General features: G+C 37.8%; 4 protein-coding genes and 1 long non-coding RNA gene across 41 annotated transcripts; 3 read left to right on the top strand and 2 right to left on the bottom strand.

Annotated features, from left to right (window-relative positions):
* Positions 1-124,082: 124,082 nt before the first annotated feature.
* On the top strand, positions 124,083-163,467 carry SUPT20H (SPT20 homolog, SAGA complex component). Of its 33 annotated transcripts, none has more exons than XM_067016765.1 (26): positions 124,088-124,245; positions 126,470-126,552; positions 129,831-129,866; positions 130,522-130,580; positions 131,053-131,119; positions 133,588-133,714; positions 134,680-134,783; positions 137,389-137,505; positions 137,628-137,681; positions 139,880-140,019; positions 142,027-142,183; positions 142,283-142,339; positions 144,832-144,903; positions 146,032-146,189; positions 147,686-147,712; positions 148,269-148,301; positions 148,859-148,976; positions 149,535-149,637; positions 149,771-149,929; positions 151,887-151,956; positions 152,484-152,638; positions 154,930-154,985; positions 156,895-157,014; positions 160,595-160,700; positions 162,118-162,221; positions 162,973-163,467. In XM_067016765.1, the coding sequence occupies exons 2-26, from the start codon at positions 126,550-126,552 to the stop codon at positions 163,105-163,107; spliced, it is 2,337 nt and encodes a 778-aa protein (XP_066872866.1). In that variant the 5' UTR covers positions 124,088-124,245; positions 126,470-126,549; the 3' UTR covers positions 163,108-163,467. The 33 variants fall into 33 exon arrangements, with proteins under 33 accessions (XP_066872858.1, XP_066872866.1, XP_066872869.1 ...); XM_067016768.1 differs by having other exon boundaries at positions 124,091-124,245; positions 149,538-149,637; XM_067016751.1 differs by having other exon boundaries at positions 124,095-124,245; positions 133,585-133,714; positions 151,650-151,956.
* On the bottom strand, positions 163,390-169,694 carry EXOSC8 (exosome component 8). The gene is made up of 11 exons (XM_059042168.2): positions 169,621-169,694; positions 168,476-168,512; positions 168,180-168,243; positions 167,323-167,396; positions 166,195-166,240; positions 165,401-165,506; positions 165,267-165,312; positions 164,962-165,058; positions 164,310-164,430; positions 163,928-164,034; positions 163,390-163,595 (listed from the first exon to the last, which is right to left on the bottom strand). Exons 1-11 carry the CDS (start codon positions 169,635-169,637, stop codon positions 163,480-163,482), a joined length of 831 nt encoding a protein of 276 aa, XP_058898151.1. The 5' UTR covers positions 169,638-169,694; the 3' UTR covers positions 163,390-163,479.
* Positions 169,695-171,032: 1,338 nt separating this feature from the next.
* Positions 171,033-212,228, top strand: ALG5 (ALG5 dolichyl-phosphate beta-glucosyltransferase). Its single transcript, XM_059042164.2, has 10 exons — positions 171,033-171,152; positions 174,754-174,925; positions 175,275-175,321; positions 177,424-177,492; positions 182,016-182,108; positions 185,891-186,004; positions 197,056-197,115; positions 202,355-202,506; positions 209,376-209,461; positions 212,022-212,228. The coding sequence occupies exons 1-10, from the start codon at positions 171,087-171,089 to the stop codon at positions 212,135-212,137; spliced, it is 975 nt and encodes a 324-aa protein (XP_058898147.1). The 5' UTR covers positions 171,033-171,086; the 3' UTR covers positions 212,138-212,228.
* Positions 212,229-217,360: 5,132 nt separating this feature from the next.
* LOC131743437 (uncharacterized) lies at positions 217,361-224,395 on the bottom strand. Its single transcript, XR_010837108.1, has 4 exons — positions 224,091-224,395; positions 223,901-223,988; positions 223,208-223,306; positions 217,361-217,859 (listed from the first exon to the last, which is right to left on the bottom strand). It is a non-coding gene; the product is annotated as an uncharacterized lncRNA (long non-coding RNA).
* Positions 224,396-224,545: 150 nt separating this feature from the next.
* Positions 224,546-287,150, top strand: SMAD9 (SMAD family member 9). Of its 5 annotated transcripts, none has more exons than XM_067016165.1 (6): positions 224,546-224,675; positions 260,602-261,237; positions 266,952-267,209; positions 271,229-271,450; positions 280,677-280,933; positions 283,852-287,150. In XM_067016165.1, the coding sequence occupies exons 2-6, from the start codon at positions 260,826-260,828 to the stop codon at positions 283,993-283,995; spliced, it is 1,293 nt and encodes a 430-aa protein (XP_066872266.1). In that variant the 5' UTR covers positions 224,546-224,675; positions 260,602-260,825; the 3' UTR covers positions 283,996-287,150. The 5 variants fall into 5 exon arrangements, with proteins under 5 accessions (XP_066872266.1, XP_058898142.1, XP_066872267.1 ...); XM_059042159.2 differs by having other exon boundaries at positions 224,599-224,675; positions 260,602-261,267; XM_059042160.2 differs by lacking the exon at positions 224,546-224,675 and adding an exon at positions 224,678-224,795.
* The last annotated feature ends 1,208 nt before the right edge of the window (positions 287,151-288,358 follow it).

Raw genomic sequence — 288,358 nt, 5'->3', positions numbered from 1 at the left:
ATTTTATAGGTATTTTAAAAGGTTAAACTTCTCTTTGCTTTTGTGCTATAGAAAGAAAAGTTATCATAGTTATATGGAAAGCTAATAATAAAACATGGAATTTATAAAGACCAATGAGGCTCAGAAATATCAGTGTTGCTATTGCGTAGTACCTTTTACAGTTCCAAAACCAACTCAAAACAGGCAGGAAATCCCATGCGTAATCAGAGTAGGCTAAATGCCTGAACCATGTGTCTAAATATGAAGCCTAAAACATTTTCTTTCTGAAGCTTAAATGGTACAGTATGGTTTGCTCTACAAGCCATTTACTAAAAATTTTATAGATTTATGGGTTCATATGTAGATATTAAAAGTTCTAGACCAGTTATTTTCTTCTGTCTCTCCATAGGAACCTTGAAATAAAAATTCATTTTAAATGCTTCAAGGCTGTTATTTTGAAAAATGATTGAAAACAAGAGTTTTAAACATCACTGGAAAAACCTGGAAAAAGAAAGGAATTGTTCATTCTTGGCTGATACTGTATAAGAAATGTAGAGAATTTAACTATTGCAGGTAAACCCTAGAGATGTGAACTTAGCAGTCACCTACAAAAATATGGGGTAGAAATTTTAAGAAGAATGTAATAATTTTTACCAAAAAAATAAAAAAGAGTTGAGAAAAAAAAACTGAGACCTTCTCAGAGATATGCAGGAAATAGATTTTTTTAACACTACCAAAGAAGCAGTGCAACTAGAGGAAAAGGTACATGTTCCATGGTGATTCCCAAAATTTTACAAAGCAGTATCACAAGATTCCACTCGTTATGATGCTGAAGGAGCTTCATGGTTTAGGAAATAATAGGACCGAAGGACTTCTTGGCCCCTTAACATGATAATGTGTGTTATGAATTTCAAACAGGAAGATACAGAATGCAGCATTTCCTAAACTGGTTTGAACATAGATCTTTCTAGACAGTGTATCTGGCAGAGCAGTGTTCCATGAAACTCTACAGCAAAGACTGTAGGTTCCAAGTCCTAGACAGCAGAGGAATGGACAGCAAAAAAGAAGGTAGGAATTAAGGAGAGAGAATAGTTATAAAGTAGAAAGAAATGTTGCCAGAAAAAGGTCTCCTATTGTAGTGGGTTGAACGATGGCCCTCCCCAAAGATATGTTTACCTAGAAGCTGTGAGTGTGACCTTATTTGGAAAAAGAGTCTTTTCAGCTATAATTAAGAATCTCAAGATGAGATCATCCTGGATTAGGTCAAATCCTAAATCCAAACACAAGTGTTCTTACAAGAAAAGAGAGGGGAGAACACATAGAGGAGAAGGTGCTTGAAAATAAGGGAGACAGAGACTGGAGTAACGGTCTCCACGCTGAGGAACACCAAGGATTTCTGCAGCCCCCAGAAGCAAGCAGAGAGGCATAGAACACATCCTCCTTCAGAGCCTCCAGAAGGAACCAACCCTGCAGGCACCTTTATTTCAGACTCTGATTTCCAGAACTGTGACAGAATACATTGATGTTGTTTTAAGCCACCCAGTGTACGGTAATTTGTTACACAGCCTTAGGAAACAAACACCTATATTAAGACAAAGATCCAGAAAGAGAGGTGGGGAGCGGGGATGGGTAGAAAAAGAAAATATAAGAGGGATGGAGAGAAAGAGATTGATATTGAGACAGAGTTAGATTAAAAGAAAAAGAAGATGGAAATTAATTGGCAGGGAGAAAAAAGAAATGAGGATAAGAGAGTCCATTAGGCATTATCAGAATATCTTTGAAGAAATCAGCCAAGAGGACACAAGAAGGAGTAACAGCTGACCTCTCCCCTTTTTCTCTTCCCATGCTCCTTAGTATTATCTAGGAGGGTAATACTTGTTTTCTTAACAAACTTTCTTAATGAGTCTAACGTCTTCTGCTCTTCTGAAGCTCACACCAACTACTCACCCTGCGTGGTAACTTAGCATTTAGATAACAAGAAAAAGAAAAGGAGCTTTTTATTTCTCTGTCTCTCTTTCCATCCCTCGTTCCTGCATTAGGCCTTCAGCAAGCAAAAGAAAATCTCAATCATGTGGTTTTCACCTGAGTAACATACAAGGTTGAGATTGGCTATTCATGGATCTGCTTCTCCAAAAATATTGTTATTAAAATAGCCAAATACAATAAATGTAATTATGATGAATTTTAAAATTATTTTCAAAGCACATAAAAGAAATAAACTTTCATGTACTTAACTGCTTAATTATTCCCACCATGACCAATTTATACATGTATTTTTTTATACATGTATTTTTATGTACGTATCATATATACTGTTTTTTTTAATTACAAAAAATGCCCTGTTCATTATAGTCACTTTGAAAACACATTGAACTGTAAAGAATAAAATATTAAAAATCACTCTTCTTCCAAAACCTTTTATATATATAAATAAAAGTTTAAAAGATATAAAATAAATATAAATGTTTCTGGGACTTTCAAATTTCACATGACTCCCAAAATAGTTTCTCCACTCTTCTTATTCTCTACTAGAGAATAAGAGAGACTGGAACACATCAATATTTCCAGCTGATTGTCAAACATTTTACATTTGCTCACATAACTGGCAATAGAAAGAAACAAATTTTTAAAAACATGTTTATGATTACTTTTATATTATAAAAGTTAAATGCACTCACTGCAAAAAAAATTATACGAAACATAAAAGTAGGGAGAAAGAAATCACCCATCATTACCATTAGATGGTCACTCTTGACATTTTGATATATTTCTGTCCTTCTACTTATATTTTTGGAAATATAATTGAGAATGATAAGTAGCATGATATTATAAACATTTCCCATGCATTAAGAACTCTTTAATAAATAGCTACTTAACAGTTCATCTCATGGCTAATACATTGTGCCCTCAAGCATATCTATAATGTTAAACATTCAGATTCTCTCTGATAGATAATATTATCACAACTTCATTCCACAGCTGAGGCTCCTTGCAGTAGAACATGCATGTGACATGATGCAAAGCAGGTAAGTCCAGTCCTCACCCCTGCCCTCTCATCTGACCCTTTTCCATTTCCTCCTCCAAATTCTTTCTCCATTCTGCTTTCTAGCCCCAAGACGCTGACCTCCATGGATGACATCAACAGATTTCCATGTCCTCTGGCTTCTTATTAGATTTAGCCAATGAACAGCCCAATCAGGCAAGAAAGAGGGAGAAAGGTAAGCCAGGGTATTTATCCCCTGGCTGTATCCTCCCAGGTCACTGTACCTCTCAAGACTGCCTTGTTTATACAACCCTCACCTTGTGTATTCCTCCTTAGTCCTTCTCAACTAGAAGTCACTAAAGCTCCCCTACCACTCCTACTCCAAGTTATGAATTATTCCTGTGGTTCTCCTACACTCTGTCCAAACTTTTGAACACAATCCCTTTGTAAATAAAACCTCCTTAATTTATCCTCATTTGACTCTGTGCTGCCCTATCAACTTGGGACCTTTCTGCTCCATCTCCTAATGTGGGTATTAAATAACGGGAACAATAATGAACTACCTTCTAAAACCAAAATAAGTTTCTTATTTGAGATTTCATTATAACTACTGAGGTTAATACCTTTAACTTCAAACTCATTAGGCTTCTCTCACCCCTTTCAAATCATGGGTTACTGGCAGCAGATCCTAAACATCATCCTTCTTTAGATGAGTATCTCATGACATTGGCTTTAATATGGAGTTTCTTTGAAGATAGAAAATGAAGAGTTTGGTGTAAGCTCTAGAAAGACCAGTAGAGGCCAACAGAATTATTTCCGTTTTATAAGGAGTACTATAATGAAGGTGTACCCAAAATGGAAAATGTGAGTTCATGGTGACAATCAGAAACAATTACAAGCTTTATATATTACTAAAGGGAAAGTCGTTATTTATTTATGCCTGCCAATGGTTATCCAGAATTTGCCTAGATGCTCAATATTAGGTGTATAGTATGAGATTTCTTTTAATTAAAGTTATTTTTAACATAAATTTGTGTTTGACCCATATTTTCTGTTGCTTAAATTTTTTAACATAACTGTGCATTTATCCCATGTTTTAGATATCCTACATACTGCTAGGAAATAGGGTACATACCACTAGCAATGTCCCATGAAACATTATTTAGGAAAACTCATGAAAAATTTCAGATAGATGTACCACAATTTCAAGTATGCTTGCCACCCATACCTCTTTGTAAAGATAAATGGCCCTCCACCAGTCAAGAATCCAGATTAAACTCTTCAAATAATGCAAGAGTGACAAATGTGTCTACCAGAAGTCCACTGCCAGCCACTCATAACAAATTGCCATCAGCTAGGTCCTCATTAGAATTCATTCTCTAGCTATAGGTTATTGAGAAATCAGCTGAGACATATATTGAAATATCATTGAGAGATATTCATTTAAAAATTTTCAAAATCATGCTAAGCTAATCCCATTCTATAACTTACTTTTCATTCGTTCAATCATTAACCAATACTTACTGAGTGCCTATCTTATGCAAGGCAGTATACTAGGCATGAAGTGAGAATGAGTGAAAGGCCAAAGAAACAGAATTTCTAGGGGATTTTTTCCTCCTGTTTTTAACCTATGATTTTTCCAGATGGACTTTAGAAATATTTTGGTACTGGTGTAAGAATAGACAAACAGCCTTTTTAATATATCAGAAGTAGCTCAGAAACAATTATTTTATATATAAAGATTTTGCAAATGACAAGGATGTCTAGAAATTCACAGAGAGGAAAAATTATAGAGCAAATGGCATTGGAATAATTGGTTAGTAATTAAATGGAAAAAACGTATATCCCTTCAACTCAACACCATGCAGTAAAATAGAGAGTACATTCCAAAATCAAATATAGAAAAATCGAAAGACAGCACTATGGTAGTTAACGCTCCCTAAGGAGTTTTCATAAAGTTGATGGGAAAAAAATTACCTAGAAAAAAGAAAATGAATTGGAAAATTTGACTAGATAGAAAGGTAAAATTTCTCTGACAAAATAAAAAAATACTACCAAAATAATAAGATAAACAACATATTAAGAAATGTATTTGTAGCCAGTGTTTAACAGTTTAATCACATGAATGACCTACAAATTGATGAGAGAAATACTAAGACACTAAAAGTTCAACTGTCAAAGGACATGAACAAATAACTTGCAAAAGAGAAAATGGACTATATATATTAGCCTAGAAAATACTATCATGTGGAAACTAATTTGGCAACCTGAATCAAAATGATAAAATATCCACTAATTTATAAATCTATCTCAGTGAAATAATGTTAATATCAGAAAAGGTTTATGTACATTATATGTAGAAATTTGAAGACTGTCTAAATGATCAGTGATACAGAAATAGTTAAGTAAACTATGGAACCTGCACTCAATGATTACCCAAATATTTTACAGGGTGGCTTCGAAAGTCTACCTAATGACATGAAAAGCAATTATGACTAGTTAACAGAAGCTGTTTAGCACTTATGTAACATGATTGCAATCATGTAAAGAAATTATATAGAAAAGAAAATGAGTAAAATTTGAATAAAGATATTCAAGTCACAATCATTTATTTGGCCAGGACCAGTGTATGATTGATATATAGCTTTTCCTAATTTTTATTTTTTTTCTAAGCACTTAATATTTGAATTATGAAACATTTCAAATAAATACATCAAATAGACATTTGGCAGCCTTGTCCATCTAAATTCTTCTGGGAACAATAAGTCTACAAAAATGTACAACTATCTTCAGACTGAACTATCAAGGCATAAAATTATATAAATTAATTGCTGTGTAATCAACATTACATTCCATCATAATTCATAAATGCTGCAGTCCTTCTGGTTTTATCATTTTAATACCTCATAAGTACTTTAAAAAATCTTTTCCTCTTGAAAATTGTGATTCAACACTAAAGTTTAAAGATATTTTTGGGAAAAGCACAAATGTGTTTTTAAATTTTTCTCTTTAAATGATATTACCATGAACAACCTTTTAAATATTAGAAAACCTAATGCACACACCCACTCATAGCATTACAAAGTCAAGATTTAAACAGGAAATCCTACTGCTGATATCTCAAACACACACACACTTCATGAACGAAGTACATGTTTTCAGATTGTGGCTATAGATTTTCTGAACCTTGCTAAGACTTCTTGGTCTGTTGGTCTATAACTCCTTCTTTCCAGAGCTTAGCAGATAGTGGTGCTCAATAAATATTTACTGAGTTAATATGTGAACTAATAAGCATTCATTTACTCCCATTATCGACATGCGTCTGCTCCTAAAGACATACTGAGAGACTTCATTTTTCCAATAGCATAAAACTCATCACATATACAAATATCATTGAGTATCACCATAGACACTAAACAATATTCAGAATAGGAAAAACTAGAATTAGGATAAATACTATCTACTCAAGAAGATTAATTAATAAGAAGAATTAGTAAGAAGATTCTTCTTCACTATTTTCATTAATAGTGTTTCTCAAAAAAAAAAAAAAAAAGGTTCTGTATTTCCCTAACTGGATCATAAAAATAGTAAACACATGTCATTAGGGTACATCGGTTGGGGTTACTCAACAGTATTTGGCATTTTGTGTTGGCAGCAGTGTTTTTTGCAGCTTTGATGAGAAATAATTTACATATCATGTAATTTACCCATTTTAAGTGCACAATTCAGTAATTTTCCGTAAGTTTGTTTAGTAAATCTGGAGAGTTGTACAACCAATACTGCAATCCAGTTATAGAACATTTTCATCACTCAAAAAATTCTCTCAAGAACATTTACGGTTAATCTGTGCTCCTATCCCAGCCCCAGGCAACCACTGATCTGCTTTCTATGACTAAACATTTTCTTTTCCTGCTTTAAATAGAGTCAAACAATATGCAGTATTTTGCACTTCCCCTCCTCTTAGCACAATGTTTTTGAGGTTTATCCATGTTGTAGCATGTATCAGTATTTCGTTCCTTTTAATTGATAAATAGCATTCTGTTGTGCGGATAAAGCACATCTTGTTTATCCAGTCACTAGTTGATGGACATTTGGATAATGTCAGTTTTTCTCCTTTATGACTAATGCTCCTATGCACATTTGTGTACAAGCCTTTGTGTGGATAGAGGTTTTCATTTCTCTTGAGTATAGAAATGAAGTAGAATTGCTAGGTCACATGGTAAATGTATGTTCAACTAAGATACTGCCAAACTTTTCCAAAGGGACTATACCATTTTACATTTCCACCAACAACATATGAGGCTTCCAGTTTCTCTACATGGTCCCCAATGCTTGGTATAATCTTTTCTTTTTTAAAAAAATAGCCAATCCATTGGGTGGGTGGTGGTACCTCACTGTGGCCTTAATTTGCATTTCCCTAGAAACTAATGATATTGCGTATATTTTCATGTGCTTCTCAGCTATCCATATGTATTCTTTACTGAAATGACAATTCAAATCTTTGCCTATTTTTAAACTGGGTTGTTAGTCTTCTTATTCTTGACTTCTAAGAGTTTATATATATATATATATATATATGTATGTATGCATGTATGTATATATATATATATATATATATATATGCACATCCTTTATCAGATGTTTTCTTGCAAATATTAGATATAAACTTGCAAATATTTTCTCCCAATCTATGGCTTTTTCTCCATTTTCTCAATGGTATATTTTGAAGCACAAAAGTTTTAATTTTGATGAAATCCAGTTTATTATTTTTTATTTTTATGACTCAAGCTTTTAGTCTTGTATCTAAGAAATCTTTGCCTAATCCAAGGACACAAAGATTTTCTCCTATGCTTTCTTCTAAAAGTTCATTCTATGTCCTCATGTTCAGCATAAGTGTTTGAAATTATTATAACAGGAGAAAGAAAAGATGTAGCTCCTTGGTGGTTTGTGTTTCTTAGAATGTCGTCTTCTTTCTGTTTTTGAAGCAAGTTCTGGTTCAAATGGAAAGCATATCTCCTCAGGGCTGTCAGCACCCCTGCATACTGGGTCCTGGATGTAACAAAATACATTTATCTTGTACTTGCTTTGACTCTCACTGAACTACCTGCCACACACTGTGAGTCCACAAGAATTCTATGTTCATGGAAGCATCACATAAGTTATATGTATTTAGGGCAGCCAGAAACAATGGACATGCATATTGAACAAGATCTGCTCATATATATGTTCCATTGTCCCATTAGACTTAACGTACAATACACACAGGCTCAAAGCTAAAATTATTAAGAATTTCAGGTAGATGGCTTCAGAGCCCTGCTAAACACAGGACTCTGTGTGACTGTACAGGTCCAAGCCCCTAAAACTGGCTCTGACAATACATTTTTTCATAAATACCATTAACAGATTGAGGATATTTCCTTCTATACCCAGATTTTTAGTGGGTTTTTTGTTTGTTTGGCAGGGTTTTTGTTTGTTTGTTTGTTTTTTATCATAAAAGGGATATTGGATTTTGTGAAATGGTTTTTCTGGTGTCCACTGAGATGATCATGTAGGGTTTTTTTTTTTCCTTAATTGATGTGCAAATATTAAGCCACTCTTTAGTTCACAGGATAAACCCTGGAATAAAACCCAGGTATATAATTAGTTTCTATGCTGCTGCTTTTGGTTGGTTGCTATCTTCTTAAGGATTTTTGTGTCTATGTCTATAAAAGATATTAGTCTCTAGTTTTCTTTTCTTGTGGTGTTTTTGTCTGGCTCTGGTATCAGGGTAATACTGACTTGAGAATGACTTGAGAATTGTTCCTTCCTCCACTGTTTTCTGAGAAAGTTTGTATTTGGTATTATTCTTTATTTAAATATTTGATAGACTTGACTAATGAAGCCAATCTGAGTCTGGGCATTTCTTTATGGGAATATTTTTAATAACTAATTAAATATCTATATTTCTTTTAGATTTATGCAGATTTTCTCTCTTATTGAATCCATTTCGGTAATTTGTATTTTTCTAGAAACTTGTGTTTCATGTAAGCTATCTAATTTGTGGGTACAGTGTTTTTTATAATATCCCTTTACACTCCTTTCAAATTTCTATAGAGTCAGTATTGATACCACATGTTTCATTTATGATTTTGGTATTTTGAATCTTCTTTCTTATTTTCTTTGTCATTCTAATTAAGGGGTTTTCAATTTTCTTGGTCTTTTCAAAGAACCACTTTTGGTTTCACTGATTTTTCTCTATTGTTTTTGTCTTCTATTCCATTGATTTCCACAATAATTTTTATTATTTTATTCCTTCTGTTTACTTTGGTGTTTGTTTTTCTTTTTCTGTATTTCTATATTCTATATTTTCTATTTTTGTTTGTCTATATATTCCATATTATTTTCCTATATTACATTTCTATATTTAGTTTGTATATCGTTAAGATTAAGGGGAAGTTTAGATTCTTGATTTAGGATCTTTCTTCTTTTCTGAAATAGGTATTAAAACTTTAAATTTCCCTCTAAGCATTGCTTTAACTGCATCCTATAAATTTTGATATGTTGTATTGTTTCCATTCAGTTCAAAATACTTTTTAATTTCCATTATTTCCTCTTACACTCATGGGTTATATAGAAGTGTGTTGTTTAATTTTGAAAAACATGGGGGTTCTCAGATTTTTTTCTGTTGTGAAGATCTAATCAAATTCCACAGTGGCCAGAGAATGTACTTATAATTTCAATATTTTTAAAAATTGAGACTTGTTTTTTGGCCCATCAAATGGCCTGTCTTGGTGAATGTTACATGTGTCTTTAAAAAAATGTGTAGTCTGTAGTCATTGGGTGTATACATCAGTTAGGTTGAACTGCCTGTAGTGTTGTTCAAGATTTCTTTAGCCTTGGTATTTTCTGTCTAGTTGTTCTATTAATTATTAAAAATAAAGTATTTAAATATTCAATTATTGTTTTTAAAATGTCTCTCTTCAACTCTGTCATATTTTGTTTCATGTATTTAGGGCTCTATTGGGAGATATGTATACGTCTATAATTGGTATATCTTTTTAAAAAATATCTTTATTGGAGTATAATTGCTTTACAATGTTGTGTTAGTTTCTGCTGTACAACAAACAAAGTGAATCAGCTATATGTATACATATATCCCCATATCCCCTCCCTCTTGAGCCTCCCTCCCACCCTCCCTATCCCACCCCTCTAGGTTGTCACAAAGCATACAGCTGATCTCCCTGTGCTATGAAACAGCTTCCCACTAGCAACCCATGTTACATTTGGTAGTGTATATATGTCAATGTTACTTTCTCACTTGGTCCTAGAGTCTCTCATACAGAGAGAAGTAAGTCAGAAAGAGAAAAACAAACACTGTATGCTAACACACATATATGGAATCTAAAAAATATGGTACCGACGAACCTAGTGGCAGGGCAGGAATAAAGACACAGATGTAGAGAACGGACTTGAGGACACAGTGGGAGGAAGGGGAAGCTGGGACAAAGTGGTATATCTTTCTGATTGCATTGTCCCTTTCATCATCACGAAATGTCTTTCTTTGTTTTTAGTAATATTTCTCATCATAAAGTCTATTTAGTATGATATTAATATAATATCCTTAGCTCTATTATGGTTATTGTTTGCATGGTATAACTTTTTCCATTCTTTTACTTCCAACTTATTCATCTCATTGAATTTAAGATGTGTCTCTTATTGATAGCTTATAGTTGTATCTTGCATTTTTATCCAGTCTGATAATCTTTGTCTTTTGAGTGGTGTGTTTAACCCATCTATATTTAATACAATATTGATATGTAAGGATATATGTCTGCATTTTTCTCTTTGCTTTCTATATGTTTCATGTCTTTTTTGATTCAACACTTTTTATTTACTGCCTAATTTTGTGATGTGTGTGTACCATTTTAATTCCTCTGTTAATTCTTTACTATATTTTTAAGTTATTTTCTTAGTGGTTGGTCTCTGCATTTTAACTTATCACAGTCTACTTCAGAATAACACTAACTAATAATTCTGGTAAAATATGCAAATTTCGCTTCAGTATATCTCCTTTTCTTCTCCTCCTTTGTGTTATCATTATATCTATTATCTCTACATATGTTATAAACTCAAGAATACAGTATTGTAATAATTGCTTTATACAGTTTTGCCTTTTAATGAAGTTTTTAAAAGAAATGAGATAAATATGTTAATAGAATCCTTTTATCCACATATTTTGTCATTTCTGTCACTCTTCATTTCTTCAGTGGATTTGAGTTAATGTCTGGTGTCACTTCCTTTCATACTAAAAGACTTTCTTTAGTAGTTCTTGTAGGACATATCTGTTGGCAACTAGTTCTCTCCACCTTTTTTTATTTGGGTTTTCTTTATTGTGTCCTTTTCTGATGGTTCTGTATGTGGCCTGGAAAGCACATTCAAAGTTCAGACCATCAAGACTGCCCTAGCTTTTAATGTCCACCAAGCTCTCTGGAGTCTTCTCTATGCATGTGACATTCTATCAGTCACAAATGCACGGGTGGCTTGGGCCCATTTCTGTCTCTCCTGCACACACACATAGCCTCTGGTCAACCTGGGATATGTGGAGAGTTTATCAAACCCTATGACTGTTTCATTTCCTGGAAATCCCAGTTAAATTCCCAGCTACTCCACCAATCTATCCAAATGGGACCACAACCTCAGTCCAGCAAAGTTGCTGGTTCTCCCTGTTCTCTTGGATGGCAGTGTTTTGTGGTTTTTTTTGTTTTGGGGGGTTTTTCTTGCAGTATGTGGGCCTCTCACTGTTGTGGCCTCTCCCGTTGCGGAGCACAAGCTCCGGCCATGCAGGCTCAGCGGCCATGGCTCACGGGCCCAGCTGCTCCGTGGCATGTAGGATCTTCCAAGACCGGGGCACGAACCCGTGTCCCCTGCATTGGCAGGTGGACTCTCAACCACTGTGCCATCAGGGAAGCCCTGGATGGCAGTGTTTTTAACTCAGGACTTTATAACAACCACAAAAGGGTTCATTCAATAAGAACTTAACCTGAATTGTAAAGTTACTTGTAAGTAGTTCATTAGCAATTAATTTAAGCATGACTGTAACTACAGTGTGTGCATGACTTTATTTTACAATTACAAATTCCTCTTCTATAATGGATTGATATGAAGTAACTGTTAAAACATGAATTCTAGATTCAGAATGCCTGGATTTTCACTCCAACTCTACCATTCCTAACCTTGAAACAACAATGAAAAGTTTACTTCACTATAAAATAGGACTGACAAAAACAGTGTCTGAAAGTTTAAAGTGAAGATTAAATGAAATAATATGTCTAAAGCATTTGGCACAGTGCCTGGCATGTAGTAAACACCCACTATAGATTATAAAGCCCTTGGTCATGAATATTTGGATCATATCACTGCCCTGGTCCTGATCTTGCTCTCTTTATGTCATCCCAGCAGTTTCCAGCCTGCATCTACTTTTTGGTTTTTTGGAGGTTTGCTTTCCCCATGCCAGTTCCCACTGGTCAGGTCATCTTCCTGATACAAATGCTGATATATCAATGAAAGAAAGGAAGAGGGAGGGAGGGAGAGAGGGAGGGAGGGAAGAAAGGAAGAAAGAAGGAAGAAAGAAAGAAAGAAAAAGAAAGAAAGAAAGAAAGAAAGAGAGGGAAAGGAAGGAAGAAAGGGAGGAAGGGAGGGAGGAAGTATTGTTTGCAATTGCTCAAAGCTCAGTTACCAAAGTATGGATCTACTGCCTCATCTATATGTAGTTCATTGAGTATATTTCTATCACTTGTATGCTAGTATTTCTTTTCTCTCTTTCTAGATACTTTTGCACCAATTTGCATAACCCAGGAACTACGGAAGTTAGGGCGTTCCAATACAAACTGTTTGAATGTTTGTGAATGTCTTCTGTGCTATACAGCTGCAGAGGGAGTGACTCTTAGGTGAATATACTTTTGTCTATACTAAGGGATTTCTCTGAGACTCTCCTCCATTCTTTTGTTCCACAAAGCTCATTCATTTTTCATTATTTCCTGCCTCTTGATACAAATATTTATATGATTTGGGATCCATTTTCTCTTGGAGTTAAGCCTAGTTTAACACAGGGCTTTTCTATTTAACTGTTTCACATTTAGTACATGTATGTTTACTTATATTTGTTAGAAAAATTCAACCACTTACCATATTCCTGGGTAATGGAATGAAAAAAGTAAAGCACGGCTAGTCCAAATTTAAAACCTAATTACTTGGAAGTATTTATCCATCGTTTCTCTCATAGAATCTATGCAAATTGAATTAAGTAAATGTCTTCTATGTGTCCTTGTGGAGTTTATAATCCAACAAAAATGCTGCTAATAGGTTATATTTTTTGAGTGCTTACATACCCCAGGCATTATTAGAAGTACTTCATATATATTATCTTGTTTAAACTTACAACAACCCTATGACTTTGGTACCATTATTATACCAATTTCACAAATGAGAGAATTATAACTCAGTGAAATGAAATATCTTTCCCAACGGCACAATCAGGAAGAGATCAAATTTAACCCCAGAGTCCTGCCATCCGCTACTCCATTTTGTAATAATGGTCAACAATTGCAGAGTACTTACTATCTCTTCTCAGTACTATACAGCTACTCTTCTCAGTATCACATAGGTATAACTCCTTTCATCCTAACCACAATCCTACAAAGTCGTAATATTATAATCCCCACTTTAAAGATGGGGAAAATGAGGACAGAAAAATTAAGTAATCCCATAAGGCCACATGATAGGAATTGGTGGACCCAGGGTTATAAACAACACATATCATTAAATCCAGTAGTACAGACGCACCTCACAGCACCTGATTCTTGTAAGCAGTGTGCTTAGATAAGGGAAATGCCAGAGAAGTTTTCAGATTTTTTTCTCCTACCCTTTTGCCGGACTGTCTCTCAGGATGATGGGAAGGGAACTCAATAGAGTTTTTTTAAAATTACGTTTTAATAAAAATGGAAATTATTTTGGTCAATTAAACTATTTATGCATTTATTCACAAATACTTAATGTTACCAAAAGGACATTAATTACTGAGTGAGAGTATCAAATCAAAACACAAATCTAGCCAAAAACAAAACATCAAAAACTGCCTCTGCAAGGATTTGAAAATGTACTAGAAGAAAAGTACTACCACCGATAATCTAATTATGTTTCTGTCTTCCAGTAAAATTTACCAGGATTAACAATGTACTGTGTTGGAGTCCGAAGATTCCAATGCTTCTTTCTAAAATTGAATTCTTCAGCTTTATCATTTAAAACTGTAGAGTATAACGATATGCTATATAATAGTGTGCAAGTTTTAAAGAAAAATTTTTTTCTTTTTCCCTAGAAGAACTGATAACTGCGAAATTTTGCTGGCTGCCTATGACCAATTTCAGCATTATTCAGGAAAAAAAATGTTATTAAGTTTTACTTGTATGCATTAATATTAATTTAAAAATAAGTAAATATAAATGGATTAGGTAGCAAAAAATACAACTCATTCATAATACAACCACAAAATATTAAATATTATATCTATATCAGCTGAAGTTTCACAGATTTAGAACAATATCCTAAGTAGCCTTGGAAAAGTGCTCAAGAATAAATGAAACTTTAAATTTTCTAAGAAAGAGTTTTAAGAGCTAATACTGGCTACCAGTCACATGTATAAATCTTCCCCAAAATCTAAAAATAGGAATGTGTTAAACAGAATGCACAGACACAGAGAACGGCTCATCAAGCTTTCCCAGCTAGGAAAATGTGGCTTTGCCATACATCATTCAATAAAAAACAGATGGGGAAAACTGGTTGCCAGAAAGAAAGAAAAGATATACAGCATGTTATAATTATGAGATTCAAATAAACAAAGAAATGGAGAAGAATATTTCAAAGCAAAAAGGCAAAGTTTCTTCCATGAAAGCTATCTCTCCTGAGTAGGGCAAACAGGATAAAATGACATCCTCTCAGAAATATTAAGTGCCCCTGGAACGGACGTCTTTTAATCATCTAGAAACCACCCCCCCTTCTTTGGTTATAACACGCTAAATGCTTTGCCACCCCTGGTACTTGTGGTTCAGAGGTCTCATCCAGGCTCCTTGTCTTTTTCCTGATCTTAGAGGAAATGCTTTCAGTTTTTTTCACCATTGAGAATGATGTTTGCTATGGGTTTGTTGTATATGGCCTTTATTATGTTGAGAGAGGTTCCCTCTATGCCCACTTTCTGGAGAGTTTTTATCATAAATGGTGTTGAATTTTTTCGAAAGCTTTTTCTGCATCTATTGACATGATCATATGCTTTTTATTCTTCAATTTGTTAATATGGTGTATCACATTGATTGATTTGCATATATGGAAGAATCCTTGCATCCCTGGGATAAATTCCACTTGATCATGGTGTATGATCCTTTTAATGTGTTGTTGGATTCTGTTTGCGAGTATTCTATTAAGGATTTTTGCATCTGTATTCATCAGTGATATTGGTCTGTAATTTTCTTTTTTTGTAGTATCTTAGGCTGGTTTTGGTATCAGGGTAATGGTGGCCTCATAGAATGAGTCTGGGAGTGTTCTTTCCTCTGCAATATTTTGGAAGAGTTTGAGAAGGATGGGTGTTAGGCTCTTCTCTAAATATTTGATAGAATTCTCCTGTGAAGCCATCGGGTCCTGGACTTTTTTTTTTTTTTTTTTTTTTTTTTTTTGTGGTACGCGGGCCTCTCACTGTTGTGGCCTCTCCCGTTGCGGAGCACAGACTCTGGATGCGCAGGCTCAGCGGCCATGGCTCACAGGCCCAGCCGCTCCGCTGCATGTGGGATCTTCCCGGACCGGGGCACGAACCCGCGTCCCCTGCATCGGCAGGCGGATTCTCAACCACTGTGCCACCAGGAAAGCCCTGTTGGAATATTTTTAATCACAGTTTCAATTTCATTACTTGTGATTGGTCTGTTCATATTTTCTATTTCTTCCTGGTTCAGTCTTGGAAGGTTATACCTTTCTAAGAATCTGTCCATTTCTTCCAGGTTGTCCATTTTATTGGCATAGAGTTGCTTGCAGTAGTCTCTTAGAATGCTTTGTATTTCTGCACTGACTGTTGTAACTTCTTCTTTTTCATTTCTAATTTTATTGATTTGAGTCCTTTCCCTCTTTTTCTTGATGAATCTGGCTAATGGTTTATCAATTTTGTTTATCTTCTCAAAGAACCAGCTTTTAGTTTTATTGATCTTTGCTATTGTTTTCTGTGTTTCTATTTCATTTATTTTTTCTCTGATCTTTATGATTTCTTTCCTTCTACTAATTTTGGGTTTTGTTTGTTCTTCTTTCTATAGTTCCTTTAGGTGTAAGGTTTGATTGTTATTTGAGATTTTTCTTGTTTCTTGAGGTAGAATTGTATTGTTATAAACTTCCCTCTTAGAACTGCTTCTGCTGCATCCCATAGGTTTTGGATCATCGTGTTTTTGTTGTCATTTCTCTGTAGGTATGTTTGATTTCCCCTTTGATTTCTTCAGTGATCTATTGGTTATTAAGTAGTGTATTGTTTAGCCTCAACATGTTTGTGTTTCTTACGTTTTGTTCCTGTAATTGATTTCTAATCTCAGAGCGTTGTGGTCAGAATAGATGTTTGATATGACTTCAATTTTCTTAAATTTACCAGGGCTTGATTTGTGACCCAAGATCTATCCTGGAGAAAGTTCCATGCACACTTGAGAAGAAAGTGTAATCTGCTGTTTTTTGGGTGGAATGTCCTATAAATATCAATTAAATCTGTCTGGTCTATTATGTCATTTAAAGCTTGTGTTTCCTTATTAATTTTCTGTTTGGATGATCTGTTCATTGGTGTAAGTGAGGTGTTGAAGTCCCTCACTATTATTGTGTTACTGTCGATTTTCTCTTTTATAGCTGTTAGCAGTTGCATTATGTATTGAAGTGCTCCTATGTTGGGTGCATATATATTTATAATTGTTATATCTTCTTCTTAGATTGATTCCTTGATCATTATGCAGTATCCTTCCTTGCCTCTTTTAACATTATTTTAAAGTCTATTTTATCTGATATGAGTATTGCTACTCCAGCTTTCTTTTGATTTCCATTTGCATGGAATATCTTTTTCATCCCCTCACTTTCAGTCTGTATGTGTCCCTAGGTCTGAAGTGGGTCTCTTGTAGATAGCATATAGATGGGTCTTGTTTTTGTATCTATTCAGCAAGCTTGTGTCTTTTGGTTGGAGCATTTAATCCATTCATGTTTAAGGTAATTATCGATATGTATGTTCCTATTACCATTTTCTTAATTGTTTTGGGTGTGTTTTTGTAGGTCCTTTCTTCTCTTGTGTTTCCCACTTAGAGAAGTTCCTTTAGCATTTGTTGTAGAGCTGGTTTGGTGGTGCTGAATTCTCTTAGCTTTTGCTTGTCTGTAAAGATTTTGATTTCTGCATCGAATCTGAATGAGATCCTTGCTGGATAGAGTAATCTTGGTGGTAGGTTCTTCCCTTTCATCACTTTAAGTATATCATTCCACTCCCTTCTGGCTTGTAGCCTTTCTGCTGAGAAATCAGCTGTTAACATTATGGGAGTTCCCTTGTATGCTATTTGTCATTTTTCCCTTGCTGCTTTCAATAATTTTTCTTTGTCTTTAATTTTTGCCAATTTGATTATTATGTGTCTCGGTGTATTTCTCCTTGGGTTTATCCTGTATGGGACCCTCTGTGCTTCCTGGGCTATTTCCTTTCCCATGTTAGGGAAGTTTTTGACTATAATCTCTTTAAATATTTTCTTGGGTCCTTTCTCTCTCTCTTCTCCTTCTGGTACCCCTATAATGTGAATGTTGTTGCATTTAATGTTGTCCCAGAGGTCTCTTAGGCTGTCTTCATTTCTTTTCATTCTTTTTTCTTTATTCCGTTCCTCAGCAGTGAATTCCACCTTTCTGTCTTCCAGGTCACTTATCCACTCTTCTGCTTCAGGTATTCTGCTATTGATTCCTTCTAGTGTAGTTTTCATTTCAGCTCTTGTATTGTTCATCTCTGTTTATTCTTTAATTCTTCTAGGTCTTTGTTAAACATTTCTTGCATCCTCTCAATCTTTGCCTCCATTCTTTTTCTGAGGTCCTGGATCATCTTCACTATCATTATTCTGAATTCTTTTTCTGGAAGGTTTCCTATCTCCACTTCGTTTAGTTGTTATTCTGGGGTTTTATCTTGTTCCTTAATCTGATACATAGTCCTCTGCCTTTTCATCATGTCTATCTTTCTGTGAATGTGGTTTTTGTTCCACAGGCTGCAGGATTGTAGTTCTTCTTGCTTCTGCTGTCTGCCCTTTGGTGGATGAGGCTATCCTCCATTAGCTTTTATAACTGGACATGACAATACACTTTAGTCACTCTGAAGATTTCCTGAGTTTCAGGTATATCCTAGTAGCCCTCATGAAGAAGGCATTCCTAAATCACCTTGATAATCAGGGCCAATCACTACAGCCAACATTCTAATACCCTTTTTACCTCTTTATCCATATCTCAAGCATCAGAATCATTAGAGCTTTGTTTCTCAGAAACAACCTCCAGAATCACATCACAAAATTGGCCTGCTAAGAGAGCTGCTGTTACTTCTGTGGAAATCTACTGGCTTTTCCCTTTCAAATTCTCTCAGATCTCTGAGTCACAGGCAACCACATTAATGAAACCTAAGAGAGCTTTATTTGAAATTCCAAACATTAGAGTGAAAAACTTTATCAAGAGAACTAAATTGTGAAAATAAATAAATCAGTCAATAAAGAGAAAAAGTACATCTGGTTTTTAAGGACCAATAGCTACCAGCTAGCACATTTACTCAATATTAAAATATTCTACATAGAAAACAGGCAAATAAGTATTGCAATCTGAGTAATTTCACTAAAGAATCTATTCTATACTCACATGTATGTTAAGTCAAATGTCTTACTGATTAACACACTATATAAATTTGGCAAATCTGTGTTGTTTACTCAGTTCACATCAGGAGATGACAAATTTTATTAAAAATGTATTTAGCAAGCCACTTCAGCACCTAATGAGATAAGGTGGATAATACTTAAGAAAAGTTGATACAATAAGCAATGCATTCCTATATTTTTATATGGCTGGAAACTTTTAATCATATACACAGAAAAATGGTTTTTAAAAATCATATTTAAGTTTATGAATCACATGAACTAACAGTTATTATAACTGAAATGGTATTTAGAAACATGAGTCCTTGCAATAACCATAATGGATCAAAAATATATTCTTTCTTTCTCTACTAAATAAGGAATAAGACCCCCCCAAAAAAACCTACTATTTAGCCCCAAAAGCATTAATTTTTCTTAAGTTAACAGAGTCTTAGGGAAATTCAAGACTTCTTCTTACTTTTTTCCCTTCTCATATTCTCCCCCTAAAATGAAAATCCATTGTTGTAAGTGTATAAAAACCCTGGAAAACAATCCTGACCACAGAATTTGATAGATTAAGTGTGAATTATTACTTAAGTTTCCAGTTGTAAAAAGCAAATCCCTGCTACGAATTTATCTAGGCTTTTTTTATTAGGTGTTTCTCCCACTGTAGGCATAAATATCATTTGGGTCTTCCTGCATGTGTGTCCTTCTTAGATAGATGGCTTAGTACCAGAACCTTTTTATTCTTTCAGAGTAAGCACAATTTCCAAATCCTATGTAGTCTGAAAAATATGCTATGAAAGATCAGTCAGCACTGATGTAGACATCCAAGTTCTCCAATGGCAAGAAAGAAAATAAGGTGCTGGAGAAAGAATGTGTCCTCTCTCTCTCTACCTGGAAACACTAGATATTGTAGATTCTAGGGGCTATGAGCAGCAACTTACAATTTGAAAATTACTTGCACCAAGAGAATATTGGTGATACAGAAAACACATTTCCTTTGGCTCAGGATTCACTTGTTACTACCATCCATTTCCTGATTCCTGTGGAGAAGTGGGAGCAGTATATGAATATACGTAAATATATGAATCTGAGCCCTACCCCATTCAATTATACTTTAACAGTGAGTGGTTGTCAGCTTGGTGCTTTGTGACCACCTAAAGGGGTGGGATAGGGAGGATGGGAGGCAGACCCAAGAGGAAGGAGATATGGGGATATATGTATGTGTATAGCTGACTCAGCTTATTATAAAGCAGAAACTAACACAACATTGTAAAGCAAGTATACTCCAATAAAGATGTTTAAAAACAAAACAAAAAAACAGTGAGTAGTTGGTTTCCATATGCAATGAATAAAGAGGAGATTAGTGATTCTCATCAATATCATTCATCTCCTCCATTTACACAAATTCAACCCTCTAGGTGGAGTCTTGAAGCACCACCAGGACCCTCTATGCATACAAAGGTAAGGTTGTGAGTACCTGATAAATTTCACCCTTAAAAATCTTTACAATGATTTTTCTCAGCCTTCCTTTCTGCATTCGGTATTCTCTCATCCCAGTCTGATTCTTCTGTTTCCTTCCCATTCCCTCTTACTTAGACTCTCCACCTGGAGTGATGGCCTAGTTGTTTATCTTATCTGGACTGGATTTCACTCCCACCTCCTAGATGCAGCTTTTTTAACACTGACCTTGATTTCCAGAGTCCCGGTTGCCACACTAAATCCAGCTCCTATAACTCTGACCCCCAACACAAACCTCATGAAGAGTTGCTAAATTTCTTGGAAGAAAGTGCAGGGTACAAGGAGATAGAAGCAGTCTGTTTCCCTAGGTCAAAAGCACCACTGATTTAATAATAAGGAAAAGTGGAGGGAGATGCTTTACATACAACCTTCAACTGTAATACGTATGTAGTCTCAGAAATATAAGACTGCAAAGAAAACAAAGACACATTTGAATGAAGGAAAAGTAATATGTAGTACACTTCCAGTTAACCATTGCTCTCACCAGTGCAACCCTACATTGGTCCCTTCAGAGAAAATGCTCAAAAATTAATCTCTTTAATTAAACTTTTAAAATAAATCTATTTAAAGAGATGAGTTAAAATTTAAAATGTCAGGTTACAGTTTAAGTAATGTAGTAGTGTTCAGTGAACTAAAACAACAACCATGTAACAGCTTAAAATGGTTGAACTGGATTTCTACTATCTACATCACACACGAACCTACAGGGGAGATTTAAAATATAGATTCCTAAGTTGCATTCCAACCTGCCAAGTCAGAATCTCCATGGGTCAGGATAAAAAGTATTTCTAATAAGTGGTACTAGTAGACTCTGAAGAAACCTTTGTCAATCCCTGCTCTAAGAGTGGTGCTTTAGTTCTCGATTTTATCTTGTGTGCCTTTCCTCAAAATTGCCATGAAAACAGGTAATCGAAATGCCAACTCTAAGGCAAATAAGAAGTGGAAATCAAAACAAAAGACCTAATATAAATCTACTGATTGTTATTGACTCTGATCAATCACAATGTTTTTGCTATCTACTTCCCATCTTACAACCTCAGTGTAGTGTGGTACTTAAGAACATAAAATTGGGAGACAGGTGCCCTGGTTCCAATCCAAGCTCAGTCACACACTAGCTCTATGACACTGAGAAATTTCCTCCGTTCTTAATTTTCCTCAGCTGAAAAATCCAGAAATAATATTAATATCAACTTCATAAAGTCATTGTCAAGATTGTTACTAAATACATGCAAATTGCTATGAACAATTCCTAGCATACAGAAAGCACTCAAGAATCTAGTTATAATTAATATTATTTTCATTATAGCATTGGAGTGGGTGTTAAAGAGTTGGAAAGCTATTAGGTTCAACTTATATAAATCAGGCTATAAAATATTGCAAATTACTATTTCTTTTCATAGATATTAAAATGTCCTTCTAGTTTATTGGAAACAAAAATGTTCACATGCAAAAGAACTCAGTAATAATAATAATAAAGTATAGCATATATGTGTCTACCCGTCCTATATACACAATTACTTCCAAGACTAGTAAAACTGAGCACATAACTTTTAAAAAGTAAAGAGAGCCTTTGGTGGATTTATTCTCAAGTTGTTTGGGTCTAGAGAGTCTTAATTTCTCAAAAGAATCCTTGCCCAAGTAAATATGTCCCATGACACATGAATGATAAATGCATTGCATACTGTGGAAGGTTTTCTTTCCAGAAAACAGTTATCAACTGCTTAAATAAATTCCCAAAAAGCAGAAGAACACCATACACATGGTCAAGCCCTGAGTTTCTTGTTTCTGTCATTTAATTGCTCTGTATTTCTATCTGGCTTTACTACAGGAAAGTTTAATGCATGGAATTTGCCTCAAAGCTGAGTGAGAATAATAGACTCTCTTCTTTAAGATTTATTCTATACAGCATAATTTTCTGGGGGGAAAAAAGTGTGTAAAAGTGCTCTGTGGCAACATATGTGGAATCGCGGGTAAAATGGCAAAAAGAAAACATGTCCAAAGGAAACTTCAGTGACTGGAGTGAAACCCTCTGTCAGATAAATTTAACTTTATTTAAACCCACATGTCACTTATTATTTATAATTTTTCAGGGTCTAAAGGTGAGTAGGGAAACAAAAAGTCAATTCATTAAGTAGGAATATTTTAAATTCATGTACACATGTCAAAATTTTATTGTGTTAAGAATTGAGGAAACATATTCCCTCTCACCCACAGAAATCTTTCAATCTTAGAATGGAAAAATAAGTAGGAGGACTAAAATGGGCTTGTTTCTCAATCCCCAAAGAATTAACATGGAATACTGATTGCTGCTAATTTAAATCTACTTTGAGTTCCTATCATGCCAAAGTACCTCCCTAAGTTTTCTAAATAACTCTCTCTTTCTCAAAGCTAAAGGGCAGGTGGGCACTTGCAAAGGTGTCTTGAGGGACCTCATCCAAGAAAGGTGACGCCAAACAGGGAATTCCACTGTAAAATAGGGTTGAGTGCAAAAAGGCATTACAATAAATTCGCTATAAACTACACTGCCTGCATTAGGGACTGGTAGAGTGTGGAGGTTGGGGGTCAAAATGAGAATGTCCAAGAAGAACCTTCTAATATATCACACTGATGAGACAGCATCTGGACTCCTGCAGTTAAGGAAGGCTGGATGTTCAGCCAGTGTGAGTCAAAGGAGGAAAAGCCCCGGCTAAGTAAAAGGTGTTATCCTTTTTCCTCTAACCCCCATTCTCTTTGCTTAGACCCTCAACCAACCAGAAGGGGGAGTGGTAGGATGAGGCACATGAAGGAAAAATTACTACTAGTGAAATCATGCAACTCAGATTGGGACTTCAACCCAGCCAAAACCCAGACTGGGACTCGAACCCACAGTCTTTTAACTGAGATCACACACCTGGTCTCGGGCCTTAATGAAGCTCAGGCTCTTGATGTCTCATCACAGAAAGAATTCAGTGAGAGACAAAGTGATAGGTAAGAGGTGGATTTGTTTAGAGAGAAACACACTCTACACTCTACAGACAGAGTGTGGGCCATCTCAGAAGGTGAGAGTGGCCCCAGGGTACGGGGTTGTCAGTTTTTATAGGGGTGGGTAATTTCATAGGCTAACGAGTGGGAGGAGTATTCCAGCTATTTTGGAGAAGGGGTGGGGATTTCCAGAAATTAGGCCACTGCCTACTTTTTGACCTTTATGGTCAGACTCGGAACTCTCATGGCACCTGTGGGTGTCATTTAGTTTGCTGATGTGTTACAATGAGCATATCCTTAAGGTGTAGTGGAAGTCGACTGGTCCGCCATCTTGGACCTATTTGGTTCTAATCAGCTAATAGTCCTCGGGCTACATCATTCTTTTAAAAGTTGTGCCCTGTCCCTTACCTCCTGTTTCACTAGTCTGTGAGCCCCAGATCTGGCTGGGCAAGAGTGGGAGTTGAGGCTGTGTGAGGAGAGGGAGAAACTTTAAAATGGGTATGAGATTAAAACTTCAATGGTGTCTGGGCTGGATATATTTTTAGTATATTACTTAGTATATATATTCTTGGTATATTACTTGAAAATAAGGAAATCATCAAAGCTGCAATTTACTGAAGGTTATAGGATCTTGCAGAGCTGTCCCCCAGGGGCAGGGAGACATGGTAGAGCATTTTTGAAGCTGGAGGAAGGAGGGAGGAGTGTGCGGGATAGTCATTTCCTATTTGTACACCTCTAAGTCCAGGTCATTTAGTAAACAGGTTACATTTAGAATAAACCTCCATTCACTAATGTAAGCTGTTTCTCTGTTCTCTGAAAGAGCCCAAACAAAAGAGCTTTGGTATTTTCATTTAGACTCTCTATTGTGTAGATAACTTCTTAGATAAATGAGGAGGTATATCTTGTTATAGTTTTATCTTCCTTTTTTATAATTCAAACTCTAATCTAAATCAATGAAAGATTATCTACTATTATTTTCACCAGCTTTTTTGGAGATGGGGCAGACAAAAAAAATCCAAGTTTATTTTTTAAATGACAGAAAGCAATAAGTATAAAAACTACAGGTATGCTTAGAGTGCATACATTCCTTATATAGAAGCTTGTCAGAGGATAGGCTTTACAGTGGTTTTCTGTAAGCATTTATTTCACAGTAAGCAAATGCTACTGCGTTCACTTATCCAGATGAAAATGTGACTAGGCAAAAAAAATAAATAAATAAAGTTTTTGCTAGTAAAATTCATGCTTAATAAAATCACATATTTTCGGTAACTTGAACTGAATTTTTAGTTCTTGTCTACCATAGCCAAAGGAAAAAAATTATTTCCTGCACCAACATTAGACTATGTCTCACCATGTATTATCAAAGGGGTGAAATCTACAGTCTATATATATATACACAGACATGCAAAAATATGATTTTCTGTATTTTAAATTACTTACCTCATCTTGGTGCCTTTTCAACTTTGCCAACTAAATATATCCTGTGGTTTTATTGGAAAATAGTCTATTTAGAGTAATTACTTATTTCCAGATCTGTGCTTTCCCTGGAAGAAATTTCTAGATTTCTTCCCAACATGGCCCCTAGGTATGAGATAAACTTTCCAATCAGCAAAGGGTAGGAAGTATCTGGTCTTTATGATTTTCTCTGATTGCCCAAATCATCCTATTTAGTCAGAGCATTGACCTCTGTTCTCACTGTTCCTGTTAAGATGTACCCTGGCCTGTCTGGTCACTGCATACCCTGACGTAGCTTCCACAGAGATGTGGTTGCTCCTACTTGGTCTATTTAGAATTAGGCTCGTATGTGCTGCTGAAACTCATGGAACTTTGCTTTGCCTCCAGTCCTGAAATGCTCACACACTCTGTGGCCTCATTATCCAAACCTCAGTCTTCTTATGAGTGAGTCTCTCAACACTTTATTTTCCCATCCATGACCTCTATTACAATAGTCAAGGTTCTTTGTTGTAAGCAACAGAAGTAGACTCTTCGAGAAGTGGGCGGTAGGGGTGGGGGAGAAGAACTGTAAGAAAATTTTGCATGTCTTGAAGAAACACTGTGATGGTTATAAACCAGAATTGAATCTGGCCTTCTAGAAACATAATCCAAAGCTATGCCATAGGACTTCTACTTCTGAGTAGAATATAGTAGGTGGCAGCAGGTCAACATTTCCACTGTAGCAACTAGAAAAAAATTAGATGAATTACAAGAATTATATTCTTAAAATCATTACTGAGCTATGAAAACAAAGAAGACTAGAAGGACTAAAATTCTAGTCTTCCCAAGTGAGCTGATAATCTTTTTGTATCTGGAGGGGAATATGTTGATTTTTAAGAGCAGTCCTGAGGATACAGGTTGGATTAGGTAGAGGTATTTTTCTGAGGAAAAGGAATAAGTGAAGCCTTTGGAGTTCACATGGACTAGAATGATATATTAGAAACTAGAGTAACTCTGAAATCATGATCTGTTTTCCCTCAAAAGATATTTCTTGAGTTCTGAAGTAGCACAAGAGCCTGATGTTCTAGGCTGGAAATAAAGTAAAATTCAAGTCCACTACAGTGAGAAAGGCTCCCTCAAACACTCTGATGGTCTCCCCCTCAAGATCTTTGCCTGATTTTGGAACTACGTAGATAGGAAACCAATGACTTATGCTCAAGAAATCTGAAAGGCACAACTGAATCTCCCAGTTTCTCAGGGCTGAAAATATGGTGATTTTTCAGATTCTCAGTCACAAAACTGGGAGAGCAATGCCCAAGGAATAGGGTCAAAACACTAATTCCTAGGTCTTCCCAAAATCACAACCCCAAACCAAGGCAGGTCAATCCTGGGTTGGATTGAGGTGATAGTTCCTCCTATTATCTGTCTAACAGAGTAAAGGAGATACCATCTCTGGCAGAAATAAATCATTGAACAGACATTCTGGATCTGAAAAATATAATACCTGAAATTAAGATCTAGTGAGAGATGCTTGACAGCAAAGTGGACACAGAAAAAGACAGGATTACTGAACTCTAAGACAGGCCAATAGAAAATATGCAATTTGAGGCACAGATTGAGAGAGAGACCAAAAAACAAAACAAACAAACAAACCTACAGGGCATAAGAAACATCTAAGACACAGTCAAAAGCTCTAATGTACATGTAAAATGAAGTCCAAAAGTAGAGGAATGGAAGAAATTGAGGCAGAAGTAATATTTACAGAGATAATAGCCAAGACTTTTCCCAAACTAATAAAAGATAGCCATACAAAGATTCAAGAAACCCAGCAAGCCTATAGCAAAATAAACACAAACACATCATCACTCATAATAAACTGCTGAAATTCCAAGACAGAAAAACAGCGTAAAAGCATTCTGAGAAAAGAAAGACACTGTTTCCAGGAAAGCAACAGCAAGACTAGCAGCTAACTATCTAATGACACTATGGAATCTAGAAGATAATGAAATGGCATTTTTTAAATGCTGAAACAAACAACAACAACAAAAAAACCACTGCTAATCTAGAATTCACTATCCAGCAGAAATATCTGCCAAAAATGAAGGCCAAAATACAGATTATTTTTCTATAAAAAAATAAGCGAAGAGGATTTGTCACCAAAAGACCCACACTAAAAAACATACTACTATTCAAAGAACTTTTTTTTTTTCATTTTGCAGTTTGCTAGGAAATCATTACAGTTTTGAAATTTATGTTACAAAAGCAGGATCTGAGTTTTATGTTGCCATCAAATAGTCTATAGTTTCTTTCTAGGGGAAAAAAGAAAAAAGAATCACACAAGCTAATTCCCCTTCTTGGGTCACTATCATGGCTTTCTACAGACAAAAGTATTGAGTAATTGCTACTTTTTAAAAATTTTGATATAATGACAGCAATTAATTTTGTACTTTGTGCACTTAGACATGCAATAAATAAATACAGAAATGTATATGAACTTTTTGGTTTTCAGTCCAGAGGCATTGAAACAGAAATTAAAGAAAATGCTAACATCTATCTTTAATAGCTTTGTAGAGTTTAAAAAGAATTTTCACATACATGATGTTATTTAATGCTTACAAACTTCTAGATAAATTAATGGTATTCAAATTTTATATATAAGAAATGCATCTCCAATGAGTTAAGCAACATAGTGTATCTTTTCTCAAGTTAGGTGGCAGAAAAGTTTGGGAAGAACAAAATAAAGCTAAGCCTCAAAGAGATTAAGTACCCAGCTTTCTTTACGCAAAATGATCAGTTCTGTCTACTATCTAAAGCAAACAAACAACATATGTATGTATATGCGGTATGTATATCTGTATATTTATTTTTATACATAAAAAATGTAAATATTTATATTCTAAGATCACCATATATTTAATAAATGTGATCTTTCAAGCCGAGAACAGATGAAAGCAAAACCATCCGAATAAGTTTTTAACTGTCTAGCAATAGACGGCCTTTAGTGTTATTTTAATAATGAAGTTAACACCTCTCCATCATTTTAAAGTACCTGAAGCAGATTTTTCTTTAATTTCGAATTTGAGATATTTTAAATAGAAGAGTAATATAACAGACATCTGTGTACCCACAATCAAGCGTAAACAGATGTTAACACTTTATCACTTTTCTGGGTTTTTTTTATTTTTTATTTTTAAAGAAAAAATAATTTCCCCCATGAATCCCCTCATTTCCTCCCCCAAATTAGCCAATGTTCTGAAGTTGGTATGTTTTATGTATGGACTGTATATACATGTACCTATGAACAACTAATCCTAGTGTTTTTAAACTTTATATAAAAAATATGCTTTGTGACATACTTAAAAAACAATATGTTGCGTATTCATCCATGTTGAGGACATGTAGACCTTGTTCATTCATTTCATTTTTTTGTGTATGTTTCCACCATAATGATAAACCAGAGTTTACTTATTAGTTCTTAGACTGATGGACAATTAGATTATTTCCCATTTTTTGTTATTGCAAAAGCATGGCAATGAATATTTTGGCATGTCTCTTTTTGCCACATTGGAGAGTTCTCTAGGGTAGAGAACATGGGACAGTTGCTCTTGCTGAATGTAAGGTGTGTTCATCTTCAACTTTATTAGATATTGGTTAATGGCGCTCCAATTGTGCTATACCAATTCACACTCTCAGTTGTAATTTTTAACTGAGCCCCTTTCCTACACCCTCACCAACTCCTAGGGTTACCTGATATTATATAATATTTACCATTCTAGAGGATGTAAGAGATAATCTCATTATTCTTACAATTTTAACAGGCTTATTTGCCACTTGGGTCTCCTCACCTGTAAATTTTCTATGTATACTCTTTGACCATTTTTCTTCTAGGTTGTTGGTCTTTTCCTTTTTGATATGTAGAAATTCTTCTACAGAATTAGTCCAAAATTAATCTAGAGAATAATTCTTTGTTATGTGTATTACAAATAGTTTCTCCCAATCAAAGTAAATAAATAATATGCCACAGCACTGGACTGATGAGAAAAACTTTACCTTCCAGTAAGCACTAGATATTACAATTTTCACTGCTCTAACTTCCCTGCCAGGAGCACCAGTTGCTAATACCACCAGCATTGATGCTCATCCTACATTAGAAATTTGACCTTATAACCATGTCTAATGTCACTTTCAAGAAAGAGTAAGAGTTCCCTATCACTTCTTTCTTTACCCTCTATGTCGTCAAAGTCTTTCACGGTTGTGTGATGGAGGTACAAGAGAGAGTGAATATCTAGCATTTTCAGGTTTTCTAAGAGAGATCATCTCTATCCCACTCAAGAAGAGGAGTCTCTCCCAAGTAGAAAATAGTTTAGATATTGTGTGGACTAAACAAGTAACAAATGTGCACTTCATTGCCCTTTATTAGCATTAATATTTAAAAGCATCTACAAGCAAGTGAAACTGATTCTCACCCTACTTTCTTGGAGCTTTTGATCTAGAATCATTTTTCTTTTAATTGCAGCAAATGAGATAATTTTTCTATGGTTACAATGATTCTTCCAAAGAGAAGAAGAGATAAGATCCTCATATTCCATGAAGATGAACTACAGATCATCTGTAAACTTATAACTAAACTAAATTTCTCAAAGTACACTGAGAAACAAACACAGCACAGAGTTCACAAATTCTTTTCATAAATAAGACGCATTAACAGAGTCCTTCTTAGCATCGACCATTTGCTAATCAGATCCTTGCCTTTCTGACTCACAAAGTCCAATAAAGAGGGCTTCCCTGGTGGCACAATCGTTGAGAATCTGCCTGCCAGTGCAGGGGACGCAGGTTCGAGCCCTGATCTGGGAAGATCCCACATACTGCGGAGCAACTAAGCCTGTGCACTACAACTACTGAGCCTATGCTCTAGAGCCCAGGAACCATAACTACTGAGCCTGCAGGCCACAACTACTGAGCCCACGAGCCACAACTACTAAGCCCGCATGCCACAACTGCTGAAGCCCATGCACCTGGAGCCCATGCTCCACAACAAGCCACCACATGAGAAGCCCATGCACCGCAGTGAAGAGTAGCCACCACACGCCACACTAGAGATAGCCTGCGTGGAGCAATGATGACCCATTGCAGCCAAAAATAAATAAATAAATTTTTTAAAGCCCAATAAAGAAGAAAATAGAACTTCTAAAAATAAAAGAGACTTTGGTTAAACACAAACCTGGGTTTAAATCTTACTTTAGTTTTTATTGGCTTTGACCTTGGGAAAAATCCTTTAACTGCTCCAATCTTTCATTTTTTACATTAAAATAAGACTGAGTATTTACCTTGCAGTGTATTATAATGATTCAAAACTACATATACTAAAATGCCAATTACACTTATTTTTAAACTTTTAAAATGCAACATTAAGGAGACAAAAGATCTTCAGTGAGATTCAGAAAGCTACATTTTTTCCTTGGCAAATGGAAGAAAATACAGGTTAATAAATTCTGCCATGGAATTATGAGTACCTAGGAATAAATACAAAGAGAAGTTTCTCTGCTCTCAGTGTTTCCACAGACAATTTGAAAACAAGGAAGAATCTGATGGATTCAATTTTTTTAGAAAAAGAAACTAAGCAAAAGGAAAATAAGTGACTTATTGGATTTCTTATCATTAGATAAGAAAGACTAAAGCTTTTAAAATATTTCTTTCATGTTTATATAAAACATATCTGGGCTTCATTAAAAATATTTCTTCAAGTATGTTCCAGAATCATCAGAGTCTACTCTCAAAACCATATTTTCTGGGAAAAAGTAGACTGGTTAAGAGTAATTATTTTTAATGTGAAAACATCTTTTGTGTCCCTATCTCTGTCAGGTACTTCCCAATTGAAGATGATTAGATTTGAATCTCACTTGTGAGATTATAACATGTAGGCAACCCAAAACATTTTAAGAAACTGACTTCACCAGAAAGTCATCATTTGTAAATGCAAAGTTAAGTATGAGAAACTGGTACATCTGACTACATTATGTGTTCACTCAGATGCCAAAACATCACTTCAATTTCTTATTTAAGCATCAAGAAGCAAGAGTAAAATGTGTCTTTCTTTCATGTGAGATAACATTATGAGGCATTTGATCAGTAAAAAATGAGAAAAAAATTTTCCAAAAGCAAAAGTGGAAAAGTATGTAAAAGCAAAATTTCAAAGTACCTCAACTTTCTACCTTCTACATTTGTAGGGGTATATACTTTATAAACTATATTAGCAAGAAAATAGGGAGCAGCAGTCGAAGGACTTGAGGAACCGTCTTGTTTTCTAAAATACATATTTTTGCTTCAGCAATACAGGTCACATTCAAGTGTTTCCTTAAAGCCCTAGAAAAAGGAAATTCTTCTACAGTAACAATTAAACTTTTTATAATATTAAAAAGTTATAAGAAGTATTTTTCATGCACATTGAAACTTCCTTTACATAGAAAACATTCTGAAAACTCTCGAAAAACATTTTCCCACTTTTATAATGAAGGTGATTGTATCCAAAAATTGAGTAAAACAAAACTAAAAAAATTAAATTTTCTCTCTAGTTTATGGAGTATTGAGCCACCACAAATCCAGAAAGATTGAAATTGGTTACTTAAGTTATTAAGGAACATTCTTCATCTATCTTCTAATTAATCAAAGGGACTGAGTGACTTGATCAGGACTGAGTGGCAGAAATGAATCAAAGTTAGAAACTGATGGCCTCCTGGTGGGCAGGCTGATGCTCCTACATCTATATAACACTCCTTCCCAGTGGTTGGAAAAGTAGCAGGGAATAGCTGCATAACTGCATATACCATGATGATCTCAAATCATCAATGGGATGATATACTAGATTTTCGTAATAAGTTTCACATTCATTTATTCAAACGTATTTTTCAATATCTTCCCTATGCAAGGTTCTATGGTAGTCTTTGATTATATATTAACATGAGCCATGCTCTCATAAAGCTTAATGTCCAGTATGGGTGAAAATTTTTAAACCAATAACCCCACAGTGTATCATTATAAATGGTGAAAGTGTTGTGATAGAATAATAAGAAGGATTTACTTTAGATTTGGTAGTCTCTATGTGAAGTGATAGCTAAACCAAAACGAAAATTATTAATATAATTTATCCAGTTTAATAAAGAGAAAGAGAGAATTTCAGACAGAAGTAACAAATTCAGGGCCAAAGGTGAAGAAGAACTCAGCATATTTACAACCTGGAAAAGCAGCTTGTATGGCAGGAGCATATTTAATGAACAGAAATGGCACAAGATAAAGTTCAAAAGCAAGTCAAGGGTCATATTATCTGTGATCTTGTTAGCTTAGATAAGAGACATTTATTTTATCATAATTAAATAAAACTGTTAATGTTTGTAAGCAGGAAATGACATGATCTTATTTTCATTTTTAGAAGACTATTCTGGACACTGCATGAAGAATGGACTGGAAGGCAATAAGAGTAGAAATTAAGAGGCAAGTAAAAATGCTACTGCAAGTTAGACTGACCAAGATAAAAGAGAAGACTCAAATTCCTGAAATTAGGAATGAAAGAGAAGGAATAACTACAAACCTAATAGAAATTTTAAAAAGGATTATATGAGAACACTATTAAGAACCAAATACCAACACATTAGGTAACTTAAACAAAAGGGGGAAATTCTAGAAAGTCACAAACTACCAAATCTGACTCAAAAAGAAATAGCTAATTAATAAACCTATAATAATTTAAAAGATTAATTAGTAATTTAAAAGTTTCCTGATGCCTTCCCAAGTAAACTCTATCAAATATTTACAGAAGAATTAATCCCAGTTCTTCACAAACTCCTCAGAAAAAGAGAAGAGGAGAGAGAAGGAAAAGTCTCTGTGAGATTAATATTACCAAAATACCAAAACCAAACAAACACATCACAAGAAAAGAAAATATATTTCTTATTAACATAGATATAAAAATCCTCAACCAGTATTAGCAAACTGGATCCAGCAATACAGTCAGCCTTCCATATCCACAGTTCCACATCCATGAATTCAACCAACCATGAATCAAAACTATTCTAAAACAAAATTCCAAAAAGTTTCAAAAAGCAAAATATGAATTTGCCTTACATTGGAAACTATTTACAGGGCATTTACATTGTATTAGGTATTATAAGTAAACTAGAGATGATTTAAAGTATACAAGAGAATGTGCATAGGTTACATGCAAATACTATGAAACTAGGGACTTGAGCATCTGTGGATTTTGGTATCCACAGGGTGTCCTTGAATCAATCCCCTTCAGATCATCAAGGGACAAATGTATATAAAAAAGGATTACACACCATGACAAGGTGGGATTTACTTTGAGAATTCAAGGTTGGTGTAACATCCAAACATCTATATTAATAGATGTTTAAGACACCATATTAGTGTCATATTAGTGGTGTCTTAATATAAGACACCATATTAATAAAATAAAGAACATGATCACCTCAATAGACACAGAAAAATATTTGAAAACATCCAAAACCATTTCACAATAACAAAAACACTCAAACAACAAGAAGTAGAAGGGAAATTCCTCAACTCAATAAAGAACATGTACAAAAAACATCTAGCTTCATAGTTAAAGGTAAAAGACAGAATGCTTTGTCCCTTAAGATTAGGAACAAGACAAGGGTGTGAACTTTCACCACTTTAATTCAAAATTGTACAGGAAGTTTTAGCAGAACACTTAGGCAGCAAAAATAAATGAAATACATTCAGATGGTAAAGGAGGAAGTTAAACTATCTCCATTTGCAGTTGCCATAATTTGTACATAAAAATACTAACATGCACTAAAATAACCACTAGAACTAATAAATGAGTTCAGCAAGGTTGCAGCATACAAGATCAATATTTTAAAAATCAACTTTATTTCTACTAATAAACAGTCCAAAATTAAAATTAAGAAAGAAAAACTTATAATAGCATCAAAAAGAATAAAATATTTAGGAGTAAAGTGAAAAACTTAGGAAGTACAAGTCATACACTAAAATATACAAAATATTATTTAAAAATTAAAGAAGATCCAAATAAATGAAAATATACCCCATATTCATTAATTGGAAAACAATATTGTTACGACAGCAATATTCCCCAAATCAATCTACAGATTAACACAATTTGGATCAAAATCCTTGCTGTCTTTTTTTGCAGAAATTGACACACCTGTTCTAAAATTCATATGGAAATTCAAGGGACACAAATTAGCCAAAATAATTTTGAAAAACAAAAGCAAATTTGAAGTACATGTCTCAATCTCAAATCTTACTGCAAAACTACAATAATCAAGACAGTGTGGTACTAGCATAAGATAGACATATAGAGTAATGGAATAGAATTGAGAGTTCAAAAACAAATCCATGCATTTACAGTCAGTTGATTTTTGACAAGGATCCCAAGACTATTTCAATAGGAAAAGAATAATCTTTTCAACAAATAGGGCTGGGATAAATGAATATCCACAAGCAAAAGAAAGATACTGGACCTATGTCTTAAATTAAAACAAAAATTAACTCAAAATGGATCACAGACCTAAAGGTAAGAACTAAAACTATAAAAGTTTTAGAAGAAAACATGGAGTAAATATTCATGACCTTCGGTTAGCTCTTACATACAACACCAAAAGCACAAGTGACTAAAGAAAATTAGATAAATTGAAGTATGTCAAAATTTTAAAATTTCTGTGTTGCAAATGATACCATCAAAAAAGTGAAATGACAATCCACAGAATGGGGGAAAATATTTGTAAATCATTCATCTCATAATAAACTTGTATCCATGATATATAAAGAACCCTTACAACTCAATAATAATAATAATAAAAACTAATAGTAAGAACACTTACAACTGGATAATTTTTTTTAAATCTAATAATCCAATTAAAAATAGACATTTCTCCAAAAAAGATATGCAAATAGTAATTAAGCACATGAAAAGATGCCCAGCCCACATCATTAATCATGAGGGAAATGTAAATCAAGACAACAATGAGATTTTATCTTTACAATTCATCTTCACTAGCCTTCAATAGTTATTAAAAAAAATTAGCACGTCTTGGTAAAAACATAAAGAAATTGGAAGTTTCATTCATTGCTGCTAGGAATGTAAAGCTACTGTGGCCATTTGGGAACAGAATTTGGCAGTTTCTCAAAAATGTTAAATGTAGAATTACCATATGACTCAACAACTCCTCTCTAAAATATATATCCAAGAGAAATGAAAATAAATGTTCATGCAAAGATGTGCACACAAATATTCATAGCAGCATTATTCATAAGAGTCAAAAAGTAGAAATAGCCCAAATGTCCATGAAATGACAAATGAATAAGCAAAATGTGTTTTATCCATACAATGGAATATTATTCAGCCATACAAAGTGATGAAGTACTGATACATCGTAGAACATGAATGAACCTTAAAACCTTATACTAAGTGAAAAAATTCATTCACAAATGACCACATATTCTAGGGTTCCATTTACATGAAATGTCCAGGATAGGCAAAAGCACAAAAACAGAAGGTAGATTAGCGGTTGCTTGGGGATGGGAAGGGGTAGGAAGGGATATGGAGTGACTGCTAATGCATTCGGCATTTCTTTTTAGGTGATGAAAATGTTCTAAACTGAGATTTTGATTATGATTGCACAATGCTGTGAATATAATACAAACCACTGGATTGTACAACTTTCAAGACATGAATTTAATGGTATGGGTATTATATCTCAATAAAGATGTTTTTTTAAAAAAGAGAAGAAAAAGAAGGCACTGCACTGAAGAGACAGTGGAGTTGTGAACCAGAACAGTGGTAGTGGGTATGGAAAGAAATGTATATACGTGATAGATTTGATATAGAGGAGTGGGAGAGAGGGGTAATGAGAGAGGGCTTCCTCTTTCTGGTGTGATCAACCTGGTGTATCAGAGTGTCATGGGCTGAGATAGGAAGATCTGGGAGAAGAGCCACTGGGAATATGGAAGGAGAAATGATCACAAGTTCTGTTTGCTATACCTTAGTTTTCAGGAACCTAGAAGACAAGCCAGTGGAAATGACAAGTAGGTGGCATGAATCTGGTAGTGTCCAGCAGATAAATGGCACATAAAGGTTATGGAAGTAAATGAGATCAAGCAAGGCAAGGTTGTAGGCATAGAGATGAAAATGGCTCAGGACAGAGCCTTGAAGAGTTCCAAAATGTATAAGTTAATTAAGTGTGATAATGACTCCTTAATGCCTATAATGGGGCATTTCAGCATTCCTGATAGCCTATGTTGTGTATATACACTGGATTCTTTCCTTTGAACCAGATGGAACATCTTACAAATTTCTTCATTAATTAGTGAGTTAAATAATACCTTTGACATGTGTTTATTTTATGTTTGTATGAAAATCATAGTTTTACCTTTGTAAACAATTATCCTGCAAACAGACAACAAATGAACTTATTTACAAAACATAAACAGACTCACAGACTTGGAGAATGAACTTGTGGTTATGGGATGGGGGAAAGGTAGAGGGAAGGGATAGTTAGGGAGTTTGGGATTGACATGTACACACTGCCATATTTGAAATGGATAACCAACAAGGACCTACTGTATAGCACAGAGAACTCTGCTTAATATTGTGTAACAACCTAAATGGGAAAAGAATTTGAAAAAGAATAGATACGTGTATATGTATAACTGAATCACTTTGCTGTACACCTGAAACTAACACAACATTTTTAATCAACTATACTCTAATATAAAATAAAAAGTTAAAACACACAAAAAATCCTCCCATGATTTCACATTGTCCTTCAAATAAGAAACCAAAATCCTTAAATGAGCAGTAATGTGCTGCATGATCTATCCATCTCACCTGCCTCACTGCTTTTGCTTCTCCAATTATTTCTGGTCTTTAGTTCTTCCATTCCCCATGCCCTTTCCCACTTAGATTCTTCACCAGGTCCTCTGCCTGGAGTTCCTTGCTTTCTCTGCCTTTCATCTCTTTACTAAGTATCTCCTAGCAATCATCTGTATGATGTTTTGTAACCATTTCTGTCCAAGCCAGGGTCCTTCATTCTCATACAGAAAACATTTAATATTTGTTGAATAAATAGATGAGTGAATGAATGTTACATAATCCCAGCTCCAGTTGTTCTGATTTGTTGGTTGTATTCTTGAAATTCAAGGAAAGTATGCAAGGGCATCTGCTTTTAAGTTAATGATTTAATGGAGCCAAATGTAAGATTTGAAATAAATTGTTTTCCTCTAAATTCAATTGTCCCTGTAAATGGCCAAAGCAAACTTCACCCACAGCATGCATAGCACAGTACGTAGCTGCAGAGCCAGATTTCCACTGCCTGTTTCTCACCATCACTCAGTCCCTCAGAAATTGGATGTGTTTTTCTCTGTCTGAGGAGAAAAAAAAAAAATGGCAAGAGCAATGTGATCCATGTCTCTATGCCTTTTAGGATTCAGTCAGCCCTCAGGGTTTCTCCTAGGAAGGAGGTTCTCCACAAATGATTTGTGTTCCTGACCAGGGCTGGGGAAGGGAGCTACCTCTGCAGGTCAAGAAGGTAGTTCTGACACCTTCTGTCATTAGTCACACCACTAGGCATCCATGGACGGTGTATTAAAAGGCAAACCCAGAATCACGACACAAAAAGTTTCTGCCATGTGAAAAGTACTTTTTTTTCAAACTAAAGCATCTGTGGTTTTGCTGATGATCAGAGCACATCTCCCTGCAAGTGGTTCATCTTTTGTACCCTCTCAATTCCCATGTTGGGATGGGAGGGTGGACGTAGGGGATCAACTTAGTCAGCAAACAGCAAATACATCACATATAAGGGACTTAAAAATATGACTAAATATTTATTTTCTCCTGTGCTTTTATTGGGTATAAATATCTGTTGACCTATGCATTCACTTTTAATTTAATAATATTGTCATTTTTCTATATTCTGAGGCTTCGCTTGTCACAAAAGGAGGAGGCGCCATAATGTGGTGCTGGTCCCCCCATTGTAAAGGCAGATTGGATCTACCAACGTATTTTTCAGGGAGATTGTCAAGTCATTTCCCAACATCGTCATCACACTATTGTTTACTTACATTTGATATAAATAGAAGTTAACTGTAATAGTTGACTTAATGGTCTGTGGTCTCCCCTAATGTGTCCCTGACTTGGTGAAGCAGTAGTGCCTCCTTCCCCAATCTTGGGTTGTCCCTGAGGTTTCCTCCCACTCCCAGTCACTTTGCTTTTTATGAGTTGAAAGAGACTGTATTTGGGAAGTATGAGAGTTTGGAGTCCATAGTACCTATAAACATCTGATATGTGAGCCAGATTTGGGGGTCATAGGGAACTGCATTAAGTTCTGAAATTCAAGTCTCGGTTTCAATTCAAGGGGTCCTGTTGAGACCTAACAGACATCAGATGATCAGATTCAAAAGGTATCTGCTTTTACCCACCCCTCCTGCCCTAGCAACCCCAAAACATCTAGCAATAGACCCAATCATAAGTCAAGAAGAGTACAATAGAAGTCAGAACTATTTTCTCCTTGTACATTCTTTACAAGCTGACAGAAAGTTAAGGGTTTGCATTAATTCACCTTTCCTAATTCCCACATTTCTCCCATGCAACATTATTCCCTCCTTCTTGTAGGTTCTTAGAGCTCTTTAACTTCATTATACTATTGATCATACCCTAGTGAGGCTGGATGTATGTGATTTTTGTCTCTTGCTCTCTCTAGACTATGATTCTTTTAAAGACAGGAAAAGGTATTATTTTTCTTAGTATTCGTAAGGCAAAGCCCAGGACTTAGCATGTAGTAAATAGACAGTGGGTGGTTTTAGAATGGATGAAGAAATTAAACTCTTTCAGCCCAGGACCAATTTTGTCAATTGCTAAAGCCAACGCATTCATTCTGGACCAGAGAGCTGACATCAGACATCATTTTAGTTTCTCCCTTGACTCCACTATATGTGCAGGTCAGCCAGATCTCTGGTCTGATATTTAGGTATCCATGAGATACCAGAGTTCTAATCAATCAAACAGGCATTCTTTATATTAAGGTAGTTACAAATGCCTACTTGATTTTCAATGCTGGTGAGATAGGCTGGACTGTATAGAAATCTCAAGGTTAACTCTCTTACACTCTCTTAAAACCTAGGGCAAATCCAGGCCTTAGGAGACATATTTATTTAAAGCAGCAAATATCTATGGAGTGTCTTCTAAGTAGAAGATGCTCTCTTAGATATCAGCCCCATCCTGATCCTTTCCCTAAGTCCTCAACCTGGAGTCCCTCAGTTCTCCGACGATGAAGGCTTTTCTCAAGCAAAGACATTTCTGGCCCTAAAGTTTACCCTCAGAAAAAGAAATAAAAAATAAGTAAGGGAGTGATCTCTGCTCCCAGTTTCATAACCATTTACTCCTACCTCTAAGGTCCTACTGCTGGGCTTGGGAATTATTATAATGATTTCTCTTTGACATGACCTTCTCCTGCCTGGGGTGGAATGAAGGACCAAGAGCACAGGTCCAAACAAAATCAGAAACAAATACCATAGTGATGTTTTAGAAATGAACTAAAGATTTTAAATATCTATTTTATAATGATATTACTTATAATGATACTTTTATTCCCATAAACTTTCCTTGTATTTTTTATGAACATCGAACACCTACTACAGGTCTGGCACTGTTCAAAGGATGGGGTTTACAATAATGAACAAGAGCCTACTGATTCTGAGTCTACAGTCTAGTACGAAGTGACAGAAGAGATCACCAGATTTTGTAAGAAAAGATACTTTATAAAATGTCACTAATTATTGTGGACTCTGAGGTGGGAATTTAAAACAATACATCAGTCATTTAACTGAACTTTGCAGCTTGGCCACACCACACTGTGCTAGGAGCTCTTAAAAGAAATGTCTGTATTACTTTAGGTTCATGTGGTCAAATGAAAGGCTTATTTTCAATGTTTTAGTTATAGGAAAGCCTGGAATCACAGGTTGGAATGAATTTCTACTTCTAGCTCATTATTCCAGTAAAAGCATATGGTTTTATACAAAAGAAGAAGAAGAAGATCCCTGCTGTTTGAAGACTAATTGATGACAGGATTATAAAAAGTTTTGTCTGAGGATGGTTTTCAGTAATTTAATGAGGAATTTCCTGTACAGTCTGGAGTGGAAAGACTAGGATGATGTCCTGGTCTTCACAGGCAACGAATCCTTTTGTTATTACTAAAAAATACTCCTGCTTTATATAGAGAGTATATAATATTCCTATTGTATTATATTCTATATATTATATATACAAATGTTTATATAGATAACTATTAACATTTTAATGGTTAATCTATGTAAATGGGAATTAGTAGCTAGGTATGGGAGGTATAGCGTTATACCAGTGTGTCAATGAGTCATTTTATTGTCAGCCCAACATCTACACGCTATACACAGCAATCCCTCTCACGACCCCAATTAACATGTCCATACAGTGATCTCCCATGAGTCATGCTTTTACAATGGGACCATTCCACTGACCACTTGGTTGGAGCAGGCTTGCACACCTGACCCAATCCGTGACAATTAGTTAAGACTGGGGCTGAAAGAAAGAAGTTAGTCCTTCTTGATGTAGCTGGACCATATACAAGAGAATCTTGGGCACTATGGGTTGGCATCTTCTACATTGCTCCAACAAAGCAGAGAAGCCATTCTTTAAAGAGAGAAATAAGAATGTTGCAGATATTCAGAGTCTATAAGTAAGGATCTTTCTGGGTTTTTAGTAAGTAGATCCAGCCCCTTCTTATCTCTGAGTTCTAGAAAACACCCCTGTACTCTCCTAGTAAATTCCTTTTTTCTCTTTCAGCTAGCTACAGTCAGATGAATATTAATCAGAGTTCAAAAAGAGAAGCCATAGGTGAAGACGTGGGGTAGGTCAGAACTAGATAAGAGAACTAGGTAGGAGAAAATAAGAAATGAGGGTCAATAGCAAGGTGATCCATGATAAAATAAAGTAGAAGTATATGTGGCAAATAATCAAATCAAAAAATGATTCTAGACTGTTGCTCATACACTGTCACATTCCTTCTGTGTGGTCTGAACCAACCTATAGCTAACAAGTGACCAAACAGAGATTCATGATGTCTCTTTCCTCTGTATCTTCTGATCATTCTCTCTCCAAGGGCTTTTTGTCCCAATCTTAGCAACAACAAACTTATCATTCCTCCTTTCTCAAACAAATAAAAAAAAATAGACTTAACTCCTTCTTCTTCTTGCCCTTACTCAGTCAAGTGCCCTTTTTCCTCTCCCTTCTATCAAGAATGCTTTCTCAAACATTCCTTGGTTCCTCAGGCTCCCTCATTACTGTATGACTTTGTTCCTAGACAATTCTACCTAAACAATGTCTCTCCAATCTATTCCCTCCTCTCTAATTTCCTCTCCAATAGCCCTAGTTGAGGTTCTCATCCTCTCTAACTGAGACTAATATAACGGCCTCCTGATTGGTCTCCCTGTTTCCAGCCCCTTCCTCTTTCTAATCCATCCCTTATAATATCACTAGAATTGTCTCCTAAAAACACAAATATGACTGGGTCCACGATCATTTAAAGACCTTCTAAGTCTTCATGTTGCCTTAGACTGAATCTAAATGTGGCTGTCAAACCACTTTCATTTTTATCCCAACTTATTTTTTTTCACAATTTTATCTTCCACAAACCCCTACTCATGTACTGTTTGGGATTGTAATGCCATAATCCCAAGCACACATATTTTATGCTTTTGTGCTATTTTAAAATGGTGTTTCCTTTGTCTAAGTTGCCTTTTCCCCCCATACATACCATTTCCCCATTCTATGCCTCATGAATTTTAAGTTCTCCTTTGTGAAACTTTACTTATATTTTTAGCTGCTACTACAGCTCGTAACAGGTATATTTCCTTGTGACACCAATAGAGCACTTGCCTCACTGTACAGTGTGGTTTGTACAATCCTCCTACTAGGCTATAAATCACTAGCAGACAAAGAAAATGCATTATTAATGTTCAGATCTCTAATGCCTACAAATGTCTCTTTAAATACTAAATAAATTCTTATTAAATCAAATTAAATTATTTAATAGTCAAGCTTCAGGTAAAAAAATTGTCATTTCTATTTCCTAAGATTTATACATTGACATGGAAATATTTCTATTTTTAAAATAACAAGCCAACAGTCACTTATTCATTCAATAATTGATTCATTATATTTCCCAAACACATATTATTTGGTAATTCAATTGTGCAGAAGTATCTTCAAAGTCCTTAATATAACAATTTTTATTTAAATAGTGAACAAAAGTTCCAGAGTTGGCATTGGTCAGTAGTCCTAGCTAAGTATTCCTATTCAAATGGATATTGCAGTACAATAGCAAGATGCAGTACAATAAGCAAAATAACAACTCTGGTATTTTTTAAATACTTGCATTTGATTTTAAACTACACAGATTTCATAAACAAACCAGAAATTAAATGTTCAATACAATTCAAACCAAAAAAGTATAAGCTTATTATAAAACATAAATTGCAAACATATATCTATTTTAAAATATACATTTATTAGCAGATAAAATTAATTCTTACTCAAAACATAATAAACACTACATTAAGATAAAGTAAAATTTATCATAAAATTACTCTAAAATATCAAAATATTCAGATTAGAAAAAAATTAGCCAGTATATTCTAGAAAAAAATCAAAACTTAGTGAAAAAAGCTAACTCTGAAATAATTCTCTTTTCCGAAGTATTAAGAGAGGGGTGCAAGAATGAGGGGAACAACCTAAGATAATAGATTTTATACCTAAATGATTTTCCATTTTGAGAAATTTCACCTACTCCAATTTAGTGGTTTGTTGAGTTTTTCCAATTGCTTCCTACGTCCAAGTTGTCTGGAATAATATTCTGAATGTTAGCACTTGTATGAAGTTAGTATAGCTTTAATGTTTCTGCCAAATGTCATTACCTCATTTCTCAAACTGAACTATGAAAATAACTGGAATCTTCTTATACAAACCTTTGATGACCTCAAACGAAGAAATGAGAAAAGCAAAGACATAATAGCTAGTGAAACTCTCCTGTGCTTTAGGATTCAAATTATATCAATATGACTTACCAAATCTACCAACATTTGCTTAATTTGAGATGTGAGGCTATACTATGGACAAGTAAATGATTAGATATTTATATGACCCATATTTTGTTGCTCTACTATCCAATGATTGCTTCATTTTGATCCACAAAAAGTCAACCAGCCATATAGACACAGTCAGAACATAAGCCAGTGATCTAAAAATGATCAAAGAATCTCACCAGCATCCAATTTAGGACAGGGTGAAAAACTTCAGAGACTATGTCTGGTACCATACTGATACCCTCCTTCCCCCCACTCTGCCCCTCCAAAAATTGCATATGATTGTGTGTGATTGTGTGCATTTATATTCTCATATAGTCAATCCTCACTATTCGCAGGTCCAATAATTGTGAATTCACCTACTTTCTAAAATTTATTTATAACCCCCAAATCAATATCAGTACAAAAATCACTTTTGTGATAATTCATGAACATGCTCAGAGTAGAAAAAAATTGAGTTGTCCAAAGCACTAGTTCCCAGCTGAGGTCAAACAAGGTGGTGCTCTTCTTTCTTGTTTCACTCTAACACAGAGACAACCAGAGGATGGAGATGGTAGGAACAGCGGTGAAGCTCCAGCTCTGTGGCTAGGTGGATGGATTTGTATCCCAACTCTGGCACCTGTTAGTGGGGCAGCCCCAGGCAAGTCACTTAACATTTCTGAACCTTATTTTTTCTTTTGTAAGATAAAGATAATAGAACAAACTAGAGTGTGTTGCTTTTAGGATTAAAGAGTATACACTATGTGACCAGTCTCTCCCACCAGGAAGCTTGCACAAGTCTCTTAGTTAGCCTCATCCACCAGATGGCAGACAGCAGAAGCAAGAAGAACTACAATCCTGCAGCCTGTGGAATGAAAACTGCATTCAGAGAATGAAAGACAAAATGTAAAGGCAGAGGACTATGTACCAGATGAAGGAACAAGAAAAAAACCCAGAAAAACAATTAAATGAAGTGTAGATAGGCAACCTTCCAGAAAAAGAATTCAGAATAATGATAGTAAAGATGATCCAGAACCTCAGAAAAAGAATGGAGGCAAAAATCAAAAAGATGCAAGAAATGTTTAACAAAGACCTAGAAGAATTAAAGAACAAACAAACAGATATGAACAATACAATAGCTGAAATGAAAAATACACTAGAAGGAATCAAAAGCAGAATACCTGAGGCAGAAGAACAGATAAGTGACCTGGAAGACAGAATGGTGCAATTCACTGCCATGGAACAGAATAAAGTAAAAAGAGTGAAAAGAAATGAAGGCAGCCTAAGAGACTTCTGGGACAACATTAAACGCACTAACTTTTGCATTATAGGGGTCCCAGAAGGAGAAGAGAAAGAGAAAGAACTCGAGAAAATATTTGAAGATTTTATAGTTGTAAACTTCCCTAAGATGGGAAAAAAAATAGCTATCCAAGTCCAGGAAGCGCAGAGAGTCTCAGGCAGGACAAAGCCAAGGAGAAACACGCTGAGACACACAGTAACCAAAATGACGAAAATAGAAAAAGAAAAATTATTAAAAGCAACAAGGGAAAAACAACAAATAACATACAAGGGAATTCACATAAGGTTAACAGCTGATTTCTCAGCAGAAATTCTACAAGCCAGAAGGGAATGGCATGATATATTTAAAGTGATGAAAGGGAAGAATCTAAAACCAAGATTACTCTACCCAGCAAGGATCTCATTCTGTATCGACAGAGAAATCAAAAGCTTTACAGACAAGGAAAAGCTAAGGGATTCAGCACAACCAAACCAGCTCTACAACAAATGCTAAAGGAACTTCTCTAGACAGGAAACACAAGAGAAGAAAAGGACCTACAAAAACAAACCTAAAACAATTAAGAAAATGGTAATAGGAATATACATATCGATAATTACCTTAAATGTGAATGGATTAAATGCTCCAACCAAAAGACACAGGCTCACTGAATGGATACAAAAACAAGACCCATCTATATGCTGTCTACAAGAGACCCACTTCAGACCTAGGGACACATACAGACTGAAAGTGAGGGGCTAGAAAAAGATATTCCATGCAAATGGAAATCAAAAGAAAGCTGGGGTAGCAAACTCATATCAGATAAAATAGACTTTAAAATAAAGAATGTTACAAGACACAAGGAAGGACACTACATAATGATCAAGGGAACAATACAAGAAGAAGATTTAACAATTATAAATTGTTATTTATAACCCAACATAGGAGCACCTCAATACATAAGGTAAATGCTAACAGCTATAAAAGAGGAAATTGACAGGAACACAATAATAGTGGGGGACTTTAACACCTCACTTACACCAATGAACATATTATCCAGACAGAAAATTAATATGGAAACACAAACTTTAAATGACAAAATAGACCAGTTAGATTTAATTGATATTTATAGGGCATTCCATCCCAAACCCGCAGATTACACTTTCTTCTCAAGTGCACACATAACTTTCTCCAGGACAGATCACATTTGAGTAACAAATCAAGACTCAGTAAGTTTAAGAAAATTGAAATCAGATCAAGCATCTTTTCCCACCACAACTCTATGAGGATAGAAATAAACTACAGGGTAAAAAACGTAAAAAACACAAACACATGGACGCTAAACAATACATTACAAAATAACCAAGTGATCACTGAAGAAATCAAAGAGGAAATTTAAAAATACCTAGAGACAATTAACAACAAAAACACGATGATCCAAAACCTATCAGATGCAGCAAAAGCAGTTCTAAGTTTATAGCAATACAATCTTACCTCAAGAAACAAGAAAAATCTCAAATAAACAATCTAACCTTACACCTAAAGGAACTATAGAAAGAAGAACAAACAAAACCCAAAGTTAGTAGAAGGAAAGAAATCATAAAGATCAGAGCAGAAATAAATGAAATAGAAACAAAGAAAACAATAGCAAAGATCAATAAAACTAAAAGCCCGTTCTTTGAGAAGATAAACAAAACTGATAAAACTTTAGCCAGACTCACCAAGAAAAAGGGGGAGAGGACTCAAATCAATAAAATTAGAAATGAAAAAGGAGAACTTACAACGGACACTGCAGAAATACAAAGCATCTTAAAGTACTACTACAAGCAACTCTGTGCCAATAAAATGGACAACCTGGAAAAAATGGACAAATTCTTAGAAAGGTATAACCTTACAAGACTGAACCAGGAAGAAATAGAAAATATGAACAGACCAATCAATCACAAGTAATGAAATTGAAACTGTGATTTAAAATGTTCCAAGAGGGCTGCCCTGGTGGCACAGTGGTTATGAATCAGGCTGCCAATGCAGAGGACACAGGCCAAGCGCTGGTCCAGGAAGATCCCACATTCCGTGGAGCAACTAAGCCTCTGTGCCACAACTACTGAACCTGCGCTCTAGGCTCAGTGAGCCACAACTCACACCACAACTAATGAGGCCTGCACACCTAGAGCCGATGCTCTGCAAAAAGAGAAGCCACCACAATGAGAAGCCTGTGCACCACAATGAGGAGTACCCCCTGCTCACCGCAACTAAAGAAAGCTCACACACAGCAATGAAGACCCAAACGCAGCCAAAAATAAATAAATTAATTAATTTTAAAAACTTAAAACAAAAATCTTCCAACAAACAAAAGTCCATGATCAGATGGCTTCATGGGTGAATTCTATCAAATATTTAGAGAAGAGCTAACACCCACTCTCAAAAGTCTTCCAAAAAATTGCAGAGGAAGGAAAACTCCCAAACTCATTGTACAAGGCCACCATCACCCTGATACTAAAACCAGACAAAGATACTACAAAAAAAGTAAATTACAGACCAATATCACTGATGAATATAGATGCAAAAATCCTCAACAAAATACTAGCAAAGAGAATCCAACAACACATTAAAAGGATCATACACCATGATCAAGTGTGTTTTATCCCAGGGATGCAAGGATTCTTCAATATATGCAAATCAATCAATGTGATACACCATATTAACAAACTGAAGAATAAAAATCACATGGTCATCTCGATAGATTCAGAAAAAGGTTTCAACAAAATTCAACACTGGTTTATGATAAAAACTCTCCAGAAAATGGGCATAGAGGGAACATACCTCAACATAATAAAGGCCATATACAACAAACCTACAGCAAACATCATTCTCAATGGTAAAAAACTGAAAGCATTTCCTTAAAGATCAGGAACAAGACAAGAATTCCACTCTCGCCACTATTATTCTACGTAGTTTTGGAAGTCCTAGCCATGGCAATAAGAGAAAAAAAAGAAACAAAAGGAATACAAATTGGAAAAGAAGAAGTAAAACTGTCCCTGTTTGCAGATGACATGATACTATACACAGAGAATCCTAAAGATGCGACCAGAAAACTACTAGAGCTAATCAATGAATTTGGTAAAGTTGCAGGATACAAAATTAGTGCACAGAAATCTCTTGCATTCCTATACACTAACAATGAAAGATCAGAGAGAGAAGTTAAGGAAACAATCCCATTCACCACTGCAACAAAAAGAATAAAATACCAGGAATAAACCTACCTAAGGAGGTATAAACCTGTACTCAGAAAACTATTAAGACACTGATGAAAGAAATTAAAGATGACACAAACAGATGGAGAGATATACCATGTTCTTGAATTAGAAGAATCAATAATGTGAAAATGACTACAGTACCCAAAGCCACCTATAGATTCAATGCAACCCCTATCAAATTACCAATGGCATTTTTTACAGAACTAGAACAAAAAATCTTAAAATTTGTATGGAGACACAAAAGAACCCAAATAGCCAAGTCTTGAGGGAAAAAAACAGAGCTGGAGCAATCAGATTCCCTGACTTCAGACTATACTACAAAGCTACAGTAATCAAGATAACATGATACTGGCACAAAAACAGAAATATAGATCAATGGAACAGGATACAAAGCCCAGAGATAAACCCATGCACCTATGGTCAACTAATCGATGACAAAGAGGCAAGGATATACAATGGAGAAAAGACAGTCTCTTCAATAAATGGTGCTGGGAAAACTGGACAGCTACATGTAAAAGAATGAAATTAGAACACTCCCTAATACCACACACAAAAATAAACTCAAAATGGATTAAAGACCTAAATGTAAGACCAGACACTATAAAACTCTTAGAGGCAAACATAGGAAGAACACTCTTTGACATAAATCACAGCAAGATCTTTTTTGACCCACCTCCTAGAGTAATGGAAATAAAAACAAAAATAAGCAAATGGGACTTAATGAAACTTAAACATTTTTGCATAGCAAAGGAAACCATAAACAAGATGAAAAGACAACCCTCAGAATGGGAGAGAATATTTGCAAATGAATCCACAAAGGATTAATCTCCAAAATATATAAACAGCTCATGCAGCTTAATATTAAAAAAACAAACAACCCAATCAAAAAATGGACAGAAGACCTAAATAGACATTTCTACAAAGACATACAGATGGCCAAGAAGCACATGAAAAGCTGCTCAACATCACTAATTGTTAGAGAAATGCAAATCAAAACTACAATAAGGTATCACCTCACACTAGTTAGAATGGGCATCATCAGAAAATCTACAAACAGCAGACACTGGAGAGGGTGTGGAGAAAAGAGAACCCTCTTGCACTGTTGGTGGGAATGTAAATTGATACAGCCACCATGGAGAACAGTATGGAGGTTCCTTAAAATACTAAAAATAGACCATATGACCCAGCAATCCCACTACTGGGCATATACCCAGAGAAAAACCATAATTCAAAAAGACCCTTGCACCCCAATGTTCATTGAAGCACTATTTACAATAGCAAGGTCATGGAAGCAACCTAAATGCCCATCAACAGACGAATAGATAAAGAAGGTGTGGTACATATATACAGTGGAATATTACTCAGCCATAGAAAGGAACGAAATTGGGTCATTTGTAGAGATGTGGATGGACTTAGAGACTGTCAAACAAAGTGGAGTAAGTCAGAAAGAGAAATACAAATATCATATATTAACACATATAAGTGGCATCTAGAAAAATGGTACATATGAACCGGTTTGCAAGGCAAAAATAGAGACACAGATGTAGAGAACAAATGTATGGACACCAAAGGGGGAAAGCGGGGGGGATGGGGGGAGGTGTGAGTGATGGTGGTGGGATGAATTGGGAGATTGGGATTAACATATATACACTAATATGTGTAAAATAGATAACTAATAAGAACGTGCTGTATAAAAATATAAAATAAAATTCAAAAGAAAAAAAATTATACACTATGAGAGATATATGGACCCTTAGGAGCTAATTCAATGCTTGGCAAGTTTACAGAACATAGCTACTATGGTATAAGAATTCAGTGTATCTCAACATTGGTAATGAGATTCTGAAGCATCACAGTGGCTTATGCTTGCTCTCTGAAAGGACTGGAAGAGATTATTCTTACACCAGGCCTTATGTGCCCTATTTTTACATACACTTCAGTATTATTACACTGCTCACCAATTTCACTACAGGAATTTATGTGCTATCTAGCATTCTACAATCAATCCAGTTCCCTTTATTTGTTATACAAGATTGTTTATTGAATCGTTCAAAGCATGTGGGAGAGTTGGCTTGTGTAAGTTACTCATTGATGTGTTTCTTTTATAATTCTACTACACAATATTTATGACAGGTTCAAATCTTCTGAAAAAGGAATAGACAATTATCAAGAAGCAGTTTACAGAAGTTTCTTGCCTCATGACATGATTTTCCACCTGGCTAACTGCTGCACTTGACTTTGATATAAACAAAAGTACAGGAACTGTTGAATTAAATCAGGGCTTTGTCAATCTTAATTGAACAGAAAAACAGCACTTTTAAATTAGAAAAATATTATGTATTGCTGACATATAAATAACTCTTGTAACTTATAATAAGAAAATTAAATATTTTGTCCACTTAAATATATTTTAAATGGACAAAGGATTCGAATAGACCACTTTAAAAAGTTAATAAGAGCCAAAAAGCACATGAAAAGATGCTCAAAATGATTAGACAACAGAGAAATGCAGAATAAATCACCATGAGATATCATTACACAATCACTAGACTGACTAAAATTTTAAGATTTATAATACCAAGAAAAACTGGGACTCTCATACATTGCTAATGGGAATGTAAAATGCACAACTACTTTGGAAAACAGTGTGTCAGTTTCTTATAAAGTTAAATATACACTTATCATAGGCCCAACAAATCAACTCCTAGGTAATTACTTAAGAAAAATGAAAACGTATGTCCACACAAAGACTTTAACACAAATGTTCAGAGTAGCTTTGTTCATAGTCCCCCAAAACTTTAAACAACTCAAATGTGAACAGGTGAATGAAGAAACAAATCGTTGTATATTCATGCAATTGAATACTAATCAATAATGGAAAGGAATTAACTGCTGAAACACACAACAATTGAATGACTTTTAAAACCATGATGCTGAGGGATATAAGCATTCACAAAAGAGTACACATTGTATGATTCGATTCCATTTACATGAAATTCTAGAAAGACAAAGCAAATCTATGACAACAGAAAGCAGATCGGTGTTTGCCAGTGGCACAGCGGGTGAGGAAGAAGAATGTCGAAAAGAATCATGAGGGAACTGGGGGTTATGGAAATGTCCTCCACCTTGACTGTGGCAGTGGTTACATGGCCATAGACATTTGTCAGAATTCATTGAACTGCACATTTTAAATGGGTGTGTGTCCTCTCCTGGGTATATATATGAAGAAAATGAAAACACTAATTAGAAAAAGTACATGTGCCCCACTGTTCACAGCAGCATTATTTACAACAGCCAAGATATGGAGGCAACCTAAGTGTCCATCAAGTGATGAATGGATAAAGAAGATATGGTATATATATATATACAGTGGACTACTACTCAGCCATAAAAATGAATTACATTTTGCCATTTGCAACAACATGGATAGACTTGGAGGGTATTATGCTTAGTGAAATAAGTCAGATGGAGAAAGATAAATACTGTAAGATATCACTTATACGTGGAATCTAAAAAATCAAACAAACTAATAAATATAACAAAAAAGAAACAGACTTACAGATATAGAGAACAAACTAGTGATTATCAGTGGGTAAAGGGAAGGTGGGAGGGACAGGATAGGAGTAGGGGATTGAGAGGTACAAACTACTAGGTATAAAATAAATAAGCTATAAGGATATATTGTACAGCACAGGGAATATAGCCAATTTTAAAAATAACTGTAAGTAGAGTAAGTATAACATTTAAAAATTGTGAATCACTATGTTATACACCTAAAACTTATATACTATACATCAACTATACCTCAGTAAAGAAAAAAATTTTTAAGAGCTGTAAATGAAGGAACCCATCCCCCATGTCTGTAAAGCAGACCAATCCAAGAAGAAGCCATGTGGTCAGTACCCAAGAGAAACAACCTCAGACTCATCAGTTAAGTCCACAGACTTACACTGAACTCCTCAACTTGACCCCACCTTCTGTTCCATTTCTAACCTCCTGGATTCTCAACTTTTTGCTCAGTCTTCCGTTCTGGGCCACAGTACTGCCCCTCTAATTTAATCATGAATATAGCTGGTTTAGTCATCTCTCTTGAACAAAATTTGTCCCCAAACTTTGTCCTCTCTTACTCTTCGCAGTGCTTGAGGTCACTACGATAAACCCTGGTGGTCACTTTCCCCTAACAGAGCTGCATCCCCTAGCCTTGATGGAGCTAAGGACAGCTAGGTGACTGTAACTAGAAAACCTTTTAAATTAGAAGATGTCAATCTTTGGAAACACTTACACAATGCCTTTATTTTTGATGGTCACTGTATTTTAACTGGTAAGCTATTGTGTCTCTAAGTATTTAAAGGGAGTTCTGCACGCTCGTATCTCATTTGTAAGACATTTATTTCATCTGAGTTTAATTTAAATCTGCTGTATAAAAAAATAAAGTAAAATTTAAAAATTTTTAAAAAACAATCAGACTAAATTTTATGATCTTTTGAACTGCCTAGAATAATATCAACTTAGATTTGTGGCAAAAAATACACACAAGATAGGCGTTTTGCAGGTTTTCTTAGTCAGTGTACTGTAGACTTATGGAGTTTGAAGAGTTGTTGAAGGGGTTTTTTGTTTTTGTTTTGTTATTCTGTTTCTTTGTTTTTGTTTTTTGCTTTCAATCCTTTTCAGAGTATGCTCCCAAGGAAAGCGTTATTTTTAAGCTGGTAGATGACAGAAAACATGTTCTATCGACCAATGGCTAATACCTAAAGCAGTTTTGTGAGGTGTGTAGATTTATGTGCTTAAATTTGGCCTGAAATATCTTCCTAGAAGGTATTATGCTGATTATCCTTTCAGTTTACAAAATACCTAGTTTTATCAAGCACTGACCTGTAACTTCAGAGTACACTATCAGCCCATATCTTTCTTCCTCCTATGTTTGATTCATTTATAGAGGTTTCTCTAACCTCCATCTCCACCAAAAGTTCATCTTCCCATCCTTTGAAATCTTCCAAACTCTTTATTTTTACCTTTCTTTTCACATTATTCCTTCCCACCTAGGACCTTTGATAGAATATCAAAATGGAAAAAAAGCATGCAGAAAAATGCAGAACCTAGGAAAAAGCAACTAGAATGGGACACAACATCTGAATTAGCTAAACACTAGAATAGAATCTCTTGAACCCCATGTATAGGAAGAGGGATTTCTCCCATTCCCCTCTGACAATGTATTCTTCCACAGATCAGTGTTACAGACAGTATGCTTCTTAAAATTGCAGCGCTAACAAACATTTACTGAAATCTACAAGGTGCCTGTGTTGCCATACAAACCGTAAAATGCAGAATTGTCCATTTTGCATATTCTACATCAGAAGTGGGAGAAGAGCTAAGAAACCCCATTCAAGAATGCACCTAGTAGATACAGGACAAATGCTTGGCTTGGTATTAAAAACACTGGTAAGTATCAGCAAATTTAGACTTTCACAAGCTTAGTAGCTCTTGCTATCATTTTGAATTTAATTTGTGGCCCTCATAAAACCAGCAAACAATATGAATTTTCAAAGAGCCTCTGATAATGAGGGGTTAGTTTGACTAGCCTCAAGCTTAGTCGGGAAAAACTGAGTCAAAATTTATTTTGCCATAGCTGTATCCTCCAACTAGACCACTTTTCCAAGAGCAAGAGCAACTTGCGTTTGGAGTCACTAAGGGAGGGAAATACAGCCCTGCATCATTTTAGCTTGGTGCTTCTTCATCATCCTGCTATGTGTATGTATCCCTGCAATGACATCATCCCACAAATCTGACAGCTCTATTTGTCAAGGAGGTTTTGTTGTAGTAGCTTTTAGTCTTGTAACATTTGGTTTCTATCCATTCTGTATGTGGTTTTAGAACTAATATTCTAGAGTTCCAACTAGTTACATAATAGGAAATGGTGACCACACTTGAAATGATTTAGCAGGAGGTACAAAAAACCTAAAACACTGGGACAAGAGGTTTCATGAGACCAGATTTTCAAGCCAGATTTCTGGTACTGTACTTCCTGTTTATTCCATGTCAGAATTACTAGGAAACTCCATTCTTGTGGTAGCAGTACTTGAGATTCAATAGTAGCTAAGAACTAGAAACTATGTTTTCCTCTAAGAGTTTTACAGTGTCTGGCCTTACATTTAGGTCTTTTATCGATTTTGAGTTTATTTTTGTGTATGGTGTTAGGGAGTGTTCTAAATTCATTCTTTTACATGTAGCTGTCCAGTTTTCCCAGCACCACTTACTGAAGAGGCTGTCTTTTCTCCACTGTATATTCTTGCTTCCTTTATCAAAAATAATGTGACCATAGGTGCGTGGGTTTATCTCTGGGCTTTCTATCCTGTTCCATTGATCTATATTTCTGTTTTTGTGCCAGTACCATACTGTCTTGATTACTGTAGCTTTTGTAGTATAGTCTGAAGTCTGGGAGCTTGATTCCTCCAGCTCCATTTTTCTTTCTCAAGATTGCTTTGGCTACACGGGGTCTTTTGTGTTTCCATACAAATTGTAAAATTTTTTGTTCTATTTCTGTGAAAAATGCCATTGGTAGTTTGATAAGGATTGCATTGAATCTGTAGATTGCTTTGGGTAGTATAGTCATTTTCACAATGTTGACTCTTTCAATCCAAGAACATGGTATATCTCTCCATCTGTTTGTATCATCTATGACATAAATCACAGCAAGATCCTTTTTGACCCACCTCCCAGAAAAATGGAAATAAGAACAGAAATAAACAAATGGGACCTAAAGAAACTTAAAAGCTTTTGCACAGCAAATGAAACCACAAACAAGACAAAAAGACAACCCTCAGAATGGGAGAAAATATTTGCAAATGAAGCAACTGACCAAGGATTAATCTCCAAAATTTACAAGCAGCTCATGCAGCTCAATATCCAAAAAACAAGCAACCCAATCCAAAAATGGGCAGAAGACCTAAACAGACATTTCTCCAAGGAAGATATACAGATTTCCAACAAACACATGAAAGGACGCTCAACATCACTAATCATTAGACAAATGCAAATCAAAACTACAATGAGGTATCACCTCACACCAGTCAGAATGGCCATCATCAAAAAATCTACAAACAATTAATGCTGGAGAGAGTGTGGAGAAAAGGGAACCTTCTTGCACTGTTGGTGGGAATGTAAATTGATGCAGCCACTATGGAAAACAATATGGAGGTTCCTTAAAAAACTGAAAATAGAACTACCATACAACACAGCAATCCCACTACTGGGCATATACCCTGAGAAAACCATAATTCAAAAAGAGTCATGTACCACAATGTTCATTGCAGCTCTATTTACAATAGCCTAGCAACCTAAGTTTCCATCGACAGATGGATGGATAAAGAAGATGTGGCACATATATAAAATGGAATATTACTCAGCCATAAAAAGAAACGAAATTGAGTTATTTGTAGTGAGGTGGATGGACTTAAGAGTCTGTCATACAGAGTGAAGTAAGTCAGGAAGAGAAAAACAAATACCATATGCTAACATATATATATGGAATCTAAAAAAAAAAAAAAAAAAAAAAACGGTTATGAAGAACCTAGAGGCAGGACAGAAATAAAGATGTAGATGTAGAGAATGGACTTGAGGTCACGGGGAGGGGGGAAGGGTAAGCTGGGATGAAGTGAGAGAGTGGCATGGACTTATATATACTTCCAAATGTAAAATAGATAGCTAGTGGGAAGCAGCCGCATAGCACAGGGAGATCAGCTTGGTGCTTTGTGACCACGTAGAGGGGTGGGATAGGGAGGGTGGGAGGGAGACACAAGAGGGAGGAGATATGGGGATATATGTATATGTATATGTATAGCTGATTCACTTTGTTATAAAGCAGAAACTAACACACCATTGTAAAGCAATTATACTCTAATAAAGATGTTAAAAAATAATAATAATAAATAAAGCATATTCTAAATACTTAAAAAATAATAATAAGTAAACAAAAACCAGAAACTGTGACATAATCTGAGATCATGTGGGGTTTGGGGGAAAGCTACTGTTTCTTTCCCTTTCTTCAATTGAATTTTTAGACTTTTTAAAATAATAATCAGAAAATATATCTGACCAATTTCAATTATTTTATAGCTATTTAATATAACTCTAAAACATGCATAAAGTATAGTCTAGTAGAGGAGATAATACATAAACATCAATGTTCAAAAAACCACCCAACATATGATATATGAAATATAAGTAACCAAATACGTTGTAATTATAGATGTATTTAAAATAAATATAATTGATAGCAAAGGACAACAGTCACTCCTGTGTGAGGTAGACTCTATAATGCTTAAGTAAGTGTTGAAAGATAACCAGATGTTTTATACTGAAGACTTTCGGTTTGGTGGGGAGGAGGGGAAGCATGGTGGGGTTAAAGAAAATAATGTAAATAGGACCATGCAGACCAAAAATCCAACGTATACACATGAGAATTATGAATAAGACAGATGAACCATTACACTGGTTTTATGTTAGTTAGTTAGTTTCTTGTAACTGGAAGTTACAAGAAACTGAAGGTCAGAGAGTTGAAAGCCAAGTTAGTGAGTGTGAGCTTGATTCAGTCACTTAACGGAAGGAATTACAGTGTTGTGGTTAAGAGCCCAGGCACTGCTCCCTCTCCCACGCGCACTCACATCTACATCCAGGGTTTGACTCCTGATCTTGTGTCTTGCAAGTTACGTGATCTTCAGTGAGTTGCTGAACTTTTTGAGGCTCAGTGTTCTCCACCGTTAAATGATAATACTAATAGTTATCTCAAAGGATTCTTGTGAAGTTTAATTAAGTCTATCCATATAAATTGCTTAGAACTGTGCCTAACACACAGTAAGCTATCCAATATTGCTATTAGAATTGAGCTTAAAATAATATGAACCAAAGAATTAGGAAAGTGTCCAAATGCATTGGAGAAGGGTGACTGTGAGAAATGAGACCAATAAAGAGAATACCACCAATTTCTTAAATATGTAGTGATTAAGGGCTAATAAGGTAGTAGCAGTGAGGAAATACAGAAAGGAAAAGTTGTCAGAAATATTCCAAAGGTGAATTTGTCAGGATTTGGGGATTGATTGTCTCTGGGAGACACTAAAAAGGAATCAATCAAGGAAGCACCAAGATTTCATTACTCCTCTTTTATAAAAATTAGGAAATAAATTAGGATAATTTGAATGAAAAGATCATGAATTCAGTCTTAAGCATGATGAGTTTGAGGTGCTTATAAGACATCCAGGTGGAGATGTCCACCAGACCCCTTACCACACAGAACTGGAGCTTATGAAAGAGAGGGATAGAGAGAGGTGGAAAACATCAGCTTAAAGGGAATAGGGTAGAATTTAGTTGGAAAGGAAAAGAGAGGGACAGGGATATGACTTTGGAGAACAGCAATCTTTGACAGGGAGGAAAAAGAGTAACTAACACTTTTAAAGAAGAAACAATCTGGGGTAAGAAGAATGAAATCTTCCAGAGGCCAAAGAATAAAAGTTTCCAAGAAGTACACATTAATTATCAAGTTGTAATGCTAAGGAAGTAAAAGAAGATTATTATTAATAAAAAGGTGTTATATTTATCCCCTGGAAGCTCATTGGTAATTCTTGAGAACAGATTCAAAAAATGGAGAAGGGGGAAGGCAGATTGCAAGGACAAAAAGAATAAGTCATGGAGGCATCAATTATAGTCCATATGTTTAAGACCAACTCTTTTGTGGTTGATCGCAAAAGAGATTGGACAGTAGTCTTAAATAAACAGAAGGTTCAAGAGGTGATTAGTTTTTGTATGAATTTTTTTTGATTGTATGTTTTAAAGCAGAGGTGAGGAGGTGATCTGCTCAGGCGCCTCTCAGTGAGAACAGAAGCTCGACCAATCAGAGGAGATGCCTGCTGGCAGGTCACACCAGTGCAGAAAAGTTGAATAAGACCTGTTCTATAGAAAGAAGAGAAAGAGGCAGAGAGATGTTAACATCAGACAGACAGGAGATCATTTACTGAAAAATTTCATGGAAAGGGTTAAAAAATCGTGGTCTAGATAGCACAAGTGACAATTTAGTCATAGAAAAAGAAGAAACATATTTTTCCCCTACAATAGAGGTGAAGATACAGAGGATACAGATTATCAGGAAAGAGTGACAATAGAGACATCTGAGGACAAGGTGGGGCAAGTTGCTGGAGTTCATGTTAGATTACATGTACAAGAGGAGCAAGGGTCATCTCTTAGAGTGAGGGAGAGGTCCTAGGATTGGAAGTTGAAACGTGTAGAAAACGAAAACAGCTGCCATGAGGAATGCAATAAGAATTTAACAAGCGAAGAATAAAAAATGCTGCATTCTTTATTGACAAGAAACATTAAGAACCCGAATGAGGTTACATAGCATGAATTTGCAGTGGACCAAGTCTGCACAGTTTCATGACTTTCTGTAACACCAAGCAGGTTACATCATTTTACTGCCTCATCAATTGTTCCACAATGAATACTTTCCTTTTCATTTATTTCCAATATACTTTTAAATGAATGCAGGAATGAGTTAAAAATCCACAATATGTGATGAAAATCTACATACCATAATACAAGAAAGATAGTTATATTTAACCCAATATAGCACGTTCAATTTTGCCTTTAACTACAATTCTTATCCTCACAATATTATGATAGTGAATGATTAAATATTCTTATCTTAGGTAATATTATACAAATATGCTCATGTAATTACCACAATAAATAAAAAAATAAGATCCAATTGTCTATATAACTGATACTCATATTTTATCACAGGGATTGGCAAACTATAGCCTGCAAGCTAAATCCAGCCCACCATGTGTTTTTGTACATCATATAAATATTTTTATATTTATAAATCGTTGAAAAAATTTAAAAAGAGTATTTCATGACATGAAAAACTGTGATATTAAAACTTCAGTGTCCATAAATAATATTATTGGAACACATCCATCCTCACTATTTATATATCATCTGTGGCTGCTTTTGCACCACAAGAGCAGCACTGAGTAGTCGCAACAGACTCCGGTATGGCCCACAAAGACTAAGCCATTCACTATGTGGCCCTTTTGCAGAAAAAGTTTGAGGATTCCAGTTGTATTTATATATTTAACCAATATTTATTGAGCATCTATTGTGTATTAGGTGCTAAGTATTAAGATGAAAAAGGAACACAGTTCCTATACTCAGATTACAATCTCTCCATGGTGATGAATTAATGCCACTTTAATGGTGTTTGAAGGTTATCAAATCTGATTAATGCTGCATGCAATGGACCTCCACAGCACTGCATCAACCCTACATATTTTTCAGAAGAGAAAACTAGAATTTCACGTGTATAAGTGGTCTCATAAGTAATAAAGTGGAAGCTAGAACCCAAGCCTTCTGATACTGGCCCACTGCACCACCTCACATCCCTCATATCAGTAAAATGGGAATGATTATTGAATCATACGGTCTATGTGAGAAGTGATAAAGACAATGTGAATAGATTTTTAAATACGTAAACTTTTAAAGCTATCAAAACTATGCAAATGCCAGAAAGTATTACCATTACAAAGTAATTAGGAAAAAGGATATCTGAACAATGAATAAAAGACAGATTGTGAAAAGTGTCACAAAAGAGTACAAATAAATTGTTACAGTGGTTCATCTCAGGAAATATCACAGTTCATGAGCATATCAAGGACAACTTCAGGAAGAGGATAACGCTTTGTGCTCCACCCAGAGGGATGAGTTAGCAAGGCTTCAATAGAACAAAGGAAATGATCAATATTGTGCTTATGATTTCATTTAGCAAAATATTGAAGTTATTCACTCCTCAAAATCATTCCCACTGTTTGGTTGCAGTTTATCTAAGAATCATATCAAAATTAAAATCTGTATGTGCACCTGTATGTGCACCTGTATGTCATCTCTGCTAGTATCCAGGGGCCAGATGAGACAGGCTGCCACTCTGTCCCCTGACACACAGTGGGCACTAATCACTTGATTCCTGCACTTTTTCCTACCAGCCTGGAAATCATTCTCCCCACAGCTCTTCAGTCAGTACCATATTAAGTTCAAACCTGTCTGAGAGCTCTGGATATTTAAGAAATTAAGTGGTTAACACCATATTGTAATTCAAAAGAATTCGCCAGAAACAAAAAAAACTGCATATTATTGAGTTCAGTATCTCTGGGAATGTACCAATTTGGTTGATTTTGGCCTATTTATAAGAGATGAAATTATTTCCAACTGAATACACATACTCCTCCTTAGAAATAAAATTTATAATTACTCAGAGTGGAGATACCCTGAGGCAGTATCTGGTAGCAACTTCATGTATATTCAGGCTTGGAATGTATTACATGATTTAGCTACTCCGTATCTGAAGATAAATTTAGGGAACTGCTTATCATTATTCTCTGAGACCATCTTTGGACTTATTACTCTTTGTCATGTCTTCATCAGTCATCAGTATTTTTAATACTAATCAGGACATTTTGACTCTTTTTGACTTGATCCTGTTGAAGTAGCACATTCCTTACTTTTCTAATCCACTCTAAGTAGAGTAGGAGAGAGAGTCCAGATTTAGGAATGATTCATTATTCCTAACCTAATAAAAGTGAGAATGATGCTATGATCTAAAATCTTAATAAGTTCAAATATTCTATAAACTCTTTTTCCTCAACTCCTGTAAGGAAGTAACTTCTAGTGACAGATTATACCTTCTTCAGCAACATCAAATATTTAATAAGATAACTGAAATGAAGATTCAAGTTCAATAGAAGTATATCCCTGTATTATCAATTTATAATCTCATTCAAGATTGCTGGTACTGAGTATTGGAGTAGTTACTTGATTGCTGAAGAAAATGCCAATCTTCTCCATACTCACCTTGCCTTGCACACACCTCATGTGCAGTAAACGTTTTTTTGAATGAGTGAGCGAAGACATGATTGTCACTATATAAAATCTACACTTTTGCAGATAATAAAGAGAAGTCTGTTTTCTGTCAAATCCCAAAATTTATATATTACCAACAAACATTAAAATCCTTTGGGTAAGTTATTATAATAAATATTCTGTTACCTGGAATGCTCACCACATATCTATTCAAGTTTATTTAATAAACGAATAAGCCTACAGCAATATTTCCTTCCTTTTAACTGGTTTTCTATGTGCTGTGCTCTTTTGGAATCAAAGAAGTGCGTGAGATCTCTAGTGGATTGCCTTGTAGTTATCACCTGGCTTTTTTACGGTTTAAATCTGCATGTATTAGTAACTCACCTATCTCCACCAAAAACATTGGGAGCTCTTCTTTATTATTTTAAGAATAATTTCACTATAAAATGTTACAAATATGCAGATAATTACAGGGAATCATAGAATGAACACTAAACTCCATGAAGTCTTAACATTTTTGCCATATTTGATTCATATTTTTAAGTAATTAAATATTACTAATAGAATTGCAGCCCTCTGCAATCCTGTTCTCTCTCTCCCTTCCCAGAGGTAATTTTAATTCAAATTTGGGTTTGTCTTTTTCAGACATATTTTTATATGACTGCAACATATGTATCCCTAGACATTGTATAGTATTGCTATTCATCCTTTAAAAGAGTTGGGAAAAAAAGCAAAAATGTTAGATGTATATTCAACTTAGAATATAGATGCAGATTTTTCTGAACACTGCCCTCCCTAGCTGCCATATCAGAAAACTAAAAACACACTTAGGACACTACACATCTTGTAAGAAGCTAAGAACATATATAAAATATGGAATGGAATTGAGGATTTGAGATGAAGAGTAAAAGAATGGAAGGAAAGAGAAGAGAAAAAATAAATGGTAAGTGCAAAGCATAAAATACAATGAGGAAAAAGGAAAATAGATAAAGGAGTGTAAATGTATAATATAAAAGTTTGAATGCCTGCATCAATCAATAATAATAATGAGCTGAGATCCTAAGGAGAATTGTTTCTTTAAAAGGAAACAGAGGCACTCAGACCACCTTAAGAAAAATGGAGCTTATCATAAGGATATATAAGGTCTAGAACTACAACTGTTAACTGACAAGCAGTCAGGAACTGATAAATCTCTAGGAACCAATCTCTCTGTCTCTCAGATTATCCTCTGGCTTTCAGTTTGCTGAGTTCTCTCCTACTATACCAATGACTTATCCTTTCCTTCATTTTGTATTCTTTTTATTACTTCACAGTTTCACCTTTTTCACATCACTGTCATTTTGATATCTTTATTCTTCAATTGCCCTGTATCTATGTATGGATAGATGATGATGATGATGATGATGATGATGGTAAAGAAGGAGGAGGAAGGGGAGGGGGCCGATGAAGAGGAGGAGGAGGGCAAGGAAGAGGAGGGAAATGAGAGAAGAAGGAGAAGAAGAAAGATAGGGAGGTAGGTAAATAGGTAGATGATAGATAGGTAGATATATAGATAGATATCATAGATCTTCATCTATTTAGATATTTTCTATATCCTTCAATTGAATTTTCAGATTTTTCTCTTGTCCATTCTTTATTAGGTTAATTCCTATATAATATAGAATTGTTTTCTTTTTGCAAATGACATTCTATTCTATTGTATTTTCTTGTAGGTTTTTGTTAGTATAGAAATAAAATATTGACTTTTATAAGTTGAAGTGAATTCTTATTTCTGAGTTAATCCTTATTCTGTTTCCTGGATAATTCCTCTTATAAGATATAGTCTCTGTCTCCATTTTGCTTTGTTTTGTTCCATTGTTATTTCAGTCTTTATGCTGGTTCATTTTATATTATCATTCATCTTTTTTTTTTTTTTTTTTTTTTGGTACGCGGGCCTCTCACTGCTGTGGCCTCTCCCATTGCGGTGCACAGGCCCCGGACGCGCAGGCTCAGCGGCCATGGCTCACGGGCCCAGCCGCTCCACGGCATGTGGGATCTTCCCGGACCAGGGCACGAACCCATGTCCCCGGCAGCGGCAGGCGGACTCTCAACCACTGCGCCACCAGGGAAGTCCTATCATTCATCTCTGAACGTGGTCAGCCATTTAGTGAAAAAAAACAAAACAAAACAAAACCAAACATGCTATATCCTTAGCCCTACATTTTTGCTATTAAAACGGTTGATGTGACTCACAGGATTGTCATTAGGTCCCAATTCTGTGTGCTGTGATCCTTGTTTCCTTGCATCCCCACCCTCTCTTTCCTCATTGACCTCTGGCAATCTCACTCAACTAGAAAACAATGCTGTAGATAATTTAAATGTCATGTCATTGAACTCCCAGGCAAAATGGTAACCTAAACAGAATACAGTCTCCCTCCCACCACCATCTCTGACAACTAGAAATCCTGGGTCAATGTGTTTTAATTCAAATTACATGTATGTTTTTCAACATAGTATTCTGATTTTACATCATGAGTGTGACCTTGTCTAAGAACAAAAACAGTGCCAAGAAATCAAACTTTTCTCATTAGGTTTATTGTTAGCAACACTGGTATTATAGTTTGTAACTACTCTATGTATATTGATAAAGTGAAATATAAGTAAATATATAAGGTTTTAGGAACTGTCTTATCAAAAATTCTCCCAGAAGCAGGTCTTGAAACAGGAATTCATGTAAGAGTAGTTGGAAAACACAAACAACACTGGAAGGAATGGGAAATTAATACAGGGTAAAGAAGGCATCCCCTAAGGGCTGTGCTACTACACCAACTACCACATTAAGCCATTAAAGATTAAGAACACTCTGAGAATGCATGCAAAATATATACCTCAGAATTGTCCAACACCTGCTTATGAGAGTCACTGATTGAGGGCTGCCCTCCAGGGATTGTGAGTTCATTGGCATTTCCAGTCTGTCATGTGTACAGGCAGCTCTCCACAGTAGCAGGAAAAAGAGCCTTAGTCACAGATACAGATACTAGCAGTTGAAAATGAGCAGGATTTCCCACAGATATGAATGGAGAACTGACCGTATCTGCAAGGGTCCATCCCTTGCACCAATCAGATGTACTCTGTCCCCATATGAATTTCTTCCTTTTTTTAAATTGAGGTATAATTGACGTATAATATTATATTTGTTTCAAGTGTACAACGTAATGATTCAATATTTGTATATACTGCGAAATGATCATCCCAGAAAGCCTAGTTAACAGCCATCACCCTACATAGTTACAAAAAAATTTTTTATGCTAATTTCACTTCATCTAGTTACTGTTTCTTCAGAGTGGTAACCAGTCAATTTTGATTAAAAAAAGGAAACAAATTACAACAGGCTTAATCTTGGTGTAATTACTTAATTGTAACTACTTAATATTACTATATTATTACTCTGGTAAATGGCCGTCTCTTCAGGAAAAGGTTGGGGAAATTACTACTATCTGTGTTTGCTGAGGCACTGCAAAGTTCTTCATCAGGAAGGCCGATCTTTCCTTTGAATCAATTCTGGGTCTGAGAACTGCTTCAGATCTGGAAACTGGATAAGGGATCAGGATTTTTGTTGTTGTTATTGGCAGCGGACATCAACATCTATCCTTGATCTTTTTGCCTAAAGAGGTACAACAAAACTCTTATTGGGTGTCCCTCTACCTCTCTATCTTGTCTTTAGTAAAAACACTGAGAACTGAAGTGTTTTATTTCTTTGTTTAAAAAAACCCTATCAAGAGTATTTGAACAGTACTTGCCTTCTTCTTTCTGTCTATAACTCATGATATAAATCAAAGATCTTTTCATGCCTTGGCAAATTGTCATACTACTTTCTAAGTTTGAATCCACTTCCAGCATTTTATCCTTCCCACTTTCAATGTGATGAAATATCTCTGAGAATTCCATGAATGAGAAGTTGTTCACTGGCAATCCTTTCTCTGAGATATCTTCATCCTTTCTGTCATGACCACTTTTCTCATTTATATTGTTAAGGCTGCCTCCACTAAGTTCCTCTGATTGCACACTGGAGTCTCTTAAATAGAGGTGGTGCCAGTATTTCCATGGTTAGCTATTTCTTCTTTAACCCCATTTACATTTGATTAAAATTTCACTTCTAGTATTATAACTTGTTTTTTTTTTCTTTTCTGTGCTTGATTTTTGATGGCGAATTCCCTCTTTCAATTATCCATTTTGGTAAAATGTTACATGGCTTTATCACTGGGAGAGAAAGAGACAACACAACTCTACTTTTGTCATCTGTGTGCGAACTAACAGATGTGCCATGATCAATTTCCTAGAGACTCTGAAAAAAGTGACACAACTGGTCACTGATCATAATGTGCATCTGTTTTTTGCATAGTGATTTGTGCATTGAAGAGCTAGCAGCAAAGTCTGTGCTTTATGCAATTGCTAACAGTTAATATATCTTGGTAACTGAAATTTGAACTATGCTATTGGCGCACTGGTAGTTTTTAAATGAACTGCAGTAACAGAAATTCATGCATATCAGAACCATGCAAAGCAAGGACTGCAAATCCATTTTAACATGCCCACCTCTCTGAGCCTTTTGACTCCTCCTTCAGTTCTCTGCCATGGTAGTTTCAGCATCCCCATCATCCAAGCAGAATATTTTAATTGACTTCTGGTGTCCTTGCCAGGATATTAAGTCCTGAGTCATGTAAGAATACTCATATCAGTAAACTCTCCTTTATCCAGCCTTATTTTGTAACTTATGGTACAGCACTCTCAAGATTTATTTCTAGGCACATTTTCCTGATTCCTGACAATATATTTTAGCCAGGTCCTGCAACTCATCTGGTGAATAATCCCTTTCCTCACAAATCAGAGATAGTACTTCCCCCGTGAGGCTATGCTTAGGTTGACCCCAGTTATTGGCCTGGATACCGCAGGGGCAGCTGGAGCAAATCCTGAGGTAAGTATACTTGCAAGCATATTATCTTGTAAAACATCTGCCTCAGGTAAGGACTCTGCATGATGTCCAGGCAAAGCAGGATTGAGAGTGGTAAAAGGAGTTAGCAACTTCTGCAGGCCCAGGAGTTTAAGGAGGTCTTGGAGAAATTCAGTAGAACACCTATGTAAGTCCAAGAGTTCATGGAGCTCTTGAAGGAGTTCAAGATTCTCAAGTCAATCCATTCTAGATATCAGGGTCCCACTCTTTTCAGATCCCTAATTTTAGAAAAGAAACTTGCCAGAGCTGTTATTCAGCCTTCTTTGTAATTCTACTACTCTCACAGGCAGATACTGGGCCTAATTCTCAACACTATCTGTCCTCTAGCTTTAGAAGATTAGAGCTTCCTTAAATACTGCCAGAGATTTTCTGGCTTTCACACAATTCCTATGGTTCATGACTGGCTAGTTTGAGTGTGTGGTTTTCTTTCTTTCTTCATATGTTAAATGACATGCCAATGTCATTTAACAGCAACTGATCAAATCCATAGTCCTGATAATCACCAATGTCACCATCTCTCAAATTCCAGAGATATTACATAAGACAGTGCATACCCTTCCACCTCATCCAATCCCAATTCATCACAATAAGAATCTTAGTGATTGCAAAGCTACAATACGCCAGAGCTTATCACCACCCCACTTATCACTAGCAGTGGGGTCTTTGCTGCAACTGAGTGTCAAGTGATTCTGTTCTAGAATCCATCTTGAAGATCTGCTTTCTAGAACAACTTCTTGTCTCTCCCTCACAAGCAGACCCAGAGAAAACACTTAAATGAAAATATTCATTTGGAGTTGCAATAAACAATGGAGGGAAGGAGGATATGAGATAGGGAAGAGAAGACACTCAATAAAGAGTACATTATCAAACTAAATATCTCAGTGGGTAACTGGAGTTAAATCCCTTAGTGTGATATCTGGGAAATACAGATACAAATTATCCTACCTGAGGGCCAAGAAAACTGGAATATTTAAATACCAATTTCTCTCAGTCATTGGTTGTGAACAGCTCCTAAGAATTGTTAATTCTTCAGCATGTCCAACCTGCCATGCTCATGAAGAGAAAAGCTTTCTACAGCATGGAGAGCCTCATGCAATACTAGTAGTTGAAGTCAGCCAGAAAAGACAGTCCTGGAAAGGCCTCAGGAATCTGGGTAGGGGAGCACAGCACCTGCTATGCCAGTCATCCCTGATCCTTAGGAAAAAAAAAAAAATTGTATATCTTGAACCTTGGTGCTGAGTGGAGCTGAAAAATAGTCTCCCAGTGAATCTGGATCAAGAAAATTCTCTGGGTTCCCAGATAACCAACGAAGGAGGAGCATTAGGTTGGTGTTAAGGCCTGAAATGTGTCCCCTCCGAAAATTATATGTTGAAGTCCTAACCTCCAGTCTGTCAGAATGTGACTGTATTTGGAAGTCAGGTCTTTAAAGAGATGATTAAGTTAGAACAAGGCCATTAGGGTGAGCTCTAATCCAATCTGACTGGTGTCCTTATAAGAAGAGGAAATTTGGACACACAGAGAGACACCAGGGGTGTGGATACACAGAGGAAAGACAATGTGAGTACATACCGTGAAGGTAGCCACCTGAAAGCCAAGGAGCCTTGAAAGAAACCAAACCTGCCAATACCTTGATCTTGGAATTCTAGCCTCCAAGACTATGAGAAAAATACATTTTTATTGTTTAAGCCACTCAATTTGTGGTACTTTGTTTTGGAAGCTCTAGCAAACTAATATAGCTGCTATGGCTCAGTGATCCAGGAACATCATCCCCATGAGAGCAGGACTACAGGAAAAGGATCCTTCTACCAGATCAATCTATCCTGATCAAGCAATTCCTCCACAAGTGCATTGCAGAAATTCTCCTGATGCTCCTTGGCTTGCCAGAATCTCAGGATCAACAGAACTTGTGAGTTTTACTATGCCTTCTTTTGATAACCCAAAAGTCCATCTTCAGAAATGGAATCCAGTAGAAATGACACCACAGATAATCAGTCATTTAATTATGCTTGATTCACTGCTCCCACCAGAATAGGACACAGCTGACCCAGACTCTGGACCTCCACTGCATCCTTCAGTCAGAGGTCAGATGCTGCAGAGGATGTCAGGGGACAATGTCTGAGAAGAGAACCTCCTGTCCCTCTTTTTCCCCTAGAAAGCTAGTATGGACCTTCCCAAGAATTGTCTCCAGGGCTCCCCTGGTGGCGCAGTGGTTGAGAGTCTGCCTGCCGATGCAGGGCACACGGGTTCGTGCCCCGGTCCGGGAAGATCCCACATGCCGCGGAGCGGCTGGGCCCGTGAGCCATGGCCGCTGCGCCTGCGCGTCCGGAGCCTGTGCTCCCCAACGGGAGAGGCCACAACAGTGAGAGGCCCGCGTACCGCAAAAAACAAAACAAAACAAAAAATATACATTATGTAAATCTTATTAAGAAATTGCTTCCATTTTATGAGTTTAATTGAAATCTAATTTCAAACGTCTATCTTTAAGGCTTAGATAATGTTAATTTAGTATTTTGTTATTGCTATTTAACAAGTCTTTCTTATTAATCCAGAAACAAATCTTCTAGTTTCAGTGCTATAGTCAGGTAATTACACAATTGTTCAAATAGAAGCTCACTAGAGTAATAATTCTTGGGATATTGTTTTATAACAATAAAAGTTGTAAGTGTTGCTTATTTAAGAATGAAATTTGTGAGTCAATTGCTTCATTCTCTTCTATCTCTAGATAATGGAAGTATGGTATTTTGGCATTGGTGTTTGAATTAGTTTCCTGCAGCTGCAGTTACAAATTACCATTGTGAAAGGAAAATCAAAATGGAGTCAGTATTACTAAGAGAGTTCTCTAAAATGGAGCTGGGAAACGACTGAGGAAGTGTGACTTATGCATGTCTCAGGCAGGATGGAATATGAACTTTGATCATATTCTTAACACAGTCATTCGGAACATCTGCCCAGTATTCCAGAAGCTCAAGATAGTTATTGGATGCTGACCCTAAAATAACTCATGGCAACCTATCCCTTAAGGGCAAATATTTCCTTTCTTCTGTTATAGTGAATCATAATTCTTGCCAGACAACTTTACCAACCATGTAGCTTTTGCCTTTATAAGCCCCTGACTCTTCTCTTCCCTGAAACACTCTTTAGGTTTTACCCCTATCTGTGTCTTGCAAACTGCAATTCCTAAGACCACCCCCCACCCCACCAAATAAATTCTTTTCTTATTTGGAGCCTTCTGTGTTTCTTGGTTGACACTCCATACTAGTAGCCTAAAATGACAGATTTATTCTCTCACAGTTCTGGAGGCCAGAGTTCAAATCAAAATGTCATCAGAGATGCATTCCCTCTAGAGACCCTAGGGGAGAATCTTTCCTTGCCTTTTTCACCTTCTGGTGGCACCCAGCATCCCTTGGCTTCCTTGGCTTGTGGCCACAGTACTCCATTCTCCACCCCCATCTTCACTTTGCCTACTCCCCTGTGTACACCTTCCCCTCTGGATGTCTATTTTATAAAGATTCCTGTCATTTGATTTAAAGCCCACAAAGGTAGTCCAGGATGATCACCTCATCTCAAGATCCTTAGATTAATTACACTTGCAAAGCCCCATGTTTCAAAAAAGGTGACATTCACAGGTTCCAGGACTTAGAACATGGACAAACCCTTTGGGGAGAGGCAGGGCACCATTTAACCCACTACAGTATTTTACAAGTTGCCCATAACATAAAGTGTAATGAGAGTTTTACATGAGTAGTCTAGCAAGACGAGACTTTTGAAACTCGAAGTCAATTTCTGTATACCAAGGGCTATATTTACTCTGGTTGGTAGACTAATATGTTTACCTAAAAGATAGTAATTATTCTCTTTGAAAAAAAATTGATTAGACTAATATTTATAAAATGAAAAGATAGTAGAATTTGGAGTCAAAGTACATTTATTTTTTAAAATGTGTGCCCATGTTAAGGACTGAAAAGATACACAACTAAAATGTAAACAGTGGTGATGGGAGGAGAATGGGAAGTGGAAGGTAGGGGGATAAAGGGGGAACTTCGTGTTCTTTCTCTGTATGTACTTGCATTAAAATGCACACACTAGTGAACATATCTGGCATCCAGGTTTTTGTGGCTGCTACCCAGAGGAAACATTCCTTGATACTTTGGCTCTAATGGCCAGCAGGATTTGTGTTCACGGGTTCAATGGGATGGTAGCAAACAATGAAACAGTTCTTAACTGATTCATGCCAGAATTCAGTGCAGAGAGAACAGAATGAAATGCCTCTCTCCTCACCTTCCCCTGAAAGAGGTATATTTACACACTTTAAAAACTACTGCCTGAGGGTTCAGTTTCCAGTCAGCCTGCATCTAGATGGTGACTAAAATCCTCCCCTTTGGGACACTGACAGGTCTTGGCACACTCTCAACTACTGGGAGCAACTAAAAACAAAGTAGGCTGCTTGGACAAACAAAAAGGTTTGAGAGACAACCAAGAGGTAGGAAAGAGTTGAATGATAAGATTTGTCTCCTGTATGAGGTCACTCCAAAAAGACTGGGAGAGGTGGTTCTTTTCTCTAACACATACAAACCAAAACAGAGAGCCAAGGAAAACAAAGAAACAAAGAATATGTTCTGAATGAAAGATCAAGAAGAAAAGAACATTTGAGATGCTCATGCATTTGGGAAGACTCAAAATTACTAAGTTTAAGAATAAAAGTGGATGGAAGTCCTAGCCAGAGCAATTAGTGCAGAAGCAGAAATGAAAGGCATCTAAATTGGAAAGGAAGAAGTAAAATTGTCACTATTTGCAAATAACATGATATTATATATAGAAAACCCTGAATACTCCACCAAAAAAAAAAAAAACCTGTTAGAACTAATAATCAAATTCAGTAAATTTTCAGGATACAAAAATCAATATACAAAAATCTGTTGCATTTTTATACACTAACCAGTAGAAGGAGAAATTAAGAAAATAATCCCATTTACAATTTCATCGAAAAGAATAAAATACCTAAGAATAAATTCAACCAAAAACATGAAAGACCTGTACACTAAAAACTATAAGAAACTGATGAAAGAATTTGAAGAAGATACAAATAAATGGAAAGATATTCCAATCTCATGGATTGGCAGAATTAATATTGTTAAAATGTCTACACTCTGCAAAGCTATTTGCAGATTCAATGCAATCCCTATCAAAATTCCAATGATATTTTTCAAAGAAATAGAAGAAACAGTCCTAAAATATGTATAGGACCACAAAGGACCCCCAAATAGCCAATGCAATCTTGAGAAAGAAGAGCAAAGCTGGAGCCATCACAATTCCTGATTTCAAACTGTATTACAAAGCTATGGTAATCAAAACATTATAGTATTGGCATAAAAACAGACACATAGATCAATGGAACAGAACAGAGAGCCCAGAAATAAACCCATGTATATATGGTCAATTAATTTACAACAAAGGAGCCAAGACTATACAATGGGGAAAGGACAGTCTCATCAATAAATGGAGTTTGGAAAACTGGACAGCCACACACAAAGGAATGAAACTGGGTCACTATCTTATACCATACACAAAAATTAACTCAAAATGAATTAAAAACTTGAATGGGGCTTCCCTGGTGGCGCAGTGGTTGAGAATCCACCTGCCGATGCAGGGGACATGGGTTCGTGCGCCGGTCCGGGAAGATCCCACATGCCACAGAGTGGCTAGGCCTGTGAGCCATAGCCGCTGAGCCTGTGTGTCCGGAGCCTGTGCTCTACAACAGGAGAGGCCACAACAGTTAGAGGCCCGCGTACCACAAAAAAAAAAAAAAAAAAAAAAAACTTGAATGGAAGACTTGAAACCATAAAACCCCAAGAAGAAAACATGGACAGTAAGTCCCTTAACATCAATCTTGGCAATGATTTTAAAAAATTTGAGACCAAAGGCTAAGACAACAAATGCAAAACTAAACAAGTGGGATACCATCAAACTAAGAAGTTTCTGCTCAGCCAAGGAAACTATCAACAAAATGGAATGACAACCTACTGAAAAGAAGAAAATATTTGCAAACCTTATATCTGATAAGGGGTTAATATCCAAAACTATATATAAAGAACTCATACAACTCAATAACAAAAAATCAGACAATCTGATTAAAAAATGGACAGAGGACCTAATAGACTTTTTTCAAAGAAGACATACAGATGGCCAATAGTTACTTGAAAAGATGCTCAACATCACTAATCATCAAGGAAATGCAAATCAGAGACTTGCAAAGAGATATTACCTCACACCTGTTAGAATGGCTATTATCAAAAAGACAAGAAATAACAAGTGTTGGCAAGGATGTGGAGGAAAGGGAATCTTTGTGCATTGTTGGTGAGGATGTAAATTGGTGCAGCCACTGTGGAAAACAGTACAGAGTTTCCTCAAATAATTAAAAATAGAACTCCATATCATCCAGCAATTCTTCTTCTGGATATTTATCAGAAGAAAACAAAATCACCACCCTGAAGACATATCTGCACCCCCATGTTTATTGCAGCATTATTTACAATAGCCAAAACATGGAAACAACTAAAGTGTCCATCAATGGATGAAAGTTTATCCTTACTATGTGAGAGACAGATAGGTAGATAGATAGATCGATAGATAGATAGAGAATATTGTTCAGCCATAAAAAGGAAGGAAATCCTGCCATTTGCAACAATATGGATGGACCTGGAGGGTATCATGCTAAGTGAAATAAGTCAGACAGAGAAAGTCAAATACCATATGATCTCACTTTTATGTGGAATCTTAAAACAAACAAACAAACAAAAAAAGACTCATAGATACAGAGAATAAAATGGTGGTTGCCAGAAGCAGGGGGTGAGGTTTGGGTAAAGGATGAAAGTGGTCAAAAGTACAAACTTCCAGTTATAAGATAAATAAGTCCTGGGGTTGTAATATACAGCATGGTGACTATAGTTAATAATACTGTATTATATACTTGAAAGTTGCTGAGAGAGTAGATCTCAAAAGTTCTCATCACAAGAAAGAAATTTATGTTTGTATACCTGAAACTAATATAATGTTATTTGTCGATTATATCTACTTAAAAAATAAAATAAAATTTTAAAAATAAAATGCATGCGCTAAGAAATTAACACACAATAAAGAGAGAGAGAGAGAAATTCAAAATGGCAGAGAGAGAAAATAAGTATAGGAAGTCGACAGTTGGTTCAAAAACCACTCTTCAAGCTACAAATACTCCCCCAACCGTTCTCTTCCAGTGGCCCAGCATGTCTTCCCCAGCCAGAGGCAGAACTTCAAAGAGTAAAGCCCCTACAGATGGAGATGGAATCTCAGTGAAGAAGAACTTCATCTACTTCATATCTTGTCCCAGGATTTGTGTTAAACTATGGGTACATTCTACTTTTCACAAATTCTGTTATTCTAGGCCTTAAAAATAAACATTTAGAATTGGATTCCAAATTAAATTCATAAAGTGCAAAAAGACCTGTTTTACACATGCAAGTTACACACACATACACGTACACACACACACACACACAGCATACATATGTATGGACTAAGAACTACCATATCAATCATCATTATATGTGCAGGGAATAGTTTTAAGAAAACAAAATTCTGGCCAGGACTATGAGTTACGATCATTTAGATCGTAAAAAATAGAGTGATTTTTTTCCATAGCACTTCTCTGTTCTTTCAAAATATTTGAAGCATTATCTAAGCACAAATATGAAATGTCTGATGGAAAATATATCCTCTGACTATTTAAAGTGCCTTCTGGATCACAGATTGATTTTCTTCTGATGCATCAAAGTTTGAAATAGATGAACGTGGTGATGTTAGTTTTTCTTTTATTCCAATAATATCCTTCATGGTTACATATGTTTTCCCAACTTGTACTCTAAGCAAACATTCCTTTTCACAGTTACTCTTCCAAAAACAATCCATTAGAAGCTTTTACATGATAAAGATCCAGTCTACATCTTAACTTTATAAATCATATTCTCATGAGTACACATGGTAAATTTTATCAACAGATAAATTATAATAGCAAAGGAAGAAATGTCATTATTTGGGAAGAAAATTTAAAACTGAGGCTGTCTATATCTCATATGGACATCAAGGGTCCCTGACGGGTTTTTTAAAAATAATAGATGTTTACCCTTGTTTCTGTTCATTGCCAGAATTTTTTGCAACTAACCAGTAAACTAGGGGTCAGCTTATTTCCCCAGAGATATGATTACATTAGGCACTCAGTAAATCTTGAATTAATTTTGTTCCCAAGTTTTCTGAGGAACTCATTAGATAATCTCTGGATCTAGGAAAATTAGTCACAGGGCCTAAAGGAATCATCCTCACTGAACCAAAAGGGAAAAAAAAATTCAGTAGCAGCAAATATGCTGAAGAAATCTTAACCAAAATGTTCCCCAAGTCTTAACAAATATGAATTCATAATACACTGAATATTTCTACTATAAAGTAAATAACCAAAACCTATATTTATAGCATCTTAGGCTACATGGGCTGTAAATGTCAAGATCTGGTGTAAACCAGTGACTTACTTGGAGCAGCAGAGTTCTATGTCTAGCAGCCATTGGGGTGATTCTTCAAAAAAGAACCATTTAATAAATGCACAGACTTGAATTAATGCTCTAAGGTGTCACTGACAAATATCTATGCTGCTAGAAATTAACATCTTTCAAGTACTGGATGAAATTGTAGTTCTCCTCTCACCAACAACTTGCATTCACCTTTTTCTCGCATCACATTTGAATCACATTGAGGCGATAAGCTGAGCCACGTTGTTGAATATTCATTAGCTTCATCCCTGCTAGCTCTCTCAGCGGCACACTCTCTCTAGGTTACTTGTTCCAGAGACCACACAGACAGGAAAGGCATACAAGCTACTATTGTTAGTCTCCAACCCCACAGAAATACGCCATCCCCACCCCACAACCAGAACTAGAAAAGTCCATCTAGCATCATACACTGAGTAGGATTAGAATCAGTTCACCCACTGCATTCCCAGATTGATTTTCTATCACATACTTTTTTTTCATAAAATTTCAAAATGGCCTTCAAAGAAGGTACTAATTACTTCCTTCCTTTAACTGCCTAGAAATGAACTCCAAACATAATAAAAACAAAACTTTGTTTCATAAATAAACAAGACTGGTCCTGTCCATAGTTTGTATATTTATCCGCAGCAAGTTTAGAACAAAAAGGTTCCATGGGAAATTAGAGTGATATTAAAAGCAAGTCAAAGCTAGTATCAAGTGCACTCAAATAAGTCATGCTACTAATTAGCAGTAAAGAGTCAATGGAATTCAGAAAATCCTTGTAACTTTGAGCTTTCTTTTCATCAATGTGCTATGGAAGAGAAAGGTTTCTTTTCACCGAGATATGTCCTCACTAGACTTTGTTTAATTTCTTTCTAGCAGTGGTAAATGACAATCAAAATCTAAACCCTGCCTCTGAGGCCTCTTAACAGCCAGTTTTCCTGGAATATAAAAATCTAATGAAATAAAGTGTATTACAGTGAATAAAGTGTATTCCAGCTGGCCTTAGTTGCCTTAAAAACCAGAAGAGCTGTGTGAACCCCTTCATAAATTTGCCCCTTTCAGTGAAAGGAGAGGTTACAGACTACAATAAACAATACAGGAGGGCTGGTGTGGCCAAGGGAATTCTGCTCCATGCAGGAAACATGAAGGCCCAGATGTCCAGTTGCCCATAACCCATCAGCACTCACCTCTTTCACATCGTTTTCATAAAGACTTTTCTGGAACAGTCTATATTCATCTTGAAAACAGACACACAAAAAAAGAAAGGATAAGGGGAAGAAGGAGAGGGGCAGGAGCCGGGGGAGGAGGAGAAGGATCTTTTCAAGACTGATCCTTTTCAAGATCTGAGAGTTTGATAACTCAGGGCAATCTGCCCTCAAAGAGCAAAAATATCTTTATATTTATGCTATGGAATAACATATTTAGATAATTAGGGAATGAGTAAAATGCGAGGACCATAAAGTTTTTTTCCATGGAGAAATATAAAGTCTGTTTTTATAGCCCAAGTGTTGCCCTTTCTCATATCTTTTCAAGTATTTTGCTTACAATGAATTTTCCCCAAAGTATTACTTATCTGAGCAAACCATCTGAGTTTCATTAGCAAGGCCAGCTGCAACAAAGGTCAGTTCTGATATCAGCTAGTTGCTATGAAGCAAAGGAAATAAAATTCACCATGACCCAAAGGATCATAATATACATCCATTATATATTGTTTAAACTGAGCACTGAAAAAGAAGCTTAAAGAGTAACATTTTATGTGAAATATAGTCTATTAGTCCAGTTCTTAATCTTTTCAAGTGTATATATTACAGGAGATCTAACAGAGAAATAAATGCTTGACAAAACTTCCAGTCCTGGTGTTTGTAGATCTATAAATTCAAATTGGTTATCAAAAGGTGCTTTTTCAACCTGTGTGGAATTTATCTGATAATTTATGAACACTTGTTACTCAGATTTAGAGCTCTTTCTGCATCAACAGCAGATTCACACCAACCAAATGCCTCCGTGAACCCTTTTCTCTCAATACTCTATACAACCCCTCCCAGCCCACTGTTGTAAATAAAGTTTTTCTGGAGCACAGCCATGCCCGTTCATTTACAAATTTTCTATGGCTTCTTTTGAGCAGACTTTAAAAGTTGCAACAGACAGCCTATATGGTCCAGAAACCCTGAACTATTTACTATCTGGCATTTTAACAAAAAGTTTGCTGAACAGCGTTCTATACCCCATCTACCTATCTTTACTTTCCCAATTTTACTCTCATTTCCTACTGAAATACACATTTCTAATGCCTAATTTATTATAAACCTTAATGATCATTCCTTATACTTTCAGTATTTGGCTTGAAAAAGACTTTCAGTAAATTTTAATCCTTTCCAAGGAAATATGAATTGCTGTTACATTTCATAACATAAACCTTACTCTTTATCCTCTGCTTGTTCTACATTTACTGGAGTCGCACTTCCCAGTCAGGCCACATACAATCGTGCAGGTTGCTCACTGCACAAAATGGCCCAGCAAAGGGGATGAGCTGAGGCTGGATGCAGCCCACACATCCCTTTTCTAGTCATAAACCTTGACACAATGCTATAACCTTCTACAGGAAAGGCCACCTTCATTCAAAATTGCATGAAGGTCTCTTCTCCTCATTAAGCTTTGCACCCACATGGTTGATTATGCCAATGTGCACAAAGGTATCTTCTAATCCAGCAGGACCCTATGTTCTCTTATTCTTTTTCAGCAGATCTCTGATAGGATCCTAGAAAATGCAGGTAAAATTCCTAAGTAACATTCTGAATGTCCCAACTTTTGCAAAATCTAGCCCTGGTATTACGCACAGGTATTCAGCAATTTATAGTGATGAAGTAGGAGCTAGAAGTTGAGAGAGAAGATAAAGGTAGGCTGAGTAAACTGGATGTATTCATCATTTATGTTGAGGATGTGAGAAGGTTCTTAATAAGAGAGGAAAATAAGGAAAGAGGTTTACTTGTATAAATCAGTTATATCCTGGCCCAATCTCTGTGTGGAATTTATACATTTCTAGAGTTAAGTAACTATTTAACAAAAAGAAAAACAGAGAAGAGGAAAGAAATTAATTTCTGGAGGGTGGGAGGACAGTAGTGGAGGATAGAAATGGACTATGAGAAAAGGTAGGAAAAATAACGGTTAAAAGGAGAAAGCTAGGAAAAGCTCATGGAAAATTAGGGTGAGGAAAGGTCAAGGATGAGAATTAAAGGGAAAAAGATGATTGGACATGAAGCGAAGGGTCTGAGTATGGAGTGTGACAGGTTTTGAGATAAAGCAGAAGAAAAGAAGAAAGAAAGAAGAAAAAGGAGAAGAATAACCACAGCTGCAGCTCTAACCTTCTAGCTAACAAGTAATTAAAGATCGTTGATCTATTTTGTCTTAAAACAATATGCAATTATCCTAAATATATAATGCATGATAGCAGAGCTGAAAGAATTTGTATAGAGATCAGTGTCAGAATTTCAAGGAATTAAATATTTAAACATTTTATAATAGGGAAAGAAGATAAAGAATAATGTACAGGAGACTTCCCAGGTGGTCCAGTGGGTGAGACTCCATGCTCCCAATGCAGGGGGCCCAGGTTTTATCCCTGGTCAGGGAACTAGATCCCACATGGATGCCTCAACTAAGAAGCCTGCGTGCTGCAACTAAGAAGCCCGCATGCCACAACTAAAGATCCCCAATGCCACAACTAAAAAGATCATGCATGCTGCAACAAATAATGCCACAACTAAGACCCAATGCAGCCAAAATAAATAAATAAATAAATAAATATTTTTTTAAAAAAGAATAATGCATAAAGTTAGATTTGCATTTTACATTTTTCTCCAGAAGTCTCTAACTTTAAACATGTGGATCCTTTATTCAGCCTCTCTTGAAATAAATATAATTCTGATTATTCAAACTATTATATTGAACTTAGGAAAAGGTTTTGAAGATGATTAATGGCTTACCAGTTAGAAAGTGAATTATTTTACAAAAATAAAATAAAATAATGAATTAGCCCATAGCAGCTCTAAACTGAACATTACAAAGTGATTATGTGAGTCACATACTTGAGTTTGAAGTGTTATGAAGTCTTGAACTAACTAATAAATTAGCTGACTATTCTAAACCCTATGTTCATAGAAGTATTAATGATAAAAAAAATAGTGACCCACACATTCAGAAAGTTTATGGCGAAAATACCCTTTTTTAACTTGTTCCTCGATTTTACAAGGTTTGAAGTGGGCCTCTCCTAAAGGAACCACCCTTCCATTATGGGAGGCCTACCTCCAGCTATGTCACCTCACCATTGAGATCATACATTACTGTATGTGACCTGAATAGAATGATGGAACCACAAGACCAATTTCAGCACAATATCACATCCAAAAGAAATAAAATTTGGATATTGTTTTGTTTTCCTTTTTGTCTTAACTTTCTTTTGTTACACAACAAATTATCACAAATTTAGCAGCTTAAAACAACAACTCTTAATTCACTCACAATTCTGTAGTTCTGACGTCCGGCATGGTGTGACTGGGTCCTCTACTCAGTGAATCACAAGGCAGAAATAAAGGGGTCAGATGAGCTGAGTTTTCATCTGGAGGCTCTGAAAAAAGAAAATCCACTTCCAAACTCATTCTATTGTTGGCAGAAGTTAGCTCCTGGAGGTTTTATGACTGAGGTCCCTGTTTTCTTGTTGGCTGTAAACCAGGGCATCTGTAACTTATAGAGGCCTCCCACTGTTCCCTGACAAGTGGCCCTTTCCATAACATGGCATTTCTTTCTTTAAGGCCAACTGGAGTACATCTCTGCTGCCTTGAAACTCTGACTTCTGAAACCAGCCGGAGAAAACTCTCCACTCTTAAAGGGCTTCCCTGGTTAGTCCAGGCCCACCCAAGATAATCTTCCTTTTGCCATATAGTGTAATATAATCATCTCATCATATTCACAGGTGCCACCCACACCCCCAGGGAAGAGTATTATATAAGGGTGAGGGTCATTGGGAACTATCTTAGAAATCTACTTGCCAGTTTTGTTTCAATTTTATTCATACTATAGAGTTGGTGATACTGCCATGAAATGTGCACTCTCATATGGCCATAAACTACCCCCTCAGCAATTTCTCAACATAATAATCCTCCATCAACCATGGCAGTTATGCCCCTGAAAAGCACAGTAGTTGGCAAGACAGCAGTTGGTAAAATCATGATCTTACAAAGGAAATGATATTGGGGGAGCAATGAAAAAGTCATTAAATATGCATTAGGTTCTGTATATTCTTTACTAAGGCATTTGCTTCCTAAATAAATTATGTTAGTTGGTCAATGTTAAACTGTTTGAATAAACAATTGTCCTGACTCATCTTTGATTATTCAGGGAACAGGTCTGCAGACATCATGATTTGCTAAGATTTGTAAACTTTCACTTGTTTAATTTGCTTGTAAAATTTTACTCTTTTATAAAGCTTCTTGGATCAGCTCTTGCAAGCTTATAAATCTAATGTCTTTTGCACTTGCAGTTTGCTTTATTCTTTTTTTTTTTTTTTTTTTTTTGTGGTACACAGGCCTCTCACTGTTGTGGCCTCTCCTGTTGCGGAGCACAGGCTCTGGACGCACAGGCTCAGCAACCATGGCTCATGGGCCCAGCCGCTCCGTGGCATGTGGGATCTTCCCGGACTGGGGCCTGAACCCGTGTCCCCTGCATCAGCAGGGGGATTCTCAACCACTGAGCCACCAGGGAAGCCCTTCTTTATTGTTTTACACAAGTTACCACAAGATGTTTGTGTGGCTCGCTAGCTTAACATGTTATTTTCTGGATCTGATCTATTATCCATATCACTGCACTAGCCTCAGTGCCTGTATCATCAATAAATACTTGTTGAAAGAATGACTGACTGACTGAATGAATGAATGATTGAATATTGAGAGGGTAAACACAAAGAGATGTCTCTACTCTTTCCTAAATCTCAGTGAAAAGGGAAAATATAATTATCACACTCTGTTTTAAAAGAGTTGGATTGAACTATATATAAATAAAAAGATCATGAATTTTTAATTTGAGGCATATTGATTAAAATTTTTTTGTTTATTTCAGAACAGCATCTAGCAGTGGTGGAACTTCTCAGGTATAAATGAAGAAAGGGAAGTGTGATGTGAATGTTATGTGTCTACTTGGCTGGACCACAGTGCCCAGATATTTGGTCAAGGGTGTTTCTGATGAGATTAACATTTACATCAGTGGACTGCGAGTAAAGCAGATTGTCCCACATAATGTGCAAGGGTTTCATCCAATCAGATGAAGATCTGACTAGAACAAAATCTGACCTCCCCTGAGCAAGAGGGGATTCTGCCAGCTTGATGGCCCACCCTGCAGATTTTAGACTTGCCGGCCTCCATAATCACATGGACCAATTCCTTCAAATAAATCTCTGTCTCCATTTCTCTCTCTCTCTCTCTGCACACACACACACACACACACACACACACACGCACACGCACACGCACACACACAACACACACACACACACTATTGGGGTTCAGTTTCTCCAGAGAACCCTGGCTATTACAAGAAGTCTCAAGGAGGCACATCCACACTCTCAAAGTGGGAGCCTGTTCTACTGGGAACCCTATCTCCCTCACAGCAGCTGAGACTTTGCTGTTGAGCCAGGGTCACCATCTGGGCTGGACTGTCCCTTGGTCAACTTGACATCATTGCCACCCTCTCCAAAGGTCTCTTATGCATCACAGAACACAAACTGGGAACTCCATTTCCAGAATTCACTTCCTTGTATGATTATAAGTTAGAGTCTACCAATGAGAGGCATTTGCATGAGATCTAGAAGGCAGAAGAGATGGAAAGGCTGTTACCCTCTGGAGGCAGTTGCAAGCAGTTGCAGATAGACACATGAGCTGACATGAGGATCAAAGTAACTTGAGCTTCTTTCAGAATCATGGAAATCACTGCTGTGGGATGAGATCATCAGTGCAGCTTTCCTGCCCTTTGCTCCTGCAGTGCTTTCAACAGTTACATAAGTCTCTATTTCCCTGTCTTGAAACCCTTCCTATTCAGAATGCACACAATGCCTCGGTGTTCTGACCAGACCCAGACTATACCACTGATACATTCTTTTGGATGAAAGGGAGAGGAAGCTCTTCATTTTTTCCATTATCCTAATCTATCAGATGGGGTATAATAACTTGGAACTCTAAGAGGGATCATAATCCTCTTCCACCCAGAAATTCCAATGACTCCTATGAAAGTGGGTCTACTCTTCACCCTACTGTCTAAACCCATAGGCCTGAGATCACTGGGGAGAAGCTGCAAGACTCTCTATAGAGCAGGAATGAGGTGTTTCCCCTGGCAAAAATATCTCCCATTACACTTCCCTTGGAAGAGCAGGTTCCAACCTGTCTTATACAGTAGTGATTAAGACACTGAAACAGTTCTTCCCAGAACAAAGAAGATAAATTGATAGTTTCACCTTTAAAAATCAAATTGCTGACAATATTAGAACAACAGTTTATCCTTCTTAAATATCTGTGTGCACTGTGTCTATCTTCTTTAGTTCCATCTCACAGGTATCCTCTTACAATAGGATAAACCTTAAACTCTTAACTATGACAACCTGGTCCATGTGGCCTCTGCATAACATCTCAGACTCACTTCACTCACTCTGAATTCAAGCCTCATTGGCCTCTTTATGATAAGAGTCAACCCTGTTCTTTGGGTCTTACAGCCTTTGCACATTCCATTCTCTCTGCCTGAAAACACTCCTGTGGATTCTGACTCTACCTTCATACCCTTTGTCTCAATAATTTCTACTCACTCTCCAGCTCTCCTTTGAAACATCACTTCCACAGGCAGGTTACTTCATCCTGTTACTCACACTTATATTATTGCACTTTGCAGTGCTTGTTACAACTACAATTTACTAATTTTCAAAATATCTTTCTTCCCTTCTAGACGATAGCTTCCTGGTGTTACATTTTCACCACTGCATCCCTGGTACCTGGCGTGTTAAGCAAATAGACCTTAAATATGTATTGAATAAAAGAAAAAAAAGAGAGGGAGGGAACAAGGAAGGAAGAAACAAACGAACAAAGGAACGAAGGAAAGGGAGGAGGAGATGTGGTGGTTAAAATTAAATTCACCATAAATCAGTGACATTTCAGGCAGCACTATAGGAAAAGGAATCTATGGATTGACTGGAGAGAAAAAAAGACCTTCACAGAAAGCTAGAGAAGTGTTCTGTCTGGCAAAAGATTAATACAGTGCTAGATCACTAAAAGAAACCATGTTTTTTTTTAAGATGGTGATGATGACAGAAACTGGAGAGGGGTCTGTGTTTCATCTGCAGTTTGGGGAAGGTAAGTAAGTTTTTAAATAAGGTGGGCGGACACCGGTGGGCCGGCCGAAACCGCACTGCCTCCATTCGGGGAAGCATTTGGCTGCCACTATTCCCAACGGACCTCCGAGGACTATGTCAGCGCACAATGGCTCCAGCCTTTTCTGGTTCTTGGCAATATAGAATAGCCTGAATCAAAGGACAGGAAACAAAACAGACATGGACTCTTCTCCCCAGTGAGCAAAAGTAGCCACTTGCCACATGAAAAGGAAAGAAGAGAATCCATTATGTCGCCTACTCAATATGTTTAATGAGAGTAGCTCGTCGTTTGAATCAATCTGTTCCACAATATCTACTCGATTCCTATTATTACTCTCCAACTTCTTCATTCTACCTTTATAACTACCCCCCAAAAGTCAACGTCTCCCAGGGATTTGCGTGTATGTATGTGTGATGGGTCACAAGCAGAAGGAACTTGACACCACAATCACAATTAGATAAAGTCAAGCCAGGTCAAAGAGAAAGGTCGGGTCAAGAGGAAATGGTAGATACACAGTGAAGGGTACATTTCTTTAGAACTAGATATATGGACACTTGCCAGTGCTACACAACTGCTTATTGTGTGGAAGAATGCCAAAATGTGACAGCAAGAAATTTCCACAAGTAAAAAAATAAAAGTCTTTCTATGAGGGCTTAATGCACTGAAAATAAAAACCAATGCAATTTTATGGTTTTAAATTATAGGAAAGAAAACTGAGTGAAAAAGAGAAATACAGCTTAAAAATCATGTGTGCTGAAGAAAAAGCATCTACAACTATATAGAACAAAGGTGCTACATCCAAGACATGTAATATTCTAAAGTGCAAAGTATTTAAATCTTTCCAGTTCTCTGAGGGAATACGTATATGATACAGAAATACACATTGATGTTATAAGGAAAATAAGGGGATACATCTTCATAAGGATTTTGATGAGAATTCTTGGCCATGAGACTACACTTTAGCGTTCAGAGTTTGTATTATCATATTGATTGTTCTTTTCTACTTTTCTTACATGACTCTGTTATTCAGGGCATCACCTGAGTCTTGATCACTTCTTTTCAAAATCTGCACAATCTTCCAAGATATTTTCTGTGCTATGAACCATTTTCATTTATTCATAGTAATTGCCAATATCTAATCTACTTCTTTAAATGTTTCAGTTCCTTAAATTTCCTCCAAGCCACGATAAGTCATCCTTCAGAAAGACAAGGGGAAAAAAAACACTAAAAACTTTCTTTAAATATCTATTTCTTCCATGTTACCTATATGTCATTTGGAAATTGTGTCCAAAAGTCCCACTTATAGTAATTATTCTTTGTTTTTCTCAAAGCATGAAGTCTGGCTTTGTATGTAGTTCAGTTTGCTATTGCCTCTGATGCAATGTTGTACAGATTGATTATGCAAAATGACTGATTCTCTCCAAATTTTCACCCATTGTAATAAAACACTTTCAATTTCAGTCAGTGGGCTAGTGGAAATACATGGAGGAAACATAACTCACATTTTTTCTTCTACAGATCACAGCTTTTCCCATTTGTTGGTAGCAGATAATTTTGAAAAACCAACACTGAAACACACTGCTCCCAATCTCTATTGCAACTATATACTCTTAAAAAAAAAAAAAAGAAAAAAAGCCCTGGAGGAATTCTTTGAAGAATTAATGCATCACTGTATGTTAATAGCATATGCTCAATAAATATAGATAAACATGTCATGAATGGATTAATAAGTTTAGACTAGAGAGAGAGTGTGTATATGCGTGTGTCTTCATCTGTTTGGCTGCTGTAACAACATACTATAAGCTGGTAGCTTATAAACAACAAACATTTATTTCTTATGGTTCTGGAGACTGAAAAGCCAAAATCATGGTGCCAGCATACCGGGCATTTGGTGAGAGCTTACTTCCTAGATGGCCATATTTTCACTGTAAACTTGCATGGAGGAAAAGGGGCAGGGAAGCTTTATCAGGCCTCTTTTATTAAGAGCACTAATTCCATTCTTGAGGGTTCTGCCCTCATGAATGAATCACCTCCCAAAAGCCCCTACCTCCCAATACCATCACCTTGGGGGGTTAGGATTTCAACGCATGAATTTGGGGGAGACACAAACATTCAACCTAAGGTAGACAGATTAGATAGATAAACAGATAATAGAGGATAGGAAGATAGATGATAGATTGATAGATAAATAGATAGAGAGACAGATAGGTAGGATTTGTTGAAAATGAACATGCATGGAACAAACTTATGGAAATAATGATTCAGTAGGTGACCCTGAGAATCCACTGATTCTGATGACCCTTCTGGTCAAAGATAGATATAGGGAGGGAATCTCTACCTCTGGCCCAGCCTCTGAACACACACATCTGACTCTAAGGGCAAAAGAACCATAAGCGGTAAGAAAAAGCTGCTTCCCTCAGAATATGCTGGGGCCTAAGAAAATCTGCTTTATGAGTCCTCCAACAGAACTTAACACAAAAGCAGAGAGAGTCCTTCAGTCCCATTCTCCCATTCCAGCATAAATCATCACACCCTGAGGGCTTTGGGCCATGGTCTATGGAAAAAACTAGACTCCGGAGCACCTTCTTCCTGGAGTGAGACAAATCAGCAGCAAGCCAGTAGGTTTGGGCAGCACCCCCAGCAGCTTCCACATCATGCCAAGAGCAGACTGAAGTACCCAGTGGAGTGGCACGAGGTTGTAAAATATTGCCCAGCACCTGGAAACACTCCCTGGGGAGTCACAGGGACACTTAAGAGAACTGTCCTGGGGTTGAGAGCCTCCTTTGGGCAGACGGAGGGTAGAGCCAGACTGATAAATCACATATGTGCTCAAGAAAAGAATCTGCGGAATGTTTCTATGGAGAAAATCCTTGCTTTTATCCCTATGCCATATATAAGAAAATAACAGTTTTTAGAAGTAGTATATCTGGGTCAGATAGAGAATCCATATTTGCATTAGGATCTTGCAAAAATACCTCCCCTCCTTTTTGTCAGCGACACTGTTTATCTGGATAATAAGTGAGACAAATGACAAGACTTTTCCTTTCAAGTGATAAATAAATTAAGTAGCATACCAGACAAGATTTTCTTAGTTAAAAGCAAAATGAACACATGAATCATTGGTCTGAATAATTCAAGAAGAAAATTATCTTATATTTACCTTCTTTTCAATTTGAGCTGTACAATTTGACCTAAGTTGCCCACAAGCCAACTATTTTGGTTAGGTTTGTTTTTAATAAAGCACTAACATTCAAGTTTCATTTCTCTAATGTTTCAGAATATAGTTTAAACCACTTAAAATTGAAAGAGGATCTTTAAAGCATTGACGTATGAGGGATATTTCTAGTTCTCTTCCTCTCACACCCTTTTTTTTTTTTTTTTTGTGGTACGCGGGCCTCTCACTGTTGTGGCCTCTCCCGTTGCGGAGCACAGGCTCCGGACGCACAGGCTCAGCGGCCATGGCTCACGGGCCCAGCCGCTCCGCGGCATGTGGGATCTTCCCGGACCAGGACACAAACCCGTGTCCCCTGCATCAGCAGGCGGATTCTCAACCACTGCGCCACCAGGGAAGCCCTAACCCCCATTTCAATACAACCTTACTTCACTCCAGCTAATCCCTATCCCTGTCCTCACTTTCAAAGCTACACTTCTCGAAAGCACTGTGCACATTATTTCCTTCATTTCCTCACCCCTCATTCACTCCTCGACCCACTCTAGTCTGGCTTCTACTCTCACCAAAACCACCCACCCTAAGATCATCAATTATCTCCATCTCCAATGGGCATGATTTCTCTGAAGAATTTTAGAATGCTGACCACTTCTCTCTCTCCTTACTCATATGACTCTACCTTTTTACCTCTCCAGCCACTCCTTTTCTAGCTCAGCTCCAGACTTCTCCTCATCTACCAGCCTTTAAATGTTGGATTTCCTCAAGTCTCCAGTCATGGGGAGACTTCTCCTCCCACCCTACACCCGTGATTGCACTCCCAATGCCTCAGGAGCTAGGCAGGTAACCTAATCCAGTGAAACAGACCAGGAAAAGCCCTCCAATGAAGGAAAAATCTACCATCTCAAAGGGAAACCCAGCCCTAGTTCATTATTGATTTGCAGGAATGTGATGGAAATGTTGCTTCCTAGCTTCAATGACTATATAAACATCAACTCTCAATTACTTATCTCTAGTGTAGACTTCCTTTCAGAACTCCAGATATATACATTCAAACACCTACCCAATATTTTCACTTGGATGTCTCAAAAGAGTTTCATGCCCAACACACCCAAAACAGAATTCATGATCTTCCAACCTGGTCCTCCTGGAGAGCAGGCTCATTTTATTTTCTAAAATAAATGGCATCACTACGGTTACTAAATCTAGCTGCTGAGTACAGTGGGGCATCATTCACCCAGTTGTTAACAACATATTCTCAGAGCACTCAAAGTACATGTTTTCAGAATATATGTGTATATGATATATGTACATGAATATGTGTATAAATATAAATTTGAGATGTGTGTATAACATACATTATATATAATTTTTATATGTCACTTATGTATATGTGAAATATATATGTATATATGTGTATGTATCAGTAGTATAGCACTAGTGCTTCCAGAATATAGTAAAGAATTATGTTAGAAAATATTGGTAAGACTTGGAATTGACTCAGAATAGAGTAACTTACATGACAGGCAGAGTGAGGAAGGTTCCCACTCAATATAAGGCAGAATGTTTTCTCTACAGGGCTGGTCTGATAAGTGCAGTGATGCCCAGGTTCCCCTTGAGGAAGGAAAGATTTATTCTGCTAGTTGCAAGAGAAGATAACCTTCAGTTTTTAACCCTTTTTGAGGATTGCCTCAGCTGACCCAAGATCCAATTAGTCAATAAGAGGGCATAAATGTCTAGCCCTCTACCTCCGACTCATGACAACTCTGACGGGCTAGTGCAGACCTGAGCTTACCGTGGGTTCATTTGAAGCTTTCATTGGGCCTGCATGACGGCTTGACTTCTCGCTCTGCCCAATCCTGCCTCTTTCCCTCCCTTCCCCAGGTGATGATCTGATAAATGACCTGCACCCTAATTCCTCCTCTGAGGTTGTTTCAAAAGGAAACTGACTTGGGACACTTGCCAAATATAGAATGGCCTGCATCCTAAAGAATATGGGACCATTGCCAGAAATGTCCAAAGATGGGACAATTACTTTGAAATGTTACAGAAAAGATGCATCTATTGGATGTCATCTATATATGATTTTATGATGTTAAGTTTTGCACATTAGAAATCATACTTAATATACTTTATGTGTAGAGTACTTTATAGCTTTTACATATTATCTCATTCAAGCACAAAAAACAGATGAAGCAGAGAGAGTATCAGCCCCATTTACAGAAGAAGAAACTGAGGTTCAGAAATATTATTTGGCCCAAGGTCACATATTCATTAAATTAACAGTCTAGTGCTTGAATTAAGTTTTTCCTCAGTTCTCAACTTACAACCGAGGCTTCTTTCACTGTGTCAATTATGAGAAAGGACTATGGGTTTTCATAAAAGTATTGTCTAACCAAAAATTATATTAACTTTTAAATTTGCTCTGCCATTGCCAGTATTTTAATGGGTATTTTTTAAAAAATCATTGAAAACACAGCTGTGTTTCCATTTGCCAGGTATAAGTAATTCCATCCAAGAATTTTGATGGGACCTTTGAGACTTATAAGAGTCCTTTATTATTTCATTTGGTTCCACATGACAGCCTGCCTTTCTGCTCAGTTGTATAGGCATGTCCTATGACATACCTGGCAGCACACATTTCACAGACTCCAGACTGCCAGGACCAAAGCCAGAGGTCTTGGAGTAAAATTCTGGATATTCATAAGAACATTACAATAGCAGATGAGGGAAGCTTTGTACAAAATATTTCTGAAATTAAAAGTTAGCAATATAGACTCTATCCTAGCATCCACCATGCTGGACAAAGCAAAGACTAGCCCTTTGGGTTGTTGGAACTTGAGACCTCGTGGTAGACAGACACTTGAACAAAGGCCTGCAAAGCCCACAATCATCTTGAGAGTTACATTAGAGTCTTAGAATGGTTAAAGCACTTGCCTACACTCTGAAGACAGGCAATAACATTTTTCTCTAGCTCCAGATTATGTCCTTTGAAACAACAGTATAATCCAAATTAATCTGACAAGAGCATAACTGAGACAGAAGTTTACATGGAATCTGACCAGACTCCATTTAGCCTTTTAATCAATGAAGACTAGGCCCTTCAATAACAAGTTTTTTGTCAGACAGAATTTCCATCCCAGGAGAAATGACAGTTTCAAACTTGATTATATGGAACTCCCTTGGAGGATGTCACAAGAAAGAAAGCAGGTACCCATGTTAAGAGGGTGGCAAGGATATAACCCACTCCTACTTCAATTTCATATTGATCTTTCTTATAAACTTTCACTAAAAGATGTTACACACATTTAGAGGGGGAAAGTTTGAAACTACTCCAATAAGTGACACAAAGCTGGGGTTTCAAGGCTGGTGTGCCTACCAGATGCCTCCTTTCCAGGAGGTGTTAAGGTCTGGCTTTGAGACTGGGTCCTGTCACTTCCCAGCTGTGTGAGACAGGGCAACTTACCTGAGCCTCAGCTTTTCATCTAGAACTTGTGGCTAATAATACCACCCTCATGGGGTAGTTATAAAGATCTAATGAACTATTATGTGCCAACATCCATCACCCCAGCTTCCTCAGATGTGGTAGCATCTTCTGACTCTGCAGCTCCGCAGTTGCTGGCGCAGCGGCTCCATTTGCCCTCTTCAGTCCCCAGGGCCACTCGGGCTACCGTCAGAACTTCCAGCTTCTCAGACATCCATCAGCACTGACAGAGGCTTTAGTCATTTTCATCACCACCATCATTGTTATTAATCACGCTATCTGCTATTTATGTATACAGTGATGTACACAGTTGTCTTCCTGAAAATGAAGAGTATGAAATCTGGGAGGCAATAGAACACTTCTTATGTGGGTTCTGGAGTCAGACTGCCTTGATTTGAATCCTAACTCCACAACCTATTAGCTGCGTGATCACAGGCAAGATATTTAATATTTCTAAACCTCACTTTTCTTTTCTATAAAATGGGCATAAAAATGGTACCCACTCCTTAGTGTCATTATAAAAATTAAATTAGACAATCCATGTAAACTTCATGGAACACAATAAGTACTCAATATATGCTAGCTAGCTATTATCAATGTAGCACCTTACTAGAGTAACCCTGTTTTTAAATGTCATGTTTCAGGCAGTAGAGTCTTATGAATTAATATAAAATGAGTAAGAATTATTAAGTGAAAATTCAAGAATGTGCACATTACATATGATTTTTGCGTTTATAAAGAGAAATATCTCTAGATACTTATCTGCAGAAAAACAGACCTCAGGGATTTCCTCTGAGAAGGGAAACCTGGGAACTAAAGAAAAGGAGTAGAAAAGAGACATGTTTTACTGTAGACTATTTACTCTGTGAGTTGTTTAATATGTGTGGGAACTACCTAGTCCACTAAATATAACATTAAAAATGAATCTTTTCTTCTAGTTTCACTACAGATAGTTTTTGGAAAGTGTCATCAAGATACTGTTGCTTTCCAGGGACCTATTATAATAATCACAGAGGTATTGATTGGAATAGCTTTGATTGCAATGATATCTCACAAAATTGTTCCATTTTACAGATTTTCATTGGTTAAATCAGTTACCTCTTTGACAGGGAAGCATATGAATTTCAATTCAGATATCAAAAAGTTAATACATAAAAATTATGCTGTATTTTATTTAGGGAGCATTAACCAAAATTTTCAATTAATGAGACTATAATTCTGCACCTGATATTCAGTAGCTCACCACATATTCCCGCCCGCTCTCTACCAGTCTGCCCCATTATTTCCAAACTGATTCCAGAAAACTGAGTTAATGTGTAAGGAAGACATTTTAAAAACTGTCTTGGACTTCCCTGGTGGTACAGTAGTTAAGAATCCACCTGCCAATGCAGGGGACACAGGTTCGATCCCTGCTCCGGGAAGATCCCACATGCTGTGGAGCAACTAAGCCCGTGCGCCACAGCTACTGAGCCTGCACTCTAGAGCCTGCAAGCCACAACTACTGAGCCCACATGCCACAACTACTGAAGCCTGCGCACCTAGAGCCCGTGCTCCACAATTAGAGAAGCCACCACAATGAGAAGTCCGCACACCACAACAAAGAGTAGCCCCTGCTCACCACAACTAGAGAAAGCCTGCACACAGCAGTGAAGACCCAACACAGCCAAAAATAAAAATAACTTATTTTTTTTAAAAAGTAACTGTCCTTACTATGTTTTCTATTTCTTCTATGAAATCTCTTTCAACCCTCATGGATGGCCTTCTCTCCTACAGGAATGTTATCTACAATTTATTGATTGATTTCAATGTGTCAGACACTGTTTTGAACACATTCTATGCATTTTCACTTACACTGCTCTCAAGGACAAAAGACTATTTTTAAAATTCAGTAACAGAGTATAATAACAGCAAAACCACACACCAAATAAATGACTAAATGAAAGATAAGACTATGAGGTTGCAAACCTGTGCTTTTCATCATTCAAAAAAAAAAATACTACCCACAGTTATCGCCTGTACCTCTCATTGAACACTTAACATGTGCTACTTTGAATGATTTCTTTTCTGTTTTGTTTTTGTTTAACTTTTGCCCATGTTCAGTCATCCTAACTCAATTTTATACTCCTTACAGGAAAGAACCTTGTCTTTTGACCCCTTTGCATTCCTAGCAGTTAGTACTGGACCAAAAGAATAACATGGGGATGATAGGGTTATGGTGGTGATAGTTAGAATGACATAATGACAAAGCCCACTGGATGGGATTTGGGGCAGGCACTCTAGACTGAAGGTACTTACTCCTTCAATATGTATTGTCTCAATATCCACTCTAGGCCAAGCTAGTGCAGTCTCTGGACATAAGGGTACTGTAAATCTATGAAAAAAAAGTCTATGATCTGGGCTTCCCTGGTGGCGCAGTGGTTGAGAATCCGCCTGCCGATGCAGGGGACACGGGTTCGTGCCCTGGTCCAGGAAGATCCCACATGCCGCGGAGCGGCTGGGCCCGTGAGCCATGGCCACTGAGCCTGCGCATCCAGAGCCTGTGCTCCGCAATGGGAGAGGCCACACCAGTGAGAGGCCCGCGTACCGAAAAAAAAAAAAAAAAAAAAAGTCTATGATTAAAAAAAACACTTTATGGAGTGCTTTTGGGGTATAGAGGATGACTAGTATATCCAGAGAGGAGAAAAAGACTCTGTAATCCAGGTATACATTTATAGTCAAAGTCTACATTGCTACAATCTAAGCCAGTTAAGGGCTTTGTATGCATTATTTCAATTAATCCTAGCTAAAACTTTGTCTGTTTGGTATTATTACCTCCTCTACGCAAATGGAAAAAAGTGAAGCCCACTTTTCCTAGGATTTTAAGTGTTAGAGTTAGGATTTGAGATTCTAGCCCCAGAATCTGAGCTCTTAACTGATGTTTGACCTGTCTTTTCTAAGACCTATACTATAAAATGAAAAACATTCCATTTGAAGTCATCTGAAAGTTCCACAAATTGTACAAAAACCAACCTGTAAAGTAGGTTAACATTGAGCAAAACCCATCTAGTACAGCAGCAATAACTCTAGCAGAAAAGAATTTCGGGGATTCTTACAACTCTACTGTGTACATGGCAACTGTGCTAGAGAGTAGAAGAAGAATATTGTCTGAAACTCTACTCTGGAGTGGGCTTGCCTACTAAGAAGTCAAAGGAGATTACCTACTTAATGTATGATTTTGAGTTTTCTTGAAGAGCCAATTAGAGTAATAGTTTAAAGGGCCAAGATATAACATGGTAAAGAAGTTACGGGAATAATCAAAGTGCAGTTTCTAAGCATACCAGAATACAGATGCCTAGGAAAGAAGCAAGTCAAACATTAGTAACCAAAATTATTATAAATTCTTTTAATGCAAACAATTTGTCAAATAAAGTGAAAATAGTCCAGCTATGCATAGTTTACAAACTCTTGAGGAAACCAGGCAGAAAGAGCCAGGAAGACTTTCCCAGAAATAAATCAAAGCTTTAGCAATGATATTCACTACTGAAATATGGGACAGAAGTACAAGGCCAAAGAAGAGGCAGAACTATTCAATGGTTTCTGTCAGGAGCCAGAGTTATCGTAAATAGATTTGAAATGGGGAATTAAGAGACTATTACAGAAACATATGGCTTAAAATACCACAGTCTATTCGAGGGACCTAAATTTTTAAATAAAGCAGTTAAATGCTCTGTGCAGCATGAAATATTTCTGTAGGTGGAGTAAAAGAATGAGGTATGATCATACTACTAATTCCTTCCAGTCCCATAAGCCACCTCACCTCTGTTGCAAACCACAGGGCAGAGATTGCAGTAATTACAACTGCTTGTCAGTGAGCAACCTACCCCTAGAGTCACTGAAAACCATGACACGATTAGAAATACAATTAAAAAGTAGTACTGATATATGAGAGAAAACGTGGTGAACAAAAGACTAGCCCAGATCATTAGAACAGTGAAACTACTCTGTATGATACTATCATGGTATATACATGTCATTATACATTCGTCAAAACCCATACAATGTACAACACTAAGAGTGACCCCCTAATCTAAACTATGGACTTTGCGTGATAATGATGTGTCAGTGTAGGTTCACCGATTATAACAAGTGAACCAGTCTAACGGAGGATGTCCCTAGTGCGGAAGGCTGTGCATGTAGGGGCAGGGGTTATATATGGGAACTTTCTATCCTTGCCACTCATCTTGTCTGCAGCGAACCTGAAACTGCTCAAAAAATTAGTCTTAAAAAAAAAAAAGGAAGAAGAAGAAGACTAGCTCACTGGTCACTGATGGATCCACGGAGTCCTTAGACAACACCTTAAAGAAATAGAGGATGAACAAACCAAACTCTGCAGCTCCACCCTACTGCATTCTAGTTGTTTGCTCCATTATGCAAAATAGTGGAATACCTCCACCTGTCTACTCCTCCTACTCTTCATGCTGTTTGCACTGAATTGTCTACTTATGAAAACATATTATGAGTGTGACCATTTCAAAAGGAAGTATTTATTGAATAACAAGTTAGTAAAATCCATTATTGAAAAAATTTAATTGCAAATTTAAAACTTATTAGTATTTACCCTACCAAAATGAGTCTATAATTATTTCCCCAAATTAGTTTATAATTAGTCTATAATTACTAAAAATTAGTAGTGAAAATTAGCATGGCAAGCAGTAATTTTAGCATTCATAGCTGTGTGATGGGTACATACATGAAGGATCATAATATTATTATCTACTTTTGTATCTGTTTGAAAGTCTCCTTAATATAAAGGTTTTTTAAAGGCTCAGCTAGGAAGTTAAAGTATATACCTGCTTAATGTACCAATAATTCTACATAAGGTCATTTGATTGCTATCAGATTGTGTTATTATAGTCATAGAAAAATATTTTATATTTTTAGCATCAGCATTTGAAAATTTAGCCTAGTATTTAAGAATATGAATTCAGAAACTAGATGGTCTCAAGTTGCATTCCACCTACTCTGCTGCTCAGCTGTTGTAACCTTGGAAAAGTAATTTATGCTGCTTAAACTCCAATCTCCCCATCCAGAAATAGGGATAATATTACCATGGGTGATTGTAGAATTAAATGACATAAAAAGTACAAAGTCAGCACAGCATTGGGCTAATGATAGGTGCTCAATAAATACTAGCATTATTAACATTCCAAAGTTCTCTATTGATATTATTGATCTAAAACTAAAGGAAGCAGTAAAGGTAATTAAGAATTCTATTTTGTAGGTGGGAAAAGAGATTTCAGAGATTCACAATTCAAAGATTAAAAGATTTCCTATTCTAGTGTATTTCTAGGTTAAATATTTGGAAATTAAAGAATTTACAAAAATAGAAGACATTATATAATCCTATCTTGGCCTTTAACCCTAATTAAATAACTTAAAGAAAGTTTTGCCATTGAACTAACCAATCAGTTTTCAAGACTGCCCTGGCTTTTATTTCCCACCTGGGCTTCTAGCATCAACTCTGCACAGGAGTACAGTCTCATGCTTAGCCAGGGATATGTTGATCTGGGGGGCCTTCTCCAGTCTCTCCTGAGTGGATATATGGAGAATTTATCAAATCCCTTTGTGGCTTTCTCATTTCCCAGATCTCCCTGTTAAATTTCAGGCTAGTCCGCTAGTCCACTGCTTGCCCCAGCCAGGACTACAACCTTAGTGTACCTGAGCCATTGGTCCTCCCACTCATTTGCCACCGAAATTTGTGCTTTACTGACAACATTGCTGGATATGAGGTTTTCCATACTCTGCTCCAAACCAAGTGAGCCCTCTCTGGCAAGGAAGCTTCTTGTTTTCTTGTTCTGCAGAGCCCTGTTCAGTTCTGTTCAGATCTACGTTGGGGGTGGGTGTGGATGAGAGAAGTCCCAAGCAAGAATGCCAGAGGCTCCCACCATTCATATCTGACATTCAGTATTTTTTCATGAATAAATTGCTTCTCAATTTGTGGTATGCCTTTGGTCATTTTCAAGAGCCCTGAAATAGTGGTTTTTGATAATTTTGTCCAGTTTTATTGCTGTATAATGCTTCATCAGAAAACATAATCAGAACCTAGTATACCACGTTTTATCACAAAAAGTAAATAGTGTTTTCTAAATGGGCTGTGTTATAAATTGTCTAACTTGTAGCCATCATTATTAGCATTTTTTTAAATTGGAGTATAATTGCTTTACAATGTTGTGTTAGTTTCTGCTGTACAGAATTTTGTTTTGAGGATCACAATAAATACATGCAAAGTAAAATGTTCATCTAATCTCAATAAAATATTGGCCCTTTTCTACACAATGTTTATATGTTTTCTATAGAAAGTTTATATGGGGGCCCTTGTCTGTATAACATTTCTATATATTTCTATATAGTGCTTATATTTTTATGCTATGTGTTCCCATATAATCTTTTTTTTAGAATTATTTTGTAGATTTTTTTTTTCATTTTAAAAATTGTATTATTTATTTATTTATTTTTGGCTGTGTTGGGTCTTCATTGCTGTGCGTGAACTTTCTCTAGTTGCGGCAAGTGGGGGCTATTCTTCATTGTGATGCGTGGGGTTTCTCATTGCAGTAGCTTCTCTTGTTGCGGAGCACGGGCTCTAGGTGCACAGGCTTCAGTAGCTGTGGCACACGGGCTCAGTAGTTGTGGCTCGTGGGCTCTAGAGTGAAGGCTCAGTATTTGTGGCACACGGGCTTAGTTGCTCTGCAGCCTGTGGGATCTTCCCGGGCCAGGGCTTGAACCCGTGTCCCCTGCATTGGCAGGTGGATTCCTAATTACTGCGGCACCAGAGAAGTCCCCCATAGAATCTTTTTATGATTCTATATAATGTTAAATGTTCATCTAATCTCAATAAAATATTAGCCCTTTCTTATATAATGTTTATATTCCCTAATTGTTAAATTATTCATGCTCCTCAAGAAGCAAGGATTCTGAAAGCTGTCAATGAACAATAATCCATTTTTCTGAAACTCTCTTTCATCTAAAAACAAGTCCTTTCTAAAGGATGATTAGAATTTTCTTCTTTAAGCAAGATTTTAGAAATGTACTTATAGTGAGAGTAAAATGATGGTTGGATAAGATAAAACATCTCCATTAACATAATTATATAATTATATTATAATAACCAGGTTAAGACTCCAAAAATAGGTATATTAGACTACAGGACCCATAATTATCAAAGATATTTGTGGTTCTCTGGAGACACTCTCTCCTAGACAATAGTGTTAAAAAGGAACTCACTGGGATTAAGTGCAAACTCATGTCTATCCATTCAGGGTACATTGAACTGTAGCTCGACCAGTACTTTTATCTTCTGTGCCATTATCCTTCCTGACCATCGTCAAACTAATAACAAGATGAGCCCATAGAATAATTAAGGCAGGCTTAATTAATGGGTCACCTGTACTCAACCCCATTCCTTTTGAACATCTGACATAGCTATAATCTACAGCTTTTTTTTTTTCTTATAGGAGATGACTTTGTTAGAACTTGAGCACAATTAACTGAAAGGCAACTGGAAGATTAATAAGCGTGATATTATACTATGAACTCCTGCCATGTAATTTTTCTCATCTTTGAATAAAGTAAAATAATTTGCATGAATGTGCTTTCATAATAATCTGCCAACAAATTGGATGGTCTTAATAAAGACAGTAACAGCCTGAAAGAAAAAGCAAAAAAGAGTATACAATTCCTTACTGCTGTGGAAGGAAGTGAAGAAAGATATCAAAACTTCAACATCTTCCAGGAATGAAGAGAAAACATAATGGTTTTTAAGGCTTAAATTGTACCCTGCATTCCCAATATAGTAAAATTGGTATTTAAAACATTTTTTTTTTCACATAAACATACTGCAAGCTTCAAAATGAGACAACAGATGAAGAGCAATGGAGAGAAAAAGTTCTTTCATGAAGAAAGAAAAATCTAGCATATTGCAATGAGGCCCTCTGCTGCCATTTTTTAATACTACACCAAAAACTTAATTTCCAGTGGTGTCTCATTGTCTTTGCGGGAGCCAATACTTCAACAAAGCTTAAAGGAAAAAAATGGCTTAAATCCTTCCAAAAAATTTAGTCATTTCCAAGATTTTTTTTTTTTTTAATTGATTGATTCTAGATGATACTATTCTGAACATAGTGTCTGAACCACTTAAATTTCAGTTAAATCCCTTAGTGACAGCATTATTTATTTAAGAACCAATTTTCATTATTTATTTTGTATTCTATTTAAGTATTTCCAAAAGAAAATTATATTCATGCCAAATAGCTTCTATGAAGACGATAGCTAATCTCAGAATTGACATCCCATCACTGTAGCAGTATTCTATTCATTAGAAAAACATCACTAGGACCAGCCCACACTACTGTGAGTCCCAAAATGACTTAAGAGTATTGTTCCTTTTGCATTCCCCACTCCACACACCTTCAGGTCTACAGCTTTATGGTAAAATCCCAGTCCTCTAGAATGAGAAGGAATCTTCAAAAGCACTCTGTTAAATTTCGTGTTGAAAGCCTTGAAAGGTGTTGGGAACTTCAGGATGTCTGTCAGAAAATAAGCTCCACAATTTTCCTCCTGTCTTGGTATTTAATGAAATGAGTGTTGTCATGTGACAGAAGGGACAAAACTGGAAGGAGTCTGGACAAGATATGTAATATAAGAACTTACATTATCTTTGTAAAACTTCTCCATTTTCTAGTCAGACTTGGGCCATTCGGCCCATACATCTCCTAAGAGTCAGTAAGACATGAATGTCTTCCTCTTCCCCATGGCCATGGACCTTAGAGCAACTTAGGCTTGCCTGGCATTGTAAAAAATTCACTCCCACCCCCCTGCTCAGAAACCCCAACTCAGTAAGTGGTTTGGGGAAGGGGTCTAGAATTTGTGTAATTGCTGACCAAGTGGAGAAAGTCTGGCAGTAGGAAACCTACAGAAAGGTGGGAAGCAAACTACCTCTGCCTTAGTGTCGGATCCACCCAAGATGTCTTTAGCCCCATTCTTACTCTTTCTCTGACTTCCCAAACCCATAGTACCTGTGTGATTCTGCAAGTCTTTTCCTCACCTTCTAGAACTTAACTTCATCTCTATTAGACTTATATCATCTGTTGTGTCACTATCACATGATAAAGTTCTGTTCCATTCAACACAGACCTGCCTGCTGCTTCCCACATGTAAGGAAGACAAAGTCATACTCCTAGGCTGGCCAGATGTTTGTTTCTCAGAGTCAGGCCTAAGTCTTTTAGCCACAGATCAAAACTGTCAATAACTTCACAGTCATTCTGAACTGCTGATCTATCCAGAGATCCCTGGCACTGTCCAGAGAAATTATCTAACCAGGCTTTTGCTTTCCTCAGCTTCAGCTCAGTCCTTAATCATTCTGAGTTTTTCCTAAATCCCTCTGTAATTGATGAGCATTGATTGGGTTTCTCTACTTCCACTTCTACCAGATACCAATACTATTTTTATTTTTGCTTTGAATGTTTCTATACTACCAATAGCCTTAAGCTCACTTGAGGATGCTTTCAGCCTCACATCCTTTCCTCTCAGGAGCCCCACTTCCTCAAATTCTATGTGATTCCAGTGGGGGCTGCCAATCATCAGACCTCACCTCTCTCATCTCAGGAACAGGCACAAGATGAAGACTTGTCAGAGTCTCCTGCTCCCCAGGACTCAATGGTTGGTGTACTTACTCCAGGGAAGGTTACTTGGGGTCTTCTTCTTTTTTTTTTTTTTTTAAGGGACTGATATGGATGCAAAAAAAAGTAGAATACCCTAAAGTTATAAGGGCTATTTTGATCCAAATATACTTGGGACCATCTTTCCTATCATTTGAAAGAGGACCTGACATAGAAACAAAGCCAACAGCAAAGAAAACAGAGTCAAGAGATAGAAAAAAGAAACAGATGCCTGACAACATCATTTAAATAACTGGGGACTGTCATGTCTGAAGCAGTGAATCCCTGAACTTTACAGTTATATGAGCCAATAAATTCTCTTCTTTTGCCTAAGATGGTACAAGTTAGACTTCTGTCACTTGTAAGAAAAAGAACTTGATCAATTTATCTCCATATAGCACACAGCACAGCAATGCCATAGTCACTTTTAGGGAAGGGAAAATATTTCACCACCATTATATACTTCACAGTGTCACAGAAATTATATTCTTTCTTTTTTAACCTCAATCAGCTAAATAACAGTGACGAGGTGCCCAATTAGTCAACACTTAATGGGCCTATTTTATTTTTAAACACTACACTGCCTTCAGGTATCTGTGGAGATGTGTGTGTCGACTGACTGGCTTGTTCCCAATACAGAGGTAAGGCCAACTTGTATTTGTCAACATGGCCATTCTTATTCTTTCATGGATAGGACACGACATACACACAAAACCTGTGTATTAGTGGCCTGAAACTTACAGGAAAACTTAGCATATCACTAATCTCAACTAGTAATTTATCCCTTCCCAATTTCCCCATTTCTACCAAAGCTTTCCTTTCTCCTTTGCCAACTACATTTGACCCACTGTTATGGTCTGTTGCTTCTTTTTTAATAAGGTCTCTTAGGTCTGATGCTGTCTGTCTATTTTTACAGTCACACCCTTTATAGGGTCTGGTTAAAAGCACCCTCAGTCACCCTTCATCACATGGCTCCCGGTAACATGTTAAAAGGTGTTCCCAAATCCATTGCCACTGTATTCAATCCAGCCTCCTCACCATTCAGCACTTCGTCCTCCTCCTCTCAACTACCATTTCCAATCTCTCCTCCATTTTCTCTTTTGATCCTCTTTTAAGTTGTTTTTTAAAAGTTCATTTAAGTTACTATCCTATGTGGGGTCCACCCTGTCAGAGCCTGTTTTTCAATATTTTTTTAAAAATCATGTTTGGAAAAAGATTTTGTATAATAGCACAATTCCTAGGAACAATTTTATGGTAAGAGTGAAAGGAAAAAACTGTGTGGTTTGATATTTTAACTTGATAAAAATGTTTTCTAGGTTTCATTGTTCCAATTTATTCGCTAAATAATACAATAAATGTTTCCATATGACAATGACCTCATTTCTGTGAACAAATAAACTGACCTAAATACATGCTAAGAGAGATTGCTCAACTAAATCCATGAATGTGGGATTAGAAAATATAATGAACTCTCACCAAGAAGAGTAGATGCTGAGAATATAAAATACTGTATATAGTTCAGGTATATAGAAATGCAGTTTATTTAGAAATTAAATCCTCTTTAAACGCTTAAAAAATAGAAAAATATGAGTGTGATCCTGAGCGAGTCAATCAACTAAAAGGTTTTTTCCCACATTTTGAAGTTTATTGTCTTTTAAGCTCATTCTGTCTAAACAAGTAGTTGTTTTGAAAAGGGAGCCTTAAAAACTCTTGTCAGAATTCTCACCCCAAAATAACTAAGAATGGTTATCTGCTGAATATTGAGATCCTGATTTATAGTCTTTTTGTGACATTTATATTAAAATGGCATCTCCCCATTTAAACTAAAAGGAATACTAAGTAAACTACAAAGGCTAAACTTCAGATTATGAACAATTTACAAGGTCAACAATATGACTTGCAGGTTAATCACCAAGCAAATAATTTGACTTCACAGTCTATGCAATTCAGATTATCAAGGTTCATTTTATTAACTCAAACCTGATCTGAAATAGCATGAGGATATTTACAGTCTTTGATGTTTTTATTTACCCACTTATTGTGAAATATTAATGGGAAGTGCTACCTCAGTGAAAAGGAAAAATTCTAAATTCCAAAACAATCTGGCCCCAAGTGTTCTGGAAGAGGGATGCGGACTTATCCCTTTGTTTCAGAACATCGAAATGTTGATCCTGTTTCTCCATTGTGTGCAGATTTTAGAAACTAGATTTAACATTAGTGTCTTCAACAGAAAGTTCCGTAAGTGATGAGATTAGCCATTTTCTCACCTCCCTATTACCAAGTATTATTTATTATTGACCAGCTACTCTGAATAGAGCACTGTGCCAGGCCCTGGGGTAACAAAGAGGGAAAAGGCATGATCCCTGATGCTCAAAAACTAGTGGAGGAGTCATGGGGCATGCATTTTAAAAAAATTCATCAAACCTATAATTAAATTCTTTAGAATTTCCAAGGAAAGAATGGTCACTCAAGACTTTAATCTCCTGGGGGCTCTATGAAAGAAGTGAGACTCGTGCTGGAACCAGAAGGATACATAAGAATTAATCAAATGGAGAAGAGGAAAGTGTATTCCAAAATAAGGGAAATGACATAAACACAAGAAATTTGAATGTGCAGAGCCAGTTCCTAGACAATGAAATGACCAATTTAGGTAGAATGGAACAAGTAAGGGATTTATTTAATACTGATTATTTTTTGCAGGCACTCAACTGGAAACTTGAAATACAACTGATAAATAAGAGAGTATCTGCTCTATAAGAACTATAATCTAGTAAAATCTACATAAAGGATTGTCTTAAAATTTTATAGGAGCTGTGATAGGGTGACATGAGGATACAAAGGAAGAAATAATCAAACCTTTGTGGATAGCTAAGGAAAGGCTTCTTAGTGAAAGTACTGATTGAGTTGGGTCATAGAAAGTACATTAGGATAACCACATGCACAAAGTCAGAGGTTGTTCTAAAAACACTGTTAACTTAAATGGATCTACATTGTCAAGTTTAAAGCTCTTACAACATGAAAATTCTACCATCTCTTTTGATAACCCATTCCAGCATTCAACAGCTTTATAATGTTCTCTATTACAAAGTCCTTTTTACTCAACATCTTGACACCTCTCTTATAAAACTCAACATGGAGTATTTTATAACTTCTAGTTAACGTTTATCACACTCATATTAACCTTTTCTGTATGGGACGATTAAAGGGGAAAGACATGTTGCTTAAATTCCAATACAGAAAACTTTAACTCTGTAACTCTGATTCAGAGGAATACCTGATTTAGCCTCTGTGCTGGCAATCTATCTTTGTTTGGTTTCCTGGGGTTGCTATACAAATATGGAGAACATTACTGCCTTGGGAAATAGGATTAACTAAAATCCAGGTGCTTAAAATATTTCCCAATGCAAATATAAACAACACTGGAGTGTTTATTCATCAATCATTCCAAGTACTCATCACGGGCTATTTTACTTCCCACTTTAGTTTACTCTTTGTAATCCCTTCTCTTCAACATACTCAGGCACCCTATTAAACAATAACAAAGATTTTCTCTTTCTGGTATCAGAATCTCTCTCTTGCCATTAATAGAATACAAACATACACAAATCCCTTTAAATTTTAAGATAATCTTATTGCTTAAGAGTCAAGCTCCCCCAACCTTCTTCTTAATGGACTTGGTGTACTTTTTTTTAATACATGACCCATGAGCCCCCAATTTTCTTACAGTAATCACATTCCTGGTTTTCATGTACTTAGAGAAAGGACTTTCCCATATTTTCCAAAGAAAATGTCTTCTTTTTTGTTCACATTACCATATGAATAGATACATTCTACCATACATATAGAATTATATCATAGTTGATCCTTCAAAACAGAAGCCCCCCTTTACATCCTTATGCCTACAATACAACTTCTGGTACATAATAGTGCTGTCTAAATAGTTGGTTGAATGAATTATCGAAATAAAATTAGTGGACTTATATTGTAATACGTAATACTATTTTAAACCAATGATGCATATATTAAAATTAAAAGCTCAATATTTTATAAATTTCATATAGTCATTAATGAGATAAAATACCTCTAGAATTTTGAGTTTTGTGAAAAAGTTACTTGAAAGAGAAAATATCAATTTAGTTTTAGTTTGGGGGAACTAGGAACCCTGCAGAAATGCAGAAAAAACAGTCTTATCATATTTGTGCACATTGAGTGATTTGGTGTCTCCCTACCTTCAGTGTTCCAGAAGCTGTTTTTATTTTAAAACAAAATAAACTTTTCAACAAAGTTATAACTATTAGCTCATCTGTCAGTAGTCAAAATATGCCAGGGAGTATGGAGAAGATATTTTGGGGCAGAGCTGCTTTCCCAAGTTAAGAGATCCAGCAACCTGGATCCCTCCCTCTCCAGAAATCAGAATTTTTAAAGGAGCCTCAGGGCAGCTTTCTGCCTTGCCTAATCCTTCCTATCTCTAGCAGCGAACCCTAGAAATGCTATTTTCTTCCCAGCCTTTACGACTCCTGTACTGGCCCCTGTACAGGAGTACAGTGGCTCCTGTACATTTCCTGACTCCAGCTCATTTCATTATTTTCCTAGGGGTTAGGTACACTCAGTGACTTTGGTCCTAGGTTTCTGCCACTCAGATTACTGCCTATGACTAGTTAGTTATAGCTACCCCTCTGGTCCTAATCTGGTGGAGCCATAGACCTTGCGATGGTTGAGACTACTCTATGGAAGTAGAATGTAAGTTTAGGTTAGAGAAGAGAACTCTTAGTATGACCGATTCCTTCCAGAACCAACAATAACATATTTACTGAGAACTTTTTTATTAACAAAGCACTTTCACAAACATCTAATTCAACACTTTTTCTTTAAAGATTTGTCTTCATCATGACTTTCAAAAAATCAACTTAGTTTTTCATAAAAATAACTTTTCCTACTCATTATTTCATGGATTACATAATATTTAATTAAATTATAGAATTGTAATCACAAATACAAGGACAAGCAAGGCTAATTCATGGTAAGAATCATCATCACTTGTCTTAATCACCTCAGGATGCCATAAAATATACCACAGATTCAGTGGCTTAAGCAACAGAAATTTATTTTCTCATAGTTCTGGATGCTAGTAAGTCCAAGATCCAGGTCCAGTCAATTTGGTTCCTGGTTACAGCTCTCTTCTGACTTGCAGATGGACAATTTCTCCCTATGTGTTTACAGGTAAGAGGAGAGGCAAAGAGAGAGCTCCCTGGTGACTCCTCTTATAAGGACATTAAACCTATCAGATCAGGGCTCCACCCTTATAACCTCATTTAACCTTAATTACCTCCTCACTCCAAATACAGCCACAGTGGGGGTTAGGGCTTCAACATATGTATTTGGAGGGGACACAATTTAGTCCATAGCCTCACTCAGTTGGAGAGAGTCAACTTGCAGGAGCATACTAAAGAGTACCCTACCAGATGCAAGTGAGCGTTCAGTGATTATAGGCATAAGTCACTGTTTCACTAGGAGAATAAAGACTTTTGGCTAATCAGGCAAAGGGGTTAAATAAATCAATGAAAAGAGTTTCAACTATCTAATATAACTATAGTTATATAACTATAAAAATTAATTTTAAATTAAGATAATTTCTACCATTACTTTCTTAGTAGAAATCAGATAGTTGGAGGAGGGAGACCTGGTTCACCTGCCAGTCACTTGGATGACTCTTTTAGTTACGAAAATATGAATCAGTATGGCTTCCATTGTCCTTGGGTATTGGTATAACTAAACCATTGTTTATTTTTGTTTTGTTTGAGTATTTAGCAAACTTCCTTCTCCCATGGTGTGTCTGATAAGCATTTCAAATCTCTTGACCCTCAGATATTAATTCCTTCTCCTTAAAATGGCCTTCAACTGTTTATTTGGTTGACTCCATATGTCCCTGAGAACTGAAATCAAGCATCACCTCTCTGAAGCTCTCCCTTACCCTCACACCCCTGTCTGATTTACATCTCCTCCACTGTACTGAGGCAGCATCTACACACACTATAATCATACTGACCTGTGACCACTGATTTATTATCTGCTTCTTCACTTGACTGGAAGCTTCCTGAAAGCATGAACCATGCTGAATTTCATCCATTCAACATGGATGGATGGATGGACAGACAGATAGATAGATAATAAACCACATTTAATCTTTACAAGCAGAGATTTGAATTCAAGTCAATATGACTCCACGACTTCAAACGCTAGGCTTCTTTAAATATAATATGGTTTCTCTTTCATTCAGTTAATGAATAAATTTATGGGTGGAATGAAATGAGTTATCCAACTAGTCTATAAACTCTGTATTGACTTTATTTCTGCTTATAGAACACTGAAATATCTTAATAATATTAGTAATCTGATGTTTTCAGTTATTTTAGTAAATCATGAGGCTTAAAAACAGATATTTCATTTTCCTCCTTTCCTCAGCAATTCCTTCCCTATGCAACAACACAACAACAATAAAGAAACAAAACTATTGTTTCCAAGCATGTTCTTGTAAAGAATTTTCTACTAAGTAGTTAATTAAACCTAAAGGTTTAATACCATATGGACTGAAATGAAGAGATACTTTTTTTTTTTTTTTTTTTTTTTTTTTTTTTTTGCAGTATGTGGGCCTCTCACTGCTGTGGCCTCTCCCGTTGCGGAGCACAGGCTCAGCGGCCATGGCTCACGGGCCCAGCCGCTCCGCGGCATGTGGGATCTTCCTGGACCAGGGCGCGAACCTGTGTCCCCTGCATCGGCAGGCGGACTCTCAACCACTGCGCCACCAGGGAAGCCCGAAGAGATACTTCTAAAAAAATTTTTCTAATGGGAAAAGAGAATAGTACAGGATTTTAAAACTTCTGTTTTTAAATAAGTGAAAAATTTATATTAGCTAAGTATTTAAGAAATTCCTAAGGACACAACTAGAATTACACTAGTTCAGCATGATTCGGGCCAGGCCCAGTTGCAGATAATAATAAAAGGCAGTTGTACAACTATTCAAAGCACCATTTCTCACAGCAATTCCCAAGATTATATTGGTTATCATCCTTATTTAAAATATATGGATGATATGTACCAAGATGCTGAAGTGTTTGGGGTTTAGATGTCAATTTGTTAATGTCTTTAATTCTTACTCTGATTTCCTTTGGTTCCAAATGCTGTGGTTTTTCAACTCTCCTTGTTTCTGGCCAAGATAAAAACCCAACTAGTTCTCAACTAAAATGAAGTAAAGGAAGTAAAATATTTATTTATTTAGAAGAAAATTACTTCCCTGAACACTTGTTATAATATACCACTCTTCCCACCCCAAACTCCACTTCCTTTCTTCACCAGTGGGAGTTTTAATACATAATACTTTATAATGCATAATATCAGGTAAACTGACCAAGCATATATTTTTTTAAAAGACAGAAATAGAGGTAGAGATAGGGATAGAAATGGAGATGGAGCTAGAGGTAGAGGTAGGAGTGATACAGGTAGACATGACAGAGATACAGAAGTAGATTTCAATCTACTCTTCTGAAGTCATGATCTGGTGACATTAAGGTATGAACAGATTTTTACTGTTTCTAAATTTATGAATTGATGTTTAACTGTAAATTAAGGAGAGATATGTGAGAGCATTTCTTCCTGAACAAAGCTAGGACCTCCTTATTGAATTATACTTAATATGAAAGCTCACCTTATTCGGGCAGATTGACAACAGCACTGACAGTAACCTGTTTAGAAGAATTTATCTTAGTGTCTTCAACTGTATAATACCATGACAAAAGTGTTTCTCAAAGCATAAAGAACACCTATGTCAGCATTTCCTCAGATGCTTATACATTTCTTACCCCCACTCTATGTCTACAGAATCAGAAGCTTGGAGTTGAGCTGTAGAATCTTCAATTTAGTGAACTCCTTGGATAATTTGTAGGCACGTTAAAGTATAAGAAACCTGCCATAGCCAATGAATAGCCAATAAATAGTGAAGGTAGACATTATTAGTAAGGTTTAAGTTTTCTCTACCCTCTTAAAGATTCAGCAGCCAGAGGTATCCATAGCAGGGCTCCAAAACATAAATGATATGGCACCAAAACATAATAACAGTTCAAAAAATCTATTCTCCATCACTTGTGAACAAGATGTGCACGGTGTACTTGGGGCAGGGGGAGCAAGAAGAATCAGTAGTGTTTTGGAATTGATTTTTACAGGTTTTTTGAGACGCTTACGGCTAAATTTTACAAGTCAGATGTTAGATAGCCACTACTAAAAATTAAATTATACAAACTTGAAATTCACTAAATTATGTTAAAAACTAAGTTAATAAAATTTAAAACTTGAGACAGCAGAAGCAAGAAGGACTACAATCTTGCAGGCCATGGAACAAAAGCACATTCACAGAAAGACAGAGAAGAAGAAAAGGCAGAGGGCTATGTACCAGATGAAGAAACAAGATAAAACCCCAGATAAACAACTAAATGAAGTGGAGATAGGCAACCTTCCAGAAAAACAATTCAGAATAATGTTAGTGAAGATGATCCAGGACCTCAGAAAAAGAATGGAGGCAAAGATCAAGAAGGTGCAAGAAATGTTTAACAAAGACCTAGAAGAATTAAGTAACAAACAAAGAGAGATGAACAATTCAATAACTGAAAAGAAAAATACACTAGAAGGAATCAATAGCAGAATAACTGAGGCAGAAGAACAGATAAGTGACCTGGAAGACAGAATGGTAGAATTCACTGCTGATGAACAGAATAAAGAAAAAAGAATGAAAAGAAATGAAGAGAGCCTAAGAAACCTCTGGGACAACATTAAACACAACAACATTCGCATTATAGGGGTCCCAGAAGGAGAAGAGAGAGAGAAAGGACCTGAGAAATATACAAAGAGATTATAGTCTAAAACTTGCCTGACATGGGAAAGGAGATAGCCACGCAACTCCAGGAAGCATAGAGTTCCAGGCAGGATAAACCCAAGGAGAAACATGCTGAGACACATAGTAATCAAATTGACAAAGATCAAAGACAAAGAAAAATTATTGAAAGCAGCAAGGGAAAAATGACAAATAACATACAAGGGAACTCCCATAAGGTAAACAGCTGCTTTCTCGCAGAAACTGTAAAAGCCAGAAGGGAGTGGCATGATATACTTAAAGTGATGAAAGGGAAGGACGTACAACCAAGATTACTCTACCCAACAAGGATCTCCTTCAGATTTGATGGAGAAATCAAAAGCTTTACAGACAAGCAAAAGCTAAGAGAATCAGCACCACCAAAACCAGCTCTACAACAAATGCTAAAGGAACTTCTCCAAGTAGGAAACACAAGAGAAGAAAAGGACCTACAAAAACAAACCCCAAACAATTAAGAAAATGGTCATAGGAACATACATATTGATAATTACCTTAAATGTGAATGGATTAAATGCTCCAACCAAAAGACACAGGCTTGCTGAGTGGATACAAAAACAAGACCCATCTATAGGCTGTCTACAAGTGACCCACTTCAGACCTAGGGACACATACAGACTGAAAGTGAGGGGATGGAAAAAGATATTCCATGCAAATGGAAATCAAAAGAAAGTTGGAGTAGCAATACTCATATCAGATAAAATAGACTTTAAAATAAAGAATGTTATAAGAGACAAGGAAGGACACTACATAATGATCAAGGGTTCAATCCAAGAAAAAGATATAACAATTATAAATATATATGCACCAACATAGGACCACCTCAATACATAAGGCAACTGCTAACAGCTATAAAACAGGAAATCCACAGTAAAACAGTAATAGTGGGGGACTTTAACACCTCAGTTACACCAATGGACAGATCATCCAAAATGAAAATAAGTAAGGAAACTGAAGTTTTAAATGACACATTAGACCAGATAGATTTAATTGATATTTATAGGACATTCCATTCAAAAACAGCAGATTACACTTTCTTCTCAAGTGTGCATGGAACATTCTCCAGGATAGATCACATCTTGGGTCACAAATCAAGCCTCAGTAAATTTAAGAAAATTGGAATCAGATCAAGCATCTTTTCTGACAACAACGCTATAAGATTAGAAATGAATTACAGGGAAAAAAATGTAAAAAACACAAACACATGGAGGCTAAACAATACATTACTAAATAACCAAGAGATCACTAAAGATATCAAAGAGGAAATCAAAAAATACCTAGAGACAAATGACAATGAACACAGGATGATCCAAAACCTATGGGTTGCAGCAAAAGCAGTTCTAAGAGGGAAATTTATAGCTATAAAATTCTACCTCAAGAAACAAGAAAAATATCAAATAAACAATCTAACCTTACACCTGAAGGAACTAGAGAAAGAAGAACAATCAAAACCCAAAGTTAGCAGAAGGAAAGAAATCATACAGATCAGAGCAGAAATAAATGAAATGGAAACAAAGAAAACAATACCAAAGATCAATAAAACTAAAAGCCAGTTATTTGAGAAGATAAACAAAGTTGATAGACCTTTAGCCAGATTCATCAAGAAAAAGAGGGAGAGGACTCAAATCAATAAAATTAGAAATGAAAAAGGAGAAGTTACAACAGACACCGCAGAAATACAAAGCATCCTATGAGACTACTAAAAGCAACTCTATGTCAATAAAATGGACAACCTGGAAGAAATAGACAGATCCTTAGAAAGGTATAACCTTCCAAGACTGAACCACAAAGAAACAGACAATATGAGCAGACCAATCACAAGTAATGAAATTGAAACTGCGATTAAAAATCTTCCAACAAACAAAAGTCCAGGACCAGATGGCTTCACAGATGAATTCTATCAAACATTTAGAGAAGAGCTAACATTCATCCTTAAACTCTTCCAAAAAATTGCAGGGGAAGAAATACTCATAAACTCATTCTATGAGGCCACCATCACCCTGATACCAAAACCAGACAAAGACACTACAAAAAAAGAAAACCAATATCACTGATGAATATAGATGCAAAAATACTCAACAAAAAACTAGCAAACAGAATCCAACAACACATTAAAAGGATCATACACCATGATCAAGTGGGATTTATCCCATGGATGCAAGGATTCTTCAATATATGCAAATCAATCAATGTGATAAACCATATTAACAAATTGAAGAATAAAAACCATATGATCATCTCAATAGATGCAGAAAAAGCTTTTGACAAAATTCAACACCCATTTTTGATAAAAACTCTCCAGAAAGTGGGCATAGAGGGAACCTCTCTCAACATAATAAAGGCCATATACAACAAACCCACAGCAAACATCATTCTCAATGGTGAAAACTGAAAGCATTTCCTCTAAGATCAGGAAGAAGACAAGGTTGTCCACTCTTGCCACTATAATTCAACATAATTTTGGAAGTCCTAGCCATGGCAATCAGAGAAGAAAAAGAAATAAAAGGAATACAAATTGCAAAAGAAGTAAAACCGTCACTGCTTGCAGATGACATGATACTATACGTAGAGAATCCTAAAGATGCCACCAGAAAACTACTAGAGCTAATCAATGAATTTGGTAAAGTTGCAGGATACAAAATTAATGCACAGGAATCTCTTGCATTCCTATATACTAATGAAGAAAAATCTGAAAGAGAAATTAAAGAAACACTCCCATTTACCATTGTATCAAAAAGAATAAAATACCTAGGAATAAACCTACCTAGGGAGACAAAAGACCTGTATGCAGAAAACTATAAGACACTGATGAAAGAAATTAAAGATGATACCAACAGATGTAGAGATATACCATGTTCTTAGATTGGAAGAATCAATACTGTGAAAATGACTATACTACCCAAAGCAATCTACAGATTCAATGCAATCCCTATCAAATTACCAGTGGCATTTTTTTATAGAACTAGAACAAAATGTCTTAAAATTTGTATGGAGACACAAAAGACCCCAAACAGCCAAAGCAGTCTTGAGGGAAAAAAGCGGAGCTGGAGGAATCAGACTCCCTGACTTCAGACTATACGACAAAGCTACAGTAATCCAGACAATATCGTACTGGCACAAAAACAGAAATATAGATCAATGGAACAGGATACAAAGCCCAGAGATAAACCCACGTACCTATGGTCAGCTAATCTATGACAAAGGAGGCAAGGATATACAATGGAGAAAAGACAGTCTCTTCAATAAGTGGTGCTGGGAAAACTGGACAGCTACATACAAAAGAATGAAATTAGAAAACTCCCTAACACCATACACAAAAATAAACTCAAAATGGATTAGAGACCTAAATGTAAGACCAGACACTATAAAACTCTTAGAGGAAAACATAGGAAGAACACTCTGACAGAAATCACAGCAGGATATTTTTTGATCCACCTCCTAGAGTAATGGAAATAAACACAAAAATAAGCAAATGGGGCCTAATGAAACTTCAAAGGTGTTGCATAGCAAAGGAAACCATAAACAAGATGAAAAGACAACCCTCAGAATGGGAGAGAATATTTGCAAATGAATCCACAAAGGATTAATCTCGAAAATATATAAACAGCTCATGCAGCTCAATAGTAAAAAAACAAACAACCCAATCCAAAAATGGGCAGAAGACCTAAACAGACATTTCTCTAAAGAAGACATAAAGATGGCCGAGAAGCACATGAAAAGCTGTTCAACATCACTAATTATTAAAGAAATGCAAATCAAAACTACAATGAGGTATCACCTCACACCAGTTAGAATGGGCGTCATCAGAAAATCTACAAACCACAAATGCTGGAGAGGGTGTGGAGAAAGGGGAACCCTCTTGCACTGTTGGTGGGAATGTAAATTGATACAGCCGCTATGGAGAACAGTATGGAGGTTCATTAAAAAGCTAAAAATAGGGCTTCCCTGGTGGTGCAGTGGTTGAGAGTCCACCTGCGGATGCAGCGGACATGGGTTTTTGCCCCAGCCCGGGAAGATCCCACATGCCGCAGAGCGGCTAGGCCCATGAGCCATGGTCACTGAGCCTGTGTGTCCAGAGCCTGTGCTCCACAACGGGAGAGGCCACAACAGTGAGAGGCCCGTGTACCGCAAAAAAAAAAAAAAAAAAGAAACCTAAACTAAAAATAGAATTACCATATGATCCAGCAATCCCACTACTGGGCATATACCCAGAAAAAAAACATAATTCAAAAAGACACATGCACCACAATGTTCACTGCAGCACTATTTACAATAGCCAGGTCATGGAAGCAGCCTAAATGCCCATCAACAGATGAATGGGTAAAGAAGGTGTGGTACATATATTCAATGGAATATTACTCAGCCATAAAAAGGAATGAAATTGGGTCATTTGTTGAGACATGGATGGATCTAGAGACTGTCATCCAGAGTGAAGTATGTCAGAAAGAGAAAAGCAAATACCGTATATTAATGCATATATGTGTAACCTAGAAAAATGGTACAGATGAACTGGTTTGCAGGGCAGAAATTGAGACACAGATGTAGAGAACAAATGTATGGACACCAAGGGGGAAAGCAGTGGGGGAGTGGGGGTGGGGGTGTGCTGAATTGGGCGATTGGGATTGGCATGTATACACTGATGTGTATTAAATTGATGACTAATAAGAACCTGCTGTATAAAAAAAAGTAAAATTCAAAAAAAAATTACAACTCATCATGTTTTGTTATTATCCTTGCTTTTGACATTATTTACTTCTATTGTATCTATATGATATAAATACTGTATAATGATGTGCTACTGTGAATTTCTTCCCAACTCTGATTTGTTCAGGTGAGAAATCATTTAACAGTAGGTCACATATCAGATTTAATGATATTAAATTTATTGGGAAAGAGTTAACAGATTCAATTTATCAAATTATGGTTGAATTTCTACTACAGGTTAGTCATGGATACAAGAACTTGGCAAAAATTAATGAAAGCATTCTGTGATAATTGATTGGTATGTGAAATTTTGATACAAAGTATTGTATATTTTATTATTACTTGTAAATTGCCTAGTACACTTCCTTTTAAAAAGTAAAATTTATAATAATTTATGTACACAAAGATATGCATGCACTTTTTTTTTCAGAAAGCCAGTTGTTAAATGTTTACCTACACCAGGGGAGTGCACAGGGAGGAAAAATTCTTCTAAATATGAACATCTTATCAATAGTTTCCAAGGAAAAAAATTAGAGAAACTAGTGAAACTCTTAGAAGAAAAATCAGGCAAAAATTTTTGTGATCTTACATTAGGCAATGCTTTCTTAGATCTGACACCAAAAGCCCAAGGAATAAAAGAAAAAAATAGATTAATTGAATGTCATGAAAATTAATGTGTTTCACATTACTCTATCAAGAAAGTAAAAAGGCAACCCACAAAAAGGATGGAAATATTTACATATCATATCTGATAAAAGAGTAGTATCCAGAATATATAAATTATTCTTACAACTCAACTATAAAAAGAAAAATAACCCAATTAGCAGATGGGCAAAAGACCTGGATAAACATTTCTCCAAAGAAGATATATAAATGACTGATAAGCGCACAACAAGATGCTCAACATCATCAGCCATTAAGGAAATGCAAACCAAAACCACAATGAGGTATCACTGCTCATTTACTAGGATGGCTGTAATCAAAAAGCAGACAATAACAAATGTTGGCAAGGACTTGGAGAAACTGAAGAGTCTTCATACACTGTTGGTGGGAATGTAAAATTGTATAGCCAGTTTGGAAAACAGTCTGGCACTTCCTAAAAAGGTTAAATACAGAGTTACCATATGACTTAATAATAATTCCATCCCTGGATAAATACCCAAGAGAAAAAATTTATATATGTGCACACTAAAACTTATACATGAGTATTTATAACAACATTAATCAAAATAACCAAAAAGTAGAAACAAACCAAATGACCCTGAATTGATGAATAAATAAATAAAATGTGATATCCATATGATGGAATATTCAGCAATAAAAAGAAATGAGGTTGGGACTGTGCAAAGATCCAGTAAGGGAAACTAAATAGAAGCAATGAATGAATAAGAAAACCCAACCCTTGCAACCACCCTGGCAGCTCTAGGTCTCACTGGTCCCACTTTACATACAGGTAAACAGAAGCTCAAAGTGGTCATGTTACAAGACGCCATAGTAAAGCAGTGCCAGAATCTAAACCCTGGGTTCTCTGGGTTAGTCCATGTTTTTCCACCCCTATAGGATGATTCTAAAAACGTATATATTATTGTTATTATCATCCTCATCTACTGTTTTGGCATGAGGTTTTTGGCCAGTAATTTACTGTAACAGTTACATTGCTCAGTTAAATTTCTCTCACTTGTGAAGAACACAAACAACACATAGCATCCCCAGTCAAAATTCTTAAATGATTAAATTGCAGAACTTCTTTGGACTCACAAGGCTACCCATAGCAAGGCATGTTTCTTACGAAGTTCTGGAGATAGCACTGGGAAACGGGCCTGAGAAGAGCCCCAGAGAGGAAGCAGTTTCAGGTTTCCACTGTAGCCACGGATATGTAAATTTACTTCCTCCTCTCCTTTGCTGCTCAGTGCTTTTTACTCCATGTTTGGTTTCACCAGTATTCTTCCTTCTCTCCTATCTTCCTGTTTCTCCACTTTAACCAGAGTACTATATACAGTTAAAGCAGCATATAAAATGACTTGAACTTCTGGAGTCCAGTATTTAAATCTAGGAAACATAATTTTAGCATAGTGATAATGATTTAAAACTAGAAAGATTATATTGCAAAAAACATATTTAAACTTTTAAAGCAGCAAACATTTATATCTGAGTCAAAAAATTTTTATCCAGAAATTCCTAAAATTGACACATCATTGATATAGATTTTTTTCACTCTTACAAAACTTAAGCCTAGATCCTTCATGAAGTGCTTTTGTTTTTAAGTAAAAAAAAAAATTTTTATGTGAGCACTGCATTTTTTAATGAAGTGCTTGTTTTTAAAATAAAGTCCTGACCTCTAGTGGCTATATTGAATTAATGCAATACCTAAATCTAGTAAAGTCTTAACATCACAAAAAGGAGACAGCCAGACATTATAACCTCTCATCAATGTAATACAATAGGCAAAATACAAAACACATCTATGAAATATTTGTGAAAAAAAAATCAAATTTGGATTTGTCTAGCCTCCAGGTCTAATCTAATAACCTGGTTAGAGGAAATAAAAAGGAGATAAACATGTTAAACAATATCAATCTAGAATGTCAGAAATTCTACCCCACAAAATGTCTACTTTTTTTTTTTTAACAAACAAAGGATGTGAAAAAATGGAGACAGAACTTCATAGATTAAAAGTATCTTAGGGACTTCCCTGGTGGTCCAGTGGTTAAGAATCTGCACTTCCACTGCAAGGGGCATGAGTTCAATCCCTGGTCAGGGAACTAAGATCCCACATGCCGCAGGGCATGGCCAAAGAAGTAAATAATTTTTTTTTTTTTAGAGTATCTTAAGAGACATATTAAGCAAATGAAATTGTGGACCCTGTTTGGATCCTGATTTGAACAATTTTTTTTAATTGTGAAAACTAAGAAAATATAAACACTGTGTATCAGATGATATTATGGAATTATAGTTTACTTTTATAGTGTGATGTTGATATTATGATTACTTTTTAAATGATCTCTTAGAAATACATAGTATTTACAATTGGAATTTTTTAATTTTAAAGAAGAGAATTACAAGTAGAAGAAACTACAAATGCAAAGGCCTGGAGGCAGAAATGTGTTAAGATGAGATCAAAAAGGTCATGGAGGTGTGAGAAATAAAGGGTTTTGTAGGATTTTTAATGACTTTGGCTATGTGAAGTCATCAGAACACTTCTAGCAGAGAAGTGATATAATCAGATATAGATGTTTAAAAAAGGTCATTCTGTATGGAAAGCAGATGTCAACAGGCAACCAGTTAAGAAGCTATTACCATTGGGCTTCCCTGGTGGCGCAGTGATTGAGAGTTCACCTGCCGATGCAGGGCACACGGGTTCGTGCCCCGGTGCGGGAAGATCCCACATGCTGCGGAGTGGCTGGGCCCGTGAGCCATGGCCGCTGAGCCTGCGTGTCCGGAGCCCATGCTCCGCAACAGGAGAGGCCCAAGTACCACAAAGAAAAAAAAAAAAAAAAAAGAAGAAGCTATTACCATAATATAGAATAAAGAAAATAGTGGCTTGGACAGCATGGTAAGAAGTGGTCACATTCTGGTTATATTTCAAAAGCAGAGCTGACAGGATTTACTGATGGCTAAATATGAGTGTGAGAAAATGAGAGAAGTTAAAGACAGCCATAGTTTCCTAGCCTGAGTTATTGGAAAGATGGAGTTGCCATTTACTGAGATGGGAAAGGTGGCAGGAGAAGACTTGGTGAATTTGAAGTTCAATTTTTACCATGTTTTTCCCACAGTTTTATTGAGATATAATTGACATATAATATTGTATTAGTTTCAGGTGTACAACATAATTTGATATATTTTGAAATGATCACAATGTCTAATTAATATCCATCACCTCACACAGTTACATATATATATACATTTATGGAGGGAGGGGGAGAGAGAAAGTGAAAGGCAGGGAGGGAGAGGGAGACAGACACCCCCGCCAACTTCTTATCCATTCATCTGTGGATGGAGGCTGAGGTTGGTCCCATGTCTTGGCTATTGTAAATAATACTGCAGTAAACATGGGGGTGCAGATGTATCTTCAAAATAGTGGTTTTGTTTCCTTCAGATATATACCCAGAGTGGAATTTTTATATCATACAGAACTATTTTTAATTTTTTCAGGAAACTTCATATTGTTTTCCATAGTAGCTGCACCAATTTACATTCCACCAACAGTGCATGGTGGTTCTCTTTTCTCCACATCCTCACCAATACTTGTTATCTGTTGTCTTTTTGATGATAGCCATTCGAACAAGTGTGAGGTGATATCTCATTGTGGTTTTGATTTGCATTTCCCTGATGGTTAGTGATGATAAGCACCTTTGCATGTACCTGTTGGCCATTTGTATGTCTTCTTGGAAAAATGTCTATTCTATGCTTCTGCTGTTTTTTTAATAAGGTTGTTTTTTGCTACTGAGTTATATGAGTTGTTTATATATTTTGGATATTAACTCTTTAACAGATATATGACTTTCAAATATTTTCTCTCATTCCATAGGTTGTCTTTTCATTTTGTTGATGATTTTCTTTGCTATGCAGAAGCTTCATAATTCGATGGAGCCCTACTTGTTTGTTTTTGCTTTTGTTGCCTTTGGTTTTAGTGTCAAATCCAAAAATTCATTGTCAAGCCCACTATAAAGGAGCTCACCTCATGTTTTCTTCTAAGGTTGCTATGGTTTTAGGTCTTATATTCAAGTCTTTAATCCATTTGGAGTTAATTTTTGTCTATAGTGTAAGACAGTGGTCCAGTTTCATTCTTTCACATGTGGCTGCCCAGTTTTCCCAACACAATTTATTGAAGAGACTGTCCTTTGCCTATTGTATATTCTTGGCTCCTTTGTTGTAAATTAATTGACCACATGTGCATAGGTTTATTTCTGGGATCTCTATTCTGTTCCATTCATCTATGTGTCTTTTTTTATGCCAATACCATACTGTTTTGATTACTGTAGCTTGGTAATATTGATTGAAATCAGGAAATGTGATAACTCTAGTTTTGTTCTTCTTTCTCTAGATTGCTTTGGCCATCTGGGGTCTTTTGTGGTTCCAAACATAGTTTAGGAGTTTCTTTTATTTCTGTGAAAAATACCATTGGAATTTTGATAGGGATTATAATAAATCTGTAGATCACTTTGGGTAGTATAGATACTTTAACAATACTAATTCTTCCAATCCACGAGCACAGAATATCTTTCCATTTATTTATGTCTTCAGTTTACTTCATCAATGTCTTATAGTTTTCAGTGTACAGATTTTTACCTCCTTGGTTAGATTTATCCCTAGGTATTTCATTCTTTTTGATGCAATTCTAAATGGAGTTATTTTCTCCATTTCTCTTCCTAACAGTTATTAGCGTATACAAATGCATTGATATTTGTATATTGGTTTTCTATTTTGCAAATTTACTGAATTTGATTATTATTCCTAACAGTTTTTTGGTGACATCTTTAGGTCTTCTATATATGTCATCTGCAAATAGAGACAGTTTTACATCTTCCTTTCCAATTTGGATACCTTTTATTTATTTTCTTGTCTAGTTGCTCTATCTAGGACTTCCAGTACTATATTGAACAAAAGTGTCATGGGCATCTTTGTGTTGTTCCTGATCTTAGAGGAAAAGCTTTCAACTCTTCATCATTGATTATGATGTTAGCTGTGGCTTGTCATATATGGCCCTTATTACATCAGGGTATGTTCCATCTACACCCAGTCTGTTGAGAGTTTTTATCATGAACGAATGTTGAATTTTGCAACATAATTTTTCTGCATTTATTGAGATGATCATATAGTTTTTATCCTTCATTTTGTCAATATGATTGATTGATTTGCAGATGTTGATCCATCCTGCATCCTAGGAATAAATCCTACTTGATCATGGTGTAAGATCCTTTTAATGTAATGTTGAATTGGTTTGCTAATATTGGGTTGAGGATTTTTGCATCTATGTTTATCAGTGAAAATTGACCTGTAATTTTCTTCTATCATAGTGTCCTTGTCTGGCTTTGGTATTAGGATAGTGCTGACCTCATAAAATGAGTTTGAAAATGTCCTCTCCTCTTCTGTGTTTTGAAAGAATTTGAGAATATTTGATATTAATTCTTTAATTGGTTAGCAGAATTCTGTGAAGCCATCTGGTCCTGAACTTTCATTCATTGGGAGGGTTTTGATTACTAATTCAATAACCTTACTAGCAATTTGCCTGTTCAGATTTTCTATTTCCTCATGATTTAGTCTTAGTAGGTTGTATGTTTCTAGGAATTAATCCATTTCTTTTAGGTTGTCTAATTTGTTGGTATATAATTGTTCATAGTAATCTTATGATCCTTTGTATTTCTATGGTAACAGTTGCAATGTATCTTCTTTCATTTCTTATTTATTTGAGTCTCTTTTTTTCTTGGTGAGTCTAGCTAAAGGTTTGTCAACTGTGTTTATCTTAAAAAAAAAGCAGCTCTTAGTTTCATTGATCTTTTCTAGTCTTTACTTCTCTTTTAAATGTATTTCCTTCCTTCTACTAAATTTGGGCTTAGATTTTTTTTCCTAGTCCTTTGAGGTATACAGTTAGTTTTTTTAATCTGAGCTTTTTCTTACATCTTAATGTAGGTGTTTAGTCCTATAAACTTACCACTTACAACTGCTTGTGCTGTATCCCATAAGTTTTGGTATGGTGTTTTTCCATTTTCATTTGTCTCAAAATATTTTTTGATTGCTCTTTTGATTTCTTTGACCCATTGGTTATTCAGAAGCATGTTGTTTAATCCACGTAAATTCTCCAGTTTTCTTCTTATAATTGATTTCTGATTTCATAAAAGATGCTTGATATGAGTTCAATCTCTTAAATGTATTAAGACTTATTTTGTGGCTAACCATGTGATCTATCCTAGAGAATATTCCATGTGTGATTGAGAAGAATGTGTATTCTGCTGCTTTGGGATGGAATGGTCTGTATATGTCTGTTAAGTTCATATTTCTGTACATGTTTGTTAAGTTCATCTGATATAACATGTAGTTTAAGACCAATGTTTCCATACTGATTTGCTATCTACAAGATCTATCCATTGTTGAAAGTGGGGTATTGAAATCTTCTACTATTACTGTATAGCTATCTATTTCTCTCTTCACCTCTGTTAATATTTGCTATATATAATTAGGTGCTCCCATGTTGGGTGTATATTTACAAATGTTATATTGTCTTGGAATGACCCCTTTTTCATTATATAATGACCTTATTTGCCTGTTATTAGACTCTGGCTTAAACTCTATTTTGTCTTTTTGTCTGATATGAATATAACTAAGCCTGCTTTTTTTTTTTGGTGTCTATTTGCATGGAATATCTTTTCTTCATACTTTCAATCTGTACACATTTTAAAACTAAAGTGAAAGAGCATATACTTAAAAAAAATTCATTTAGCCATTCTATGTCTTTTGATTGGAGCAGTTTTTACCATGTTAAATTTGAAGTTTACTAGATAGATGTTCAAGAGGTGATGTGGATGAGTATGGAGTCCAGGGGAGTAATCTAGGCTGGAGACGTAAGTATAGGAGTTTTGAAACTCTACCACTAACTCTCCTTTGCCTTTCTTAACTTCTCCAATTTCCTCACCTTTTAGGTAGGACCAAATGTAACTGCCATTTTTGTAGGCTAAAAATGGTAAAATATAGCAATTTCATATGGTTCAACCAAATATAAATGGAAAGATTCCTACCCTATTTCTTAAGGCAGTTAAAATGTTCAATGAGATTAACGTGTGAAAATTTACACAGTAAATGTTTAAAGTATTGTTATGAGAGAGCTTGTCTAGTTAAAATTAGAAGAGGCATTTTCATAACTCAGAATTTATTCTCATGCAACACACATTTTCAGATGATTTCAGGTTTTCTCTATGTGGAATCTGTTTAGGGAGGTCCCATGACTGGAGTTAAAGCACTTAGCAAATGTTTGAATGCTCTGTGCCAGCACAAAGCTCATCATCACCTGTTTGAGAAACTGCTCTTAGACAATGCTGGAGAGATAAAGTCTGCCTAAACCTGCTTTTTATTTATTTATTTAAAACCTGTTTTTTTTTGTGCTAGGCGGGCCTCTCACTGTTGTGGCCTCTCCCGTTGTGGAGCACAGGCTCCGGACGCGCAGGCTCAGCGGCCATGGCTCACGGGCCCAGCCGCTCCGCGGCACGAACCCGCGTCCCCTGCATCGGCAGGCGGACTCTCAACCACTGCGCCACCAGGGAAGCCCTCGATGAAAAAATTTAACAGCAGGGATATGACATGATCTGTGTTTTGAAAGTATGGAAAGTAGCTAAGCAAGGAGGAGTAATCTCAAAAGGAAATTAAGTAAAAATGCCATTTATAATTGCATTTACTATGGACTAAATTGTGTTCCCCAAAAATTCATGTTAAAGCCCTATACCCCAATGTGATTGTTTTTGGAAAGAGGGCCTAGTATCCTTATAATAAGAGACACCAGACCTGCCTTTCTCTCCCTCACCACCACATGAGGACACCCGGAGAATGCAGTTCTCTACAAGCCAGGAAGACAACTCTCACCAGAAATCAAATCTGTCAGCACCTTGATCTTGGACTTCCCAGACTCCAGAACTGTGAGAAAGAAATTTCTGTTGTTTAAGGCACCCAGTCTGTGGGATTTTGTTATAGCAGCCCCGAACAGACTAAGATAGCATTAAAAAAAAAAAAAGGAAATAGATAGGAATAAATTAATTAACTAAGGAGATGAAAGACTTGTACACTGGAAACTACAAATATTGTGAAAAAACATTAAAGAAGACTTAAATAAATGGAAAGACATCATGTTCACGGATTGGAGGACTTAATATTTTAAGATAACAATACTTGTCAAAGAGATCTATTAATTCAATGCAATCCCTAGTTGCCTTTTTTGCAAAAATCCCAGTTGCCTTTTTTGCAAAAATGAAAAAGCTGATCCTCAAACTCATATAAAATTATAAGGGGTCTGAAGAGCCAAAACAATATTGGAAAAGAACAAAAGTGGAGGACTTACACTTCCCAATTTCAAAACTTAGTACAAAGCTACAGTGTGGTGCTGGCATAGGACAGACATATAGACAGACAAAGTAGAAGTAATACTCTAGAAACAAACCCATACATCTATGGCAAATTGATTTTTGACAAGGTTGTCAAGTGCATTCATTGTGGATAAGAATATTCTCTTCAACAAATGATTCTGGGACAACATGCAAAAGAATGAAATGGAATGCCTACCACAGAATGTATATAAAAATAAACTCAAAATGGATTAATGACTTAATATAAGAGCTAAAACCATAAAACTCTTAGAAGAATATAGGGGTGAATTCTGTAGAACCAAAACTAAAATGGAGTCACTTATATTGGGGACAAAATGGAGTTGGACAACACAGGTGCATTAAAGAAAAACGAAACTTTACCTTACCTAATGTAAGTTGCAGGAATTTACAGCCCTCCTCAGAAATCAGCAGAGGATGTCAGCCAATCTCCAAAGACCAAGTCTGCTCATGCTATATTTGGATTTCCTTGTACCCCTGACACAACTACCCTGATCCAAATAAGGATCAGCTGAAAAAGCCAAATTACTTCTGCATTTACCCTATACACACTCTTTAGTCTGTGAGCAACTCGAACTCGTCGCTCCCATAGCCTCGAGTTTCTTGGCTTGCAGGTTGAAAGCCTTGTGATAAACTCACTTTCTGCTTTGTGTAAAACGAAGTGCAGAGATGGTTTTCAACAATCCTTATGACTTTGGATTTGGCAATGGATTCTTAAATATGACACCAAAATCACAATCCACAACAGAAAAAAATAGATAAATAAGACTTCATCAAAAATTTAAGTTTGAAAATCAAAAAACATTAGTAAGAAAGTGAAGACAACCTACAGAATGTGATAAAATATTTGTAAATCATATATCTAATAAGGGTCTAGTATCCAGAATATATAAAGAACTCATAACTTAAACAACAAAAAACAAACAACCCAATTTAAAAATGGGCAAAGGACTTGAATAGACATTTCTCCAAAGAATATATACAAATGGCCAATAAGAACATGAAAAGATTCTCAATTAATATCATTAGCCATCAGGGAACTACAAATCAAAACCACAATGAGATACCATTTTATACCCGCTAGAATGACTATGATCGAAAACAAAACAAGATGAAAGTTTTGGTGAGGATGTGGAGAAACTGGAACTGCCATACAGTGATATCAGTATGTAAAATGTCTCAGCCACTGTGGAAAACAGTTTATTGACTGCACAGATATTTAAGCACAGAATTACCATATGACCCAGCAGTTCCATTCCTGGGTATTGACAAAGACTTTCTCCTTGACTAAACTTTAGTCAGGCTCCTCTAAGCCCTCTTAGCCTCTGCTTTAGTATCGGTCTTGTGGGCTCTGCATCAACCAGTTGTAGTAAGAATCCAGCTAGGTCAGTTTAGAGAGAACCCCTACCGGGGTATCTGCTCACCCTCAATATCTGATCGGATTCTTCATCCCCCCCCCCACTGTTAATAGCTGATCATCCTGGTCTGCTTTCAGTTAAGAATCATTTCAAGTCGGTTTGGCCAGAATTTAGCCCTTACACCTGATATTTTCTTTTAGGCAATTTCCACCCAGTTTCCCCGCCCCATCTTGGCTATAAATCCTTACTTGTCTATGCTGTTTTTGTAACTGAACCCAGTTCTATACTAAGGTCTCTTCTCCCTACTGCAATAGTTCCTGAATAAAATCTGTTTTTTGTACCGCTTGAATTACTGTCAGATTCCAGGTTTCTTTAACAGTATATATCAGAAAGAGTTGAAAACAGGGACTCAAAACAATACTTCGACACAAATATTCATAGCAGCACTATTCACAATAGCTCAAAGGTGTAAACAACCCAAATGTCCATCGCTGGATGTATGAATTAATTGGGGTATATACATACAAATAAGATGCAATATTAGCCATAAAAAAGAATGAAGTCCTGATACTTGCTATAAGGTGGATGAACCTGGAAAACATTATGTGAATGCAGACAGATGCAAAAAGGTCACATATTCCATTTACGTGAAATACCCAGATTAAGTAGATCCCTAAAGTCTGAAAGCAGTTGGGGTCTGCTAGGGTTTGGGAGAGGGAAGAATAACGTGTAATTGCTTAACAGGGGTGAGGAAAATGTTTTGGAACCAGTACGGTTGGTGGTTGCACAACACTGTGAATGTACTGAAGCCTACTGAATTGTGTACTTAAAAGTGTTTCATTTCACATTCCGTGAGCTTTACTTCAATCATCATTTTTTTAAAGTTTATAACCGCAACAACCAAAGTTGTTTAAAGGTGCAGAATTACAATCAGACATTGCAATGTGCTCTGGTTATTCCGTTACTGAATCGTTACAACTCTTCAGTGAGGTGTTTCGTTTTATGGCATTAAATTCATTGGCACTTGATTGAAAGATTATCATAGGCTGCAAGGCCTGCACTAGTAAATACAGGAATGGTTTCTTTCCCTTTCATGAGGATGGGCTGAGCATGGAAAGCTTGTTCCAAGTTTCTTTCACTGTAGAAATTAAACAGGGCTCCCTACCTCACAAAGAGCCACACGCTACCTCTCGTTTTACGGACCTGGAAGCCGGGCCAGCGAAAGCGCTCGTGGGCCTCGCCCCACCACCGGGCCTTAGTCACGAAAGGCCTCGCGGGGACCAGCCCCAGGCGGAAGCATCCTGGCGTCGAGCCTCCTGGCCGCGGCCCCGCCTTCCCACCTCTACCGCTTCCGCCCGCTGTCGCCCGCCCAGAGCGCCAATCGGAAGCGTGGGCGCCGTAACAGGCGGTAGGCTGGACTGTGGCGCCTCGGGCAAGCAGCGGGCGGGCACGCAGCCGGCAGCGCGGCGCCGAGGTGGGCGCGTCGCGTTCTAGCCGAGCCAGCGGCGATATCCTGAAGCGGCGGTCTGCACAGGTGGGCTGAGGCGGGTGGCGGTGGCGCGCCTGCGGGGTCGGAGTAGGCGCGCGAGATTTGGGGCGGGGTCAGAGGTGAGCGAGCGGCTTCCCGAGTGGCTTTTCGCCGCTTCCGGGGCCCGGACCCCGAGGGAGGAAGGCGGTGTCCCCGGAGACGCGGTGGTCCGGGTCGAGCTAGCCTCCCTCCCGGCGGCCCCTCCGTTGCCTATCGCGGTGCTGCCAAGCCACGCTTTTCATCTTAGTTTTGACTGTTGGGGTCCAGTTACAGGTATTTCCGGAAACTCGCAAGAATTGCGCGTAACGCTTCTTTGGGGGCGGGGTTCTCGGTGTCCATATTGAATAAAGGCTGTTCGCTACGCTGAGGAGTTGGGGCGTTTTTCAGGTAAAGTCTGAGTTGTAAACAAATGCTTGAGCAGTTGGAGGAGACTCACGTCGCTGGGGGAAGTCAGCGGGATTGATGGCGACGTTTAGAATTGATTACTGGTCCTCGCCCTGGTTCTCGAGAGTTCAGAAATAAACTTGGCGAATAGCTGCCCCTGGAAGCCATCTCCGATAACCACCACCAGGGAGGGGCTGCGTACAATGAAGTATAGGACTCCGAATAGAAAGTGATTAGCGCGATATTCGGAGTCAGATTGGGTACCGTGTATGATGGGGTGATAACGATAACCATGATGTAAAAATAGGTCAAAATTAAGAAAAAAAATTTATTAGTCTGAGCAGAATCGAGGCCTTACTTTAAATGTTTTGCTTTCAAAAATCGAAAAATGGGTGTTGGATTGAGTGGTCTGGAAGGTTGTAAGATTTAGGAGAAAAAATCTTAATATTAAAGAGAGAGATCTGAATTCCAGTCTAGTTGTGTGATCATGGGAAAGCCACTAGTTCTGAGAGCCTTATTCTGTAAAATGAAGACGATGATAATTACAATGGTTTTCCCCCAGGGTTCTAGTAGATTCTGTATACGGTCAGAATGTTTGGTTTGTAAGTGGTTGTTGGGTTTTTTTAGTACTTAGTTTAAATTCACTAAGCCTTCCTCTCCACCATCCCCCCCAATTTAGTGACAAGAGATAGTCATCATCACATTTCACCTCTATCTAGTGTATCTTCATCTTTAGATTCAATGGTCAGAAAATTTTCACCGTAAATTCATCTTAAATCTTTCATGAGCTCTTCTAGAGTAGGATTACTGTCTTATTCGTTTTTTAAATGATTACTCCTGGAACCTGTATGGTGCTTGTCTTTTTTGGTGGTTTGTGGGTTTATTCCTGTTTTTTCCACCCCCTCCCCTCCTTTTCTTTCTTTTTTTTCAAACCTGAACTGACAAAACTTGAGTTTTGGGTTCACCCAAAGCGAAGCAAAACAATTTAACACGAAAAATAGTGTTTTCTGTCGCTTAAAGATGTTCTCAGCTGTGTATAGACATACAAGGGTGGTTACAAGGAGTTAGGTAAAGAATTAGGTTAAAAATAAGCTTTATTCATCATCACTCTCAGAGCAAACATACCATTTCTGTGGGAGGCAGAGAGGATATAGCAGTCGAGTTCAACTGGCAGCACCTTTGAATCACCTAGGGAGTTCCAAAAATGGTGATCCCTGGACCCTACTCCAGACCAATGAATGAGAAGCTCTGGAGGGTGGAGCATGAGTATCCCACTTTTTAAAGGTTCCCAAGGTTACTCTCTTCTGCAGCCACGATGAGAGCTTGTGTGTTAGAGGAATGAGGTTCTTCAGGACTGTATCTTGTTTGCTTGAAGAGGTGAAAGGCTGGAAGAATTGGAGCTGCATTGGAAAATGTAGCCTGGGGCATTTGGGGGAATATCCTTAGAGGACTTTTATCAGCAGGTATGATGAAATGTATGATTTGTAAAGTGAACTGTGCAGTGACCAAGGCCAGAGGGCAGGCTATTAAAATAATCCAGAGTAACAAAGAAAGCAGCAACTGTGATGATAGAAGAAATTAAAAAACATTCTCTCCTGGGTGTTAAACATTTTTAAGAAACTGAGTAATGATTTTAGCTTGCAAACTGAGTTTTGCCCTAACTAGTTACAACTTTTCAATGAGTGTATAGATTGTCATATAATGAATGTTATTGTTACTAATTATTTTTAAAGGGTCTTAGAAATATATATGCCTCAAATAATTTTCCTTGTTAATTACTAAATAATCTCATATCTCTTGAGAGCTTTATGTTAATATAGGGGTTGTGTTATTTTTGCTTTTTCAGTACTCTAAAGGTACGGTTTTCACCCCACTTCATCAACGCACATAAGTTTTCTCCTTTTTGGACCTCTATTTTATACCACAATGGTAAGCTACAGCTCAGTATGTTAATATTCTTAGAATGTTCTCTTCCTTCATCTCGATAAAGGTATCTGTATGAAACAGAAATATTCTTGTAAGCTGCCCAAGTTACCCTAACTGGGAAATTACTTAGCAATCACTTGCAAAATCTTCTCTACAAAATAGGGGGCTCATCTCTCAACTCAGTGTTATAATCATATCCAGATTACACAGATAATCTATCTGTCCTTATTTTTGTGAAGTATTAAAAAATAATTATTTCTGTCTGCTTTACTATAGTCCAAGTCATTGGCAAGAAGGATGGGTATAAATACAAATAGTTTTAGGGGCATAGGTTTCTCATAGTTTAAAGTTCCTCTTAGTTTAGATTTTTTAAAAAATTTTAACAACAAATGTAACCTGCTTACTGCAAATAACATTTAAGCAGCATTACTTTTAAACTTCTAATGGCAGATTTCTACTTACCACTTAGAGTCAGTAAACATACTTAGGGCTGGGCATTTAACTCTTGCCATTAAAGAATTAAAGACAAAGGAGAAAAAAAAATCACTTTTAGTTTTAAAGAAACAGCAGCATTTGACAGAGAATAAATGAACACTAACCACCATGTTAAATAAACCTCAGAAAACATATATCTTCTCTTCTTGGGATCTTGCGTGTATATCCTTGCCCTGTTAGAGAAAAGCTATCTCAGTGGGGTTCTGACCTTGCCTTATATTTTGCATTTGTATTAGCCAGTCACTTCTCTCTTAAGTATTTGAACGCAATAGTGAATAAACGATACTAGTGTTTACATATGCAAGTATATCTCACTGGAGCTTTTAAAGTTTTGATATCAGAAAATTAAATATTTACTTGAGAAGACTGGCTATTTTAAGTTGTCCTAGAGTATACATTTGATTGTGTTTATTATAATTTTTTGATCTAAACTTACTTGAAGGTTTTATGGCCAAAATCATTAAAAGAACCTTGTGTTTTTGTCAAGAGTATATATTCAAAGTTATGTTTTTAAGTTGGAAAATAGTTTACTCTCAAGAATCTCATCTTGAATCCTGGGAAACAGTTTTGTTGAAATCTGCCCATAAGATATTTTAATAAATTAAATTGGTATAAATTTATTTTAACAACCTTTCGAAATACTGGCATATTTTAGACTTTTTTACTTACTCCCTTTAGATGTTTGATATGTAGGGGTTCTATTGCTGTTTAAAAAGCCCAGCTAGGGACTTCCCTGGCAGTCCAGTGGTTAAGACTTCGCCTACCAGTGCAGGGGATGCAGGTTCGATCCCTGGTTGGGGAGCTAGGAATCCCACGTGCCTCGGGACCAAACAATCAAAACATAAAACAGAAGCAGTACTGTAACAAATTCAATAAAGACTTTAAAAGTGATCCACATCAAAAAAAAAAAAAAAGAGACAGGAACCACAGTGTTCATTGCAGCACTATTTACAATAACCAGGACATGGAAGCAACCTAATTGTCCATCGATAGATGAATGGATAAAGAAGATGTGGCACATATATACAATGGAATATTATGCAGCCATAAAAAGAAACAAAACTGAGTCATTTGTAGTGAGGTGGATGGAACTAGAGTCTGTCATACAGAGTGAAGTAAGTCAGAAAGAGAGAAGCAAATACCATATGCTAACACATATCTATGGAATCTAAAAAAAAATGGTACTGATGAGCCTAGTGGCAGGGCAGGAATAAAGATGCAGACGTAGAGAATGGACATGAGGACACAGGGTGGAGGTGGGGGAGAGGGAAGCTGGGGCGAAGTGAGAGTACCATCGACTTATATACACACTGAATGTAAAATAGTTAGCTAGTGGGAAGCAGCAGCATAGCACAGGGAGGTCAGCCCAGTGCTTTGCGATGACCTAAAGATGTGGGATAGGGAGGGTGGAAGGGAGGCTCAAGAGGGAGGGGGATATATGTATGCATATGACTGATTCACTTTGCTGTACAACAGAAACTAACACAGTATTGTGAAGCAATTATACTCCAATAAAGATCTATTAAATAAAAAAAGGCCAGCTATTTTTATAATCATATGTATTCTCTGTCCTTAGGACTAGGAGGACAGGGTCTCTTCAACCTTTTCATGATTTCCAAAGTCTGGCAATATTTATTCTTTTCCCTGCCCTCTTGGGATTTTGGTGGGTGCTAGGAGCTTTTATTCCATGCAACTTAGTAGATTGAAGTATTGGAGTCTGCAAAATAAAACAGAAAAATATAGGTTCTTGTAAATAAAAAATGAAAGTTCTTTGCCTCTCAGTGAAATAAAAAATGACTGTCATTGTGAATGAAAAATGGTGTAACTCTGTGTGATACCCGAACCACAAAACTAGAAAGAAATCATTGGTGGTGTATTTGCTTAATTAAAAAAAAAATCTAGTACTTTTTATTCTTGAGTATCATTACAGAAGAATGCTATACAAATGAGAAAGACAGTTAACCTTCTTATTTCTCCCTCTTGCCTTACAATAAGGGTCTCTAAGAAATCAATGAAGGATGGGGATCTACTAGTAGATCTCAAATTGTACATGTAATAATAATACTATATTTTCATCATTTCTAAGATGCATTTGCTTTTACGTTTTAATTACTGAAGTGATAATGTGTCTATAGTCAGTGACATCTTACAGTTATAATTGGCAACGTGTTTTTTTTAATGTTAAACAATAATTCAGGCATATAACTGATGATATCTTAAATTCATTAAAACATGCTAAGGATAGCCTTCATTTATTCTATTTTTGCTAGGCACTGACCTAGAAACATTGTATTATAGTTTCTCTGCATAATATTAGGAATTTCTAAGTTGACATTAGGTACCAACATAACAACCCCCTCGGTTTTCAGGATTCTTAGCAGCTTAAGGGATTTTAGTCTTTGCTTCACTTTAATTGCATACCTGATGGCCAGTATATTTTCCTGAATGGTGCTCTTAAAATGTTGACGTTTAGAAAATGGTAGTAGTTACTATATCCAACCCTCAGCCCTGTGTCAGCTGCACAAGCACGGCCAGAGAAAAATCATGGTAGCATTTCTTAACTAATTTGTGGTCATAATCAGGTGCCTGAGACTGCATATATTTTCTTTGTGCTATATCTTGAGCATACAATGGGGTGGGTGGAGGAGAGAAATAAAGAAAAATGTTAGACCTGTTTTAGAAAATAAAACACATTAAACACTTAATTAGAAAATGTTATATGTATATTAAATTATGTTTGTGTGAAAATAACTAATATTACCAAATACACTATTTACTTTTTACAGCAACAAGCTTTAGAACTAGCTTTGGATCGTGCAGAGGTGAGGCGTGACTAAGTTACATATTGAAATAGTGTTGTTTTTAATCGACAGAACTCAGTTTTAAGAGATTTTCGTATGTGACTGTCAAAGGAGTACGTTAATATTAGGACGAGTATGCAAATTTTTCTGTAAATACATAAAAACTACCAGATGATGTTTGGATCGTCTGTTACTTGGAATGCTCAGATAATAATGCTGTGGAATAGAAATTGAATAACAGTGGAATAAACATTTGAACAAGGACATAGAGTTTCTAAAATTATGTTTTCTGTTTTAGCAGATATTCTGACTGCTCAATTAAAGGGGAAAAAAGCTCAAATATATAGAGTCGTTGTAATTGGGTATGCTATGCATATTCTGAACAACCATAAAACATTGAAAATATTGCTAACCTGTGAAATCACAGTGGTGAAACTCTTACGAGTTTGCTTATAATATAGCAAGTAAATATTGTGCTAAATTTTAGTGCAGTTTAAATTTCACTTGTTTGTAACATATATTTAGAAATTAAGTAGGTTTCCCTAAAAGGTATGATTTAATATGCATCAGAGACTTGAGTGACTGAACAGTCTTTTTAGCCTTACACGATTTATTAATACAGTTGTTCATGCAGTATGCAAAAGACAAGCTGTTTTCTTAAACTTCTCTTTTTTAGTATGTCATTGAAAGTGCCCGACAGAGACCTCCTAAAAGGAAATACCTATCTAGTGGAAGGTATGAATGCTTAATTAATAGATATCTTAGACTCACAGAAATATGATGATAGGCATCATTTATTTCATTCTTCCTAGACACTGAGCTAGCAATGTTATATTCTGGGTACTTTGCATATACTGTTGACCCTTGAACCATGTGGGTTTGAACTGTGCAGGTCCACTTACTTGCAGAAGCTTTTCAGTAGTAAACACTACTGTACTTCATGGTCAGTGGGTAGTTGAACCTGTCGATGCAGAGGAACCATGGATACAGAGGGCTGACTCTAAGTTATATGAGGATTAACCCCTGTGTTGTGCAAGGGTCAGCTGTATTAGAAGTTTCTAGGTTGGTGTTAGCTACCACATCCAGCCCACTTCACCCCCAGTTTTGGGGAAATTGGAGGAAAAATTACAGGAAAATTCAAAATGTTTATTTTATGATTATTATATTAACATTACTTTGTATACTGCCTTTGTTTATTAAATTTTAGAAAATCTATATTTCAAAAACTTTATGATTTATATATTGAAGAATGCGAAAAAGAGCCTGAGGTTAAGGTAAGTATAAATTTTTTATGTTATTATGACTTTTTAAATGTAGTGGAAGAGGGAAATTTGAAGGCATTAGATTTGAATGATTTATATTTTTGTTAGTGAACAAATATCTTTTCTAACCAGACTAGCCAGTTCTGCAGCTAAACCAGAGCTCTGGCTAATCTGGCACCTGGCAGAGATCACCTACTTAGGTAGCAGAGGGGAACCATGTTTGCTGAGTAACAGACTATCTCATTGGGAAGTTAGAAGAAGCAAAGCCACCATATATGTATTATCTTTTGCATCTTTTTCTTCTTGAGAAGTTATTTGTAGACTGAAGACAGGAGAAAATTAACCTATTTCTTCACGGTGAGTTGCACTGGAAAGTTAAAACTATTACAGGATATGTAGGAAATTTAGATGTGATAATAAAAGGTGAATTTGGTCAGAAGAATTAGTTTATGCCCAGGTTAACTTAATTCATTTTTATTTAGCATGAAAGTATGGGCAGTAGAAATGTAATAGAAATTGATTTCTTGATATCTTTTGGACCCTCAGGTCGTAAGAGACTTAAAGGGCTCTACTGAGCTTCTGTTGTCTGTCTTTAAAAATGAATACCTCTTAGGCAAAAAATTAGTGGAATTCCAATAGTATCTAACCTTTAAAATCTTTAGGAGAAAAATGATTGTGAAACCATGAGTAAATCTTATGGTATGGTTTCCATAAATTCTATTGAGGTATAGTTGACATACAATAAGTTGAGTATGTTTGAAGTATACATTTTATAAGTTTTGACGTGTATTTAAAAAAAACAAAATTTGAATAAATTTGAAGATCTAATTGGCTTTATTAAACGATTCATGAATTGGGCAGCATCTCATCTGGCAGAGATACTCTGAGGAGTTGCACAACATGGAAGGCTTTTATTGTAAGGGCAGGACAAGGAAAGAAAATCATCAGCAAGGAAAAAAATGAGAGTTCATTGGAGGAAAGTAAAAGGGCCAGAAATGATGGCTTTTTGTTGGCTGAGTTACAGGTGTTTTCCATTGGTTGGGCTGCAGTCCTTTCCCATTCACTGAGCTGGTTGCTGGGAGGAAGAAAGTCTCCCTTGCCCTAGATGGGGAAGTAAAGTAGTTGCATTTCCGGTTTGGGAGTTCAAGGTAGTTCTCTTCCTGGTGGAATCAGTAACTGATGTCTTCCTGTTTGGGGTAATTGATGATGAGTGGTGGGGCAGCAGAGCTCCCTCTGCAGTCCTTCCCCACTCCAGTTTTAGTTGAGGTTTCCTTTTATTAATTTTCACAGTATACACCCATAAACTGTCACCACAGTCAGTATAATGAGCATATCCATTGCCTCAGAGACAGAACTAAGATAGGAGAGATACATAAATGAAGATGCTAAATTGGGGTTAGCCAGCCATTGTCCACCAGCCAGATCTGGCCCACAGCATGTTTCTGTAAATGACCTTTTATTGGAATACAGCAGCACCCCTTGATTTATGTCTTGTCTGTGGCTGATTTTGAGGTGAATAGCAGAGTTGAGTAGTTGTAACACAGACCATATGGCCCACAAGACTAAAGTACTGTCTGGTCCTTTAAGAAAGACATTTTCTGACTTCCCATCAATGTGGTTAAAAGTTGCTTTGCTTTGCTTTTTAAAAATTTATTTTCAAAATGCAGTTTTTTGATTCTATGGTGACTATAGATCAAGAATTTATAATTTCTTTCTGCATATGACTATATATACATGTATATGCATGTTAAATGATACTCAAAGTGGATTTGTTTTTTGATATCATGAAAAATATTCTATTGACATATCTTTCACAAATAAGATTTGATGAAAGGATTTATTATATCTTTAAGTGGGTTTCATTTTAAATAATATACATTTCTAAAATAATAGATTTTGATGTATGTGTATTAGGTTCCCTGATAGTTTTTTTGTTTTTTTTAGCAAAGTGCTTTCTAAGGAGCTGTTAAATTGAATTTACAGAAAATTACTTAAATTACTTACGTCCTTTTAACCAGTTAGATATTTTGGGGTTTAACATTTCAGCTGATTAGAGCTGTTGAACTTGTTTGGATCTAATTTAGGCCATAAAATGTTTAAGAAATGTGCTCTGTAACAGTACAACCAAAGAAAATGCCCCAAATTATTTATGTAGATTTATACTTAATAGAAACTAATTATACATTGTAGCATCTTTCTAAAAAATATTTACATTTAATGGTTTTCCTTTTTAAATATTTTAAATATTTGCTACTTGTATACTCAGGTACATATTTCATATTTAAGTGTGTTTATTGTTTTATCACTAGTTTTTCTTTGTGATATTAATTCATTTGCCTAAAACATAGTAATAGATCAAAATGAAGTTTACACAGATGTGGAAGGAGTATCAAAGATTAACTCAGGTCTGATTTTGTTAAATGATTGCATTCTTTGTTATGCTGGATTATTTTCATGAGCTCTGCCTCTTTTTAAAGCAGAAATTAAGAAGAAATGTGAACTTGTTAGAGAAGCTTGTTATGCAGGAGACATTGTCATGTTTAGTGGTCAACCTGTACCCAGGAAATGAGGGATATTCTCTGATGCTCAGGGGAAAAAATGGATCAGGTAAGAACTTCCGGAGGGCAGCAGCCACGAAAATCCCTCTGCTAGGTGGGATGTGCTGTCTTTTAGAAGTAGCTTCTTAACCTGCTAAATGATCTGTCCTTCAGATCAGTGAGGACTTTGATTCCAAATTGTTCTCTTTATGATGTTTTGTTAGAATATTAGAAGTTAACTCTAGGGTGATTAGCTTTCTGGAATTTGAGAAGTATTCTGACTGAGGTCTTTGAAGTTAAGTTATAAAAGACATAATTTTAAAATACTTGTCAAAATTTTCTTTCATTCTTTTGCTATTTATATATTTAAGCATCAGGTATTTTAAGGTATGTTTTTCTTCTGTGCTTTGAATATACTTTGAGTCTGAAGCTTTCAAAGTTAAGCAGATTCACTGCCTTTTGAATAGTTTCAACATTTTATTCCTATTAATGTGAATATGAAAATAGAGTTTTAAAATATAAATACTCTTAGATTTCATTAAAGAGGCATTTAAACTTTGATACAGTGATGATACTATGAGTTCTACAAGGAACTTACCTAGTTAAGAATTTTTTCTTGTGTTGATTGTTAATTGTATAACACCAAGAGAATTTTGGTCTATAAGTAGTCATTTTTCAGAAGTGATACCAAATTATCCCTCTGACTTCCAGATTAGATTAAGCAATCTTCAAGGAACTTTGTAGTTAACAGATGTTGGAATTTTATCATATTCTGATTACTGCTGGCTGTGATTTGTACTGATTGTTGTGCCAGATGTTTTTCCATAGTATGTTAGGTGTTTTCTCCTTTCTGCTCTGAAACTGTATACAGTTCAATACATAAGTTGATTTATTTTTAAGACTTAAATAAAGAAGGACTTTAGGAGAGCTTTTGGCTTTATTCTCTTTATTTTTTATCAGAAGTTACTTAAATTATTACCTTGGCTTTTTGGTGAGGCTGGTCACTTTCTGAAACTTTTATGTTTTAAAATTAAGATTCTGAGACCATTCGACTGCCTTATGAAGAAGGGGAATTACTTGAATACTTGGATGCAGAAGAATTACCTCCTATTTTGGTTGATCTCCTAGAAAAATCTCAGGTACAAAATTTTTCTCTTTAAAATGTCCTTAGAGGGCTTCCCTGGTGACGCAGTGGTTGAGAGTCTGCCTGCCGATGCAGGGGACACGGGTTCGTGCCCTGGTCCGGGAAGATCCCACATGCCGCGGAGAGGCTGGGCCTGTGAGCCATGGCTGCTGAGCCTGCACGTCCGGAGCCTGTGCTCCGCAACGGGAGAGGCCACGACGGTGAGAGGCCTGCGTACCACACACACACAAAAAAAATGTCCTTAGATTTGCTAGATATATGTTGTTTTGTGATGAAGGGTATTTAGTTGTATTCTTACTAGTGCATGGAACATGAAATGAAACATTGTATATAGCTATATGAAAATTGGTTTATTGTGGGATATTTATCCTTTAGGCTCTACTGAAATGTTTAGTTTTAGTTGAGTCTTCTAAAATTGCTATAACAACTAACTCATCCACTGGAAATCTCCCTGTAGCTACAATCAAGAAATTATGGGAGAAACGGCTTACTTTCTTGGCTTTCCAGCCATACTATGGTAGTTTACTGAGGAAAAAGACGCCATCAGATGGGAACTCCCGTTTCCTCCCAGCATCCCTACATCTCTGTCCACACTTTCTGCCTGCCTTCCTGTTAAAATGGATGAAATAATCTGTTCCTAAGGCATCTTCTCCACTTTATGTTCTGGATCCTTCTCCTGGTCTTGCAACTTTAACCTTCCTCTCTTCTATTATCTATTTTCCTCTCTCTAGTAGATAAAATATATAAGCATATTGTACCATCTCTCAACTTCTAAGAAAATCCTTTCCTGTTCTCACCTTAATTGGTCTCTTAGCAAAGTTCAGTGTAAATAACTACTTCCTCCTTGAAACACCCTTCTTTTGGCTTCTGAGACATCACCTTCCTGGTTTTTCTCTTCCCCCTATCTTTCAGTCTTTTTTGCTGTCATCTCTGTTCCCCCATAAATAAGTTCAGGGTTCAGTCCTAGGGATTCTGTTCTTTAGTAACACCCTCTCCCTGGATCTCAAACAGCTTAATGGGTTTTAAAAAATGACAGTTAATCCCTTGCTTATCTCTATCACAGTGACCATCCCACCAAGCTCCAAACATACATATTTACTGGGATATAGATTAGGTTCTTCAGACTTACCATGACAAAACAGAGCTTTTTATTTTTACCTCCCAAACCAGTTCTATTACCAGTCTTTCCAATCTGACAGATAACTATACTCTCACCTTTCACATTCAGTCCACCAGCAAAGGTCAGCTGTACCTTCAAAATATATGGTCATGACCTTCTATAGTTACCTTCCTGAACTTCCTGTTTTCATTCTAGAACGCTAGAAATCAATTTTCCATGGACAACCAGACTAAGCTTACAAAACAAAAACCGAAAACCAGGACACCACAGTTCCCTGTTTGAAGTTCTCCAGTGTCCTCTCAGTGTACAAAACCCCTGCCTTTCTGTTTGTCTTCACCTCCCGGTGCTCATCCCCACTCACTACACTCCAGCCATCCGTGACTTCTTTCCGTATTAACACACACCAAACGTATACCTGTCTTATTCATCTGCTCTTCTGTCTGCTTTTCTGCTCATCTGTCCCAGGTGTCTGGCCCTGTATTGTGATTCAGTTCTCAACTGAAAATTACTCCCTCAGAGAGTTCTATCTGAGCACACAGTCTAAATTAAGCCCTTCCCTATTTTATTTCCTCTGTAGCATTCACTGTCTCAAGTTACCTTGTTTATTTGTTTACATGTTTATTGCCTGTCTTACCACACTGAGAGCAAGTATCTCACCACTTTATCTATGAAGCTTCTTGGGTAGTGCGTGACACACAGTTCACATTGTAGTGGCTCAGTAAATGTTGGTTAAAAAGCATGAGCATAATAATGACTGACAACATGGAGGTCACAGTACGCACTAAAAGTTCTGAATGGTGAAAACACACAATACCGTAAGTGACTGTGGCAAGTGATAACTAGCAAGACTTGAGTGACAGAGATTCTTACCTTTGGACTTAGAAAAAGGACAAAAAACAGTATCTTTCACAGAGATTATTATTTGAATTAATGTTAGCTTTCCTCCTGTTATTAGTAAAGCCTATCTTCTGGAAATTTTAGCAGAGCAAATATAGCAGTTGTATCTATAAGCTGAAACCCTGGCATGGTTATTGACAATTTATAATAATGACAGGGTTAGCAGAGTACAACAGTGAGCCAGTGAGTGTCAAGAAGAAAAGCAGGGACTGCCGTCCTGGGCATCCAGTGGTTGAGAATCCATACTCCCAGTGCAGGGGACGCGGTTCGATCTCTGGTCAGGGAACTAATAAACGGCGATACCAGTGATCTGTAACATTAACAGTATACAAATGCCAGATGTCATTCTATTGCTAGCAAACAGTTAAACAGTGTTAAACTGCATTTTGAGTCCTGATGAACATGAACAGTTGCTTTTAAAGGGTTTGTATGGTGGTAAATCCACAAGGAATTCCATTTAAGAGTATGTGAGTGGTCAGAAACATTTACATAAGAATGTAAAGAACCTGAAACATTCAATGTAAACCCACTTATTTAGGCTTTTGAAAAGTGACATCTACTTATATATTTTCACTCAAAACAGGTTAATATTTTTCACTGTGGATGTGTCATAGCAGAAATACGTGACTACAGGCAGTCCAGTAACATGAAATCTCCTGGTTACCAAAGTAGGCACATTCTCTTACGTCCAACAATGCAGGTAAGGAATGTTTAATTAAGAAGCGTTATTTCAGATTTTATTTGGAGTTTTACTTATTAAATGTCTTCATATGTTTGTATGCCTATACATTAATGTGTTTTTTTAACTTTTATTTCTTCTAGACTTTAATCTGTGATGTACATTCAATAACAAGTGATAACCATAAATGGACCCAGGTTAGTTCTGTTTTTTAATCCCAAACAGTAATATATAGGATGAAACAATATTTATTAAGTTAAGCAAAAGATATTTTCTGCTCATAATTCTATTTATGAGTAAAGTTTGGGATTGCTTTATGAGCTTTACAGGTTAAGGGTCTCTACAAAGATGCAGTAATCCTTCAAGGAACTAAAACAGTTCAGTCCCAGTTGCTTTTAGGGCATAGTATAATAGAGTGAGGCTGACCTCACCCAATGTGAAACATAGTTTTGTATCCCCTCTCAAACAGAATGTTTTGTTGTGGATACAAATAGATGCTGATTTTCAGTCATCTAGGATTCTAAAGCAGACCTAGCTCATCTTTATGCCATCCGTACTGGTTGTAGCCCTAGGGGACGGGACCTCTCTTACCCGGAGAATAGCCAGTTAGTCCTCCAGTGCTGGCTCAGTATCTGTGAGGTGCCCACTCACAAGAGTGTTCACTTATTTCTCTGTTACTACAAAGAGGTATAGTTAAACTAAAGAAAATATCAATAATGAGAATTATTCTAGCTGTGAAATATGATTATAAAATAAGATTCAGTTCACCAGTAACTATCAAGTGTTGTGTTGTAGTTTGGGCTGTAATCTTTTTGTTTACAAGAAGGTTAAAAGCTATTCAAAGACTATTCAAAAACAAACTCACTGGTCATCATTGGAGGTTCTTAGGGCATTGATTTCTTACTCTGAAGATTGGTAAATAATGGCAGAGGCCTTTTCAAGGAAAATTCCTTAGAAGAATTTCAGCTAACAAGTATAAAAGAAATGATAGACTTTTTAAAATGTCATCAACTTGGAAGTCTTAATGAATTAATGAATCTAGATGGCTGTATTTCTTAAATGTGAAAAACCTATAGTCTGACTAAACCGTCTGGTGTAAAAGTGGGACAGTCAATCCTTGTGTGCCTCCTTGTGTGGCAGACGAGAAAGTATACAGTAGTACTGTTGAAGAGCTCTTGTTTTAAAAATAGAACCTTAATGTAAATCAAGCCTCTACATCTAACCAACAGTTTAAAAGTAATTTATGGAGTAAGAGAAACCATTAAATGACATGGATGAGGAAGCAACCAGCCAGACCCAGTTAAATGATACCCTGAGGAAGCAGTTGCTCAAATCCCAACAAATGAGTTGCATGAGAAAAGAAAAAAAGATGGGGGAAGAGGTGATCGTTACAGAATTTTTTTTTTTTAATGTTTGAGATAAAAACCGAATATAATGCGTAGGCCTTGTTTGAGTTCAAATTCAAACAGACCAACTAAGAATACACTTGAGATAATGGGAATTTATCTAGACTGGATATTAGAGGTCCTTAGCAGTTAGCAGTGTGTCCTAAAGGATTTTTCAGGTGAAATAATACAACATCGAAAATGTATTTAAAATTACTCCAGGAAAACAAAGAAAAATTTTAAAAAGTTAGAGGGGTGGTTAAATAAAATTGGGTATTGGTACGTGGGTGTCATTATATTTCTGTTTTGTGTATTTTTGAAAATTTCCATAATAAGTTTAATAGACCTAGTGAAAGAAGCAGTGTTTCTTTTTTGAAAAAATTTTTATACAGCAGTAATTAATTGATTCATTTGACTTTCAAAAAATTTAGTTAATAGCCATTGAAATATTTCAGAGTTTAAGCAAAAAAAAAAAAAATACGATGCAGTAAAAGTAAGTTAAATGATACTGGTGAAAAGCCTGTATAAACTTTGGAATTGGTGTATATAGTTTATACAATATTAGTGGAGTCATTTTTATTCTTGTAATGAAGTAAGTTGAGTATAGAATGGGACTGTTATCTCAGTTAGTGAAAGACCTGTCATCTATCTTGGTCCTGAAAGCTTTGTGGGGACAGAGGATTGTATCTGTTTTCTTCACGATTTATCCCCCCCTCCCCCCGCCATCTAGAACAGTGTCTTACACATTGTAGGTGCTTAGTAAATATTTGTTGGGCTAATGGATAGGCATTCTTATAATTTGACCACTTTGTACCAATTACTGAATTTCCATTAGTAGTTTCATTATGCTGTCAAGTTTCTAAAGTTTACACACTTATGTTGGAGCTTGAAATACTGTATTTTACTGTACTCCTTAGCAGAAGTATTCCAAGGAATATCTCTAGATTAAGTGATATGTATGATTTGAAAATCTTAAATCTGGTATTGATATATGCTCTTACATATTTCAGGAAGACAAACTTTTGCTTGAAAGCCAACTGATTCTAGCTACAGCTGAACCACTGTGTCTTGATCCTTCTATAGCTGTAACCTGCACTGCAAACAGGCTGCTCTATAACAAGCAAAAGATGAACACGCGCCCAATGAAACGGTAATTACCTTTGTGGAAGGATAAATCAAAAGAGAGCTAGAGCAGTAGCTCTAAATTTTGCCATTTATGGTATCTTTTCCCTTTAAAGAATAAATGTTCTCTGATTTTTTTTTTTTTTTTTTAATATTTGTTTATTTATTTGGTTGTGCTGGGTCTTAGTTGCGGCTCGCTGGCTCGTTAGTTGTGGCTCACCAGTTGCCTAATTCCAACACGCGGGCTCCTTAGTTGTGGCATGCGAACTCTTGGTTGCAGCATGCATGTGGGATCTAGTTTCCTGACCAGGGATCAAACCCGGGCCCCCTGCATTGGGAATGTAGAGTCTTAACCACTGTGCCACCAGGGAAGTCCCTGATTTTTTAAAATTGGATTTTTACTTGTCTTGTGTAAGAATTAGGATTTTTTAAATATGTACTCTGCTTTATATTGAAGTGATGCATTTTCTGCATTCTTTTGAAGAACAAACTACCTATAAATTCAGAGTTTGTTCACCAAAAAGATAGAAATTCTGAGAAGAGACAGGTATGAGCAGAAAGAACAATTTACTACTTCCTAATACCAGTTTAATTTTTGTTAATAGTACCTTTAAAGATACAATTTATAATTTCTTTTAGAGATCTGGGAAAATGATCACAGTTTGAGAAGTCAGTTTCTAACTAAACGCCTTTTTATAACATGGTAATTTGTCTTAGAATGTTTTAGCTATCTCTTTTAGTTAATGACGTAAAAGAATGCATATTAATTCAGACTGCAGTTAAGAATGCATAATTTGGTCTGCAGTTATAGTAGGCTCATCATTAAGTTATCTTTGCATAATTGTTTGAGTTGCCCACTTTGGATCTTCTTCAAGATTGAAGGGGCTGAAATAACCTATGCATTTTCTAAATTCCCTGCTTTACTTTGGAAATTATATATTCTGGGGAAAAGGTGCAACTTTGGAAATAGTGAAATAAGTCCATATAGTATCCATTAGCAGTCCTGTAAAGTCTCCTAGTATCTCTGTTCACATCTCTCCACACCCACTGCCAGTGCCTTAAGCCAAGCCACCATCATCTTCATCTTAACTTCTGCAATAAATTCCTTCTTAACTGTCTTCCTGCTTCATCTTCGCTCACTTCTGGTCTGTTCACCATGTAAGCAAACCACAGTAATGTTTTGAAATCCTCAAAGCCGACCATGCCACCACTTGCTGAAATTCCTCTAAAACCATCCCATTGTACTTCACATTCAGTCTAAACGCATTATCATTCATCTGCAAGGCCCCTGCCTTGCTCTTTGACCTCATCTCCCGTTGTGTGGACCCTGATGCTCTAGTCCTACCTACAGTTTTCTGTTTTAAAAATAAGCCAGGGGCTTCCCTGGTGGCGCAGTAGTTGAGAGACCGCCTGCCGATGCAGGGGACACGGGTTCGTGCCCCGGTCCGGGAGTATCCCATGTGCCGCGGAGCGGCTGGGCTCGTGAGCCTTGGCTGCTGAGCCTGCGCGTCCGGAGCCTCTGCTCCGCAGCTGGAGAGGCCACAGCAGTGAGAGGCCCGCGTACTGCAAAAAAAAAAAAGCCAACTTTGTTCCTGCCTCAGCACCTTTTAAAATTCTCTCTCTCTGCTTCAACTGTTCCTTCCCTGATCTTTCCACAGCTTGTTCCTTCTTGTCATGTCTCAGCTCACGCATCATTTCTTCAGAGTCCTTCCCTTCCCTAATGTTGCCCTCTCTATCATGTATTTACCACAGTACCCTGTTTTTTCTCCTACTGCTTATTGTTATCTGGAATGATCTGACCTGTTTACATGTATATGTATGTCTTCACTTCTGGACTATCAGCTCCGTGGTAGCAGGAATTTTGTTAGTCTTGTCCATTTTTATTTCACCAGTGCCTAGAACATTCCTTGGCAAGTGACAGTGTTCTACGGATATTTGTGATTTATTTACACATTTAACAGCTACTAATTTAAACCATGTTTATTTTGAGTTTCTTGTATTAGCTTTGTGTAGTTCTAATCTCTTAATATTTCAGGTGTTTCAAGAGGTATTCCAGGTCCTCTCTGAATCGGCAGCAGGATCTGTCTCATTGTCCACCTCCTCCTCAGCTAAAATTACTTGATTTCTTACAAAAAAGAAAGGAAAGAAAAGCAGGTCAGCATTATGACCTCAAAATTTCTAAAGCAGGAAACGTAAGTATATATTTTTAAATGAAGCTTATTATTATGCCAAATGCCTTGCCTTATTTTCAGTGTTCAGTGTATTTATTTGTACTGTCTTTAATTTTTTAGTGTGTGGATATGTGGAAACGGAGTCCCTGTAATTTGGCCATACCTTCTGAAGTGGATGTAAGTCAGTGCATGAATTGCACATCCTTTCATGTAAGGTTCCTAAGTTTGACTAATAGTAGCTTAAACTTTGGGAAAACAAAGACTCTTACTACTTCTTTTTTTATTTTATTTATTTATTTTATTGAATGAAAGATTCTTTAACTTCTGTAGTGCTTTACAGTTTTCAAAAGTTTCACACGTGATTTTATATAATCCCATAATAACCCTTTTTTTCCCCATTACCCCTATATTGCCCCTCCCCCCTTCCTTTTCCCCACTGGCAACCACTAGTTCATTCTCTCTATTTGCGCTAAGACTCTTCTTAAGTCAGCTGCTCATTTTCAGAAGCTATTCTATTTTCACATTAACTTGTCTAAAAATGTAACTCCTTAATATAGGTCTGTGTTTAGAGCAGGAATAATAACCAGAGTATTTCAAATGTGTAAAAAGATGGTATATATTACATAATATGCATAAAATGACTGATTTTTTTTATAATATTTCATCATAATTTCCTTATAATGCTTCTTTTCTCACTGGCTAAATATAAAAATTAATAATATTGCAGCAGTAGCCAAGCTTAGGAACCTTGGGTGGTATTCTTTGCTGGCCCATGAAACACATGAACTATAAATGAGCAGAGACAGGAAAGAGATCTTTTGATGGGAGGTCCCATATTTCTTTTGTTTCCCCATTTCTATTTTTATTATTCACTCAATTCTTTAGAATTGGTCAGTTATTTTAACAGATGTTTGCTCTGTGCATCCTTCCCAGGCTAGCACATGTATAATTCTTACTACCTTTGATTTTTAAAAATTGTCAAAAGCATCAGAAGTACACTGTATATACAGCTCAAGAGAGTAAGCCACATTATCTTTCAGTAACTTATGCACCCCTCAAGGAACATGGCCTGAGAAGAGATGTTTAGTGTAAATACCAAAGTGTGGGATTTAGCTTGGGAGGGCAGTCTGCATATCTAAAGCAGGGCTTCCGAAACCTTACATTAAGAATCACATGGGTTGCTTGTTAAAATGCAGGTTCCAGTTCAACAAGTCTGGGCTAGGGCCTGAGATCCTGCAATACTGAAAAGCTCCTGAGTTGGTGGCACTGGAGTCCACAGACCACGCCTTGAGTAGCAAAGCCCTAATAAAAAGTTTCTCAGGCTGACTTGATCAGTTGAAGCATCTAGGATACCAGTTAAACATACACACTTGAACCCTCATTTCAGACCTGCTTACTGAATTAGGTCTCCAGGGAAGGGATATGGGAATCTGAATTTTCACCAGATGCCCAAGTGAATCTGTTACTCTTAGAATCATGGTTACCAGGAAGGTGAGAACTTTTGGTTCACACAGACTGGTAGGAGATACATGGAATATATGGTTCAAGTCTGACTAGAAAATGGAAAAGATTTACAAAAATTTTTACCAATTCTAATGTAACTTCCCTAGTCTCTTCCTAGTTTTGTCCACCCTTTTACATGACAATTCCTGTTCCATTAAAGACCCAGCCAAAGGAAATGATCCAGATCCTGGTCCTAATCACCTCTCTGACATCCCAGTTTTCCTAAAAGTCAAATGTGATCTCACCTTACGGAGCATAAAGAAGAGGCACTGTCCAAAACAGCAGCTATGTTTGTTACATTTATTTAATGGCAAAAGAGATTCTAATTTTGTTTTATTTGTAAAACCAGTTGGTCTAACTGAATATATATCAGGAGAATTTTAAACTACTTAAGCATAAGTAGTTGGAGTTATTAGCAATTCAAGAATTCTTGTGCTAAAAAGTATAGTAACCGAAAGTGGGGTCTGGCTGCCCACCACTTAAAAGCCAGTAAAGAGGCCAGGTTGGTGGAAAGGAAAGTTTGCTTTATTTTGGACACCAGCAGCTGTGGGGGAGAGCAGACGCCTGTCCAAAGGCCGACTACCCCTCCTGACAATCAGGGAGCAAGAGCTTCTATACATGGAGGGAGGGGGCTCCATGCAGAAACAGCACAGTCGTCTTGAAATTGGTCATCAGTGGTCTGACCAGCATCATCTCGATTGTTTTAGGGACAGTTAATCTTCACTTCTAGGGTCAGTTTGTTCCCATTTCTCTGAGGCCAGTTCTCGGAATCGTGGCAGCTTATGTCATGGCTACAGCCTGGTCGTTGACTTCTTCCACCTGGTGGGGTTACAGTATCTACAAGACAGCTCACAGGATAGGGCTCAGAGTATTATCTATAGCCCTTGAGGAGGAACTAAAGGGCCTTGACTTTGCTCCACGACTAAACTATTATTATTCGGTCTCCTTGACTGTTTTCCTTTGTTTCTGCATTTTCTTACTTCTCTGATTAAACTTATTCTTTGGCTAAAGTTTTTCCACAGACAAAAGCAGGGGGGCGGGGCGGGGGTTGAGTTGGGGAAGGGTCCTGCCCCATTTCAATGTATTGTATTAAGTTACTTAGATTTTTCTATTTGGTCATAATACTGATTTCATTATATCTGATGTCTCTTGATTTGATTGCTTAGGTGGAAAAATATGCCAAAGTGGAAAAATCTATCAAATCTGATGACTCACAACCAACAGTCTGGCCAGCCCATGTAAGTAACCATTGCAGTCTCCATTTCTAATGATGCTGTTTCTAATCTGGGATCTTAATTTATTAGACATATAAAGTACAGTAGCCTTTATTTTGGGATCTTCTTTTGTTTGTTTTTTTTAAGAACTTTCTGGGAGTTCAGTGAATTTAAAAAAGGAACAACGATTTAGTTTTGTTTTTCATAAAATATGGTTTCCATTCTAAGGACAATTTTAATGCATAACTGCGTTTTTACTTTTGTTTTGGTCCCCTATTGGTAGTTCTGATTTGTTTTCTGTTTCAAATTAATAATTAGTAAGTTATTCTAAGGATATCTTTAAAGAGAAATGTTTTGTGTATGTTTCTCTAATTGCAAGGACTTCTTGAAGGCATATTTAATTATGTGGCATAATTAATAGGCATAATTAATTATGTGAATCTAGGAGTGAAATGAGAGTTGTTTTTTTTTTTTAAATTTCTTTTTGGCTGTGTCGGGTCTTAGTTGGCGACACGCGGGATCTTCGTTGTGGCATGCAGGATCTTTCGTTGCAGCACACAGGCTTCTCTCTAGTTGCGGCATGCGGGTTTTCTCGCTCTAGTTGTGGTGCGTGGGTTCTGTAGTTAGAGCACGTGGGCTCTGTAGTTTGCAGCATGCGGGCTCAGCAGTTGTGGCGCACGGGCTTAGTTGCCCCGTGACATGTAGGATCTTAGTTCCCCAACCAGGGATCAAACCTGCATTCCCTGCATTGGAAGGAGAATTCTTTACCACAGGACCACCAGGGAAGTCCCATGAGAGATACTTGGTATGTGCAATAGCAAAAAGACTAATGACAAATACAAACAGGTTTCTTTTGAAAATTTTATCCTATTTGTATTCATATGTTCAGTATATGAAATTCTGACATTTCACTAGGGCTTCGTTAACTAAATATCCCATTGAAACTCTTGTTCCCAAAGTACCATGTTGAAAAAAGAATCCTGGGCTTCTTTCCCTTAGACTTTTTTCTCTTAAATAGTTCTAAGGACTATGTTCCATGTGTCTTTTTATTGCAGGATGTAAGTTAGTGTGTCATTTACTCCTGATGTGTGTTAATTCTGACTATGTATTTACTGGAGAAGGTACTTATTTGGGATGCTCGGTCTTTTTCAGGATGTAAAAGATGACTATATATTTGAATGTGAAGCTGGTAATCCATATCAGAAAACAAAGCTGACCATTTTGCAGTCACTTGGTGATCCACTTTACTATGGTAAAATACAGCCATGTAAAGAAGATGAAGAGAGTGACAGTCAGACGTCTCCATCCCAGTGAGTTCTGTTAAATACAGGCAGTTGACAAAATAAGCCATCAGAATGTATTTAGCAGCTACTGATGAACTATTAGTGAATCAGAGTTTCCCTATTTTGTTAGTTAAATACTCCAGTTAGATTTGGCAGCAGACCAAAGTAAACTTAAATTGTAGTTACCATGCTGTCCAAGAGTTCTTTAAAATAATAATTTCTTTAAAAAACAACAAAATACCTGTGCTGTAAATTATTCTTATATTTGCTTTGAAAGATATGCCCGTGATATCCCTCTTGGTATATTTATGTGTTGCCCCTTATGACTTTAACCTCTCTGTGAGCATGAAGTGCTTCTGGGCAATAATTTGTTTACATGGGAAACAAGTTTACTGAAAATTAAATGTAAAGGCTGTTAAAAATGCTTGATATTTCAGCACTGCCTGTAAGGACACAGACTCAGTGCTTAATGTAGTTACTGGCTCTAGAAATACATATATAGTTGTCCCTTGGTATCCACAGGGGATTGGTTCCAGGACCCCCTTGGATACCAAAATCTGCAGATGCTCAAGTCTCTTATATCAAAATGGTGTAGTATTTGCAACCTCTGTACATCTCTCCTATGTACTTTATCTGGGTTACTTACAATACCTAATACAGTGTAAATGCTATGTAAATAAGTAATAAATACAATTTAAATGTTACTTAAATAGTTGACAGCCTGTGGCAAATTCAGGTTTTGCTTTTTGGGACTTTTCTGGAATATTTTCCCCCCAAGTATTTTCAATCCGTGGTGGTTGAATCTGGGGATGCAGAATCCGCAGATATCGAGGGCCAACTGAAGTTGATATTCCTAAACTTACAGGCTACATGTGTTTACTACAAGGTACCAGTATTTAGTTTTATTTTCCTTGTTGGTTTTATTATTTGTTCTGCTTTTTAATCAAGTCGATGCTGTTTTGAAAAGGAAAAATAAAGAGAACCTCAGCAGAAAAAAAGCAGGGGCCAGCTCTATGTTAAATCCTTACAAAATACTAATTGAAATTATGGCAGAAAAATGGATTTTAAAGAGTAACCTCACCAATACCTAAGTAAAAGTGAATGGGAGGAAACAGCAGTCAGGGAATCAATCCTCAGCTAATTTTTTTCACATTAGCAGTTTTTATTTTTGTATGCTAAGTAGAAAAATCAGATATTTCGATTAGCTGTATTTTGTAGTCTTCCCTTTAAAGATACACATTGGTCATTTAAAATAGTTATTAACTTTTCTCAAACACAAGGGCATATGTTCTCTCATTAAAAAAAAAAGATTGTTCAAAACGCCAACTGATTAGATTTGTTTGACAAGAGGAGAATTGAAATTTTGGCCTTTTACATCAGGACGTTGCTGCAGAAATGCTGCATGGTTTATTACCTTCTAGTCCTCCCATATTCATAAATTACTTGATTTAATAGTTATGAAGTCAAAGTTTGAGCTGCATTAACCAAGTTTTTTCTTTTTTTTTTTACATTTTATATTTCAGCTTCTCCACAGATGATCATTCAAATTGGTAATTAAAAAATAAACAAACTCACTATTTTAATATGTTAAGAAATCATATAAATGTCAAACTCTTTTAAGACTTGATAAAGACTTTTTATTTAAATTGGCAATAAACCATCTTCCTTGTCTAAAATATATTCTAAGGGCCTGCTATATAGACATTAATAATGTCTTCCAAAATCAAAGGTTAAAGTGAGAGGAAGGCCAAAGGCCTTGTACACGGTAGTTCAGTGAATATTGCTATAGGACAGACACTTGTAAGGGTGTATAGCACTTGGTAACTTTCAGCCCAGATTTTTTTTGAAACACAGGTTTTCTGCCAAAGTAAATCTCCTTTAAATTAGCCAACTTATTCACAGAATTATTTTGTAATGCATGCAAAACTTGGTCATTGCTTCCTGTTTTTTAATGTATTTTAAAATTTTTGTTTTCATGATATCTTGGTAGATTTTAATTCAATTTATAAAATTACTGTCACTAAAATACGGAAGTCTTCAAAAGTAATTTCAGGGCTCCTTAAAACAAGTCTATCTAATACTTTTCTTTTTTTAAAAACAATTTAGGTTCATTATTGGATCAAAGACTGATGCTGAGAGGTAAAAATATTTGCATATTTATTTGTGATCTGCATGGATATGATTAACTTCACCCTTGTAGGGTAGAGACTACATTCGAAGTCAAAGGTTTGATTTTAATTATGCCTAGGTGTTACTAGGATTTTTAAATAGAATTAGGAAAATAACAATTAAAAGGATAATGTTTAAAATGTAGCTTTATTTTAAATAAGAGAACTTAGATATATCTACAGTAGCTAAGGAAAATGATTTCTAGGTAACAGTTTAATCAGGATATAAGTGAGAGTCAATGGTTAGTTCTTTTGGCTACTTATTGGTGAAATAATCCCCGTAATTTCTGTATTAGAGAGAAGATACTGCAAGTATCTTTAGATTGTTAATTAGCAAAATGTTTTCAGCATTAGCTTGTCATTGAAAATATTAGAAGAATATGCTTTTATCAAAGATAGATTGTTTAATTTTTGTGTTATTTTTGGTAAAACTTGTTCATTAACAGTTACTATTCATTTCCTATGTAGTAAATTTATGTTTAAAATAGAGCTAGCTAATCATTACCTGTTTTCCCCCTAATATTTCAGAGTAGTCAGTCAGTACCAGGAACTGGTCCAGAACGAAGCCAAATGTCCAGTGAAGATGTCGCATAGCTCCAGTGGCTCAGCGAGCTTGAGTCAGCCTTCTCCAGGGAAGGAAGCAGAAGTGTGTTTGCTTAGCTTTTTTTTGTGCTATTACTTTTTTCTGCCTAATTGTTGTCAAGGAATCTGAGAAATGTTAAGGACTGTTTTATGAGAGATAGGGGTATTGTTTAGTTTTGTTTTTACTTTATATTTCTTTTTATTATTTAACTTTTTATGATGGAAACTTTCAGATGTACACAGAGGTAGAGCAAAAAGTGTAATGAACATCTGTGTATACTGATCACCCACCTAGCGTCAACAGTTACTATTTTTCTGGAGACGATTTAAGGGTGAAGCTTTGCTGTTATCTTACTCTGCTCTTCTCCCTCAAACTTTCTCCCCACCATATTACTCAGAAATCTTTCCTTCATCCTGTGTATACTGTAAGGTATCTCATGGATCTCCTTTTGCGAAATTACATTTTTTTTGAAACACCTGTAATACCCAATCTATAACCATTAAAAGTACAATGCAGTTTTTTAAACCGTGTTTTCATCCAGGAGATATAGTAGTGTTACTAATTTATGAATTTCTGATTTGACCTTAATTTTAATGAGTATGCTTAATGTCACTGTCTTAGCAGCCTGAGACCCTGTCAGTTCAGTCTTCAGTACTGGGGAAGGGAGTAAAACATCGACCTCCACCCATCAAACTTCCCTCAAGCTCAGGAAATAGTTCCTCAGGTATTACATTCCTTAGTTTTTTATAATCTAGAGTAAAAAACAACAGATGATCATAATCCATTTACTCATATTTTGATTTACTCAGAATTTTACATTGTAAATCTAGGAAACAACTTCTATATTTTTCTTCTAGGTAACTATTTTACACCACAACAGGTTAGCAGCTTTCTTAAATCTCCAACTCCTCCTCCTGCTTCTAAGCCACCAAGTCTTTCTCGGAAGTCATCCATGGATCTCAATCAAGTTAGCATGCTTTCTCCAGCTGCCCTGTCACCTGCCAGTTCATCACAAAGTGAGTCATAACTTATATTCTTCATTAACTCTTTGTAAGCTTTTGCATTAGTGTTTCTGAAGATGGCTCTTTTTGACCAGTGAAATAGTGAAATCTGAATGTACTGTCTACCCAAAATGTATGAGTTTTGAGAAGCTTCATGCCAATCTTGTTGACTGTATGTATTACATGTTTATTGTAATTGTATTTGTTTTTCTGTATTTATGTATGCAACTCGTGTATACCTTTCTTATAGACTTGCAACCTACACATCTCCTGAAAAAAAATAATCTGGTAGTTAAATGTGGCAATAAGATTCCAAATTATTTTTTATTCCAGCGTACCCTTGGGCATTTTACATTTTATGTAAACTATGCAGCTGATATGGAAAAAAAGTCATAGGAGTTGTTGCTGCAGTCTTATCTTTGTAAATGTAAGAAGCCAACTAGTTCCAAGGTGGTGATACAATAAACTGAAAGCCGATTTTTCAGTAACACTCTTACACTCTTATAAATTGTTATCAGTTACTAAAATGTGGGATGATCATAAAGCATCTGAAGATATTAAAATGTAATTTTTACTACTGAATACTTTTTTTTTTAACATCAAGAAGAGTTATTCAAGAATTCTAGCATTAGTTTGGGAGAATTTCTTTAAATTAGTAAATATCTGAGATATTTAGGTACCAACTTGCAAAAAAGCATTCCAGTTTTTTAGATTTTTTAATAAATAACTAATGTGTGCTGAAAGTTTTAGTACACTGCACAGTGACAGGGTGGTCTTTGCATTAGATGTAAACATCTTCATCTTGATAGCTCAAAAGGTGTAATTTTTCTGCCTTCTTGTTTTGCACAAAGAAAAATTTATAAATTTCCTGAAAGTCTTATTCACACTTCTTATGTTGTGGGTATGGATTATGTTAATCTACTGCACACAGTTGTTACTTTAAGTAAGGGTTGAGTGACAGCTTCTGGACATTCACATTTCTTTCCTTTCTTTCTGCAGGACATGAAAGCTAAAAAAGAAAACACCTCAAGAGCTTTTGGTTTTATTTTTTTGGTTTTTGTTTTTTGTTTTTGTTTTTTTTTTAAAAAGTTGATAAACTGTGCATACTTCATTCACAACAGATTTTCTATACATTCTACATTTAAACAGAAGTACACAGTTACTGTTAAAGATGCAGTATTATCTCTCAAATATTTGCTTTATTGCTGTGTTTTGTAAAATTTGTTTGTCAGGATAAACTTGATGTGTTAGGAATTAAATATGTATATCTAGGTGCCAAATATGATTGTTAATCATATGTAATTTATTAAATATGTTCAGAGTTTATCTCAGACTGTTAACAGAAAATAAGCAGTATTTCTAAGTGAAGTCCTAAATTAGTGAAGTCGTAAATAACAAAAATTAATTTGAAGTCCTTTTAAACTTTATAGGCCAAAGGTAGCATGTAGGAAACTAACTTTTAAATGGGTATTGTGGTAGAATACAAACGTGTATTTTTACTGTTACTGTAATAGCATCTCTGATGGGATTTGTAGGTGATATACTGCATCCTTAATTGTAATTGAGTGTAGCAACACTCATGTATCATGTGTAGAAATTAACACTTGCAGTTAACTGCTTTTAAAAAAAAAACTGGAACAAATTGTCAGTGCTAAATAAGATTCCATTAACCTTATTTTAAAAAGGACTGGCCATTTATAACAAACTAGCAATTTTTATTTTTCTCAATGAGCAGGATCTGGAACTCCTAAGCCATCTACTCCTACACCAACCCCTTCATCGACCCCACACCCTCCTGATGCTCAGAGCTCAACTCCTATTACCCCTTCAGCTACCCCTACTCCCCAAGATTCAGGCTTCACCCCTCAGCCCACTTTGTTAACTCAGTTTGCTCAGCAGCAAAGGTCTCTGAGCCAGGCAATGCCTGTAACAACCATTCCTCTTTCCACCATGGTAACATCTATAACTACAGGAACCACGGCCACCCAAGTCATGGCAAACTCTGCTGGACTTAACTTCATCAATGTAGTGGGCTCTGTTTGGTAAGTTTGCATTGATGCCCTGATTTTTTTTTTTTTTAAGATACTGTAAGCAATCTAAAGAAATTCTTATTTGTGAAATTAAGAACAAATTGCATATTATTGAAATTGAAAGAAAATAGTTTCTATGTGTATAGAAGGTATCTCAACAAGTATGTTTTAATTTTAGGCGATCAATCTATTACATGCACTAAGATGATACTACTACACATTGATAGCGGCTTAGATTTTCCTGTTTATCCTCTGTTTTACCATCTTTTAATCCATTGATTAGGACATTACTCTTCCAAATTATATTTTAAATATATAGTACTTGATATATAGTACTTAATTGATAAATATACAGTACTTAATTTTAACCAACCTTGCTGTCACTTTCTAGCAAAAAAAATGAAACTAAGCCTCCAAATTGACATTTAAGACAGAAATATCTGTGTTTGTTTAGTGGTTTGTTTTTTAATCCAAGGAATTATGTGGCTGATTTTCCCTATTATAGTGCTAGTTTAATGCTTTGTCTTATTCTCCTGCAGTGGAGCTCAAGCTTTGATGAGTGGTTCAAACCCTATGCTGGGCTGTAACACTGGTGCCATAACTCCTGCAGGAATAAACTTGAGTGGCCTTCTACCCTCAGGAGGTCTGCTACCAAATGCATTGCCCAGTGCAATGCAGGCAGCTTCTCAAGCAGGTCAGAATATTAGAAATAATCTCTAATAAAATTAAAGTCCATGCTTATGTAAAAATGCCATTTTAATGATACTGTTTAAACATTTAACATCCTTATTTTATGAAGTATTATGTTGGAAATATTTCCTTTCAAAAGCTTTAAGAGTTCTGGTATTTGAATTAAAAACCCATCTAGCTATGAACTTCTCTGTGAGGAAACTTGGTAAGTCTGTAAGTGTCTGCAAATTTTATCTTTACCTTGCAAAGATTATTATAAAAGTAACTTTTATAATTGTCAGTGTAGTCCTGTTCCAGGTAAAAGAAATGTATTTTGAAAACATATGTGAGCAAGAAAAGCAGCACAGCATGGCATTTAAAAGCCTCAGTTCTGGAGCCAGACTGCCTGGTTTGAATCCTGCTTGTGCAGCTTACTCTTAACTGTGTAATCACTACAAAGTTACCTTTGTGCCTCACTTTCTTCATAAATGTGGATAATAATAATACTTTACCTCATAGTTGTGAGGATTGAATGAATAAATACAGATGAGGTACTTATTAAACGATGCCTGAGATGTGATAAACATTCAAAAATATTTGCTGTCATCATCATTAGTAGTAGTTTTCTTGCAGTAGTAGTAATAATTATAATTACATATACTGGAAAAGAGTTTTAACAACCTGTGCTTTTTTTAAAAATTTACTAATTATTTGGTTGCATCAGGTCTTAGTTGCAGCAGGTGGCCCCTTAGTTCTGGCATGCGAACTCCTAGTTGCGGCATGCGTGTGGGATCTAGTTCCCGGACCAGGGATTGAACCCAAGCGCGGAGTCTTAACCACTGCGCCACCAGGGAAGTCCTGATTTGTGCCATTTTTTAATGCTCTTTAAGAGAATGTATTATATCTCAGAACAGTTTGATTTCTTACTACTGAGAAAAAAATTAACAGGAAAAGTAAACTCAACACAGTAAGAAAAACTTATCTGAAACTTTCTATGAGTTGAGAGAAAGAGAACCCAAAGAATATAATTTAAACATGTTAATATATTGCTGTGATTTTCTAATTCTAGCTCATATTCTTATCTTAATATGTATAAATATGTTCTAGTGACAGAAGCCCTGGAAATGGAATCAGTGTTGAATTTAGGATTTTATATTTACATATAATTCTGCCGGTTACTTGTGGCTCCAAATGCTAACTGTGGGGTCTGAAAGCAGTCACTTAATTTTTCCCCCTTAGCCTCAGTTTCATCTGTTCCAAAATGGGAGTGAAAATTTCTAAATTCATTTGGTACTTATGAGAAATAAGTGATACAAAACTGCCTTTAGAAAGCTATAAAGCATTATTATATGGATGTCATTCACCTTTAAAGGGAGTTATGGCTTTTTTCTTTTTTCATGAGAATCCTGGAGGGAATATCAGTATTGTCACATTTTTATCTGATTATGCGTTTTCCATTTCTTATGCAAGACTGTCGTACTGTCATCTGTGCATTATTTGCCCTGTATCTTTTTTAATACAATTATCTGCTTAGAGGACTAAATACATTTTTAACTAGTGTTCAAATTGGTATATTTAGTGAGGAAAATATATACAATACATACTTTGAGACTGGGATCAGCAAACTATAACCCACATCTAAGCTAAGAATAGTTTTACATTTTTGAAAGTTTGTTTTTTTTAAAAAAAAGACAAGAGAAAGAGTATATGAGAGTCTCTGTGTGGCCCACAAAGCCTACTGGCAGAATTTGCCAACCCCTGCTTTATGATGTACTCCATGTTGTGTCACAGATTTTGGGGAATAAGTTCAGAATTAACAGAGCATCGTTTCCTGACTTTCATCTTGACCCTTATACATGAAATTCAGCAGCGTTCTTTAGCATTATTAATATTAGCATTTGTACTTTAAAAAATGGCACGGAGCACACTGCTTCTCAGAGATAGGGTTATTATCATATGCTGTTCAGCACTGAGGAATATAAATAGATGCCAGTCCCTGAACACAACAGTGGTAGTTTTATTATATTTATGGTGTTTGCATACTGCTGGATTACTTTTCCAGCCAACAGTCAAAATAGTTACAAAGAAGTTTCAGTTTCTGAAATACAGATTATAGTGTACATCTGGTGCTCACATCTTTGGTATTGATGAAAATTAGGGGGGGGTTGCTTATAAGAAATTTTTAAAGTATAGAAAATAAGCACATCTGTGCAGCAAGTACTTAAAGTATTATATTTTTATATACTAAAGTATAAAATACTTTCAAGTATAATAAAGTTTTAATTCCCTGTTTTAACCATGAGTTTTATTTAATAGGTGTTCCTTTTGGTTTAAAAAATACTTCAAGTCTCAGGCCCTTAAATCTACTCCAGGTAAACCTGAAACACTGCTTTTTATTAAAGTTTTTATAGTTTTTGTTTGTTTTTAACCATGTAAGTTTGTACATATCAGCATTTGAAGTTTTGAGGTTGTCCAGAATCTTCTAAGGGTGTGGTTACCTTTGCATGTTCAAGTAGATAAAGGGAAAGAATTGGTATCCTATGTACTGCACTTTCATCGGCTCTGGAACCACTGCCGAATCAAGAACTAGTTCCAGAGGGGAGAGTTGACAACTGCCAAGGAAAATAACTTGCCTACAATAGTAGCAGCAGGTATACTTAGAAATAATTTCTCTCTTAACAGACTTTTTATGTATGCATGTAGGTATTGCTGTTTGCTTATAGTACATTTTCTGTGTGAATAGAAATTTTTAAAATTAAGTATGTGTGTTCTTTTCCTGAGGAGAATATGACTTCGTGGCACAGTGCCAGGCATCTAGTAGTCAGTCAATAAATGTTTTGTTAGATTACAGTTTGTGTCTAGTAGTGAGGCTTTTCTTAACACATTTTATCAGTGTTAACATATAAAGAGAGATTGTAGGTAAAGAATTTAGTACATGTTGTGAACTTAAAATATTCTGAGTGTTATGCTAGGTCCTTTAAGGATGGAGTTCAGTATTAAGCTAGTAGGTTGGAAAATGGATGGGATTATCTACAGAGAATTTTTAGAAAAGGTAGACATAAATATAAAGATTTGGAGACAAAGAATGGCAGAGCTATGGATTGTTGGGAAATAACAATAACAAACAGATCAACCCAACCTGATATTCAGAAGTAATAAATCAGGAAATACATTTAGAACTAAATCTTAAAACTTAGGATTTCCTGTACACAATATGCAAACAGTGTCAGTAGTTACAGACTAATTGCAGAATAATCTAATTGTGATATGGACACATTGGTTTATTTAGCCAACTTTCCTGCATTTCGCTGTAGGAATTTCTACAAGGATCAGTCTCAGTGTTAAGAGGAGTGGGATTCCTTAATAGCACTGATAATAAGGATTAAGGGCAAAGCCACCTTATAAATTATATTTTGCAACACTTATTACTGTCTACCTAATTGAGGAAGGAACATTTGACCTGTGCTTTGTCCAGGTTTACCTAACAGTGAGCTGTGCTGGGTATAGAGCTTTTGACCCGAGACGCCTTTTTTGACTATATAGACCTAAGAGTTCTATATTTGATATTTGCTTGGACTTTCCCATGAAGTTTTAAGTTTTAAGTTTAAGTTTTAACTTAAACTCCTGTAGAATAAAATAGAAAACCCATTTGTTTCCTGATGCATTTGGAATGCATAGTTTTAGTTTTTAGTGTGGAGTTTTCTGGATGCTTCTTTTTTAAAAGTTTTTTTTTTTAATTAATTTAGATTCATAATGACAGAGCAAGTAATGTCTCCAAACTAAGTATGGACATCTAATGCATTTTCTTTTCAGCTTTGGAATTCCTAGCTATGTTATATAAAAATCCATGCATTTCTGGTTTAGGGCAAAGCTAGACCGAATTTAGGGAGATGAGTTTTCTTAATAAATATCTCTGATTATCACTAGCTTCTTGTTTATACTTCCAAATGCATTTAATGCTGTTTTGTGTTGATGTATAAAAGGAGTTAAATCAAAGCAGTATGTATATTTGGATAGCTAACTATTAACTTGAAGCAGAAAGACTTACATTGGCGATTACTAACATTTGAGAGCCAAAGTAACAGCACTTAAAAATTGTGTTTAAAGCGATTGTTCTTTTTTCTTAAGGGCAGGAGTCTTGTTTTGTTTCCATTTTTGTTCACCTGTTTCCTCAGTCCCTGGAAGAATGCCTGACACATAGTGAATGCTCCAGAAATGTTTGTAGAATAAAGAAATTTAATCTGAAATCGGCTAATTAATTCTTGCTTAAATACTTAATAGCTTCCAGGTGGCTCGCTCATCTTTAACACACTGCAACAGCAGCAGCAGCAGCTTTCTCAGTTTACACCACAGCAACCTCAGCAACCCACAACTTCTAGTCCTCAACAGCCAGGGGAGCAGGTATGTCCTTTCTACCTTCCATATGCTTTGTATCATAGAATTATAACCTTTTTTTGGTATATGCCAAGCATATTTCAAGTGTTTTTATTTAGATTGTTTGAACCAACTTTTCATGTGCAGTTTTTCTTCATTAACAATATCAGCTATCAGTTATTGGGTGCCTATTTCTAATTCTCACAACAGCCATACTTGAATAGATGATGTCACTTCCATCTTGCATAGTCTGAAATAGATTCAGGTGACTAGCTTGCTCACAACCATACATCGAGTGGCAGAGCAGGGATTCAAGTCCAGGTCTTTCTGCCTCTATAGGCCATGTATTTTCTACCCCATCATCATCCTTCTTTTGATAGTATTTTGTCTCTATTAGAATAGAGATGTTCTTTTTATCTTGAAGCATAGAACAGAGCGAAGATAGACAAAAACAAATACTTTGTATATTGCCAAACAAAATGAAATTGAACAAGAACTACAGTAAATTAAAGTAGTAGAAGGAACTTCAGGTTTTTCTGAACCTTTGCTGCACTTCAGAAACTAAAAATTACTGATTTCTGGGTCCCACCCTCATCGTTTCTCTTAGTTCATAATTAAATATATGTGATGTTCACTATCAGTCCTTCCACCAAAGATTCCCCAGTCAAATCTTGATTGGATAATGCTCATCCTCTATTAGATTTCTCAGGAAGGGCACATTTAAAACTATTTTTCTTTATTAACACACAAATTAAAAACGGCTGGATATAAAATTCTTGATTTGCACTTTCTTTACAAAATTGTAAAATACTGTAACATAAAATTTACCATCTTAACCATTTCTAAATATGCAGTTTAGTAGCATTAAGTATATTCATATTGTTGTGCAGCCAATCTCCAGAACTTTTTCATCTTGGAAAAATGAAACTCTATACCCATTAAACAACTCCTTATTTCCCCCTCCTTCTAGCCAACTTTCTGTTTCTGTGAGTTTGACTACTCCAGGCACCTCATATAAGTGAAATTATAAAGTATTTGTCTATTTGTGACTGACCTGTTTAATTTAGCATAAATTACCCAAAGGTTCATCCATGTTGTAGCATGTGTCAGAAATTCCTTTTTAAGGCTGAGTAGTATTTCATTGTATTTGTATATCACATTTTGTTTATCCATTTATCCATCGATGGACATTTGGATTGCTTCCATCTTTTGATGGAAGTCTGAGTTATTTTATTTTATTTTTTTTTTAATGAATTGTGCTTTAGGTATTAAGTCTGAGAACTCCTCACCTAGCCCTAGGCCCAAAAGTCATTTTTTTATAGTTTCCATTTAAATCTATGATCCATTTTCAGTTGATTTTTATAAAAGGTGTGTGACTTTGGTCCAGGTTCATTTTATGGGGGGATATGGATGTCGATTTGCTCCAGCACCATTTGTTAGAAAAGCCATCCTCCTCAACTGAATTACTTTTGCACCTTTGTCAAAGGTCAGTTGACAGTGTTTGTGTGGCTCTGTTTCTGTATTCTCTACTCTGTTTCACCCATCTATGTATTAATATCTGTCACTCTGTTAGTACCATACTGTTGTGATCACTGTAGACTATGTATATATATCCACACACACACACACACACACGTATATATATACATACATATACATATATATAGTAAGTCTTAAGATCAGACACAGTGATTCCTCCCATGTTATCCTTCTTTTTCAAAATTCTTCAGCTGTTCTAGATCCTTTGCCTTTCCTTATGAATTTTAGAATCATCTGTATCTTCAGAAGACTTTGCTGGGATTTTTAAAGGAATTGAGTTAAACCTAAAGGTCATTTTGGGAAAGGCTTACAGTGTTTACTATGTGAGTTTTCTAGTCCATGAACACAGTATGTCTCTATCTAGGCTAAAATCAGCTAGTTTTTCAGCATACAAAACCTATATGTTTCATAGATTTACACCTAAGTTTCTTTCCTTCTTTCTTTCTCTTTCTTTCCCTTCCTTCCTTTTTTTCCCCCATTCTTGGGAAATTGTTCATGGTATTGTTTTTAATTTCGTTTTCTACATGTTCATTGCTAGCATACAGAATTGGTTTTTGTATGCTGATCTTGTGTTCTGCAAGGTCAGTATGACCTCACTTATTCTAGAAGTTTTTTTGTAGATTCATTAGGGTGTTTTTTCCTAGATAGTCAATCCCATTTGCAAATAAGCGCAGATATTTTTTTAAAATCTATGTCTTTTTGTTCCCTTTTCTTGAATGTGCTCACTAGACATTCTAGTACTATGTTGTAAACAGTGTTGTAAGCTTTAAAAACTTGTTCTGATAAAGCTTTATAGAAGCAATACTGAAAAAACAAACAGCCCTATCAAAAAATGGGCAGGCCTAAATAGATGAAAAGGGAGTCCTCTTGCACTGCTGGTGGAAATGTAAATTGGTGCAGCCACTATGGAGAACAGTATGGAGGTTCCCTTAAAAACTAAAACCCAAGCTGCCATATGATCCAGCACTCCCATTCCTGGGTATATATACAGAAAAGATGAAAACTCTTAATTTGAAAAGATACATGCCACCCCCATGTTCATAGCAACACTTTTTAATAGCCAAGACAGAAACAACCCAAGTGCCATCAACAGATGATTGGCTTAAGAAGATGTGGTATATATATACAGTGGAATATTAGCCATAGAAAGAATGAAATATTGCCATTTATAGCAATGTGGATGGATCTAGAGAATATCAAACTAAGCGAACTAAGACAGAGCAAGACTAATGTTATATATCACTTATATGTTGAATCTAAAAAATAGTACAAATGAATCTATATACCAAACAGAAACAGACCCACAGACACAGACATAGAAAACAAACGTATGATTACCATGTTGCAGGGGCGCTTAAATTAGGAGTAAGGGATTAACAGATACAGACTATTATACAGAAAATCGATAAGCAACAAGGATTTAACATATAGCACAGGGAACTTACCTTCAATATCTTATAATAACCTATAAGGGAAAATATTTGAAAAATGTGTGCGTATATATACAACTGAATTACTTTGCTCTGTACCTGAAACTAACACAATATTGCAAATCAACTATACTTCAATTAAAAAAAGGTTCTGGGCTTCCCTGGTGGCGCAGTGGTTGAGAGTCCACCTGCTGATGCAGGCGACGCGGGCTCGTGCCCCGGTCCGGGAGGATCCCGCGTGCCGCGGAGCGGCTGGGCCTGCGAGCCGTGGCCGCTGGGCCTGCGCGTCCGGAGCCTGTGCTCCGCAACGGGAGAGGCCACAACAGTGAGAGGCCCGCGTACCACAAAAAAAAAAAAAAAAAAAAAAAAGGTTCTGATGAAGCTTTATAGAAGCCTCAGTAATTATTTTTAATACACAATCAGTTCTGAAAATTAGGTTTTATTTTCTTGCTTTCAAAATACCATATGCTTATTCTTGCTAATTCTAAATACCTTTGACGTCTTTTCCTTAGGCCATTCTTTTTGCAAGACCTAGACTAATGTTGAATTTTTTTTTCCATATAGGAGGAAAATACTAATTCCACCAATCCAAAATTGTTTTTAATTTTGTACAAGTCACATATTATTTTTTTATTCAGGGTTCTGAACAATGTTGTACCAGTCAAGAACAGGCCTTATCTGCTCAGCACACTGCAGTTATTAACCTTGCTGGAGTAGGAAGTTATATGCAGTCACAGGCAGCTGGTTGGTATCTTCATAACTAAATACGTTGAATTTACTTAAAGTATCGAATCTATTTGGGATCTCACCATTTTAACTATTTCTTTTCCTTGTGCAAACAGTTACAAGGAAAAAGTTTAGTTGTATTTAATGTGTGAACTATTAAATTGATTGATGGCACTCAGATTCTTTTCATTATTTTGATAATTGATTAAAGTGCTTTGACCTACGTATATTAACAGCAGTTAATGTTTTCCTCATGTTAAATTTTGTTGGGAAAATTTTAGTTACCCAACTTACTAGGAAGCTTCTAAAGCTGTTAGCTCTTCAGTTTTCCTGGGTTATTGAGACTGCATTTTTCTAGATTGCACAATCTTTTGTCTCATTCCAGTGGCTTGTAGTTGTATGAATTAGGACGTAATAGTCAAGTAACTTAGCTTCTGTAAGACACTTGTAAAAAAATGCGATTGTACTAAATGATTGCTCACCACTTCTAGTAATAAATGGTACACCAAAGATATACCTTTAATGAAGATTATTTCATCAATTGAAGATAGCAGTTATAACTACATTTAATTAAAATCAAGAAGCAACATGTATAAGAAAACAGATACTGTTTGAGGATTAATGAGTGAACAGGTTAACATTTTGAATTATCACTGGGCTTACTATTATGCCTTTAGAATCTGGTATAATTCCCAATGTCCAAATTTGGAATAATTTATGTAAAGTTCTAATTTAGAGGCAGTGAATTTCCAAATGGAAATTTAGTAGTATAAACTTTTACCCCACAAGCTATTTTTTCCTAAAATAGCTGTAGTATAATTTAGTGGAAAGAACTCTAGGCTGAAAAATGAGAATGTTCCTAGCTCGACTTGCCACTAATTACCTTTGAGTCACTCAAACGATCCAGGTCTGAAATGTCCTCAACTGAGCAGTGAGAGTTGAACTTATCCCCGATCTCACTCAGCTCTAAAAGGTTCACCACCTTTGTTGCTAATAGTGTAGTCTGACATTCATTGTAACATCTTTTAGCACTTGTCTACCAGTTTTGTCCTTATGGTAGTTTGGATTTCTCCCACTCCATTTCCTACCTGATTGGTTATATTTTAAAATAACATACTGTATTCAACATTTTGCTAGAAAGCCTTCTCAACAAAATAGCACTAGTATCAAGTTTCATTGAGACGTAAGAAAAGAGGGATACAGTGCTTTGGCCCACATGCTCTCCCTTCTCTTCCATGTCCAGGAAGTTCTATCATCAGTGGTACCCTCAACTAACAGGAGACTGTACTAAATTTATTCTGAAATGTCTGTGATTTGATACTTGAGATTAATCATACTGATACTTTTCTATTATTTCATTTTCTGTGTTGTCCTTTTCTAACCCTGGTAGCCTTCAAACTTTGACTGGCCTGCTTTCCCCTTCTCCTCTCTGTAGTGTTGTCTCAGCTTGGCTCTGCCGAGAACAGACCTGAGCAAAGCCTTCCTCAGCAGAGATTCCAGCTCTCCTCTGCCTTTCAACAGCAGCAGCAACAAATCCAAGTAATCCAGCAACTTCACTCTGGTTACATTTTTAAAGATACTCTGCTCCAAAAGTACTTCAAAATACCTTATTTTAGTTTTATGTTACTGTCTTTTAAGACTATACAGTAATTGGTAAATAATTTAGCAAATTTTATTTAAAAGTCTGACAATTTTTGCCAGTGAACCTGGAGCACTGAATATTTTGTACATTTAAGTCATACTCTTTTCCTAATTTAAAATCTTTCCTGAAGTGCTGGTGGCACGTTAACATACATTTTTATAGGTTTCAGTACATTTTGAAATGGTTTTAAGTGCCAATGGTTAACTTTTTAATACTGTACTGCAGAAAAAGGCAAGTATACCAGTGTTCCTATTTGTAAATGTCATACCTGTTTTTGAAGAATGTTGTTCCATTATTCTAGAAGTCAGCATATTATAGTTGACTTTAATTTGCAGGGTGGTTTTATATTGCTGTAAACTATCACACAACAAAATGGTAACTGAAGTTGCTGAGTTACTGCAATATAGACTGGCCAGGCAAAGTAACAGAAATACTTTTGAAGTTTACCAAGAGCCATTTTTAAAGCCCACAGGCTTCTGTGCCACTGGTGCTGTTTGACTGTGCATTGTCCTGATGTGGTGTAGTCCTTTTTTGTTACCTTGGTGCTTTCTCCCTTTCAGTTTTGTTGTTTTCATCACTCTCAGGAAAAGCATTTTCCATACCTGCCTACCTTTAACCTAACTTGATTTTTTCCCCTCTGCTTTGCAGCAGTTGCGGTTCTTACAGCATCAAATGGCTATGGCAGCAGCAGCACAGACAGCTCAGCTACATCGTCATCGGCATACAGGCAGCCAGTCAAAAAGTAAAATGAAGAGAGGCACGCCAACCACTCCAAAATTCTGAGTCTTGCATTATTTTTTTTCTTTTTAAAAACGTAAGAGCATTGAATCAAAAGGATTCTGAGTTTCTATTTCGTTTTTGTTTTTTAACATGTGTCAGTATTTTACATTGCTAGATATACAAACTTTATACAGAAGCACAACCCTATGATTTTTAAAAAACAGGGAAATGGTTTAACGAACCATTAGGGTGGGTTTGCCTAAGTCATTGCTTTTTAAAAATGGTTTCACTGTACATATACAGAAGTGACCTAAGAAATACTAGAAACATCTTACAGAAGAAGAATGTAGTTTGATATTTATTTAGTATAAAAGGTTTGTGCACAGTGTAACAAATACAGTTTTTACAAATCTGTTTTGAAAATGTGGTGGTGGTTTATTTGGGTTTCATACTCTTAAATACTTCATCCATCAGTTTTTTTACTTCTTTGTGTCTTGTAACTGCTCGGCTCATACAATCTTGAAGTTTAGCTGCAGTCAGTCCACTTCCACCTGAAAAGTTATTGTGCCAACACTTATTTTTACATGAGCTACATCATGTCAACTTATTGACATAAAACCAAAAAAGTGAATAATATAAACCAGTGGTTTGGTCTCAAGATTTGCAGGTTATGTTTTAACAAGACCTCCTGAAGTTTAAGAACCACTGACATACAATATAAAAACACCACAAGGCACCTGAAGTAACAAAGAAACCATAGTAAATTTACATTACTTAAACCAGTAAAACTTCCCACATTACATTTGGCCCTCGCTAATATAAAGCAGCTCATGCTGAGTTTTCATCTACGTGTTTAGTACTGCAATGGAAGGAAAGTGCATGCCTGGTTTGTGAAGACAACATAGCTTGCCTTCCTCGTCCGTTACTACTGTTAAGGTTCCAGTTGCCAGGTTTTCCTCCTCTTCAGTAGGGTCAACTATAAGCAGAGTGCTATTTTTAAAATAAAAAGGTATAAATTATTAACCAATGGGACAAATTTTATTTTTAAAAAAAGTACAAATTAAACTCACTGCATTTTAGCTTAAGTAAGGAGCTAGACAGAACTGGTAGAAACCAGAAAAGTTAATAGTTAATAGCAGCCTACTATTAGGTTGCTATTATTAGTAATTATTTCTAATAACCTATTAGAAATTCAACTACTTGTAAGAATCTCTGTCCTCCCTTCCATTAAATATACAACCTTTTAATACATTTGAGTAACTTACTCATCAAACACAGCAAAGGAAGTTGCAACTGGATGAGTTCTAATATTCAAATAACTTTTCTTCTTTAAATTAACTTCTGCTAAAGCAGTTTCTTCATTTATAGTAACTTCAGGTAACTGTACTAGAAAAAGGCGAATGTGTAAAGTCAGTCTCTCACTCTAGTGAAAGAAACAAAAAAGGCATTCTATGCTTCATTAATTCACTTTTCCCTCTATTTAACTTGTCCAGAAGTGTTTTTTGTTTTTTGTTGGTTTTTGTTTTTGTTTTTGTTTTGCAGTACTCAGGTCTCTCACTGCTTGGCCTCTCCTGTTGCAGAGCACAGGCTCAGCGGCCATGGCTCATGGGCCCAGCTGCTCTGCGGCATGTGGGATCTTCCCGGACCGGGGAACGAACCCGTGTCCCCTGCATCGGCAGGCGGACTCTCAACCACTGCACCACCAGGGAAGCCCCAGAAGTATATTTTTTAAAAAAATATATCTTAGGACAATTAAGGCAAATACAGTAGATACAAGCATGTTTTCCTTTAATTTAGAAACACATGAATAATAGGTAAGTCTTAACAAAAACCTTTAAAAATTTACTGAGAAATTTTACCAAAACGGAACATTCTGACACATAAGTAGAAATATTCCCTTTTATTAAGGTTGCTTACCATTTTTTAAAGCTGCTAACAAAGCAAACGTGCAAGCATCCAAAATGTTTCCATCATGGTTGAGGCAAATGAGATCACAGTATAGAACCCAAGCAAGCTAAAACAGAGTTTACACAAAGTGGAAATTAAAGCCTTCTGATTGCTACAACATGGCATTTGTTTCTACTTACAAACCACACCCTTGGCTAGACAATCAAGATAACCTTCAAGGCTCAGAAACTTAAAAAAAAAAAAAAAAATTAAATTTCCCCCACAAAAAGCATTTCAGAATTAATAAAAGCTCATAGCTTCTTTATTCCTCTTACCTTTCCTGGAGAGACACATAAGTCCTCTTTCTGAATTACCTGTGAACTTGATTTGAAGACATAGAACACAGTAAATAAAAGTTCAAAAACTCTCTAAAATGAATGATAGTCACATTTTATCATGATGATCTTACTTTTCAATGACATCTGCAATGAACTGGCTGGCCACCTGGGCCTCTTCTCCAGGAGGTCCAGACCGAAATCTCCAGGAACACAGAGGTGATAGATCCACATTAGGAACTGAAAGAAACTGCAGCTATGAACCAAATTTCACCTCTCGTTTAATTTTAAAGATAATATCAATCCATGGCAAAGACAGCTGTAGGCATGGATAGGCTTTCCAAGTGGAAAGCATCATAACATCAATTCTTTTTCATCTTTGCGAGAATCTTATGCTTATATAAAATTTATTTTTTCCCACACAACCACCCCTCCAAAAAAAAAGCATGTGTTTAAGAAACAGCCTCAATCCTAAATGATTCACAAAACTTTCTAGGTTTCTTTCAAAATACCCCAATCTGTAACAGTAGATAGCCCCTCTAGTCATACCAACTGTTCTGCATTTTTTAAATGTTGGTTCCTACCATAAAAGATGGTCCAAGTTAAAAGAAAAATCACATAGTGGTATAAAGGAAAATTCTTTATGGAAACAGAAAAGTTTCCAATTACAGCCCTTTGCCTAAGAGAATCTATTTTCTTGGTTGATGACATCTGTATAAACCAAAAGTGATCAGACAAGTTTGATAAAAGGTATTTACAAAATTCTTTATCTTGCTATTATGCTATCTTCTAACAAACATACAGAAAACTTTTCAGGGACATCTGAAGCTTATGAATAATTTTCTTCAACTCACTAAGATTTAACTATAATAATAGTTTTAACTATCTTAAAGTATTTGTATTAAATTTATGAAGCCATTGAACTTACCAACATATCCTTTATCAGGGGCATCTGTTGGTGGTGCTCCAAATTCCTACAGAAGCAGACAATTGTTTCCTATGAAAGAAGCTACTAAAAAACTGTGAAGAAGTCAGTTACTGAAGGCTCTACCAAAGACCATCTCAGCTAGTTTCTACATCACGAGCATCTACTGGGAAGATGAGCTTGGGAACGTATGTCAAAGGCTCTAGGAACACTGGACCACTCCTCACTAGCTCTGCAAGGCAAGAAGGCAGTGTAGCACAGCTGATGGTAGTGCTACTCATCAAAACTACTTGCGGCTCTTTAGATTTCTGTCCCACCCTCTCTTCCTAAGAGAAAGAAAATAGATTATCTTATTCCGTAGCCAAGAATCTGAATTTAAACTCCAGGTGATACACAGATTTAGGAATTGATGGTATAATGGTCAAGAGCAAAAGCCCTGGAATTACCGACCTGGTTCAAAAGTCAGACCCACACCTTTTGGCTGAGAGACTTACGGCCAGTTATTGAATGAACTTAGGTTAAGTAACTCAGAGTTCAGTGTAGTCAAAAAAGCGGAGGCTTTGGAGTCAGTTATGTCTATGTTCTATTTATGAGCCTTATGTTCCTGGACAAGTTATTGAACGTCATGTAAAATAGAAAATGAAGAGAGAAGTACTTCAAATAATTATTCTGAGGATTAAACTGGATAATTCTGTAAGACACCTAACATAAGGTGCCTGGAACATAGCAAATACTCAGTAAATAGTAGCTATTATTCCCTCAAGCTTTTCTTTTGAGCAATTTCTACACATTTGCACAGATTAAATGGCATCACTAGATAAAACTATGTCACCAAAAATCTCAATTTCTCAAATTGCAACCAAATTCTTTAAAAAGTAAAGGTGGTGAGGATTTTTTTAAATTGTTCCATTTCAGCACATTTGAGAATGTTCATAAATTGTACTTAAGAGCCATTAAACTTGGGTTGTATTATCTAAAACTCAAACGTGAAAACTTGGGAAATGAAAATACTAAAAAACTGACACCTGATTGCCTAATCAACAGCAGAACTATAGGTGTGTATTACAATCTAATAAGTATATGAAGCTAATTTAGTAACTCAAGTCTTAGTAATATATACAGTAAACCTACCGCTTTAATTCCACAAATTACTGTAGTATTTCCCAGCTTCACCAAAGAAGAACCATCTGCAGTACCAATTGAACCTGAAAAGGTATTTAAGCAAAATGAAAAAGTGTTTTTGTCTTCTACGTATGATTTTATCTTGCTACATATATCTAAGTTGTTTATGAAAATTTATTCCTTGCTTGAGTCTTTTTAAAATTACAGTTGACCCCTGAGAAACATGGGTTTGAAATGCACCCATCCACGTACATACAAGGATTATTTCCAATAAATATTACCACAGTACTACACGATCCACAGTTGGCTGAGTCTGAGGATGCAGAATGTTGGTGACGGAGCACGGATCCATAACTGTAAAATTACGCTCGGATTTCTGACTGCGAGGGCTGGTGTCCCAACACCCTCGTTGTTCAAGGGTCAGCCGCGGCAGTCTAAGGATTGTTCATTGTCCCTGAAGTGAGTTAATCCTTTGTTGTTTAATCACAGGTCTGTTACAAAGATTTAAATCTCTTGACACAAAATCACTGTAATCCCTTAGACACGGTAGCATTTGTCTGAAATACTGTTTAAATGGCTCAGAGGCTAAAACTTGGGAATGTCATATAGGTAAAATTGGGAAATTCCATGTTTGCAACAGAAGGTTTAATAAATGTAAGATATATAAGAAAACCATGTCTTAGAAGTTTTGAACGGAGGAAGGCAGGAAAACACAGTTACTTTAAAATTTAAAATGAGCATAACAACTGAGAGGACAGTGAGTTTAAAAAAACTTTACAAAGAAAAATTTACTTAAAAAAAAAAACTTCTATTTTCAGAACTGAAGCAACTTCAACATTCTATTTTAGAACTCAAAATACCCTCACCTATGTTGACAGTTGTGGTTCTGAATTCACCAAGTTCTCTTCCATCAGGACGGCAATTCTCTTTCTAAATAAATATATGAAAGTAGATTACATGTATATTTTACACACACCAGTGAAAACGGACTAAACCTCTTTAATTCAAATTAATTTGAATTACTTGAAAATTGTCTTTAAAAACTGAGGTATAATTGTGACATTAGTTTAGGTGTGCAATGTAATGGTTAATATTTGTATTTCTGAAAACACATGATATCATTATCAAAAGGCAGAAAATGTACATAACCACCTTTACTTACCAAAAATCTCCTGTAATACTCCAGAGGTTCCACAGTTCTGAAACACATGTTGAAAATGAGATAAATTAGTAAATCAATATAAATCCAGAAACTGGCAAAAATCTTAATAGTGTGGTGATGGAGCACAAATCTCCAGAATTTGTAACTAAGTTTCTTTCATGAATTCTAACGTTTATGTTTCCACGTGTTCCTAATTATAAAAGTTAGATACCTTTGCAAAATAACCATATTCAAAGGCTGTCCTTAATTTTGCTTTAAACAAGTATAGGGTTGGAGCCCAAAACCCTAGGGCATCTTCAGAAGACGATTAATACAGATGTGAAAATCACTCTCACTCTGAAGCAGGGATTCTTGGTGGGCAGGAAAAAAAAACTTACATATTTTTCACTATCCCGAGACTGAAATTTAGCATACTCTTCAATTATGACCATTGGCAATAAACCATTATAATATTTGCCGTACCTGCGACTTTAACAACCACAGAAAGTAAATGTTTTCGTTTTTACTTTAGAGTTGTCAAAGGTACCTGGTAAGACTCATCGTTACTTCGAAATTCCAGGAGTTAGTTACTAAGCTCCCCATAACATCTTAAGAAAGTTAATTCTAAAACAAATGTCTCATTATATCAAACTTGGAAGTTATACAGATAACTGTTTCAGTACAACTGGTTTCCTTTGGAATTTTATTTCTTTTATTTACTTAAAACTGGACTCAGAACGAAAATCTACAGGCTTCTCCAGAGCGGCAGCAAAAACGCTTAAGTAAAACCTTCCGAAAGAGGAACAACGCTTTTAGAAATAAATTTTAAGGGAAAAGGAGAGCAGCGTGGCAGGTGCTTCTAACAGAACACTTTTCACGAGGTTACAACTGCTCCCCTGGAGCTGCAGGTCCACTACAAACCAAGCCACAGCGCTCGCAGCGGGTACCGAGCTCAACAGAGCCCATTCCAGCGCTCGCCTACCCGGCGGGAAGACGCTCCCTTTTCTTTCACTACGACCACCTCCAGTCCTCCCGCCCGCCGCCCGCTTCCGTGGTGGAAAGAAGTGGGAACCTGGTAGGGGGGTTTCCCGGTGAGAAAATTCCGGGTAACGGGAGCAGTCAACCGGCACGGTACGAACTCCCGCCCGCCAACCTCCCATACTCACTTGAACCCGGCAGCCATCTTCCGCCCGCGCGTCTGCGTCTGCGCGTCTCCGTCTGCGCGTCTGCGTCTGCGCGTCTGCGTCTGCGCGTCTGCGTCTGCGCGTCTGCGTCTGCGCGTCTGCGCGTCTGCGTCTGCGCGTCTGCGTCTGCGCGTCTGCGTCTGCGCGTCTGCGCGTCCGCGTCTGCGCGTCCGCGTCTGCGCGTCTGTGTCTGTGCGTCTGCCCGTCCGCGTCTGCGCGTCTGCGCGTCTGCGCGTCCGCGTCTGCGCGTCTGCGTCTGCGCATGCGCGCGCGCTGCCGCCGCCTGGGTAGCACCACCCCTTCCGCCGGCTCTGCGGCCCCGCTTTGCTCTTTCAACACTGACGCCTGCGCCTTTCTCCCGCTGCCAGATATCTAGAAGGCAGGGTGGAGTGGACGGAGCGGGCGGCGTGGGGACGGTTTCCAGCCTAGCAAAGAGCTTAGACTTCCCCTAGCCAGACGTCCCTCGAGGTTTCCTAGACTTTGACGCGTTTTGAGGAATCGGCTATTACAGAAGTGATGAGTGCCTGTTTAAAGACTGGTGGCTGAAGAGTTTCAGAGAAAACCGACCTTATATAAAGCAAAGAATCAAGTGTTGAGTGTGGAGTATAATTCCAATGTTTCAGGGTCCTTTTCCCGCCTCCTTCTTATTCTGGGCCCTGGGCTTGCCTTCTCCCAGGTAAAAGCCTCCCTGCTCCAGCCCCGAAGAATTACGTAAATTTTCTGTACGCTCGTTTTCCGTACCAGGTTGCATTTACAGGTGCCGAGAGCGGGCTCCAAAGGACCAGCTTTTGTTGTATCCTGTGTCGTGGCTCAAAGACCTCCATCTTCCTCGTATAAAATACAATTCAGTTTGAATGTCAGATAAACAAAGAGTACATCCAAAGTAGTTCGTGTTATTGTTACCAGAAGCTGGGGGGGAACTGGGAACGTTTTAGAAATAGATTGTGGTGATGGTTGCAGGAAATTGTGAATGCAGTTAATGCCACTGTAGTGCACACATAAAGTGGTTAGAATGGGAAATTTTATGTTTTATCACAGTTTTTAAAAATTAATGTAATATACCAAAAACAAATGGGTGGGTTATATGGTGTGTTTTATTTTAATAATGTTAAAAAACGATTCGTTGCCTTTGTGAAATTCAACTTATGTGGACATCCTGAATTTGTACTTGCCCATTCTGGCAACCTTACTGCGGTGGAACAGAGCGCCTGCTCCCCGCCCTCCCCAAAACGGACTGAGCGTCTCCCATACAACTACATATTCTTCGCCTCGCCGCGCGGGGGCGCTGTGGGCGGCGCGGGCTGCCGGGTCTGGCCGCGCGGCGGCGCTGTGGGCGGCGGGCGCCCGGCCGGCGCGCTCTCTCTGCGGGTGGGAGGCGGGGCTGCGCGGCCGCACTTCCGCATGTGTGTAGGCAAGGGATAGGGCGGCCGGCGTTGCCGGCATGGAGGATGGCTCCGTTCCTGCTGCAGCTGGCGGTGCTCGGCGCGGCGCTGGCGGCCGTAGCCCTGATTCTGGTGAGGAGAGGGGTTGGGGACCGACGCGGGCCTGGGCTCACTGCTCTCCGGGAGACTCGGCCCCCAGGCATCCTCTCCTCCGCGCTGCCGGCTCTTTGGCGTGTCCCTTGCACCATACTTCCTCTGAGCCTTGACCCCAGAATTTCCTCTGCTAGAATTTCACACCCCCTTTTTTTCGTTCTTTATGTTTATTTTAGAGCTTTATATCCCTGCGTGCCCAGAGTCTAGTACTTGTGTTTACTGGGACATGCCCACCCTGTCTTATGTCACCGCCTGGTCCCCGGACTCTCTGCCCACCCGCCCTCTCAGCCCCGACCTCTCCAAGATTTCCTCTCGGGTCTGCAGTCGCTGTAGTTCTGGCCCCATCGGGGAGGTCTTGAGCCCCCAGAAAGTGTGTGCTTTCTAGACACCCCCTTTCTTGGTGTAGTTAAGCAAATAAAAAGTGTTGACAGCACTGACAAGAGCCATCTGTTACAGATTGGCTAAATCAGCGGATCAGGAAGACCCACTAGGGACATAGGAAGACCAAAATAGACAAGGCCTGGTGTTACCATATGCCTGGGAGTTGTTATGTCCTAGAATTCAACATCCGAAGCTTGCTCCCTCTAGAAGAGACAGTACAGGGAAATTCAAACTTCGATTTTCTTTGCCATTACTGTGGGAACACGGAAACATTGTAACACTTGCTGATCCATAGGTAACAGGAAATTTGCCAAGTGAACTTTCTCCCATATAATTGGAATGGGCCTGCTTCTAGTTAGTAAAGGGCTCGCGTTTTCCGCTTCCTTGACGTTAAGGTTAGCAGTCTAGATAGCATTGCCAGGAAGGCCACTTTGCCATCTGGCCAGAATGTATAGCTTAGTAGTGTAGATAGAGAAAAAGTGGTGTATCGTGACTTCTTTAGGGTTTGTGTCTGGGTGAGAGAGGAGTCCTCTCTTTCCCTTAGTAGTATATGGAGATTTGCGGGGGGGGGGGGGGGGCGGTTTCAGGTTTTGGGTTGGGCAGAGCTTGACAGAATCCTAGACTGAATCTGCCTCGTGTTGACTGTGTTGCACAGATTTAAATGTGTACGTTATGAGATTGTACTGGAATATTTGATCCTATTAGCTGGAACTGGTTATAAGAGCTGTTTTTTTGTTTTCTTTTTTTTGCGGTACGCGGGCCTCTCACCGTTGTGGCCTCTCCCGTCGCGGAGCACAGGCTCCGGACGCGCAGGCTCAGCGGCCATGGCTCACGGACCCAGCCGCTCCGCGGCACGTGGGATCTTCCCGGACCGGGGCACGAACCCGCGTCCCCTGCATCGGCAGGCGGACTCTCAACCACTGCGCCACCAGGGAAGCCCCAAGAGCCGTTATTTATTGAGTACTTACGTTATATTGGGTATTCAGCATTCAACAGGGATTATCTCATTTGATCTTTACAACAGTGCTGACAGAAATGTTATCATTAGCTTCCTTTGACTGGTGAGGAAGCTGATGAGCTGGTACGCAAATGTCACCCAACTAGTAGAACTTTGGTTTTTTTCGATGAATATATATGTATATGTGTGTATAAATACACACATACACACACACACACACACACACACATACATGTATCTCCCCACTGTCTCCTCACCCCACTTCCTTTCTGAATTACTTTTGAAGCACATTCAAGGTATAACATTTTATCTGTAAAGCCTAAGCATTTATCTCCGAAGATAGGACCTCCTTTTTAAAATAAAACCACAATAAGGTTATTGCAGATTTTTTTTAACATTGTTCAGTGATTTCAAATACCCCATCAGTTCAAATGCCTCATGTATGTGTTAGTAAATTGGTTTGTTCCATTCAGTATTCACACACACTTAGCACTCGATTGGTGTATCTCAAGTCTCTAAACTATAACAATTTCTCTTCCCTTTTTTTTTTTTAATAAGCGGTCATTTGTCCTGTAGAATTTCTCACAATCTGGATTTTACTAATTGCGTCCTTTAAGTGACTTTTAACATCTTACTCTGTCTCCTGAATTTCCTGTAAACTGCTAGTTACATCTAGAGATTTGATGAAATGCATGTTTGAGTGTTTTAATCAAAAGAAGTGTGTGAGTGATGCTAATTCCTTTTGTGTCGTATCAGGAGGTGTGTAATCTCTGATTTTCTCTGGTATTAAGAGGGATTCTTGGGTTCAGGAGTTGTTAGCTTGACCTACCGATTATAAAGGTTGTCATTAACCTAATGGTTTAGCAGTCATTCATGATCACTGCCTAAATCCAGTATTTCACTGTGGGTTGCAAAGTGGAATATTCTGACTGTATCATTCCTTCTTCTTGTATTACCTGGAATTTTATAATGAAAAAAATTTCATCCTCAGCTATTCAATAACGCTGAAATATCTTTCATATATAAAAGGTAAGATAAAAGGCAAGTTTTCAAAATAATGAGATGGTTCCCTGGCATCTTACAAAGGTGACTAATTTTTTATATTTAGTATCATTATGAATCCATGATGTAAAATTTTTCATGTGTTTAATACATTGCTTTAATTATTCTTTTTGATGCTTAAAATTTCCCCCTCACAGGCCAATGGGAGCCTGTCAAGTTGGCTACTTTGTCATGATTGTTGGTGGCCTCCTTGCTTTCCTGTCTCTGACCACCATTGTACATTTCCTGGCCTGGACCTGAATCAGCCATTCCTCTTAGGAGCATTGGTTACTTTTAGTAGGAAATTGAATTTAGATACCACAGTCTGGACACTAGGGGTGCAGAGCAAGAACTCTTTAACCACTAGTCTGGATACTGCCTTCATATTCATACTAATCAGAAGCATATTCAATTTCAGTATGTATACCCGATAGAATATTATAAATGGTCACTGAAGTACAAATGAGTAGCATTCCAAAAGTTGGTAGGTTGATTGTTTTGAAAGCAGAAAGTATACCAATGGAAACAATGTTACAAAGAATGGTTATTTCCAGGGCTAGGTCCCCACTGAATATGGAAGGGGGTTATATAATGTTAGCAGTGGGATGGTGCCTACAGCCTACAAGTTTGACACCTGACTCCAAAAAAATAGTGTATTCTGAATTCAAATCTGGGATAAGTATCAAGAATACATTCTTAAGCATTACTGATCCCTACTGTGGGGGTTGGGGGACTCATCCCTTCCTACCCTGGGTCAACCTGGTCTCAACCTCACCCACAAGCTCTACCTGCAGTGTGTCCTCAATCACATAGGCTCCAAGTGGGATGGGGCCTTGCTGTTTGCGTACCAGGGATTGGGAGTTCAGGGCATCTCAGAGTAAATGGCACTTCTGTAATGACTGTTCCCTTTTAGATCTGGGGTGACAGAGGCTGGGGAATGACAGGTGAGAGGAGACAAAGAGCCTCCTAGAGCATTAGGGAAAATGCTTAGTTAGGGGAAAAAGGACAATAATAATCAGTTCACAAATAGGGCACTGACTGGTTTGAATTTTGAAGTCACCTCCAGACCATTGTTAGTGGACTAAAACAGTAAATATTTCACCCCAGGGCGAAAAAATCATGTAAATGATGTATTCTAATGTAGCAAATGTTTAAAAAAGTCAACATCACACAATTTCTTATTAACATATCTGCTTTTAGATTTCCTTTGTTGCATTTATAACTGCTACAGAGATGCCACACCTTCATCGACATGAAGATGAGAAGTTTTTCTTAAATGCCAGAGTCCAGAGGGAAGCCTTACCCAGCATACGGGACTCGCCTACCAAGCAGCTTTCTGTGGTCGTGCCTTCGTACAATGAAGAGAAACGGTGTAAGCCTTACTCGATTTTTTTTTGCTGGGAAGCAAAGGAAATTTGAAGTATGGACTTTGCCAGAGCGTTGATACCTGTGGGCTACGGAGAGCGCACAGTCGGTAGTCGTAGTTCCGAAGAGAAAGAATGAGTGTTAGCAGCCCCATCAAGTCTGGGGCTGAAGTGTTCTAGAGGAGTGATGAGCAAGACGTGAACAGAAGACAGACGTTCCAGGTGGAAATGGCCACTGGGGGACAGTCCAGGAGGGACTTGATAGGTTATTCAGGCATTTTCCGTATGTAAACTGTGTTCTGGGACTGGGCAAGATATTTTCAAAAGCAATTTTTAATATATATTTTTTTCTTTAAGTGCCTGTCATGATGGATGAAGCTCTGGGCTATCTAGAGGAGAGACAGGTATTGTGTTTTCTCATCCAGTATGGGGTCTAATTAAAGCTAGAGCAGGTCATCAAACTGTGGACCCCAGGCTAGATCCACCGTAAGAGGAGGCAGCGCCGGCCGTTCTCGGGCCATCATGTCCTGGCCTCTGCTCAGCACGTTGCAGCCGTCAGCCATCTGCAGGCAAGCCCGACAGCACACTCCCTCCAGAGCAAACAGGAAAGCTGATGTTCCTCTTATGGACTCGCCCTCCCCCCTTTGATCCTCTCTTGCCTGATGATATACTTAAAATTGAGCCATAGTGTGGTCTGCAGGCTTTGTATGACAGCACAATGCTGTTTCTGCTTTTGTGACTTTTTAAGTAAGGTGTTTATTTGAAAAAGACCTATAACTAGAGTGAAATCATTTTGTTTGTCTTTATTATTCTGAAGAGTCCCACCTCATTTATTTTCCTCTGCTTTCTCTGCATAAAGAGAAGAAAAGTAGCATGTGCCCCTCTTTTGTATCTGCTGCCATTGGAATCTCTTGGGAGAGTTTTAAGAAAATAAGTAAGATTTATGGCTGTTATTTTTTTTTTTAGAAAACTCCTTGTTTTGATTTACTTTGTTTTAGATTTTTTTGTGTAAAGGGAAAAGAGAAGATTCATCGAAAGAGGGAAAAAAAAGAGGAAGAGGACTGAGCCCTTATTATATTTGAGCTTCTGCCTCTTCTATTATGTGTAATCTGCACATCAGCCACGTGGACTAGGTTGTGGGGTTTTTTTGCGAGAAAATAGGCCCAAAATGCTAACTTGCCCGAGGTCATAAAGCTAAGAAGTGGCATAGCCACGTGGAACCTGCACCCCTGACTTCAGACCTCAGGGCTCTGCCTTGTATACCTCGAAGCCTCTGAGTGGCGCTCAGGAGGGCAGCCAGGGAAGCGCGGGAGGCCCATGGACACTTGGTCCATATTCACCCTCGACGCTCACCCAGTCTCTGGTCTCCTTTCTGTCCTTGGACTTTTTCCTTTATGTGCTTTTTGCACTTATATTTATGTTCATATTTATACATATCAACACTAAAACAATTGTTTCTTTTTTTAAAATTTTTTTTATTGAAGTAGAGTTGATTTACAATGCTGTGCCAATCTCTGCTGTAAAGCAAAGTGACTCAGTTATACATATGTATACATTCTTTTTTTTAATATTCTTTTTGATTATGGTTTATCACAGGATATTGAATATAGTTCCCTGTGCTGTACATCGGGACCTTGCTTATCCATTCTAAATGTAATCATTTGCATCTACCACCCCCAAACTCCCAGTCCATCCCTCTCCCCCCAACACCACCTTTGCAACCACAAGTCTATTCTCTATGTCTGTGAGTCTGTTTCTGTTCTGTAGATAGGTTCATTTGTGCCATATTTTATATTCCACATATAAGTGATATCATATGGTCTTTGTCTTTCTCTTTCTCACTTACTTCACTTAATATGATAATCTCTAGTTGCATTCATGTTGCTGCAAATGGCATTATTTCATTCTTTTTATGACTGAGTAATATTCCATTGTATATATGTACCACATCTTCTTTATCCATTTGTCTGTTGATGGACATTTAGGTTGTTTCCATGTTTTGGCTATTGTGAACAGTGCTGCTGTGAACATAGGGGGTGCACATATCTTTTTGAATTATAGTTTTGTCTGGGTATATTCCCAGGAGTGGGATTGCTGGATCATATGGTAATTCTGTTTTTAGTTTTCTGAGGAACCTTCATACTGTTATCCATAGTAGCTGTATCAACTGACATTCCCACCAACAGTGTAGGAGGGTTCCCTCTTCTCCACACCCTCTCTAGCGTTTATTTGTAGACTTTATAATGATGGCCATTCTGACTGGTATGAGGTAGTACCTCGTTGTAGTTTTGATTTGCATTTCTCTAATAATTAGTGATGTTCAGCATCTTTTCATGTGCCTACTGGCCATGTGTATGTCTACTTTGGAGAAAGTCTATTAAGGTCTTCTGCACATTTTTCAATTGGGTTATTTGTAAAACAGTTGTTTCTTAACTTTCTTACAACTTTATTAGAAATCTTGATGGCAGTCATGCCAAATTGTGTTATTTTATTTTGCTTCTTGCAGAAACAAGATCCTACATTCACTTATGAAGTAATAGTAGTTGATGATGGCAGCAAAGATGAGACTTCAAAGGTAAGTAAACTTGATTTCAGAATTGCCAACAGGTGGAATAATTTGCAAACGTAAAATCATATTTCCGCTCGTCAGAGAACCCTAAAGGTGTGCCAGATACTCTCCATTTAACATAAGTGGGCAGTAGAAAAAGCACAGAGATTTCATATATGGGAAGCTGGAAAACATACCTGCCTTTCCACTGCTCCTTGAGACCAGGGAAGCTTGGAAGGTCACCAAATGGGGAGAGAGTACACATAACAACAGTTCACCTTGGCCTCTGGGGAACCCTCTTTGCCCATCAATTTATGATTCCTTTTATTCTAAGCATAAGTCTTTTCTCTGTGCTCCACCTTAACTTATGGTTTCTAAAGTAGTCATGCAGATAGGAAGACACCTTCATATCTGCCCCTGGGGATTGGGTATGTCCTTTGGCCTCTACCGCGCAGTCCCTTCTAGACTGACCCATGGGGTGACAGTGTCTTAGGGTTTATCCTGTCTCCTTCCTGCATTCCTAGACCTGTAGCCACTGGGCCCTGGTGCATTAATCCTGCAGTAGTACATGTATTAAATCTTGTCAGTGATCCTGATAAATTACTCTCCAAACATCAAAGTATTTTTGTTGTTACGACTGCTTCACATTTTGTATTTTGACACTCATGGTTCTATAATAAAAGATTCACTTACGGTGCTATTAATATTCCTGTTAAATGGCAACATGATAGATCTTAAAATAAATATACAGGGAAATATCTGTTCACCTGATTATTCATCAGTTATGATTTTGGTCAACTCCAGCTGTGCAGGAAGTGCTGGACACTGGCTGGACCCCACAGGTACACGTGCGCCTGCCCCCTGGTATAAGGAGCGCCCAGGCCAGTCAGGCAGCACGGCTCCAATTTCTGTAATGCAGGTAAAAATAGAGCCAAAGAGAAAGATGCTGAAAATAATTTGAGAGAAAGAGAAGTGACTTTTGAACTAAACCTCTAAGGATGATAATGACTAGGAACATGGAGGATAGTATATTCAAATTGAAAAAAAAAACGTAAACAGAGGCATAGAGGCCTGAAAGTATTGGCGGATCTGTGTTAGGAAGAGTAGGTGCTACACTTGGCATAGTACGCCATGAAGGATGAACACCAGCTGTCCCACAGTTGGTTAGTATATGAAGGGAGTGGTGTCGAAAGTCAGCGTCGGGCATCTACTGCTGAGATGACAGAGCAGCCTCAGCCCAGCTGGGAAGAAGCAGCTTTTCCTGAAGAGTATTTCCTTCAAGGCCTTTTGCCATGTGAGTCTCAGGCTGCTCTCTGGAAGGATCCAAGAGGGAGAGGTTCGCACTTTTTCCCAAGGTTGGGAGAAATAGAAAACTTGAAATCATAGTTTGTAAAAGTTTTTGTTTTTTTTTTAAAGAAAAAGAAACTCTTTTCCCCTAAGTTGAGTATTTATTATCTTCCCTTAAGACATTTCACTCTCTGAGGGGTCTGGGAAAAAATTTAGATATAGTTCTTGTTCTTAAGGAATTTTAAACTAAGGGGTAAAACTTATGCCAAAGTACAGAATAAGAGAGTATTGCATTTGTACAGAGATATTTATTATACCCTCAAATAACATAAGATGCCAGAAAGGTAAGCATTCCATGTGAGCTGAATTCACAAATGGTGAGCAAGTGTCAGCTTCTGCCATGATCTGCAGGGCATACTGTGAAGTGTCAGTGTCTGTATAAGCCAAGCAGGTGGGCCTCAGTGGTGTTTGCTTCCTTCAAAGCCAGATCACGTCCCCTTTAGAAAGATCCCTCATCCTTGCCTGGTCAAGGGTCTTTCAGTGCACCCCGCTACATGCCCAGTGACTTCATCTTCCTGGTTTGGGTCTTATGATGACTATCATGCTTTCTGCCACCCCAGAACAAACATCAGCAACTCAAATAAATGTTCTCTGAATAGACATTTCTTGAGCCATTAACATGAGTCAAGGAGTTGGACTGGTGCTAAAATACAAGGATGGAGCCCTGCCTCTGCCTTCAAGGACTTCACATCTAAGACTGGAGACACGTCCCAAATAAATAGATCACAATGTGTTTGATATTTTCATCAGTTAGAAAGTGTCTTATGAGGGGAGCTTATGTAATAGGAAGTGTTTGATTATCTCATACGCCAGAAGGTCTGGACATTGTTGTTTCAGCATTTGGACAGTGTCAAGTGGCTGGATCCACGTCTTTTCAGTTACCACATACTCCCTCATCATCAAATGGGCACAGCTGCAAATATCACTGATCCTGAGGCAGTTGAGACAGTCAGGACATTAAGAATTCTCTTGTGTGCCTCTCTCCTTTTATAACCAGGAATAAAAATCTTTACAAGAAGCTCCCACCCTCCAGCAGACCTCCCCTAGAGTCCATGAGCCAGAACTTGGGTGACATGGCCACCCTTGCCTACAAGAGGGCCTGGGAAAGTATAAATACATGGTAAAGAGGATTTGGACCAATCATAATTCATCTCCTAGGACTGCACACACCATCACTATGCAGACTGGGGCCAAAAGAGCAAGGAAGGAGGTGTTGTTTGTTGGGTAAGCAGCTAACAGTGCCACCACAGTCCTGTAATAAGAGTATGTACAGAGGATGGTGGCTACCCTTGTTCACTGAGATTAATCATTCCAGGCTATGTGTCAGGCACTAAAATATTAATGCTTGGGACTTCCCTGGTGGTACAGTGGTTAAGAATTCACCTGTCAATGCAGGGAACACAGGGATCGCCCTGGTCCAGGAAGATCCCACATGCCGCGGAGCAACTAAGCCCGTGCGCCACAACTATTGAGCCTGTGCGCTCCAGGGCCCGCATGCCATGACTACTGAGCCCACACGCCTAGAGCCTATGCTCTGCAACGAGAAGCCACTGCAGTGAGAAGCCTGCGCACTGCAACAAGAGTAGCCCCCGCTCACGGCAACTAGAGAAAGCCTGCGTGCAGCAACCAAGATCCAAAGCAGCCACAAAAAAAAATATATATATATATATATATATTTATATGCATATACATATATATATATATGTATATCTTAATCCTTGGCTTTAAGTAGCTCGTAGCCAAGTGGGGAGGGGCTGCAGTTCATTACTAAATGAGTGGTGCAGAGTGATTTATAGCAAATACAGATCACTGTTCCATGACTTTGATTATTAATAATAATGAAGTCAGGAAAGTTTCAGGTGTCCTGGAGTCTTGAGCCTGTTCCTAGTGGGAAGATCTACAGATGAGAGAAGTAACAGTTGAATGGGAAAATGCATTAGGAATACTTACTAGAATTATACTTTTTCCCTGGGGAAGGTGATGATGAGCGTGGAAGCTAAGAAGAAGAAATGGTGTTTGAGCTGAGTCTGAAGACAGGAGTGCAAACACCAGATAAGAATAGCTTCACGGGGGCTCCCCTGGTGGCGCAGTGGTTAAGAATCCACCTGCCAGTGCATGGGACACAGGTTCGAGCCCTGGTCCGGGAAGATCCCACATGCCACGGAACAACTAAGCCTGTGCACCACAACTACTGAGCCTGTGCTCTAGAGCCCCTGAGCCACAACTACTGAAGCCCGCATGCCTAGAGCCTGTGCTCCACAACAAGAGAGGCCACTGCAATGAGAAGCCCACGCACCGCAACGAAGAGAAGCCCCCGCTCACCACAGCTAGAGAAAGGCCGCACACAGCTATGGAGACCCAGTGCAGCCAAAAATAAATAAAAATTAAAGAAAAATAACTTCACGACTGCCTATGGAAATGAGCATCAGAAGGCAAGGGTGCCGTTGATGAAGAGGTTCTGCGGAGGGTGATGTGGAAAAGCAAAGGGCGTGAGCCACACCCCAATGGCTTGAAGCCTAAATGAGGGACAAAGACATGTAGATAGCAAATACAGATCACCATTTCATGACTTTGATACTAGATCAAAGAGTAATGGCAGTCGCTTAAAATAATAGTGAAGTCAAAGGAAAATGTTTAAGATGCTAGAGTTTTGAGCATGTTAGAGGCTGAGGACCCAGCAAAGAGGAAGAGATTGAAGATTCAGAAGAGGACAGATCATGGATGATTATCTGCCGAGAGCCAGGAATTCGAGTGAGAAGATTTGGGGAAAATGGTCTAGGATACAAACAGCTTCTCTGGGGAATAAGGTCAGTTGCTGACAAGTAAACAGGTCATTAGGCAGTACTGGGAGCCCAGTCATAAATGTGTACCAGTCAATTAGAGCATGGGTTTTATTTTTATATTTTCTAGCAGCTTGGTAGCCTAGGCAAAAAAGTCAAGAGAATAAGAGATGGCTACTACCTGTTCTGGTGTTTCCCCTGCAGGAAAGTGAATTGTGACTTTGACCTAGTAGGTCAGTGTTGGATCTTGGCACCAGGAATTCAACAGCTCCTCTCGGCCACCAAAATGTGCGGTGGGTATAATCTAGTCACAAGGAGAGGACAATTAGAGTAGCAGTGTTTAAGCCAAAATCAGAGACCCAGTTTATGTTGCTGTCTTGGAATTCAAATTGATTTTATTCTGACTTTTATATAATTTGACAGGTAGCTTTTAAATATTGCCAGAAATATGGAAGTGACAAAGTACGAGTGATAACGCTGGTGAAGAATCGTGGGAAAGGCGGAGCTATTAGGATGGTAATACCTAATTTCAACATTTTTATTTGACATATAAAGGTATTTTGAATAACCTCTTTTGCAGATTACAGTACATGTATGTTCTACGACAGCTAGTTAAATACTAGTCTTTCAAATTAGTGGTAAATTGCTTTTAATAATAACTTCATGTATATATGTATATATAATATGATCAAATTAAAAAATATCATGCCATATCGATAACATACTGGGTGACTCAGGAAAATGTTTATCTTATTCAAAGTTGAAAACATTGCCCTCTGTCTCTTATGTGTCTTTGACATAGTTACCAGATAATAAGATTACATGATTTTTTGCAGTTTACAAAATGCTTTCATGTATTGAGTTTTACCTATATGAAGGTGCTATGCAAAACATGGTAGTGAGAATTAAGATAAATCTGGGACTTCCCTGGTGGTCCAGTGGTTAGGACTCTGTTCTTCCACTGCAGGGGTTTGGGAACTAGGATCCCGAAAAACTGCACAGTGCAACCAAAAAAATAAAGATAAATCTGATATGGTCACTCCTGATGTAATTTACAGTCTAATACAAAAAGTGATTGTACTTACGAGAGAGGCACAGGTGAGGTACAGTAGAAGTTCCAGGAAAGAAGAGGCTACTTTCAGCAGAGGCATATCAGGTAGGAATCAAGATACACTGAAAAAGATCTAAAAGCAAGATATGCGAAAGAAAATCCAAACAACAGTTCCTTAAATGACGTAGAGGTTAATTTATTTATTTTGTGCCTCCAAAAGAAGTCTACATGTAGGCAGTCCAGGGCTCATTCAGCAACTCCGTGTCCTCAGGAGCCCAGCTTACCGCCTTTTCACTCCCTCTTCCTCCTGCCCACATTCACACAAGGTGACTGCGGGAGCACCAGCCATCACCTCCTCATTCCAGACAGGAAGGGCAGAGGGCAACAGACGCACGCCAGTTTGTTTGCCCCTTCTAAGGAACTTTCCCAGAAGCTCCACCCAGTGACTGGCCAGAACAGTGTCACGTGGCCACCCCTATTTCCAAGGAAGTCTGAGAGATGTTTTTTCTGACATTTTCGTTCTCGGCCAAATCAGGGTTCCATTTGTAAGGAAGAAGAAAATAATAGGTACTAGGTAGGTAACTAGCAACCTTGGGCACATGAGGAAAATAGCAAACTTCACAAAAGATATGTCCCGGAAGCCAGGCCTCCAACAATGGTGAACACTGGCTTCCACTTGCTGACTGATTATTTTGAGCTGGACAGCAAAAATGTACCACTTCAACATAATTATCACATTTAAACCTCCTCACGTCATCTCAGTGAGTTAGGTCCTATTATTTTGATTATATAGATGAGGAAATTGAGGCATAGACAGGTGAAGTGACTTACTCAAGGTCACATAGATATTAAGGCAAGATTTGGATTGGGTCAATTTAACCATGAAATCGTGCTCTTCACCTCCCTGATCCCATATGGAGAAAGGTTTGAGAGAAGAGCATGCCAGTCAGCAGAGCAAGAAAAGACAGAAGTAGGAACTCTTGGGATATATACTAGAAGCAGTGAGTTTGCTCTGACAGGGTCACAGGATATGCAGAAAGGAGAAAAAGAAAATAAGATTGATGCAATATCATCGTGGGCTTTAAATGCACCCATTCATTTATTTATTCAGCCCACATTTGAGTGCTCACTAAGTGCCAGGTACTTCATTAGAGATGCCAAGATGAAAGATACCTGTCCTGTCCTTAGGGTAATCATAGTTCACTAGTGCTACAAACGCTCCAGTATAAATGCTCTGGGAGGAGCAGCAAAGACTTCCCACAGGAAATAAATTCTGGATGGACTCTTGAAGGAGGGTTAGGAATTCTCTAGGCAAAAGTCGAGGCAGGGAGCTTGCAGAGGAGAACATGAACAAAGACACAACAAAGGAACTTCTAGTGGTATCTGAGGCTTGACTTTAGAGATATGCTGGAGGGTTATGTGGGTGTAGATCACAGAGTTTAGGCTAGGGGCTCTTAGACTTTCACCATTGACAGAGTGACAGCAGCCAGTGCAGTGATGTAGGCAAGGTACCATGAATATTTGGATTATGATGGTGACACAACAGAGGAAGAGGAAAAGACGAAGATGAGAGGTATGCAAAGTGAGGTAGAATTGTGTCAGGTGATCGGAGAGAGCAATGAGTTACCAGTAAGTAGCCTTGGGTACCTGAGAGGAGGAGGATGTCGTTGGAGAAGAGGTGAAACACTGGCAGAGGAGCTGGTTTAAGAGACAATATGTTTAGTTGAGTTTGAGCCATACTAGGTTTGAGATGCCAAGTAGCGGCATCCAGAATAGCCTGGTGGAGAGGGTGTGAGAGTCATCCACACGTTCCAGCTGAGAGTTGAAGCCCTGAAATTGGCAAGGAAGAGGGTATAGAAGAAAAGGAGAGCCAAGAACCAAGCCTCGGGGCAAAGAGGCACAGGAGGAAGAAGAAAAATCAGAACAGTCAGAGGGGAGAGGGTGTGATTGAATGGACAACAATGGGAGCAGCTAACTTAGACTCTTTCCGAGAAGTCTGGCAGTGATGTGGAGGCCATCCAGAAAGGATGTGAGAGTAGCAGGCATTCAAAAGCCCCCTTTAAAAAAAAAAGATGAGGTGGCTGGAACAAGTTTGAGGGCAAAGGCAATTCTCCGTTAGTATTGTGTAACAACCTACAGTTCAGCCTTATCATGTATCTTTGAAATAGTCCTTTATTGTTTTCTTTATTTCAAACGTATAGCTACAGATTTTGTGCCTTGTAATGTTTACTCTTTTCCAAAACTTAATATGTGATGTTTATAGATTAAATATAACATTTTATTTCTGCTTTTTTACCCATATTCTAACATATGATAAAGAAAATTACAGATACTAATTAGTAGCCTTATACTATACAATAATTGATCAGATTTCTGTCTAGATTTGTATACATACATCTTATCTATAGTCACACTGCTGAGTGACATCGAAGCTGTATTCTGTATCAAACCATAAATATATTTACACTTAAGACATACTGTATTCACTCAAATGCACCATGAAATTAAGAGTTGATGCATAAATCACTTTTTGGCCTTTTGGCTAAGATCAGGTGAAGAGTTGATGCATAGTTTATTTCTGGGTGAAATATACACTTGTAGAGCCATATTCTGCCCAAAAGACCAATCAATTCAAAATTGAACAGCATAATTTTGCTAAGTGTCAGATGCCTCAGATAACAAAATAACATTTGAATATATCCATACTTTCTAAATTTTAGTGACGTTCTACATTTCTTTATTCAACAGTTAATTTAAAATACTTTAGATTCCATAATAAAAAATACTGAAGATCTATCATGTTATGATGCATGTCATAGCAAAGCTATCTGTTTTGTTCTTCATATGCTGCTGTAAGGAACCCCTGATCCCTTTTATGTATAATGCATATACAATACAAATATAATATTTATGATAGGTATTTTACATTTTTATTCTTACTGATGTAGCATATCTTTAACTTATCCAAATCTATTTTCTTATCTTGATATTTTCCAAAGTATTAATAGTATGACTTCACAAAGTTTTTAAAATCATGAAATAGACATTAGCTACTTTTGGAAAGATCTTATCAATGTAATTTGTGTTCAGTGAACTTCGGCCTCTTTCTGCCATTTCATACCTAATATTTAATTCTTGGATATTTTAAGTACAAATTGATATGTCACCGAATTTAACAAACTGGTATGTCACCTAATTTAACCTTGATTTTAAGCAACTTTCTTTTCCTTGATATTTTTAAATCCAGGGTGTATTCAGTTCTCGAGGAAAAAAGATCCTTATGGCAGATGCTGATGGAGCCACAAAGTTTCCAGATATTGAGAAATTAGAAAAAGGACTGAATGATCTACAGCCTTGGCCTGTGAGTATAAGAATATAGTTTAAACAGTATTCATTAAAGAATAGAGGAGGTCTAAAGTAAAATTAAACTGATATTTACCTATAAGTTAAACAATTGGGAGATATTTTTTGGTGTGAAATTCCTGTATACAGTCCCACAGAAGAGCTAATATTTTATTATAAACATTTGGTGATTTTCTGAGATTCACTTGACAATTACTTATTTAATATTCTGTCCATCTCTCTCAACTTTAAATTGCTTTACTTCTACCAGAGTTTTAATATTTATCGTGCATATTTAGCTAAGTTTTTAATTTAAAGGCATAGACTGAGACTTCTGGGTAAAGATGTGAATTGAAACTGGATCACCAGACTCTTGTTTTTGATGAAACAAACAAAAACAAAACACAAGCAGCAATCCCTCAAAAAAAGATTATGTGTAAGTTCGTGCCATAACTTCAGAAAGTGGAGGTTGACTTTCACTCAGTATAATACATTCGAGTTTCATCCAAATTGCTATGTATATCAGCAATTTGTTCCTTTTAATCACTAAGTAATATTCCATTGTATGGGTGTACCACAGTTTCTTTATCCATCCAGCTGTTGAAGGACATTTGGACTGTTCTCCAGCATTTGGCAATTATGAATAAAGCCAGTATCAACATTTGTTTAAAAAAAAAAAAGTAGAGGTTGAGGAAAGAAAGAAAATCTTGGTGCCATTCCCACCTCTTAAAAGCCATTTAGAGAAAGAAGATGAATTTACCAAATTCTGAGCTTTTTAAAAAATATTCCCAATCTAGAAAGAATCAGACTTCAAGAACGAGTTAGCACCCATAGACAACTATATCCCAGGATTCTAGCAGAAGCGGAAATTGCTAGGGCTTGCCATTGTCCTGGCTTCAGACTGGGTTTGGGTTGATCACAGATCCACGTGATTGGATCCACTCCTCAGGGGCGTGTATCCTTGTCCTTGTACAGGGCACGACAAAGTCTCATAACAGCAAGGAACCCAGATAACCCAAGAAAGCTACATAGAGCTTTAGGGTGCTCCCCGCCACCACCAAGTATAATCCTCAGGCCTTGAGACTGTAGTTCAGAAGGGAAAAATAGGTATCATGAAAGGTAGCAGTTTATCAAGGAGAATTCACCTATACTGTACAAGAGCGACCCATGTTAATCATGACAAAATGAAAAGAAATAAATGGCAGCTACACCAACATATTACTACAGAAAAAGAATTAAATAAAGTTTCATACAAAAGAAAGATAAACCCCATCTGAAAGCCAGTGTAATCCAAGGAAAAGGATAAAATTACACAAGAGTATTTTTGCTAAAGAAATAATACTTAATGAAAGTAAGACTCCAGCAACACAGGCATTTGAAGGTGAGATGACAATTGCAGATCTAAGAAAACAAATTGAGGGCCAAAATAAGATCAATAAATGGAACTATCCATGAATGAAATAGACCAAATTTAACCTAATTATTATATTTGTTAAAATATTATTATGTATTTGTTAAAATAATCCCTGATCATTCAAAAATTAAACAATTTAAAACACCACACATTGAAAACCTATTAAAGCAAAACCTCCAAAACCCAGAAAATTTAATAATAATTACAAAAATTCATCTCATATTTCTTTTCCTAGGAATAAATATCTATTTAATTTCATAGTTTGTGAAATATTATTTCTCCCTCCACCATCACCCACTCCCATTTGTTTTTTTCAAGATAATAAATTAACTAATATCATTCTTAAAAGAATTAGTTTTGCAAACATCCCTTTTACTTGTGCTATTCAAAGCAGTAGCCACATGTGGCTACTTAAGTCAATTAAAATTAAATAAAATTTTACTTCTTCAGTCTCACCACATTGCAAATACATGTGGTTAGTAGCTACCTTATTGGCTGACACAGATGTAGAGCATGTCCAAAATCAAAGTGATTTTGGACATTGAAATTATTAAATTATTATTGGATATGTTACATGTTCACTCTGACTAAAAAAAGTATTTCTTTTTTCACCTCTTAGTAAATCACGATAAGCTAAAAGAAAAGTCCAGCTGGTGAAATTCTTGGGTTTGATTTCCTAGTTCTCTCCAGAGAATCTACAGAGACTTTATATGTTTCTCCCGCATTATTTCTCTACCTTGGGGACCCAAGAGTGGGAGGGAGAGTGGAAGGTGTCAGATTGTTAGCTGCCTTTATGTCATTCTGAGGTGGGGCAAAGAAAAATTAAATGATTCAGCCAAAGTTAGGGGGTGAACCAAACCATACACTGGAAAAAAATTCTGAACCTTCCTCTTGTAAATCCAGGTCCTCTGAAAAGGAAATGAGTTCTGATGTCATCTTTTTTTCTAATCGTAACCCAGTTTACTGCATTGTTACTATAAATGTTGAGTTTTAAAGAACTAAAGCATATGATTATGTTGAAGCTGTTAATTCACAGCCTGTTCTACAGCACCTCAGGGTATGCCTGGTTATTTAAGAGTATCACGACTCATTTAAATTAGTTTGAACTCAATTTATTAAGAATTGTTATCAATATGCATCATATAACACTTTTTGGAGGTGGTGGAAAGCAGGTAAATGATAGGTGGTTAAAGTTCCAGTCAACCCAGTGAGAATTATTTTTGAATTGGAACTCCTATCTACTACTGATTCTAACAAAGCTTATAAACAGTCAGTTGCTCTTATACTCTGAGCCTAACTTGCATAGCGGAATTAGGAGTCTTTTTAATTATTGAATTAAGGTCTTGGTAACCTTTTTCTATAAAGGGCATATAGTAAATTTTTTCAGCTTTAAAGCCATACAGTCTCTGCTGTGACTACTCAGCTCTGTACATAAATGAATGACTGTGCCTGTGTTCCAATAAAACTTTATTTACAAAAACAAGCAGGCCAGATTTGGCCATGGGCTGTAGTTTGCACCCAGCACCTTTGATCTAATTCATTTATTTATCCAATATTGGAAATTTTTCATAACTAACAAGTGAACTTTCAGTCTCTGCTGGTGTAGCTCTAGTGATGCCCAAGCAGCCCATCCATCTCAACTCAGTTATTAAGCTCTTCTTGACATTAAATGCAAATCTGTCTCCTTTTAATCAGCCCCTTTGGTTGGTTCTGTTTTTTGTAGCTGCACAAAACAGTCCATTTCTACTTCTTAGTGACAGCCCTTCAGAGAGGTTTTCCATGTATCGTCTCTATTTTGGGCTGTCAATAGTTATTCCAGTTTTTAAATAGCAGGTTTCTTTTTCTTATCATCCTGGTCATTTTCCACTGAAGTTGGTGAAGATCTGGTTACGACAAGACATTGTTACCTCATACGACCAGATTTTTCATAGGAGTTGCCGTTGAACCTTGACTCCCATCCTTATACTGGTACAGTTGTTATTTCTGTTTCTGTGTTTCTTTTGCCTTTTTTTGTTTAGGAATAGAAGTGTGGCTCTTAATTTATTCATATTATACATCAGCATGTTTAATTTCAGTTTCTCAAGGTATAGGTTCTTATTCTACCTTTAATGCAATTGGTATTCCCTTCTCAACTCATTTAAGCCACAAATTCCATAAGCACTGCCTCATATATATTCCCTTAAACCCTAATAAAAATTGACTAGAATAGTTCTGAAAATAATGAAACAGAAACATGGGTTTCAAAGTAGTCAAGTCCTATAGTGGATACACGACTGACTCACTACATGGCAGAAGTTAACTTAAATGTCTTTTACAGCATTGGTTTGACAGGCTCCCCAGCCTGTTCTTCAGTGGCTTCTACTGTTTTCTTTCTTCTCAGCTGATTTTATTTTTAATTGCAACAATAAGAAATTTGCTGCTGCAGCTGACCCTTGAACAACAAGGAGGTTAGGGGTGCCGACCCCCCACCTCCCTGCACAGGCCCAGTTCAACCCTGTGTTGTTCAGGGGTCAGCTGTCCTTCTTACTTGTAAATTCTCTTAGAGTAACCAGGTCACATATTCTAGTCTGATTATTCTTACGTAGTGAACTTAAAAAATTTTTTAAGTTGCCTGCACTTCCTCCTGTGAAGGTAATTGTTCTTTTAAGGTTTGGAACTATTGTAAATGTGTATAATTTAAGTAGAGCTTTGTATGACAAACAAATGAAAAAGGATTTACATTTAGTTCCAAGTATTTTATTCGTATCTTTTTTAAGTGCAAAACTTTTCTCCTAGCTTTTCAGTGTCCTAACCTGTAGGTATTCTACCTCTTAATAAAAATCTGCTTGATTTTATGTAATTTTTTAAGCAAAGTATATAATGATCACTTGTTTACTGGCTTAACTATTCGAAATAGAATTTTAAAAACCCATGAAGGGGCAAATAGATGACAAGATGTCTTATTCCATAATCGTAGAGTAAGTCCTTAGGCCATGACTTGGATCTTAAATTCTCATTTAGACAGTTTCAACAAGCTTAGCTTTTAGGTTTTTACGGCCATAAATAATTAAAGGTAATGAATATGAAAGAGATAAGGAGTAAAATTACATTAAGAAAAACTATAGGAAACAGATATTAACCGCGCACAACTCAATCTGGAGTGATTGCTAACTAATGACCCTGTGTGTTCCCTCATCCTAAGTATGGTAAGTAAGTTCCCTTGGCCAAGTGAGGTTTTGGTACACCAACATTTCATATGTGTATTCATGGCTTGGTTGTTCCTGAAACAAAAGAATGTGATGATTACTGCTTCCCTTTTTTGTGGACCATGTGGTCCGGTCTAAGAGCCTGGTATATTTGTTTCACCCTCTCAATATGTGGGGAGATGACCAGGCTTCCAAAAGAGATCCCTTCATTTCCCAAATCATTCATTTTGTAGACCAGGCAGTTACACAAGCATTTTTCTGAGATCTTTGTGAAAATCAAACAGGAGAATAAGAAAATTTAAAAGGAAGTCTTGAAATCATAAAAAGAGGTAGATTGTATATAATAAAATTTCACAACAGTCTTTCTCAGCAGATCACAAAGTGTGTTCCCAAACCTTTGAAGGGCAAGGGCTGCCTATCAGAGCAAGTGTTTGTTTAATGCCAGCGAACCTAGTTTGGAAGTGTGTATCTCTTAGGGAATAGCAAACTCTTTCTGTAAAGGGCCAGAGTGTACAGGCATACCTCGTTTTATTGTATTTTTGCATTATTGCACTTATCAGAGACTGCCTTAATTAAGGATGTATATTTTTTAAGACATAATGCTATTGTACACTTAATAGACTACAGTATAAACATAACTTTTATATGCACTGGGAAACCAAAACATTTGTGTGACTCACTTTATTGCAGTGGTCTGAACTGAACCCACAATATATCTGTGGTCTGCCTGTAAATATTTTAGGTTCTGTGGACCATTTATGGTCTCTTTTGCAGCATTTTTTTTTTTTTTTTTAACAACCCTTTAAAAACCGTTTTTGGCTCCGGTCATTCAGAAACAGACAGCAGGCTGACTTTGGCCCATGGGCTGTAGTTTCCCACCCCTGTTCTAGAAGATTGAAACTTTGATCTTAATAACCACAATTTTTCCTAACCACAGAAATTTTCATAAATTTAATATCCTCATGATTGTCAAGAGAAAATACTCCAAATTTATTTTTTTATTTAACTTTTTTTTTTAAGATTTTTTTGATGTGGCCAAATTTTAAAGTCTTTATTGAATTTGTTACAATATTGCTTTTTTTTTTAATGTTTTGGTTTTTTGGCCATGAACCATGTGGGATCTTAGCTCCCCAACCAGGGATCAAACCTGCACCCACTGCATTGGAAGGCAAAATCTTAACCACTGGACCACCAGGGAAGTCCGAAAATACTCTTAATTTAAAAGGCAGGAAAGTAACAAGGCACCTTTCATCAAATAAAAGGGAGAAAAATAATGAATGTTGCCACATTTATCTGTTGAGCCTGTGGAGATAGATACAATATTTTTTAGAACAAGTTGGAAATATGAATCAAAAGCTTTAAATAATTTAACATCCATTGACCCAGACTGTGAGAAATTTATCTTAGGAAAATTAAAAATGTGTATAAAAATAAATTGACAAGGGTTTTTGCTTATTTTTTTAATACAGCAGTGTTTTTTAATAAGGGAAAAAAACTGGAAACAATATGAAATGTCCAGTATTGTTACAGTGGTTAAATTCATTATTATATAGGATGGCTATTCATTATACATGATTAAGTGAAAACAAATTTTAAACATCATATATATGGAACTATCTATAAAGTAATATGGTAACGTCAGTTGTCTCTGGATGGAGGAACTATGGATATCTTTTCAATTCTTTTTAGATTAATTTTATTATTTTTTTAAACAATGAACCCATATTGCTTTTGAGGGAAAAGGGGGGGAATAGTTTTAAACAAAACTTCTTTTTTAAATAAATGAAATTTTTTCTTAACTCACTAGTTTATTTCATGTATCAACTTTTTCATTTCTGTTCCTATTGGGTGAATATGACTAATCTTACTATCTGACTTTGACTAATTTCTAAATTGTTTCAACGTTGTTTCTATATCTCAACCTCATTTTGAATCAGTTTTGTCTTTCGGACAAATGCTGCCTGTGCCCTTTTCCATTTCCGTTTCCATTATGTTTCTTAATTTTGGATGTGGAGTTCAAATAGACCTAGATTCAAATTCCATGTGAACTTGGGCAACTTAATCCATCCACCTCACTTTCCTCATCTATGACATAAGGACAGTGTGCCCAAATTCATAATCCTGAGGTAATGATTAAAAAGTTTTTAATGTATGTCGAGTGTTTACCATGTGTTCAGCAGTCAACAGCCATTACGTCTAATTATTAACATTTTGTGCCTTATTTTCAGAACTAATTCTGATGTTACTGTTTATAATTGTTAATGTAAATTGGATTTTCTTCTAGTCTATTTCTTCTGTCCAGTGAATTTGTGAGAAAACAACTGAAAAAGTAATAGGAGAGAGAGATTCTGATGAAGCATTTCTCTCTAGAATACAATACAGTACCATCTTTTACCACTTTTAAAAGCCAGCTATCATAGTAAATAAATTTTTTTTTAAAAAAGTAAGAAATTCAGCCAAACTCTGAAAGAGGCTTAAAGGAAAGAGACTCAATGTCTACATAAATTTTCTAATATGGGAAATTTTAAAAACAAGAATATCCTTCATTCCTGAAGAATAGCTAACTACTCTGAAAGCTGCTTAGATGAATTCCACCTGATAGATCATTATCAGGGATTCAGTTCTTATATTGGAATGACAGATACACAAAACTCTCTTAAAAGCTTTTAGAGACTTATGCTGAAAGAAAAGATTTTAAGTGAAAGCTTTTGTTTTTTATTTGTTTTTAGTTTAAGTGACATTTTAACTCGACGTAGTCCTTGAAAGGCAGGAGGATGTTCTTTTTTGCCAGTTGCTCAGTAATGGTGCTGCTCTTTTGGGATTCAGAGTTAAAGCTCATTTGCCATATACTGTAGAACTTGCAATATGGCTCTTCCTTAAAAAAACCATTCTCTCCCTTCCCGAGCAAAATACCTCTGCCAGAAAAAGGGAAGAAATTATTCCCACTCTTAAATAGTAAGCAAAGTATATAACAGATGATTTCCAAAAGAAAATATAGATGGCTAATAAAAGCTCTCCAAATGTTTACCTTTTTATTAAAAAAAAGGAAATTAGATCATATGTGGTAATATTTTCCCCTTATCATGTTCACAAATTTAAAATGAAAATAATTAGAACTGACAAGAACTACTGATGAAATAGTCAATATCATACTCAGTGGAAAGGTAATTTAAAGAATAATTTGGCCCATTTACATTAAAAACACTCATACTTTTAACTTAGTGTTCTAGTTCTATGACTTTCTCAAAGGAAGAAATCCAGAATACAATTAGAGTTTTATATTCAAAGACGTTCTCTTAGACACCTTTCTAATAACATGAAATTAGGTGAATTCACCTACCAACACTTAGCTGAATAGTGAAACCATGGTTAATCTATATGGTGAAATATTATATTGCCCTTACAATTGATGCAAAAAAAGAAAGACATACAACACTACTGTAAGTTCTTGAAAAATAAACCTGAATCTTATCAAGCCTCTAACTCTAACAGCCAGTTTGTAGGAAATACAGAGGAACATGTTAAATGTCACCAGGGGGTGCAGTCAGCAAAATTTAGAATCTAGGACACTGTACAGGACAAATTACATGGTTTCTTCAACAAATAAATTATAAGAAAAAAATTGAAAAGAGGTAGGAGGAACCCAGGGATAAAAGAAATGCCAACCAAATTGTATGAATTTTATTTGGCTCTTGATTTTTAAAAACTGAAAACATTTATGAGATAATTGGGCAAATTTGAAAACTGATTGTATATCTGATAGTGTTAAGGAATTCTTAATGTTTTCAGTATGATAGTGGTATTGTGATTGAAATATATATTAATTTATAGTATATGATGCCTAACATTTGTTTCAAAATAATCCCCAGTTGGGTAGGGTGGTAGTAAAGGGCTTCAGAGGAGGCAAGATTGACAGTTGGCTATGTGTTGGTAATTGTCGAAGCCAGGTGGTGGGTACATGGGGCTTCATTTTCTTATTCTCTCTACTTTTGTGTATGTTTGAAAATACCCATAACAAAAAGCTCAAAAACAACGAACTTGAATGTAAGAACTTTTGGGGTTACTTTATATGAAGAAAAGCATGGTATACATGAGTAAATTGCAGCTCTGGTTTTTTAAATACAGAGGGGGAAAAAGGAACACAAGGAAATACACTGCCTCCTGGACCTTTGTAGGTCCTTTACCTTCTTATCTACCTAGGATTTGTCGCTTCAGAGAGTTTTCAAATCCTAACTCCTAAAGATGATGTTTTTTAAGCTCTGTCCCTACAGATAGCGCCTATATGCCTCTTCCCAGCAACATTACTGGGACTAGCATACAGGGAGTGATTTCCCAAGCCAGTTTTTTTCTAGACTGGGGCAAACAGAACTTGAGAATGGCAAAAAAATAAATAAATAAAACACAAGGAAATACACGAAATGTTATCAGTGGCTGCTTTTAGGTAGTGAGATTATGCATGACTTTTTATAATATTTTTTTCATATACATGTAAATTTATATGCTTGCCAGTTTCTTTACAATGAACACTTTTAAATTTTATTTATTTTGACTAATGGTTCAAAATTCAAATGGTATAAGAAGTTATCCAGTGAACCTAGCTCTGCCCCTTATTTCTCAGTCACCCAGTTACTCCCAGAAGTTAACAGTGTCATCCATTTCTTGTATATCCACCTAGAAGATGTATATGTGTATTCTTTATTTTTTAAACACAAATTGTAACACACTATCCACTGTTCTGTTGTTTCCATTTAACACCATATCTAGGAGATTGAGCCATATGCGTACATCGAAGTGCTTCCTCATTCTTTCACAGCTTCCTAGCTAGTCCCTTTGGGTGGATGTACAGGTTTGCTGCTTGAGACAATACTGAAGTGATCAACCTTACATGAATGTCATTTTACACAATGCAAGTTTATTATGGGAAGAATTCCTAGTTGTAAAATTGCTGGGTCCTATTATGTGTATATTTGTAATGTGATAACGGTTTTCAAATCGTTATCTATGTAGAGTGTGTATGCACAATATGGTAAAAATTGATAGGTGTTCTTTGCATTTTTCTTAGTATTGATATAAGTATGATTGAGGTGAGAATCTTTTCAGTTGTTCTTTTTGTGAATTCTCATTCATAACCTTCACCTCTTCCCAACTGAGTTGTTGAGTATTTTTCTTAATAATTTGTAGAAGCACTTTATGTATTTTGGAAATTAGCCTTTTGTCTGTAATATAAATTACCAGTATTTTCCCCCAATTTATTTGTCTTTTAATTTCTAATATGGTTGGATTTTTCTTGTTTTGCCGCACAATTTTTAAAATTTTACTGTCAAGTTGATCTGATCTTCTGGGTTCTGTATATTTATCCTTCCTTGGGATCATTTAAAAAATTATTTCTGATTTACACTTAAATCTTTGATGTATCCGGAATACGTCCTAGTCAGTATGTGGCTCAGGTCCAATTTAATTTGGTTTCCAAATGGCTACCAGAATGCCTCACAGCATCTTTCTTCCACTGATTTAAAATGTCATCTTTATCATACTCTTAAGTGCCCATATGTTTTGTGTGTGTGTTTCTAGCCTTTCCACTCTGATCCATAGGTTTATCTATTTATATTCTAGTACTTTCGTTTTAATTATTTTACCTTTATGATGTATTTTTAAATCCTCTGGAGCTAGTCCTTCGTCACTCTTAGAATTTTCTTGGCTCTTCTTGGTTCTTTATTTTTCAATATTAACTTCCAAATCAGCCTGTCTCAATCAATGAAAGATTATTTTTATGTTTTCATTGGTATGGCATTAAATTTAAAGATTAGCTTAATGGAAATTGCCTTTTCAGTGCTGTCAGTGCATCCTCTCATCCATGGTCATGGTATGCCCTCTGTGGTTGGATTTTTTTGTTTCCTTTGGTTGCAATTATATCTTTATTTAGATCTTGCCACATTTCTTGTAAAGTTTATAGATTTTTCTTATTGATGTTATAAATACTGTCTTTTCTTCCATTATATCTTCTGATTACTGTTTGTACATATGAAGGCTAAAATATTATTTATATATTCATTTTGTGCCCACTCATCTTTTTACATTCTCTTATTGTTTGTAGTAGGTTTTCAGTTGATATTCTTGGGTTTCCCATAATGTAATGTTTATATATAAAATCATACCATCTACAGATAACCCTTTTCTTTCTAATACTACTCATTTTTCTTACAATTATATTGATACAGTATTTTCAATTAGAAAAATCACTTAAATATATGACTTTAGAAATAATGCATGCCCCTTATATTTAGCCCTGAATAGTGTCATCTTGGTAAATACAATTAGACTTGTTTAAGTTGTACATGTTCTGAATTCCTCAGTAAACCTTTAAAGATATTTAATGTTACTTTTTAAAAAAATAGTTTCTAAAAAATGAGATATTCACATTGAAAATAAATATTTTTTTAATGATACTTATTTCATTGCTTTTTTCCTCAGAATCAAATGGCTATTGCATGTGGATCTCGAGCTCATTTGGAAAAAGAATCAATTGCTCAGGTGAGGCTTTCATCATGGATCAGTTTTTTCCTTTTTTACATATACATTAGCATGAGATAAGCTTTCATACTTAATCTCATAAAAATGAGGTTCCTTTCAGAAGAAAGGATTAGCATGTTTAGGAATTGATTTTTTTTTTTTTTCATGAGTATACAGGGAGGATGTAGACTTCACTTTGATTTTGGATACAAGCAGCTCTTTTTTTAAGACACAAAGAGAGTCCCCATTCAGTTATTATATAAGGCAAATTTCTCCAAATGATGCATTTTTGAACCTATCAACTTGCCTTTAGTTTTTCTCATGTCAGCACACTTAAGTACTATATTTTAAGTTTTATTCAAAGTTTAAATTTTTTTTAAACTGTTCCTCTTAGGAAAGCATTATACCTTCAGATTTGTGAAGTTGTACTGCCCTTTTTAGTATATTCCAAAAAATCACTGAAGACATTAACTTCTTCAGGTTGTAATTTACAGATTAGGCTGAGAAGCTGGAGTAACTTTGAGGAAGAAAATATAATAAGGAACTATTCTATGCAGTATTTTTTATTTTAATTATTTTTTCACTTAAAAACGTAGACCTAATGTATCAAGCTCCGTAATTGTCCATTATATTCTTAACAGTTCATCTACTAGATTGGTCAGGTAGATCAAGAATAAAGCCATATTTTTCAGTGCAAGGTCAAAATTATCTGGGGTGTCTGTTTTTCCTTTAATGCATGTTCTTAGGCCAATCCCAGACACTAAATGAGATTCTAGCCACAGGACCAGTAATCTGCCTAGTTTCCCAGGTCACCCTATGCATACCAGAGTTTTGAGAACCAGCGGAATAAAAGATTGAACCTTTCCCTTAGTGATTCTGAAATAGGACATGAAAAATTTCTAATTTTTTTCCCAAGATATACTGATGGCAGAGTCATAAAATCCCTTAAGGATTTTGCTAAAATGTGGAAACCTGAACTTTCCTTTTTTTTAAGAAATAAGTTATTTTAACATCTTCAGCATCTAAGTCCAAATGTAACTCTATAACCCTATGGACTGTTACTGGTATTTCAAAAAGGTTACTCTGTTAACCATAGAGAATCAAACTCCTAGAAATTTAACACTGAAAGAGAGTTCAGAGATTAGCTAGTCCAACTTCATCAGTTTACTGATACACAAGAGATAAGGACAGAAAAAGTGTATGTGCAAAATGTTCAGCACATTATTTATCATGTGAAATATAGGAAACTGTAAAATACTAAATCCCAACACTAGAAAGTGTATATATTTCCCCTGGACGAAATGTCATGCAGTGATAAAACAGATGATAATGGAGACTGTATAATCATGTTGGGAAATACTAAAATATTAGGTTGTATGGAGAAAGAACAATATGATATTGTAAATACAGTATAATTGTGTAAAAAACACTTAATGAAAGTAGACTGATGTTAATTTAAGGGTTTTGTTAGTAAATTTGGTCCTTTTTTAAAATATATACATAGATAGGGGGAAAGAGGATTATCTACTTGGAAAGGAAAAAGGGTTGGAGAAATAGGAGGCAGTAATTAGGAAGCAGTTGAAGTAATCTAGGCAAGAAATAGTTGGGACCTGTATTGTTGGTGGCAGTAGAAAAGAACTGTGGTTTTTTATTTTGTTTTTAACGGTGCAAATTCTCTCACTTAGAACTTCCATTGGTTGAAAACTCTTTGAATTTTTTTCCAAAATAGTAAGATGAGGCTGTGCTATGATCTGAGCCTTCTTTCACCCAGTGATGCTTTTAACCAGTCATCAAGGGATCTATTCCAGGATCTATGCGTTTATAATTTATCTTGTCATCTATCCATCTATTCCTCCATCTGTAAAACTTAGTTACTGACATAGTGCTTTTGGACCCTACAGAATTGGCTGCTACTCTAGAAATAAAGTGTAAACGGGTCCACTGACTGGAGATCAGCAGTTGTCCTCTGCAGATGCTACGTATAACTCCTGCTGAGTAGGCTTGTAGTTCAGGTCCCGGTGATGCTCACAGAACTATACCTGTCTTATAGAAGGTCATCTCCAAGGGGCAACACAACCATCTGCCACATGTCCAAGAAACTGCAGCGTGGCCTTCCATTTCTCAGCCACTAGGGCGTTCTCTTAATGTGCCATACATAGGTAATATAAATCCTGCATGGTGATCGGTCTGTGGACAGTGAGAAAATTATAAAAGTATTAATTAACCAAGATAGTAAACAGCAACTTCAGTAGCTTAACTGTGTAGTTTTCAGTCTTATCTGTCCTAAATACCTTTACACATATTCTCAGTTAATCCTACTGTCTGTTCTGTTGCTCTCTTGGAAGACAAACATGCATGATGTACAGCACCATTGGAGTCTTTCAGGCATCCTTAAAAGGGTTCATATGCCCATGTGTTCTGTATAACAGTTAAAACAGTCATGTTTATATTGTCTGGGTATTCTCAAATTTATCATTTTTAAATGATTCAAAATAGAATCTATTACTGTTTGTTTGATCTCTTTAGATTTTTTTTGAAGAGTCTGCTTAAGTCTTAGGACTTCTTTAACTTCTCTTTTTAAGATAATAAAATTACCAGTCAGCTTTAAATTTCACCTGAATTCCTTGTTTACATTTCATAAACATTAGAGATGATTGTTAATATTAAAGCAGTGAATGTTTTTAAATATCTACTTCAGAAGTTCATATAATGCTATTCTATGACTTTGTTACCTTCATTTAACTAAAAGTCTATCATGTAGTATGTTTTTAGATGTCTTCTAAATTCTAAGATATTTTGCCAAGATTTAAAAATTAAAGTTCCAGTTGTTTGTAGATTATATTGTTATGCTTTTCAATGTTTTAGAAATCAAATAAGTTAAAGTCCTCATGTGAACTCAACATGTTTGTTTTTTAAAAAAATAGCCATTATCCTAAAACAAACAAAAATCTTCTATTAACATCCAAGCAAAAGCAGTCATGAATATTTTTATTTGGTTACTAGTAAGCTCATCTAAATCATGTTAAAAATCATTCAAGGAGAATAGTTTATAGGTATTATTTTTCTACCTTTTAATTTTTATTTTTCTATCTTTTGATTTCTATTTGTTCCTTTCCTAAGCATAAATGCTCTTTAGGAGGTTTAATCAGTCAACCAGTATTTATTGGAAATATTTTAAATGAAAGGCACTGAGCAAGCTGTTGTGAGATTCCCAAAGTATTTTAAGATGTGGTTTCTGCCCTATCTGCTTAGAGGTAAGACATACTTACATCAAAACATAACCAAGGGCTTCCCTGGTGGCGCAGTGGTTGAGAATCCGCCTGCCGATGCAGGGGTCACGGGTTCGTGCCCTGGTCCGGGAAGATCCCACATGCCGCGGAGCAACTAAGCCCGTGAGCCATGGCCGCTGAGCCTGCGCGTCCGGAGCCTGTGCTCCGCAACGGGAGAGGCCACAGCAGTGAGAGGCCCGCATACAGCAAAAAAAAAAAAACATAACCAATGATTCTAGGTGATCAGTGAGAAGTGCTAGAACTTTTCAAAGAGTTTGTTTTACATACCCTATAGATAAGTATTTTATTCTTCCTTCCCTTCTTGCCCTATTTAATACACAAGTGAAACTGTGGTCAGGAGGTTAAAGTGAGCTTTCAAGCCTTCTTCCCTTATTAAAAGCTTTTATTAACTTTCTGTTACTTCCTGTACCAAACACTTGGTTAAAGGCTTTAATATTATCTCATTTAAACTTTACAGTACCTTTGTGAGGCAGGCATTTTCATTCCAGATGAGCAAAGTGGGATTTAGAGAGTGGAAGTAACTTGTTCAAGGTCAGCGTGCTAATAATCATTTTTTTAAAATAAATTTATTTATTTTTGTCTGCATTGGGTCTTCTTTGCTGCGTACGGGCTTCCTCTAGTTGCAGTGAGCGGGGGCTGCTCTTCGTTGTGGTGCATGGGCTTCTCATTGTGGTGGCTTCTGTTGCGGACCACGGGCTCTAGGCACGTGGGCTTCAGTAGTTGTGTCACGCAGGCTCAGTAGTTGTGGCTCACGGGCTCTAGAGCACAGGCTCAGTAGCTGTGGCGCATGGGCTTAGTTGCTCTGTGGTATGTGGGATCTTCCCAGACCAGGGCTCGAACCCGTGTCCCCTGCATTGGCAGGCGGATTCTCAGCCACTGCGCCACCAGGGAAGCCCACAGCCTGCTAATTATTAATGGAGCCAGGATTCAAATATAGGCCTGCTCAGTGCCATGGCTTTTCTCCCGTCATTTTTTCACTGTTGAGTCATGATTTTGTTACATGGTGATAGAGAAAGACATGTGAATGAAGAACAATACTAAAGATTACAATTATGAAAAAGAAAAGCCAAAAGGAGGGTGAGATATTTAGTAGGATGAGGAATTAAATATTCTGCATAGACTCTTACTGGTTTGCTTATGTGCATATGTAATATATCATTCCATGGGTCTATTACCATAATTATAGAAAACTTTAAGAGATCTTATCTTTTTTTAATCCTAAATATGAAAGTCTTGAATTCAGTGATAATTAATGATTTTTTAAAAGTTTGCATTGTTTAATGAATAATGGAATATATGTCATGTTACTACTAATAATAAAATTAATGACTAATAACGATAGTGAATTCTCAGATAGGATTAGACTACTTAAGTTTAATATGCAAAGTATTAAAGAACTTTCCTGTTAAAATATAGTTAATCAGAAATATCCGTCATAGTTAGAGACACTGGGTTTTGGTTTCAAACTCCTTTCTAGACTGTGACACTCTGCTGTACCTCTTCTATTGTATTCTCATTAGCGAGGTATCATACTTCAGGTTGAAATCTTAGTGTTTCATTTTTCCAAGATATTCTATTAACTCACCTTTTTTTGAAACTGAAATATACTTGGGGCACAAAATATAAGGTGAATGAGATGTTCTCCTGGCTCAGAGCAGCCCTCCAACTGCTGTGGTATATTTCTGGTGCATCAAAGCCCTGACTCTCACAGGCACCGTGATTCTTCTTGTCTGACTCCATCTCCAGGAAGTGAGTAACTACTTTTGTAGCCTCTGTCCAGCTCCAAGCATTAGGCGTCCTCACAGTTTCTAGAATAGACTTTGCCCGTGCAGCTAATGGAACAATGGCATTCATGTGTGAGATCTACCCAGTCAATTAAATATTAAGTTGCAGTTGTCTACAGCCAGGTGTTTTCAATGTCTCCTTTATAGATAAATAGAAAAGTCATTTATATTTTGTCTTTGTTTCAGCGTTCTTACTTCCGTACTCTTCTCATGTATGGGTTCCACTTTCTGGTGTGGTTCCTTTGTGTCAAAGGAATCAGGGACACACAGTGTGGGTTCAAATTATTAACTCGAGAAGCAGCGTCACGGACGTTTTCATCTCTCCACATTGAACGATGGTAGGTTCCTAACCGGAATGTTTCTGCTGTATCTTATATAGCAGTTTCTCCAGGTAATGGGCAGCAGCCCTGTATTCCCATAATGAACATGCAGGTTTAAACAAAATTGACACTTATATATGTAAACTTAATCTGTACCTTTACTGGTTTGGTTCTTATTTATCTCAAACCAAACATAGGGTATGAAGTTATACATTTACCTTAATTGTAGACAGTATAAATTGAGAGGCCTGAAAACATCCTGTTTCCTTAAGCTTCCTTTTTTTCCTTCAAAGAAAAAAGAAAAAGCTCAGACATATCAAAGCAGAAGAGGGTACCCACTTTCTCTTCTTTCCTTTCTTTTGCAGGAGTAAGTTCCCTCTCCTGCCTAAGACCAATCCTTGGACCTCTGCATCCCCTTCCACCTTCTAACAACCCAGTCCTGTTCACTTATTTTCTCTCCAGTGTATTGAGCCTTTTCTCTCAACCACATCTTTCCCATCCATTTTTTCAAGTTTAAATTTCTCTTGCCATTAGAAAAACACCCTCTCCATTGACCCCTGCCCCCAGCACCCCTTCAACTCTAGCCCTCTTTCCTTTCACAGCAAACCTTTTCTTGGAAAAGTGGTCCATATTCACTGTCCCCGTCTTCTTGCTTCCCACTCACTCCTCACCCATCCTCCCATCTAAACATCTAGTTATCCTCCTATCATTAAATCCAGTGGTCATGTTTAATATGACCATTTACCGTCTCAATGAACCTATCAGCAGCATTCGGCCTCTCTTTGTCCCAGACCTCGCCTCAGCTCCCAGCCTGTTTAGGGAATAACAGTCACATAGAAGCCTGAAAGCTTGACGTCATTACAGCCTTCCCAACAGCCCCTCCGTATATCCAGCCCATGACCGAGGCGTGTTTTGAGCTTCTATGTCCCTTCATTTCTCTTCATCTTCACCACGATCTAGGACATCAATTCCTATGCTGCAGTCCAAGGGGACCCTGCAGAAATTAGACGTGATCAATCAGATGCACCTCTTCTGCTTCCCGTTGCCTTTCGGTGCCTTCCAGGGCCTTGAGAGGGATACCAATAGGCCGTATCAGTATTGATATTACCGTCTGGCCCGCCTGAGTCTCCATGTGCAGATTCTTCCTTCTCACCACCCACTGCCCCTCCGTCAAGGTCTCCTTATCCTTCAGATCTTCGTTAGGACAACCTGCCCTCACTCTCTGTACCAGATCAGATGCCCCTGATTGTATGCTGTTGCAGTGCCATAAGCCATTCTCGTAGCACCTGTCACGTCTGTAGTGTTTTATTTGTATAATGTTTCTATTTCTCTATTAAAACGTAAGCTCCACAAGAGCAAGAATCCCATCTGATTTTGCTTATTGTATAGCAAAGAGAGTGCCTGGCACATCATAGGTACTCAATAAATACTGTTGAAAAAAATACTTACTGTTAGTACTGGGTTCTGTGTGAATTCTGTTCATGGTGGGAGTCTCCATAATTATTCCAGTAGATGTTCATTTTTATAGTCTCTATAACTTTCATGTGTCTGTTTGCAAAGATCTATTATCTCTGTAGAAATAGATGTCATATAATCTTCCCAAATAACTTTAAAGAAGCTATAGTTTCAGAATTTAAATTATCAAACATGTTTTTAAATCTTTCCTAGATTAAAATTTTTTAAATAATGTATATTTGGTTTTAAAATTTAGATGCATGTTTCTGTTATGTTAAAGAATAAAATATATTGATAGTTAACAGACTCCAAAATCAGAGAATCTTATTTATTAAGAAGCCACTCTAGAAATAAAGCCCTCCCTCTGCATTAGATATTTTTCAGTCAGATGTTATGTCTCTATCTATGGTCAAAGAACTAGGTTCTTTGTAGTTCAAAAGGAAGGATTTAAAAATGGAGAACATTAGGGTTAGGGTTGATGACTTAAAAATCATGAAGTTTCCTTGTCAGGACTGTTATAATTCAGGATTGTTGTAAGGCAGCATTGTCCAACAGAAATATAATATGAGACACAAATGCAAGCCATATATGTAACTTTAAACTTTCTAGTAGCCCCATTAAAAAGTAAAAAGAAAGGTGACATTTATTTTAATACTATATTGAACACAATATAAACATAGTCATTTTGGCACGCACTCAGTATGAAAAAAATGCTGAGCTATTTTACATGCTTTTCTTTGTACTGTGTCTTCAGAGTACAGTACATCTCAATTCAGACTAGCCACATTTCAGTTGCCCAGTAGCCAGCCACATGTGGCTAGTGTATTGGCCAGCACTTTCCAAGGTTTTATGGGTTTTTTAAGTTAAAGAACATGTTTTTATTTTTTTCTTCTTTAAATTTAATATTCATGTGCATGTCTTTTTAATTATTTATTTGCAATTTGATTGGCATAATACTGACCTGACTTAAAATTTTAGCTTCTCACATCTCTCTTTAGGGTCCAGTTATGTTTATGTTGTGCCCATAAAGGAGAACCACCAAATACACATGTATCAACCTGATTAGCAATATACCCTTCACCACAGTAATGTTTCATTGTCTTTATTTAAACATCTCTGTTCCTTCACTTCAATCAAGAAAGACTAAAGAGCAGCTTTGTTTTTGCTTATGCAGCATAAGTTTTAGAAACCAAATTGTGCATCTACTCATTTCCATATAAGTGTCTCCTTAGACGGTTTTTTTAAGAGGACTTGTTCTAAAGATTCACTGAAATTTTTCTTGTAACTTTCAGGGAATCCAAGTCAAGTAGAGTTTCTAGGTATTACAAAACTTCAAGGTATACGCTGTACTGCTGAAGTTAAAAGATTACAGGCATCTCTGATTCTGAATTGAGTATGGGTAACGTTAAATGTTAACTATAAATATGTATATAAAATCTCCATCCTCTGAACTCTACCTCACCTAAATTCTTTCCATTTAATGTTAAGGTATAATTTGACCCAATTTATGAATAATTTTTTAAATGGATTCTTTGAAATGTACTTTCTTCTAGTGAATTTTTTTATTTTTAATCAATGTTATTCATGTTTATAATTTAAAGTCATTCCATCAGGCTTACAACAAGAAAACAGTTGTCCTTTGCCCCATCTCCATCCATCCCCCATTCCTGCTCCCTCACTCTAGTCACTTTCATCTCTAAGTTTTTCAGTTTTAGATACTAATTTCCACAATAGGAAATCAATGGACAAGTATTTCATTCTTTTAAACTCCTGTATACCCTCCACAGTTATGCTCCTAATACAGTTTTAAAATAATGTTTGCTTAGCTCAGCATTGATCGTTATAGCTGGCTAAAGAGAATTCAGATTTGAGCCTTAGCATGCAATGGGATTATATGACCCACATAGTTGTAATACTTTTTGTTTCTCTAAAGGTAATAACTGGAGTTTTTTGCTGGCATTACTTGACTGTGGATCTAACACTTCCTTGTCCTCACTCTCTGACAGGAGCATAAGTTCCCAGACACATCAGATTATGCCTCAATTCCATCTTTTTCTTGGAGATAGAAAGCCTTTCTTATCGGCTCTTTCTTTCTAGTTGTGTCCTGGCCTGCTGCAGCTCCTGTCCTAGATCTTGTTTTCCTTGATTTTCATCCTAATTTAGTAGAGCACACCTCTCTACACCTCCTAAAAAATATGAGAAAGACACCATGAGACCCCGCATGTAGAGACGTGCCTTGATTCTACCCTCACACTTGTTTACCAGTTAGCTGGAGAAAGAGTTATAGGTTGGAAATCCTTTTTCCTCTGGATTTGGAAAGCATTGCTCTGTTGTCTTTGGCATCAGTATTTCTGTGGAAAAGTCCAATTCTGTCAGTAATCTAATCTTGATTCCTTGTCTATGGCATGTTGTTTCCACCCCACTTTGGAAGCCTTTTATTCAGTGTTTTGAAATGTCATGATTCAGTGACTTAATGTGGCTCTTTTTCATGCATTTTGTTGAGTACTCAGGAGGCCCTCTAAGTCTGGAAACCCATGTCCTTTAGTTCTGAGAAATGTCCTTTATTCATTTCTTCAACGATCTCCTCTGTCTTTTCTCTCTTCTCTCTTGTAAAACAGATATAGAGCTTCCCTATTGATCCTTTAATTTTATTTTCTCTCCCTCTTCCTATTTTTCTTCTTTTGAGATTTCCTCAATTTTATCATCTAACCCTTTTAAATTTTTATTTCTGCTATCAAAACGTCAGTTTCCTGCAACTCTTATATTCTAGTTTCATTTTTCTGAATCTGTTCTTGTTTCATGACTACAGTAGCTTCCATTAACACTTTGACATTTTCTTCTTTCCATGCGTTGTTTCTGTTGCTCCAGTTTTTTTCTTTATGTTTGTTTTTATCATTAAAGTTTATCCTCAGATATGTTTATTATGGTGCTAAAAATTTTAGCAGCTGGGTGCATGGTCAGCGAACTCTGACTGATAGATTTCACTACAAATTAAACTAGTGGGGCCATTTTGTGTGGGTAACTCCCAGCTGTCACTATGTTTTGGGCTGGTCATTTTCACTCAAGTGGGATCCTTCAATCTGCTGCCTAAGAGATACGATCCTGGCTGCCAGCATTCACAGAACTGGCTGGAAGAAAGGAGAATCTCATACAGATTTTCAGTGAGCCCTCCGGTTTGCAGCCCACCTGCAACTCCACTTACAGAGGTCACTTGGGCCCTTGATGCCTGAGCCTCAGGAGCTCTGTGGTGCCCATTAACCTGATCTGGGCTTCTCCCTCTGCCGTTGTCTACTTTCTAGTTACCACTTGTCTAGCTACTTTCCAACGTTCACATTTTTTTTTGTTGTTACTCTTATCTCCTCCTCTTTTTGTTCTCATATGATTATCCCATCATTGTTGTTTTAATTTTAGTGGGATTTCAGGAGGGAGCAGTAGGGTGTCTGTGTGTGCCATGTTTAGCAGAATCTCAACACACTCTTTGTTCTTCAGAAATACATCTGTTCCTGAGGTAACAGCTATATCAGGAACTGAATAACAAAAGAAAACATGGTGACTCTGCCCTCCCCACATTTACAAAAACTCAAGAAGTCATTTCAGTTGGAGAATAACCCTTATGCTGCTTCTCTTTATTGGCATAAGGTTCCATCCAGAAGTACTTGGTATTTTAATTATAATGTTTGCTTTGGTAACAGATTGGTCTCTTATTTGTAATATGGTGATATGAACTGCAGTTTGTTGTTTTGTTTTGTGGTTTTTTGGTTGTCTTTTTTGTTTTTTTTTTTTAAATAAACATCTCATGCCTTCTAAAATGTTTAAGGGGAGAAGGGTATAATAAAAATAATAGTTTATAAGATGAATAGCCCTTTCAGTTTTTTTTAATATAAAAAAAAATTAATTTGTATTTCAGTTAATCAGTGGTTTTTTACCCGACTCCTTTTCATTCATCATTTTTAATGTTGTTTTGTGTCTTTGATAAGTCACTAATTCTATATGATATCTTTGGAGAAATACTTAAGAATCTTGATCAGATTATTAAATAGTATTACTCAGCAGCCCATTAGGTAATTTTTTGGTTTTATGTTAAAGAAAAGTTTTAAGGGTTAATATTCAAATTATTTCCTTCTTTCATGAGTGTCACAATTCTACTTAATGGAAGTTTTACTTAGTCCTTTTAGAAACACAAAGAACGCTTTTGTAGATGGTTTTATCATCTTAAGTAAATATTTTATTAGGCTAAGGAAAAGCATTAAGTGTTTTAAAAAAAAATAGTTTTCATATTGAATTATCCAAACACTTGGGATTTAAACTAGTTGCATAATGGATGGTGGTGGTATTGTAGCCAAGAAAACAAAACTCCCAAATTCAGATTGTCTGGAATCAGGGAAATCAGATAGAAGTGAATTTTAGGCGTTTTCTTGTTTGTGCTCATATTTTAAAACCAAGCCTGGGAAGTTTGAAGCGTGTTCCATGCAGTCTAGAAAGTGGGGCGTCTCATGTCTCAAGAATGAAAGCAAAACAGTGAAAGACTTTAGTGCTTTTCGAGACAAGTAAAAGCATGAAGTGCAGCGCGGGCAGTGGCGCTTTTCTTTTTGAGTTTAATGCCAATGAAAGGAAGCAAATGGTTGAGAGAATTTTGTTAAAATCCAGGAAAACTTCTAAGTCAGGATTCAGAAATGTTAAGGAAAGCAGATTCGACCTAAACCAAAGGGCTGATTGAAGAGGAGCTTTTTAAGAAAGTCTTTCCTAGGTAGAAGGAAGGCTGAGCTGGGAATTCAGACTAGAGATGATTTTAAGTGTATGTTAAAATGAGACAACGTATATATGTAGTCATACCCACAAGGCCTTTCAGGCCAGCCTAAACTGGCTTTTCACTTTTACCAGCTGCCAGCACTGTATTGGCCAGGACGGCTTTGGGGAGCGGAAGAGGGAAGGCAGGCCACAGGGACGCCGTACTTAGAAAATACATAGAAGAATGTAATCAAGCAGCTCTAAAGTGATTGAGAACATTCCTTCCTAGTGCTTCTCAAGGTTCTGTTTTACCAGCTCTCTGAATCCGTTGAAAATGCTGTCAGTTCTGTTTCTTGAACTAGTTAAGGTTGGGATTTGAAAACCAATCTTGAAAATTTCCAGGATTATATTTTCTCTCTCGGAGCCCAGGAGGCCGTTTTTACCTCTGGGAGTTTCTGAGTTGTGACAGAGACGCTATATTTCTCATTTATATGTTACGCAGTGACAGGTAATGCTATATTATTTGCCTTGAAGCTCCTGAACTACTTTGCTTTTATTTGACTTTATGTTTATCTGGCCTTCACTTTTACAGTATAAGCTTTTATGTCTGCTGTGTAAGCTTCTTTAAAACATGCCAAGGTAGAGATTTAATTACACTCTATTTGTCTTTTTAAAGATAAATAGCAATGTATTTTCTATTTCAGGGCATTTGATGTAGAACTGCTTTACATAGCACAGTTCTTTAAAATCCCAATAGCAGAAATTGCTGTCAACTGGACTGAAATTGAAGGTGAGTATATTGTTTACATTACAGCTGATCTTAAGTGGGGGAAGACGTCAGACCATACAGTTGTTCAGTGAAGTCAGCTGGCTTTACTATCACCCCAGCTCAGCTGTCCTAACTCAGAGAGGCAGTTTCATGGACAGTACTGCCTACTAATCCTTGCCACCCTCCTCCAGCTGGCTTACTGCCTTTATTCTTTAGTCTCTTCTTAGGGTCTTCATTAGGCCTACTGGCTTGCCTAAGAAATTCAATAAAAACTTGTACAATAGACAGGATCATGGTGATTTCAGGCTAGAAGCAAGGTGAATAGTCTTCAGATAAACTTTATTGTTTGTGATACCAATTTTTTTTTAGTATTATTTCATTACTCAGTGAGTTTTGAGTACCTACAAACCACTGTGCAAAGCTAAATGAGGAATTAGTTGTTTTTACTCCAAATGTCCATAATCCATTCACAGCCCATTTTTAACTGGCATCTGTACATATATCCAAAAATGTAAAGATTTCTAAGATGTAAAATGTGAAATCTATCATACGTCCAAATAATTTCTTCAGAAAAGCTTAGACAGCTCTCACTGTTTAGAATTTAAAATATATTCTAGTGTTCTCCTTTGCTTACCTTAGAATGATCCTAAATTAATTCACAGTGTAGGAGCAGTTAACTGGAGACTTTTTCAAAGTCACCTGTCCCCCAGGTAAGCATGGCCTCCTCTTGAAAAGTCACTGTTGAAGTAAGCAACCTCAGATGTTTGGGGACAGAAAAAGGTTAAGCACCGGTCTGGAAATCATACAAGCTCTATTGACCTCTTGGAGTCTTGCTGAATCATATTGAGTTTACAGCGGTTTGACTCATCTCCACAGCAGCAGCCTAGCTCAAAGGGGATGGGAAGCAGGTGAAAGGATGCCTCAGACTCGTCCGGATCAGCTTGGTCGATGTATCTGTGCCCAGCATAGACTCTATGGGAAGTTGAAGTGGGGAAAAGTAAAAATGTTTCATTTTATATCAGTTGCTCACTTGACTTTCTCAGAGAGTTGAGTATTAAATCTCGCTAGCCAGCACTTAGTGAGCAGTTTTTCTGTTAATTATCCCCAAACCCTCAACCATATATGATCAGTCCCTCCCCACTAGAGCAGGGCCATCTGAGATTCTCAGTTTAGATCCTCCCAAGTTTTACTTCACTTCAAGGTGTTTTGGGTTTTTTTGTTTTGTTTTGTTTTTTTAACATCTTTATTGGAGTATAATTGCTTTACAATGGTGTGTTAGTTTCTGCTTTACAACAAAGTGAATCAGCTATACATATACATATATCCCCATATCTCCTCCCTCTTGCATCTCCCTCCCACCCTCCCTATCCCACCCCTCTAGGTGGTCACAAAGCACTGAGCTGATCTCCCTGTGCTATGCGGCTGCTTCCCACTAGCTATCTCTTTTACGTTTGGTAGTGTGTATATGTCCATGCAACTCTCTCACTTCGTCACAGCTTACCCTTCCCCCCTCCCCATGTCCTCGAGTCCATGCTCTAGTGGGTCTGTGTTTTATTCCCGTCCTACCCCTAGTCTCTTCATGACATTTTTGTTTCTTAGATTCCATATATATGTGTTAGCATACGGTATTTGTTTTTCTTCTTCTGACTTACTTCACTCTGTATGACAGACTCCAGGTCCATCCACCTCACTACAAATAACTCAAGTTTCATTTCGGTGTTTTGTTTTTGTTGTTTTTAGAGAAACCACTCACTTTGGCTTTGAAGATATTTAAATCTCTTATCCATGATTTAAATTAATTACAGTGGATGTGTTAACTTCATTGTGGTAATCATTTCACAGTGTATACGGCTATCAAATCATCACGTTGTACACTTTAAATACATTTCAATTTTATTTGCCAATTACACCTCAGTAAAGCTGTGGTGGGGGGGTGGAGAAAGGAACAGAGAAAGAAGCTAGAGCGTTTGGGCTTCAATCTGGAAATTGTCAGTGATCGTCCTGTGGTCTTTACCACGTCACTGTACCACCCAGCACACCAGTTACCTGAAATTGGAGGGCAGGGCAGGTCTGCTTCTGACTTACCAAAAAAAAAAACAATTCCAAGGGGTAAAATCAAGGAATATAAGCTTTTAAGACATGCTCAAGGAGGCAAATGTCATGCAGTCAACTGCACTTGGCATGTTGCCATTTGACAACCACTAGACAAGAAGATGGCCTAGCTAAGATGTATTTATTTTATCTGATTGAGAGTCTTTGGTAGAATTAGAATAAAAGTTGGGTTTTTGTCTTGGCTTTCTTATCTCAGATTATTAATCTGTACTTGTATTATGTATAGAGGTGTATCTGATTCTCTGTAGTACATGAGGTTGAAAAGCAGTGTGTAAAACATGAAGATTTGCCCTGAAAATCATTTTCAAATGTACAAAGGAATTGTTTAACAGACATACATATATAATATAAATAATGTAAGTTAAATTAAGGTGACTAGAAGCTCACAAAGGTCATGACTTCTAAAATACAATTTTAAACTGTTATGCTTCCTGAAATATATTTATTTTTAATTATTTTTAAATCACAGGTTCTAAATTAGTTCCATTTTGGAGCTGGCTACAGATGGGCAAGGACCTACTTTTTATACGACTTCGATATTTGACTGGTGCCTGGAGGCTTGAAAAAAACAGGAAAGTGAATTAGGTTATTTGCCATCTTTGGTTGTATTCTTATCCATCAGTGTCACATTATTTCATTTGAAATTAAAATTTTAAATAAAGCTGGAATAAACCTATTCCATTGTCTGCCTTTTGATAATTTTAAAGAATTTAGTGCCAGCAGTAAAAATCTTTATACCTCTTTTGGACACAAAAAAATTTAAGGTGTTTGTTTGTAACAAAAGTCAGATTTTCTTTTGCTTTAGCAATTTTTTTTTTTTTTTTTTTTTTTTTGCAGTACACAGGCCTCTCACTGTTGTGGCCTCTCTGGTTGCAGAGCACAGGCCCCGGACGTGCAGGCTCAGCGGCCATGGCTCACGGGCCCAGCCACTCCACGGCATGTGGGATCTTCCCGGACTGGGGCACGAACCTGTGTCCCCTGCGTCGGCAGGCGGACTCTCAACCACTGCGCTACCAGGGAAGCCCTGCTTTAGCAATTTTATTCATTTAGATTAATTATCATTATGATTCTGAGAAATACAATTTTTAAACAGAAGACAGAAGCGATTATTCTTACTCTAAAGTGCCTTATTCTCATGAACTTAAATATAAACCACAATCATAGAGTGTTCAGGGATTTAAAAATAAATGTTTAAATATATATAAATTTATCAATATTAAACCCATAATTCATTCTGTAAAAGTCTAGGAAATTATGTTAAAGAAAGGATATAGGCTTGCTCACAAAGGTATCCACTTTCTCATAGTCTTATTTATCTCCTTCCAAATTTTTCTTACCTCCTGGCAACCCTTCCCTCTTGAGTTCATGTTAATAAAAAATGGAAATTCTTTATTAAAAAGAGAAAGTTTTGTGATATTAATAAATGTATTTACTTAATAATATCAGAAGCCTGTGTTTTTGAGAAACTAAAGACTAAAAACTAGCAGTTATAAAACAATGAACTCCTAAAAATAAGAATTAGATGGTTTCTGATGTTTTAGAGAAAATAATAATACCTAACATTTACTGAGTGTTGACTGTCTGCCCATCACCGTTCTCAGCACTTAGTATATAATGACTCACCTAACCTTTACAATCGAAGTGGAAACTTAAGGCACAAAGCAGTCACTTGCCCAAGGTCACAGAGGTAGGAAACAGTAGAGCTGTGACCCTAGCCCACATAGTTCGGATCCAGGGCCTACACTCTTTAACGAGTATGCTACTTCAGTTTCTGACAGTATGATAACCGGGAACATGTACGTAGAGTTTCAGAAGCACACGAAATACAACATTTAAAGACAAGACTTATGTGGAAAAGTAAATAAGCTAAAGATGACTCCTCTCCAGTAGTTTCAACAATAGTGACGCTGTCACATCTACATTAGACAACAAGCTCCTTGAAAACAGAAACCATTTCTTACTCAAATTAGTACTCCCAGTACAGTGCTTAGCGTAAACACTTAACATCGATCAAGCAAATAAACAAACTTCATTCACTACCAGGTTTTGAGAGCCTTTAAGTCACTTAAATGAACAGAACAAAACAAGACTTATGCAAGTAGAAATGAGAGAAAACAAATAGTAAAATGACTGTGAGCATTAACAAGAATTTAAAGTTACAAGCCTTGAGCCAAAAATAAGATCCTTAATGAAACTATAATAAGACAATAATTTATTGTTCTTTGTAAGCTAGTGATAAAAATGTATGTTTGAAGCATGAGAGGAATTTTCAGGAAAAGGGTCAATAGTTTTTTATGTAGTTCACCCATGAGCTCTATTAAGAAAGGTTTCTGATATCCTTGATGCCAATTTATCTTCCTAGGCAGAGGTTCACCTAAGCTAACAGCGTAGTAAAGACTCGGGGGCACTCTGTAAGAGAAAACGTAGTTTAACTTGTTGACATTATAGAGCCTGCTAACAAAAAGAGCAAGCAGCCATAGCAAAAGCAAAAATATCAACTACTATCATTTTACTATGTACAAGGAACTTTGATAAGAATTTCATGTGCATTATTTAGCTTAATCTGATCAAACAACTCTATCATACAGGTATGATTACCCACATTTCAGAAATGAAAAAGTAGTGTTAGACAGGTGATTTGCCCAAGATCACACAAGTAACCAGTGTCATGCTTCTACTGAAATAAAAGCAGGAAATAGGATCATGGGCCATGATTAAAACTGAGGGTACAATCCTATTACAGTCAGACAACATGACCATTTACAGTACTTTCTACCTTCTGACTTGTTCTTATAGAATATGTATACGTGGAGTTTATTTGACTCAAGATTATGTCTGGATGATGACATGTTTCTTGACATCTGTTAATTCTATGTCTCTATGTAGTTGTGTATTTCCACGATTCACAGTTAATTCTCCAGTTCTGTTTTCCACTTTTTCTATTGTTATAATTTCCTCAAGAGCAGAAACCTTGCCTTTTATTTGTGTGTCTCCATAGCATCCTAAATTGTGATTGTTCAATAAAGGTTTCCCAAATGGTTAGATAATGCCAGCATAACAATTCATTTGTCCAAGAAAAATATTACAAGAATTAGGTTATCCATTTTATCGACAGCTAAATCTCCTCAAGAAGCAGTCTTATGGGTTGCTTTGTTTTTGTGCAAACTCAGAGGCACCAAATCTACAAACTAATGATTGTATTATGTCCATCCAGTATAGGACTCATTTGGAATTCACTGATTTTGAAGTAAAACTCATTAGTATTTTGATGGTCACAAAAAGCAATACCTTCCCAGATTTGATCCTCTAGACAATAACTGCCCTTCTACAACCAAACACTACAGGAAAGAATGGTGACCTCACACTTGCCGACAAGAGCCAAGGCTGAGCGGGGAGCCAAGATGCACACCCTCACAGGGCTGGAATCAGGTACCTGGACCTCCTCCCCCGGGCAGTGTCAGAGAAGGCCCAGCACGGAGCAGACTTTCATCCCCTGAAGCCAATCCTGAGTCCGCACCAGGGGAGGCTGGCCTTGCACTCCCCTCTGCAGTGACAGCAGCTCCACCCTCTCCCAGGGATGGAGTCAGAGGAGGCACTTCCTCTGGTGGCCCCGCAGTGATGAGGCCACCCCGCTGCAGTGACAATGAAGACCATGTAGTGAGCCAGAACTCCTACCCCTGCCCAAATATAATAAATAGTCCCCCTTCCTTTGGGTGTCAATGGGGGCCAAGGGGCGAACCTGTACTTACACCTCCCCTGGCAATATAACAAGACGGTGCTCCCCCTTCTCGACCAGAGGAGCGTCAGCTAAAACAAGAGTTGTGGATAAGATCCAGAGTCTCAGAACATAATAAAAAAAATGTCCAGGTTTCACAAGAAAATTGCTTGTTAAAGCAAGAACCAGAAAAACCTCAACTTGAATGAAAAAAGACAATCAAGAGATGCCAACACTGAGATCACAGAGATGTTAGGATTATCTGACAAGGATTTTAAAGCAGCCATGACAAACATGCTTCCACGGAATTACAAACATGCTTGAAATTAATGAAAAAAGTAGAAAGCCTCAGCAAAGAAACAAAGTCTCAGCACAGGAAAAGACAATTTCAAGAAGAACCAAATGGAAATTTTATTTATTATTATCTTTAATTTTTTAAATTTTGGCCACGCCACACAGCATGCGGGATCTTAGTTCCCCGACCAGGGATAGAACCTGTGCCCCCCAGCAGCGGAAGCGTGAAGTCTTAACCACTGGACCACCAGGGAAGTCCCCCAAATGGAAATTTTAGACCTGAAAAATACAATCACTAAATAAAAAGCTTGGTGGATAAGCTCAACAGCAGAATGGGGTGGCAAAGGAAAGAATCAGTAAACTCAAAGATAGCACAATAGAAATTACTCAATCTGATCAAGAGAGAAAAAAACAGAATGGAAAAAAAAAAAAAAAGGCTCACTGAAACTATAAAAAGATCTAACAGTTATCATCAGTCCCTGGAAGAGTGGAAAACGCATTTGAAGAAATACTGGCTGAAAACTCCTCAAACTTGGCAAGAGGCATAAATCTACAGAATCCGATTCCGTATAGGATAAACCCAAAGAAATCCATACCAAGATGCATCACAATGAAACTTCTGAAAACTAAAGACAGAAAAAATTTTGAAAGCCACCAAAAAAAAAAAAAAAAACCTGACACCTATAGTGGGGAAACAATCAGAATTGACTGAATTTACCATCAGAAACTATGCCAGTCAGAAGGATGTGACACAATATTTTTTAAATACCAGAAGTAAGGAACTGTCAACACAGAATCTCATACTCAGCAAAAAACAAATCTTCAAGTATGAGGGGGAAATAAAGACAATCTCAGATGAAGGAAAGCTTAGAGAACTGGACACCCACAGACCTACCCTAAAACGATGGCTAAACAAAATTCTCTAAACAGAAAGAAAACATCAAAAGAAGGAACCTTGGAACTGTAGGGAGGAAGAAAATACATGGTAAGCAGAATATTGACAAATACAAAAGACTTTATCTTCCAGAGTTTTATATTATGTTTGATGGTGGAAGCAAATACTAAGACAGTCTGATGTGGTTCTAAACGTATGTAGTGGAATATATAAGATAATTTATTACAAATGAGGGAGGGAAAAGGGGCAAAAACAGAGGTAACAGGCCTTGCAATCCCCTAAGCAATCTTCTGGCATCGCAGTTGGGGAGCTGTGACCCACAGTTGGAGAATCAGTAAGCTAAGTATGCAACTAGTGCCCAATCTGTCTTTTTTAAGATAAAAGAAGTATTAGCAGAATCTGCCAAAAGCAAGCCTTATTCAGAAGGTGACAGATTCTCATACTAAAGTAGGTGGGGTAAGAGTTTGACCCATTAATGTTTCCTACTATGATTACTTTTCTCTTTCCACAGGCCAATTATTTAAAGAGAAATAAATTGAGATTTTAAAATTTAAAATCCTCAGTTTAGTCAAGTCCCAGTTTTTTGAATTTCTCGAATACCTGTACATTCACCATTTCTAATGATTAATCAGTGCATGACAGCTGAGTTTTAGCTGCAATTTTATCACTCACTTTTCAAAAATAATCATTTCAGAAAAAACCACTTCCAACAAGAATAGAAACTTATTTATATTTCTTTTTTCTTAAAATTTTTTAACATCTTTATTGGAGTATAATTGCATTACAGTGGTGTGTTAGTTTCTGCTTTATAACAAAGTGAATCAGCTATACGTACACATATACCACCATATCCCCTCCCTCTTGCGTCTCCCTCCCACCCTCCCTATCCCACCCCTCTAGGTGGTCACAAAGCACCGAGCTGATCTCCCTGTGCTGTGGAGCTGCTTCCCACTAGCTATCTATTTCACATTTGGTAGTGTATATATGTCCATGCCACTCTCTCACTTCGTCCCAGCTTACCCTTCCCCCTCCCCGTGTCCTCAAGTCCATTCGCTACGTCTGCATCTTTATTCCTGTCCTGCCTCTATTATTTATATTTCTTATAGGAAATATATGTTAGAAATTTAAATTTCGGATTTCCCTGGTGGTCCAGTGGTTAAGACTCCGTGCTTCCACTGCAGGGGGCACGGGTTCAGTCCCTGGTAGAAGATCCTGCATGCTGCACGGCACAGCCAAAAAATAAAAAATATTTTAAAAAAATAAATTTAAATTTCATTAAAAATGTGGTTTCTTGGACATCATTTTTCCCTCTGAATAGGCAACTGATGAGGAAGGATACTGTTTGGGTGAGTCAGGAGACTTTCTTCCAGTGATGAAAGCTGAGTGCATCTCAGTTTTCTTATCTATAAAACAGTAATAGAGAGATAACACATGAGCTGCTGAATGAAATGAAATATACAAGCCTAAGCTTTAAAAACAAGAATTTTATGAAAATTAAGATAACACATATGCATATACCAGGGAGAATATTTTATATTTGGTAAATGCAGAATATTATCTTATTGTTTTATAACCTACCTTATTCTAAAGGTAACTATTCTAAAAGACTATTTCTCCACCCAAACTTCTCTCTTAAATAGGAGAGCAAAAAGTAATGGACTAAACTAACACACCATTGTAAAGCAATTATACTCCAATAAAGATGTTAAAAAAACAAAAGTAATGGATCGGCTTTCTTCTATGCTTAACTATTTTCAGTAGAGGCCTTAAAGTAGATCTAAGGCTCACTAAACAATATGTGATATGATACAAGCACATCATGAAGACTCTTTATGAATCTTAAGATTCTGTATGAACATGAAACATTTTATTTGTATAGAAAATGCTTTTAGAGATGTTCTTTTATTCTCATTTAGAGTGTTCTGAATATTTCTTTAATTTCTCCTAGAATTCATTCTTCCAGAAGTCATCTATAAATTAAAGAGCAATGTGTGGATGAAAGAGTATAAAGGTTATTAAGCCCTTATAAAAAAGATAATGCCACAGAGAATGGCAGAAAGTCAACATGTTGATCGCTAACAAATACCAGGGAGAAACTTGCATCTTCCTGCCAGGCAGCTAGTAGGCAGGGATCTTGGACTTCCAGCTTCTAGAGCTGTGAGAAATAAAATTTCTGTTGGTTAAGACACCCAGTCTATGGTATCTTGTTATAGATACCTGAACTAAGACACTCATTCTTAGTAGTAAAGCTCAACCATAATTCTGTGATACCTTAGGATGTTGCCTTTTATTCCAGAATGTATTGCAAAGTTCCCATATCAAAATTAAACTTATCTTCATCTTAAAAACAAATTTCTGCTATTCAAAAGGAATAGGAACCCATTCGGTCCTGTGGGGATCAGATACCACAAAGTCAAGTACCCCCTACAACCCACAAAAATTATATTGAAATAAGTGGATAAAATTTAAATTAAAAAGTCATTATAACTGGGTTAGAGTTTGTGTTACATATACCATCAAATAATTAAATCCCACATGAAAATAAGAATAAACCTTAAACTTACCCTTACTGTAAAGGTAAGTTTTGTGGACCATATGACTCTCCAGATCCTTTAACATGTCTACCACTTCCCCAAAATGACTATGAATCACCCCTAACTTCACCCCCCTTCAATACACACACACACACACACACACACACACACACACACACACACACACATACACACACACTTCTAGTTTTTCAAAAAGAAGACCAGAGGCAGGTGTTGCTTTCTCCTGCACTGCTAAGCCCTTGGCACACCAAAAGCCTGATACGAATCCAAGCCCAGGATCCATTACTCTATTCTCTTCCTCTATTCCTAATACACCTCCATACATTTAACAAGTATTTGATGAGCACTTACTATATGCCAGGCACTTTTTAGGTGTTGGGAATAAACAAGAACAAAATCAGACACACTCCCCATTCTTTTAGATATTACAGATAATTAAAGGAGACAGATGGTAATCAAGTAATTAAATATAAGTCAATTTGGAACAATGGTGTTGGTTATGAATGGTCCTACAAGATTATAAACCAGAGGGTCTAACCATATCAAAGAGGCCCAAGAAGTCTTCTCTAAGATGTGACACTTGAGCTGAGATCTGTAAGTAGGTGTTAATGAGACAAGGAGGGGAAGGAAAAGCCCAATACAATGGAGCCCAAGTGAAATGTGAAGTGGGAGTTAACAATGGTTGAATAATTCCTGCCACTTAATTAAGTAGAATGTTTTCTGCTCTTTTCTTTTTATGTGTTGCATTCATTCATTTATTTTTTTATTTTTTTAATTTATTTTTTATTTATTTATTTTTGACTGTTGGGTCTTCGTTGCTGTGCACAGGCTTTCTCTAGTCGTGGCAAGGGGGGCTACTCTTCATTGTGGTGTGCGGGCTTCTCATTGCGGTGGCTTCTCTTGTCGTGGAGCACAGGATTTAGGCACAGGATCTAGGCACGTGGGCTCAGTAGTCGTGGCTCACGGGCTCTAGAGTGCAGGCTCCGTAGTTGTGGCGCACAGGCTTTGTTGCTCCACAGCATGTGGGATCTTCCCAGACCAGGGCTCGAACCCATGTCCCCTGCCTTCGCAGGCAGATTCTTAACCACTGCACCACCAGGGAAGTCAATATTCATTCATTTAATTTGTTAAAAACTTTGTGGGTTTCTTAAAAGCAGTAGAGGCATCAAAGAATGAGGATCAAACATGACACCAGAAATATAGGCAACAAACGTAAAAACAGATAAATGGGATTACATACAACTTTAAAACTTCTGGGCACCAAAGGAAACAATCAACAGAGTATAAAGGCAACATACAGAATGTGAGAAAATACTTGCAAATCATATCTGATAAGGGGTTAATATCCATAATATATAAGGAGCTCCTACAACTTAACAACAAAACCAAATAATCAGATTTTTTAAGTGGGCAAAGGACTTGAATAAAAAATTCTCCAAAGAAGATACACAAATGGCCAACAAGCATATGAAAAGATGTTCAACATCGCTAATAGTAAGAGCAATGCAAACCAAAACCACAATGAGATGTTAACTCACACCCATTAGAATGGTCACTATCAAAAGAACAGAAAGTAACAAGGGTTGGTGAGGATGCAGAGAAATTGGAACCCTTGTGCACTTAACATTCTGGTGGGAATGTAAAATAATGCAGCCATATGGGAAACAATATTGAGGTTCTTTACAAACTTGAAAATAGAACTGCCATGTGATCTGTCAGTCCCACTCTTGGGTATATATCCAAAAGAATTCAAAGCAGGATCTCAAAAAGATAGTTGCACACTCATGTTCACTACAGCATTATTCACAAAAACCAAGAGGTAGAAGCAAACCAAATGTCCACTGACTGATGAATGGATTAAAAAAAAATGTGGCCTATACATACAATGGAAAATTATGAAGCCTTAATAAAGAAGGAAATCCTGCCATATGCTACAACATAGATGAACCTAGAGGACGTTACGCTATGTGAAATAAGCCAGTCACAGAAAGAGAAGCACAGTATGATACCACGCATATGAAGTTTCTAAAAGAGTCAAAATTCTAGAAACAGAAAGTAGAAAAGTGGTAGCCAAGAGCTGTGGAGAAGGAGGAGGGGGAATTACTTTTTAATGGATATGGAATTTCAGTTTTCTAAAATGAAAAAGTTGTAGACATCTGCTGTATAACAATGTGAATATACTTAACACTTCTGAACTGGACACTTAAAAATGATTAAGATGATTTTTTTAAAAAAAGTCAGGGATTTCACTGGTGGCGCAGTGGTTAAGAATCCACCTGCCAATGCAGGGGACACAGGTTCCATCCCTGGTCCAGGAAGATCGCACATGCCGTGGAGCAACTAAGCCTGTGTGCCACAACTACTGAAACCCACGCACCTTGAGCCTGTGCTCCGCCAACGAGAGAAGCCCCCACTTGCTACAACTAGAGAAAGCCCGAGCGCAGCAACGAAGACCCAACGCAGCCAAAAATAAATACAATTTTAAAAAGAAAGTCAGTCTCACCTAAATAGCATGCTACCAAGCACCAATTTGAATGAATTCCAATATTAACATAAATTCAATTAAAATAATAAAGGTGTATCTCAAAACTTTAAAAATGAGGATCAAGAAAACTCACTGAATTATTGAAATGTCATTGTTGACCTCTAAGAATGTTGGAATAGCACTGAAATAAAATAGTTTGACAATCTCTAGAAAAACTGAGGTTTTCATACTCAAAACCTCATGGAATTCGGCACATTCTAGGCATTCTGGACGGTCATTTTGATCATGCATGTTGTGTCTGCATCCAAGTCTCTGGCCAAGGCGGCTGGATGAAATCCAGGCTGCACTCTGCCTCAAAGCCAGCATCCACAGGGCTGCATCCACCGAGGTGGGCGGGTGCACCGCGTGGTTCTTTGGCTATCTGGCTGGTAGGCATTCATACTCATTTCTCAAGGTGTAGCTGAATTTCATCTCTGTGGAGACCTCCCTGTCACCTTCCGTGCCCGTGGCCCTAAGGGACACATGAAGTTGTATGACAATCATCAGCATGTGGGTCTCTCTAGTGAGACTGAGTTTACTGAGGGCCTCTGTTCTGTGTCCATATGGTTAGTCCAGGCACCTGGTACTCAGGAAAGTGTTCAATGACGGTTATGGAGTTAAGATGGCTCTTGAAGGAAAATTCCAGGGGGAGGCAGGAAAAGTGGAGAGCTACAGATGAAATGTAGGAAGGAGACGAGAAGTGGAAGAGGTGTACAGGCAGCAACTCCAATGGCTCTGAGTGGAACCATTATAATGCTGGATCAAACATAAGGTACAACAGATGTACAAAGCAGGATCTTTGCATCTATGGATTACTGCAGACTTTCTCACAACCTTGTCCTATGTTGGGCACATGACAAGTGAAAAGAACCAACCTTCTCATGGGTAAGGAGGCTGCCCTTCCTACCACCTCTTTATGGGCTGCAGGAGCTCATGTTCAGCCAAGTTCTTGTAATTCAGAAAAGGGGGAGTTCTTGTAATTCAGAAAATTCAGCTTCATTTTGCCATGGTTTTGAGGTCTTAAACCAAAATTTTACTGGTGTTTCTACCAAATCACAACCCGCGACTGAGTGTCAGCTCTCACATGATTCCCATTATGTACTTTTTTGGTGGAAGTTCTAACAAGCAATAAAACTGCAGCTGATCAAGAAATCAAGAGGGAAAAATAAAGCAAAAAGTCTGGATTTCCTATTCCAAGGATATTCAGCTTCTGAAAAATGGAGTGTCAGCTCTGAACCTTCCTTCCCACAGTGGGTATTTTCTCCTTGGAACTCAGATCTTACTGTTCTTGAGTATAAAGGATTAACCTGCTATACTAGGTTTGAGGGATAAGTGATAGGCATTGTATAAGTGACAGGCTAACTTCTCGATGCCAAAATTTCATGGTATGTAAATGAGAATGCACAGAAAAAGCAGACTACACACAAAGAATCTGCAAATCCAAGTCCTACCAAGAGCCCAGAGAATTCTGTGAATTTAAAAAGACTGTGCCAGAAGCACAAGCCAGTACTGCAGAGGTTATAATTTCTTGCTCTGCGTTGTGTCCTCTGCATTGTCTAATGCACGTAAGCAAAGGAAACAGATAGTGGCTGGGCCATTTCTTTTCTTAATAACATTTAAAAAAATAAAAAGTAAGCCACATATTATCAATTGTGTGACCTCATTAGTTTACCTGCAATAAAGTGCACAGGAAGTGCAACCTGTAGTTCTTAGCAGTCCAAAGGTTTCCTGGAGTTTCACACCCAGAACAATCTCCAACTTAACACCTAGCCTGGAGCAGAGGAAAATGGGCCAGGTGTAGAAAGATGATTTAAATTCTACCACAAATGCTGTTTCACACAAGGTCACTGCTCAACTGACAACACTATGATAATGCAAACATGGCATCTGCCACAGGAAGAAAGCTCAGTGCTTTGAGAACGAGAAAAAGCAGTTAAATTCACGGCTTTTTATTTCAGGGGTATCAGGACCTTCTGGAGGACTCATTTTTCTACACACGAGAGCAAACTGAATACTGTCCCGTGTGGCTTTCTTCTACTTTCATCTCTACAGTAAATGCCTCTTCTATGAAGAGCTGCTGGCTGCTGGGGAATCAGAGACCATCAGTATGTTGGTGGCATTTCCTAAACAAATTCTGAGTGACTTGGAGGAGTCCACAGTGACCTCTAAAGGCAGGCTATCCAGGGGGGAGCTGGGCCATGAGCAAGGAAGGCTGTCTATTAATGTTGTTCACGGCCCATAACGTTGTACCTTTATTAGATTAGACAAGGGTATATATTATGTATGCTAGGCTGTTAAGCAAATAAATACGGGTAAGGAAATGATAACCCACAAAATTATATGGCTTGTTTTAACCACCACTCACCACTCAGAGTAAGTAGCTTTTCTTCTGCTTATGCCAGGGCAAACCAGCTACTCTGGCGCTGTCGGTGGGAGTAATGATCCCCTTTACTCTGCAAAGCAAGTAAGAAACAAACAGCAAATAACAGCAACCCTCAGGGCCCACAGACACGTCAGAAAGAGTCACTCGGGGACGGGGTGGGGGTAGTCCAAACCGATTTGTTGGTCCCGTATCTCTAGTTCTGGTAACGGCCCTCTGGCCTCAGGCTCCAGGTGGAGGCAGGAAGACTCAGCGTGGCGGGGAAGAGACGCGAGCTGCCCCGCGCTGGCGGGAGCCTCCCCGTCGAGGGAGCTTGATCGCGGACCGAGGGGAGTCCGGCGTCTCGCGGGAGGACGCAGACGCAGCCCGGGGCTGGGAGCCCCCTCGTGCGGGCCTCCCCGAGGCGCCCCCGCCGCGGGTTTCCGCGCACGTGGCCGCGGGCCGCGCCGTGCTCCCTCTCCTCTCGGGCTCCCGGAGCAGCCCGGGCGCTCGGCGGCGGCAGCGGGCGGCGAGCGGCGAGCGGCGGGCGGCGGGCAGCGGGCGGCGGGCGGGGGCGGGCCTGCGAGCAGGGCTTCTGGCGGCTTTCCAGGTCGGCGCACTAATACGGGCGATGAGGCTTCGCGGCTCCAGTCTGACTGACGCCGACTGGGGCCGCCGCTGCCGCCGCCGCCGCCGCTGCAGCCGCTGTCTCGGTCCCCGCCGCCGCCGCCGCCGCCGCCGCCGCCGGGCCCTGCAGGCGCTGGGCGCGCTCAGCCAGGAGGTGAGTTCGCGGCTTTCGGAGCAAGCGGCCGGGGCACCCACCTCGGGGGAGGGGACGCGGCCAGACCTGGGTGTGTGTGTGGGGGGGGGGGGTAGGGATGAGCGGCACCGCGGGGAACAGGTAAGAGCTGCCCTCCCCGGCGCGCTGTGGGCGTGTGAGTGTGTGGATGCGTGTGCGGCGAAGTTTTTCTTCCACAGGGAAGTCTTGGAGGCTCTTTGGTGTGTGGCTTGGCTCTTTGTACTCTCCATCCCTGTATTTCTTGGTGGGACCTGTTTGGGGTGGGTCGGGGTGGGCGAGAGGCCGGAGGGGGCAGCTCCGGGGAGACGGCCGCGCGCCTTCCTCTCGGCTGCGGCTGCGGGGGCCGCCGGCACCTGGGACCTGTCAGAGGATGCTTGGCCCGCGGCGGGGGGCAGGGATGGGCGCTCGCCGTCAGCCCCCGGGCTGGGTACCGCGAGGGGCCGCGCACCGTGGACAGGCGCCGTGGAGACCCCGATTTGCCGCTGAGTAACTGTTTGCTGTGGCCGGAGGGGGAGGACAGTGGAGAAGTCGGGGTGCGGGGTTGTATATGTAACTCCGCTGGCCTCCCAGGCCTTGTATCTCGTAGGGTTTTTTTTTTACTCTGCTTACCTTTGAGACACGCGAAGTGAGCAAAAAGAAAAAAAAGAAAAGTTAGGAATGTTGTTCAAGTGTCTCTGCGCTAGCGCTTGGATTGTGTTGGGAGCTGGGGTGTTTGTCTTTTCCTTCGCCTGCCGTTCGGTGCCAGCTCCCCGCAGAAGGGAGGGGGCGAGGTGGGGAACAGATACAGGAGACTTCCTGACGCCAGCATTGTGATCGGAAGGAGGAGCGCGGGGCGGCGGCGGGGGGACGAGACACATTTTTATGGATGGCTAATCGCTGACAAGTCTTCCCGTTACTGTGCCTTCCTCCTCCCACTCTTGACAGTGCAAATTTGAAATGATAGTTTAGAAATACTCCGTTGACTTGTTTCTGGGCTGGAACTGGTACGCTGAGAAATAACGTGCACATGATGTAAATCGACTTTGGGAATAAAATTGCACGTAAATCCTTTGCCCAGTAATTCACAGTCGGATACACACCCACCGGACACTGTGGATTGCTTTTAATGGATCCAATTTACAAGTACCGTTTCAGCGGCTTGCCAGATTTCTCGGATAATCTTTTGGAAGCGTTGTTGAACAGGAATAATAGAGAATAGCTGTAAAGTCATAAGGCATTTAATAATACTACCTCCTTGGCCATAATTGAGCCAAGCATTTGGGCATCCTTCTGGATGAGTGACATGTTAATCCTACAGGCATATCTTCTGCCTTGGGATTCCTGTCAGTGTCAGGGAATGCCATTGGATGTTTACCTTTTAGAAATAGTGATCTATATTTAAAAAGGAAGTAAAAGTAAAATCCAAACACATTCTCCTAACTCTAAATAGACAGTTCAATAAGTAAGTGTCCCTATATTTGTAGGAAACCATGAGCAGGATTTTGGACCGCTCTCAAGTTTGTGGTTATCCAAGAAGGATACTGCAGATAAGAAAATGATGTAATCATTTATAAATAAGGAGCATTTAAAATACATTGTGATAGAAGCTTCAAATAATATATCAGAAAAATAACTTTTAGTGGCAATGATCGCCTTCATTGATGGCAAGACTGCTGTCTTTAGCAGACAGCCTTCAGCTTGTTAACCTATTCTGACACAACCAACTCCCATTTTTATGCTTGACTGGCTATCTTTGCCAGAGCTGTTTTTTGCTTGAACTCTGTGGTTTCAAGCTATGTTTAAGAGAATGCCAATGTATTCTTGATCTTGAGCGAACTCATTTTTATCACTACAGTGTTTGCTAAAAATCAAAGACATAAACAAATCTTAGGTTAAACCTCTAAGTACTTTGCACTTCTCACATCTTTGTCATCAATCTTATAAAGTCAGCATGAGCTATTTGACTTTTCTCCTTTTAAAATCTTTTTCTTTTTCTTATATATCCCCAGTTAATGAGTAATCAGAAAATATTCACAGACGTCAACTACTATATCTGATTGCCCAAGACCATGGAATGAGAAAGAGGAGGGGTTTTTGTTGTTAATGAAACATTGCTGAGGATTCTAGAAATAATAAACAACTGGTAAATTTGTTTATCCTTTCTAATCATGTGGTCAGTTGGAGGAGAAAAAAAAATCTGTCAAGAAATTATTTCATAAAGATTAAAATATTCAATTTCAATTTTACAAATAGTTTTTCTTTTTAATGGGAGTTCAATTTCCTTTGCCACATTTGGAGAGTTGGTGTTTAATAAGTGGTCACTATAGCACTTAGACAACTAACTAGTTTATATCTGACGTTCCCTCTGCAATAAATAAAACAATTTCATCATGTTTAGCTTTAATATGTTGGAAATAATACTTATCCACAAAATATACTCTGATACAAGGCAAGCTAAAAGTTATAAAAATGAAGTTTTTTTTTAAATTCGCAAAACATACTACCTTGAATTTTAAAGTTCTAACGAAGCTTAGTGCAGATTTTCTGCTTATCACTTCTAACATTTAATGAGGAATTCAGAAACAGGGAATAGTCCAGAATAAAACAGTAAATGTAGCAGTACATTGAAAGCATGAATCTCTTCAAATAATTGTAATTCTAGGCTGTTGGATTTATATTTCCTTGGTTACTGTTGCCAGTGAGTTGAAAAGTTATTCTAAAGGGGGAAAAATAAAGCAAACAGTAAATTCGTAAGTAGTTATAATAGTATGAGCACCTTAGATTTTTTTTTTTTCTGTTAACCTAGTAAATGTTCATGTCATGAGTAGGGACATAACAAAAAATAAACAAATACCCCTTGGCCATAAACTAACATTTAAAAATAAATATTCCGATAAATGATGTCTCTTAAGAAACGTGAGCTAACTAAAGTTAAGATTTTAAGATGTTTGTTAGCGTTGGAAGCCATCAGACCCGTGGAAGCTGGATGTTCTTCTTGCCAGTGGACCTCGGCCTGACACTTCCTGCCCCAAACCATTCTGAACACCACCCACTACTCTCTTTTTGCATCAGCCTTGAGCTGACCCTAGACCACTTTTCCAGGCTTATCTTCCCACCCCTTCCATATTTTATGCTGCAGTTAAAATAAAGAATTGTGATTTCCCCTGCATACCCTGGCTTTCCTCTCCTCTGCACGTTTCCTCATGCTAAGGCCTAGAATGCCTTCCCCTGCCTCCCGCCCTCTCACCAAATCCACAGACCTATCAGCATCTTCCTCATCTTTAACGGCCCTGTCCAGGTATGTCCTCCTCTGATGCCCCTGGTCTCAGGTGTGTCCTCCATTGAGCACCTGTGGCTCTTGACATTTTGCACTCTTGCCCATCTTGTCTGCTATTGAATTGCTCATATGCTAATTTATTTCTTCTCCTCAGACGGTCCTTTCAAGATCTGTGAAGGAACAGACTGTGTTTCTGTCTATCATTTCCATTCCCTTCATGCCCACCACAGGGCCCTGCCTCAGTCAGTAAATATTAATTAATTGACACGTCTTTCACTGAACCCATGGTCTCGTCTGGAATAAAATCTGCAAAGGAGTTTCCCCTAAACGATAGGTGTTAACGGTCCATCTTTCCAGAAGCCAGTGTTGAACTTGAGGACATGTTAAGAAGCTGTGGAGAATAAGCCCTCACCCCAGCCCAGTTGAGCCTCTTTCTCCTGAATATTGTGGCTGAGCATTACAGTCAGGAAAGCTTATATGATACTCTTATTGCATTAGCAATTTTCCATATCAGATTCACTAAATACACAATGGAAACCATTTAGCAAAAAAAAAAAAGACCAGATTTTTAATGTGATATGGCTACCACAATGAAACTCTAATTTGATTCCACAGAAAATTGCTAACACGATATGCTGACCCCTTTCCCCCCAGCAATAGCCACAGAAAAATTAATACTGTTTTTAGTGTACATGTTTCAAACTATGCTCACAAAAGAAAAAGCCGACTGCTGCTGAGATGAGCTTCTGCTCTGGTCAGATTGGAAATATAAAGAATCTTGTTATCAGTCTTGTCAGAGAGTTGAATCTCCCTTCTGTGCCTTGCTCATTACATTACCAAACCATACTAAATCCCATCTTAACGTGCATAGTATTCTGTTCAGTGGTTCAGAATGAATAAAGTTAATATAGTGTAAAAAATATAATTTGTATATAAATATCATGCCTATATAATATAGTCCATTATACAGTTTTACTATGACATAAAATTTAAATGCAAAACTTAAAATGAAAATGCATAAATATTAAAAGACAAATTATAAATGTGTGTATACAAAGCTGTATCACTTCAGAAGTCCTAAACACTGATGAAATGTTGGTTCTCCCCTTTCATTCCCTAAACCATATTTAATTCAAAGACAAAAATTTAACCCATGAAATCAGTGTAAAGGAGTCCTACAAAGTTCTGATTTTTCCAAAAAGGCAGTTTTGATTTTCTTTTTCAGGGGGAAATACTAAATATCAAAGTCCCTCTCTCTCTTCCTCTCTCTCTCTCTCTCTCTCTCTCTCTCTCTCTCTCTCTCTCCTGATTATCTGATATCACTGGTGGGGACTATTTTTATATATGAATTTTCCCTTAGGGAAATTTAATATTTCATATCTGACCACTTCCTTTCCCCTTTTTCACATTTAACTTTGAGGGATTGTACATAGGAAACGTGTATTCCTCAATCATTAAATGGGTTTCGGGCTGCGGTTGTGCAAAGCTGTCTTTGTTTACAAACACTGGGATTATCAGGGGTGGCCATGCAGTTTTCTAGCCACTGGACAGATAATCTGCAGAGTTCATATGTTCTCTGGGGGCCACCCAGATGTGTTGATGGCCTTGGGGATTCGTTCTGAAACAAGTTAGGGTTTGGAAGTGGTGGGGGTGTGACCGTTCTATGAGGGAGCAGCAGTCTCACCTGGCCGATTACGAGAGCGCATCCCCAGGTAGAGGGGGCCACGTGCCTTCACAGACCCTTCTTAACATGGCATATCTTCTTCCATGTGGCCTAATATTTTTCTTTTTTAATCTGTTAAACTGCTTCGAAGCTGATCAAATGTAGATTTGCTTTAGTTAATGTGTGTGTGAGTCAGTTTGTTTTTACAAAATGCAGTTCATTGTGAAATAGGTAGTTGAGGCAGTTTATCAAAAGCCTTTGAAGGATTTTGTTCCGAGCACTTAGGGGCTTTGGAAGGTTTAGAGCAGATTTGCAGATTTTTTTTTTTTTTTTTTTAAGGAGAGTTTGATGGATGGTAGAGTTCATCTAAAGTGCTGTGAGTTGCCTTCTGAGTACTTGTATGTAATTTAATTGAGTTGGTGGTAACACATTTCAGAAAATAACTCAGAAAAAAATGACAGATTCCATCAGGGTTCTCCATCTCTTGGTAGAATATTTGATATCTCCTATTATTCACACTTGATTATAAATCTATTCATTCATCTTGCTTTTTCTCTTTGCTAAGAATCACACATGAGAGAATTGGAGTTTGGTAGGAGGAGGAAGGAGAAAGAGTAGGTCATTTAAAAGTTGGTGCATTAGGACAGTTGTGAGGATTGGAGGTGCCTGAGCTTGGGCAGAGGGTGCGGTAGAAAGCAGGTCGGCAGGTGCGGAAGGTGGACCTCACCTATTTGGGCTGGCTTTAGCAGTATTAGAGGCTACCTGTACTAGGAGTGCAGAGGGTCTTGGTGGGCTGGCCAGGGAATTTATCAGCACTTGCAACGTTGTTTCTGCAGAAAATGAATTCTAGTTTCCCAATGACCACACTGAAATGCATACAACTTGTTCATAAAGTGGGACCACCAGGGATTAGTGACATGAGTGATTATTATTAATGATACGCGTGATTATTAGAAGCCAGTGAATGTGAAAAATGAGAAAATGTTATACACTAAAAAGATTTTAGGTCCCAAGTGCTTTTCTTTCACTTGTTGATGCCTTTATATCATTCTTGCCTGATTTCCTAGGGGTAGCAGGATTTCATTTTTAGGAGCAGAAGTTGGATCCGATGTTTGTCAGAGACAAACCCTTGTGTACATAAGTGCTTCCCTTAGGATTTATTAGTTATTATGTGTTTACACAAAGCAGTCGTTAGGTATTGGATGTTTGCAAACAATGGCAAGTTGGTATCTGGGTGTTATTTCAAAGGATGGCACCTTCTTTGTGTCATCACTGATCTACATTGATTGCAAATATTCATTTTAAAAAGTTTTAAAAAATACTGTATTGATTATGTTTTGGGGTCATAAAATGTGATTTTGTGGATGTAGTAGTTGCTCTAGAAAGTGAGACTGATACACTTGGTCATTCATTCAACATTATTTACTCTGTGCCTTTTGTACCTACACTGCCTTTGAGGCCCCAGACCGGGCGGTCTGGACCATATAAAAAGGTAATCATGGACTTCCCTGGTGGCTCAGTGGTTAAGAATCTGCCTGCCAATGCAGGGGAGACGGGTTCGAGCCCTGGTCCAGGAAGATCCCACATGCCGTGGAGCAACTAAGCCCATGCGCCACAGCTACTGAAGCCTGCACTCTAGAGCCCGCGAGCCACAACTACTGAGCCCACGTGCCACAACTACTGAAGCCCATGCACCAAGAGCCCGTGCTCCACAACAAGAGAAGCCACTGCAGTGAGAAGCCCGCGTAATGCAAAACGAAGAGTAGCCCCTGCTCGCCGCAACTAGAGAAAGCCCGGGCGCAGCAACGAAGACCCAAAGCAGCCAAAAATAAATAAATAAATAAAATTTATTTAAATAAAAGGTAACCACATAAAGTAGCATAACAAAATAAAATCCCGGTATCCAGGATTTCTTAGCCTAATTAGAAAGAGAGAGAGGTCAGGAAAACAGATATCAAATTGTTTATCCAATAGTTAAGGTTTTTTATACAAAAAATTGACCTATTTGGATTTCTCTAATTTTTCCTGGTTAGAATTCCATTTTAACTGTGTGTGAATTTTGAGTCACTCTTGACAAGGATAATTAGGACGGTATTATATGGGGCTCAGGACTCTAACCAGAGGTGAAATAGAAGGCATAATGGGAATAGAGATTCTGGTAGTAAGTCCCTGTGAGAATTTAAGGATGCTGAGGGCGTCCCTGAGCCTTTACTGCTCCGATTTTCCCAGTTCCCCTCTACTGGCTGAGGGAGTTTGCATGGCCCCTCCTACAGGACACCTTCCCCAGCCCTTTAAATAACAGTTATAATAATGCACCTGTCACCTGTCTGGTAATAATGTGTTTAGATTTCTGTTTCCTCCTGTAGACTGTCATATCTTACAGGAAAGGGACAGTATTTTATCTTGAAATACCCAGTGCCTAGCACCATATCTGGTTCATCATTGCTACTTGGTAAATTTAGTTCTTCCTTCAACCATGTCCTTTTCTCTTCCCTTAAGATAGGTTGGTGTTTCATAGGGTAAGGAGGAAGGAAGGAGAAGCCATTTGGATTTTAATCTGTAGGCACAGGAGAGCGATTCCATTTTGACCTGTGGTCAAAAAAGAAATACTAAAGGGTTTGAACAGGCAAATCACATAATCAAAGGGGTGTTTGAAGGAAGGTGAAGACCAGTTGAAGTGACACAGTGCATCTGAATGCCCACATTCGCATCCGGCGAAGCTGGTGAGGTGGTCGATACACCATGAATGCCTTTGGCCAGTAAAAACCTGCGCTTACCCGAATGGCAATGCATTACACAGCTCATTAGTGATTCTCCTCCGTCGGTTTTTAATCTCATCCTTCAGGCAGCCTGTGGCCAGGAAACTCAACCTCCCACAATACATGCACATCAATAAAACGTTTAAAATTGCCCACATCATTTTAAAAAACATTTTAAATTTTCCTCACAGCCATTGAACACTTTGCAGGTATTCAAGTACAGGTTGCTGTTCTCTGTAACATCACCTTCAGTAGATATAGACTGTTACATGCACAGGAAGGAGGGAACACGTTATGTAATTCTGCCCTTCAGAAGAATTTATCGTGTCACGTCTGCGAAGTAATGGGTTTCAGGTCAGCAGTTAGACTGATTACATAGGGCTTGATAATAAAATAGTTCATGTAACTGATAAAACTGGATTTTACCTTTATTCGTGCAACATTTGTTGTAGTCCAGACCTGGTGTTAGGCTGTACTGACCAACCCGTGGCACAGCCTGTGCCCTTTGGAAGGAGCTTGACATCTCTGGGGAAAACAACTAACAAATAGAAGGAGCCAGGAGTGAAGGTGCTACTGTGAAGGTCTGTGCCAGGTGCTGGGGAAGCCCAGAGGAGCTGTGCAGGCCGATTCATGCCGCCATCTGGGGCCGCAGGGAAGGTTTCCAGGAAGCTGCCTTCCAGCGTGGTCCTGAAGGAGGAGCAGGAGGTGGCTGCACACAGGCCTCCTGGGCAGAGGGGAGGGAGTCAAGGGCAAAGGGAGTGAGAATTATTGAGGCTGGGAATGTAGTTGGGGAGGCCAGGTTGTGAAGAGCCTGGTTTGAAATTGAATGCCAAAAGCATCAAATCATACCCCACCCCGCAATGATATTCACTGTTGTTTTTTATATAAAACATGCAAATACATATCCAGATTAGAAATTTGGATACAAATATTTTAAAGCACAAACAAAGCACGTTTAATCCCCACCCCTGGAAATAGATACTGTCCATTTGGCTGCAGACTCACAGCAAGGTGTCACTCAGGACTCGGAATGACATCACGTGAGGGCCCAACAGGGTGGGTGCTTTCTGGGGGGTGGGCTGCCGAGGGGGGAGGCACAGTTGAAGACAGCCGCCTGGAGTGATCCAGACTCGCTGAGGACGTCCAGGGTGGGACATGGCTAAGAAGTGTGTGGCAGGGCCCATCGCAGGATTCGGTGACCTGTGGGGTATGGGATGGAGGGAGAGGAAGGAATAGCATTTCCGTGGGATCGTTCCGGGTCAAGCGTAGCTCCTGGTTTCTAGCTTGGACTAGTGGTTAGAGGGTGGTGCTACCAGCACAAGGGGAGCACAGGGAGAAAAATGGTGCTTTAAGAGGCGTAACAGGATCTCTTTCTTACTCTTTTTTAAATTAGTAAACTTTATTTTCTAGAGCAGTTTTAGGTTCACAGCAAAATTGAGTGAAAAGTACAAGAGATTTCCCGTATACCTTCTGACCCCACACGTTCACAGCCTCCCGTGCTACTGAGAGCCTGCACCAGAGCGTTGGGCTTACACTGTCACCCCAAGACCATAGTTTACAGTAGGGTTCACTCTTAGTGTTGTGCATCCTGTGGGTTTGGACAAGATTATAATGACCTGTCTCCACCACTGTACTATCCTGCTGAATGGTTTCACTGCCCTAAAAATCCTCTGTGTTCTTCCTCTTCATCACTCCCTCTCTCCAACGCCTGGAATAGATTCCATTTCTACATTCGGATATAGTGCTTCGAAGGATTCTGGAGGTAGTAGTAGTCAAATAATTTAAAAATCGTTTTAACCAACAGACCCTTTCATCGAGGAAGCCTCAGGAAGTAAAGCCGAGTGAAGCAGGGCTGCTCTGGTGGAAGGTGGTGTCCACAGGGAGGAGACAGAGTCCTGGGCCCCCCCTCCCCCTGGTGTCCGTCTCCTCCCACCATCCCTTGTTGCTGTGCCCAATGCTCCCTCCAGTCTCCAGAATCCTGAGGAGCCCCCTTTGGAAACTGCACATAAGCAGCTCTGGAGCTCAGAGGAGGGGATGGTAATTACCAGATGCAATGACCTCAGACTCTTGGGCTTTTGGAGATTTGGTGACTGTTTCTTAATAGATTTTTTTTTTCCACTTGTTTGTTTGCTTGTTTGTTTTGGTCCCCTTCCTTGGCATCAAGCTGCCAGCTTTGATTTCACTTTGCTGTCCTACCTGCTAGTAGCACCTCCTCTTCCCTCTCTGTTAGCTGCTCTGATTTGCTGTAGCTTGGGAATCCTAGAAACATGCTTGTTGTTTAAACTGAGTCGAAAATAGTTGCAAATAGATCCTGTGTGATCTTTTTTGTACAGGCTTGATAGCACATTTGTTTTGGCAGGTAGAACTCTTTTTTTGTTTGTTGCTTGTTCTCAGTTATCAGCAATTGTACAGAGGCAATTGCTGGATAGTCAAATTTTGTGCAGTTTTCATTCCATCTCTGTCAGAGTCCATCTGTCTTCTCACCTTCCCTCTCTTTCTGTCTGATCCTGGAATTCTGGACTTACATAGAAAGTATATATTATGGAATTTCTTTTTTTAAAATAGGTGTAGCATGGAACTTTATTTATTTGGCCACACGGTGCAGCACGCGGGATCTTAGTTCCCTGACCAGGGATCAAACCTGGGCCCCTCAGTGGAAGCAGGGAGTCTTAATCACTGGGCCACAGGGAAGTCCCTGGGCTCAGAAATTTCTATCCATCAGCTCTACTGGGTGAATAGTAGAAGTTGAAGCTAATTAGGAAGAAAAATATGTCATATTTTTAATTCCTAATGAAATGCTGATATGTTGAGATAGTCGAGATGCTGTTTTTTTTCTTTGATTGAACATTTATCCTCCCCTCCCTTTTTTCTTTCTTTACCTCTGATCCATTCTTAGATTGTTTTTCTTTCTTTTTTTTCCTTTTTTTTGGGGGGGGATACATTTTATTTGTACAGTGAGGTATGCATAAGGAATAAGCAGAAGTATAACTGTTAATAATTTTAAAAAGAGTGTCCTTACATAGTTTACAGTTTTCAAGTTGTTTTTGTACAAATCCTCTCAGTATGAAAGGTAATGATTATTGTTTCAGTTTTACAGAGGAGAAAACAGGGTTGAAGTGGTTAATTTGAAGGTCTCAGTTAATTAGCAATGGAGCTAACATTCAGATTCAAGTCTTTTTCCTCCAGTTCCTGTGTTTTCAGTCCATTACATTATGTACTCTCTTGTTCATGGAATCAGTAGTTAAACTGTGGGCCCTTCCAAACTTGAATAATAAAATATCACATTTGTGGGGTGGTATACAGTATTTCCAAGCATTTGCTGACAGTGTAAAGGATATAGGTTGGAATGCTAGAAGCTTATGCCGTAATCTTCTCAAGGTAGTGTTGACATTCTCTTATAAGTGTTATGAATTGCTTACTCTTACACAATGTTTAATCTTGCTCTTAATATTCAGAATACTACATGGAAAAAATATGTAGCATTCTAAGTCTACCTTAAAAGTGACCCACACGGTTAGGTGTGTTCTTTAGATTCCCTCTGTCAACCTTTAAAACAAAAACGTAAGTGGTTTAGCCAGCAAAGTCAAATTTATTTGGGACTAGCAGAAGAATTGCAGTTAAGGACATGCAAACTATGGAAAACTATAAGCAAGTCTGGAGAACAAAAGAGTTATTTTATAGTGGAAATGAGGAAGTTGGGAAGGGCTGTTTTGAATGAAAGTTCACTGGAGGAGAGCAAGAGTTTGGGGTTGTTGTGACTTCTCATTGGCTGAGTTGCAGCAGTTTTTCATTGGCTGCTTTGTTGCTGGGCAAGGAGAAAATCTTCCTTCATCCTGCTGGTATATGTCTTTCTTCTTGATGGGGTCTATAAAGTAAGCTGCTATGAGAGCTGTCAGTTCAGAGCTTCCTGACTCCATTGTGAATGAGGTTTTCCTTTATTCATTTTCACACCTCTTTGCTGCTCTAACGCCTATTCTACTTCTCTTTTACAACATGTGGCATAAATAAAATACCAACTAGGCAATGGAATAATAATTCTGTCTCCAAAAGAAATGGTAATGAGCAATAATAAAATTGTTTCTTGTCTCTCTATTTTAAGAAATAATTCTAAATCTCCAATAATTCCAATTCCAGAATAATGCTGAATCTGAAATTTAATAAATGATGTGTAACCAACATTGACATTCTAGCTAAAAAATCAAACTATATGAATGCCAAGAGAACTGTGTCTCAGGGATTTAAGTGAACATAGATTAAGACTTCTCACAGGCTTATTAAGCATAAGTTCCAATGACATCAGCTTACTTTAGCACTTCATATCATGAACACAAGGCTGCCTAGTATAACCATGTCTTGGTTTAGGCATAATATATCACTTGTAGTTAGGGCCTTTATTTTATATGAAATTCAGTATTAATATAAAAAGAAACCAATCTGCTGTTGGAGAAGTTCTGTTTTAAAGTGAGATTGAGTGTGTGCTTTATGCATTATGAAGGTTTTGATATATCTGTGAGCTTTTATCAGATGAGAATCAAGTGATCATATGTCACTTCCTCTGTGCCACAGTATACCCAAATCCAGGAGTGATGATAAAAAATATATTTAAAAATTAACTTCAAATATTCTTTTTTTGTTTTTTTGGTTTTTTATGCGGTATGCGGGCCTCTCACTGTTGTGGCCTCTCCTGTTGCGGAGCACAGGCTCCGGACGCGCAGGCTCAGCAGCCATGTCTCACAGGCCCAGCTGCTCCGTGGCATGTGGGATCTTCCCAGACCGGGGCACGAACCCGTGTCCCCTGCATTGGCAGGCGGACTCTCAACCACTGCACCACCCAGGAAGCCCCAAATATTCTTGTACTTAGTTGTGTAGTATAAGGTAAAGTTGTTTAATCCAATAATATTCCCATGCAGTAGATTCTATTATAGTCCTATTCCAGGAAGGATTATAAAGTCAATTTTAGAGAAGAATGAATTTCAAATTGTGTGGACCTTCCAATAGATTTGAAGTCATAGAGGTTCTGGAATATTAGTAGGTTTTAACACAGCTTTAAATATCGGATGTGATAGTGCATGAAAAGGAATTTATATTTCTGCTTTCTTTCAGAATGCTCACAGCTGATGAATCTGTGGATGTTTGTTTAATTTAGTTATTTGTTTTGTATGAGAATATGTGATTTCAAGAAAATAAAGCTCAATAATATAAATTAGTGGTATATAACTTGTTCTTGGTTGGTTCTGAGATAGAAAGTAGATTTCATTTTTAAAAGTAATCTCTCTAGAGATTGTTCCATATTTTCCCCTTTTTCTTCATGTAGAAGGAAATGTTATTTTTAAAACAGTACTCCCCTCTTCCCCAGCTGCCCCTAACTACCACTGTCAGAGAAAATTGATATGTTTATATGATTCGGCATTAAGTGGAAGGAAGGATCTGAAAGGCAGGCAGAATGCCAAGACTGCACAGAACTATGACTGTCCTGCAGTGAGTATGGGCCATTGAAAGGTGAGTAACCTACATAATTGGGCCTGGGCTGTGTGCGAAGATTTCCCAGCATTTTATGTTATTAGGGATTTTAGTTTCTTTCAAGGCTTCCACGTACCAATGGCACATTATTTTCCATCTCAAAATTAGAGTTTTAAAAAACCTTCTAACTTTGGCAGAAGGAGACTTTATTTGTAAAATCCCTTGAAGGTAGTGATGAAGCAAATTTTCATAACATTTGGAATAAGATTTTTCTTGTGGTAAAATATACATAAAAGTCACCATTTTTAAGTGTACAATTCAATGGCATTAAGTATATTCATGTTGTTGTGCTTCCGGCACCACTATCCATCTCCAGAACTTTTCCATCCTCTCACTTGTAACTCTGTACCCATTAAACAAAAACACCCCCTTCCCTTTCCTCTCAGTCCTGGTAGCTTCTATTCTACTTCCTGTTGCTATGAATTTGCCTGTTTTATTTACTTCATGTAAGTGGAATCATACTTTTGTGTCTAGCTCATTTCATTAGCATAACGTCTTCAAGTTTCATCTGTGTTGTAGTATGTGTCAGAACTCCCTTTTTAAGGTTGAATAATAGTCCATTGTATGTATGCCCCATTTTGTTTATCCATTCTTCTGTTGACTGACACGTGGGTTGTTTCCACCTTTTGGGTATTGTTTCCACCTTTTGGGTATTGTGAATAATGCTGCTCTGAGCCTTGGTATGAGTACCAATCAGTGTCTGTGTACCTGTTTTCAACTCCTTTGTGTATATACCTAGGAGTGCAATTACTGGGTCATATGGAAATTCTACATTTAATTTTTGAGGAGCTGCTTAAACTGTTTTCCACAGCTGCTGAGCCATTTTACCTCCCTACCAACAGTGCACACAAGGTTCTAATTTTTCCACATTCTTGTCAATGCTTGTTAGTTTCTGTTTTGTTGATAACAGCCATTCTAAAGGGTATGAAGTGTTATCCCATTGTGGTTTTGTTTTGAATTTCCCCAATGACTAATGATGTTGAGCACCTTATCACAGGCTTATTGGCCACTTGTATATCTTCTCTGGAGAAATGTCTATTCAAGTGCTTTGCCCACTTTTCAACTGAGTTGTTTGGGGTTTTTTTGTTGTTGTTGAGTTCTTTATACATTCTGAATATGAATCCCTTATCAGATATATGATTTGCATGGAATGTGATTTTTTAATGGAAAGAGTCTAAAAAACTACTATGTATATATGTATTTTCCACCTATTTGTGTATATTACTTTTCACATTTAAGAATTCTGTGGAGTTTCGTAACATACAGTCATATAAGTAAAAGAAAGCAGCTATTTAAAAAGATTCTTTGTTTCTAAAACCCACCAATTTAGGTCACATTAATTTTAAACAAATCATGGTTAGATTAGAGGATATCTAGCCAGCAAAAGAGATAACAGTCCAGTGTGTGATATAACATTCAGTGACACAGCAGTTGTTCTGCAAATGAAATGAGAAGGGCCATTTGGTCTTTGCAGGTGTAGAAATTTGGATCACTGAAAAAAAATTAGCTGCCGTCCCCTAGAGTCTGTTTTTTGCCCCTCAGTATCCTCCTCATTTAAAAGCTTTTGTTTGAGTTAAGAGAGTTGTAATGCAGGTAGATTAGAAATAAGAATTTTTAAAACTTGGTTCTAGTTCTGCTTTTGACATATTAATATGGTGATAGTATTATTGAAAATCCAGCAGCAACTCTTAACTGAAAAACAAAGATATTTTAAAAAGTATAAGACCTTTTGAATAGGATAAGGACAATAAATATTTTTAGTCTCATTTATATGTGGTATCAAAAAGCAAAAACAAAACCCAAAACAAAAAGCCAACCTCATAGATACACAGAACAGATTTGTGGTTGCCAGAGGTGGGTGGGGGGACAGAGTAGGTGAAGGGGGTCAAAAGGTATAATTTATAACATAAATGAGTCATGGGAATGTGATGTACAGCACGGTGACACATGATCACACTGTATAGTGCTGCATATTTGAAGGTTGCTGAGAGAGTAGATCTTAGAAGTTCTCATCACGAGAAAAAAATTTATGTAACTAGGTATGATGACAGGTGGTAACTAGACTTACTGTGTTGATTATTTTGCAATATGGACAAATATCAAATCATTGTCTTGCACACCTGAAACTAATATAATGTTATATGTCAATTATACCTCAATTAGAAGAAAGGATTTTTCAGAAGAATAGATTAGAGGAGAGAAAGAGTAGGAATGGAGTAGAATGACCAGGAGTCAATTTCAAGAAATGAAAGCCTGGGTCAGCATTTCTCAGCCTTGACTCTGCTGGTGTTTGGGGTTGGGTAATTGTGGGGTACTGTCCTCTGAGTTGTAGGATGTTCAGCATTATCCCTGGCCTCTACCTGCTAGATGCCAGTGGCATCCACTCCCTCCAGCCCAGTTGTGGCAACCAAAAATGCCTCCAGACTTGCCAAGTGACCCAAGAGGGGTAAAATTACCCCTCCTCGCTCCTTGAAAACCACTGGTCTAGGATGGTAAGAGCCTGAGTTGAGTTCCAACAGCAAGATGTCATAAAAAGAGGAAAACAAGTGCAATTTTGAGTAAAGAAAATTTCTGGTAATTAATACTTATTAAGCAGCTACCATTTCCCAGGCACCAGCACTAGGTGACATAGTGCTGTCACACAAATAATCATAAATATTTATTAAATGCAGCTTTTATGGGAGGGATTGGAGCTACAGAGATGAATAAGACAGTTTCTGTTCTTAAAGACTGTCGTTTAATAGAGGAGAGACAGGTGAACAAATAAATTACGATCCAAAGTGAAAATAGTAATGTGTATAACCTACTGACTGAGAAGAGAATTCATCTGGGGAAGTCATGTGAGCTGGATTTGAGGGATGAACAGCAGTATTGCCTCCCGGAGTGGGTTTTGCAGATGAGGTGGTGAATTCTCCATGGTCTTTTAGTCGCTAAGTTGAAGACCAAGTTGAGGCAAAGCTCTCTCCAGACTGTCACCTCTGTTCAGGGAATAAAACTCTCGGAATATAATTAAACCTGGGATGACTGCCCGGGGAAATTGTACATTTTCCCTGAGGGTTTGAGTGGAGCGATCAGCACCTGGCAAATCCCAGAGCTGTGCCATTTTAGTGGCAGCTTATATACTTCACATATTGTTTTAAATCATTATCAGATGAGGAGATGCATATCTCACTCCCTTAATAAATCAGACTCTCTGCCAAATCATATCAACAACACCTTGTTGATTTTGAAAAAGTTAAATAAGAGGCCTATTTGCATCCTCTGGTTAACACGTTCTTTATTAGCAAGTAGGTGTGCCTGTCTTGGAACCTAGAAACAGTTGGGGCCATATGGCTTAATTTGTGGGGTGGCAGTAGATTGCCTCATCTCACAGCAGCAGTGTTTGCTGTTATGTAGGAAAAATGCAATTATTCAGTGGCAGTTTACATAATATATATTCAAAGTAGTGGTGCTCTTCATACTTCCTTAATTATTTACATTTTTAAAATTTTACATGGAACAAGAAAGTAATGAGCATCAAATAAAATTGCCAAAGCATTTATCTTAAACTGCACCACATATTCCAGCGCTGCTTTTTCTTCACTGGCTTCTGTCCCATTAGTAACAATAGTGTTCAGGCTTGCTGATGTCACTGCTCACTCATTTAATTTAACTAAATGTGATAAATGTGTTTAATGAAGATTTGGTTTGGAATTTTTTTAGAAGGTCAGTATGGTACTTTTGCATTGCAGGGTATGTTTTCTGATATGATTGTAAAACTACATAAACTTATCAAAAATAATTATTTATGTATCCTAAAAGCTATGGAGACACTTGAGATAAGATGCAAAAGGTCTTTTCCCTCTCAGTTCAGAGAAGACAATTTATGGTTATTCTGCTTCATCTCATCTGGTGGCTTGTTTTTGAAAAGTATAAAATGTTCAATGATAGTAACGAAATGATTTTTAGCTTTAGTACGTGTGAATTACTAAATACTGACACACACCAGAATGGCTCCAGCTGCTCCTGCCCCACTGACAATATGGCTTTGAAAGAGTCCCTTGGCACCAGAGGCCAAGACTAAACCACCTGCCTTCCTGCCATTTCAACTCTTCTCTGGCAGGAATTGCTCAATCATGGTATTATCTTCCTCTCTTTTCCTTTTCTCCTCTCACCCCCACCATTTTCTCTGAGCTGTGGACAACTGTGTCTTCTCAGGACCTCATTCATTCATTTAGCAAATATAAGCGCCTACTATATGCTAAACCCTATTCTAGGAGCCTGGGGTACAGTGTTGAACAAAATGGACAAAAATCCACGTCCTAATAGAGCCTATGTCATGGTGGGAGAAAAGAGACAATAAACCATAAAAATAAATAAAATACAAAACAATCTTGAAAAAGGAGAACGAAGTTGGAAGGCTCACACTTCCTGGTTTCAAACTTACTACGAAGCTACAGAAATCAAAAGAGTGTGGTATTGGTGTAAGGCTAATTAGATCAATGGAATAGAATTGAAAGCCCATCTGTGGACCTATGGCTGATTGAGTTTTGACAGAGTTGTTAAGAACACTCCATGGAGAAAGAATAATCTCTTCAACAAATGGTTCTGGGATAACTGGGTATCCACATGCAAAAAAATGAAGTGAGACTCTTATCTCACACTATACACAGAATGAACTGAAAATGATCAAAGACCTAAATAAAAGTGCTAAAACCATAAAACTCTTAAAAAAAGACATAGTGATAAATAATTATGACCTTGAATTTGGCAATGAGTTCTTAGATAGGACTCCAGAAGCACAAATGACAAAAGAAAAAAATAAATAAATTGGACGTCATCAAAATTAAAAACTTCTGTGCATCAAAGAACATTATCATGAAAGTAAAAAGACAACATATAGAAAGGGGAAAATATTTGCAAATCATGTATCTCAGAATCTCTATATCCAGAATATATAAAGAACTCTTACAGTGCAACACAAAAAGACTAACAATGCAGTTTTAAAATGGGCAGAGGACTTGAGCAGACTTTTCTCCAAAGAAGATATTACAAATCACCAAGAAGCATTGTGAAAAGATGCTCAGCATCATTAATCATTAAGGAAATGCCAATCAAATTACAGTGAGATACCATTTCACATCCTCTCAAGATACCCCACATTCCTTAAGTTGATGCCAGTTTTCAAGCAGGTAAACATGAATATATTTTATCAGTAGATTTCCGACTCTGGTAGATTCCTTTGAATGGCAGGTTGGGCTTAAGCAGAAAAGGGCTTTGTCATAATATGGAATACTATATGCAGCATTTTAAAAGAATGAAGTAGATTTATATAATACTAACATAGAAAATACCCTCAGGTAAGTTGCAGAACGATTAAATATTTTTAAAACTTCAAACTAATACTATATTTTTTTGGTGAGGACCTATCTATGTGTGAGTATGAAGAGGAAAATATCTAAAAATAAGCCCAAAGAGGTAATAGTAGTTATACCAGGAAGGACATGAGGATTTGGGAACTGTGGTTGATGATCAAATGAAATTTAATCTTATCTGTGTTTTAACTTTTGTAAGAATAATAGCTTAATGAGCAACTTATATAATTAGACTTGTAAAATGCCTTGACTGATTTATATCTGACTAGAGGCAAAATGCCTCTGGGTTTATTTTGTTTTTGTTTCAGCAATTACTCTGAAACTGTTGACTACCAACTGTAAAATCTGTACAGGGAGTGCTCAAAATCTGTTTTTTTTTAAATTATGGCACAAGAAAGTATTGTAAGTGAAATAAAAATGCAACTTAGAGTTAAAATTGAAAGCTGAATTATTACTCTGACTACCACAAAACTTTAAAAACAAAATACTAACGTGAAAATGCTTACAATATTTCATTTATTGAAATAGGCAGAATATAAGACATATCTGTGAACTAACCCTATTTTACAATATTTTTATTTAGAAGAAAGAGTTTTAAATTCATAAAAATGTTAACAATGATTAGCACTTCTGTGTGAATCAACAGTCGTTTTGGGACTTTCTTTTTAAGAAATTTTCCATATTTTTCTAGGTTGTTTTTTTTTTTCCATGAACACAAAATGCTTTTAAAATCAAGGGGAGAAAATGCCCTCACTATCTTAATTAAAGAAAAAAGAAGGGAGAGAGAAAGGAGGACAGACTGGGCAGGGCAAGGCAGGAAAGATGGGGGATTCTTGTGCTACTCCTCTGCCTCAAGTATTTTTTTTTTTTTTTTTTTTTTTTTTTCGGTATGCGGGCCTCTCACTGTTGTGGCCTCTCCCGTTGCGGAGCACAGGCTCCGGACGCACAGGCTCAGCGGCCATGGCTCACGGGCTTAGTTGCTCCGCGGCATGTGGGATCTTCCCGGACCAGGGCACGAACCCGTGTCTCCTGCATCGGCAGGCGGATTCTCAACCACTGCGCCACCAGGGAAGCCCTGCCTCAAGTATTAATAGCTTGAATTTTGTGTTTTCATTGCTTTGATCTTTAAAATATAATTTGATAACATATATGTATCTCTGTTATATTTAATTTTTGTTTATCTGTTTTTAAACTTTATAAAAATGATTTCATACTCTGTATAGTCTTCTAGGCTCTACTTTGTTTTTCATTTAACATTTTATCTCTAAGATCAACCCTCAGTATAGTTAGTATTTTTTTTTTTTTTTTTGGTAGTATGCGGGCCTCACTGTTGTGGCCTCTCCCGTTGTGGAGCACAGGCTCCGGACGCGCAGGCTCAGCGGCCATGGCTCACGGGCCCAGCCGCTCCGCGGCATGTGGGATCTTCCCAGACCGGGGCACGAACCCGTGTGCCCTGCATCGGCAGGCGGATTCTCAACCACTGCGCCACCAGGGAAGCCCCATAGTATATTTTTATTACTGTATGATATTTCACTGTGAGATTATTCCATCATTTATCTGTTCATTCTCTAGTTGATGGATGGGTTATTTCCAAATTTGTGCTATTTTGAATAATGCTGCTATATAAGTATTACCGTATATGCAGTAGTGTCATTTAGGGCAGTGCCTTTCACATGGTTTTAACTATAACCCAACAGGACATATACACAAATCAGTCTCTCTCTCTATGTATCTGTGTATCTATCTATCACTTCAAAAACTTCAAGATATAATGCTTTTCCCTACTCTGAGCAATGACTCTGATAAAACCCAGTCTATTTTTTAAAATACTGATAGAGATCCAATAACTTGGATTTTATTAACCATTTCTACCTGAGGTTTGAAAACTAGTCTAGGACATACATCAGGTTGTGGAGTTGCTAGGTCTAAAGATATGCAAATTTCAACTTCACAAATAATAGCAAATTGTTTGCAAAGTGCTGATCCACCTATTCCTATCAATTTTTGTTAATCACATTCTTATCAACACTTGGTATTTCAGACAAAGTTAGGTTTTCAACAAGAAGTCTATTAACTTAATAAATCAAGTGAGGACATATTAATGATTTTTACTTACATTCTACTCTTACAACTAAAAATTTCTAGCCAAATAAAGTGCCAGGATTTCCAGAAGACTGGAGAACACCGAGTTGTTCTGTATTCTGTTTGAGATCTTGCTTGGCAAATGTCTTCACATATTCTTTGTTTGAAACTACATCTCACTTATTATTCTGCTTTGCTGCTCAAGTATCCAAATAGTGATCTATCTCAGTTGTGGCCTCATGCTTGATTTTAAAGTTAAGCATCGCTGAGATATTATCTGCTAAGTAACAGTTTAACCACCTGAGAAAACAGGTACGTTGTCCCTGATGTAGTATGACACGGGTCATTCTAAAAAGACTGGAATTTTTATGGGCAGTGGTGATGTCAGTTTTAAAGCTCAATGGATGAGTTAAATATAAGCAGGCTGTTTGATGAAAAGTTTTGGTTGATTTTGTCAAAACGTGTCCTTTTGTAGAACCAGCCTGACATCTAAGGCTTCATAGTAAGAACTTAGTTTAGCTAGTTTGTGGGTCTTGTCATCATTTGTAAGGTTGAGAATGTCTTTCCTGCTGTTTTTACACTTGCCAGGGGAGGAGAGTGCCTCTGTATGCTGGGGTACTTCCTCTTGGCTCTTGCTGTGTTTCATGACTCCTTAGCACATAAAAATCTACTTGTTAGTCTAGATTCAGTGACTAAATCTGCAAGGGAAGAATTTTTGCTCTGCACAATGATTGACTTCATTGTTCACAGCTATCCTCTTGGTTAATGGGCCATCAGCCATAATCTTGTAAGGCTCCTTCCTTATGTCTGTCTGGCCTGGGTGACTCCAATAGGAGGTGAACTTCCCTCCAGCTTAATCTTTCAAGTCAGTGGCATAATTAAGCCTAGCCACCCAATAATGCCATGTTGTATATATTTCAATGATATTATCATCATAATTGACAAAAATTTTCCCAACACTGCCTTGCACCCTTTCATTCTTCTGGGTGTGAGTTTTTCTAGCTTGAAAATGTACAGAGCTCATTACAATGGGTGAGCTCACTTGACTCCAGCACAGATTCTGTTTTTCGTTTTGTTTTGTTTTTAGTTTCTGGAATTCTTTCTCAAGGGTGAGAATCCTAACCTTAGGTCTAAAGAACCACTTGCTTGCACGGTGGGACAGTAGCAGTTAACAGATGCCCAATGGAGTGGCAGGAGTAGGTAAATTTACAGCACAGAAATGTTAGGACTCTAAATGGTGTCGTTTCCTCAGTTACAGCTCATCTACGTTTTCAGAGATTCTACCTGGAGAAAAACCTAACAAGTTGGAGCAGCTCAAGTTCATGTCTCACGGTCCATCCACAGGTCTAGGGAACAGGGAAACTGTCCTGTGGGTGCCAGTTACAGATTGTGGGTCTCACTGGGCCTGGCACAGTGAAGAAAGTAGATTGCTTCTGGCTGGCCCAGAGTTTTAGACTCTATGATGAAATCACTTGTTGCCACCTATGTTTAAAATAAAAATAAAATAAAACAAAGTAACACTTCCCCATAAACCATTTGGCAAAGCCAAAAACATCCCCCCAAATATCCCTCATTGCATTTTTAAGACTCTAAATATTTTGAAGCAGTTTAATGGCCTTGTGTCCTGACTTAGATTCTTTTAATTCCTTAGGTAATGAAGACTTTGAATCTGGGAAGCTGTTGTATATTTTTAGCACACAGCACAGCACCTAATGCATGGTAGAGACTCAAAGATTTGTTGACTGAATCAAAGAATGAATGAAAATGTACAAACTACCAGTCATAAAATAAATCACAGGAATGTAATGTACAGCACAGAGAATATAGTCAATGATATTATAACAACTTAGTATGGTGTATAATCTATAAAAATTCTGAATCACTATGTTGCACACCTGGAACTAATAAGTCACTTGTACCTCATAGAAAGAAAAAGAAAGAAAGACAGAGAGGGAGGGAGGGAGGGAGAGAGAGACGGGGGGGGGGGGAAGGAAGGAAGGAAGGAAGGAAGGAAGGAAGGAAAAAAGAAAGGAAGGAAGGAAGGAAGGAAGGAAAGAAAGAAAGAAAGAAAGAAAGAAAGAAAGAAAGAAAGAAAGAAAGAAAGAAAGAAAGAAAGAAAGAAAGAAAGAAAGAAAGAGAGAAAGAAAGAAAGAAAAAGGAGGGAGGGAGGGAGAGGAAGAAAGAAGGAAGGAAAAAAGAAAGAAAAGAAAAGAAAAAAGAAAAGAAAATGTTGAGAATGACTTCAGGATGGCTTCGCAGAATAATTTAGAGGGCTTTTTAGAAATAACACTACTCCTAGTAGTGCACCAAGCACAAGGGAAGGTAACAAGATGTTTTTGGTCATACCAGGCAAATGGCCATTCATTCTTCTGTAGATTTGCATTTCTCAGAGGAACAGAGTGGAGAGAGGAAAAGTGAAAGATCACTTGTGTTTACCATAATTACAGGCTGGAGTCACAGAAATAAATTAAAAAATCTTTTTTTGAGTAAGCCCCCTGCACATTACTTGTGTGTTGATATATGAGAAGTTCTGAGTGAAAAATAGGGAGTTTTGAAAAAACATGTTTCTGTCCTTTGCATGGTGTGGCTGTCATGCACTGTTCTGCTGTGTCACCACAGCACAGTCCCCATATTTGGGCTGAACCGCATTTATTGAGAAACGGGTGGGCGGGGGAGACAGAGAGAGAAGGCGGATGTACGTGTTAGAGGCGAACTCATTTCTATTGTTCCTAAACACTCCTCAGGGTTAAAAAATGACATCCAGGGTGTCCTGGGGTGACTTTATAACGAGAAGGTGGACATATACCTCCTTACCTACAAAAACAATTTCAAAACATCTATTTAGAAAAAGGGAAATATCCCTTTTTGGAATTTGAGCTAAGCTATTCTACATGGATATCATCTGATATTTAGAATAATACAGTTTTCTGAAGGACACACTGGGAGCATTTTTAAAAAGTGGTTTATTGACTACATCAGTAAAATAATACCGTATTGCTTACAAAAAAGCTGGCAGGTTTGTAAAATTCTTAAAGTTTTAAGGATGTTTGGTGTTTTGATGGGCAAACAGTTTAGAAGATAAAGCGTCCCCAAAGCTAATTTGATTTGCTCTGCAGTTTGCTAACAATGGGGTTCTTTACTGCCTAACGAAAATGTTTAGATGATAAGACGGCCAGAATACGTTTTTAAAGTTAGAGTTGTATTTTAGAAGTAGCCATATAATGTGAACTCTCTTAATTCTACTAAGGAGTCTAGATTGTTTCTATTAGATATACCTTTAAAAACAAAATATGTAAAGTTTAACAGTTAACTAGAGGAACTGCAACATACACAACTTGGTAAATATTTATTGAATGAAAGGGTATTTATTCCTGAAAAAGCTGAATCAGATTTTTATAAATTGCAGCATACTTTTAAATTTATAATGAGTCATTTTGTAAGACAAATAATCTCTCCCAAATTTACATTTGTGGCAAAGCCAGATTTTCATACATCAGAATTGCTTCGAGTAAGGGCACCTTTAAGATGCCTTGTGTTGTATCTTTTTGAGGTTGCTAAGGTACAGAAAGTTTGGGTTTTTTTAAGGGCAACAGTTATTCAGTTTATAAACAATTCAGTAAAAATAGATTTCTGAGGATCTTCAATTTGTAATTGATAAATCATCCATGCTAAAATAGTTGGCCTTGATTCTATTTTCCTTGAGAATGTGGAATGTTTTATAAACACACTAAGACTTACAAATATAGGAGGGAGGAAAGAAAGAATTGCACTGTCTAATGTGATGATATACATTTGTGCATACATGAAATTTCAATCAAAACATTCTAATACAAACAGTAAAGTACATTAGAATTTGGTCTAAATTAAGAAAAGACTCTTAAGTAACACATAATCTACTTTGTTGCAATCCTATTTGGGTCCTACTGTGAGTTAAAGACCTATATATTTTTTTTGTTATCTTGTCTCTCTGCTGAGTTCTGGTGATATAATTCAAGTTTTAAGACAAGTAAGAGCTCCTGATGAATGGGTCGTCTCTTTGTAAGATGTTCACTACCTATTGTCTAACTGGGAATGCAAGACTTATCTTGGGAGTAAAAAAACATGGAGCCACATTTTAGAGTAAATAGCACACTACTGTTTGAATGGATACTGGAAATCCAGTCTTCTTGTCATTTCAACAAGAGCTGAACCAAGATCTGTAGGCATCTCAGAGAGAGTAATCATATGGTTCTGCTTCAAAATCTGTTGAGGAGAGGTGGGGGAAGAATCAATCTTTGTTAATAAAAAGTTTATACGGAAAGAAATTGAAGTATGAAGCAGAATCAATGCTTGGAAAAATAATGGGCAAAACATTTCCTAATTTTTGCAGTTCTTCTTCTCTTCTAGGTTTTTTATTGGGATTTTTCTGACTCTGGGGGTGTTTTTCAGTTGATACAGAATTCAAAAAGTACAGAAGTAACATGTCTTTCACCCTTCTCCCCAGCCACCATTTTCTTTCCAGAAGCATCTAATGTTGTCAGTTTCTTGTGCATCCTTTCAGAGTAATGAAAGTATTTATCTTCAGTCCCTGCCTCGAAACTATTACATTAAAGGTTCAAAAGGCAATCAAGTAAATCACTCCTTTCTGTAAGGAACATGAATCCTCTGTATTACCACTTCAGAATTTCCTCTGGCTTCCTAATTTCCAGGTTCTGGGTGGCATGATCATCACAAAAAAATATTTAGAAGTGTTATTTTTTCACACTTGAGGGCACTGCCTACTTTAGTAGGAATGTGACCAACTTATATTTTGAGAGTGTGTTGTGATATTTTTGTGATTCATATAGATAAGTACCCAAGTACTGTCTTGACTGCCCTCCTTCTTTATCCAGCTCTGATCACCTCCTTGTATCATAAAGGGGAAAGAGCCCACTGGTAGAGGACCCAGGTTTCAGTCTGAGCAGTGAGCAATATGCTTCTTTTCCGAGAGTAGGTTGACTTTTTCTGAAGCTCCTTGGCGTGGGACCCTACAACAGCTTTGTTGTCTGTCAGCTGTGCTGGCTAACTGGCCCCTGTAGGAGCTTGCCTTTTGTTTTGTATCTGTATTTCAGAACAGACTCCTGTTTTCCCACCCTCTCCCTACTTCCCACATTTTGCTTGCTCCTGAAGTCTCTCATCCCTCCTCCTCCCAGTCTTAACTCAAGCTTCAGTCAAGACATTAGACATTTTCAGAGGTAATGCTCCCATTCTTCCAGTGACCAGATGGACAAACGTACCTGAATCTGCCCTCATTCTCCCCTCTTCCCTTCTGTGGCCCCACTTCCTCTATCTTTTGCAACATGAATCTCTCCTTTTTTTACTGATTAATTTTCTCTCAATGTGTAAGATGGTCTCTAGAAGCCCCATCTTAAAAACACAAAACAACACTCCACTGATCCCACCTTCCTCAACAGCTACCACCCTGTTAGGTCTCCCACGGTCTCTCACCTGTACTGTAGTGTGTTCTAGTTGGTCTCCCTGCTTTCTTACCATCCTGCTTTTCTCCACATAAGCAGCCAGTGTGATCATTTAAAAATGCATCAGGTCATTTAACTTCTTTGTTTTTTAAACCCATTTAAAGGCTCCCCTTTGCACTTAAAATAAAATCCATTTTCCACACATTGCCTTCAAAGTCCATCATGAGCTGCCTCCAGCTCACCCCTCCCACCTCACATCCTTGCCCACTCCTCCTTGGCCACACGGGCTTTTCCTTCAGCTACCCAAACTCACCAAATTCTCCCCACCCTTATGCCACCCTCTTAGAACTTTTGCCTGGAATTTTCATTCCACAGCTTCTGGAGAAGTTGGCACTGTCGCCTCTCTGTTACCAAACCAGACTTCGGTCCACTCACCCAATGTGCAGCAAAGCCAATCTACTGACACTAGGTTATGGTGAAGGAAAGTACAGTGTTTCTTGCAGGGCCAAGCAAAGAGAATGGGTAGCTCATGCTCAAAAGACCCGAATTTCAGGGTCCCTTGGATTCTGTATGAATTTTAAAATGTAATTTTCTATTCTGCCAAAAAATTGGGATTTTGGGGGGTAATATTGACAACAATATTAAGTCTTTCAGTCCATGAACATGGGATGTGTTTCCATTTACTTATGTCTTTCATTTCGTTCAGCAGTGTTTTATAGTTTTCATTATGCAAGTCTTTCACCACTTTGGTTAATTCCTGAGTATTTTATTTGTTTTGATGCTATTGTAAATGGGATTGTTTTGTAATTTCTTTTTCAGATTGTTCATTGTTAGTGTATAGAAATGCAACTGACTTTTGCATGTTGACTTTGTATCCTTCTGCTTTGCTGAATTTGGTTATTAGTTCTAACAGATTTTGTGCATGTGGACTCATTAGGGTTTTCTACATATAAGATCATATCATCTGCAAACAGAGATAAATTTACTTCTTCCTTTCCAATTTGAATACCTTTGATTTCTCTTTCTTGTCTAATTGTTCTGGGTAGAGCTTCCAGTATTATGTTGAATAGAAGTGACAAAAGCAGGCATCCTTGCCTTGTTCCTTATTTTAGAGGAAAAGCTTTCAGTCTTTCACCATTGAGTATGATGTTTGCTGTGGGTTTTTTTTTTTTTTTTTTCAGTATGTGGGCTTCTCACTGTTGTGGCCTCTCCTGTTGAGGAGCGCAGGCTCAGCAGCCATGGCTCATGGGCCCAGCCACTCCACGGCATGTGGGATCTTCCCGGACCGGGGCACAAACCCTTGTCCCCTGCATCGGCAGGTGGACTCTCAATCACTGAGCCACCAGGGAAGCCCCTGTGGGTTTTTTAATATATGGTTTTTATTATGTTGAGATAGTGTCCTTCTATTTGTAGTTTGTTGGCATTTTCTCATGAATGGATGTTGAATGTTTTCAAATGCCTTTTGTGCATCAGTTGACATGACATGTGTTTTTTTCCCTTCCTTCTGTTAATATGGTATATTATATTGATTGATTTTTATATGTCTAACCATCCTTGCATTCCAGGAATAAATCCCACTTGGTCATGGTATATAATCCTTTTAATATGCTGCTGAATTCAGTTTGTTCCTATTTTGCTGAGGGTATTTGCATTGATGTTCATAGGGGACATTGGTATAGTTTTCTTTTCTTGTAGTGCCTTTGTTGGCATTGGTTTCAGGATAATTCTGGCCTCATGGAATGAGTTAGGAAATGTTCCCTCTTCTTCAATTTTTTGGGAAAGTTTGAGAGGATTGGTATTAGTTCTTTAAATGTTTGGTAGAATTAGCAAGGTCCCAGTGAATTAGAAGGTCCTGGACTCTTTGTCAGGAGATTTCTTTTGATTACTTGTTCAGTCTCCTTCTAGTGATAGATCTATTCAGATTTTCTGTTTCTTCTCCAGTTCATCTAGGTTATCTAATTTGTTGGAGTACAGTTGTTCATAGTACACTTTTATAACATATTTATTTCTGTAGAATCAGTGGTTTGGTTTCACTGATTTTTTTTTTCTATTGGTTTTCTCTTCTCTGTTTCATTTATCTCTGCTCTAATCTTTATTATTGTCTTCCCTCTGCTAGCTTGGGGTTTAGCTTGTTCTTCATTCTCTAGTTCCTTAAGTTGTCCTAGGCTTTAATGTCTGGCTTCCTAAAGGAGAAAAAGAGAAACTTAAAAGGGGGTGAGGTGGAGAAAAAGTATCAGCCCTTTAAAGCCCCTGGAAGTCACTTCAGCCGGAGGGGAAGGGGCTTGCACCAGTGGGAGGTGCAGGATCAACGGCTGCCCTCCAGTTAGTCTGCGTCTCTGTGATTGGATCAGCAGTCGGTGATCAGAGTACAGGTGCCTGATGTGTGGAGGACCCAGTCCTTTTTGCCTACCTTGGCTCCCTGCGGAAGCCATGCAGGCTGCTGCCAAGGGATATGGACTAGGTAACTGCTTCTTGTGCTAAGAACTGAAATTGGCCCAGATTAGCCACAATTTACCATCCAAGCCTTCCCCTGAAGTTGCCAGCCTTCAAATGACTCCAGAGTTCCAAAATAGTTACATTAGATTCTTCTAGTGTAATAATTGTCTAGGTGGGAAGACAGATTCCTGGTGCTTCATACTCTGCCCTCTTCTTAGAATTCTCTTCCTAATCTTTTTAAAAGACCCTTCCCCAGCACCCAATTTAGTTAGAATAGTCAGCTATTCTCTTCAGTCTCTGCAGCTTCTTCCCCTTCTCTCTCATACTTTCTCCTTTTCCTCTTCTAATTCAGTGGGTCTTTTCTTTCATTTTTTCTCTTTTTTAAAAATCTTTTGGTGGTCACAAGTTCTTTTAAGAATTTGAAGAAAAATACCTATGAATTATCTCCCTAGAAAAATATATGCACAATCACCCAAAATGAGCAGACAGTTCAGAGGTCCATAGGTGCTCTGAAATTCCACCAGGGGGCCCCTATTATAAGGACGCATGTCTGTCATCTTCCTTTGACACTGTGGGCAGGAAGTAGTCTACTCCTGCAACAAGACATTCACTAGGAGATTGGTGAATGCGAACTGCCCTCTCACAGATTTGTAGGACGTCTCTGATTACAGCTAGAAAAGCCTCTTTCCTGGCATATGAAATCATGATGCCATTTCCATGTTTATCCACCAACTGGCATGTTTATCCAATGACATTAAACTGGTATGTGTATGAGATAGTTACTTACACCTTACGATACAAGCTTGTGATTGCCACTCATTTGGAACATGTAGAGATGACAGGCTAGTTTAAGTGAGGACAGATTTGAATTAATCAAATATACGTCTGTGTATTTGTGTGTGTGTCTCTGCGTGCTATGTGTTTTATTTATTTATTTATTTATTTATTTATTTATTTATTTTTGGCTGTGTTGGGTGTTCATTGCTGCACATGGGCTTTCTCTAGTTGTGGTGAGCAGGGGCTACTCTTCATTGGGATTCCGGCTTCTCATTGTGGTGGCTTCTCTTGTTGCAGAGCACGGACTCTAGGTGCACGGGCTTCAGTAGTTGTGGCACACAGCTCGGTAGTTGTGGCACACGGGCTTTGTTGCTCCACGGCATGTGGGATCTTCCTGGACCAGGGCTCGAACCCGTTTTCCCCTTCATTAGCAGGTGGATTCTTAACCACTGCGCCACCAGGGAAGACCCTGTGTGTGTGTGTTTAGCCTCGTTTCTCTTCAGGTGTGTACAGTAATAAGACATGATATACATGTGCCAACAGTGATAATAATAGCCAGCTATTTTCTAGATAGCATTCTTTTGGGTCTCTTTTTACACTTTAAAAGCCATATCAATTACTGGTGTACAAGAAGTGCTGTAGAAGTAGTCAAGGAAACAGTCTCTTCTTTTAAGGAGGTTAAATGTTCTTTTGGCGAGGATTCCCTGGCAGTCCAGTGGTTGGGTTCAATCCCTGGTCGGGAAACTATTATCCTGCAGACCACGCAGCGCAGCCAAAAAAAAAAAAAAAGTTCTTTTGGCAAATGTGTTCAAATTCTAAATTTCCATAGTAAACTTTTATGGAGGGGATACTGAGAGAAACTTAATGCTGGCCGTGGATTAGAGGGTCAAAATTGATAAGGCTGAAAATTTTAAAAACAAAACAAATAATGAAATAACAGTGTTCTGTCATGACTGTTTCTGGAGTGGCCCTCGCAACCCATGGATACCCCGGGCTGACTGGGGTACACTGCCTGGTAGGTGATGTAGATTTTTCTTGGCCACATTGACCAAGAAGCAGTGCCCATGAGGGGTTGTTCAGTGGTTCCATATGCTCCTGAGCAGAAAGCCAATGTATGCATCTTAAACAGTATTTTTTGAATTATGTTTTCTTCAGGATTGAATTCACCAGTTGAATCTTCCAGTGAGGCCAAGTAAGTGGAAATAAGATTGAGTAACTGCTAACAGGAGTTGGATTTAAACGGACTACTTAAAAAATAAAAGGCTCATATCTCCCAAACTTTTATCCAGCCTGGCAAATTGGATTTTAGTGTGGAAAGATGCACAGTTAGATCATGGAGTGTGCATGTGGCCAGTGCTGCTTTCTTTTCAGTCGTCCTGTTTATTTAAAAAACTTGAAAATGAGGAGTTGTTTTGCTCACTCAGTTAGGGTTTATTGTAAAACTCAGGTGGCAGAGAAAGAGAGTACAGTATTGGTTGTGCGCTGTGAGGGTGTGAAGTGGGCCGCGAGCGAGCCGGAGAAGGCGTGGTCGTGGCGCTGTGTTTCTTCTGCCCGAAGCGGGAGCGCTAACGGTCCACGGATGGCGTTTGTGGATGTCTGGCCGCATCAAGGCCTTAATGAAGGCGCTGAAAATGGTGGCAGACAGAGTCACGCCAAGTGTGCATTTTCACTCTTATTCCCCAGGGGTGATAAAAATAACGCTAGAAAGAAACAAAAAGGTGGAGAGAAAAGTGGGCCCTGTGCTGTGTGGGTAGATGACATTTGTCATAAAAAGGGCCACTTTGATAGCCTCGGAAAGAAGAAGTTGTTTTGCCTGGCTCCATGCGGTGTAGCTTCATGGGTGAAGGTGTTAACTTTCGGTCTCCCCACGGGTAGCAACGTAGCACCAACAGCTGAGGGAATACAGCTCTTTTCCTTTTCCATTTTTGTGTTCCCCTAAAATAGAGGTCGAACAAATATTTTAAAGGTGCAAAATGCTATCAGAAAACACTATTTGAAATGAACATTACAGGAATATCTTGGCATAATGGCCACAAAACACTTTATCGCTTGGCAGGAAAGAGGTATAGAGGAAAGTAGCACATCAGCATTGAGGAGTGCTTGTTTTGCCCAGTAAACGCAAGTGCAGTGTACAAACAAGTGTATCCTGAATGTGTTATCTGCATTCATTTAGCACAAATAAATCATTTGGTTTCACTTCGAAGTGGAAAAAAAACCCCATGTGTGGGATGACACATGGTTGTTGTGTTAATCCCATGTGACACGACAGACACGGAGTCATGGACCCATCGCCCGGACAGACCCTCCCAGTGAGACCGAGCCCCTTCTTGATCCGCAGAGGAGGAAATGAGGGGCCCCGGAGAGAGCACAGGACTCGCCCGAGATCACACAGTTGATCCATGACAGCAATATGCAATTTTCTTACAAAAGTGAGAATTTAACCACAAAAAACTTTAGAAAATTACCCTTATCTGCCAAGTGAGTTTGTCTTTTAACTGTGACTTCCATCCTTCTAAGTGCAGCTCAATGATCATCTTTGGAACCCTTCCAGAACCCCCCAGGTTGGACCAAGGACTCTTCCTGCTATACCACCTCCTGCCTCTCTCTTCCGTAGCTCTTGTTATATTCTGTAGAAATCATCTGGTCATGTTTTTGTGTATGAATCCTCCGTGTACATTCATCTTTATAGTTTATTTTGTTTCTTTCTTCTTTGTGCTTTATAGGAATGGAGTAATGACCAGCATGAGTAACACCACCCCCCTTCCTACTTTTGTGAGTTTTACAGTGACGCCCCGGGGGGGTGCTCTGTGCTGATTATTACGGTGAGCCTGGCCAGTGGTGTTTTCAGGACGTCATGCTAGGTTAGAGCCCATAGTCTGTGGGAGCCTAAATTATCTGAGGATGGAAAGCTGTTCCGAACCAGGTGGACACGACAGAACAAACTTGGGCGAGGTGGGGGCCCTACACTGTCGCTGTCAGTGTGACGACCGGCTGGTGATAAACAGGGACACTTTGTTCTACTAGTGGCTAAAACATTACAGGAATGTTCGATACTATGTATAAAATAGACAACTGATGGGAACATACCATATAGCACAGGAAACCCTACCTAATGCACTGTGGTGACCTAAATAGGAGGGAAGTCCAAAAGGGAGGGGATATCTGTATCTGTGTGGCTGATTCATTTTGTTGTGCAGTGGAGGCTAACACAACATTGTAAAGCAACCAAGCGCCAATAGAAATTAATAATAATAAACATTATAGTAATGAGAATGGGAGGATAACCTTTGTGAACCTTAAACCACACCCCTGGACAAATAAGAACTATTAACATTGACAAGAACCGGAAGCCTTAGTGTCAGTGAGATTCCAAGTTTGATTCTTTTTTTTTTTTTACATTTAGTTTTTCTATTAAAAAATATATCAAACAAGTGTAGAGAATCATATTTTGAACATCTGTGGACCCAATCAGCTTTTCTAAACCTTAACTTTTTTTTACAGGACCTAAATATATGCATTTGTAATTTACTTTGTGTTTTTATTAAAATTTTTTATTAAAGTATAGTTGATTTACAATATTGTGTTAGTTTCAGGTATACAGAAGAGTGATTCACTTATACATATATGTCTATATGCACACTATATATATTATTTTATATGTACTATGTATATTTTCCAGATTCTTTTCCAGTATAGGTTTTAACAAGATATTAAATTTAATTCCTTAAGACTGTAACTTTTTGATATTTTGTATTCTTTTCCTTCCCTCTCCGGTGGTCACTATTACAAATTTGACTTATCACTCTGAGATTCTAAATATGAGTCTCTGGGGCCTCTCCCAATGCAAGGGCTCTGTGTAATGGGACAGGAGCTGTGTCTTGTAGCAGTAAAATCATAGTTTGGGAGCCATGGTGAGGCTCATAAAGATTTGAAATGTGGCAGAGAGATGAAACTGCAGAGCCAGGGTTCCCAGATCCTAGATTCTTGACTAGTTAAGATTTCCCCAGGGGACGAGGAGGGACAGTGGCCCCTGAAAGTCACTCATCAGGGTGAACCTCAAACAGACATAGTTTGAGGAAATGTATGGTTTAGGGGTAATGCTTTTCAAACATTTTTTGACTATAACCCACAACAACAAACAAACTTTGCTTGGTGACACTTGACACATGCACGTGTACACACACACACACACACACACACACACACACACACAGAACACCTACCTCTGAATGAAACATTTAAATGGAATAATGCCTTTTCTTTCTTTGTTAGCTGCCCTGCAACATGGTCTACTTTGTTGTTTTTACAAAAGCTATGTGTTCCAGTAAGTTGATTTCCCAGGCCATTAATACATAGGAACCCACAGTTAAAATGACAACAGCAGCAGCAAACCCTGGTTTAGAGAACTGTGATTTGTTTCATGGAGCAAAAGTTTTTTTAAAGGGTATATTTAGTTTAACTCTGCTGAACATCTTTATAAATAGCTGTTTTCTACTGCTGACCTGAGCTTAAAGATTTATGCCACAATTTACTAATAACAAATCCTATGTAAAACTAAGCAGAATTCAAAGCTCTTTGGGGGTTCAGATTATTCTGTGTCGTGTTACTTCTCTTTAGAGCTCCTGACCCTCTTGAACCATTGCTTTAATGCAGCCTGTCTCGATTAAGTAAACAGAGCTCGAACACAGTGTCTTAACTATATTTTATAAATTCATGATTGTTAAGCCACAAAATCAACCTTTCCAAATAAAATAGTGTAAGTCAAACTGCCAAGAGAAAAAGAACAGCTATTGAGCCCTTAACGTCTCCTTTTCACCCTAGTTTACCTTTCTCCTTACAGTGCTAACTAAAGTCTATACAAGGAATAAAGCGATGTATGTGTTGCTTTGTATTTATTGCATGTCACCAATTTTTGTGTAACCACCATCCTCTTCACAGAGCTTCCTGATGGTTATCACAAGAGCAGGCATTGTGATAGCACCTTTGTTCAAGATGTGCATGTAATTGTACTCAGAAAGGTGCAGCTTTCCCCCCAGGGAAGCAAAGGAGAAAATTATGTTTAATTCATATTAAATGAGTTATTGTTGGAGATTATGAGCTAGATTGATTCCAAGATGCTAAAATGAGTCAGCTTTCTCCAAAATGTTACCAGCAGCTACTTTAAACATTAACAAGGGAGCTGGTTTCTAAAATCTGGAAGAAGGAGAGATTTTTGTTTAAGCCAGCTATTTCACAGAAGAGGAAATGCAGTTCTACCTCAGGAAATTTAAATGGGACTGTTGAATAGCTGGGAAAGAATGTCTCCTTTGGATGAGAGGGCAAAGAAGAATTCAGCTGATTTTCAGGGAGAATAACAAATGTGACAGCAGTACTTTTTTGTGTATGTGTTTATGTATGTGACTATGCATAACTTCTAGAACTTTCTGGTCTTATGACCCCTTTCCATTTTTTTTTAAAAAAGATTTATTTATTTAGGCTGTGCTGGGTCTTTGTTGTGGCATGAGGGATCTTAGTTGTGGCATGCATGTGAGATCTAGTTCCCCTACCAGGGATCAGACCTGGGCCCCTGCATTGGGAGTGCAGAGTCTTACCCACTGGACCATAATGGAAGTCCCATAACCCTTTCTACTTTTAAGAATTATTGAGAACTCCAAAGAACCTTTGCTGATGTGGCTCATATCTTTTTTTTTTTTTACCATTTTAATAATTAAAACTGAGAAGCTTATAACATTTACTGACTCATTAAAGACAACAATAAACTCATTATATAGTAGCATAAACTTTTTTTGAAAAAAACTAGATTTTACCCCCCAATAGTGAAAAGAGTGCTATTGTTTTATATTTCTGCACATCTGTTTAATGCCTGGTTTACTATATGACACTTGGATTCTCACATCTGCTCGTGAATACAATCTGTTGTGATCTGTTGTTTGGGTCGAAGTACATGGGGAAAATCTAGCGCATACAGATGTGTAATTGGATAAGAGAGGGCCTCACAGCCCACTGAAAGGGACTCTGGGACTCCCAGGGGTCCTTGGATCACATTTTGAGAACCACTATCCTATAAAGTAGTTTGGAAGAATATATGAGTGGTGAGATGATTAGGGGTCCTAATTTTTTTCTTTTTCATTTGTATATATTTTGTACAGTGAAGATGGATCACTTGTGCAAACTATAAATTATAAAGGAAGAGGCATGAGCATGTTGAGAAAAAACCCTAGAAACCCAAGCAGAGACATTTATACTTGGGAAACCACGGAGCCACTATAATTTCTCAAGTAGGAAAATGGCATGTTAAAAATGGTATTTGGTAGTACATGGATTAGAATTGGAAGAGAGGAGCTCCTTCAGAGGTGTTGCAGCGATCAAGGGGGGTGGGGGTGGTGAGGTGGGGCAGGGCTCAGATATGCAGAAATGGAGAGAAAGCTTCAAAATCTGAAAGATGTTTCGAAGGCAGAATTACCAAGATTTGGATATAGGGAATAAAGGAGAGGGAAGAGTCAAAGGTGACAGAGTTTTCAAGTCTAGAACATTTGAAGAATATTTTCCCTCTTACATCCAACCTTTAACCTTTTCTGAAAATTATCCTGATTAAGTTCACTGAAGTCTTATTTTGTGTTTTTCAGAGTTGGCCAGCCCATCCCAGGGCTTAGGAGAAAGTCAACCCACTTTCCAGCCTGCATTGGTCACAGTTATTTCCAGAAGAAAGGGAAGACCTATGACGTCCCTGGAGAGTTGGTACCTATGACATCCCGGGAGGCGTCCTTGCTCACTTCACTCGGGCCCTGCAGGCAGTGAAGGGCCTTGGGTCCAGCTCCTGTTTGCACTGGACGCCTGTGGTCCCTCTCTTATGCACTCCAGCACCCCCATCAGCTCCCTCTTCTCCTTCACCAGCCCAGCAGTGAAGAGACTGCTCGGCTGGAAGCAAGGAGATGAAGAGGAAAAGTGGGCGGAGAAGGCAGTGGACTCGTTAGTGAAGAAGTTAAAGAAGAAGAAAGGAGCTATGGATGAGCTGGAGAGGGCTCTCAGCTGCCCAGGGCAACCCAGCAAGTGTGTGACGATTCCCCGCTCCCTGGACGGGCGGCTGCAGGTGTCCCACCGCAAGGGTTTGCCCCACGTCATTTACTGCCGAGTGTGGCGTTGGCCCGATCTCCAGTCTCACCATGAGTTGAAGCCACTGGAGTGTTGTGAGTTCCCATTTGGCTCCAAGCAGAAAGAGGTGTGCATTAACCCCTACCACTACCGCCGTGTGGAGACGCCAGGTGGGTTTCCTTCATGGTTCATTGTGAAAGGTAAGAGGGTGTGTCCCAGTTGGTCGATAACAGGGGGCACTGGCAGGAGAAGGACCCCCCCTTACCTGAAGAGGGGGAGAGAAGAGAGGGAGGTTCGATTTGGAGGAACTGATCCAAATTTTGTAGTCAGAACAATCTAGACAGAAGATATTTTCATTTCAGTATACGTGTAAGCTTTGTGTGATTTTGAAAAATGCAGTTTTATTTTGATCCATTTTGGAGTCACCATCCAGTTCTTGAAAGCTCTTAATATGGCTCAGCATGATCAACTGTAAAAAAATAAACATCCTCCTCCCCATCCCCCTTTCCTTCACTCAACTGTGCTGAGCTAAACGGGCTGCACGTTCCCCAAGCTCAAGTAAGTGGAGATATCTCCTACCTGGGTCTGAAAACAGCCAGTGAAAGAGTTGCTAGAAATCCTTCCAAGACTGAAAATAGTGGCAGTTAGGGGAGATTGGTGGCTGTTCTTAAATATGGCTTTAAATATAGGAAGGTGTTGTACCTAAAACTCTTCACACATACGTGTGTGTGTACCTATATTTCACACACACACACACACACACGCACACGCACACGCACACGCACACACAGCCTTTTGGAGAAGTCTGGTGTTCATCTTCATTCCTTCACACTGGCTGTAACAATTTGACTACATTTCTCTTTGGATGGAGTGTTCCTATGGCTTGATGGATGCAGTTTTTGTGGGAGCTTCCTCTCCCTGATTGGCCGTCTGCCCCATTCCAGGAGACCACAGGGCTGGCACATGCGCTCTGGGAACTGGCCCATGTCCTTTACGAGGCAGTTCTAGGTAGGAAGGCAGGTAGTGGGGGGAGTCCAGCCTGCCTTCTGGCCCCCTCCCAGGTTCAGTTAACCTTGCAGCCATCCTGGCTAAGTCATGCCCAGCCTATAGCAGTCTTAGTGAGGTGACCTTTCAGGCTCCCACATCCCACTATCATGCTGTTAAACTCTTGTCAAGGAAGTCACCTGCCTGAGCATGGATGCTTCTACGGTCACATCACCCCGGATACAGGGTGAGACTGTGATGAGAAAGCCCCACATTCCTGGTGTATCTGATGTGCTTTCCCCTAGATCATGTCGGTCTTTGCTTTCTCCTCTTCTTTCCTGCTTCTCTCTGAGCTTTCTTTGCCTACTTTAAAAATATGTCGTCAATGAGTTTATGACAGAAAGGACTTGATTTCTCTTTTGTTTCTAAGGTTTGAATTATATTAAGCATTCAGAATACATCGCATGAAAAATATTTATCAAGAAATCATTTTTCTCTTCCTGAGTAAGGTAGTTATAACATGTATCTTGTAAGAAGTATCTTGTAAACTGTATCTGGCTTTCCTTTTGAACACTTGAAACCCTAATTTTAAAGGATTATTTCATGTTTTCATTTTTCATATTATGTGAGGTTCTTTCAGGAATGATAGTGCGAATGTTTTTACATATGGCAGGTAGATTTCATATCATCGTATTTTAGGTCTGAGTTTCCAAAATGAAAGATGGGCAAAGATTGTATTGATTTTAAGGTAATGTTTAAGCTATACCTTTTTTTTTTATTCGTAACTTTGATCTTTTAATAGAAAAAGGCAGATTTTACATCTAGCTTTCCGGCCATGCTTAAAGTCAGTATTTTTAGAACAATGAAGATGCGAATGTGCACCAAGTTTTCTGGGTCCCTAATTATCATAAAGCTGAAGTTTTGCCTTTGAAATCTCTCATCTTTTGACCACCCGTTTTAGGAAACTTGAAGGCTGAATTCTGATTTTCTTTACACTCACACAACCACTTAAGTAATCAGTTTTAGTGCTTTTCACACTATCTGTAGTGAAGGACCAGTTTTTTAAAAAATTTCCTATCCCTCAAATATCAGTATTTTTACAATACAAATGAATTACTAGGCAGATGAAACTTTTAAAAGACTTACAAAATACAAGCTCAATATTTTTTACTATTCATTTCAACAGATATAAAATTACTCTGTCAAGTGGCTATTAAATTTTCTAAACACCAACTCTCAGTTTCAGTACTTGCGTTCCCACGGACCGGTACCCAGCATCTGGTAAAGTCTCACCAGTCCTCAGACCTCACTTTGTGTGGCTTGCGTCTGGTAGAAGCTGTGCAAAAATGTTTTCAGGGCTCATAATGATTTTTCTTCATGCAACCGGAGGTTATTTCAGGAGTATAATTTCTCCTCTGTGTAAAAGGCCCACACTCTATCAGAACCACATGACTTTTGAAAAAGATACAAAAGCTTTTCTCAGCTTTGCTCTGCAGTTCCTTATACACAGTAATTCCTTCCATTATCTGCCCCCAGGGTAATGCTTAGATAGTGTGGTATTTAAAAGGTGGCATCACGTTGAGACCAGTGTCTGTAAGCTCACTAGGTCATATTTGCAAGCAGCAGTTGTGATGCAGAAATAGAATTGAGTAATTAGAAATAGCTATTACTATAGATTGATTGTCTGTGTCCCCCCCAAATTCATATTCATGTTGAGAACCTCATGCCCAAGATGATACTATTAAGAGGTGGGGCCTTTAGATGACTAGGTCATGAGGCTAGACCCCCATGAGTGGGATTAGTGTCCTTATAAAAGAGGCCCCAGAGAGACCCCATTCCCTTCCTACCGTGTGAGGACACAGTGAGAAGAAGCCAGCCTGCAACCCAGAAGAGGGCTCTCCCCAAACCTGACCAGGCTATACCCCTATCTTGGGCTGCCCAGCCTCTGGAACTGTGAGAAATAAATTTCTGTTGTTTATAAGCTTCCCAGTCTATGGTATACTGCTATAGCAACCCTAAGGGGCTAAGACAGCTGTATTTTGAGTGAAAGTATTTACAAATATGATCAGTGCAAACCTAAGGTAAACTGAGCTTGTCAGGCTGAATTGCAACCAGGATGATACCATCAGTTTTCCTTACAAATCTTCACTGCCTTTGGTTTTACCCAGATGATAGAAATACATTATCAAGATATTTGCCTCAATAAAGAAAAATGCATCCTTTCTTTTCTTTTGGTGCCTCAGATCTGCAGGCCACGGTGGAGTGAAAGTCTCTGCATTCAGATATGAGGGAGTCTGTTTATCAATGTTAAGAATACACTGTAGATATCTTACATTAGAACTTAAGTCACAGAGAGTATCGGAATTCTTCATCCAAATAAGAAAAATGAGTGTTTATTTGATCTTTGTTAACACTGTGATCAAGAAGCATCACTGGAAAAGAAGTCATATGTCATTTACTATGTCAGCCCCTCACTTTCAGAGTATTCATGAGGCAAGGCATCTTTGTATGCCTGCATATTCATGGATTACAAAAGCAAATTGAATGGCTTATCATCCAGGTCATTTTTGCACGGTGATGTTGAGCATTTGTTCTATCATGTCATAAGGCATATACAAATACTGGCTTTTGAAGGAGGAAGAAATAATTGTTTCTCTGCCACCCTCATCTCTGTAGTGGTTCAGCTTAAAACTTTTCATCTACCTGTTGGAGTTTATATTCTACCTGTAGAACTGAAAATTAGTGCTTGTTAAGAAGCAATAAATAGTGGGTAAATGGTGGACTTCGTGATGGATGTTACTGTTATTCTATTGTAATTGTTGTCTGTTTACGCCCAAACATTTAGTTTCTATGAAAGTTTTTATTGATACTTGCATGTGATAGCAAATCCATAGTGTGATTTGAAACAAGTGCTACCTCAGCCATTTCCAGAAGCAACCTCTTTTAATCATTCTTGCTTGGTTCTTTTGCTAGTTCTCTCCATTATTACTTAAAAAAATGAAGATAACTCTAGATAATATGCTTATACATCTGTTTCCAAATTTATCACTTTTCGCTGATTTCATTGACTCTAACATAAAAGGTGAAGATTTAGCTAATTTATATTACCTTTTTCCTTTCTTCTTCTCAATCTATATTTGGTTTCTATTATATTATTATATAAGTTAATATAATATTAATTATATTATTCTTTTGGCTATTCTATTAGTTTCCATTGTGGGATTTGGGGGTAAGAATTATTCCCCTTAGAAGAGCATTGGTCCATTGCCTTGTCTACTGTCCAGCATCAGTGATGGGAAGTAATAAATCAGTTTCTCATGTCCTTGTAGGTGACTTTGAGGTGATCTTCTGGGAGCTTTTAGAATATTCAGTTTGTCCTTAGATGTTTGAAATTCAAGGTGGTATGACCAGGTCTGGATCTTTTTTTTTTTTTGCGGTACGCAGACCTCTCACTGTTGTGGCCTCTCCCGTTGTGGAGCACAGGCTCCGGACTCGCAGGCTCAGCGGCCATGGCTCACGGGCCCAGCCGCTCCGCGGCATGTGGGATCTTCCCGGACCGGGGCACGAACCCGCGTCCCCTGCATTGGCAGGCGGACTCTCAACCACTCTGCCACCAGGGAAGCCCTGGATCTTTTTTCATTAATTAGGCTGTATACTCTGTGGCTCTTTTCAATCTGATGACATAGATCCTTCTTTAGCTCCGAGACATTTTTGCCTATTATTTCTTTGATCACTTCGTCCCTCTGTTTTTCCTGCTTCTCTTTCTGGAACTTATGTTGGTGCCAGGTCACCCCTTAACAATACTTCATGGAATAGCTTCTTTCTGCCAAGCCTTGGGACACTTTAGAAGTCAGTAGGAGCTAGGAATGCCTGGACAATGCTTGCCCTTGAGAATTGCATCTGTTTCTGTTTTTGTATAGAATCAGGAGCAAATTGTTCTTTTTAAAGTCTGGAAACCCAGAAGGAAACATACTAAAATGAACAGACTTTATTTATAAGTTCTCTATTACTGTTTATCTTCTACTTATTCACTTTTGTTACTACTCACTGTTTATCTTTTACTTTATAACTTTTAGTTACCTTTAAGTCTTTCTGCTAAAGGCAAGTAGAATGTTTTTACTTAACCAGCCTTACGGAGCCTAAAAATTTAGGCTGGTCGTCAAAGTAATTCACCGTGGTTTCTGAAATAAAAATATCCTGGGCATGACTTGGGGTTTCATTCTGAGCAATAGAAACCGATTTTGCATTAAAAAACAAACAAACAAAAAAAACCCACTTTAGGGCTTCCCTGGTGGCGCAGTGGTTGAGAGTCCGCATGCCGATGCAGGGGACGCGGGTTCGTGCCCCGGTCCGGGAAGATCCCACATGCCGCGGAGCGGCTGGGCCCGTGAGCCATGGCCGCTGAGCCTGCGCGTCCGGAGCCTGTGCTCCGCAACGGGAGAGGCCACAACAGTGAGAGGCCCAAGTAATGCAAAAAAAAAACCACAAAAAAACCCAAAAAACCCCCACCACTTTATTGGCAGAATCAAAGGAAGCAGTGAACAGTGAGGTCTCCAGAAGGCCAGGTGATAGGGCAGCTCTGGTCATTTCTGTGATGGCAATGAGTAGGCAAGTTTTAGAGCGCTGACATCAGAACGATTCTCTGCTAAACTTTTCGTTAATTGGCTGAGAGGAGAGAAACCATTGCTTCAGCTTGATTCCCAGGCCCTCTTTTGAGGAGGAGATGGGACCTTCGTGGACAGTGTCACGATGAGCACACAGAATGGTAGACAGGTGGTTCCCAAAGGAAAAACAGGAGTTTATCACCCAAAAACGGACAGACGAAAAGCAGCCCGCGTCCACTCTCCTTTGGGGCGGATGAGCCGAGGTTCTAACGCACCGGTTCCTTCCTCCCTCCCAGTTCTGCCTCCCGTGCTCGTGCCCAGACACAGCGAGTACAACCCGCAGCTGAGCCTCCTGGCCAAGTTCCGCAGCGCGTCCCTGCACAGCGAGCCGCTCATGCCGCACAACGCCACCTACCCCGACTCCTTCCAGCAGGCTCCGTGCCCGGCCTTCCCTCCGTCGCCCGGGCCCCCGTTCCCGCAGTCCCCGTGCACAGCCGGCTACCCTCACTCCCCGGGAAGCCCCTCGGAGCCGGAGAGCCCCTTCCAGCCCTCAGGTCAGTGAAAGCCGCGGTCTCCCGGGATACGAGTACCCTACACGGTTGTGTAGGCGGGGCCATCGTAAAAGCCAGTGCTGCCACCTGCAGTTCACACAGCAGTTTCCTGCGGGTCGTTGGACTCTGCCCACCCTCTAACCTGATCAGGACTCCACCCATTTTGGAACGGTTATCAACTTCTTTCTTTTTTAAGAAAAATTTTATTGGGGTATAATTGACTTACAGTGTTGTGTTGTGTTTACAGTTTCAGGTGTACAGCAAAGTGAATCAGTTATACATGTACATATATCCACCCTTTTTTAAGATTCGTTTCCCATATAGGCCATTACAGAGTATGGAGTAGCATTCCCTGTGCTATACAGGAGGTCCCTATTAGTTACCTATTTTATATATAGTAGTGTGTATATGTCAATCCCAGTCTTCCTATTTATCCCTGTACAATCCAGTGGCATTAAGTACATTCACACTGTTGTGCAACCATCACCATGATCTATTTCCAAAATTTATTCATCACCCCAAACAGAAACTCAGTGCCTGTTAAGCAGTAGGTCCCCATTACCTCTTCCTCTAGCCCCTGGTAAGCTTTTATCTACTTTCTGCCTCTATGGATTTGCCTATTCTAGGTACCTTATATAAATGGAACCGTACAATATTTGTGGGATTTGTTGTGTCTGACTTATTTCACTTAGCACGGTGTTTTTCAGAGTCCATCCACATTGTAGCAGAATCAGTTACTCCATTTTTGTAACTGAACAATAGTCCATTGTATGGATATACCACATTAAAAAAAATTCATTCATTGGTTGATGGATATTTGGGTTGTTTCTACCTTTGGCTCTTGTGAGTAATGTTGCTATGAACACTGATGTTCAAGTATTTGTTCGAGTCCCTGCTTTTACTTCCTTTGGGTACATACCTAGGAATGGAACTGATGGGTCACATGAACTCTACGATCAGCCCCTTAATTTTGTAGATAGATTGACTCAAGGACCTACAAAAGGGTCCCCTTTATAACTTTTGCACCGGGGTCATAGTTCACTTTCTCTTAGGGAAATGCCTTATCACTGGCACTGCGGTGTGGTCCATGGACCACGTGCATTAGAATCATCAGCAATGCCTGTTAAAACCTGCATGGCGGCCTTCCCTGGTGGCGCAGTGGTTGAGAATCTGCCTGCCAATGCAGGGGACACGGGTTCGAGCCCTGGTCTGGGCAGATTCCACATGCCGCGGAGCAACTGGGCCCGTGAGCCACAATTACTGAGCCTGCGCGTCTGGAGCCTGTGCTCCGCAACAAGAGAGGCCGCGATAGTGGGAGGCCCGTGCACCGTGATGAAGAGTGGCCCCTGTTTGCCACAACTAGAGAAAGCCCTCGCACAGAAACGAAGACCCAACACAGCCAAAAATAAATATTTAAAAAATAAATTCATAAACTTAGTGTCAGAGAGAATATTTAAAAAAAAAAAAACCAAAAACTTACACTTGCTACTCTTTAAAAAAAAAAAAAAACCTACATGGCTGCATCCAGCCACTAATCTATTGACTCACAATTTTGGGGGGGTGGGCCCAGGAATCTGCATTTTAACAGGTTCCACTGGCGATTTTTATGCCCACTTAAGTGTGAGAACTACTTGGAGGGATGATTCAGTTCAACAAAAGCAGTGGAGTTAATGCCATTGAACTCCACTGCTAACATAACAAGACCATTCGGAACCGATGTTAGGAATGTGGACAGAAGGAATCATTTGTTCTGAGGTCCTCGATACAGACTTTCCTCTCTGCCTCAGGAGTTTTGATTGTTTTGAATTAATTTCTGATCACATGTTATCTACTGAATGCGTACCATTTGCCTAATTATGATCGTCTGATCACAAAACTGATATTTGGGGAGAAGAGCCCTTCTCAGCATGCCTTGGGCACAAGCTTATAATCAGGTTTCAGCCATTCTGTGCTTTGGGGGCCATATTTTGAACAGTGTTGAGTCAGAGTTTCCTTTTGGCCATTGTACAATCCATGGCACCAGAGGAACTGAAAATTAAATTCGCTTCAAAGAAGGTTTAGCGTTCTCTGTTTTGAAAGCCAGATAACAGACTATAGAGAAAAGCTAGGAGAATAGCTCCTAGATTTGAAGATCTCATCGTGAAGTCATTTGAACCCAATAATAACTCATAAGTCAGAGGGACAGCGAATCAACCCTCTAGTGAGGGGCTCAGGACAACCAGTTTCTCCTGGAGGACTGTCCCAGTGTCACCGTAGAATGGCCCCCTTACATTACTGGTCTCTCTGGAGCAGTGACACTGTCCACCAGAGCCAGGAGTTGAGTGGCAGAAAGGGTTGCCTCAAGCTGTCCTTGTGTAGTCTGTCAGTTTGATGTTCCTATGTTTTACTGCTTTCTTTTGGTTGACACACCACCCCCGCCTTATCATGCCACCAAAGCCCCAGGGACCCAGAATGCCTGACCTGTAGATGCCACAGCTGAGAGTCACTTAGTACTGTCAGTGCCTAACGGAAGTCACTTGGCAGATGAACAGCCAAATGTAGCTGTTTTCCAAGAGTACTTCCTATTACCACCTCCCTTCTGGAAAACAAAGAAAAAAGCAAAAGGAAACAAAACGTGCTGGCCTGCTGTTTCATAAGTGTTTTCAGGGGAAGATAGTGTGGTTTCGCATTTTGACTTTGGCCTTCCTCAGTCCCATAGAGTGAATGTTTTGTGTGTTATCCTGGTTAGTAGAACAAGTAAATTTTAAATTTTAACCGAACATTTAAGAGTCTGTAGTTCTGGATGTTTTAGTATGGAATTAGGTATTTAAGAAGTTAGTAATTTTGTCCCATTAGTGTTTCTTTACTATAGTAGGTTTATAGTCATGTCTTTCATTTGGCTTAGAGGAGCGCTCTTCAAAATATGTATATAGTTTTTACATAATTTTATTTGTGTCCTGTAATAGGCTAGATAAATATTGCTCAACTTTAATATTCATACAGACCACGTGGTGATCTTGTATAAATGCAGATTTTGATTCCCTAGATCTGGGGTGCTTTCCAAGAATCTGCATTCCTAACAAGCTCCCAGGTGATGCAGTGGCTGCAGTTCCAGGAACCACACTGAGCAGGGAGGGTCAAAGGGCTTTACTCTCTAAAGTATCTCAGAGGGAATTCTTTCATAAGTGAAGCTCCATTTGGAAATCAAATAATAACCCCCTAATTTATCTGTTTTGTAAGTTCATATTTTAGTGCATATAGGAACACACTCGAGACACAAGAATTACTAGAATATTCAAAGAAAAGAAAGATACTATAATCAATAGAAAGGCAGAGAAAGAGTGTGAGTGGCGAAGAAAAAAAACCTCCAAATTTGGGTTAGTGACAACTTAACTTTGAAAAATTTGGGGTGAAAACATAACATTCATGGATTTCCTAATGAAATAGACCTCTCCCTTTAAAATATCTTTTATGCCATAATTATCCCATATGTACACAAAGGAGAATGTGGGTCTATGTGGACATTGTTTTTTCTTTCTTAAATAAAATCCTATGCAGTGTTTTTGGTTTGATTTTTACATATTTGAACAAATTTTTTTCAGCTTTAGGTCATTAGAGAAGGATACTCTTTGCCACGGGGATTCAGTTTGGCACTGCAACAGTAAGATGCTGTCATCCGTAAAGATGAGGTGACCTGGCAGCTTCCTTTTAGCTGTGTTTCCTTTCGGGGGGATGAAGTTTACATGGATCCACTCATATCGCTGTGCCTGGCCCCTCAATTCTAGTAAACATGTTTACAAAGCCTCCAACCATGAGAGAATCACAAGGACGGTGGCCCCTGTGCACAGGTACGTGGACCAGATGAGCTACCTGCCAACAGCTTCCGTGAAAGAGGCAGGTTTGTAAAGATCACACAGCAGCCTGCTGGGTCTTGCAGCCAACTTTCTGGTGAACAGCGATAACCGCAGTTTCCCGGTGGAGTCGTGAGCTGGGAGGCACGAGCGTGGCGGTAGTGACGTCCTGTCTGGTCCGTTTTCTTTCAGATTTTCGGCCGGTTTGCTACGAGGAGCCGCAGCACTGGTGCTCAGTCGCCTACTATGAACTGAACAACCGTGTTGGGGAGACGTTCCAGGCTTCCTCCCGAAGTGTGCTTATTGATGGATTCACAGACCCTTCAAATAACAGGAACAGATTCTGTCTCGGACTTCTTTCTAATGTAAACAGAAACTCAACGATAGAAAATACCAGAAGACACATAGGAAAGGGTAAAAGCAAATATGTAGTTCCTTCCTATATTCTTCTGAGCTAAAACGTGGACATAGAAACAAGCCATGGATTGGCTGCGTGACTTAGTGCGATGATCCCAGGGCTTGGATCTGGGAGACCGTTCTGGGGATGTTGTTGGGAAAAGCATGGGAGGTTTTGTAACCTTAGTGTCTCTACCTCTGAGGTCGGCACAGCATCTTCTGGGGGGTGGCGTAGGGTGGGTATTAGGAAGACGAACAAGATGATAAATATGAAGACAGGATAAAATTATTATTTTTATTCATTTATTTATTTGGCTGCATTGGGTCTTAGTTGCGGCGTGCTGGCTTCTCTCTACCTGTGGCATGCGGGTTTTTTCTCTCTAATTGTGGCGTGCAGGCTCCAGGGCACGTGGGCTCTGTGGTTGTGGCACGCAGGGTTAGTTGCCCCAGGGCATGTGGGATCTTAGTTCCCCGACCAGGGATCGAACCTGCATCCCCTGCATTGGAAGACAGATTCTTTACCATTGGACCACCAGGGAAGTCCCAGGATGATATTATTGAAGAGAAGTATTATGAATTATTTTTGAATTGCCTGAAATGCTAAGTAGGATAACTTCTGAAGAAGAGGATTTCTGGCTGGATGATTATTTATATCAGGTGAAGTTACCTTTAGAGACTGAGAAGCTAGGCAGTTTAAAAAAATCATTGACTTATTAATGTCAGGAAGCCTTTGGTAGGTGATTGGGGTTCTCTTGTGTCCAGGCATTGTTACGAGAGCCAAATAAGCACAGGCTTCACTGGGGTCTGGCTGTGATGCTTTTGGAGCCTGTCTCATTGGCATGATTAGTCCCAGCTGAGCATGAGGCCTCGTTGAGGATTTTAAGTTCTTTTCTTTTCTATTTGAATAGTTGGCAGTGTCTGAATGGTGCCTGGTTGTCCACTGTTCTACTCTGGAATCACAGGTGTAAAGAACCTTCAGAGTCATTTGATCTTTTCTCTCCCCGGCTAGCACTTATACCACCTTGGGAAGTAGCCACGAGCCTTTTATTTCAAATTTCCAGGGGAGATTCATTATTTCACTTATGATGCTTCCTGTATTCTTCCTAACGTACCTCCTAAATGTCTCCTGTTGTAAACCTACAGACCATTGACTAGAGACAGGCTGAGTTCCTTCCCTGATGTTGACTCTTAATGGCAAAAGTTACTTTCTGTTTATTTTATCCTGTATCTTTCCATAGTAGCTTTGAGGTGGCTTACAAGAAACCTTTACAGTGAAATGATAAATGAAAAATAGAAAATCAGGAGCTGGGGGTGAGTGGGAGAGAAGAATAAACGTATGTCATCTCCAAGAGTTACCATGGTAATTGTAACCATTGTGATTGTGATTAAACTTTTCTTCTGGAGGTCAGAAAAAGGAAACTTAATCTGTAATGTAACTTTTATCCCAAAGGAGGAAACATAGTCATTCCTCAAAGGAAGTAATATTTTGACTGAAATCTTAAATATCTCAGGTATGGTTTTACTTTTAAATGATTTTTATAAGAATCTTCCGGTGAAATCTAAAGGTAGAACGTTAAAACGTAATGTTGTAGAGCTGTTTGCTAAAGGGTTTTACAGATTGGTCTGCATATTAGACTTCTACTTGTGCCACTTGATCTAAAAATAGAATTAAAATATGCAAGGACTGTTAAATACCTTGTGGGAAACTTTCTGCAAGTAGTTTGTTCAAGGTGCTGCTGATGTGGATGGACAGATGTGGAGGGTTGGTGTCATGTTAGTAACAGAGAGATAATCCACAGGGTTAAAAAAAAAACACAGGGGCAAGAACCAGGACTGGTGACCTGTTACAAAACCCAGCAAGCCTAGGAAATGCTCACCTGGATGGAAGGGCACTCCACCCTCAACATGGTCCCCAAGGCAAAGGCACAATTTTCTCAGAAAGCTGCTTTGGAATTGTCCTAATGTGAAAAGATAATTTTTTTAAGGGGCTACAAGCCATGCCATAAAGCATGGCATGGAATATTTCAAAGCAAGAGCTATTGGTTTTCTGTGAGGTCAGGGGGCTCTCTCTCAGGGGCCCCCGTGGATTGTCTGGTTCTGAGCTGCGTGGCTTCCTGGACCCCACCAGCCTGAGTAAGTTTGCAGCCAAATGCACCTTGAGGTTAGTGAATAAGTTGACATGTTCTGTGGTGTTAGTTACTAGAGACAGTCAGACTTCACAGCTGTGCATTCATCTCGCAAATATTTATTGAGCATTTAATCTTAGCCAGACTGTTCTGCCACTAGGGATGCAGCAGTGGGAAACAAACAAGACAAAACAAAAATCCCTGGCTTCGTGGATTACCTACAACTAAGGAAAGACAAACAAGAAATAATACACGCACGTACACACACGTCAAATGATAATTGTCCAGAGAAAAACAAAGGAGGGGAAGGGAATGGGGAGGGTAGCCAGGGCAGGCTTCCTAAGGAGGTGACATCTGAGCTGAGAGCTAAAGAGGGAATTGACAGTGTGGGTACCAGTGGGGAATGCTTTCCAAGCAAAGGGAAACAGCAGGTACAAAGGCCCTGAAGCCCGCCTGGCATAGTGAGGAATAGCAGGGACGCCAGAGTGAGTGGAGCGTCATAGGAGAAGAGGGGACAGGACCAGGTCTCAGGGCCTAGAGGCCATGCAGAGTGCTTTAACTTTGCCTGTGTGACATAGGAAGATGGAGTTAAGTTGGAGTTTACAGATCTGAGTTTTCACTTCAAAAGGATCCCCTGGCTGTTATATCGAGATGAGACTGTGGGGGAGGGGGGACAAAGGTGGAAGGTTTCTACAAAAAAAAAATCTTTTTATTATGGTTAATGATGGGCCATTTCTCCCCTCTAGTTATCAGTTGCTTTGAGGTCACTTCCGGTTTGTGTTCCTTGCCACTTAAGTTAGGGAAGATGGCTGATCCTCTAAAGGAAGTTCATGCCACCACCGGTCAGCAGTGCATGTACTTACTTTAAGTTGTTTTCTGTGGCGGTGATGGTTTATGCTGACTCACCCGTGCGCTTTCATCCTGCTTTCCATCTAATGCAATGCACTGTGAGGCAGCAGGCTTGGTTACCAAGCCTTTATTTGTGTCCTTACAACAGTAACAAATCTATTGCTTTGACCTCTCTAGCCAAGTGCTTTAAATAGCCGTAGGCTAGTTAGCGCTAGAATAGCCGGGGCTGCTGCTTCAGTGTCAGAGGCAGGGCTTCAGAGAACCTGGAAGGGTGCATTCTACATGAAGTCTGTCCATATTCTTCTTTGAAGGCCAGGCAGGCCACTTGAACTCTTTCAAATGACTAATAGCTGCCCCCACTGATTTTCCCTAATGTGTGTGAGGTACCCTGGCAGACTCTTACTCATATTATTTTTATTGTCACCCTACAAGTTAGGATTTCTTAGTCCTATTTTATGGATGAGGCAATGGAAGCTCAGACAATTCAGCGGCCTACCCATGGTCCCACGAGTGATGTGGGTTTGCACCCATGGCTCTGTCTGTAAGGTCCAGTCGCTCCCTTCCGCTGGAGGGGAGGGACCCTCCTGCTTTTTCATCTTGGCACCCCTCTTAGTTCAGCGCTTGAGGAGTTGAATCTTTCGATATGGAATGAAAATACTCATCATATGCTGCAGGCATGATATGTCAGAATCACCTCTGAGATCTTGATATAAGGCCCTCATAGTACTAAAGTGATGAAATTTTACAATGATTTACTTTAAAAATGTAAATCAGGGGAGATTTTGTGTTTTCCCCACAAGAATATTCTAGAAAAGGAGTACCTCACTGAGTTACACAGAGCTCCAGTAGAGGATTATAAAGATCTTTACAGAAAAAAAGATGAAGAACTGCTGACATATCATACCTATCTGTGACTGCGCAAAATAAAGCAAAGGTTATTTCCTGATGTTTTGGGAGTGATGTAATAGCCTGTTTGGATCACTGGAGTATAAAACATGCCTGCTTTTTTAGAGTAGCTTTTAGGATGGCCCCGATTTCCAAATAATGAGGAAAACCGCAGTTTTGAATGGACTGCATGGACATATGTGTGCTGCTCTTAAGGTCATTGAGGTTGGATTATATTTCTTAGAAATGCACAACTTAATATAATCCTAATCAATAGCACTGTCATTTCTGAGCACCTACGATTTGTGCTGTAACTGAAGTCAGAGCCATTGACCCTCGTAATGAGCCTGTGCTGTGTTCTTAGTGTGAAAGGACATTTGGAGCAGGACGGGCAGGTTTCTCCTTTGCAGCTGCAGACATGCTGCGTGTGTCCTGGCTGCTGGCTGTTATTCCTCTCATGGGAGAAGGAGTGGGTAATTATAATTCCTGAGGCATTAGCCCTAGGGATTGAACTTACCCAGGCAAACCAAGACCTTCCCTGAACGTAATTATCATAGATTCCAAATCACTGAATTGCTTTTGGAATTAGTTTTTCACCTTTTAATGAATCTTTATTTTCTTGCACATCTCAGCTTGTTCTGTAGAATCCTAGTAATGCTTCCATGTTTTATGAAAGGAATTATCCTGAGGCAAGGGTTTGGTTTGTCAGTTCCTTAGAAGGAGGGTCTGCACCTCAGGGTGATTTTTTTAAAAAATAAATTTATTTATTTTTGGCTGCATTGGGTCTTCCTTGCTGTGCGCAGGCTTTCTCTAGTTGCAGCGAGCAGGGGCTACTCTTCGTTGTGGTGCGCGGGCTTCTCATTGTGGTGGCTTCTCTTTCTTGCCAAGCATCGGCTCTAAGCGCGTGGGCTTCAGTAGTTGTGGCTCATGGGCTCTAGAGCGCAGGCTCAGTAGTTGTGGCGCACGGGCTTAGTTGCTCCGCGGTATGTGGGATCTTCCCGGACCAGGGATCGAACCCGTGTCCCCTGCATTGGCAGGTGGATTCTCAACCACTGCGCCACCAGGGAAGTCCTCAGGGTGATTTTTGGATTGCTTCTTTCCCAATGGATTTAGTTTCCCAGTCTCAAAATGTCCTTTCCATTCTGCCTTTGAATGTGTATAAGGTTTCTCATCCCTGAAAAAGCAAATCCTAAAAAATTTTAACACAATGTCATACTGTTGCAGTTATTACACAGGGCATTGCAGAATACTTCATATCATGAGAAAATGTTCACACTATTTTAATACGTGAAAAAAGGTTATAAAAGATCCTATAGAGGATGATCCTAATTTTGTTTAAAATGTGCACATAGGGCTTCCCTGGTGGCGCAGTGGTTGAGAGCCCGCCTGCCGATGCGGGGGACGCGGGTTCGTGCCCCGGTCCGGGAAGATCCCACATGCCGCGGAGCGGCTGGGCCCGTGAGCCATGGCCGCTGAGCCTGCGCGTCCGGAGCCTGTGCTCCGCAACGGGAGAGGCCACAACAGTGAGAGGCCCGCATACCACAACAAAAAAAAAAAAAAAAAAAAAAAAAAAATGTGCACATAAAAGACTGAAAGATATATGACAAATATTAGCTTTGAATATTTCTGGGCTGTGGATTTGTGGCCGATCTTTATTCTTTGCATCTCTGTATTTTATAAATTTCTTCTAGTGGGTTTTGTTGCTCTTGTGAAGATGGGGTGGGACCGGGCATGTCCAGGCATGCTGAGGTCACTGAAGTAGTGGAGAGAGAGAAAGCATCACGGTTCACCCACCTGGCAGAGTCACCGCGTGTGTGAGTGTACAGTGGGCATTCAGTGTAGGTCAGTTGGGACCAAAGCTGCTTGTTCATCATATTGTCCAGAGAGACTTAAAGTCTTCCAAGTATAGCTTTAGGGGACTGATTTTGCTACCAGCCCAGAAGTGGCTTTGTGTGAATTGGAAGGAACCCATTTCTCAAGAGAAGCTACTGCCATCTGCTGGAGGAGTCTTCTAATAACTGTACAAATCTCGGAAGACTGAGGCACACCCTGGGTTTGTGCAGTGCGCAGCTGCAGGCACTGTCCTGGGCGGGCCCACCTCCATCCTCTGGACCAAAGCCCCAGTGTAGATCTGGAAATCTTTACTTTTATATTATTTTTTGATCATACATTAAAAAAATTTATTTTGGAAAATTTCAAGCTTACACAAAAGTAGAGTCATGTAATAAATTTTCATATGACCATCTTCAGCTTCAATAATGAGTCACATTCTGTACCATTCTTTCCCCCTGTCCCATCACAGTATTTTTACAAGAGTATTTTGAAGGAAATCTCAGACCTCGTATCCTTTCTCCCATATATTTAAGTATATGTCTAACTACATAAGGAATTTCTGAAAGTATCATCATTAATTACCTTCAGAAATATGCACTTTCTTCAAGCTCCAGAGGATCCTGGCAGTCAGCCAGATTTTAAAATAGTTGTGCATCTTTGATGGAGAGTAAAGACTGGTGAGGCCCTTTGCCTTTGGGTTTCTCTGAAATCTTGATCTTACTTTAGATGGCCTGGACTCAAAAGAATGTCACCCTGCATTTCATAGAGTTTCTAAGTCAGTATGATTACACTTCTTCACAGCGATTAGTTGTATAGTTCACTTATGTTTCAATAAATAGTGCATTTTTTAATGGGAGAAAAATAAAATAAAATAGTTGTGCAGAAAAGAGGGCAGCAAAGCCAAGGGGAATATCAGTTACAAACTCCAGGGAAGGTGTTGAGTTTGTGCTCATAAGTTCAGGGTGTTTTCCAAGCAGAGTGGAGAGGCATCAGGGTTCTCTGGGCTGGGCTGTGGGGTGATGAGATCTACTTTCTGCAGGGATATCCTTTCCCCACCCCAACTCCCACTCCGGAGGGGATCCATGCATATTCCTTCCGCTTTGGGACGTACCCCTCTGACTGTTAGTAGGTTCCACAGCATTGGAACCCACTCGCCAGCCTAACTAAGCCGCTGTCCTCCCCGCCTCCCCTCCATCATCTGTCATTCAAGGCTGCAGAAGATGCCAGAAGGGACCGACCTGCAGCCTGACTCAGCAGTTCCAAATCAAGCCCAAAGAGTCCTAATTAACCACCACAGAGGACTCCAGACTCCATAATCTCCTAAAGGGTGGGTGCAGGCACACACAGATGGAAAACTCAGATGAAGATGCAGCCCGAGAAGAGAGGTAGTCCGAGGTGTGGGTACAACTTGCCCGAGGACCCCGTCGCCTGGCTTCTGTCTCGTCTCAGGCAGCAGCACCTTCTTTGGGCGTTTATCCTGAGTGCTCACTATTCTCTATGGCGATCTAGCATCTCACACATGTGGTTTGAAGCCACTCTTCTGGCCAGTCAAATGGATGCAACTAAAATCCCTTGCTTACTTGACTCCTTCGACGCCGCTGTCTCTAGCCCAAATCCAGCCTCCTTCGCAGTGGGGTTGAATTCCCGCCGGTCCCGGTACTGAGGACTGGCTCGGGCTTCTGCGGGTGCATCCTGTTGGCTCTGCCCCCTCTTCTCGCTCAGGATGCTAAACTACTGCCTCCTTGTTCAGTCTCTTCTCTGCTTTCCATGCTCTGCCAGCATGTCTGTGGCTGCGGATAAGAATTTATAACAGGACTGGAAATCCTCCCCTAAATAAACACCTGAGTCAGATAACAAAAATCTGTTCTCCTTAATAGGTTCTGGGGGGATTATATATTTGAAGGTCATTCAATTCAAAGACATACTGAACACTTAGCAGCCTCATGTTCTGGCTCTTTTACCACCTGCTTGCTCTCACTTTGAAAAAACTCACAGCTACCCCAGAGGCAGGCCTTCCCCCTGGGAGTTTTTAAGGGACGTCTGCTTGGATTTGCTCCTGCCTAACCTCCAACATGTCACTGCAGCCAAGTAACTATGTCCCAGCTAATTAGGACAGTCCTTGTGCCTTCTCCTCACGGCCAGGGCCACGGGTGTCAGACCCCAGGCCGTTTCGTGGAAAGAATGATGGAGATGAGGAAGAAAAGGGAGAGGAAGGCTGAGCAGAGGAGGGGGAGCTGGTCTGATCTAGAAGCTGAGAGGGGAACCTTGGCCTGAATATCAAGAGCTGTGCTTTATCACTGTGACCCTGGGTCCATTTCTTCAGACTGTGTTGGAGTCTGTGGTTGGGATACGTAATACTGAAAACCACTCTCCTCTAAAATTGTATTAAGGGAAAGGAGATTGGAAAAGGAAGCCATAAAGCTGGCGGGAAGTATAATGTAGAAGTGCCTCCATTGCTGCGGCTGTGTCCGAAATGTTTCCTAAATGCAGAGTTACACACACCAGGGTCTGAGAACCCCTGGAGGTCTTCAGTTCTATTACTTTTAAATGTTTTATTTTTATTTTTAAAAGATCCAAAATCTATCACTGTAAGTCCATTCAGGATCATTTCTACAAACCCCTTGCCACTGCAGTGATTGTATTTACAATCGTGTTGACACTTAGTGCTGGAGCATTTTGTTTCTGCTAAAAGGTTGGGGAACAATTGTTCTGGTATTGAATACTCACTAGACTAGAACATCTTCATCTCATCTAACCGCAGTCCCTTGTTATAAATTTATGTGGAATCTTAAACCCAGACGTTTGGAGGGAAAACAACAACTGAAATTTACTTTGAGCAGCAGCGTTCTCAGGATGCTTAGCCTTTCAGCACTAGGAATGTGAGATAAAGTAGCATAAACTACATTTTGATTGTGTTTTTATATTTTATCTGAAAACGTGGCACACATTTCACTGTTTGTAGGTAAAAAGAGGCATTGTTTCTATGACCTATAACTGTAGGTGATAAGCTTTAAAATAAAATAGGTCTCTCAGGTATTCATTAAGAGAAATGGATTTATAATTGTTGGTGAAATAAAATTTAAACTTCATTTATTGTTCCCTCTGAAGTAGGTTTAGTGTATGCACCCAAGTATTACCGTGGTACTATCTGTGTCCAGTTCTTTTTTTTTTTTTTTTTTTTTTGGTGTGTTCTGCATTATGTATTTATTTTGCGTCTAATACTATGAGATCTTCATTTTAGAAGGAACAAGCGTGAGACTCAGCAAGTGATGGCAGTAGTACACGAGAGCCTACTTCTGTGTTCTTGGTGCTGATCGTAAACCTGGGTTGCAATCCACTTTTAAATGGACTCATGGAAAAAATATAGATGATAATTAAAGCAAGTCAGCCCTTGGGGCACGTGTGCTACTCATCAGTGATTGGTGATATTAAAATTAACCTCACAGCTGATAGTCACATCTCTTGAGGTTACAGAGGTGGATGAGAAGGGAAGGGTGATGAACCCAAGCGAAAGTCGGTGCTGGTGTTGGAAGACTGTTTTTGCCTCGTAGGCGTGCATCTGTACTACGTGGGGGGAGAGGTCTATGCCGAGTGCGTGAGTGACAGCAGCATCTTTGTGCAGAGCCGGAACTGCAACTATCAGCACGGCTTTCACCCGGCCACCGTCTGCAAGATCCCCAGCGGCTGCAGCCTCAAGATCTTCAACAACCAGCTGTTCGCTCAGCTGCTCGCCCAGTCTGTCCATCACGGATTTGAAGTCGTTTATGAGTTGACAAAGATGTGCACCATCCGGATGAGCTTTGTCAAGGTAAGGAGTGCTTGCTTCCCAATTGTAAGATGGAAAATGAAAAATAAAACCAAAAGCACTCTTTGGTTGACGTGGCAGTTAGACAGCCAGGGCAAGTAGACAGCAGTTTGCCGGGGGGCAGAGGGGGACACTCTCTTTAATTGTTTTTTGGGGTTTTTTTAAAGTAAATACAAATTTAACTTAAATTTTTATTAAATTTTACAGTAAAAGTAAAACGAACAATATTCTAGAAGTCAAAATTCTACCTACAGGTAATGGCAAGAGTAGGGAAACTGCAGAGTCCAAATTTTACCAAACAATGTACAACTTTCCTGATCAGCAGCTTAACTGGGAAAAGCATGAGCTTTGTAAGCAAACAGATTTCAAATCAAATCCCTGCTCCCCTAACTAACAACTGATCAAACAAGGTAGCTATGCTATCTTTTTTTTTTTTTAACATCTTTATTGGAGTATAATTGCTTCACAGTGGGGTGTTAGTTTCGTTTCTGCTTTATAACAAAGTGAATCAAAGTGAATACATATAGCCCCATATCTCCTCCCTCTTGCATCTCCCTCCCACCCTCCCTATCCCACCCCTCTAGGTGGTCACAAAGCACGGAGCTGATCTCCCTGTGCTATGCGGCTGCTTCCTACTAGCTATCTATTTTACATTTGGTGGTGTATATATATATCAGTTGTTTTTTGGAAGAGCTTCTCCATGAGTATGAAATCTCTTGTTTAGCAATTTTAAGAAAATTCTTAAGCATATTACTTTTGGAGGAAAACCAAGGTAAGATAGTTATCTGATTTTTTTTAACGCATAAGATGAAGTGACAATTATAATTGTATAGAACTTAATGCTACAGAGATTCTTTCATCCTTCAAACTGCTGAGCATCCATGGTCACTCAGTAAATGTTGGTGAATTTACCTGAATCAAATAAGACACTCTCCTTACTCTTACAAAGCATACAGGCAAATGGAGCAGTCATATTTATAAATAAGCTACAAAACAGACAGAACTGACTCTAATACAAGATAGTATGAATTACGTGCTGTTTATAAAGGTATAAACAAATTGGGATAGAAACATTATGGGGGTTGTGATTAATTCTGAGACAGCAGTAGATGTTCTGTTTATGACTATTTGTTGAATTTATCAAATTAGATCTTATTAAAATTGATGTGAAGGTTGGAGAACGGAGGAAAAGTTACTTAGCGGGAAGGAAAAAAACTGGATTTGCACGTTGAAGCTAAAGACCTCAGTTTCATTGTCTGCTGTTTCATCCCTCGCAAAGCACTTGCAAATAATTCTAATATTTCCAAATCTGAGCTTGTTTATCAAACTGAGTATATGTACGCAGTTTTTCCATTGTCATATATTCATCCAAGGAATCAGTATGGCTTGTTCCAGGTTTTTTCAAAGTAAAATTTTATTAATCCTTTAAAATTATCTTGAAAAATGTGTCCTGTTTTTCTATACTTTTTTAAAAAAATATTTATTTATTTATTTATTTATGGCTGTGTTGGGTCTTTGTTGCTGCGCGCAGTCTTTTTCTAGTTGCGGTGAGCAGGGCTACTCTTCGTTGTGGTGCACGGGTTTCTCATTGTGGTGGCTTCTCTATTGCGGAGCACAGGCTCTAGGCATGCGAGCTTCAGTAATTGTGGCACGCGGGCTCAGTAGTTGTGGCTTGTGAGCTCTAGAGCGCAGGCTCAGTAGTTGTGGTGCACGGGCTTAGTTGCTCCGCAGCATGTGGGATCTTCCCATACCAGGGCTCGAACCCGTGGTGTGCCCTGCATTGGCAGGAGGATTCTTAACCACTGCACCACCAGGGAAGTCCATTATGTCTTTATTGTATATATAATTTTAGTAATTATTTTAAAAATAAGAATAGAGTTTTCAATGGAAAAAATGACTTCTTGAATCCATTTCTTAAATGGTGACAAAGCAGTTTTATTCACATTTACTCTTAAGCTTTAAAAGTATTTTCACACGGTCAGGCAATTAAATACCTGAAAATCTTTTCAGACGTTTTGATGCCTCAGAGCCAGCAGAGGGCGTTAAATTGCTATTAACGAACAGCCATTTGACGCGGTTACTTTTTTCTAGGCCTGTGTTTTTCAAATTAGGATGAAATGCCAATATCTCAGACGTAATTATTTCACTGTAACATAAGCTTGCATAGAAATCTTATTTTCCTAAGATCAGCAAGATGTATTTCTCAGATATGCAACCTTTAAATTCATAAAACTACACAATTCACAGAAAATAAACTGTTATTATATTGCAGGGACTTTTAAAAACATAAATCCCTAGCAAATATAACTACAGATGATCAGTGTAAAAGAAATGTACAAGTCTCATCACAAGAAAAAATTGCAACCATGTGAGGTGATGGATATTGACTAAACATATTATTATCTTTATTTTTACTGTCTCTCCTGTGGATGGTCACAAATGGCAAATTGCCAGAAGTGAGCCAGCGGGGGAGAGGAGAAACCAGCTTTGTTCATCAATCCTGGATAACCAAGAGCGCCCTCAGCCCTCGCTTTACAATGTTCAGATCCAGTCATTGGTCTGTAGTGAGCGACCATTTTGTACAAAACATGGGTCTTCAGCATTAAGGGAGTGAACATGAGTTCAAGCTCCTTTCTCTGTGGAAGAGGAAGTGATTTGCCAGGGTCCCTGGCATGGCTAGAACCCAGGCCCTCTCTGGGTCTATGAATTTAGTTGTGAACCCAGGAGGAAACCATGGATGGGGTCTCAGGGTATGTGGTTGATGCAAAAGTCGTCCTGTACTTGCAGGAACGTAGAGTTCACGTTCTCAGGTCCCAGGAGCTGCCCCGGCTTGGGTGGGCTGTGTCCACTGGGCCTGCTGGGGCCTCTGAAGGTTGCCTGAAAGTCTGGCACAATCACTCCACTCCATTTTTGCTTTTCAGGGTTGGGGAGCCGAGTATCATCGCCAGGATGTCACGAGCACGCCCTGCTGGATTGAGATTCACCTTCATGGACCACTGCAGTGGTTGGACAAAGTTCTGACTCAAATGGGCTCTCCACACAACCCGATTTCTTCAGTGTCTTAACAGTCCTGTCTTCATCCACATTTCTATAGGATAGATGCTATTGCAGGCAGTGGCTTATATCATTTCAGATTGGCAACTAACTGAAGTTTCTAAGTACATGTGTAAATACATATAATATATACTATTCACATTTTGTATCACCATTTGTTTTGTGCTTTCTAGTTAACCTGATGCCAGTACAGTGCAATTAGAAAAGCAGGTTTTTTGTGCCTATGCTCTAATAAGCAGCAGCTTCTTTTGTGGGAGAGGACAAGTGAGAGGCAACTGTAGGAACAGTATTTGAAGGGTGTTGGTAGAATAAAGGCAGCTGTAGTCCACCATGTCATGTAAGGCATGTTGTATGGCCAATCTGGAAAAATATTAAACCTGTTTACGTAGCAAAAATCAGGTACTAGCAGCACTAGAGCAAATAACACTTTTAGGACAAAACAAAGCTATCAAACCCATAACATTTAAATAACCTCACTGTTAGTGCTACTGGCCAAAAAAAAAAAAAAAAAAATCAAGCTTATAAAATCAGTTATGTAAGGTAAGTCACATAAACTTTATTTCTGAAGTTGAAATACCTATAGCTGGACTACTGTGCTGATATGAATGGTACATTTTAAACAAATTAAACTGTGATGGGAAAAGAAAGAAACTGTGAAGCTGATAGTCATGTTGCCTCATTATCTACCACTGTAAAAAAAAAAAGAATGAGTCTAATATGGGAAGATAAATATGAAAATAGCATGAAATGACCTATATCCCCCAATTGCAAAATAAGATCAGAACTTAGTCTGAGAATCACCCACGGAGATGCCTGCTTTCCACATAAGAAATCTCGGGTTCCTGTTTTCCTGGTGATTCATGTCAGGCAGCTCTGCAGATTTCTGAGTCTGCACAGTGAGCTCTACGGCCGTGTATGTAACTCAGTCCTGTGTGCAGAAGCAGTAAAATAAGAGCATTGGACAAAAGCACCCTGTTTACTTATACCTTCTCACATTCCCACATTCAAAGTCTCTAGGTGAGGGCATGCCTTTTGCCCCATTTTCCTCACATGTTGGCAAATATTAACTATTCACAGATGACTCAAACAGTGGTGAAGCCTTTGAGAAAATCTAGACACGCTGCTGGGATCAAATTTGCGTTATTTAACTTAGTGTCTCTATTGATTAAATGATCTGCTGGTCATATGTGGTAGCCTCTTCTAAAACTAAAGCTTCATACCTGGAAATAACTTCCCAAGTAAGATAATAATTTCACAATCCCTATCATTTCTGAGGAACAGTGGTCCTGAATAACAGGACATTAAAAAAAATGTATCCACAACATCAAAACCTGTTCTTATTTACCCTTGGATGATAAAGAGAGGAAAAATTCCCAAATTCCTAGGTACTTTCATATATATATAATTCCCACCCACTAAACACTGCATTGCTTGGAAAAATATTTCACACCCTTTTTAAAATGTGTAACTTAAGAAGGTAATTATGCTTGTAACAGACGGTACTTCAGTGATCGAGGAGGTTTCTTCATTTATACGTTCTGTCTCAACTCTTTCTAGCATTAGTGCATAGTAGTTGTTTCTCATTAAATTGTATTCAAGGTAGGAATGATCATGTGAAAAAGATGTATGTGTGAGCTACTGCTGTCACCTCTTGTAATGACTAGTGTTACCTAATAGAAGCTTCTCTATATACAATAGAAAATATTACACGTTACATTAAAGCTAGGTGGTCCATTTAGTGTTTAGCAAACTCCGTGGTATATTGGTTCATCAACTATGTATGCCTGGCACAATGTTAGGTACTGTGGAATCGAATGTAAACAAGAGACCCGTCCCAGCCCTTTGGAGCTGAGAGTCTTAAGAGTAAATCTGTTTGTAGAATCATCTTCATGTTTCAAGAACTTTTAAAACAAACCATGCAATCTTTCTTATGCTTGAAAAAAAGTATAATTGACTTCTTAATTATCTCTATTTTGCAGCTGATTTCTCTTCTCTGCTGAGCAATCAAGTAATGGTTGAAGACTTCCTTGGATAAATGCTACTTTTCTTCTATGTCTCAAAATTGGGTTTTTCTCCTTTTGCTTCCCTATTTTCCAATAATTCCCCATCTCCCCTTTTCTTGGAAAAGGCATTAATATGGTGAAGTCATCCTCATACAAGTACTGTTGCATGAAAGAGCATTAGGTACATGTGGTTTGGGCTCCAGAGAGCAAACACAGCTTTCTGAATCTCTCCATTAGTGGTCAAACTCCTCCTCTGGTAATCTTATACCTTTACAGGATTAATCGGTACTAGTTGCTTATAAATGACATGAAAAAATACACTGAATTTTCATGCAGCTTTGGGAAACCAGGACAAAATATTCCAGTGAATTCAAATTATTTCTTCAAAAAATAAATGATTAAAGTGGTACATATGCATCATTACCAGTCCTATCTCACCAGAAGCCTTTATTAAGAACTGTGAAATTCAGAGAATTTAGAATTGATGAGAAGTTAATCCTTCAGTCACTGTAAGAGTCACATTTTAAATCAGCCTTTTAACATTTCTGCTGGCAAGAATTGTTAAAAATAGTAATGCAGTATTTGATTTCAAACTTCTAAATGTGCTCATTTAGCATTTATTCCTTGAGATAGACAATCCAAAAAATGTCATAGCATTCTTTTATAGGATAGTGAGCAAAGTGGACATGCTAAGCCATTAATTGAATCAGCCAAACATGTTTAAGTTGCCACAGACAAGGACTGTGCAATAGAGAATAACAACATCTGGCCTGCTCACAAGACCCAGAACATTTATGGTGTTGTTCAAGCCTGTTTTTAGTGTTTTTTGTTAAAAATTTGAGATGTGAAAAGTTTGTTTTAGTTAGATGATATTTTAATACCTGCCAGTGCTTTGGAACTATTAAGATGTCACTTCTCAATACATTTATGTTTTGTTATTCTTTTCTTTTTTTTTTACACTCAGTATAAATCAGGAAAAGCTGTACAACAACCTAGCATTTAGAATTTCCTTTTCATTGTCTTCTTAGGAACTGAATACCCCCATCACAGCAACAAAAGCGTTTTGTAAGTACCACTTGCTAGACTTTAAGCACCTGCTTAACTTTGAGTATGTCCTGAATATTTGGTATATATAATCAACAAATAAAGCAAGCAAAATATAACATGCATTCCAAATTTCGTCTTTTCCTATTAAGGATTTAACAGCTGAACTATATGACAAGATTAGGTGATCCTGGCATATGTTAAATTCAAATTAATGTAAAACAAACCAACAAAAAAGAAACTATATTTCTATCTAAGTAATGTTTTTGATTATTGTAGGTAGGCTTCAATTATCCTTCAAATGCTCACTTACACTGTTACCTGATTGTTTATAATAAAGAATACTGTACCTATGTGTCTTTTGGCTCATTTTTCCCTGCAAACGTCATAGAAGGATTTCTTGCATATGAGTCCTTAAGATGATCTTAAACCATCCTATTTTGAAAATAGGATGTTTTTGAAATCCAACATCCTATAGAGAAATTAGGTAACAGTTTTGAATTAAACACCTCAGAATAACTGGCATTAAATATAGAACCTTGCGGGGAGGGATAAATTAGGAGGTTGGGATTAACATATTCACATTTATATATAAAATAGAAAATATATATATTCATATATAAAATAGAAAAGAATATAGAACTTTGAAGATACTTTGCAGTAATTTTAGAAAGGATGTGCATAGAAGCTTTTTTTCTGGATATTAAGTGATATTACAGTATATAGGAGAATGAACATTTTATTACTGCATACATCTGTATATTGCTATATATTACCTATTAGAAAGGTGCTAAAGAAGGCAACTGAGGAAAAACTAAGATAAATCCAGGAGGAGTATGAACATATCTAAAAATGTAAATGTTCTATTCCCTCCATTTAAATTTCCTTCTAGCCTATAAACGGAGGGGGTTAAATATGTAAATATTTTCAGAAAACTTAGCTGCCTTAACTTGATCAAAGTTTTCCTTTTTTTATTTTTTTTAAAGAAATGGAGCCCTTTAGTCAAAAGAAATATTTTATGGAGTTCCAAAATGTAAACAGATGAAAGACAAGCTATTCTGGTTCGATACAGGTGAGGATTATGAAGTTGTAAGTTTATGGAAAGCAGTGTTTGTGTCTTGCTCGTCTTTGCATCTCCCATGTTTCCTGACCCTGTTCTTGCAACCAAAATTTGGTATTGGCACTTCAACCACTAACTAGTACAGATTTTAAAATATATCACTGTATAGACATAAAATATTGTCTTTAAACATTAGCCCATCTAAGAGAAGGAATATTTTCATCATCCTAGGAACTTCCACATATTTGTTTATTAGACGATTCTTGT

The sequence above is a fragment of the Kogia breviceps genome, chromosome 16 (assembly GCF_026419965.1).
Source record: "Kogia breviceps isolate mKogBre1 chromosome 16, mKogBre1 haplotype 1, whole genome shotgun sequence".
Classification (NCBI taxonomy): Eukaryota; Metazoa; Chordata; class Mammalia; order Artiodactyla; family Physeteridae; genus Kogia; species Kogia breviceps.
The sequence above is the reverse complement of the archived record's forward strand: the minus strand, read 5'-3'. Positions and strand labels throughout refer to the sequence as shown.

Coding starts and splice junctions, on each gene's coding strand:
- ALG5 (XM_059042164.2), top strand. CDS start 171,087: ATGGCTCCGTTCCTGCTGCAGCTGGCGGTGCTCGGCGCGGCGCTGGCG. Junction 197,116..202,354: donor AAAAAGAATCAATTGCTCAG/GTGAGGCTTTCA, acceptor TCTTTGTTTCAG/CGTTCTTACTTCCGTACTCT. Junction 202,507..209,375: donor TCTCTCCACATTGAACGATG/GTAGGTTCCTAA, acceptor TTTCTATTTCAG/GGCATTTGATGTAGAACTGC.
- SUPT20H (XM_067016751.1), top strand. Junction 151,957..152,483: donor AATGTAGTGGGCTCTGTTTG/GTAAGTTTGCAT, acceptor ATTCTCCTGCAG/TGGAGCTCAAGCTTTGATGA. Junction 162,222..162,972: donor AGCAGCAGCAACAAATCCAA/GTAATCCAGCAA, acceptor TCTGCTTTGCAG/CAGTTGCGGTTCTTACAGCA.
- SMAD9 (XM_059042159.2), top strand. CDS start 260,826: ATGCACTCCAGCACCCCCATCAGCTCCCTCTTCTCCTTCACCAGCCCA. Junction 261,268..266,951: donor TTCATGGTTCATTGTGAAAG/GTAAGAGGGTGT, acceptor CCTCCCTCCCAG/TTCTGCCTCCCGTGCTCGTG. Junction 271,451..280,676: donor CAGAAGACACATAGGAAAGG/GTAAAAGCAAAT, acceptor TTTGCCTCGTAG/GCGTGCATCTGTACTACGTG.
- EXOSC8 (XM_059042168.2), bottom strand. Junction 164,431..164,961: donor GTTAGCAGCTTTAAAAAATG/GTAAGCAACCTT, acceptor GCCTTTTTCTAG/TACAGTTACCTGAAGTTACT. Junction 163,596..163,927: donor ATGTTGTCTTCACAAACCAG/GCATGCACTTTC, acceptor ATAACTTTTCAG/GTGGAAGTGGACTGACTGCA.